The sequence below is a fragment of the Neofelis nebulosa genome, chromosome 3 (assembly GCF_028018385.1).
Source record: "Neofelis nebulosa isolate mNeoNeb1 chromosome 3, mNeoNeb1.pri, whole genome shotgun sequence".
NCBI classification, from domain to species: domain Eukaryota; kingdom Metazoa; phylum Chordata; class Mammalia; order Carnivora; family Felidae; genus Neofelis; species Neofelis nebulosa.
The window spans coordinates 116,647,541-116,935,898 of record NC_080784.1 but is presented as its reverse complement, the minus strand read 5'-3'; the positions used below and the strand labels follow the sequence as shown (position 1 = coordinate 116,935,898).

General features: G+C 39.7%; 1 protein-coding gene, 1 long non-coding RNA gene and 1 pseudogene across 4 annotated transcripts; 1 reads left to right on the top strand and 2 right to left on the bottom strand.

The window, feature by feature from the left end:
• Window positions 1–95,209: 95,209 nt before the first annotated feature.
• PAPSS1 (3'-phosphoadenosine 5'-phosphosulfate synthase 1) lies at window positions 95,210–200,169 on the bottom strand. Of its 3 annotated transcripts, none has more exons than XM_058721718.1 (12): window positions 199,892–200,169; window positions 185,571–185,685; window positions 178,285–178,520; window positions 172,673–172,811; window positions 168,135–168,253; window positions 151,014–151,127; window positions 148,719–148,830; window positions 146,201–146,406; window positions 142,081–142,216; window positions 128,625–128,893; window positions 110,379–110,608; window positions 95,210–95,944 (listed from the first exon to the last, which is right to left on the bottom strand). In XM_058721718.1, the coding sequence occupies exons 1-12, from the start codon at window positions 199,949–199,951 to the stop codon at window positions 95,806–95,808; spliced, it is 1,875 nt and encodes a 624-aa protein (XP_058577701.1). In that variant the 5' UTR covers window positions 199,952–200,169; the 3' UTR covers window positions 95,210–95,805. The 3 variants fall into 3 exon arrangements, with proteins under 3 accessions (XP_058577701.1, XP_058577700.1, XP_058577702.1); XM_058721717.1 differs by lacking the exon at window positions 199,892–200,169 and adding an exon at window positions 199,447–199,572; XM_058721719.1 differs by lacking the exon at window positions 199,892–200,169 and adding an exon at window positions 199,265–199,284.
• Window positions 178,527–179,558, bottom strand: LOC131507222 (cytochrome b-c1 complex subunit 7-like; annotated as a pseudogene).
• Window positions 199,519–221,703, top strand: LOC131507223 (uncharacterized). Its single transcript, XR_009259397.1, has 3 exons — window positions 199,519–199,642; window positions 204,290–204,468; window positions 217,842–221,703. It is a non-coding gene; the product is annotated as an uncharacterized LOC131507223 (long non-coding RNA).
• Window positions 221,704–288,358: the final 66,655 nt, after the last annotated feature.

The following is a 288,358-nucleotide window of genomic DNA, read 5'->3' as shown; positions in this document are numbered from 1 at the left end:
AATTCTCATCTTGATCGTTTATTTCACGTCTGATAGAAATGCCGTATTCAGAAGTCTGACCATTACCCAAACAGTATCTTAAGCTACAGTTATAAAGAGATTGGTAGGTAGGTTTTTTGCAGGGTGATGGGGCAGAGGGTGGGGAATAGGATGGTGTGATGTTGGAGAACTGAAAGAATGCTTACTCTTAAAATTTTGGTTGGAGCCCAAATTTCAAGCTTAAACATTTTTTGCAGTACCATGCAAAGTACATAAGCTCTATATATTTTTTAATATTTTTTAAGCTTATATATGTTTTGAGAGAGCAAGCAAGAGAGTATGTGTGAGCAAGGGAGGAGCAGAGAGAGAGAGAGAATCACAAGGGTCAAGGTTCTGTGGTGACAGTGCAGAGCCTGACATGGGGCTCAATCTCATGAACCAGTGAGATCATGACCTGAGCTGAAACCAAAAATTGGTTACCTAACCAACTGAGCCACCCAGATGCCATTACTTAACCCATGAGCCACCCAGGAACCCAGATGATTCTATTTATTTAATGATGTGTTGGTGTGAGGATTAATGTGTTGACATTTTCAAGGTCCATTGGAATCTCTGATTTAAAGATGATATTGCTTATCAGCTTCTACATATAGGCAAATCCTAACTGTGTGGATGCCCCCTCCATTCTCCCCAGTGCTCAGGTCACTAGAGAAGGGACGTGAGCATGTAAGGAAGGTATTTTTACCATGGTAGATGAGATTCTATCTCAACCCTGTTGAATCTAAATTTGGCCTCTAGAAAAATCCCCTGAGATTCGTTTGCTATGAGATTACCAAAACAAAAACAAAAGAAGGAGGGGGGTGGAATTCACCTGAAGGACCTTGAAACATTTGGAATAGTATTCAAGGAAATTAGTATCACTTTTCAGTTCACTAAATCGCAGATTTTGTGTTGCTGCATTTTATATCAAGAATGAAAGCCAGTGGCAGTTGGCTCTTTCTCCAGCCAGAGACAGTTTTCCATATGCCAAGTTCCCACCAGCATTAAGTGCAGTCACCTCTACCTCTCATTGGGCAACTTAATGTGAAAATAATGGAGAGAGGAAGATTAAGGGCATCTTTAGCATTTCACAGAAAATATAGATGAGGTTCCCTCCCTCCCCCTCTTCCCTGTCCCCCTAGTCTCAAGTGATTTCAGTCTCTAGGACTGAACTGTATTGCAAGCCCATCTCACCTGAGTATGTGAGTGTTTCTATTGTAGTCACATCGCACCGTGAGACAGTAATAAATGCAGGTTGCTAAGAAGATTTGAAAGGAAAAGATTTCCAAAGCAGATTTTAAGGACATTCCTGGTTTCTTAAATCACCATGATGGGATAGCATATTTAGCAGATGGAAGAATCTTTTCATTGGCACTAACCTTTCACTGGTCTTCAGTTCTATTCCTTCAGTGCAGCAGCTTGATCTGTGTCCAAAGGTCCTCTTCCTTAGGGTAATTCTTCCAGGGAAATAAATCTAGTGTCCTTATCTAAATATATTTATGTCAAGTGACTACTTTCCACTTTTGTAACATAGATGTCAGAGTGAAGCAAAAGGAAGTGAAAATATCAGTTCTGAATGGAGAGAAGGTACCCTGTTCTTGTTCATCTTATTTGGATGCTTCTGATTTCAAGGCAGATCTGAGGAAGATTCGAGGTTACACTATTGTTTCCTTAAAATGAATAACGTTGTGACTTTTAAGACATAAGTAACATCATGTGGAATCACCAAGATTTCCTGTTCAAGAATTTCCTATAATGAGGTGGACCTTTCATTACTTTACTGAGGTTGCTTTTGTTTGGTGGTTTAAGTCCACAAGAGAGGACACTGATGAAAGAAAAGAGACTTTGAATGTCTTTGGCCCACTGCTCAGATGTCCTCATGAAAGGCAACAAGCTCAAGTCCAAAAGGAAAAGGACATCACCTAGGGATCAGTACTTGTTAGTTCCAAAGTGCTGCTCTGAATTTTCATTTGCAATCTGACTTCCCAGGAAAAAAGTTCACCGTGTGTAACACAAACAAAGCGGGCTTGGTTCATGGGCCTGGTCAACACCTGTGTGTCTGCTTTCATGCACTGTTTTAGATCTCCAATGTGAAGACAGGTCTGTGCAGTGTTTCAGAGAGTCAAAGCAATCCTTCCATGGACTCTGGCCACTTCTGAGTCTCACTCAAATGTCCTTTCTTTTTCACCTAGAGAGATCATATCAAATTAGAAGCCAAACTATTTTTCTATGCAAGGAGCATTTGCCTTTGATGATGAACAATTTTTAAAACCATGAATTCCCGTTAAATACTTTGATGTGATTCATAAATCAAATATACTCAAAAAGCATGAAATCTTAAATCTCTACAACCGAATCACATATTCAAAGTCAGCGTAAGTGGATCCCTTGCGCGTGCACACATACACATATACTTGCACACGTATACCCATTTGCCTTTGGAGAATAACGTTAACGATTATGGTTCTTTTCCGCTTGTTTTCCAAACAGGTCTTCTGCAAGGTGGGTGATTGTGAGATCTCTCCCATATATGTTGTTAAATTCCCAAAGAAAGAAAAGAAACTACCTTCAAAACTACTTTCTTCTGTCTGATTGTATAGTTCCTGACCACCTGAGAAAGGAGTGGAAGATGCGTGCTGGTGTCAGGCTGGGCCTCAATTGTTGTGAACATACAGAGCGCTCAGCCATTAGCACAACCATTCAAGAAGCAAAAATTAATGAGGTTGAGTCTGAGATCTGGATGCTAATTTTCAATTGGCTGGGGAGCAAAGCTCACCAAATGTTACTCTGATGTGAGGAACAGCTCTATGTTCAGTCAATGCTGCCTGTATGCCCCTCCTGGTCACGTTATCATCACTGTTCCTCTGTCACCACATTGCTGTTTAATCCTTAACGACTCAATAAAAAAAAAGTGAGTAGAATATATTTCAAAGCTTTTCTTAATGAGATTTTCCATGCTTCCCTCACTTCCTCTATTTCTTGTATATCTGAGGGCAATTTCCTTTGTCTCCAGTCAGCTTACCTAACAAAATATCTCATTTGGCAGTAATTGCAGCAAAAGAGTAACTTTTCCCATTTGCTTCAAACAAAATCTGGTGATTTTTTTAAACCCTAACAGTGTCTCAGTCTGCACAGATTGCCATAACAAAATCCCGTAAACTGGGTGGCTTAAACAACAGAAATTTATTTTCTCATGGTTCTTGAGGCAGAATCGAATGCCAACAGGCTTTATTTCTGGTGACAGTGCTCTTCCTGTCTTGTAGACAGTTGCCCTCTTGCTGCAGCCTTCAAATAGCCTTTCCTTTAAGTACTGACATGGGGAGGTAGGCAGGAGGAAGCTCCTTGGTGTCTCTTCTTATAAGGACACTAATCTGATAAAGTAAGAGCCCTCCCATGATGACCCTATTTAACCTTAATTACTTTCTTACTCCAAATACAGCACACTGGGGGGTTAACACTTCAGCATATGAATTTGGGGGTGATGCATATTTAGTCCATAACAAAGGTGCTCAGAAAAACTCTCTAATAGGAAATTTCTTTTCTTGGTATGCAGCTAGAATCTTCACTTATCGATATGATGCCTTCCTACTCTTCTAGTCTAACATAACATAGCTCTCAGGTGTACAAATAGTTGTATCAAATGAAAGGCACACAATGAGAGCCACCACCCTAGATAAATCTTCTGTAAGCTGTGACCCATGTAATATGAATAGGGGTTGCTCAGAAAAATGGTTCTTGGGTCAAGTAAACTAGAGAAATGGAACATATTAACCTATGCTATTCACAATGCACATTAAAACTTGAAAGATTCTGAGCAGGCCTACAGTAAAGAAACCTACTTCATTATATAGAACACAATATTTCCCAATTTTTTTTTCAACAAAGAACCCCCAGAACATAGTTAGGAAAATGTTTTCCTAAATCAATCCAATTAACAGAATTTGGGGTGGCGGAGAGAGAGGGAGTTTGCAAAGTTTTCTCACTAAAAATCTCTTAAAGGATTATCTCCTTAATGTTTTATAACCAACAATCTGTGGCACTGAGCTAGCTCTTCTGTAGTAAAGGAAAACAACATGGACCTAGAAATGAAGCACAAACTGAAGAATATGAAGCTCTGACTTCTATTCCTGGTTCTGCTACCTACTTGTTCCCTTTTCTCAGTTTTTATCTCTTTTCTGCAGCTTTCTATCACCAGTAGGCTTATTTTGTGCTGTGGTTGTTAAACATATCAAAAATATAAAAGCCCCATACGTAGGATACATCAAAACAGAGACGTCCATGATCAGGATCACTTAAGTCATCCTTTTTCACTTGCAAGGATATCAAAGAAGGGGGTGGGGAAACACCTATTCTTAGTAAGATAACCTTTGTATTCAGAAAGCAAGCATTTCTGACATTAGTGCTATTCCTGTGTCTCATATGTAATAGAATACAACTCCAAGATTCTGCAAGGACACAATCACACAGGTGCACACTGCACACAGGTGAGTGCACAGGTGAGTGCACACTCATATACATGTGTGCATGTAACGAAGTGAGTTAAAATGAAGAAGTTCGGTTTTGAGAGCTGTCAAATCATCCAAATTGATTACATAAGCTAATTGATCTGTGCATACAAAAAGATTACAAGAAGGCCATTACACATCTTAATAAATCGGCAAAATATTTACTTCACATTAGATACAATTGTAAACACTGTGCAATGCTGGAAACTATCAAATTTTAACTTTTATTGGTTTGTTATAACACAAGATCTTATTTACAACTTTCACATTCAAATCACCTGTCATTCATCACTGTTCTTGGCCTGAGACAATAGCAAAAAAGGGACTGGGTCAATGATATTTTTGAGTCACACCCGTGAATAAAAGTAGTCAAAAGTTTTCACACTTCCGGTGAAAATAACACAAAAGCTGCTTTAAAATGATATAAAATTAATCCCACTTTTAGATCTGGATACAAATCAGATTAAAAGAAGCACAGGAGGAGCACCTGGGTGGCTCAGTCGGTTAAGCATCTGACTCTTGGTTTCCGCTCAGGTCATGATCTCAGGGTTTGTGAGTTCAAGCCCTACATGAGGCTCAGCGCTAATAGCACAGAGCTTCCTTAGAATTCTCCCTCTCTCTGTCTTTCCTGAACTCGCTCTGTCTCTCTCTCAAAACAAATAAACTTAAAAAAAAAAAAAGCAGCACAGGAAAGTAAGCAGTGCTTTTGTCAGCTTCTTTATCCTGGTCTGGTTTGTGTGAACATGGAAAGCAGGAAAGTGTGGGCTCAAGCAAGGTGCGAGACATGGGACCCAGAGACCCTGCTGGCTTCATTTCACTGGGATTATGATTACAGAATGCTTCTTTTAAAAGGGAACACTCATAAATATACAGAGACATGTTGAATTTCTGTACAGTAATAATGAACTACCAAAAAGAGAAATTAAGAAAACAACCCATCTTACAATTGCATCAAAAACATACCTAGAAATAAATACAACCAAGAATTTTACTAATTTATTTTTAAATTTATTTAAAAATTTATTGACTAGAAATTTATTTTCTCCTGGTTATGGAAGCAGGATCGCATGCAATCAGGCTTTATTTCTGGTGGCAGCTCTCTTCCTGTCTTATAGACAGTGGCCTTCTTGCTTTAGCCTTCAAATGGCCTTTCCTCTAAGCACTGACACGGGGAGGTAGGCACAAGCCCACTTCGGGTAAAAACATGAGGTGAGCCCTGCTTTGGTTGAGCCCGGCTTCTCTCTGTCACTCTCTCTCTCTTGCTCTCTTTCTGCCCCTCATGGGATTCTCTCTCTCTCCCTCTCTCTCTCTGCCCCTTACTCACTGGTGCCCTCTCTCTCTCTCCTCAAAAAAAAAAAAAAAAAAAAAAAAAGCAATGGGCACAGGGGGGTGCCCAGGTGGCTCAGTCGGTTGAGTACACAACTCTTGATTTTGTTCAGGTCATGATCTCCCAGTTGTGAGTTCGAGCTTAGCACTGGACTCTGTACTGACAGTGTAGAGCCTACTTAGGATTCTTTCCTCTCCCTCTCTCTCTGCCCCTCCCCTGCTCGCTCTCTCTCTCTCTCTCTCTCAAAATAAGTAAATAAAAACTTTTTAAAAAGTATTTAAGATAAAATAAAATGGGCAGAGGATCTAAATAGACATTTTTCCAACAAAGGCATATGCATGGCCAATAGGTACATAAAAAGACGTTCAACATCACTAATCATCAAGAACAAGCAAACAAACCACAATATCACCTCAAACCTGTTAAACTCAAAAAGACAAGAAATAGCAAGTGTTGGCAAGGATGTGAAGAAAAGGAAACCCTTATGCACTGTTGATGGGAATGCAAATTGGTGCGGCCACCATGAAAAATAGCATAGAGGTTCCTCAAAAAATTAGAAATAGAACTACCATATGATCCAGTAATTCCACTTCTGGGTATTTATCTGAAGAAAATGAAAACACTAATTTGAAAAGATATATGCCTTCCACCATGTTTATTGCAACATTATTTACAATAGCCAAGATATGAAATAAGATAAATGTCCATCCATAGAAGAATGGGTAAAGAAATTGTGGGGTATATAAATATATGCACACACACGTGTGCGCCCATACACACACACACACACACACACACAGGAATTTTATTCAGCCATAAAAAAGAATGAAATCTTGCCATTTGCAACAACATGGATAGACCTTAAGGGCATTACGCTAACAGAAATAAGTCAGAAATAAATACATATTCCCCATGATCTCATTTATATGCAGAATCTTAAAAACAAACAAGCACTTAGATACAAAGAACAGATTGGTGGTTTCTTGGCGGGGAGGATAGGTGAAGAGTCAAGAGTCAAAAGGTATGAACCTCCAGTTTTAAAAGAAGTAAGTCATGGATATGTAATGTATAGCATGACAACTTTAGTTAAAAATACTGTACTGCATATGTGAAAGTTGCTAAGAGTAAATCTTTAAAGTTCTCACTTAAAAAAAGTTCCATAATTATCTATGGTAACTGACATTAACTAGACTTGCTGTATTGATAATTTTGAGCATACACAAACATTGAATCATTATGTTGTATACCTGAAACATAGTATTGTATATCCATTATACCTCAATAAAATAAATAAAATGTTAAAGCACTCTCAGAGCACCTTAAATTCTTCTTTTACAACTTCTTTATTATCTGCATTGCTTCATAGACTATAAATCCTTTGAGGGGCAAAGATTGGGTCTGTTTTGATGACTGTTCCATGCCTTAGCACAGTGCCTAGAATGTAGTGTATGCTCAATAATTATTTTTAATTGAAATAAGGACAAACTGAGCTTTGGAACATTTTAGAGGAGGAACTTTCTTTTTCTGACTAAGAAAGACTAAGAAAATTTTAAGGACAGAAAAGACAGTATGAAAAAATTCCAACACTGTTATCATATTACCACATTTATTGATAATTAATCAATGTCTTATTTTAAATGGGCAAAAATCTAAAATTGATGTTACATGCAGAGAATGACAAACTGCTGCAGAAAGACAGACTCTAATAGCAGAAACAGCAGTGAGATTTACTAGGAAAGAAAACACACCTATCTTGAAGTTTATCTAGTCATACATTATTACCTTCAGCATGAGAAACTCCCAAAGAACTCCACGAATGGAATCTCTTTCTAAAAAGTAAGATTTGGCAATTTACTAGAGTTGGGGCTTTTTCTTTTCTTTTTTTTTTTTAAGTAGGCACTATGCCCAACGTGGGGCTTGAACTCATGACCCCGAGATCAAGAGTTACATGCTCTACCAACCGAGCCAGCCAAGCACCTTAGCAATTTACTAGATTTGAACTAGGACAAACCGCAGTACTCAAAGAGGAAATTTCAAATGATTGTGTGTCTTAATATAGTGACTAGACAGAAGGAAAAAACAAACCCACATAAAGAAGGACCCGGGAATACAATAGATCGAATCTTCAAAACATGTAGAAGTGAAAACACTCATTGCTTCAGCCTGGTAGTACTCAGTAATCCTGCAGGGGTCTCTTTACCAGACTCCCAGGCACTCATCTTTGCTGTCCAGGTACTGCAACAAGAAATCCTGACAAAGAACTGTATGAAATGTATGCTTGCTTGTAGGTCAGAAAAGGAAAATTTTCAGAAAGAAAAATGCATGTAGGGAAAATGTAAATTCAAAATTCTGAGGTATTAATATTAAGTTGCTGATTTTTTTAAAGCTATTTTGAAGTTTAAGGTTTAATGCTCAAAAATATAAACAAAGAGGAAATATATTGTAAAATACCAACAGGATTTTTTTAAATGCATACATATGCATGTTTATTTGTAAAGTATGTACATGGGTTACCATTCCCTAAATGAAATAGTAGATTCGTAAAACTTAATTTCTTTCTTAATTTTTTACATAAAAACACATAAAAATTCTACTCCTTTCTTCCTATAACTCAATTAATTATCATGTGCTCTCCTAAAGCTCTGTGCTCATAGTGGACCATTGCCCTGGGAGCTTGAAAATTTGTAAATAAATCCTCAAGGTCATACAATATACCCTAGAATAAGTGGCAGGATATTTGAGACAGAAAAGAACATTGGAGGAATAGGCTGATTTTCCCTCCATAAGGACATAATCAGAAACTCATTCTCTCACTATTAATTAAAACTGAGAAAAGGGGGGCTGCCTGGCTGGCTCAGTCAGTGGAACATGCAACTCTTGATGCTGGGGTTCTGAGTTCAAGTCCCACGTTGGTTGTAGAGATTACTTAAAAATAAATATTAAAAAAAACTTCAAAAAAGTCATGTAATTATTGGGATGATTATTTTTTTAGCAATCGAGGATGGATTTCTTAAACTGTATATAATGTATATTAAAATTTATATTTTTTAATATTAAATTCCAAACCTGGAAAAAGTACTTGTTGGGACAATTTGACTGTTAATATAAATGTCAAAATGGAAAAAAGTCTGGATGCCCCCATGTCTAGACAGAGGTGAGAAAAATGGGGAGAGGGGAATGATGATTATAAAAGACAAAAAGAAAAATAAGGGAATCTAGATGGCATAAACAGAACCTGAAGATGTAGAGATACCATTATCTCAGTCATTTTGAAGGGACATAAATTAAACAGGAGAAACCTATTTTATTTGTATACAGATAAGAACATTCACATGGCCAGTATATACCTCCATTTCTGTATAAACCCCTATTACCTTTAATAGTATCCTTACTATTTGACTTCAGCTGCCTGAGTTTGATCATAAATTCACCAAAAGAAATATCCAGTGACAGGAAGAGATAGATTTACAATTTTCCCTTGGGATCCCAGACATAAATTCAGTTTTTTCTTAACGCCCAAAGTTGCAGGTGCTTTCCATTTTTACAAATACATTTTCATATGACTTGTCTACTACGGCATGTTATAAATAAATTTCAGTTATTTCATTTTTCATAAAAGGCTGTGCATTAAAATCCCATTTCAACGACTAAGGCTTAGAACAAAAGGAATGCTATTCCAATTACTACTGGGCTCTTCATCAGCACACTGAGTGTTTTATTCAGCAAGGTCTTCCTGTGGCACTAAAGTTCCATTTCTAACCTATTCGGTGTGTTCTTTCCCTTTCAGAATATTTTTTACTCCATGATTTCTCCTTTTTCTCTAAGAGTCCTTTCACTTAAGCAACACTGGCTCATTTTTCAGCAAAATTTTTATTCTCACTCAGCAAAAAAAAAAAAAAATCACTATAGTTGCCACCTGTTGGACATTTTCAATTTCCACAATTTCCTCTCAATAAAATGCTGACCAGAATTACAGTAATTCTGAAACTCTTCTCACTAGCTCTTTATTTAACGCTGGAATAACTTACCACTGATGTGCTATTTCTTTGGATAGTCATACATTCTAAGGCTGCATTTTACTACTGCCAAATCGAATGCAGATGGTTTCAATGTAGAAGCCACAATCTAGCCTCGGTCTCTTTCCTGATCAGTATTCTTCGTGGGGCTTTCACTTCAAACTGTTGATCCCAGGAGTCTCTGGCCTTGTCTTTATGACTTATCAATTTTCTACACAAACCACCTTCCCCTCTCAAAGGGTGAAACACTGAGATTATTACAAAATGGCCCCCTTTATACCATCATAACCACTATTCTTTTGCATTTGTCATCACTCAAATCACTATGTTTCAAATACCCATCCCTAATATATCATGCAGACATCATCAGGTTGAGTGTAACATTACTTCTTGAGCACTCACTTAACTTCCTCTCTCCTCCCACCGGTTTTCAACATTCACTGTACTTTTCCCATCTGTACATGAAATGCTGATTTGCTTTTCCCCATCTATCCTAAATTAGACCAAAACACAAACCAGGCCCTCCACCTTCTCAGCTACGAAGACTTCATAAACTCTGTGTACAGTGGTGTCGTGAGAAAAACTAGTCAAGAGAAAGATAATCCCATGATAAATGTTGGAAATTTCCATTAAGTCATTGCAGCAGGTTAATGGTGGCCCTCTAAAAGATATGTCCACATCCCAGAAAGTGTGAATTTGATCTCATTTTGGAAAAGCAGCTTTGCAGATGTAGTCAAGTTAAGGATTTTGAGGTTAAATCATCCAAGATTTTTCAGGTGGACCCTAAATCCAGTGGCAAGTGTCTTCATAAGAGATACAAGGGGAGACACACAGAGAAGGCCATGTGAAGAGGGGAGCAGAGATTGGAGTGATACAGCCACAAGCCAAGAAACACCTGGAACCACCAGAAGCTGGAGAAGGCAAGGAAGGATTCTCACCCAGTGCCTCCAGAGGGAGCGTGTCCCTGCGAACACCTCATTTGGGGACTTTTGGCTTCCAGGCTGTGTGAGAATAAATTTCTGTTGTTTTAAGCCATCCAGTCTGTGGCAATGTGTTACAGCAGCCCCAGAAACTAATAAACCCGTTGTGATTACATACAGCTTATTTAGGAAGAAACATTCAAGTTAGGACTCCTGAATGCAAAACTTGTTAGGATCACAAAAATTTGGTCACCTAATAGTTCATTCATCCAGTAAGTATTGAACACCTATTGTTTGCCAGGTCCTGTGCTAATTATTGGGAATACACAGGAAAGTGGGGGGCGGGTGGGGGGCAAGTGCTGTTCCTGCCTGCATAGAGCTGACATGGTTAATGTTTCCAGTCCAAAATGAAACCAAAGGCAACTCCAATTTCTAAAGGAAAATAAATCTTGGAAATGTTTTTTAACTCTAAGTCCTTAATTATGTATAAAATAATTAATAACATGTGAGTAAGTTTTCTTCCAAGTACCCAGCTTCAAAAAAGAAGTAAAAAAAAAAATTGGTCAAATATATTTGTGACTTTCCTGAGTTTAAGTCTTTGGGAAAATGGTTAGAAGTGCACAACGAACTCCTAAATGACAACGGTGATAAAAATGAATATACCATCATTTGGAAGCGTTGTTTGTTTGCTTGTTTGTTTTGCTTTTGTTTTTGTTTTTCCCGGAAGAGCTCAACACACTTCTTGTATGTTGCGTAAACTTTTTTTCTTCACTGTAGCCTGGACAAATTCAGGAAATCCATGAGGTGGAATGAAGCATGGAGATCACCTGCATAACCATACCCACATCTACTGAGAACAACAACTACCATTTATGGTGACAATTATTTTCCAGGCACTTTGCCTAATGGTTTCCACACATTTGATCTAAAAACATCCCTAAGAGGGAGGTACAAATGACCCACTTTCTTTGAAATCAGCTATTTACCTGCATTCATGAAAACCTCATGCCCCTTCCCAGATAAATGACCATGGATTTTGAAGTTTCTGTAACTCCTCTCTTACTGTTCCTCTCTACCTTTGCCTAATTTTCCTCCCTTGCAGTTAACCACTGAAATGACCACAACTGTCTTAGAAATATGACCCAAAGTGATCATGGGTCTCCAAGAGTCTCCGTTTCTCATTAGGTAGAGCTGAGGGTAGAAACAGCTCCAGGCTTGAAGGGACTTTTTTTCTTACAGCCTGGGAATGACCACCATCTGCTCTAACCTCCCATGTTACATTCAGACATAATACACACTTTCCAACATACTGTCATTGAGATTCTCCTCACCCTCCCCTCTCCTCTATTACTTCCCTTCTGCTTCATCCTTCCTGTGGTCCAAAGCAGTAGCAATGCCAAATGGAATCTATGGTGGAATTAGCACAGAATTTGCAGATTGTCTGATGCCTAATGGCCCATGGTAAAAACCTAAAAGATGGGGCTTTAGAGCCACAGGGAATCTGTCATTACAAAACTGTATCTTAGGGGCGCCTGGGTGGCTCAGTGGGTTAAGCATTTGACTTTGGCTCAGGTCATGATCTTGTGGTTCGCGAGTTTGAGCCCTGCGTCAGGCTCTGTGCTGACAGCGCAAAGCCTGGAGCCTGCTTCAGATTCTGTTTCCCTCTCTTGTTGCCCGTCCCCCACTAGTACTCTGGTCTCTCTCTCTCTCTCTGTCTCTCTCTCTCTCTCTCTCTCTCAAAAATAAATAAAAACATTAAAAAAATTTTTAAGTTGTATCTTAAAAGGTACAACTGGTACCTAAAAGGTGCAAGACCACCAGTTTCAGAATCTCCTACAGTGTTAGAAAGTCAGCTTCTCAGACTTCATCTCCCCCAAGCTTACTGAATCAAGAACACAGGCTTGAGACCTGGGAATCTGCACTATTAAGATTCCAAGTTGTTTTTAATATGCCCTAAAGAGTAGAAACCATAAGACAAGGAAATTCTCCTAAGCAGTGATCACTCAGTGGATTTATGCTGGTGTAGGTATAAAGGAGCAAGGAGGCAAGGAAAGAGGACAGAATTACCTCAAAAGATGAGCACCAAACCATATGACAACTGTTGGGTCTAGTGAAAAGGATACTGGATTGGGACCCCAAAGACCTGGGTTGTATGCTCAACTCTGCTGCTCATTCATTCAAAATGTGTGTATTAACTATCTACTCTGTAGCAAACACTGAAGGAGGCTCTGGGGATACAGCAGTAGGCAAATCCCTGACTTCAAGGAGCTCATAAGAGAGACAATAACAAGTATGCAGTATATATTGTTTAGTAATATATGAGTGCTCTGAAGAAAAACAGAGTTGGGGATACGGAGTGATGGAGGTGATGCTATTTTAGAGAGGGCAATCAGATCTGGGAAGTAGAGGAAATGAGGTCGCAATCCATCCTCGTATCTAAAGAGAGAGAATTCAGCTGGAATGAAATTTGTATTAGGATGGAATAGCTAGTGGGAAGCTTTGAGGAAAGGAGTGTGTTTGTTGTATACAAGGAAGAGAAGGAAGCTAGTGTGTCTAGAGCAATGTGAGTGTCTTATGGACTAACTCTCTTCATTCCAGAAGCTTTATTTCCTCAATATGCATTTGTAGGTTAAAGTTAATTTCCTGTGTTTTGACCCATCATGGGCATGGTCTGTGAAATTCCGATTTAATTTTCTAAGTACAAGGGTGACTTGAGAAAGGTCCAAGTTTGTGCATCAACAAATTAATCAGCTAGCCAACTACATAATCCCTGCTGCCATGGTTTTACAACCTTTCCCTGAAATCTCTATCTATAAAGTCATCCTACCGAGCAAGTCAAAAAAGTTCATTGTATCTCAGTAGCTACTATTTCTAGTAACTTATTCTCTTGAATGCACAGAGAACCCTGGAGTTCAAGTTCCTAGCCATGAACATACAAGCATAGATTTGTTTGTCAGATTAGCTGAGGGTCAACGATCTGGATACCTACTCAGGCACAGAAGGGTTTGGGAGTGGAGATGGGGTGAGGAGGAGTAGCTACAATAAAACTTCATTCCTATAGGGAAAAGGACAGAAAGAAGAAAGCAGAGAGATGTCTTCCTATGACCAGGACTCATCATGGGATCCCCACCAAATCCTGGGCAGCATAGAAGGCAGTATGAGGACAGCATGAGGACTCTAAGTGTGCACACAGCAGGCTCCAAGTGATGGAACCCCTTGAGTGGACCTTGAGATAAAAATACAGAGGAAAATGGGTTCCTGGGTGGCTCAGTCAGTTAAGCATCTGACTTTGGCTCGGGTCATGATCTCGCGGTTTGTGAGTTCAAGCCCTGCGTCAAGCTCTGTGCTGACAGTTCAGAGCCTGGAGCCTGCCTCAGATTCTGTGTCTCCCCCTCTCTGCCCTTCCTGTGCTCATGCTCTGTCTCTCTCTGTCAATAATAAATAAACGTTAAAAAATAAAGAAAGAAAAAATACAGAGGAAAAAAACTAGAGACAAAAATTCAAAAATAAATTTCAAGATTGAAAGAATCTTTTTTTTTTTTGCTATACATGAAGTAAACCCCATTTCCAATTTAACTTACATTAGTGAACCTTTCTAATTCACCACTCAGCTGCCTCTCCTAGGTCTCTTCTGTCTACCTCTCTTCTTCTGTGGGACCCAGCAGTCTGCCTAATTTCTAGTCACACAGAGTCCTATTGCCCAGCATCATAGCACCTTTAAATAAAACAGCAGACCTCTATAGTTCCTTCTGGTGTATTTGTTTGTATTTAGGCCATAGTTTTTTTACTCGGGAAAAAGAAAACATAACCTCTCAAAGATAAATCTGGCTGGAGATGATCTTCTTGGTTTGAAAATGAAGACAGCTAGAATGGGCGATCAGGGAGAAGGAGATGAGAAACGGTCTTAAGAATAGATATTTCCATGTAAAGTACTAAATTGAACAGACACCAATAACAATAGCAGCAAAACAACAACTGCAAAAATATGATCGAATCTCTTTGGATCTGGTAGAGAATCCATCCAGGTATTCAAGACCTATCAAGTAACTATACTCTAGGCCACCGAGCTCAAAACCATACTCCATGAGATTCATCAATTCAGAATTTGAATTTATCAATAGGTACACTTTTAGAACCAATAATAATCGGCACCATAGTTGCCCTTGTGTTTGTATTACTACCAAAAATAAAAAATTCATCTCAAAATTATGTTACTGCTGGACTCCACTGAGTGAAACCAGGTGCTTTCATAGGACTGTTAGCATGTTTCTCAAGCCAGATTCTAAACCTCCAATCTCCTATCCACCTGAAATATGCAGTTATAAATGCAGCATAGAAAACAACATATTTTCATGATTCTACACCCATCTGTCCTTTTGACATTGATTTGCTTCAGAGTCCAGTCCTTTGCCTACTCTTTTTTCATTCTACATACGTGCCTCTGGGCAGTTTCATCCACTTCCATAGCCAGAACTACCACTTAAATGTTGGTTAATTGCAGATCGATCTCCAGCCCAGACTCACATGTCTGAAGTCTACCAGGCATCTACAGATATTCCATGGGGAAAAGAAACAGGAGAAAAGAATGAACTAACATTTGTTGAACATCTACAGAGCTCCAGCACCTCAGACTTGGCTCAGTATCGTTTATGACCCCCAAGCTCTGCCTCCTCTTGCATATACTTCATGCCTTCATGGTTCACTTTTTACCCAATCACTGAGACCAGAAACTGAAGAGAAGTCCACTTAGACTCCTTGTTCTCACCTGACAACACATTTCACTAGTAAGAAGACTTGCTAGATTCTGCCTTAAAAATGTTTTTAATATAATCCTTTTTCTATCCCCACTGCCCCTGCCAGCTCCTATTCCTTTTCACGGGGATTTATGTAGCCACATCAGCTCTTCTTTCCCTCTCTCATCTTGACTTCAGCAAATTTATCAAGATTGTAAATATAATCATGTCCTTCTCTTGCTTAAAATCTTTCTTTTTTTATATGAAGTTTATTTATCTATCTTTAGAGAGAGAGAAAGAGAGAGAAGATGAGCAGGGGAAGGCAGAGAGAAAGAGAAAGAGAGAGAATGCCAAGCAGGCTTCATGTTATCAGCATAGAGCTCAGTGGGAGACTTGAACTCATGAACCGTAAGATCATGACCTGAGCCAAAAACAAGAGTCGGATGCTTAACCTACTGAACCACCCAGGCGCTCCTTCCTTAAAATCTTTCTATGACTATCGATTATCCTCACACAAAGTCCAAACTCATCTGCTGCCGGTCCCTCTTACACAGCACCAACACTGACCTGCACGCATTTTCCCAAGTATGCAACATTCATAGTACAGTGCTTTTGTGCATTCTTTTTTGATGCCTCCAGAAAACTCTCCCTGTCTTCTCTTTCTCCTCACCTACTCAAGTGTCCCTTCTCTGTACCAGCATGGTTATATGATAACATTTACCATGCATGCTCTTTTCCTTAGAGTGATCTTTCTGAACTTTTACATTGTGAATTCCTTGAAATCAGACACTATGTCTATCAACCGTATGTCCCCAGCATGTAGTGCAGTGCCTGGAACCTAACAGGCTCTCCAAAGAATTTGAACAAACAAGTTAATGTGTCCCAAGTTCCTTTACCCACCCGTGGCACATGTGAGATAGGAAGCTATGACATGTTGAATAGATCATAAGACTCACGGAGCAAAGTATCAATGGCTAAAAAAAAAAAAAAAAAAAAAAAAAAAAGGTATCAATGGCTAAGTGATACCATGAGTATTGCACATTCCTAATTGAAGTTCCAATGGTAGCTCAGTTACACACGTTTTTTTTTTTTTTAAGTTTGTTTATTTATTTTGAGGTGGGTAGGGAATCCCAAGCAGGCCCCACACTGTCAGTGTGGAGCCTAATGCAGGGCTGGAATTCACAAACCGTGTGATCATGACCTGAGCCAAAACCAAGAGTCAGGCGCTTAACCAACAGAGCCACCCAGGCGCCCCTTCAGTTACACACAGTTAAGGGATTTTTCTCTCATCTCTTATATAAGCATATTTCTAATTAAAAGACAAAACTAGTTAATCAGAATAGATGAATTTTACATAAAATAAAAGGGTGCCTTTGTGACTTAGAACAGCAAATGACAAATGGAGACTCAAAAACAATGAAAAGTTTGGAGGCGATCTTATAGAAAAGTTAGTGGCAAAGCTAGAAGGAAGGAGGAGTGTTCTATTCTCTACACCATACTGCCTCCCTGTGGGAGGTTTTCTGGACAAGGACGTGCCTAAAGAAAAGCAAATCCAATTTTACCAATTGTAAAGTGGTTGTTGCTAGATTTTATGTCCATTTATACCAAAAATCCACTCCCAAATACTAGGCTGTGAATGGTGCCAGGGGGCGTGATGTGTTTTCTGAAAGACCGATGCCCACTTTTATGGATTTGGAATAGAAACATTTTGTAAATTTAAAAACAAGTAGCCCTGGGGATGATTTTTACAAATGTCAAGACCAAGAAATGAAATAACCACAGTCTAATTGTTTTGTTTTTACTACTTTGAATAATTATACTTTAAAGGTCTTAATCATTTAATTTACTTATGAGAAATATATAATCCTAAGATCAATGTCCCTAAAAGTCAAAAATTGCAAAAGGAAGACCTTCCATTTGCTATGTACCAAACACAACATTTTTAACTTAGTTTTTAAATTATTTAATTACAATGATCAAAAAATCAATATAGTCATTGAATGTTTCCTCCCTGCCTGGGAGCTCTCCTGAAGTAGAGCTTGACAAACCTAAAAAACATCAGATGTACTTCTGCAAAAAATGGTACAACCAATGTGAGAAACACTACAAAAGTCAATTTTCATTAACCTGGTAGAAAAAGTAATTCATGGAATGCAACTTTTCAAAAGAAAAAAATCTTATGTTTGAGGCACAAAATACGTTTTTCCTGATTTCAGGACTTGCTTATTCAAGCATGCCCCAAGTTTCTAACAATATACAGGCATCATTCAAAGTCTTCTGCCTTCCACAGAAGTCTTTGAGCAATTTCCAGAAATGAAATAATTGCTCATGATCTACCTTAATGCAAATATCTGAAAGGCTCTGCTTTTGAATTTCCGGAATCTCGAAAGTATTTAAATTCATGACTTGTCTATTTCCTGACCAGTTCTCTTTGAAGTGGTTCTGAATCCATGCTATTATTTGAAAAGTCTGGCTGCCAGTAAATAGTTGCTATTTCCTTGATGTCTGTGAAGCTGCTTTCTTTCCTGTGACCTTTACCTGTGGTACCTCTCGCCGAGACCACGTGTGCACGTATAGGTCTGTGTGCTCTGGTCCCTACATGCGGTCCTTGTTAGCTGCTTTTACTGCTTTTATCTCAATGGGAAGGGAAGCACAGCCACAACATCGACTCAGCTGAATTCTTCTTCTATTTTCCCCATAGGTCAACTTCCTTTACTTAATGCACACATACAAATAAAAGCTGGAGTAACATTTTCTTTTTAATGATGGGCAACAAAAGTACACATGCCATGCACATGACCAGCACATGAATTCTGCGTTTCTGTACTAGTATTATTAAATACCTCAGAGATTAATAAAGACAACAGTGTGCATAATGTTTTCTTTTGAGCAATCAGAGGCATTAATCCAAGACATGGCAGGAGAAAGAGTTAGCCTGAGGGGAAGATTAAGAGAAAAGAGAGAGGAGAGCTAAGGGAATCTGCCGGGCACTCTCTCAGAAAACAAAGGCAGATACTTAAACATATTGCAAATTTAAGCCAAAGGGAAAAATGGATTGCTGGCAAGAGGAAAAATGCGGAACAAGAAGGAAAGCAAGAATATTTTCCATTTTCTCTCCTTTATACAACTGGGCTTAAAAGAGAGACTCTTCTTCTGAGTCAAACCACCTGGACTTCATCTGGAATTTGTCACTAATTAACTGTATGACCTTGGCCAAGTCAACCTCTCTGGAACAAAGTTCCTTTGTATTTGAAGTGAAATAATAATTAGATAATTATTAGATAATTAGGGCCGTTTGGGTTCTAAAAATCAAAAGCACATTCAAGGACAACTGAAGAAGGCCGTTCAAGGATAATTCAAGGAGGTGGGATTGAATTACTATTCTCACTTTTTTTTAATCAGATACTGAACACAATCTTCTCTTTAAGAAAACTCCACACGCCCCTAGATAAAACTTCACTGCTCCTCATTAGGAATGAAGGGAGGAGATGGGAAGGAAAGAGAAATAGAAGCAAAAGAACGAGCTCAGAATAGAAATAATCTGTGGGAGAGGGAAAAGAGGAGGGAGAGAGCACCAGCTGGACAACAGAGAAGGAGGGAGACCCAGGAAAAGGGAACACTTTGAGACATATAGATATAGATTTTCATGGCATATGCAGGGAGCAATATGCTATTTGGTACTGATAAATCTGACATGTAAGGAGCTAGAGACCAAGGCTTTCTGTGCTAAGGAACACTGATTTTATCCTGTCACAAATAGGACTTACCGCAGGGTTTTAAGCAGATTAGCAAAGTGGGTAAGAGCATGGCCTCGAAGGCCAGACTGCCCAGACCAAATCTTGTCTCTGTCACTTGATGTTTGGGTCATTTGGAGGAAATACTTTACCATTCTGTGCCTCAGTTTCCTCATCTGTAGAGTGAGGATAACAATAGCGCCTGTCAGTGCCTGGCACAAAGAAATCATTCAACAGATAAGGACTATGACTAGTACAATCAGATTTTCAATTTATCAAGGTAATTCTATGGGATAATTAATAATTTTAATTAACATGGAAGATTGAGATGGAAATATGGGGCAGATGTTGGACTAAGCATAAGAATTTTCTATTAAAAAAAAAAGAATTTTCTAAAGAATGTCATATCTTTTCTCCCTGTCAATGAACAAACCAAAGTCACAATGACCTGTTGAGATTCACAGAGGAAATATGTTTGGGATTGAAAATATACAATGGATTAGAAATTATTGTACTGGTCAACATGACCTAGCCAGGGAAATGTTTTTATTATATCATTCATCACTAATGTTATCTCCTTTAATCAAATTAATCACTGGAGATGAAAACAACTATCCTCTAATTTGTCCGTGTGGGTTCTGGGGCAAATAAGCCAATGAAAATGAAGACACTGTCTTATAACTTCCAGCTGCAGAGGATGTGGTTGAGTAAGAAGCTGGTCTTGGATGCTAGGATGGAGCTAAAACTGGGGAGCCATCTCTAAGAACTGGGTCCTGTGAGCACGGGACTCCCTGTGAATACTATATTGCCAACTTGTCGGGGTGATGATGGCCCAGTAACCAAACCCACTCCTCTTGCTTTTTCCTGGCCAGTAAATATGGGAACCTGTACAATGAAGCCATGAACTGGAAGGAGATTTTAAGCCCATCCCTACCTGAAACAATTCTGTTGGGAAGAATGCATATACCCTAGAAGATTCTTAACCTGGGACCACAAGAGAAAGAATGGGAGTGTAGAGTGACATGATGATTAATATCAACTTAATGTTTTCCTATGTATGTTTTTCTGAATCCAACAAATAGGTCCCTTTTACATCTTTCAACGCCTGGAGTAAAGAGGGCTAGACTTGGTCAAGTCATGCATGTGGGTTAGGGGAATTGGAATCAGCTCTTTCTCAAGTATTTGAGTCACCCAGGAATAACTCCAATAGTATAAAGGCTCACAGCTCTGATAGAAGCTCTATTGAAGGCAGGAAGAGTAATTGGCAAATTATCACAATAGCCCAGGCAGGAGGTAATGAGGGGTTGAACAATGGAAGTTACCAAGGCAGATGTAGGAGTCAGCCTGGAGAAGAGGGGCAGCTGCTGCGTGCGGGGCAGCGTGGTATAGCAGTCGAGATTGTGCACTCTGGAGCCAAACGGGACAGATTCCAAATGTCGGCTCTGTCACATACCAGCTGTGTGAGTTTGGACAAATTATTTCACTCTTCTGTTCCTTAGTTTCCTTATCTAGAAAAGAGATATAGGGAAAAGCAGGCCAGATCTAGGAGAGAGCAAGGGAAGCCCGCACTTGCATAACCCTGAGAGGGTGGGCTTCCTTAAATTTTACTCACTGGGTGCCTCACTTGACCCACCCTAGTTCCAGCCCTGGTAAAGAATGCCTACTTCATAAGGTAATCATAGAGATTAAGTAAGTTAACATATGCAAAGTGTTAAAGGGTACTCTTTATATGTTTAAGAGCACATAAGAAATGCAAGATAGTAGACACTATTATTGATTAGGTTTGAAGGTTAATGAGAGGAAATAAAATTTTAAGTGGACTCCCATTTTTTGGCTTAGGTGATGTGATGAATGTTATTGTCACATGCCAAGAGAGCAAGACAGGAAAAAGAACAAGCTGAGGCAAGGGGTGAAATTGACGGTTGGATCTGAGGTTATGCACAGGGCAAATGGGTGCAGCTAACCAGTAGCAGTTAAATAACCACCTCAAGGTACCTTACTGGCACCCAAAAGTGACGATTAGACATATACTCTCAAAGAGAATGAAAGATGCATTGGTGGCAGCAACAATGGAAGTGGATTACGTCACCCAGGAAGCCAAAGTGGGTAGCTAGTTTTGTTTCTGGGAGACAGACCCCTTATACCTTATTACCAAAATAGCCATGAAGACACAGAAAGAGACAACACTTCTCAGTACCCTGACACAGGCCAAGTTAGCAACCTAATTCCAGACTCTAGGAAGTATATCTACTTAAAACCAAGCTGAATACACAAAATAGACCACCAGTGCTAGACCTCCCTTTGTCTGCTTGCCCAAAAGTCAGTAGGGAGCCTTTTCATCCTTTTCTACCACTGTACAAAAAACATGGAAAGCCAGCTCTGACTGCTGCTTTTTTTTTTTTTTTAAATATTTCTTTATTTTTGGGAGAGAGATTGAGCAATAGAGCACAAGCGGGGGAGGGACAAAGAGAGAGGGAGACACACAACCCGAAGCAGGCTCCAGGCTCTGAGCTGTCAGCACAGAGCCTGTTGCGGGGCTGGAACTCACGGACTACAAGATCATGACCTGAGCTGAAGTCGGAGGCTTAACGGACTCAGCCACCCACATGCTCCCAACTATTGCTTTTTAAAAAACACCAGACAACTGATCTCTTGCTACCTCTGTCAATTCCTCACTCTTCTACAATCCAATGAGAAACTAACTTCCAGGAATCTACTGAGAGCAAGTGAATGTGCAGCGGTTGGAGGGGGGAGTGTTAAGAAGAGAACGGGGTGAGTGGCATGATGCCTTCTGGGAGTCAAGAAAGGTCTTAGTTGCAGTGCATGCATGGAATTGTGTTTGTTTCCCCTGTCCTACTTCTTTACTAGTACTTGAGTTTAAGTGGTAAATGAATCTATTTCAGGAGAGCCAGCATGGCTCAGTCAGTTAAGCATCAATAAGCTTCTGAGTCTTGATTTCAGTTCAGGTCATGTTATCAGGGTTGGTAGGATCAAGCCCCTGTATCTCTGCCCCTCCCCCACCCGTACTCACTTTCTCTCAAAATAAATAAACTTTAAAAAAAACAAGAGTCTATTTCAGCAAGACCAACTGGAGTCAACCAAAGGCTATAAAGCCATGGGAAATGAGCTGGCTGTGCATGCTATTTGCCTTAAGCACATTGGAGGAGATTCTTCTAAAGCCACTAGGTAGAGAGAATAGGGCCAAGGGCAACCCACACATCTTGTGTTGTGAAACACCAAGTATGGATAGGTTTGTCTTTTGAGAAAGCAGAAAAAATACGAGCTCTATAAGGAAAATTCTTTATAGGAAATGAAACTTTTTAATGAAGACTCAGAGGAACCATACTGCAGGAGGCTGGAAACATTTTAGATATTTTGGTATCCTTAGCAAAATACAAGGGTACATTATTTCTAATAGACAAGAGGAGAAAATAAATAAGGAGCTGAGACTGAAAGACAACAAAATAAGATAAAATATATGTGAATAAGGAAGGATGGAAAGAAATTAAAATTCAATAATATAATTTATATTCTTATAGAAGGCAGTAATATATTATTGAAATTGTGAAAAATCCAATCAGTGTGATAAAAGAAAAATTTGAAAAGACAAACAGATAGTGATAAAAGAGAGAATAGCATACTCAGGGAAAAGAAAATGAAGATTTAAAGTAAGAATTTTAGGATCCTAAACAAAAAGATCATTATAACTGGATCCCACACAATAATTAAAAACTTAATTGAGGAAAACTTTGTTGGCTTGAAAATAAAACACCAGATTTCTCTTATGATGACATACCATGTTCTAGTAAACTCAATAAGAGGATATAGCTAAAATCACTTGGCAAATACATGAATGGCAAAGAAAAATACAAAAGGTATACAAGGACAGGGAGGATACTTTTCCAAAAGAATAAAACTCATTTGGGGGCACCTGGGTGGCTCAGTTGGTTAAGTGTCCGACTTCGGCTCAGGTCATGATCTCAGGGTCCGTGAGCTCGAGCCCCGCGTCTGGCTCTGTGCTGACAGCTCAGAGCCTGGAGCCCGCTTCAGATTCTGTGTCCCCCTCTCTCTCTGCCCGTCCCCCGCTCATGCTCTGTCTCTGTCTCAAAAATAAACATTAAAAAAAATGAAAAAAAAAAAAGAATAAAGCTCATTTGGCCATTATATTTACCAAATAAAACACTGAATGGCAAAAGAAAAAAGGAAAAAGATTGTGCAACAAAATTTTATACTCAGCTACTGTGTAGAGACAACAAAATATATTCTCAGTGACACAAGGGCTTAGAAACACACTATTCAAAGATCTTCTTGGAAAATCTTACTTAGAAATTTCTTCCAGCAAATATAAACTAACCACTGTTTAGGAGGCTTCTGTGTTCTGACTCAGAAATATAGTCGGATGACGCAAGATCAGGTGGATTCTGCAGACTGGAGAGGAAACCTTGTCTGTTTCCCCAAGCTTCTACCTGCTGCTTCCTCTCCTTCCCCAGATCAGGAAATTGACCTCATGCCACCCTTTATCCCACACTTCTCATGGAACCTACTGCCATCTTTGATAGTTCATAAAACAATAACTGATCCTATTCTGTTACCTCCTTGCAAATAATGAAGGAACTATTTAAATGGTTAGACATTGTGCTGAAAGAATAAATAAAATCTTTTTACTTACCTTCCAAGCAAGAACTGCCTAAGGAAACATAATGATTATTTCCATTCTAAAGGAACTTGAGTGATGATTTTCTGTAACATGAAAACCCATATTGGCCAGACAAAATTGTTGAGATTTTTTTCCTTTGGAAAAGATTAATAGAACTCTTTCTGCAGATGTGAACTTGCCAAGCACCTCTTAATGCAATCTCACAACAGTAGGAAAATGCACAAATGCTAATTATAGCTATCTCTGGGGGGATAAAATTAGTGGGAGTTATCAGTGTGGATGATGACTAGTTATGATGTCAAGGAAGTCAAGGGGGAAGATGTAATCAGATTATCAGATACTACAAAGGCCAAGTATACCAAGGCTTAAAGGCCTCTTGGAATTGGCAAGGCAAGAGCTGTTTCAGTAGAATGGTGGAGGCAGAAATCAAATGGAATAGTTTGAAGAGTGAAAGTAAAGAAGAGAGGTAGGGAGCGTGAAAAATATCAGAGGTTGAGTGCTGAAGGTAGCTGTCATGGGGCAAAGGCAGAGTTCTCATCCAAAACATCTAAAGCACTATACTGTTGTTTTCCTGTGCAACTACCATTCTCTTGCCTCTGAAAAATCATCCTCAGTATCCTTTGGAAATCCACGTGGTTCCAATACATCTTACTCTATTTTTCTACAGGAGTGGCTCCCATGGCCCTTGACTAAGCCAGTTAAGGGATTCTAATCCCTGACACAGTGACTGGTTCACGGGCAGATGTGGGGCCTACTCTGGTCCAAACACAGGGATAATTGAGATTTTTGTCAGGAATTCTGGGCACGGATGTCAGTGCTGTCCATGTCGTCCCTCTGAGAGAAGTATTATATTTCATGTGAATTGTGCCCCCTGGAGTGACATGACATAGGGGCCCTCAGAGATGTTCTCTCGTGCTCTAGAAAAAACGTACTGTGAGGATATAACATCTAGAAGCTAAGGCTATCTTGTGACCATGAAGAAAGTGAGGAGAAGGACAAAGCCAATATGTAAACAAGCTGAGTGACTTGAGAACAAAACTGAGTAAATCACAAAGAAACAAGCAAGAACACAGACCAAACTTCCGCTATAGTCTGTCCTATCTCTGGATGTTTTCCTTAACATGACCCCATAAATTGTATTTATTAACACAGTTAGAGCTTTTTCTATTACGTACAACAAACGTTATTCATATGATACAATACTCTGCTTCCTTGTTTGTTCTTACTGCCAAACATTCTGCGCAAAGGCTCGAGTTCCATTTTTTTTTTTTTTTTTTTTTTTTACACAAGCAGGCACAGCCACCTACATTCTCCAGAAGAATAAAGGTAAAAATTTAGTAGGACATTTCAGGAATTTACCCATGCCTGGGCCAAAAAGGAAGACAAGGCAAGGCTTTGAAGCCCACCTTATTACAAAGTCAGATTTGAGGCATACCCGGCGTACCATCATTTTTCTTCTACTTCCCTTAATGTTCCCAGTCCCCAGGGAGACAGCCTGCTGTGAGGACCCTGAAGTTCCTGTTCTCCACATTTCCTCCAGAGTAAGCCCATATTCATGCCTCACTCAATGCATTGCTTAGCCTACCATTAGTAAACTTCCCATTTTCTCCTGCATGTGTATTATTTCTGCATGTTATTCTATCAGTCCATGAAAGTGGAAAATCCTTTAGGTTAATTCTGAAAACAGACATCCAGCTCAGGTTTCTTTCCATTACACCACCATACACAAATGGGTGTCTTTTCCACTGGTCAAAATTTACTAAGTAGGTCTCAATTTAAAGAATTAAAAAGAAAGGAAAATGCATGTTAAACCAAAAAGAATTTAAGAAAAAAGGCAACCCTCAAACCCAAAAAATAAGACTTGTTGTGCCCCACTCTGGAGGGCATTAGCATAATCCTCTATATTCCATGTTTGCCTTTAATCATACTTTGTCTAATGGGGGGGTTTCTCTCCTCATGTGAAAGTTGTTAAGTACATACAAGGTAAAAGCAGCCCATATCTCCTTGATCCTAATACTTCCCAATAGTCTAATTTTCAGACACACAAGGCCATGTTCAACATGAAGTACAGCATAATGATTCCCTCCCCTCTGAGAAGACAAAATTACTTCAAAGTGCTACTCAGAGAGGGGGAAAACTTCAGCTTGACTTCTTGTTATATGGTCATTTACTTACACCATACTCCCCTCCCAAACACACACACACACACACACACACACACACACACACACACACACACACAAAATAATGCACATCCAAGAAATTTTCATCTGGACCCAGGAAAATAACACCTTAAAGACATAGGGGATAAATAAGTACGGAAAATAATGTGTCATCCATGTATTAATATCCAGAGGAAATTCCACTACTAAATCTGTTCTGTCATTACCAGCTGAAGAGATTATATTCTATGGCCCTCAGAAATGCAGTTACCAGCTGGACTGCTAAGTAGTCTACTGGATAGAAGGTAGGTCTCTGGAGAATGACCTAGTTCTATAAAAACACACGGTGAAGAATTTTTAAATTGCTATTGTTGAAAAGACACAAAAATGATCACTTGCTCATATTAACTTCAACATCACTTTCTAGATTACAAATAACCCTTAGAGTATTTTAACTTTTTTTTATCACACTATTTTAATCACATAATATATTTAGCGATTTGACTCCTGATGTCCATTTTGCAAAGACACTGTCCTACAGAAACGTTGGGTACTACATAAATCCAGTCCATTTCATTTAAAATGTGATACTAGACTTCTGAATTAATTACTCTGAATTCTATAAAATAAACTGATTCAAGATTAGCAATAAAATAAAGGAAAATATACTTACTGGATTTACAAATATATCTCCAGTTTAAGACCAACTATTTAAAAGGTTTTAAAGTGTTTTTTTCTATATTTGTATTAACCCAGGGACTCACTAACTTTCATAATACCAACAGCTAAGAAGAAATTATGAACAAATACTTTAGAAAAGCAAACCATTGGAGAGCCAATTAAGTTATCCAAAGAAATAAAGCCCTCATTGTTTATTAAATTTAACATCAGATGTTGCTTAATGACTTTTTTTTTTTTTAAGGAGGCTCCATGCCCAGCATGGAGCCCAATGCAGGGCTTAAACTCACAACCCTAAGATCAAGACCTGAAGTGAGATCAAGAGGCATATGCTTAATGGACTGAGCCATCCAGGTGCCCCAATGACTGTTTCTTTGCAGACTTTTTCTTTACATGTAACCTATGCTCTTAAGAAAATTATATTATGGGACTCAAACATGAAATTCTGTTGGACTCTGCAAAAGACATTTTCTTTCCCTTTCTTTCTTTCCCAGGAAAACACTTTTGAAAATCTTTTTTATTTTCTATTATATTTTTTTCAAGATTTTATTTTTAAGTAATCTCCACACCCAGTGCGAGGCTTGAACTTACAACCCTGAGATCAAGAGTTGCATGCTCCACCAACTGAGCCAGACAGAGGTCCCAAAAGTCTTTTTTGATAGCTAGTAATCTCCACAATATTTATAGGGGAAAAAAAAAAAACCCTTCACTGCCTCTGTATGGTACTATTGGGCATCTCCACACTCAACTATCCAAAATTAATCCTAATGGCCCATCAGTGAATACATTCCATCCTAGTTGGAATCTTAGTCAGAATTTTATGGATTATATTTTAATGCATAATTTGTTCTTAATTGAAAATCTTAAAATCACTATCTACTTATTTCAACTGGCAATTACAAATTTTACTGATGCTCTGCAGAAGAACTCGAATACATTATTAAAAAGATAAAACGCGAAGTTGACACTTTGTGAAAACCACAGCCAACAAATGATGCCGGTATTTGTTGACTTTAACTGGCCTTGCTTATAGAATAGCCTAGAAGTTTCCAGTTCCATAGAAAGAGAATTAATGTCAAAGTATGTCTTGTGCCCATGGTTTGGAGATGTTTTTATAGGAAAGCTAAACTATGCAAATCTTGCATAGTCTTCCTGTCGAATTGGAAAGATAATAAGAGAAGCAATAAAACTGATAAACACAGGCCTAATGTGTGCATGCAGGCTAAGTTTCTTAAAGCTACCTACTTTAATCTATTTGTCTGAAATAAAATTTGAATCCCAAACTAATAAGCTAAAAGATGCGTCTGATTAGAAATGGCATTTATGGCAACTTGCAAGGCCAGCACTTTGGGAAGAAAGTTTGGAAAAACATATGCTCAAGATGATTCACTGCAGCATTGTTTTTTAACAGAAAAAGACATGTATTTGTTAAGTAGTTATAGGTACTGATTTTTGTCATATGCCTTCTTGTCATTCATGAGAATAATCACATGATTTGTTCCTTTTTAGTTTTATATAGTGCATTATGTTGGTAAATTTTTAAAACTGGAAAATTACTACATTATGGAAATAAACTGCATTTTGTAGAGATGTGTTATTTGTTGTGAAGATGAATTTCACTGATAATTTAATGGTGTTATACTCAGGTGAGTAACAAATATTTATTTTCTTTAAATAGACTTAATTTTTACACCCTGTCCTCATCCACAGTTGTACTACCCTCCCCTAAGTAGTGTAAAGGGCTTGGAGTCTTACTGACTGAGGACCGAAGATTGGAGAAGGGCTGCCTAAGCCTCCACTATCACTCTCTACCATTACCCCAAGGCTCCCTGGTCTGCCCCACAAAGTCCCTGCAGGTCCAGCAGTGGTTCAGCTGCTCCTCTGCCACACTGAGTGAAGAGAACAATGGTAAGACCAGCAGTGCCTAGATGGCTCAGGTGGTTAAAGTATCTTACTCTTGGATTTCCACTTAGGTCATGATCTCCCAGTTTGTGAGTTTGAGCCCCGCCTCCCTCCAAACTGAGAGCACAGAGCCCGCTTGGGATTCTCTCTCTCTCTCTCTCTCTCTCTCTCTCTCTCTCTCTCTCTGCTCCTCCCCCACATGTGCTGTCTCCCTCAAAATAAGTCAGTAAACTTTTTTAAAAAAGGAATAATGGTAAGACCAGTCTGATCACAGGTGCTCCCCAGGACCAGCAGTAAGTGCAGACCTTGGACTAGGTGGAGCCCACAGAGCTTCATTTCCCCTCCCAAACCCTAACATTCCTTTAATGGTAGTCTGAGGGAACGTCCTCCCATTTCCGAGTTCTTCTCAGAGGCCTTCCCTTTCACCTCTCCCTCCAAGACCCCTAACATACCTCCTCAATAGGCCCTGGCTTTTAGAAGCCAGACCTGAGAAGAAAGTGACTTGAAGTCAACTCTGGCTTTCCAGATTGCCACAAACTTCCTCTGAGGCAAAGAAGCACAGAGCTGGCCACCTGCCTTACTGCAAAGGGGAAAATGACATGAGAAAAAAACACACACATTAAATTTTTTTAATATTTTAATTCAAATAATTTAAAAAGTCGCCTGTCACACTAATATTTTATTTAATAAATTATTACAGATAGGGGCGCCTGGGTGTGTCGGTCAGTTAAGCATCCGATTCTTGATTTCAGCTCACAGTTCATGAGACTGAGCCCCACGTCAGGCTCTGTGCTGACAGTGTAGAGTCTGCTTGGGACTCTCTCCTTCTCTCTCTGCCCCTTTCCTACTTTCTCTCTCTCTCTCTCTCTCTCTCTCTCTCTCTCTCTCTCTCTCTCTCAATAAACTTTTAAAAATAAATAAAAAATATAAAATAAACTATTATAGATTTTCATAAACAATACTCATCTATGCTTTCCTTTTATGTACCATCTTTGTATAGTTTTGGTAGCATTGTTATACTAGCTCTTATTCATTTTCTTTTTTTATGAGAGAGAGAGAGTATCTGAGCAGAGGAAAGGGGGGGAGGGAGGAGTGGGGGGGGGAGGGGAGAATATCCTAGGAAGGCTCTACACTCAGTGAGGAGCCTGAAGCGGGACTCTATCCCACAACCCTTGGATCATAACCTGAGCCGAAATCAAGAGCTGAGCTACCAACTGAGCTACCTAAGTGGCCCGAATAGCTTTCTACAAAGAATGTAGAAGCATGCCTACACCCTCTGGATTCAAATTTAAATAGAATTAGAAGTTCCTTGAAAGTGTGCTAAAATAAACCTGTAAACTCATCTAAGCTAGGGGAAGTTGATATTTCAAATTTTATCAATATATTCCATAACAAATTATATATTTAGTTATTCTCTTTCTGAACAATATTGGTACTTTTTATTTTCCTAGAAACGTATTTCTTTCAGATTTTCAAGTATATCTGAAAAGGTTCAAATAAGTTACTACCTTAAATCATTTTAATTTCCTCTTTCTCTTTAGTAATTCCCCACTTGTTTCTAATTTTGTGAGTTTGTGCAAAAGATTGTTTTTAAACAAAGAAAAAATGATGGAGCATATTAAACAGAATAATTTATAGATTAAAAAGAAGAAAATTCACAAACACATCTTAGGGAAAAGTAGAGAGAAGAACCAAATTCTGAGCTTCTTCATATGCCTTCTAAAGTGACAAATGACACCATACTGAATTTCATTTGCACATCAATTTGAATTCAGGTTGTTCTGAGTCCTGCTTAGGGAAGATTTAGTCATTTATGTGCTTAGAATGACTCACTGTTTAATAAGTATAAAATGCTACCTAATTTTGAAGAGATATTTGCACACCATATTCACTGCAGCATTATTTACAATAGCTAAGATGTGGAAGCAACCTAAATGTTCATTGGTGAATGAATAAAGAAAATGTGGTATATATAAACAATGGAATATTATTAAACCTTTAAAAAGAAGGAAATCCTGTCATATCCAATATGGACGGACTTTGAGGGCATTATGATAAATGAAATGAGCCAATCACAAAAGGAAAAATACTGCCTGATTCCATTTATATATGATACCTAAAGTAATCAACCTCATAAAAACAGAAAGTAGAATAGTGGTTGGCAGGGGGTGGGGGTTTAGGGAATAGCAATGGTTATTCAATGGGTGTAGGATATCAGCCATAAAAGATGAAAAATTCCTAGAAATATATTGTACATGTGCATATAGTCAATACTACTATACCCTACACTTAAAAACACTTAAGATTGTAAATTCATGTTGTGTGTTTTTTGCCACATTAAAAAAAAAAAAATGCTGGGGCGCCTGGGTGGCTCAGTCGGTTAAGCGTCCGACTTCAGCTCAGGTCACGATCTCACGGTCCGTGAGTTCGAGCCCTGTGTCAGGCTCTGGGCTGATGGCTCAGAGCCTGGAGCCTGTTTCCGATTCTGTGTCTCTCTCTCTCTCTGCCCCTCCCCCGTTCATGCTCTGTCTCTCTCTGTCCCAAAAATAAATAAACGTTAAAAAAAAAAAATTTTTTTTAAATGCTATCTACTAAGATAAATACCATATGATTTCACTCATATGTGGAATCTAAAAAACCAAACACATGAATAAACACGCAAACAAACAAAAAAGCAGAATTAGACTTATAGAGAATAAACAGATGGTTGCCAGAGGGGAAGGAGATGGGGAGCGGGTAAAATGGGTGAAGGGGAGTGGGAGACACAAGCTTCCAGTAATTGAATTAATAAATCACAGAATAAAAGGCGCAGCATAGGGAATGTAGTCAGTGAAATTGCAATGGTGATGTATGGTAACAGATGGTAGCAACACTTGTGGTGAGCAGAGCATAATATACACTGAAGTTGAAGTACTACATTGTACACATGAAATTAATGTGACATTACTCAAAAAAAAGCTATACTCAGCTATACTCAAAAAAAATTGTAATGCTATCTAGTGACCTTCTAAGGAAAGTTCACCAATTTTTTGTATTTGTTTTTGTGTCACTGTGTCTTTTTTTTTTTTCCAGTTGTAAAGACGTTGATACTAACATTTCTGAATTCTCTCACCAATCGGTGCTTCTCTGTAGAATAGATTTGGAATAGAATTCTTCTAACCACAATTCAAACAATAAAAGTGAAAGGACACCTTTTCATAAAACAGCAAACTTGGGGTTCAAAGGGCCTTGAAGAGAGTGGTTTTTCAAGAAGTCTTCTCTGAAATGAGTGGAAGCATGGGTTTTGCGAGGTTATATAAATTACAGGCTTTGCCCAAGAAGTTTAATCCTTAATCTAGACCAGTAGTTCTAAACCTTGACTAAATATTAGAATCACCTGGGGAACATTAAAACTCTTGCTCCTTAAGGCAGGACTCAGACCAATTAAATTAGAATCTCTGGGGCTGAGACCCAGGCATCAGTGTTTTTTTTTTTTTAATTTCCCCAACGGGCAGTCAAAGTTGAGAACACCGATACAGGCTCATCTGATGTACAAGCCATCAAAAATGAGAAAGTTTATTCAACTGAAGCACATTCATCAATTTTATATACCAACCAGAATAACTATTAAGTTCTCAGTGAGAACTTTCACTGAGTTAGGTGCCAGTCAAAAATTCTAGAATATTTCGTATGACATGAATGTGCTATAAAGAGCTCCAAGCATAAGGGGTATGCAAGCAAATTTTCCATTTTCCTGTACATGATATGAAATAGCTCCTTTCCATGGCTGTATTTTAGTTGAAGATAAATATGACTGGTCACGGTAAAGTTGTAGAATTTGCAAAGGACTTCCAGTCTTTCCTGTTTCTACCTTTCTCCAAATCAAGTCAGATGCCACCTTCCCACCTCACTCTACCCCAGCCCCATTGCCTAAGATGACCCTCTGTAAGGGAATGGGCAGAATGCTGAATTTTGTTTCTTTTCCTTCTGTGAGTCATTCATACTGATGTGCTACCTACCCTGCATTTTAGGCTTCTCTTTTTAATTTTATAACTACAGGCTCTCACCCAACATGTTTACAAATGGAATTTGTGTTGGCATCAGGACGCATGGATGGGGGGGGGGGGGGGAGGGGGTGGTGAAACTCAGTTTGTGCCTCCATCAAGGTCTCCAGTGCCTGTTCTAGAAGGTTTGGAGAAATGCCTGGAGGGGCTGAAGTTGATGGTCTCGGATTTCCCAGAGTTAGAAGTTTGTTTCTTCCCAACTGTCCTATATCAACTGGGGACAAGGAGTGTGGAAGACCCTGGACCTCTCTATTAATCTCCCCAAGAACACTCCCCTGTGGCAATCAGATCATTCCAAGACAAACCCAGGATAAAGACTGAGAGCTACCAAATGTAGAGAAACGTACCCAGGAAGCCTCAACTCAAGGCCATTAATGAGAGAGGCAGGGCTTCAGGGACCTTCGAGTTTGGTGGATTAGGTGGCCCCTAGGGCTGAGTACTAACCCTGGACTGACTGTTTTATCTGCTTACAAGTTTAATCCTCCCCACAGTGCCGGGTGGCAAATATTATTATTCTCATTTTGAAGATGGGGAGATTGATCCTCAAGAGGTTAAGTGGCTCACCCCAGATCACACAGTTATTAAGTACCTATGCAGCTTTGTGTACATTCAAAAATTGAGAAGTAACGCTGCATGTAAGCCTCCAAATTCCATCATAAGTGTCTAAATCATGGCCAAGACCAATCTTCAAAAAGTTGGGACATAACAATTAAGTGTCATCTGACCCCTTTCACTCCAACTTTGGAAGATTAAAATGTAGTGCACTCATTTCTACTTTATAATGTAAAGCATTAAAGAAAAGCAATAGAGATTTTAAAATTCATCAGATTGCACATGGTAGGGGAAGGGTGGTTACTGGTTATTGAATTTATGGTTACATCCAAATTTAAACTTTTTTTTTTAATCTGGTATAGGCATTTGCTCTCTCATCTCCTAAATTAATAAAGGGATTCTTTTTTAAGCAAAGCTAATTTTTGAGATTTCCATATTACATTTTAAATATTACAGCCATAAAAGCCCAGAAACACAGACTGTGGCCTGGGATATCCCAGGTGGATGGAGTCCCAAAAGTGATAATATGATTTATTCTGAACAGTAATGTATCCAGTGTGCATCAAATTTTTATCCTTATACTTTAGACACTTGTCTACCAGGCATATATTATAAAATATACATAGATGTATTCCTGCGGAGAAAAGAAATATATAGATAGGTATGGTTTGTCCAAAATAGTGTAGAAAAAAATATGTGCATACATGTCATTTCTGACAAGGCTGTTTTGACACAGCTGTGCACTGATGCAGCTGTTTCCATGCAGGGGATTTTTAAATACTGCCCAAAAAACAAACCATTAAACCTTCAGCTGTTTCTATTAACAAGTAATGTGTGAAACAGACATATACTTCCCATTCTAAAATCTCTCCACAGCCTTGCACCTCACCCTTCTGTAGATCCCCACCCCCTGGGGTAGAACACAAGGATTAAGTGGGGATCTGGAATGAGGTGGGGTCAGAGATGGGTTGAGGATGAGGGATGGAGTGAGGTTAGGCATTGTCTGGCAGACAAATTATATGTGACCAGAAGTTATATGTTTACCACACTTACTCATCTCAGAGAAGGCCATCCATCATTCTTAGCAAAGTGCTCGTGCGTTCTCTGAGAATTCACTTATATCTTAAACAGTGTGCTAAATTTACAATGGGCATACTCCTTTACAGTCATGAATAAACAGACATCGTGTAAATATGCTACTTCATCTGTTTTACATTTGAATATTTAGAGAACATTGTGGATACCTCTGAGTTTGGAGATTTCCTAATTATGCACACTTGATTTGATTGGATGTGTACCACACAGTGAGATGGGAAAGGATCTTGGAACTACCATGATTCCCACACAAAAAAAAACTTCAATCTATTTTCTAGCAGTTCTCTCAATTCTTAATGAATTTTTTTCTATTTACAAAAGTAATGCATACTTAAAGAATTTCTGGGAGTAGATCAAATAAAGAGAATGGAGAAACGATCAAGGATAGTCAGGGGTATCCGCTGCACCCATTACACAATAACAAGTGATTTAACATTCTAAAAGAAAAATGTTGGGGCGCCTGGGTGGCTCAGTCGGTTAAGCGTCCGACTTCAGCTCAGGTCACGATCTCGCGGTCTGCGAGTTCGAGCCCTGCGTCGGGCTGTGGGCTGATGGCTCAGAGCCTGGAGCCTGCTTCTGATTCTGTGTCTCCCTCTCTCTCTACCCCTCCCCCGTCCATGCTCTGTCTCTCTCTGTCTCAAACGTTAAAAAAAAAAAAATTTTTTTAAGAGAAATGTTACTACCACCAAGTCAAAGAGGATAAGTCCAAAGAACTATCTGAAACTAGCTATTTTAGAAAGGCTGCAGCAACATGTCTGATTTGGAGAAATGCCTACAGATGGTCACACCTAAATCCTCTTTTCCAACATATTGAAGACATGTCTTTCTCTCGTATACTCCTTTTGCATTTTTCATTCAATTGCTTTACTAAAGTCTCCATGGAGTGAAATCAATAAACGTTTTATGTCCTTGCTCCAAGCAAAGCTCTGACGATTGACTTTGGCTATCTTACTAGAAAGAAATATATACAAGTTGCCCACTATATTACAAAAGACTACCTACTAAATTAGTTAGGACTGCATTGTACAGTATTACTAATTAAACAGATAGTCCTGATTTGGTTGTCTAATTAAAAACACTGTTAGTGGGTGAGTGCGTTCCTAGCTATAATTTAGAACAGCACAATCTATCTTTGGGCTACTGTGGAAGCCAATGTGTATATCCATTGTTCAGTATGGAAACTATTTCTCCTGAAAGAAGGATTTGGCGTTTTACCTTTGGGGAGTTCTTTGTATGTCATCTGGTTTCAATTTCTTCATGGGCTTCATGCCCCAGTGAGTGTGTGTATATGTGCTTGGGTAAAACATAAGTAAGCCAAACATATCACTGTTGATTCATATATGTATGAATATACATCCACATTGTTTCAAAGTAAAACTGTTACACTAAAGTACATACATACAAGAATGGGAGGAAATTGAAACCTGAAGACACAATGTATAAAGTTGTAAAATCAGGATTGAGTTTACAAATTCCCTATATTAGGTTCAGAATAAAAAAGTTATACTAACATTGATTACATTCTGATTGGATCTCAAAAGGTGAACAATCATATGCTCTTTGTGCCAGAAATGATCATTTTTGACTTACTTTGGTGTGTTCCTCAAGATGGCATTTTTGAGGAGATTTGAGGAGAGGCATTTTTGAGAGAGCACCACTGCACAACTAACAAAGTAAAAATCAGAAAATCAAGTGTGGCTAATCTGTATAAAGCTAATTATTAAAACACTGCCATTTCACATGGAGCTGCTTACCACATAAATATATTACTTTATTAAATTTCTTTGAGCCCTTCCTGAATGCTAGGCACTGGTTAGTCATTAGGGATATAGTCAGGCACAAGATGAACTAAGTCCCTGATCTCAAGAAGCTTACAATCTGGCAGGGTAGACAGACAAAACAGGTAAACAAATAATTATATATAATTTCAGATCACGATAATTTCCTTAAATAGAAATAAAGCAAGGTGGGGGACTTCCAAATGACTCTAAATCAAGGGACAGAATAATGATATTTGAGCAGAGACATGAATGAAATGAGAATTAGCCACGCAGATGTAGGAGGGAAACATGTCAGATGGAGGGGAAAGCAAGTAAAGAAGATTTAAGACACAAAAAACATGGTGTGTCCAAGAATCAGCAAGTCCAGTGTGGTTGGAAGAGAGTGGGAAAAGAGAGAGAGGAAAATTAGGCAAGAACTGGAAGAGGTCCTCTCAGAGGAGGAAGTAGTCGCAAAGGAGCAGGAGGGGCCAGCAAGGTAGGAGTGTGTGTGGCATCATGGAAGCCAAGAGAAAAAAAGGCTTCCGGAAGGAAGAAGTGATATACTGCATCAAATGATGCCATGAGACCTAGTAAAATGAGACCTGAGAATTAATCATAAGATATGGCAAACCACAGTTGTTTCAGTGGAGAAGAGATCCTTTCCAAGAGTTTTTCAAGCAGGGAAATGGAGTCCTGGCTTTAGTGGAACATGGGATTGAGAGGTGTTTCTTCTGAGAGACACTATGACAGAATAAATGGCCAATGTAAAGTTCAACAGTAACAAAGATAAATCTTGCACTATTTCTTGCACGGCATTAGTGTGCAAATATCACACACACACACTCCCACATTGAAATTCCGAAACACTGACTTGTTTAGTAATGCTGTCAGATCTTTAACTTCCTGTCTGTATTTCTCTTCACCCTGTACCCTAACCGACAGAGATAATTTGCTTCCCAGGGATCCTGAATGTATTAACAATATAACTTACTGTAAAAATCCTCAAAAATGCCATCTTGAGGAACACACCGAAGTAAGTCAAAAATGATCATTTCTGGCACAAAGAGCATATGATTGTTCACCTTTTGAGATCCAATCAGAATGTAATCAATGTTAGTATAACTTTTTTATTCTGAACACAATTTTGGAAGAAATGTGTGTCTCCTCCAAACACATACAAACTGATCTGAAGGACACTGGCAGAATATGTAAATCAGCACATATATAAAGACCAGTGGGTTTATGGAAAGAGTACAGGTGAGAAACCAGACAAACAAGATGGCATCCGGGCTCTGCCAGGTACTAGCATTTTACCTCAGCCTCCCTGAGCCTCAATGTCCCCCTTTGTACAGAGGACATAACGATGTCCAGCTCGGAGCAATGTTATAGGAAATAAATGAGTAAAAAATGTAGGTAGACTGTCTGGCACATATACAGTGTGGTCAATAATTGATTTTTATTATCAATTCAATTAGGTATGTTTTAATTTATATTACTATAATATTTTTATCCTCCTCCAATGTTCTTTCATTGCATAAAGGTGCAATGATGTACAGTAGTAAGGCGTTAAATTCTTAGAATTAGTTCCCCACAGTCGGTTGAAGCTGATAGACTGTAAGAAAGCTGTTATCTCTTCAGTGATAACTACTAATTCCTTTAGAAGAAGGAGGAGGAGGAGGGGGAGGAGAAAGAGAAGAAGAAGGAGAAGGAAAAGGAGAAGAAGAAGAAAAGGAAAGGTACATCGAGCTTTCTATTGGAAAGAAAATCTGTTTGGGAAATGATCGTATAGGAAATTTATCCTTGTAAGAGAAAACGTACTAGAGCAGTAGTATGTAGTTGTTGTTGTTTATTTATTATCGTTTATTTTGAGAGAGAGAGAGAGAGAGAGAGCACAAGCAGGGGAGGAGCAGAGAGAGAGAGGGAAGAGAGAGAGTATCCCAAGCAGGTTCCACACTGTCAGCACAGAACCTGATGCAGGGCTCAAACCCACAAACCATGAGACCATGACCTGAGCCAAAATCAAGAGTCAGATGCTTAACTGACTGAGCCACCCAGGCCTTAGAGCAGTTGTTTTTAAACTGGTTCCCAGACCTAGGGGTTCCTCGGAGGTGTCTTAAAGGCCACAGTGGGGATAGGACTGGAGAGGAGATGTTCCGTAGGGGGTGGGGGTTCACTCTGCCTCGACCAGAGCACTTCCACTGACATCTGTGTAGACTTTGGACTCTACATCAGATTTCATTTGAAGAAACACTCTTAAGCTAAAAGGACATTTGAAATCCTTGCCTTAAGAGGCCACAGTGATTCACTACTCACTCAAGTCCTTTCACTGCCATTCTGAGTCAACAAATGTGATTTAAGTAATCACTAAAACCAGACATAAAATTAAATTACAAACACAGTGCCTAATTCAAGTTGGAAGTGAGGCTTAAAATTGAGTGGCATTAAAGAGAGAGTTGCTAGATATCTCAAATGGTTCATTCATGAGGCACCACGTCATTGAAGACACAAGGAAAAACTTGCTTAGCTTTACTTCTTGTACACTGTCCCATACAGTCAGTAATAGGATTTTCTCCTCTTCAACAGTCCCCAGTGTAATGGTGAGTTGGAAAATTAACTCTAAATTTCCTCTTTTCAAATGCTCATAACTCATCTAACCCTTGAGGGAGAAATTCTCACACACTTTCTCAGGGTGAGGGCCATGTGATTCCCATTGTCTTAATGGAAATCACACTTCTCAAACCCTACAAAAGACTTTAGCAATTTAGGTATCCACATTTCCATAGCCAAAGCTGTTGCTTTTAATTTCCTCTGGGTGTTCTTTCCCTCCATTAAAACTGTTGTTAGATATTTATGATGCGTATCCAGACACAAGATACTTGTAGAGCCTCTCTTTCCTCCTCCCATGGTGTCTGTCCATAATACCACAGTTTCTTTACCCCAATAATCTTCTACTTGGTACAAGAATTATGTACTAGTCAATTAATTCATAATAGGCATAGTCCCACTTATCATAGAGACTATGAACTCATATAACTATTATGCCCAAAACTTTACAAATGTGAAACCTCTTTTAACTTCAAATATCTTAATGGATTTCCTCTTAAGAGTAATTGCACTGTTGGCATCTGAACATTAGAAAACACACCATGGCAAGAACACACTATGGATTATAAAGTCCTAATAATGAACCTATACTTGCTTAATTTTAAAGTAGGTTTATGTATGTTAATCACAGCATACATAGGACATATGTATGAAATAGGACATATGTGTGAAATATATCATGCATCCAATCTACAGACAAGCTTAGCACAACCATGGATTTGTAAAGCCTTCATACCAACTCTGGGTCCTCCAGAAATCCTCACACTACATGTTGCAAACTTCTTGTAGAGGACAAAGTACATGGTCTCTGGAGCCAGAAAATCCTGGCTTAAATCATAGGTGTGCCTCTTCACAGCTACATGAATTTATCCTGATTCCCAGCTTGCTTATCTGATAATTTTAACTTCAGGATAAGGGCTGTGTACATTAAAATACATATAGCATTTAATATGCAATAGTAATAATGGCTACTATTTGTTCCATGTTTACTATGCATGACATATTGGGCTGACCCAATTTGCATATCTATACGTTTTTAAGACATACACTTATAGACAACAGTCTTATGAAGTAGATTGTCATGGTCAAGAGAACCCACATCAGAATCTAAGCATCTGGATTCAAATCCAGGCTCCAGGTATCTAAAATCTACTAGCAACATGACCGAGGACAAGTTATTTAACTTCCCCAATATTTTCTTCCTCATTTGTAAAAGGAGATAACATAGTGCTTACTCTATGGTAATAATATTAAGCAAGTGCTTAACATAGTGCCTGGACATAGTAAGAGTAAGTATTAGATGGGATTATTATTATTATTATCATTTTATAGGTGAGGCAACTGAGTTTGGTGGACTAACTTGCCCAAGGTCACATAGATAATAAAAGGCAGAACTGGGACTCTAGTATGATTTCCCTAATACACATTTAATAGGTGTTAGCTTCTTTTAAACATATGCTTGCTCTTCCTCCTACCAGTCCTACATAGGTTCACCTCTCCTGGCTAATTGCAAGGGAAAGTCAACTCAATCTAAACAATAAGCAGCTGCAATGGCTCCAGTCACAGGCCAATTTATGCAGACCACCAGGAGAATGAACTCTTGTTTTCCCACATGACCCCTTCCAGGGAACAATTAAGACAGAACCAGTGAGGCAACAAAGACTTAAAAATCCTTGGGGCACCTGGGTGGTTCAGCCAGTTGAGCTTTGGACACTTGATTTCGGCTCAGGTCATGATCCCACGGTCATGGGATTGTGCCCTGCCTCAGGCTCTGAGCTGAGTGTGGAACCTGCTTAAGATTCTCTCTCTCTCTCTCTCTCTCTCTCTCTCTCTCTCTCTCTCTCTCACACACACACACACACACACACACAAGAAAAAAGAAAAGAAAAGAAAAGAAAAGAAAAGAAAAGAAAAGAAAAGAAAAGAAAAGAAAAGAAAAGAAAAGAAAAGAAAAGAAAAAGAAGAAAGGAAAGGAAAGGAAAAGGAAAGAAAAGGGAAAAAGAAGTCTTGCAAATCCTTGACTCATTGTATTGGTTCAACCCAGCTGCAGGTTAGACAAGCAGCAGGCACAGTTTCCAGAAGCACTTCAAGCACACAGACCCAATAAATCCATGAACACACAACCCAGGTCTATGCTCCATGATTTCTCATCTTTCTCCTCTACATAAGCCTCTCTAAGATGCCTTTGCCAAGCTTCCCTCAACATGACATTAACCGAATCAGGTTTTCACATCTTTCCTGAATATTAATGCGTTGATTTACATAAGAATATTCTCTTCATAATATATTTACAGAAGGAAAATGCCCTCATACCAAGCCAATTCAGAGTGGTGCATTCCCAGTTAATTCTTTTCAGAAACCTGGACTCAACTTAGTGAAACCCCAAGTACCCACTCACCCTACTCGTAGGGTCAAGTATCCAGATACCAGAGGCAGAAACCTTCCTCTAGATCTCATTGGCCAGATTTATCTTATTGCTAACGATATTTCCATACAAAATCCCCAGCCCTAGACACTTTATTATTATTAATTCAATATAAATTAATCAACAATTAAGAGTTCAGACACAATGTCTTTCATAAGACCTTCTACCGCATGCAAGTGTGACTTATAATCCTTAAGTTATATTTCTATTTTAATATATCCCAGTCCCACCCAGTAGCCTTGATACAATCTCTCCTCTCTATCAGTACAATGGCATCCACTTCTCATTCATACCACATGGGACTTGCTGTTTAAACTTGACATCAGAAGTATCTGAAAAATTCCAAAGGATTGGAGGCGTAATGAAGTTCTCAATACCAGCTTTGAACATCTGCGTGATGCAAAGCCTGAACTTTGATCACATGACCTCAAAGTCCTTCACCGTCTGCTTTCTCTCTGCATACTCCTGAGAACTAAATTTTTTTGAGTCCTTTCTTCTCAACGTTATTCAAAGATTCAAATTTGGGGTTTGGTCTCAAGTTTACATACACTCCCAAAGAACCCTCGTTTCTGAGCAATATTCTAAGGGACCATGCTTTGTGATCAGTAGTACAGCCTCTCCACCGTGTGCCTCCATTAGACAAAATCGTCACTGAAATACAAGCAAAGTGGATTAACATGCCCTCAGCAGAAACAGATAAACACTGTACTGAAAGCTTGGTCTCCATTACTGCTGAGATTGTTAATAGAGCCTTTTAAAAGATTATAATTAAAATTTCCATTAGAAGCATGCAAAGCCTTCTTTGCCAAATTGAAAAGGACAAAACTAGTACAAAGAGAATTTCCAAGTTTTGAAAGGTCATTATGAACACTAGGGTTTGTTTTTTTTTTTAACTATTTAAAAAAAACTTTTGGCACCACCTCTTGAAACAAGTTGAAAGACAAAATAAGCTAAAATGTGAAGCCTGTAACGAGGGTGCTCAGTCAGCCAGTTCCTTGCCAAAATAGTCCCAGAATCATAATTCTGTCGCATTACTCTCGCCTTTCATGTCTGAAGAACTTTCCTTTGATGAACTCCCCTTGCACTGTGGCACTCCGCAGCATTCTGAAGGCGAACTGGGAACTTGGGACCACTGTGGCAGGGCGCTTCCCCACAGGGCAGGCCTTCAGGAGGAAGACAGACAGATTCACCCAATTTAGGGCTCTCAAGAAGCCCTGAGGATCTAACAATACAAAAATTGGGCTAAAAAGCAACAATAAGCCTCAATCTGGAAGACGCCCAGCCAAAGCTGTTTTCTTCTCCCAAAACAAACACACAACAGTTGTATTACTTTTTTATTTTAACTCTGATAAACTCTCTGAACTTTCTGCTTTATATACATGACCAAATTTAACCACTAATTCAAACAGATGGTTGGCAATTAAGTCAATTACTATTATTGGCTGCATAATAATAATCACAGGGGTTTAGAAGTCACCTCCATCCAGCTGGAGCTCAAAGGGTCAAGAAGCCTTAGGCAGGCATCTATAAAAAAGCGGAGGGAAGAAACTTTTTTGTAATCTTGTGAGGCATCAGGTTTCCAGGGCAATGAGCTGGCCTGCAGTCTCATTGATAATCCTTCTTAGAGGGTAAGGAAATAGAGTATGAAGACTGAGAATTTATTTCAGGAGCTATACTAGGCATTGCACAGTTTAAAGGAAACAGAAACAAGTGCCATGGCCTAAAGGAATCTGGGGATTTTGAGCAAAATGGCTTCCTGGCAAATCCTGGCAAATCCCTTTCCAAGCCAAACCTGTTTCTCTTTTTAAAGTAGCGAATAATCAGCACCATTCGTACCCACCCCTCCCCCCGCCCCCCCCCACACGTTTTCTCAAGCAATCAGCTCTCCTCTATTCTTCCAAATAATCACTATCATATAATGAGCACCAAGCTAAATGCTTCCCATCTTTTATCTCATTTAAACCTCACAACACTCCAAAAGGTAAATATGTTTCCCTTCCTGCATAGATGAGGAACATGGAAACAAAATTTTAGAGAGGTTAAGCAACTCGCCCAAGTTTGCAGGTGGTAAATAGTCAAAGTGAGATTTGGACCCAGTGAGATTTGGACGCAAGTGTTTCTAGTTCCACAGCCACCTCTAACAACCACTCGGTCTAGCAGGAGGAACAAATATCTAGTAAACCCTACAACATTACACTTCACTTTTTATAATTCCTTATATTAATATTCCATTATTTAAAAAGGTGTGAGGAAGAAAATAGCATCATTTAAAATGCTCAGAATACTCACAGTAACATGAATTAGTATCCACAAACCATGAGCTGTGGGTCCTAATTTACCACAAAATCTTGTAACTCCTAATTTCTTCCTTTCTTTCTTTCTTTCTTTTGAGAGAGAGAGAGAGAGAGAGAGAGAGAGAGAGAGAGAGAGAGCAAGGGCACCAAGTGAGCGAGGGGCAGAGAGAGAGGGAGAGAGAGAGAGAATCCCACAAGGGACAGAGAGAGAGAGAGAGAGAGAGAGAGAGAGAGAGAGAGAGAATCCCACAAGGGGCAGAGAGAGAGAGAGAGAGACAGAGACAGAGAGATACAGAGAAACAGGGCTCACCTGAAGCAAGGCTCGTTCTCACACAAGCCAGGGCTTGAGCTCATCCCACGTGGTGTTCGAACTCATGAACCGTGACATCATGATCTGAGCCGAAGTCAGATGCTTAACTGACTGAGCCACTCAGGCACCCCATATAATTCCTAATCTCTTGTCCCCCAAATTTTGAAGGGTGTTTCTGATTTTAAGGCAAGAGATACCATTTCAAGTAGCTGAGTTTCAGAGGCAGTGGAAAGATTATCTTTCCTTTTTCCAAAACAAAAACTTCCTCTTCGTGATACTTAAGATTTCTTTAATCCTTAATATAACAGCAAAACAGGTAACATATGTATAAAATTCAAACTAAGATGTGAATGACCAAATTCATGACCATTCCTGAAATCACATTTGAATGGAAGAATGAAGCAGGGCCCTAATACAGTCGTTCTCAAACTTGGTATCAATCAGAATGACGCAGAGAGAGTACTGAACAGACTGCTGGGCTCTGTCCCCCATTATTGATTCAGTACATCCACCATGGGACTAAATAGATTCTCATGTAGTAATTTGAAAAATACGATTTCCTCATCTCAAAACACTTCATGCTGCACTTCACCATTAGTGAATGGGAGGTAAGGGATGGTTCATTTAGTCAAGAATGAAAAAGAATTAAAATTCAGAAGCTTAGGTTTCTCTGGGCATGAGTGTGTTTTGTTTTGTGCTGTGTTTACTCTTAGAAAAATGTGGCATCCCGTTTTTATTCTCAAAGGGCTTTAAATGCTTATTTTAAAATGTCCTTTGAAATCAAATAGCTCTTTAAAGGCTGTATTTTGATGATCTGATTGTAAATGAATGAAAAGCATATGGATTAAGTCACACATGGTTTTAAAGAGTTACAAAAGTGTCTAACGAGACACATTGAGAGTTTACCAAATTTAAATGTTTGAAAGAAAAAGCCACAGGATAGAAGAAAGCAAGCTGACTCTACTCTATTTGAAAGGCTAAGATACCTGTATGTAAATATCTATACATTAAGAATTTGAGCATCACCGTTAGGTATCTGTATTTGTCATTTCTGCCAAGGGTCTAATATGTTCTCTTATAGTATTCCAGCTTAAGAAAACCATCCCAGTACACAAATATAAAACAGAAATTCTTTCCTGAAGTAGGAGTTTCAGATGAGATAAATACTATTTTGCTTTCTGACCATGCCTAAAATTCAGTACCTAATTGTTATAACCATGGTAATTGTTATTACCATTAGGGAATTATATACATATACAACAAATGTGTATTTAAAATGTATTCTAAATATTTAATATTTTTTCTCTTAGAGATTTACTTTTTCTCCTCCAAGACCACACTCTAGAATAATGTTACCCTGTGCTTATTGCACAGAGTGAAGGGATAAGGCACAGCAGAAAAGGGAGCAAAGCAGAAAAGATTCAAAGGGAGGATCTACTTGGATTTGTATTCCAAAGCCAATGAATTTAAGTCAACTGAGAGAAAAGAAAAAAGGTTTGGTTAGGGGGTTTGAACAGGTGGGTTTCTATGTCTGTGGGGAAAGAAGTGGAAGCTTTGTATTAGTGGGGAGAGTGGCCAGACTAAGAGGCTGGGCCCAGAAGACCCAGAGACAGAAGTGCAACACCTATTATGAAAGCAAAGTCAGCATCTGGGCTGCACTTGAGTGAATGTTAAACATGACTTCTGCTCTGTTACCACATCATCATCCTTTTCTGTAGCAGTTAGAGCTCTTTGGTTGGAGATAATCTTACATTACTGATTTATTCCTTATGCTTATTTTTCATGGTCTGTCCAGAAACATGTCTATGTTATTAAAGTTATCATGCTACTAAAGTTTTCAAGGAACCACATTTCAGTTTTGATGATCATCTCTGTTGTTTTTTATTTTGTCTGCAGACTTGGTTGCTTTTTACATCATTTTTGTTATTCCTTTTCTTCTGCTGTTTTTGTGTTTCTTCTGTATTCTTTTCCTATCTTTATAAATTGAATGCTTAGTAGTTTCATGTCAATTTTTTAAAGAAATACATTGCAGGCTATAACTCTCCCTCTGAGTGCTGCTATAGCTGTATCTCACTAATTTTTATATGCACTGGTTTTATTATCATTTATTATAATTATTTCAAAATTCCAATTTATATTTCCTCTCTATCCCCTAGTTTAGTTACAATTATGTTTTCTAAGTTCCAAGTGTATAAGAATTTTTAAAATATTTTATTATCAATTTATAATCAAAGGGTATTTTGGGTGGGAAATATGGTCTTTATGAAATCAATTAATTGAGCCATTTTTACACTTTCCATGATGTTCCTGGAAGAAAAATGTGTTTTCTCTAGTTTTGGAGCTTAGTGGTATCTAAATCAAGCTTTTAAACTATATCATTAAAATTTTCTATATAGTTATTAAATTTTGCCTTACTGATCTATTATTTGTGACACTCTCACACACCTATATATAAGCAATTTTATTAATTTGTGCCTCATCTCTCCTATATTTCTTTTTGTGTACACAAGCTGTACACATGTTTTATTTTGCCTTCTCTTACACAAAAGATAACATACTATATATACTTTTCTGTGCGTTGATTTTTTTCATTTAAAAATATATCAGAAAAATCCCCTCAATAGCCAAAACAATCTTCAGAAAGAACAAGGATGAAAGTATCACATTCTCAGATTTCAAACTATACTACAATGCTTTGATAATCAAAACTGTAAGGTAGGGGTGCCTGGGTGGCTCAGTCAGTTAAGCATCTGACATCAGCTTAGGTCATGACCTCACGGTTTGTGAATTTGAGCCCCACATCAGGTTCTCTGCTGTCAACACAGAGCCCACTTCAATATTTATTTATTTTTGAGATAGAGAAAGACACAGAGTGTGAGCGGGGGAGGGTCAAAGAGAGAGGGAGACACAAAATCCGAAGCAGGCTGCAGGTTCTGAGCTGTCAGCACAGAGCCCAACGCAGGGCTCAAACTCACAAACTGTGAGATCATGACCTGAGCCGAAGTCAGCCACCCAACCAACTGAGCCACCCAGGCACCCTGCACAGAGCCCACTTCAGATCCTCTGTCCCCCTCTCTCTCTGCCCCTCCCCTTCTCACATGCTCTCTCTCTCTCTGTCTCAAAAATAGACATTTAAAAACAAATTTTTTTAAACTAAGTTAAGGCACAAAAGCAGACACATAGAATCAATGGAACAGAATAGAGAGGCCAGAAATAAATCCACATTTATGTGATCAATTAATCTACAACAAAGGAGGCAAGAATATACAATGGGAAAAGGACAGTCTCCTCAATAAATGGTGTGGTGAAAACTGGACAGCTACATGCAAAAAAATTAAACTTGACCATTTCCATATACCATACATAAATATAAACTCAAAATGTCTTAAAGACTTAAGCATAAGACTTGAAACCATAAAACCGTTAGAAAAAACACAGGCAGTAAGCTCTTTAACATTGGTTCTCGTGATTTTTTTTTGATCTGTCTCCTCAAGCAAGGACAACAAAAGCTAAAATAAACAAATGAGACCACATCAAACTAAAAAGCTTTTGCACAGGAAAGGAAACTATCAACAAAACCAAAGGGCAACCTACAGAATGGGAGAAGATATTCACAAATGTTATATCAGCAAGGGGTTAACATCCAAAATATATAAAGAACTCATACAATTCAATAGCAAAAAAAAAAAATCTGACTTAAAAATGGGCAGAGCACCTGAAGAGACATTTTTCCAAAGAAAATCTATAGATGTTCAACAGGAAAAGATGTTCAATATCACTAATCATTAGAGAAAAGCAAATCAAAACCACAATGAGATATCACCTCACACAAGTCAGAATGGCTAACATCAAGAAGACAAGAAATAGCAAGCGTTGGCAAGGATGTAGAGAAAAGGGAACCCTCGTGCACTGTTGGTGGGGATATAAATTGGTGTAGCCACTATTCCTCAAAAATTAAAAATATGACTACAATATGATCTAGCAATTCCACTTCTAGGCATTTATCCAAAGGAAACAAAAACACTAATTCTAAAAGACATTTGCATCCATATGTTCATTGCAGCACTGTTTACAATAGTCAAGATTTAGAAGCAACCTAATGTCCGTCAGTAGATAAATGGATAAAGAAAACATGGTGTGTGTGTGTGTGTGTGTGTGTGTGTGTGTAGGTATATTTAATGATAATGGAATATATATAGATGTAAGTATATACTGGAATATAAATATATGTATGTGTACAATGAAATATATGTGTATATATGTAATGGAAAGTTACTCAGCCACAAAAAGGAATGAAATATTGCCATTTGCAACAAAATGGATAGACCTAGAGGGTATTATTATAAATGGAATAAGACAGAGAAACAAATACCATATGATTTCATTCACATGTGGAATCAAAACAAACAAAACAAATAAACAAAACAAATAAATAAAACAAAATAGAAACAGACTCAGATACAGAGAACAAACTGATGGTTGAGGTTGAGGAGAGAGGGGTAGGGAAATGGGTGAAATAGGTAAAGGGGAGAGGCACCTGAGTGGCTCAGTCGGTTAGGCAACTGACTTCAGCTCAGTTCATGATCTCCTGGTTCGTGGGTTCAAGCCCTGTTGCAGGGTCTGTACCGACAGCTCAGAGCCTGGAGCTTGCTTCAGATTCTGTGTCTCCCTCTCTCTCTGTTCCTCCCCTGCTCATTCTCTGTTGCTCAAAAATAAATAAATGTTAAAAAAAAAATTTTTTTTAAGAAATAGGTAAAGGGGATTAAGAGATACAATCTTCCAATTACTAAATACATAAATAAGACATGGGTATGTAATGCCCAGCGTAGGGAATATAGTCAATAATACTGTAACAACTCTGTATGGTGACAGATGATAACTGGACTTATTATGGTGATCATTTTGTAATGTATACAAATATCAAATCACTATGTTATACACCAAAACCAATAAAATATTGTATGTCAGTTATTCTTCAATTAAAAAAAAGCACTCTATATGTATTAATAGGTTTGCTCCTTATCCTTTTCTATGGCTATCTAGTACTCCATTGTGTAAATGTACCATAATTTAATCATAATGTACCAGTGTATAATGTATGAGCATTTAGGTTGACTACAATATCTTGTATTTACAGATAATGCTTCAATGAATAGTTTTTTTACATATATTTTTGTATTTTGGGAGGTATATCTTTATGGCAAATTCCTAAAGGGGCGTTCTTGGGTCAAAGGGGAAACGCATATGTAGTTTTATTAGATGTTGCCAAATTCCTCTCCATAGAGGATGTAACATTTTGGCAGTCCCATCTGCAGTGAATGAGAGTTCAGCCTGGCACTTCCTCACAGTCTGGCCACCAGAGTATGTTGTTAAACTTTAAAATTTTTGCCAACCTAATAGGTGAGAAATATTACCTCAGTATACAATTGATTTGCATTTCTCTTATTATGAGTAAAGTTGAACATATTTTCATGTTTGAGATCCATTTTATATCACTTTTGTGAATTGTCAGTCCATGTCTCTTGCTCATCTGTCAATTGAATATTTGGCCTTTTCTCCTCAAATGTTAATTTTTTTAATATACATGAGATATAAGCACTTTATAATACATATTCCAGATTTTTTTTCATAGCTTGTCACTTGGTGCTTTTTTTTTCCACGAAAAAGGTTTGTTTTGGTTTTTTTTGTTTTTTTTTTGTTTTTTTTTGTAAAATGGATCAGTCTTTTCTTTTATTGCATCAAGACTTAGATCATCAACCCATATACATGGGTTATAGAGGAATTCACCAATGTTTTCTTCTACTTTCATTTTTTACATTTAGATCTCTCATCTGTTTGATGCTTATTCTTATGTGAGGAATAGATCTAACATTTTTTTTTCCAAATAACTATCCAGTTGTCCCCAAACCATTTATTTAAAATTCCATCTTGGGGCACCTGAGTGGTTCAGTTGGTTTAGCATCCAACTCTTGACTTCAGCTAGGTCATGATCTCAAGATTCATGAGGTCAAGCCTCACAATGGGCTCTGCACTAACAGTGCAGAGCCTTTTGGGATTCTCTCTCTGCCTTTGTCTGTCTGTCTGTCTGTCTCTCTCTCTCTCTGTCTTTCTCTCTCCCTCTCTGCCCTCAAAATAAATAAATAAAAATTTTAAAATAAAATAAAATAAAATTCCATCTTTGTCCCAACAATTTTAGACACTACCTTTGTCCTATGATAAATTTCTGTATCTACTTGAATCTATTTTGAACTTTCTATCCTATTTCATTGATCTGAATGTATATGCACCAGTACCTCACTGTTTTCGTTACTGATTACCTTAATTATTGAAAATCTTTTTTTACACAGAGCCATAGTAGTCCCTCCCCTCCACCACCAACCCAAGGTGCTTCCTTTTGAGTGTTTATTAGCTATGTTTATGTGTTTCTTTTTTCATACAAATTTTATTACCAATTTGATTTCCTCCAGGTAAAAGGCTTGATTGTATGTTTGTTGGGATCACTAATGTACAAATTAACTTCAAGAGAATGATATTAAGATGCCTTATCCAAGACCAAGGATGTTCCGTTTGTAGTATTTAGGAGTACTTTATAATTTCCACATAAGTTTAACATATTCCTTAAGTTATTCCTAAGCTTTTATCTTTGGAGGTGGGAGGGTAATAACTGTAAATGGGTTTTCCCTCCACTGTAACTCCTAAATAATTATTTGTGCATAAGAAAGCTATTTCTTTAAGCCTATTAATTTTATATCTTGCTACTTTGTTACATTCTTTTAATGTTTAAGTTACTTTTATCATTGATTCTCTGGGTTTTTTTTCAGGTACCTATCTGCAAATAGTTGTTCCTGTTTTGCAATTATTATGTCCCTACTTGTTTTCCTTTATCTAATTATACTGGCTTATACTTCAAAAAAAAATGTTAAGGAGTAGTGAAGATGGTAGGCTTCCTTGTCATGGTCGTGGCCTCTGTGAGAATGTGATTTTAGGATTTAAGTATAATTTTTATGATATTAAGGAAGTATCCATTTATTCTTATTTTCTACAGTTTTATTAGAATGGAATTTCATCAAAGTCTTTTTCAGCAGCTATGAAACTATTCATATGATTTTTTCTCTCCTGAGATTTATTATATAGTGAACCATATCAACAGATTTTCTAATATTGAATCATCTTTGCCTTATTGATATAAATCCCACTTGGTCATGGTTTATTGTTTCCTTGATGTGGTGATAGGGTCTATTCACTAATATTTCACTAAAGATTTTGCATCAAGGGCACCTGGGTGGCTCACTCAGTTGAGCAACTAACTGACTCTTGATTTTGGCTCAGGTCATGATCTCACAGTTCATGGGATTGAGCCCCATATTGGGCTCTGCACTGACAGCATGGAGCCTCCTTCGGATTCTCTCTCTCCCTCTCTCCCTGCCCCTACCTCTCTTTCTCTTTCTCTCTCAAAACAAATAAATAAACTTAAAAAATTTTTGCATCCATATTCACAAATGACACAGTGTTGCTATCTTCATCAGGCCTGGATATCAATGTTATACTCACTTCATTTTAAGAATTTGGATATTTTTTTCTCATTTTCCTTTTTTTTCATACTCTAAAACAATTTATATAGCATTGGGTTTATCTAACCCTTAAGTTTTAATACATTTACCTTATGAAAACTTCTGGGCTTAGTAGTTCCATGATAACTTTCTCTATTTCTCCTTGAATATTGGTCTATTTAAATAAAAATTTCTACTGGGGTCAATTTTAGTAAATTTGATTATTCTCTATTATCAATGTTTAATGTTAATATATATCCAATAGATCTGCCTCATTGATTATGTTCATTAGCTCTTCTATATTCTTATCTTTTTTTGTCTACATTGACTATCTTGTATTGTGAGTGGTATATTGAAGTGTCTATTATTTTTTTGTCTTGGCATTTGTAGTGGGTTGAACTGTGTCCCCCCCAAAAAAGATATACTCAAGTGTTATACCTGTTAATATACCCTAATTTGGAAATAAGGTCTTTGCAGATGTAATTAGCCAAAAATCTCCAGATGAAATCATCCTGGATTTAGGGTGGGCTCTAAATCCAACAACTAGTGTCTTTATAAGAGAAAGAAGAAAGACATGTGGACACAACAAACACAAACAGAAGGAAGAAGGTCAGGTGAAGACAGGCAGAGACTGAAGTGATTTAACTACAAACCAAGGAATGCAAAGAGCGTAAGAAGCTAAGAGGCAGGAAGGACCCCTCTCTAGAAACTTCAAAAATAGCGTGGTCTGCGAACACATTGATTTCAAACCTTCAGAACTATGAGAGAATAAAATTCTGTTATTTTAAGCCAACAAGTTGCAGTAATTTGTTAAGGTATCCATATGAAACCAATACAGCACTTAAGATATAACTCAGCAGATAGAAAATACTTGTCTTTTATATTCTTTTCTTGAGTTTCTTGAAAATGCTTCCCAACTATATAATTTGTTTTGATAAATTTAATGCTAATTTAATTTCTTATATTTATTAATAAATGTAAAGACTTTTAATTTGTCTTTACAGTCTTATAATTTTATTAGAATAACTCACAGAGTTCATTGTTTTAAGTCGATTTTCCCAGAATTACCATGAGCTTTTTCAATAGTTAGATTTAGGTTTTCTCTCATTTCCATAAAGTTTTCTTGGATTATAGTTTTGAATATTAGTTCTGTTTCATTGTTATGTTTTATTTTATCTTTTCCAGTGACTCCAATTGTACTTGGTTTGGATTTTCATCACCTTTTAATTTAATCATCTTTGCTGGCCCTTTTACTTCCTTCTTTATATTATTTTTCTCTTGACTATTTTTCTATCTTTTAAAAATGCCTTTTACTAAATTATCATTTAAGTCTATTCTCCATTGAGCACCTTGTAATTTAATCTTCATTGCTGAGATTATTTTTTCCTTCAGTATCTTTCCCAATTTCAATCAATCCTCAATACATTTCTTACACTTTTTAGTATTTCTGTTCTTAATACTTGACTTTTTTATTCTCACTTGATTTTTTAATAGCTCCAAATGCTTGCCTGATATCAACTTCAGTGTGGAGTATTTCACTGTAACTTTCTTCTACTCATTGATTGATTCCCTGGGGGAACTTTTCATCAGTTGAAATATTTTTATTTTCACTTTTATTTTCTTCTTCCAGTACCTTCCAACTGAGTCTGATTTTATCTGTTATGCGTTAGGATTTCTAGTTCAAGATCACCCTCTTCTGTCAGTAGAGTGAAGTGCAGTTTCTTTAAATGAATTACATTGTTGGCAAGGTGAAAAGGAGGAGTGGGTGTGTTTTCTTTTTCTTTTAATTTCTGGATGTTTCTTAATTCTTCTTTATTACTTCCTTCTTTTCCTTCTCTGCCATTCTTCAGGGAAAATCCCTTTTCTCTATTTGCTTGGAAGTGTTAAGAGTTTTAAAAGGTTATATACGGTGCTTCAACAGTTCCTGGTACCCGGTGGGTACACATTAAATGTCAGCTATGATTATATATTTAGAATACTGAAGTCTAGATCTCATTCCCAATAGGGCCTTCAACCTAGACTTCTCCTTCTCAAAATCCCTAGAATCAGCCAGGTGGACCTTTATCTACTTTATCTATTTTCCATAACTCCATCATCCAATTTGATTTCAGCATCCACATACCACTCTCACTTTCTGAAACCTCTTTTGGATTCTGGCTTCGTTGTGTGTTCAAAGTTCCCTTATTGCATTTCATAAAAACAGTAATAAAAAAAAACTAAAACATTTATAGGACTCTTCATAGCTTCCATTCGAAAACCAAGATAACTTTCCATCCACAACTGTTAAGAAAATTCCCTGCAACAACATTGAGGACGTAGGCTGAAGGCTGCCTGTTGGAATTGAGATCTGTCCAAGCACTAAGAATGTGTATGATTCCTGTCTTTCCTGTCCATTTTGGATAATCTCATTGCAATAAGCTAGAACAGTCTATGTTCCAAAGAAGAAGGTAAAGCCCTTGACAGCCAGCTGCATGGGGAGAATGGGAGAACAGTCCCACACCCATATGTGTATAGAAACAGCTCAGGTACTTTGAGTATAATTGCCTTACACTATAACCTTTGCCAACTATACAAAATCAAAAGCTTCACACCCGAATTCCCTCTAGGGAATTTATTTTATTATTTCTGAAAACTGAAAACAAAGCATCCAAGGCAAATATTTTTTTTTTTAATGGCAGGAAATAGGAGATGGGGGAGGAAAGACAGTATAAGGAAAGGAGAAGACACCAACTCCAACATATTCTAGTGTAAGGCTTAGAGAAAGTTTTATTGTATCTATTGTTGGCCAATATCCTTTTCTGTAAAAACTCTTTTTTAAGCCTATAGGTCAAAGTCAGCCAGGTTTCCTGCTAAAAAGGCACCCTGCTGTGGATAATGTAGAGGAGAAAAAAGTAGAGTCAGAGGACTGAGTACAGACTGGGTAAAGGATAAAGGACAAGATAGAGCTAGAGGCCAGGGCTCTGAAGGAAACACTTGAGCTATATCCATCAGGTTGTTGCAAAGTGAAATGCAAAATAATATGAAAACTGCCAAAAACTGGCAAAAAGTATGCTTGGATTTTTTTTTTTTTTGTAACCTGGTAAAAGGACTGAGTTTTGCATCAAAGTTTGTATGAAGCTGGAACGGATCCCAGGCAGATGACGAAATTCCTACATCTAGGTTATGATAGGAATGGAGTCTCCTGAAAGGTTATAGTAGGAATTATGTCTCAATGCAATAAAAATTTTAATGTATACAGTGGGAGGAAATAAATATGTTTTCTGTATGGAAAGATGGAAAATGTAGAGAAATAACACTACAAAATGTTGTTGTTTAATACCAAGGTCTCTTTTCATAGCTCCCTCAGTGGCTTCGGTTAAGGACATTGGCTCTGAAATATTTATGATAAGTATTGAAGGTATGGGTCCCATCTCCCAGGACCACCATCAGTAGGAATAGAATTAATACCTGCTAATCAGCCCAGCATTGTATTGCCTCAAGCAGTACAGGTGGCCACATCCAGATGAAATGCAGAAATCACACATCCCTTCTATTCCTGTGTGTTCTTGCCTAGTGATCTGTAATTCTCCTGGCTATAAACTATTCTTTCCTAGCAACAACATACCATGATTTCACTTATTCATTAATACCAGCTGCTTAGCAGTGCCTGAAGGTATCAGAAGAAATATGTGTCGATGTTTTTACCATATGGTTTTTTAAAAGCTGATGAAGCCCTTTCATGTAAAGCTGGGGTTGGCCACGCACAATGTGCACACAGCAAAGTCCAGCAAACCTAAATGGGGATCAAGGCTCCCCATAAAAGGAGAGTTCTATTGTCTTCATCACTTTTGGCTTATGACCTTCTTTGTACTTAGGTACTAAGATTATCTAAAAATATCTCAGGCAGTGTCTCCACTATGAATTTATAAACTGTGTTCCAAAGAGTGTTCCTTGTTTCAAGAATTAAACCCAAAGGCAGGGGGTATGATAACTCTTTGGGTAATAATGAAATCTCTTGTCACAAAGCTGTTTCTGGCTGACAGTTATTTGCATTATAATTTCTTATTTCAGAGCCATGCTGAACAATAATACTTTATCAGAGATGTTTCTATTATGTGGAATATACTGTTTTTCAGTAACTAAATGCCTATTCTGGTCCAGGCATATTTTGTGCTGAGGACATGATGTGAGTAAGTTAGACACTGTCTCTATCTGCACAAAACTATTTATAGGAGAAAACAGATGCAGCATCAATGATGTGAGTGCACTGAGTGTGACGAGTTGGAGAAAAGGGTGTATATAACAGGTGAGCCAAAACTAGTCTGTGAAGCCAGAGAAGATGATGTCCTAAAGAAAGTGATATTTCAACTAAGACTTACTGGGGACAGAAGTGTTGGAGTTAGCTAAACAGTCGGAAGAAGGATTTTACTGGAAGAGGGCACGTGGAACAGGGGCAAAAGAGAGCATGCCTGAGTGGCAAAGTTCAAGCTACTTACAGATGTTTGATATGGCCGAGCTAAATAAGCCTGTGAGAGATGGGGAGAGGTAAGTCAGGACATGTGGACACTGTTCCAATCATGATAAGTATATTCAACTTTACGTCAAACGCAACAGAAAGTAATGAGAGCAGGGGACAGGCTTGATCAGATACACATTTTCAAACGATCACTCTGGCAGTTGCTGGGCAGGGGAGGAAGCGGATGAGTTGCTGATGGTCTGTACTAGACAGTAGTTGTGAGGATGGAAAGAAGTTGCGATCCCCTGAGGTATGGGAGTGGCAAATTGCATTTCAGTTCCCAGGCACTGGTTTCCCCATTCTGCCAAACATCTCCAACCCCAAAACCATGTACATTTTTTTGTCCATTCTCTCTGTGCTGAGAAGGCCCTGCCAGGTACCATAAGCCATGGCTGTTGATAATAAATACGACCAGAACTTTAGCTATAGCTGCCAGACAAATGGAACTAAAACAGACCAATGTAGGGCCCGCAGGGATAGGGTTTTGAGACTTACTGTGGGATCAGAATGGAGGTGACAGCGAGAGAGAGAAAAGGAGTGGATGGAAAAAGGAATCACCAGTTACCCCTTCATCTGTCTTCCAAACAGTCATGAGAAAAGCACTCTTTTGATAAATGTGGGGGTGTGCACCAAGGAAGCCCAACACAGCCAGATTTCCTTCTGCAAGATAGATCTTAAAGCCTTGCTGAATTTGATTACTTAAGAAACACTCTTGGCCATGAAGATTTAAGAGCAGAAAACCAAATGAAATCAATACCAGAAGATGCTTTTTGGAGGCCATTTCATACTGTGGCAGCTAGATATGCGTGAGATCCCAAGACTAATCCAAAGGCCTTCCACTTGATGGAATGGCTTACCGTCTGTTATGACTCAGAGACCTACACCCAGGCCATCACATGGTGTTGTGTGAACATTATTGATCAACACTGATTGGCAGGTCAAAATTATTCACATCTTGGCATTCAGTCAGCCTTCAAGGAGAGAGGCAATGTTCACCTGAGTGTAATTTTTTTGGACAAGACAGGTGGTAGCTGACTGACAACAGGATATCCAGGCAGATGTTTTAAAGTTGAAGAAAGTTGACACTAAACTGAAGAGATGTTATGAATGTATAATGAAATATAAATCAAATGAGCAAACATATCTGTAGAGCAACACAAGACATCCAAAGATAACACCAAGCTTATGTACCTACAGAAGCTGATGAGTTTTTTAATTAACTTTTTTAAATAAAAGATCAACTTGACACTGAATGTGATAGAAAAAAAAAAAACTTAATAAAAAGACCACCCAACCACTGAAGCTGCATCAACAAAACAAAAAATTTAAGCAATCATTACATATTCATAGATTTTTTAAAAACAGCACTTACATGCATGCAGAGTCAAGAGAACTTTTGACCAGTATCTAGTGTTCTCAATCATTTCAGAATCATAAATATGACCTCAGCCAATGGTGTTTTCTCCTCACATGAAGCTGAATCCTGGGTTAAAATAAAAACACTAAGTTTCTCCTCAATTCAGTTTGGACATCATCAAAAGCCCCAACAAAAGCACAAAGTTCTTTGCTCTTGTCATTTCTTGGCCTCAAGATAAGCAATTGAAATTACTTTATTGGTCAGGTAAAGAAGAAAGGAAAGGCATTTGCCTTCACATTTTTATATCAGTTGAACTTAGGAGAATTTGCTACTCTAAAGAATAACTCTGGAGAACCAAAACTGGCTACAATTTTTTTTTTTTACCTCCTTCCCACCAAGAGGTAGAATCTAAGACACCTCCACTTAAATCCCGGACAGCCTCTGTGATTACTCTGACCAATAGATTATAGGAGAAGGAATGGTGGGGCAGTTTCCATGCCAGAATCTGGTAGCTGCTACTTCCTGTCACTTCCAACACTCAGCCTGGGAGAACCAGATGCAGTGTAAAAATTCAACTATGAGACTGCCATACTGTGAGAGAACCCAGTCTTGCCACTGGGAGAGGCTTCATGGAGAGACAGGTGCCTGGCCAGTCTCGACCTGTTCCAGACAAACCAGTCTAGGTGCCCAGGCACGGAGTGAGAGGTCATCTTGGACTTTAGTCCAGTTGAGCCTTCAGATGGCTCCAGCCCCATGTGACATCTGACTGTAACCACATGAGAAACAAACAAAGAAACAAAAAAACAAAATTGCTGTTTAAGGTACTAAGTTTGGCGTGGTTTGTTACAGGAATAGCCTTTGGTCAAAATCTTGGTGCAATGTTCAATAGTTAAATTCTACAGACTTGTGTCGTGAGAGTAGCTCCTAGCCATAGGTAGCTGTTTAAATTTGAATTTATCAAATTTAATATTTAAAATCCAGTTTCTTAGTCACACTAGCCATATTTCCAATGCTTAGCAGCCACAAGTGGCTGATGGTCCTCTTATTGCATACAGCAGATTATAGAACATTTCCATTATCACAGAAAATCCTACCAAACAGCACTATTACAGAACAACCCAGAGCAGTACTCATGCTGCTCTGTAGAAGGATGAGGCTGAGAAGGAACATTTTGACAATGCATTCTGTGCACTTACACCCAAAACTATTTCGAAGCATCATTCTAAGACCTAGAACTAACTGAACTGAGGAAAGAAATTAAAAACTAGATTCAAATATAGACGAAGGTTGATAACACTTGTCCAGGTTTAATTTTTCATAGCACGAATCCAAAACCAAAACCAAAACCAAAAACAAAAACGAAAAACAAACCTACTTGTTAATGGCATTCTTCCAGCAGTAACTGGTCTCATTTTGTCACTGAACATGGGAGAGATTCTTAGAGGAAAAAATTATCTCAAGCTTAGCCTTGCAAAGCTGAGGCAAGCATGTTGCTGTAATTGAATAGGACATTATGCAGAATTCATAAAGGCTTTTGCTTGACAGAGAATCATTAAGATAAATCAACTGGAAAAGAACAAGGATCCGGTACCTTGGCACGGATCCATAAAAAATGTTGCTTTTCATTATGAGATTCCCTTTGTTCCTTGTGGAAAATTCTGAATCTACGTGGATGTATATGTATATGTCTACATGGGAGAGGTACAGAGAGAGAATAGACAGTTAAGCACGCAAACCAGTTATGCGTATGTACATGCACGGGTATGTCTCTAGAAAGAGGATACTAAACATGTCATCATTTTTAAAGCCTTTGGGGCAATTTGATATTTTTTTATAGGTAAAGATCAAGCTACACAATTTCAAAAGTGATGGCTTTCTAATGACATTTAAGATGGGAATAAAGTTTGGAGCACCTGGATGGCTCAGTTGGTTAAGCGTCCAACTTCGGCTCAGGTCATGATCTCACAGTCCATGAGTTCAATCCCTGTATCGGGCTCTGGGCTGACAGCCTGGAGCCTTCTTCAGATTCTGTGTCTTCCTCTCTCTCTGTCCCTCTTCTGCTAGCATTCTGTCTCACTCTCTTAAAAATAAACATTAAAAAAAATTAAAAAAAAAAAAACCAAGATGAGAATAAAGTTTAAATCAAGTGTGAGGTGAAGATTCAAGACTCATGAGAATGTAAGATACGGGGTATTTCATTTTATCTTGCGTGGGTCCAGAAGGAATTCCTGCCTGTGCTCCTCCTCTTTTCTATGTCCTCAAGAACGCTTGTTTATCTTCATACACCAATAAGCCTCAACCACCACCATCTACGAGGGCTGCATACTTATTCTTTATTTTTGGATGAGGTGTGAAGGCGTATTTACAGCTCCATTTGTAGATATCCTAGGACAAAAATAATGTCTGCAGAATAGCTCCAAGTTTGGCAACGTTGACTACCAAAACTAAAACTAAAGAGACATCTTTTTCAATATAAATACCTAATGATCCATACTTTCCATGAGAAGCCACTTTTGATTTCCTAAATTACATATCTGCTACGTGGAGCAGAGAATGGGGGGAAAGAATATGATAGAGGCTTGAACTCCCATCCCAAGAGCCTCTGAGACAAGGCGTTGTATGCAATCCATCACAGTTATCGGCTAACCACACATTAAAATGCCATGGGAATCTAATCTAAGGATCTTTGTATCCACTGTTTCCATATAGAGGAATAGTTCCTGCAAGGACAAAACATACCAGATAACAGTGAGCCTGCTCCAGTTACTTCAGGAAATGAGCTGAGTGAAATGATTTTAGGTCTAGGCTATAAAGGCTTTTTTATGGTTCTAGCTGAACACACCAATACCATACCCATATACTATAACCTTTCCTTTTTCCCCCCTTCTTGCCCCCATTGAAACAAGAAGGGGTATATATGATAGCCAAAGGAATAGCCCTGCAACTTAAAAAAAATAATTTTTTTAAATACCTTTGAGCTTAAACCAGGCATGGAAAATTTCAACCCAAAAGATTAAATTTGGAGAAAGTTACTAGCAGATGAGGAATAAAGTTATAATGGAAACCACATTGCAGACACTATTATATATGAGTCATTACTAAAAATGTTGCTTTGTATATACAGTAAGCTATATATATACTGTATGCTACAAATTTATTGAGATCAGATCTAGGCATTATCTTGAAAATGTCCACTAATGTTTGCAAAGCATTATAACCTTTATAAAAGAAAGATACTATCCTTTCCTTTAAAGGATATTCAATACAAATTTGTGGCATTGAATTAAATTTGGATTGCATTATTTTCGATTTTGTGATAACCTCATCCGCACTAGAATTAAGGTTATCTTTTGTAACTACAAAGAAAAGCTCTGATTTCCTGAAATAGTGCCAGCAAGATGCTAGAGATGAAAGTAGACAAATTTAATTGGAAACCAGTTTTTAAAATTTAATAAGTTATCTGTGTGCAAATACATGTTACCAATAGCAAATAACTTTAAACTACCAAAACAGTGAACTTTCAGAGAAGTTAGCCCTAAACTTTCTGTGCTTCGAAATTTATACCCTCCTCCCCCATATTCAATGAGGGGGTGGGATACAGCCAGATGGGAAGATGGGATGGATAAGAATAAGACTGATCATCAAAAAGCTTCCTTCCGTTGGTGGTGTCCATCCTGAATGACTAAAAAAAGCCATTTGCATCTAATACAGGGACTCTGTTAATACAAATCAAACATAGGGGCGCCTGGGTGGCTCAGTCAGTTGAGTATCCAAGTTTGGCTCAGGTCATGATCTCACGGTTCATGGGCTCAAGCCCCTCATTGGGTTGCTCGCTGGTGTCAGTGCAAAGCTCACTTTGGATCATTTATCTCCCTCTTTCTCTGCCCCTCCCCTGTTCACATGCACACTCTCTCTCTGTCAACAATAAATAAATATTGTTAAAAAAACATACACACACACACACATAAACCAAACATAGGAAGAAGTCATAATGTTCCCTAGCATATAAGCGCCATGAACACAGGGACAATCGTCAATTCACTGCTATGTCCTTATCAACTATAATAGTGACTAGCACATAATGGTTGCTTGATAAATATTTATTGAAGTCTTCCATGAACAACTAAATGACACCAGCTTTATCATTTCACAAGGAACAGGATTGAGGTTATTTTAACAGAAGGAATTTCCTTTCCTCTTGTGCTGTCTGGGGTAGAATTAATCATGACCTTAGAGATGTGTTTGGTCCTTGGTAACTAGCAAGGAAGCAGCAACAACTCCAACTGATGGGGAAACTGAGCTGGAATTGGAATCCACATTCCAGGCAGGACCTCCCTTAATATGTGCAGGATCCAGAGCAGGAGTATTGGCAAAGCCCTCCAGCCAAAGATCACCAGGGAGGCCTCTGTACTGCGATGGGAATTTGGGGAGAATGTTTATCATGGGGAATGTGGGACTTCTTATTAAGAGAGTACTGGAAGGTGGGGTGCCTGGCTAGCTCCACTGGTTAAGCGTCCAACTCTTGGTTTCAGCTCAGGTCATGATCTCACGGTTCATGAGTTCGAGCCCATATTGGGCTCTGCACTGACAGTGTGGAGCCTGCTTAGGATTCTCTCTCTCCCTCTCTCTCTGCCCCTCCCATGCTTGCACTCTCTCTCTCAAAATAAATAAATAAAAATTTTTAAAAAGTTACCAGGTTACTGGAAAGAACATTCAGGATTTGGGCTTGTGTTAGGTGACTTTGAGGAGAGTTTAAGACAGTGAGACTTTGCTCAGTATTAGATGCTGGCAGGAAACGGGTATAATTTTATATTTGAGGATCTTAATATTCTTATCTACAAAATGAGAACAGAGTGGAAAAGAAGTGCTGGTAAAGAGTAGCAGTCTCTCATAATAGCTAGGAGAAGGAGATGTTTGCTCATTTTTCAGTTTGAAAAATATTCTTTTTTTTTTATTATTGAAATATAATTGACACTGGAATATATTCTTGTACCCGGAACATGGTTCCAGAGTGGTCCCGTTTCTGTCTTGCTCCATCACAGGCACAGGGTGACCTGGTCTGATGTCAGCATCCTGTGAAACCGTCTCTGTCCCATCGACACGACAGCCTGGCTGCAACCAGGTCAGTGCCTAGCCACCTGATCTCAGATGTCCAGTACCCTTTTTCTCCTTCCCAGAAAAGATGCAGGCCATATATCATTTATCTAAGTATGTAAGCGTTAAATCTCAACCAAACCATTGAAAGAAGTATGTTTAATCCTCCTACCTTGACAAATACATTCATAACAACAAAATTGAAAAGATTGTATGAAGCTGTGGTTTCACATGACTTAGAGCTGGCAAAATTTTTTAAATGACAGAATTTAATCACTATATTGCATATATGAATGTTCTGTTGATGAGTCAGTGACATTTTGTGTGACTAATAAAATACCTGTGTTTTTTTAAATTTTTTTTTTCAACGTTTTTTATTTATTTTTGGGACAGAGAGAGACAGAGCATGAACGGGGGAGGGGCAGAGAGAGAGGGAGACACAGAATCGGAAACAGGCTCCAGGCTCCGAGCCATCAGCCCAGAGCCTGACGCGGGGCTCGAACTCACGGACCGCGAGATCGTGACCTGGCTGAAGTCGGACGCTTAACCGACTGCGCCACCCAGGCGCCCCTACCTGTGTTTTTTTAAAATTATTATGTATTTGTTTCATAAAATTTTCTTAGCTACATTTCAGAAAAATCATTAAATATGTTGTTACAGTGACCATTTTTACATAATGTGTGTTCTACCACCAATAATAATCTAATAAATTTAAAATAAAATATAATATTTAAAATATATAAAATTTTAAAATACAAATTTAAAAATTAATTGAAATACATAAAATTTGGCAATACCGTCATCAAAAATAAGAAATAAAACAAAAATTTTAACTTAAAATCTTCTGTATATTTTTTCAAAAACAATTCTTTTCTTCCAATATATTCAAAATTATTTCAGAAATCAAAAGGCAAAATAAAATTATTATTATGGAATATCAAAATATCAAATAAAAGTATGTAAATCAATATAAATATTAATACTTTAAAATATAAGTAAATCTTCTTAAATACATTTATAAAAGTCAAATTATTTGTGATTCTAGCATTCAATATCCCTCTAATTGCCAATGTAAAGTATTGCTATCATTCTTCACCAATATAGTACATATAATCCAACATGTATTAAAATGTAAGTGAGGAATTGTAATGTTGAAAAGTGATCTTAATAGTGAAGAAATGGGCAGAAAACATGAATAGACACTTCTCTAAAGAAGACATCCAGATGGCCAACAGGCACATGAAAAGATGCTCAACATCGCTCCTCATCAGGGAAATACAAATCAAAACCACACTCAGATATCACCTCACACCAGTCAGAGTGGCCAAAATGACCAAATCAGGAGACTATAGATGTTGGAGAGGATGTGGAGAAACGGGAACCCTCTTGCACTATTGGTGGGAATGCAAATTGGTGCAGCCACTCTGGAAAACAGTGTGGAGGTTCCTCAAAAAATTAAAAATAGACCTACCCTATGACCCAGCAATAGCACTGCTAGGAATTTATCCAAGGGATACAGGAGTCCTGATGCATAGGGGCACTTGTACCCCAATGTTTATAGCAGCATTCTCAACAATAGCCAAATTATGGAAAGAGCCTAAATGTCCATCAACTGATGAATGGATAAAGAAATTGTGGTTTATATACACAATGGAATACTACGTGGCAATGACAAAGAATGAAATACGGGATTTGAGGGCTGAAACTAGAAGTCTGCAGAAAGAGGAACAGGGATGAGATAGACAGAGAGAGAGCAAGGGGGTGGAGAGGGGTGCTCAAAGGGGTTACTCTTCTACTGAATGCCTAAATCTGTAGGCCTTGGTGGCACAGAGGTGATCAATAAGTTATAGGCTTGCCTCACTCTTCTCTCCACCACTGTTTTTGAGGTACAGCTGACCTGTCAGTAAAATCACTATGCTCACATCAGTCAAATAGAGATTTGCTCCTGAAAACCTGCAAGAAATGCTGTTCAGTGCCAGTTCTTCACTTCATCCTTGGTCCTTATAGTTACGTGCTCAGTTCTCCCTACATACCCACAGGTGGGTACAAGTAACAAAATCTCAGGATGCACTATTCTTATTCTGGGCTAGGCTGGAGGAACCTGGACATTAGGGAAAACAGAAATAGAAATGGAACTCACACCCTTATGAAATGGCACCTGCAGGTCTGCAAGGTAAAATGGCTATTCCTATAGACCTCCCAATGATAGTAAACATTCAAAGGTCAGAACATAACTGATTAATAACTCTGCAATTAAGGGGGCGCCTGGCTGGCTCCGTCAGTTAAGCATCCGACTTCAGCTCAGGTCATAATCTCGCAGTCCGTGAGTTTGAGCCCCGTATGGGGCTCTGTGCTAACAGCTCAGAGCCTGGAGCCTGCTTCGGATTCTGTGTCTCCCTTTCTCTCTGCCCCTCCCCCACTCACTCTCTGTCTCTCTCACTCTCAAAACTGAATACATGTTTTAAAAAAAATTTTTTTCAATAGAGTCTTGTACAGTCATACACCACAGAACATCTCCCTAGCTAATGTTTTACGGTGGAACATCTTTTGGTTCTCAATACGTAACTTCATGGAACACATATATATACCTCTCAGCACAACTTATTTTGGCTGGTGTTTACATAAAAAAGATTTATATTTGTATCTCTAAAACTAATTGTATTGGGGTTCTTCATAGAAAGAGAACCAATAGGATATATATAGATATACATAAGAGGAACTTTATTCTCAGATTGGCTCATAAGATTATGGCAGACCAGAAATCAGCTGATCTGCTGGCTGCCTGCTGGAGGCCCAGGAAAGCTGGTGGTGTCCAGTCTGAGTCTGGAAGCCCAAGAACCAGGGAAACCAATGGTGTAAGTCCCAGTCCAAAGACTCAAGAATCAGGATCGCTGATGTCAGAGGGCAGGAGAAGATGGATGTCTCAGCTCAAACAGCAAATTTGCCCTTCCTCTGCCTTTTTGTTCTATTCAGGCCCTCAAGGGATTGGACGATGCCCAGTTGCATTGGTGGGGTCGATCTTCTTTACTCAGTCCACCAACTCAAATGCTAATTTCTTCCAGAAATGTGCTCACAGGCACACCCAGAAATAATGTTTTGCCAGCTATCTGGGCATCCCTTAGCCCAGTCAAGTTGACACATAAAATTAACCATCACATTCATTACAACATATTAAACAAAATGATGTATAAGAAAATTCTGCAATTCCAAATACAACTAACTGTTAAAATGTCAGACTCTATACAAATGTTTTTAAAAGGTGAAGAATACTCACACAGGGGAAACTCGACATGTTGCAGCATGCAAAGCGATTATTTATCAACGACTATTTTTGTTGTTTGGTGATGAGGACACAATACGGTAAGCATTTATTACTTATACACATAAGTAATATATATAATTACTGGTTTAGTTCCACTTAAGGAAATTGGTGGAGAGGGAGTGGTATATCATACTTATATTTCCTATTTAAAGTGATAAGAAGTGAGCTCCAAGTCAGCATTTGTTGTACAGAATATCAGAGTTTCAAAAATAATTTTCTGATTTTAACATCAGCTTTTTTTAACAAAAGTTACATTTCATTTTATTTCAGTAACTCGGGTGGCAAGGAGGATTCATTGGTCACCCTGCCTTAGGGGAACATAAAGTACCCATGTCCATTCTTTTTTTTTCTAAGTTTTAGTTATTATTTATTTTGAGAGAAAGGGAGCATGCACGAACAAGCATGAACAGGTGAGGAGCAGAGAGAGAGAGGAAGAGAGAGAATCCCAAGAAGCCTCCACGCTGTCAGCACAGAACCTGACACGGGACTCAAACCCACAAACTGTGAGATCATGACCTGAGCCGACATCAAGAGTCGCAGGCTTAACTCACTGAGCCACTGGGGCACCCCCCCATGTCCATTCTTACACCCTGAGAAATTAGCAAGCTTTAACTGCTTCTCATTTTGGGACGTGTTCATTGGATAAACAAGGTCAGAAGATTGCTTTTCCTCTCCATGTCAGCAAATACCATGGTGGCAAGAAGGCCTTTGTAATGTTACAAAAGCTATCAAAGGTTGTGGATGCTGTAACAAATGCTGTTTGCACAGGCGCTGGCTACCAGAATTCAGTAGCCTAGAGTAACAACATCCAAATATTTCCTGAGGGCTCTCCATGTACTGAGATTATGTTAATTGTTTAAACACAGGTAACAAACAGAAAGTCCTAATTCGTCTTCCCTTGGAGTCAAAAATGAACACACGAAAGTGCTAAGGCAGTTTTTCACAAGTGGACGCGGTACCCGATGAAGAGCCTGCAAGACCTTTGTTTCACTACAAAAGGCATATCCACGACTCCGTGACTGAGTAAGTTCACTTTGGTGAACCGTGAGCTGGAAATGTGCTCAGAGTTGCTGGGACCTCGTGTTGTGACCCCTCCGATTTAGACCTTAATGCTGTCAAAGATACAAAAAATCATTCTTCATAAATAATGCGAGAATGATAACAGGGTGCTGTTGTTTCTGAAACTCCATCGTGTCTTCAGTTGCAAACGTATGAGCCGAAGTTCTATTTTTAAACGAATCAGTATATAAAGATGGGTCTGCTCAAGGTACAAGGAGGTCATCCGCTTCAAAAATCTCTGTACTTTATAAATGTGAAAGTTCTGTGTGTCTCTGTTTTTAACTCAAATATATACAATTGGATGAATTTTATCAAGGAAAGATCATAACTTTTGGTCTAAGCTTGTAACAATGCAAATTCCTATTAATACTACAAGTATATTGGGACGCCTGGGTGGCTCAGTCGGTTGAGCGTCCGACTTCAGCTCAGGTCATGATCTCGCGGTTCGTGGGTTCAAGCCCCGTGTCGGGCTCTGTGCTGACAGCTCAGAGCCTGGAGCCTGCTTCGGATTCTGTGTCTCCCTCTGTCTCTGCCCCTCCCCTGCTCATGCTCTGTCTGTCTCTGTCTCTCAACAATAAATAAATCCTAAAAAAAAAAAAAAAAAATACTACAAGTATATTAAGGTATCTAAATACAGAAATATTCATCACACTTTCAAAAGGGGCTGACAATCAACTTCTGAAAAAAAACATTTTTTTCTTTCCACGCACAAAAAAGAGGTTTTCTCTTTTTTTAAGTTTATTTATATATTTCGAGAGAGAGAATGCATGCATCAAGTGGGGGAGGGGCAGAGAGAGAGAGAGAGAGAGAGAGAGAGAGAGAGAGGAGAGAGAGAGAATCCCAAGCAGTCTCCACACTGTCCCTGTAGAGCCCAATGTGGGGCTCAAACTTATGAATCACGAGATTATGACTTGCACCAAAGTCGGTCGGATGCTTAACTGACTGTTAAGCAGGTGCCCAGGTGCCCCCAAAAAAGAGGTTTTCATAGACACTCAAGTAAATGCACACACACATGCATGTATGATTTTGTGTTTTCAAACTAAGGAGCAAGTATTTGGATCCGAGATTATCTTTCACATGTTGTATATTAGTTATGTCCCTTATTGAACACTCCCCAAATAAAAACTGAAGCGCAAATACATAACATTCGCTCTCTTCTCCCACAAACATTCAGATTTATGGTGTCTAACCTAAAGTAGATACTCAAATTTTTGTTTTCTTTCCTTTCTTTATAAAGACATACAAAAATATGAAATCGCTTCAGGTATTGTAATGGGATGAGGGTAGACGACAGCTCATAATTGTGACCCAGACTGGGAGACTTTATGGCAATGAAAATAAATAACTTACCAGCTACAGGTAAAAACCAGAATGAATTTCACAAACACAAAAGCAAGCATTAGACTCCAGACAAAAGAAGGCATACCATATGACAGCATATATATAAAGTTTTTAAAAAGTAGGCAAACCAAACTCTGATACTTAGGGATGATAAAACTATAAATAAAAGCAAGGAAGTGACCTCCCAAAAAAGAATGTGGTTTGCTTTGTGAAGGAAGGAGAAATAATGACTGGAAGGGGGCATTCAGGGCATTTCTGGAGCAATGGCAACATAAGTTTCAGGGAGTTCATGAAATCTATGAAGCCTATCCATATACCCCTGGTTTTAAACATGAACATGAATTCCAGAGGGTAATAGTATCTGAGTATCTGACTGGCAGGAAAACATACAGCTTAATTACACAAAAAGGAGCCAGAACAAATTTTTTTCTCCTCAAGCTTCAATAAAACTCTATAATGTAGACGGTAGAAATTGCACCATTGATCGTCCACTACGAAATTTTCAAGTATAGCAGCTCTTACTTTTTCTTTTTTTTCTCTCTTATTCTTTCTCATATCCAGAAAAATGGCGGTCTTATGAAGAACTCCTCAAGACTAATGCATAATCCTGACTTCCCCTCTAAACTGTTAAAAGAGAAGCTAAAGGCTTTCTTTGCAATTACTTCTTCCCTGTGCATAGTCCTGACCCAGATGGATGAAAATAGAAATGTAGTAAAGCAAAGCTGATGAGACAGCTCCAGGCATGGGACCAACCTCTCTCGCTCAGATCTTCCCTGGCAAATGGATCTGAGACACTTGAACAAGAAAGAGAACAAAGAAGACCCTCAGAGCTCTGACATGCTCCATGCTGTGCTTGCCAGGAAGCCCCCACCACATCACACTGAACCAGATCATCATTCATAGATATATGGCCATATTCTCTCATCCTAGCTCCTCATCCCAAAATATACTCATCGGATTATAACTATAAACCTATTTATGCCGCCCCCTAACCCACCATTTTTTCCCCCACTCCCACAAGACTGAAAGGCTCACTTAAAACCTGATGATGTTTAAGGTTATAAATACAAATATCTGGAATCCCACATGTCACAAAACAAGCTGGCTACTACGTGCTGTAGCACAGAGTTGGAGGAGCAGGTTTGAGTACTTAAACTGGTGTTTGTTCCCTCTGCCTCCATGGTCTACATCCTCATTGCCCACCCAAGTGCCACATCAGAGAGGGAGGCAGGCTCTGCCTAGAAAATATGGGAAGACCAAAATAAGATACAGAATGAAAATTTATGAATCTCTTATTATGTGCCAAGAACTTTGAGTTAGCCACTTTCAAATATTTTAGCTTATCAACCCCAAAATTCCTGTGAGATTTTCATGTTATAGGTGAGAAAACTGAGGCTCAGAGAAGTGAAGTAACTTCCCCAAAGACATACTTGGCTTTGACTCTTGTCAGAGAAAGAAAACATTTGGCTCAGAGTCCTATTTAAATAACTGTTTAACCATAGCCAACCGTGAGCTACAATCAAGGACACTGTCAGTTTATGAGCTTAAAATCAAGATCCCTCAACAATACTTTGCTAAGGATCCCTTCCAGGGCCACCTTCAATCTGTCTTGGGAACTTAAACATTGTGACAATTCCTTGCATGACAATCTTACCTAAGGCTTCTATGCTTCCATTTTTTTTTTTTTTTTTTTTTTTTTTTTTTTTGGGACAGAGAGAGACAGAGCATGAACGGGGGAGGGGCAGAGAGAGAGGGAGACACAGAATTGGAAACAGGCTCCAGGCTCCGAGCCATCAGCCCAGAGCCTGACGCGGGGCTCGAACTCACGGACCGCGAGATCGTGACCTGGCTGAAGTCGGACGCTTAACCGACTGCGCCACCCAGGCGCCCCTATGCTTCCATTTTATATGCAATGGGGAAGTTGCAATAACGGACTCTTTCCTACTTCCTAGGCAAATATCAAGAGCCAAAACAGGTTCTGTGGTGGGGCTAATTAAACAGAATTTCCATTTTAATGCCTTGTTTTGCTCAGGCACAGAGACATTGATCTGGAGTATGAATTCTAAGCAGGTACAATGAAGGACGGAGAAGCAACTTTGGTTGTATGATAAATAAGGAAAAGGAATTCAAGCTCATAAAATATAAATGCCAGTACAAGATATCTCTCACTTTCATTTTCTCATTGTGCTAATTTTCTCACTCAGTTATTATTTTATCATGTTTTCCCATATGAATACACATCATATATCTTAAGTATTTTTAGAAAAAAATCAAGAAAATAATTTAATGTCCATCCATACTACCCAAAGCAATCTACAAACTCAATGCACTCCCTATCAAAATATCAATAGCATTTCTCACAGAACTAGGACAAATAATACTAAAATTTGTATGGAATCACAAAATACCCCAAATCCTCAAAGAAATCTTTAAAAAGAAGAACAAAGCTGGAGGTGTCACAATCCCAAATTTCAAGATCTGCTACCAAGCTGTAGTAATCAAAGCAGTATGCTACTGGCAGAAAAACATACACATAGATCAATGGAACAGAATAGAAAGCCCAGAAATAAGTCCACTTTTATACAGTCAGTTAATCTATGACAGAGGAGGCAGGAATTATACAACGGGAGAAAATAGTCTCTTCCATAAATGGCGCTGGGAAAACTGGACAGCTACGTGCAAAAGAATGACAATAGACCACTTTCTCACACTACATACAATTATAAACTCAAAATGGATTCAAGATCTAAATGTGAGATCTGAAACCATAAAACTCCTAGAAGAAAACATAGACAATAATTTTTTGATATTGGCCGTAGCAACATTTTTCTAGATATGTCTCATAAGGCAAGAGAAACAAAAGCAAAACCAAACTCTTAGGACTATATCAAAATAAAGTTTTGCACAGCAAAACAAAATAAATCAACAAAATGAAAAGGCAACCTACTCAATGAGAAAAGATGTTTGCAAATGATATATCTAATAAGGGGTTAATATCGAAAATATATAAAGAATTTCTACAACTCAACACCAAAAAAATAATAATAGTAATAATTTGATTAAAAAATGAGCATAGGACCTGAATAGACATTTTTCCAAAGAAGACACACAGATGGCCAACAGACACATGAAAAGATGTTCAGCATCACTAATCATCAGAGAAATGCAAATCAAAACCACAGTGAAATATCACGTTACACCTGTCAGAATGGCTAGAATCAAAAAGACAAGAAACAAGTGTTGACAAGGATGTAGAGAAAAAGGAACGCTTGTGCACCATTGGTGGGAATGGAAATTGGTATAACCACTGTATAAAACAGTATAAAATCTCCTCAAAATATTAAAAATAGAAGTATCATATGATCCAGTAATTCCACTACTGGGTATTTACCCGCAGGTAATGAAACACTAATTTAAAAAGATATGTGCCCCCTGTGTTTATTGTAGCATTATTTACAATAGCTACAAGTGTCCATCAATAAATAAATGGATAAACAAGATGTGGTATATATATACAATGGAATATTACTCAGCCATAAAAATGAGATCTTGCCATTTGCAACAATGGATGAACCTAGACAGTATTATGTTAAGTGAAATAAGTCAGACAGAGAAAGACAAATACCGTATCATTTCACTTATACGTGGAATCTAAAAAACAAAACAAAAAGCAGAATCTGACACATAAATACAGAGGACACACTGATGGTTGCCAGAGGGAAGGGTATAGGGAATGGCTACAATGGGTGAAGGAGAGTAGGAGCCACAGGCTTCCAGTTATGGAATGAATAAGTCACAGGAATAAAAGGCACATCATTAGGAATATCATCAATGGTATTGTGATAATGTTACATGGTGACAGATGGTAGCTACACTTACGGTGAACATAGAATAATGTATAGACTTATCAAATCACTACGTTATACACCTGAAAGCTAATGTAACACTGTGTGTCAACTATGCTTCAAAAGAAAAAAGAGAGAGAGAAGTTTTTTTAAGTTGTGACAGATACTAGTTAAATGCTCAATAATCTCTTTAATTATGCCCAGGAATTCAGGGAAAATACATTCCCCCAGACTTCCATGCCCTTAAATTTGGAATGACGTGACCAATCCTGAACAGTAGAATGTAGAAAGGAAGCCATAAAGACCCCTTTCAGGCCTGGCCCTAAAACCTTTGCACGATCATCTCTGCTCTGCTCTTCCACAGTGACCAAGGAAATCACAAATTGAAAGCAACAGTGTCAAAAAATATAATGATATACATGTTACCTGCAGACTGTGGTAAGTGCAAGCAAGAAACTGTTTTTGTATTAAGTACCAAGATTTTGAGATTGATATACCAGTTAGTATTGCTTATTGTGATTATGTGTTAAGTAAGCTCCTATTGTTCTACCTTTTAATACTGGCAAAACAAAAGGCAGAAAAAAATAATTTTTGAAGCCCTAGCAAAGAATTATACAAACTTATAGATCATTGAAGCTCCAGGATCTATTTCAGGTTCTAGCAGAATTCCTGACATGACCCTCTGTTACTCATTTCTTGTTCCATACATTTAGCTCTTTCTTTTCAGAAGCTGCCACATCATGTTAATATCTTGAGATTTTTAGTTGGTTGAATGGGACCTATTTCTCACCCCACACCCCAAAAAAGGCATGTTCACAACCTATTCCCCAGAGACTCTGAATGTGAACTTACTCAGAAAAGGGGTCTTTGCAGATATCATTAAATTAAAGATCTTGGGATAAGATTTCCCTGGATTACCCAAGTGGATCCTAAATCCAATGGCAAGGATCCTTATGAAGTGTAAAAGACACAAACACACAGGAGAAGGCCATGTGAAGTGGGAGGTAGACATTGGAGTTGTGCATCTGTAAACCAAGGAACACCTGGAGCCACCAGAAACAGGAGGAGGCACGGAAGGATTGTCTGCTGGAGACTGCAGCAGGAGCATGGTCCTACCAGCACCTTGATTTCAGACTTCTGGCCTCCACGATTATGAAAGGACAATATTTTGCTGTTTTAATTTTTTTTTTTAATGTTTATTTATTTTTGGCAGAGAGAGAGAGAGAGAGAGACAGACAGAGCATGAGCCAGGGAGGGGCAGAGAGAGAGGGAGACACAGAATCTGAAACAGGCTCCAGGCTCCGAACTGTCAGCACAGAGCCTGACGCGGGTCTCAAACTCACAGACTGCGAGATCATGACCTGAGCTGAAGTCAGATGCTCAAGCGACTGAGCCACCCAGGTGCCCCAATATTTTGCTGTTTTAAAGTGCCATTTGTAGTAATTTGTGATGGCAGCCTTAGAAAATGAATACAGGCTTCACCTTCCCTACAGACTGACCAAAGAGTATGATGCAGGGTCCCCACTTGCCCCAACCTTCTTCTAAGGAAAATATCATGGGCTCCTTTGTCCAAATGGATTTTTACTGTTCATTACTATTGGAAATAAGCCAGCGATGACCAAAAGTAGTAACTTGGAGAAATTACAAAGAAATCTTTAAAAAGCTTTTTTGGTGACTATTCAACTCTGTGCTCTTGACATCCCTGATTGTATGACACCCAAAAGCCAGGGTGAACCTCTACATTTATTTATAAGAGTCAAGCTCACCAAACAGCCCTTTCCCTCAGTGATCTCCAATTTCTTTTTTTTTTTTTAATCGTACGTTTGTACTTACTGGTAGTTTTTGAACACACACCCCCGTAAATGTGTATCTTTTTTATATTTTTGTGGATGAAACACACATAACATAAATTTTACCATCTTAACTATCTTTAAGTGTACAATGGGGTGACATTAAGTACATTCACAATGTTGTGCAACAACTTCCAGAATGTTCTCATCATCCCTAAGGGAAATTCTATAGCTATTAAGCAATAACTCCCCATTCTCTGTTCCACTCAGCCTCTGGTAACTTCTATTATACTTTCTGCCTCTGCATTTGTCTGTTCTAGGTACCGCATATAGGTGGGGTCATACAATATTTGTCCTTTTGTATCTGGCATATTACTCAGCATGTTTTCCAGGTTCATCCCTATCGTAGCATGTTTTTGAGGAACCATCATGCTATTTTCCACCACTATGGTATCATTTTACATTCCCACCAGCCTTGCACAGTTTGCCATTTCTCTACAACCTCACCAACACTTATTTTCTGCTTTTTGGATAACAGCCAACCTAATGGATGTGGTCATTTATTTTTAAGGCATGTATCCATTTTACTATAAGTCTTTGTTATTTATGAAATATAAAACTAGAAAATCTGAATTTTAAACCTGAAAAAGATAAATATAATCTATATTTTTAAACAAATTTAAATTTTATTTATTAATGCTTCTTAGAACATTGTTCATACTTCAAACTTAACATTCATATTAATGATTTTACTGTACACAGGTGATTAAATATAACTTGTTCTATTTTTTAGACCTCAGTTCAACATTTTGTGATATCACTGAGTTTTAATGGCTATCATCTGAAAAAAAGCCCCCTATGCAGATATTTATACCCACATGGAAAAACTATATAATTGGTTATAAACCCAGAAGTTTAATTTTCAATGTTTTCCTGTTAAAATGCCACTGATATTAGTCTGTTTCTTTGTAAATGAATCTGAAAATATTGCATTTTCTTATTATTATCAAATAGTTTCAAAACTCGCTAACACTCTCTATTTTGAAGGATGTTTTTCAACAGAAAAATTGGATTCCAATTTTCTAAGTTTGAGAGAAGAAAATTTGTATGTGACACATTTACATTGTTTTTGACAATAAAATCACATAACAGTGGGAACATTTCCAAACATCCAATTTCAATATGCTTTGTTCATAGCAGGAGTTTCTTTTGAAAAGCAATTACTTTCTTTTTCATTGTTAAAACATCACTTTAAACTTGGGGGATAGATTAAGTATGTTTATATTTTCAAAAAACGTCTGCTGGGTAGCATACTATTGACCACCACTTGTCAGCACAGAAAAGGACAGCAAATTTAGAACACTTGTCTTTTTGTTTAAAAACAATGCAAAATTCATCTTTAAGTCAAACAACTCTTTAGTGTTTTGCCATGAGAAATGTAGTACAACTGTTAGGATACAAAAGGATTTCCAAAGCCTCTCTCCATCTCATTACAAAAGCCACTATTTTATTTTGTTTCTGTAAAACTAAGTGTACCAGTATTCTCTGTATCATGGGAAAGGCAGTACTTCAGGACAGGGTTATTGCAAATGAAAGAGTGAGGGGGCCAAGTCAAGCTCACTACTTGGTGGGATTTGTGCTTAATAGTCCAAAACTATCTCCCTCCTAGCCCCATAATGTGGCCTTGCAATTTAACTTTGCAGCTCCTTCCATCAAGAGACAGAGACTACAAGGGTGCCTGGGTGGCTCAGTAGGTTGGGCAACCGACTTCAGCTCAGTTCTTGATCTCACAGCTCCTGAGTTCAAGCCCCACGTCAGGGTCTATGCTGACAGCTCCGAGCCTGGAGCCTGCTTCGGATTCTGTGTCTCCCTCTCTCTGTCACACACTGTCTCTCTCTGTCTCTCTCAAAAATAAATATATATATACATATATATGTATATATAAAGAGATAGAGACTACAGGGGACCCTCAAACAACATGGAGGTTAGGCATGCCCCCCCACCCCCTGCCCACCAGCCAAAACTCCACCTACAACTTTGGACTCACCCAGAACTTAACCAGTAATAGCCTTGCTGTTGACTAGAAGCCTTACTGATAACATAAAGAGATGATTAACACATATGTTGTATATGTATTATATACTGTATTCTTAAAACAAAGTAAGCTAGGGAGAAAATGTTATTAAGAAAATCATTAGGAAGAAGGGTGCCTGAGTGGCTCAGTCAATTGAGCATCCGATTTAGGCTCAGGTCATGATTTCACAGTTCGTGAGTTTGAGCCCCACGTTGTGTTCTGTGCTGATAGCTTGGAGCCTGGAGCCTGCTTCAGATTCTGTGTCTCCATCTCTCTCTGCCCCTCCCCCACTCGTGCTCTCTCACTTTCTCTCTCAAAACTAAATACACACTTAAAAATTTAAAAAAAGAAAAAATCATAAGGAAGAGAAAATACATTTATGGTACTTTAGTGTATTTATCAAAAAAAAAAAAAAAACTTGCATAGCTCAAATCCATGTTGTTCAAGGGTCAACTGTATTTCCCCTCCCCTTGGATCTGGGCATCCTTGTGACTTGTTTTGGCCAATGGACTATGGCAGGAACACCAGAGGGCAAGTTTCAAGTATGGGTCCCTAGACACCGAGTGCTTCTGCTCTTGCTCTTGGAATTCAGCTACCAGGTGATCAAGTAGAGGCTTCTTAGAAATGCAAATCTCTCAGCCTTTTCCCCCAGAGATTCTGCTTCAGTGGGTCTAAGGATACACATTTTTAAAAATTTTTTTTAATGTTTATTTATTTTTGAGAGAGAGACAGAGCATGAACAGGGGAGGGGAAGAGAGAAAGGGAGACACAGAATCTGAAGTAGGCTCCAGGCTCTGCGCTGCCAGCACAGAACCCCATGCGGGGCTTGAACCCACCAACCCTGAGATCATGACCCGAGCTGAAGTCGGACGTTCAACCAACTGAGCCACCCAGACGCCCCTAAGGGTACACGTTTTTATCAAGCATCAGAAGCAATTCTGATTCAGGAAGTCTTCAGATAACACTTCAGAAAACCTGTGGATCTTGATTATGGAACTGAAGTCTAAGCATATTATAAGAACCAGAAAATACATAAGAACTCATAAAGCTCACTTAGAGCCTAAAATGTGTGCCAACTTTGCAAAATTCTTGAGCTGGAATCTAGTCCTGACTTTGCATTTTACTAGCTCCCTGATCTTCAATAATTTCCCTAACCTCTTTAAGCTTCAGTTTTCCTAAATATAAAATGGGAATTTTATTGAGCTCTTAAGTCTATTGCAAGAATGAAATGAGATAAGCACTCAACACATAACCTGGTGCACAGATGTTTAACTATTTATTATTCTTGTCTCATTCTTATATTGCTACCTTTAAATAGCTACTGCCTGGGTGGCTCAGTCGGTTAAGCATCCAACTTCAGCTCAGATTATGATCTCACAGTTCATGGGTTCAAGCCCCACATCAGGCTCTGTGCTGACAGCTCAGGACCTGAAGCCTACTTCAGATTCTGTCTCTGCACTTCCCCCACTCATGCTCTGCCTCTCTCTCCTTCAAAAATAAATAAACATCAAAAGAAATTTAAAAATATAAATAAATAAATAAATAAATAAATAAATAAATGGCTAGCTTCTCCTCTCAAAGGGCTAATTTGCATTTCTAGACACCTTCAAACCCCTCAACAGAAACCCTGTGTCACACAAAGTTAGGCTCTGGAATCAGTCATACCCTGGTTCCTGTTCCAAACCCCACATCTATTAGCTTACCCCAATGTGACGACTTAACCCAAGTGTCAGTTTTTGCATCTGTGAAACGGGAACAAGGGGGTATGACCTTATACCACAGGGTTGTAAAGATTAGAAGAGTTAATGTATGAAAAGCCCTTCTTCACCCAATGCTTAGCACGTTGTAAACCAGAGCAAATATTGCCTATTAGCTTTATTTCCTCAAGGCTCATCCTCACACACCCTGAAATTTCAATCAAGAAAAGAACACCTGCAGTTTTCCAAGAAACAACCTAGAAATTCAATGGTAAGGCTGCATCACAAGTGTTCTTAGAATTTGGTGGGATTATCCTGTCACATGACAGTGTTAATAGAACAATTAGAGGCAGGACCACTGGAGGAAAGGAAAAAGAGGACCCTTCCCTAGAGGTTTTGCTGAGGCACCAACTCTCAAAGCAGACACATCTAGTATTTGGAGCTGCACCAAAAGGAACAAACTTAGTTTTGCTGGCCTTGCATTGCCCAAAGCTCACCTGTGAGAACACTGAATGCAAAGCATTTGTGGCCACCACAGACCAGGTCAGAGCTGCGAGGCCCAGGGAGTTATTTGGGTTAATGGTAGAGGCATCCTCTCTTCTCCATGACTTCTTTCAAACCTAAGCCAGGCCCTCCAAGCCTGCCATCTGAAAAAGCTCTTTACCTGGTCCTTCTGCCCCTTGTTCTTCAGTCCCTCCTCTCCACTCAGCTCAGCGTGGCACAGTTATTTACCAAACCCTGCTTGCCTCCTTTTACACTTGTGGGTAAAAACCTATAGTGGCTGCTCCCATTGGGTCCGATATAAATGTCTCATTCTTACTGCAGTAGGCTTTATCCCTCCACATGTATGAAATTCCTCTCAGACATGTTCATAACAACATCAGCAATTCCCCGACTACCAGAGGTGTGTGAAGGTGGTGCTCTCTCGAACATGCAGGTGGCCCAGGTAGACGACTTGGAGTCCAGCAAAATTTCCCCATACCCTGACACCTGACATCTTATCTCATTGCATTCTAGCCAGAAGATAACAAGATCCTTTAGGTTGTTTTAATATGCATTAATAATAAATCTAGCATATCCAATCATTTTCCAATTTTTTGGTTTTCTCACTGCTTACATTTTATTACTTTTTGTGGCAAGATATTCTCTCTCTCTCCCTTTCTCTCTCTCTCTCTCTCTCTCTCTCTCTCTATATATATATATATATATATATATATGTATGTATTTAATGTTTATTTATTTTTGAGAGAGAGAGGAAGACAGAGTGTGAGTGGGGGAGGGGCAGAGAGAGAAGGAGACAGAGATCCCAAAGCAGACTCCAAGTTCTGAGCTGTCAGCACAGAGCCTGATGCAGGGATCCAACCCATGAACCGTGAGATCATGACTTGAGCCAAAGTCGGACACTTAACCAACTGAGCCACCCAATTTTCTCTCTTTTAAATCAATTTCAGCTTTTAAGTATGTTCCCCTGGTTATTGCAAAAAGTCACTTGCTTGGATAGATTCTCCCATAATCATGTCCTGTGTCTTACTTCAGGATTATAGGGTGGGAATCCTCCACAAGTGATCCTTGGCAGTGAGCTGTCTCTAGTGGTAAGGGGATGCCCAGGCTCCATGAAGTGTGACAAAGTCGCCTTGCATTTCTCAGAGCATGAAGAAAACTCATAACAACAACAGCAACAAACAAACAAATAACAACAACAACAAAACTAAAAAGACATAACTATAAACACTGAAAAGCTTGCCTACTGGCCTTTGGTGCTGAGTATTTTTCTGAGAATTATTTACGGGAAAGCAAATATGTTTTAACCTTTTAGCAAAGGAGAAAGACTCCTCAAAGCCTTGGTTCAGGAGAGGATCCAGGTTCCACCTCTGGCTCTAGCTGAAAATATGAAAGTTTCTTTCTTTTTTTTAATGTTTATTTTATTTTGGAGAGAGAGAGAGAGACAGCATAAGCAGGGGAGGGGCAGAGAGAGAGGAAGACACAGAATCTGAAGCAGGCTCCAGGCTCTGAGCTGTCAGGACAAAGGCTGATGCAGGGCTTGAACTCACAAGCTGTGAGATCAGGACCTGAGCCTAAATAGCATGCTCAACCAACTGAGCCACCCAGGTGCCCTGTAAGTTTCTTTCAACTCAAATATTTCTCAACGTGTTCAAAGAGCCAGGGTTTTATTCTGTGATTCTAAACAATATTTTCTCCATAAACCACACTTCTGAAGCTGATAATCAATTCCAACGCTTAATAAAGCCTTTCATGGGGCGCCTGGGTGGCGCAGTCGGTTGAGCGTCCGACTTCAGCCAGGTCACGATCTCGTGGTCCGTGAGTTCGAGACCCGCATCAGGCTCTGGGCTGATGGCTCGGAGCCTGGAGCCTGTTTCCGATTCTGTGTCTCCCTCTCTCTCTGCCCCTCCCCCGTTCATGCTCTGTCTCTCTCTGTCCCAAAAATAAATTTTAAAAAAAGTTGAAAAAAAAAAAAAAAAAAGCCTTTCATTAGAATACATACCCAAGTCAAAATATATAACCTTTTAAACAAACCAATTCAAAAGAACTATCCTCCTCAGCTTATTGGATCCAGATATCAAAGTGTAGGGTACACAAGAATGACACAAAACACATATTCAAAATTCACTTTCTGGGGCACCTGAGTGACTCAGTTGGTTAAGCATCCAACTCTTAATTTCAGCTCTGGTCATGATCTCATCGTCATTGAGTTTAACCCCCATGCAAGGCTCTGTGCTGACAGTGTGGAGACTCTCTTTCTCTCTCTCTTTCTCTCCCTCTCTCTCCCTCTCTGCCCCTCCCCTGCTCATACTCTCTTGCTCTCACTCTCACTCTCTCTCTCTCAAAATAAATAAACATTATAAAATAAAATAAAAATAAAATGTGTTTTTCCAGCTTCAAACCAGAAATATCAACCTAGGTGACTTTAATACAGATGGGTCAAGGCTACAATTTGAAAAACATTTCTTTGGACGTTAGACAACTGAACAGAAATTGCTAAATACCATCCATCCTATCTTGTTATGGAGCTTGCCAAGGAAGCTTTCCTGTCTGCTTACCAGACAGGAAAAAAAAAAAAAAAAAGAAATTTTGTGTGGCTAGCTGTGTCCTCTCTCTTATGAGGCAAGCAAAGCCCCCACCCCAGCAGAACTTCTCTTATGGCTCCTTGGCCCAAATTTGGTCCTTGTGGCAATGATAGCTACAAGGGAGTCTAAGAAGCCTAGCAACAAGACTGTCAATGATCATTCTAGGTGCTTCATGACCCATCCTCTAGGGCTTAGCACATTGCCACCCTCAATACAATCAGAACCCTGTCTGAAAAGAAGATGGAATGAAGATTAAACAACTCATAGTGTCTACCTCAAAAGGGGAGGAAGCAAACATGTTGAATACCTACTACATGGAAAGTTCTGGAATAAGTACTTAGACTTTTTTAAAAAAATATCATTGAGGAGGGGCTGGGATGGCAGAACAGCATGAAAGTTTCTTTTTGCATCTCTCATCCCTGAAATGTAGCCAGATCAACATTAAACCATCTTGCACACCTAGAAAACTGATTTGAGGATTAACACAACAACCTGCACAATCTGAACCAGAGAACTCAGCAGGCACATGGCATGGAAAGGTGAACTGGGAGAGAGAGGGTAGAGAGCTGTTTTTGCTTGCGGAGAGAGGATGGAGATGGAGGGAGGGTACAGGAAAGCACCCCACACACACAAAGCAGCTAGAGAGAAAAGAAGGAGTAAGCAAGAAACTGAAAAAAAAGGGAGAAAGGAGAAAGAAGAGAGTTTAAATTCCATTAAGACTCTATAACATGGGGAGCACAGAGTCTGAAACTCCACAGCTCGATACCTGGCAGTGCTGTGGTGGGAAGGGCGAATCCCCAGGAGCAGAGAGTGAGGTCCAAGGGGTCCTCCGGCCACACGGGGAGAGGTGGTTCCCCTGCTGGAAGGACATTTGGTATAGGCTGTGCGGCCCCCCGCCCCCCTTCCACAGGCAAAGGTCCCAGCAGACCCTAAAGAACAACCACATTTGCTGGTGTTGGAACAAGGACGTTAAGGTGGAACTGATATCAGACGTCTGTTGAGATCTTCCATAATTCCTGAAATGCTGCTGCTTTACAATCACATGAACTTTTTCTGGGGCAAGCTGGCACCCAGCCGCAGTCTCTGGGCAACGGCAACAACACGGTCCCACGAACATTCCTGGGTGCAGCCAGCACCTGGACATGGCTTGGTGAGACCCTCTCCCAGAAAGTCTGAGCGGGACAAATCACAGTCTGTCAGAAGTGAGGGGTTGGGAAACAGCCGCATCTGAGATAAAACTTAGGAGGGACGTGCCACTTGGCAACTTGTCGGCTTGGTCATGGACAGAGTAAAAGTGGGAAGTGGATGGAAGCTGGAGACAAAGGAGGGGTGCTTGTTGCCATTCAGGGAGAGCACAGAGTTCTGATACTAAGACTGGGTAGCTGGGTGACACCATTTTCACCCCTCCCATGCATGTGCATACATGCCTACAGGTGCCACAGCAATCCATGCAAGTAAGCTAAGCAACACCACCTAGTGGAGAACAAAGCCATTCCACTGAGCCCTGCCCAACTGGGCCAACCTTGCTCTTCAGGAACACCACAAGTCTCCCCGCCTGCTTAGTTTATGGACTATAAAGCACTTCATAGTGTGACTTCTAAGGGAAACCAATGTAATTTCAATTGTATTAAAGTCTCTTCTCTCGTTCATCTTTTCAATTTTTTTTTCTTTTCTTTTTTTTTTATTTTTATTATTTTTTTTTTTAATTTTTTTTTTTCAACGTTTATTTATTTTTGGGACAGAGAGAGACAGAGCATGAACGGGGGAGGGACAGAGAGAGAGGGAGACACAGAATCTGAAACAGGCTCCAGGCTCTGAGCCATCAGCCCAGAGCCTGACGCGGGGCTCGAACTCACGGACCGTGAGATCGTGACCTGGCTGAAGTCGGACGCTTAACCGACTGCGCCACCCAGGCGCCCCTTTTTTTTCTTTTCTTATTCTTGAATACAGAAAGACAAAAACCATTTTTTTATTCTCTATTTTTACCAAAAATATTTTTCATTACTTTTTTCTACTATATCTTTTACTTTTTTGTAAAAATTTTAAATTGTATTTTACTTCCATCCTTTCATCTTATTCGATTTTATTGTATTCATTTTTTCAAATTTTCAAAAGTTTTCCTTATTTTTTCTTTTTTCTTTTCTTGTCTTTCCATTTTTTCCCCTAATCTATCAAGCTCCTTTCAACAACCAGACCAAACACACCTAAGATCTAGTATATTTTATTTGAATTTTGTGGTGTTTTTAATTTTTTAATTTTAATTTTTTACCTTAATAATCCCTTTTCTTCCTTCAAAATGACAAAATGAAGGAATTCACCCCAAAAGAAAGAGCAGGAAGAAATGACAGCCAGGGACCTACTCAACACACATACAAGCAAGATGTCCGAACCAGAATTTAGAATCATGATAATAAGAATACTAGCTGGGGTTGAAGATAGAAGAATCACTCTCTGCAGAGATAAAGGAAGTAAAAGCTAGTCAGGATGAAATGAAAAATGCTATAACTGAGATGCAATCTCAAATGGATGCCACAGCGGCAAGGATGGATGATGCAAAGCAGCAGAATCAGTGATACAGAGGAAAAACTTACAGAGAACAGTGAAGCAGAAAAAAAGAGGGAAACTAAGGCAAAAGAGCATGATTTAAGAATTAGAGAAATCAGTGACTCATTAAAAAGGAACAACATTAAAATCATAGAGGAGTCTCAGAAGATGAAGAGAGAGAAAAAGAGGTAGAAGGTTTATGTGAGCAAATCATAGCAGAAAACTTTCCTAACCTAGGGAAAGACAGACATCAAAATCCAGGAAGCACATAGGACTCCCATTAGATTCAACAAAAACCAACCATCAACAAGGCATATCATAGTCAAATTCGCAAAATACTCAGGCAAGGAAAGAATCATGAAAGCAGCAATGGAAAAGAAGTCCTTAACCTACAAGGGAAGACAGATCAGGTTTGCAGCAGACCTATACACAGAAACATGGCAGGCTAGAAAGGAGTGGCAGGATATATTCAATGTACTGAATTGGCAAAATATGCAGCCAAGAATTCTTTATCCATCAAGGCTGCCACTCAAAATAGAAGGAGAGATTAAAAGTTTCCCAGAAAAACAAAAATTAAAGGAGTTCATAACCACTAAACCAGTCCTGCAAGAAATTTAAAGGGGGACTCTCTGAAGGGAGAAAAGATGAGAAAAAACAAATAAACAAAAAAGACCAAAAGCAACAAAGACTAGAAAGGACCAGAGAACACCACCAGAAACTCCAACTTTACAGGCAACATAATGGCAATAAATTCATATCTTTCAGTACTCATGCTAAATGTCAATGGACTAAATGCTCTAATCAAAAGACATAAGGTAACAGAATGGATAAGAAAACAAGATCCATCAATATGCAGTTTACAAGAGACCCAGTTTAGATGTAAAGACACCTTCAGATTGAAAGTAAGGGGATGGAAAACCATCTATCATGCTAATGGTCAACAAAAGAAAGCCGGAGTAGCCATACTTATATCAGACAATCTAGACTTTAAAATAAAGACTGTAACAAGAGATGAAGATGGGCATTATGTCATAATTGACGGGTCCATCTGCCAAGAAGATCTAACAATTATAAACATTTATGCTCCAAATGTGAGAGTACCCAAATATATAAATCAATTAATCACAAACATAAAGAAACTCATTGATAATAATACCATAATAGTAGGGGACTTCAACACCCCACTCACAGCAATGGACAGATCATCTAAACAGGAATCAACAAGGAAACAATGGCTTTGAATGACACACTGGGCTGGATGGACTTAACAGATGTATTCAGAACATTTCATCCCGAAGCAGCAGAATACACATTCTTCTCCAGTCCACCTGGAACATTCTCCACAACAGATTACATACTGGGACACAAATCAGCCCTCAGTAAGTACAAAAAGATCAAGATTATACCATGCATACTTTCAGACCACAACGGTATGAAACACGAAATCAACCACAAGAAAAAAAAAAGTTAAAGAGGAAAGTAAAAAGTACAAGGAAGCCAATGAAAATGATAACACCACAGCGCAAAACCTCTGGGACGCAGCAAAGGTGGTCATAGGAGGGAAATACATAGCAATCCAGGCCTTCCTAAAGAAGGAAGAAAGGTCTCAGATACACAACCTAATCTTACACCTTAAAGACCTGGAAAAAGAACAGCAAATAAAACCCCAAAACAGCAGAAGACAGAAATTAATAAATATTAGAGCAGAAATCAATGCTATCAAAACCAAAACCAAACCAAAACAAAACAACAAAACAGTAGAACAGATCAATGACACCAGAAGCTGGTTCTTTGAAGGAATTAACAAAACTCATAAACCCCTCGACAGTTTGATCAAAAAGAAAAAGGAAAGGACCCAAATAAATAAAATCAAGAATGAAAGAGGAGAGGTCACAACCAGCACAGCAGAAATACAAACAATAATAAGAGAATATTATAAGCAATTATACGCCAGTAAAATGGGCAATCTGGAAGAAATGGACAAATCCCTAGAGACATATACACTACCAAAACTGAAACAGGAAGAAATAGAAAATTTGAACAGACCCATAACCACTAAAGAAATCAAATTAGTAATCAAGCATCTCACAAAAAACAAGAGTCCAGGGCCAGATGGCTTTCTGGGGGAATTCTACCAAACATTTAAAGAAGAATTAACACCTATTCCTTTGAAGCTGTTCCAAAATATAGAAATAGAAGGAAAACTTCCAAACTCTTTCTATGAAGCCAGTATTAACTTGATTCCAAAACAAGACAAAGACCCCACTAAAAAGGAGAACTACAGACCAATTTCCCTGATGAACATGGATGTAATAATCCTCAACAAGATATTAGCCAACCGGATCCAACAATACATTAAGAAAATTATTCACCACGACCAAGTGGGATCTATACCAGGGAGGCAGGGCTGGTTCAATATCCACGAAACAAACAATGTGATTCATCACATCAATAAAAGAAAGGACAGGAACGATATGATCCTCTCAGTAGATGCAGAGACAACATTTGACAAAATACAGTATCATTTCTTGATAAAAGCCCGCAAGAAAGTAAGGATAGAAGGATCATACCTTGAGATCATAAAAGCCATATATGAAAGACCCACCATTAATATCATCCTCAATGGGGAAAACCTGAGAGCTTTCCCCCTAAGGTCAGGAACAAGACAGGGATGTCCACTCTCACCACTGCTATTCAACATAGTATTGGAAGTCTTAGCCTCAGCAATCAAACAACACAAAGAAATAAAAGGCACCCCAACTGGTCATGAGGAGGTCAAACTTTCACTCTTAGTAGATGACATGATACTCTATATGGAAAACCCAAAACATTCCATGAAAAAGCTGTTAGAACTGAATCATGAATTCAGCAAAGTTGCAGGATATAAAATCAATGCACAGAAATCGGTTGCATTCCTATACACCAACAATGAAGCAACAGAAAAAGAAATCAAAGAATCAATCCCATTTACAATTGCACCAAAACCCATAAAATACCTAGGAATAAATCTAACCAAAGAGGTGAAAAATTTATATACTGAAAACGATAGAAAGCTTATGAAAGAAATTGAAGAAGACACAAAAAAATGGAAAAATATTCCAAGCTCCTGGATAGGAAGAACAAATTTTGTTAAAATGTCAATATTACCCAAAGCAATCTATATATTCAACGCAATACCTGTCAAAATAACACCAGCATTCTTCACAGAGCTAGAACAAACAATCCTAAAATTTGTATGGAACCAGAAAAGACCCCGAATAGCCAAAGCAATCTTGAAAAAGAAAACCAAAGCTGGAGGTATCACAATCCCGGACTTCAAACTGTATTACAAAGCTGTGATCATCAAGACAGCATGGTACTGGCCCAAAAACAGACAGATCAATGGAACAGAGAACCCAGAAATGGACCCACAAACGTATGGCCAAGTAATCTTTCAGAAAGCAGTAAAGAATATCCAATGGAATAAAGACAGTCTCTTCAGCAAATGGTGCTGGGAAAACTGGACAGTGACATGCAGAAAAATGAACCTGGACCACTTTCTTACACCATACACAAAAATGAACTCAAAATGGATGAAAGACCTAAACGTAAGACAGGAAGGTTTCAAAATACCAGAGGAGAAAGCAGGCAAAAACCTCTTTGACCTTGGCTGCAACAACTTCTTACTCAACACATCTCCAGAGGCAAGGGAAACAAAAGCAAAAATGAACTATTGGGACCTCATCAAAATAAAAATCTTCTGCACAGCGAAGGAAACAATCAGCAAAACTAAAAGGCAACCAACAGAATGGGAGAAGGTAGTTGCAAATGATATATTAGATAAAGGGTTAATATCCAAAACCTATAAAGATCTCATCAAACTCAACACCCAAAAAACAAATAATCCACTGAAGAAATGGGCAGAAGACAAGAATAGACACTTCTCCAAAGAAGACATCCAGATGGCCAACTGACACATGAAAAAATGCTCAACATCACTCATCATCAGGGAAATACAAATCAAAACCACAATGAGATACCACCTCACACCTGTCAGAATGGCTAACATTAACAACTCAGGCAACAACAGATGTTGGCAAGGATGCGGAGAAAGAGGATCTCTTTTGCATTGTTGGTGGCAATGCAAGCTGGTGCAGCCACTTTGGAAAACAGTATGGAGGTTCCTCAAAAAATTAAGAATAGAACTACCTTACAACCCAGCAACTGCACTACTAGGTATTATCCAAGGAATACAGGTATGCTGTTTCAAAGGGACACATGTACCCCAATGTTTATAGCAATGCTATTGACAATAGCCAAAGTATGGAAAGAGCCCAAATTTCCATCATTGGATGAATGGATAAAGAAGATCTGGTACATATACACAATGGAGTATTACTTGGCAATCAAAAAGAATGAAATCTTGCCATTTGCAACTACATGGATGGAACTGGAGGGTATTATGCTGAGCAAAATTAGAGAAAAACAAGTATCATATGATGCCACTCATATGAGGAATTTAAGATACAGAACAGGTGAACATAAGGGAAGAGAAGCAAAAATGATATAAAAACAGGGAGGGGGACAAAACAAGAGATTCTTAAATATAGAGAACAAACAAGGTTGCTAGAGGTGTTGTGGGAGGGGGGATGGGCTGAATGGGTAAGGGGCATCAAGTAATCTACTCCTGAAATCATTGTTGCACTATATGCTAACTTGGATGTAAATTAAAAAAAAATAATAAATTATTTTTAAAAATCTCATTTAACGTAATACCCCCAACTCCCCTATAAATGAAGCTCTTTGCTTTTACCATATCACCTCTGCTCTCTTTCAGAGTTACCCAAGTATAAGTCCTCACTCTAGAGCCCTTTCTAAAAAGATTGCCTTTTAAAACTTTCCATTTAATATAATTTTAATCAGTCAAAATGGAGTTTTCAAGTTTGTCTCTAAGCTATTTTTTCTTTTATTGAAGTTCTTTGTTCTCTTTTATTTATCTCTGGTAGTAATAGAAAACTTTTCATGAAAACCTTGAGCGCAATATTTTTAATCCATTAGAGATATGAATAAAAGGAACCAAATCCCTTCCCTATTGTTCCAAAGATTTAAAAATATAAAGAACTTAAGACCCCCAGTACAGCCATTATTCACTATATGGTGACTGCCTTGAGAGATTGGGACATTAAAATTTTTCTTTTGTTCTCATTTTTTATAAGGAAACTAAACGCAAAGAAAAGTGTTAATACAATGCACAGGATACAGATTAAAACATCAAAGTCAGGAAATGCAGAGGTGAATGATTTCATAGGAAACTTAGCTCGTGTCCACTGACCACAGGCATAATAATCATCTGTCAGCCCTACTCATCTGGTGTTTCTGCTGCTAAGTTGACCTTCTGGCCACCAACCTTTATGAATCTGTATTTTCCTGGGCAGTTGTTATAAGTACAGAAGTGAACAAACTACTATTGGAATTATTGCTTATTAAAATTCATATTTATTTTTACTCTCCGCAATTTATCTACTTTAAAAATATAATTATTTGTAATCACAAATTTTTAGTTTCCATGACCAGAAGAAATGTTGCTGAATCAACAAGATGCTAAAAACTCTGGTCTATTCAGTAAACAGTTCAGTTAACATAGCCCTGAACTGAGTCAGATTGAATGTCTGACAGTTGAATTATTTGGACATTTAAGTGTCATAAACAACCAATCTCACTCCCGTAATAGGAAACAATTGAACATACATCACCCTGATTTATTTGACTTTGTGGGGTTAAATCTGCTGAAGGTCTTGGATGCCCTCCCCTTAGCCATCTCCCCCTACCTTCCTACTCCCCTCCAAGTCAGAGAAGGGAATGGAAAGGTGAGAGATAGAGACTAAATATGGTGTGGATTGCTGCATTTCCCAAGCCTGTCCCCTCCTCTAGTAGAAACTCTGCCATCAGAACCCCATCAGTCTAGAGCAGAGGGTAGCAAACTCCTTCCAAAGAAGGGCCAGCAATATATTCAGCTTTTCAAGCCAAAAGGTATCTGATTCAACTACTCAACTCTGCTTTTAGAGCACAAGAGCAGCCACAGACAATAAACAAACGCATGTAGCTATGTTCCAACACAACTATTTACAAACACAGGCAGTGAGCCAGGTCATAGTTTGCCATCTCCTGATCTGGGGAACTAGGCTTATCTGTTGCGTTTTGGTGTTTTTTCATATTTTATCAAGACTGTGGTCCATTTTATAGCTCGGTAACTCAACTTTTTTTTTTTTTTTTTTTTTTTACTATATATACACTGTTGCCTAATTCTATTTTATATCTTGTCACCACTATTCAAATTGATTCTATCATTTATCCTCATCATAAAGTTTCTAACCCCTAGTCCAGATGCCTTTATTTCTCTTTACCTTTAACCACAACTCCAATTTCCCCAGCCATTGTCCACTGGGGAGTACAATTGAGTCAGGATACTTGAGCTGTAATACTTGTATTAATCAGTGATGTCTGGAGGCGTCTGGGTGTCTCAGTCAGTTGAGTTTCAGATTCTTGGTTTTCGCCTCAGGTCATGATCTCATGGTTCGTGGAGTAGGCTCTGCCTAGGATTCTCTCTCTCTTCCTCCCCCTCTACCCCTGCCCACTCTCACACATACTCACTCTGTCCCAAAATAAATATTTTTAAAAAATTAGTGATTGCAATTTAACAAAGCACCCCAAAACTCAGTGGCTTAAAACAATCACTTATTATTTTTCATGAGTCTCTGGGTGAGCTGCCAAGTTACATCTACCCTCACTTCTCATAATTTTCTCACTTATTCCTGGTATTATTCCAAATGAACTGATAAAACTATTTCATCTAACTCACCCCTCAAAAATTCATTGAGGTTTTAATTGCCTCACTTAATTTTGAGAAGACTGACATTTCTAGATATTGTCTTTTCACCTAGTACCATAGTATACCGCTCCAATTTTTTAAGGTCCTGCTTCATAGCTTTTCATAACATTTTATAGTTTTATTCAACTAGACCTGTTTCTTTTTAATTTTGTTTCCAAGTAATTTACAGGTTATGTGGCTACCATCTGGGACAGGTTATGTGGCTATCATGTGGGGCTGGGACATTTTGGGTTCACAAACTTGAGAATTTCCCTGTGAAATGTGAAACCGGCCCCCATATCCGGAGGGCAAGGAGAGAGGGAAGAAAGAGACTAGGCACTCTACACTGGGAGGTGGCAAGCTTAAGAAGCAAGGGAACTTACCTAGGAAGCTTCTCTTCGGCAGCCGGAGGACGAGATCTCCCCATCAGCCCACCGAAATTTTAAAAGATTACATAACAGCCTTAACAGGATTCATTCACACATACTGTCCAGGTGGTCCCCCTAACACACAGCTCTCTCAGGTCCGCAACCGTGGAAACGCGAAGCGCAGGGGAGGGGTGAGGAGCCTCCAGCTGCTGGCCCGCCCACGGTCAGTTCCTGGGTCATTTGGCGGTCACGCTCACCCGATGACCTCCTCCAACAGACATTTTCATTTGTAGTCAAGTATTAATACAGAAATTTTTGGTTTTGCACATTTTGGGTGATTTTGGCTTTTGCACATTTATCTTACACCCAACCTCTTTACCAAAGTTAACTTTTAAATTCTCGTCTAGCAAAATCATGTTATACTCAATTTTTATTTCAATTCTCATTTTTTAACTGTTGTTTTCCCCTTCTCCTTTCTTAATATTCTTACTGTTATAAGCATTAAACAAAATAATACATGTAAAGCACTTAGCAGTTTCTTGAAAATAAAATAGTAAGTACTCAGGGGTGTCTGGGTGGTTCAATTGGTTAAGCATCCGACTCCAGCTCAGGTGGTTTGTGGATTTCAGCCGTGCTTCAGGCTCTGTGCTGACAGCTGAGAGTTCTGGAGCCTGCTTCAGATTCTGTGTCTCCCTCTCTCTCTGCCCCTCCCCTGCTAGTGCACTCTCTCTCTCTCTCAAAATAAGTAAAAAATATTAAAAAAAAAATAGTAAGCACTCAGTAAACATTAGCTATTAAGATTTCAATGATGCTTATTGAAGATAAATTTACATTTTTTGCTATTCTTTATTCATCACCCTACTCTTAGCTCTGAGATCTTTTGACTATGAGCAGGAAAAGAATCCCTATGTGGAAAAGTCTGGGCAACAGTATATAATTTTGTACCTCATATTCCTAATACCATAATACCTGTTATATCCCCAGGAGATGCAAATAATTAGCTAGTAAATGATGCACCACTTATATAGTTCAATTCTAAAAGTCAAATATATTTAAGATTTTATGCTTTAATCAAAGGTGTCAAACAAGCTGAACTCAGCTTTTATCTGAAGTGTAATGCTTGTAAAATGCAGCTTTAATATAACTGATGTTAATTAAAGCAGACCTTCCTCATTAAACTTAATGTTGAGAATAAACTTTCTTTCTAATCCTGATCTACCACTCCTCATATTTTAAAATATATTTCATTGATCTCATTTTTCAAAGTGCCACCATTTTTTCAATGATTCCTTTCTTTTGCATTTGAATTAGTCTATGCTTGTTTTAGACAAATGTGTTTTTCTGCATTTTCCCCTTGCAAAAATGTACTTGTTTTCTTAATCTAGAAAACACAGAAGTTAGACACAAGGAAAATGCAAGGGAAAAAAGCATGGCTGAACCAGGAACAGTGTTTGGATAGTCTTAGATTTGTTGGTTGCTTTTTTTTTTTTTTTTTTTTAACGGTTATTTATTTCTGAGAGAGACAGACAGGCGGAGAGACAGGGAGACAGAGGAACTGAAGCAGGCTCTGAGCTGACAGCACTGAGCCCAGTGTGGGGCTTGCACTCACAAACCTTGATATCATGACCTAAGGTGAAATTGGACCCTTAACCAACTGAGCTACCCAGGTGCCCCTTAGATTTGTTATCTAACATGTATCTGTATTTAGTCACTTTGTGAAGTGGGCTAGAGAACAGTGTTACTATGCACAGGTCTTGTCTCAAAGATATTGGTATCACTGTATTTCTTGGCCAAAAGACTACATCTTTAAATATGATGATAAAGGATTACTTTACACACACTGCCTCATAATTCCTGACTATGACCTTCACAGGTAAGGAAACAGGCTTCATGAAGCTGCAGGTCACAACCAACAAGGAATTGGTCAAATTTTATTTCCAAGCCTGAATTCTTAAATCACAAAACCGTATTCTCTCTTAAGCTTGTTCCTTGGCTTAAGCCAAAACATCTAAATATCTAAGCTTTTAACTTTTTTCTTACTCAAATTTCTGTAACGGCTGTACGAGTAGCTCATTGGAATTAGCCCACAACATGTCGAAAATCAAATTTCTATTTCTGCGCCTATGTAGAACACTTATATATACATGCCCCTAGATCACACAAGATAACACTAACCACACTGAAGATGAAAGTCTTGTAGGGCAAACTCTGGGCAGCCAGGCAGTGAATCCAGACATGTTGACATTAACTCTTCTTGCTTGAAGGGGCTGGTTTTTCTTGGGGAACTGATTGCACAGCAAGGCCCCAGTATGCTTACTTTTAACAGATGCCTATGTTCTTTTAGGCAATTGGAGTGGTTGTGCTGCTGGGGAGAACAAACACTTTTCAAAGAGGATAAGCCAGAGCTGTTGTGAGGAATGCAGTGAGGGAGCTCATATTCTAATTCATTTCAGTGCAGAGAAGACAGATAATTACAGATGCTCAGTGCTGGTGCAGGTCTGGGAGATAGAGGTCCGTGATGAAATTTTCCATGTTTCATATTTCCTCAAATCTAGGCCCTCAATTCTGGTGCCATTTTCCTTGGGAACTTGGGGAAGCAGGAAGTCAGGATAAGAAGGAGGCTTCAATCTTAACACACCCTGCTTAGTCACTCCTCAAGTACATATCTTTAGGGAAGCCAGCTTTTACCTCAGTCAAGAAAACACTCACTCGGAGTTAAGTGGGCAGGATGTTCCTTGTGCCATTTTTATATAATTATATTCAAGACAATAATGTGTGGATCAGGGAATGGAATCCAGCAGAAATATAACCCAAGAGGTTTGCAGGCCCTCCAAGAAATATACCACACACAGAAAAGGAGCCCAGTGGCCAAATACTTCCTTACTTTGTGAGCCAACCAACCCCTGGATACATATGTGCTAATAAAAATAGACCATGTTTAAGAACCATGACTTCCGAATTTTTCTTGATAAAGTATCTGAATGCTGACTTCCAAGAGACAGACATAATTGCTCCCCTCTTAGATGAAAATAAAACTCAAATATGTGGTCTGGATTACCAGAGTAGAACAGAGAATTGACAGATTTAAAACATTATTTTTGCCAAGATGATTGCACTTTCTTTTCCTTTCTTTAAAAAGGAGTATTTTTCCATTCTCTTTTCCAGCTGATGGGTAGATAAAAAAAAAATGGCACTGAGATTTCCAAGACCACTTGGCAGGAGAGGTTGAATGTAAAAAGGTTGAATGTTTTAAAGATTGGTTTGGGCTCATTTTTATGGACTGGGAAGAGGAAAAATTAAATTTGTGTGTATCAGATTTTTTGATTAAAGATACACATACCAACATGTGAACTAGTGGAAATCATTGGGTGCTTCTATTTTCTTCCCCATTTCTCTGCAACACACAAGTGGGTGGCCAATCCCAAGGGCCCAGGGGCATAGAATTACGTTTTCATCATGTCTCTCTTTGGCAGGCTGGAGGCCAGGGGGTACAGTGGGGACCAGATTCAGGAAAGGACAATTACAGATAGAATAGAAATCTACTTTTTAGAACACATTTCATCCTAATGCTATTCATCGTAACTTCTTTTCTTCATGATCTCATCTTGATTTTAGGAGTATAAAGGACAAGTTTCCTAAGTGCCAAGTTTTTAAAGATGTTTTTCTTCTGTATTTTTAACTCTTAAATACACAGCTGACAGTAAAAATCGTCTTGAAATTTAGCAGTATCAAGATTTTTATATGAAATACACATTTTCCTCACATGCTTATGTTATGATTAGGGAGCTTGATCGCAAACAAGAGAAACTCCAGATAATTTTGGTAGCAAAGAAATTTATAGGAAGACTATTGGGTATCTTAGAGAATTGATGGAAATGCAAGAGAATGAGGCTCAGAAAATGGTATGGAATGAAATGAAGCTGATGTGGAGGACTGACCCGAGGTCACACCACTGAAATGTTGTAGACGGGATACTACTTCTGCACAGGAGACCCCATCCCCACGGGCTCCACTTCCACTTGACATCACAGTCCCCAGAATCTCAACTCTACCGCTGCCACCATGAATCCATGATTCGTTTTGTCTCTATATCTTTGCATCACTTCCTACACATTTTCAACACTTTAGGTAGGAGTTTCTAAATTAGCTGAGGTGCTATGTTATACCTTAGCTGTTTGCAGTTGGAGAGGGAAAATCTATGGTGCCCTTCAACCTATGTAGACTTATATAAAGGAGTTCTCCCTTAAAAAAGAGATCTAGAAAATGTGGCGCCAAAATAATACCAACCGTCACTTCTAATTGTTCCCGTAAACATATCCATCCATATAACTCTCTACATCACCTAATGAATATTTTTATTCAGTATTCACGAGTGAATAAATCTATCCACTAGAAAATATCTACTCATAGCCTCCATTTTTTTCTATTTACCAACTTTCTCACTGATTCCCTCCATAATCCAATTTTACTATTTTTGCATTTTTCCTTCTATCTCTTTGCCTAGTGATATTTTATTCTCATTTACCTTAATGACAATACACTATCTCCATGTATACTCTGCCATCTCATTTTGATGCTAAATTTTTAAAGAGTAGATCATGATTATTTCACAGAAAGTATGCTTGCAAATCAAAAATGCTGGCATCTCAACCAAAATTGTATATCCAGCTCCTAAATAAACATCTCCACTTGAATAGTCTACTTGAGGATATCCTACAAAAGCAAACTGGATACGATGCCCCCTCCCCAAATGGACCATCATCTCCCTAGCTCTATGGCTAGTACCACCACCTTAGGGTGTTTAAGAATATTAGAGATATTTGGGGAATCTGGTTGAATTTTTGGACAGGATGCATTATCATTTTTCCATTTAAAAATTCACTATGAAAAACAGGAGCTAATTATTAGATTCAAGGAATGGAAAGATGCCTGTATTTTCCCTCCTCCATCAGAAACTTTTCACAAGAAGGAAAGGTTAAGTGTAAAAAAAACAAAAAATATCATATAAATAAGAAGCCAAAAAGTTTAATGTTATTGAATATATCGAAAGTTCATTCAGGGCTTACACAGATCATAAGAATAGATTATAACAGCTAAGAGATCAATAGCTTCCTGGAAGGAAGGAAGGAAGGAAGCACTTTATATTTTTCAATGTAGAAAAAGAAAACCTAATTGCTACAGATGTCTTGTAAAATTCCCCAAACGAAGTCTAGCCAAGTTTATTGTTTAGTGGACTTTTTCTTTTTCCAAGGGATGAAAAATGAGATTCAATGTGTATACTATTGGTTACAACTAATGTAACAGCTTGAAAAACTCATAAGACAGAAGCATAAATATAATATAAAAAGACAAGATTTTAAAATTGCACTGTAAGAATATTAACTATAATAAGTGGAAAAGATACATTAAAACCAGCAATGTATTACACTAGTTCAAAACAAAACTCGTAAGGCAGACCAAAACTGACTCTAGTTAAGGAAAGTGGTCTGTGTTGAGGAAGCGTGTCCAGACAGACACCACCACAAAGAAATGCCAACAGGAACTACGTGGTCCCCTCATTACTCAGTTAAGTGTCAAAGGTAGAGTGACAGGGTCAACAGCTTAAGCTTTCTCCAAGGATTTGTAGTATTCCATCAGCACAGTCCAGGCTTTGGGAGCCATAAAGCCTTCCGGAGGTTTCTGGCCTTCTCGGGCAAGTTTGCGCATTCGTGTTCCTGAGATAAATTCAAAGTCTTCATGGCTGAAACAGGAAAAAAAAAAAAAAAAAAAAAATTAAGAAAGAAAGAAATTACATCCCATTTCTAGAATCTTAGGGATAGTGAAACTTAAAAATTTTTTTTTCATGTTTATTTAATTTTTTTGAGAGTGAGGGAGACAGTGTAAGCAGGGGAAGGGCAGAGAGAGAGAGAATCCAAAGCAGGCTCCAGTCTCTGAGCTGTCAGCGCAGAGCCCAACACAGGGCTTGAACCCACAAACCTCAAGAATGACCTGAGCCAAAAAGTCAGACTCTCAACTGATGAACCACCCAGGCGCCCCAGTGACAGTGAAATTTTAAAAAGCATTTCTTCTTCTCTTCATGGTAGATAAGCTTAATGGAAACAAAAAGATCTGGATAAAACATAGTACTGTACTTGTAAATGAATGCTCAATCTGATTTCAAATCTGTCATTGAACAAAAACCACCATACTATCAAAATACCCATTTTAAGAACTAGGAAACAAATTTTAATTGAAATATTTACTGAGATAACTGTAGATTCACATGTAATTGTAAGATATAATACAGCAAGCTCTCATCTATCCTTTATCCAGTTTTCCCCAATGGTAGCATCTTGCCAAACTATAGCATAATATCACAATCAGGTTATCAGTATGAATACAATTTACCAATCTTATTCAGATTTCCCCAGTTTTACTTGTACTCAATTCTCTGTGTATTTAGTTCTGTACAATTAAAAAAATTTTTTTTAATGTCTTTATTTATTTTTGAGAGAGAGACAGACAGAGCATGAGCAGGGGAGGGGCAGAGAGAGGGGGAGACACAGAATCCGAAGCAAGCTCCAGGCTCCAAGCTGTCAGTACAGAGCCTGACACGGAGCTTGAACTCACGGACTGTGAGATCATGACTTGAGCCAAAGTTGGATGCTCAACCAACTGAGGCACCCAGGCACCCCTAGTTCTGTCAATTTTATCACATATGTAGGTTCACGTATCCACCACAGTCAAGATGCATTAACAGTTCCAAAACCTTGAAGATCCCTTGGGGTGTCCTTTTATAGCCATACCCATCTCCCTCCCTCACTTCCTCTTCCTCAGCCCATGGGAACTACTAATTTAGAACTAGAAATTAAAAACAAACAAACAGGGGCACCCGGGTGGTTCAGTCGGTTGAATGTCCGACTTCGGCCCAGGTCATGATCTCACAGTTCGTGAGTTTGAGCCCCGCGTCGGGCTCTGTGCTGACAGCTCGGAGCCGGGAGCCTGCTTCAGATTCTGTGTCTTCCTCTCTCTGCCCCATCCCCACTCGTGCTCTATCTCTCTCTGTCTTAAAAATAAATAAAACATTAAAAAAAAATGAAAAACAAACAAAAAAACCCATTAAATCCAATTTAGTTATGCAGGCAGAAAACTCTTTAGGAAGTCTGACTCTGAAAGGTTAAATGTATACTGGAACATTAAAAGAAGACTAATTTTTTGGGGCGCCTGGGTGGCGCAGTCGGTTAAGCGTCCGACTTCAGCCAGGTCACGATCTCGCGGTCCGTGAGTTCGAGCCCCGCGTCAGGCTCTGGGCTGATGGCTCAGAGCCTGGAGCCTGTTTCCGATTCTGTGTCTCCCTCTCTCTCTGCCCCTTCCCCGTTCATGCTCTGTCTCTCTCTGTCCCAAAAATAAATTAAAAAAAAAAAAAATAAAAAAAAAAAAAATAAAATAAAAGAAGACTAATTTTTTAATAGCAAAAACAGGTAAGTAGCAATAAATGATACTCTTCCACTGATACCACCAAAGTATTGTTGGTTTTTCTCATCTTCTTATATTCAAAAACACACAAAGGCCCTTAAACCATTAAGCACTGAGCATGTATGGCTATGGCACAGACTGTCCACTAGTAATTTTATCCTCTTCCCCCAAACAAAAAGAACCAACCTAGATAGCAGACCAGGACCCAGCAAGAGCTCTGGATCACTCAGGTCACCAGATCACAGGCTATGTTTGCTCCTAGCTAACAGCTGTATGTTCCCTCCCACTTCATTATTTGTGGAACATAAATCATAAACTGCCACGTGCTTCTAGAGAGATGCCAAGTATATTTTCTAACTAATAATTACACTTCTAGGAACCTATGTTAAGGAAAAAATCAGATGCACACAACATCTATGCACAACATCTTTATGTTATGCATAAAGATAGCTAAGTGGAAGTTGTTTTAGGATAGTAAAATACTGTAAATGACCTGAAGGTTAAAGTTTCTAAATAAATTATGGTTTAGCCCCGAGTAAAAGAATCAGGACACAAAACTTTCTATGCAATACAACTACAATTCTGTTAAAAATACAGAGGGTGTGGAGAGAAGGCTATTAACAAATATACCCAAGGGGCGCCTGGGTGGCTCCATAAGCTGTCCAACTGTTGATTTCAGCTCAGGTCATGATCTCAGCTGTGAGCTTGAGTCCTGTGTTTGGCTCTGCACTGAGTGTGGAGGCTGCTTCCGATTCTCTTTCTCCCTCTTCCTCTGCCCCTTCCCCATTCAAGCTCTTGCTCTCTCTCTCAAAGGGGGGAAGGAGGGAAGGAACAAAGGAACAAAGGAAGGAGAAATATATGCAAACTGTTTTGTTTTGGAGAGAGAGACAGAGAAAGAGAGCTCCAGCAGAGGAGTGGAGCAGAGGGGAAGGGGGGAAGACAGAGGGAGGGAGAACGAGGGAGGGGGAGCGAGAGAGGGAGGGAAGGAGGGAGAGAATATCTTAAGTAGGTTCCATGCTCAGTGCACAGCCCAACGCAGAACTTAATCCCATGACCCTGGGATCACGACCTGAACTGAAATCAAGAGTCTAAAGTTCAACCAACTGAACCACCCAGGCGCCCCTACCCAAATGTTACAGTGGTTATCTCCATACAGTATTACCACAGTGCTATTAATTTTGCTCATGTTTTCTGTAGTTTTCTAAAAATGATTTTTATCAATTATCAAAATCAAAAAATATCAAATATCAATAATTTTATAACGAGTTAAAAGTTTATATAAAATAATCTCCAGCCATTTGATTTTAAGTAATTTTTTAAAATTTAACCTTAAATTAACCTGAAACCTCAAATACTGCCCCTGATGAAAGCAGATAAATAAGGTCCTGCTATACCATTATGCTTCCTATACTGGTCTCAAAGTAGTTATAATGGCTATTAACTCACTTATGTACCAGGCATTATCAGTAAAGAGTGTATCTGGATGGTGCTAGCTACACAGAACACATTCAAAACTATTTCTAATTAGGAACTCAATAAATATTTGGTGAAATATAAAAGAATGCAAAAGTGTATGCATAGAAAAATTTTACTGGTTCAATATAGAACGGTGCATATCTGGTCTTAAATGAGTCACTACTCTTCATCTTCTGGCAAAAAAAAGGGAAATGTGGGATTTCTGATTGCTGTGGTTAATTTAAGCTACTTGTATATTCCCTTTTATCTAGTTGTTCCCACTAGAAAGTTCTCCATAACTTTCACAACGATCTCTTCCATAATCATCTGCACATCTACCTTCTCTCTGACCTTGCTCACCTCCACTTCAGGCAGGGGAACCCACATACACCTTCCTATCCTGGCTCACTGTCTGTCTATGAGCCCTCAGATTGTGGACTCCAGACCAAGAAAGAAATACTGTGATTTCCTCATGATCCAAACTGTGCATTGGTTTCTGGTCTCTCCTGCTTTTCTGATTCTGTCTGCGTGCTCAATGACCCCACTGCTCACTGGGCTTCTAAACCTTGGAACTGGTTTTATCACCACCAGGCTCTGTGCACCTCTTTCATTTGGCCTGGCTCTATGCCTGATCACAATTGTTAGTTCCTAAGATCAACATGACTCTTGGTCCTGAATCTAGTTTTACCTCTTAGGATTTGCTGCTGGCCCCAGTTCTGGCCTTTCCAACTCCAGAGTGAGATACTCAGACTTTAGTGATTGCCCCAACCCCCTTTGAAACATATCTAAGAATTTTATTGTGGAATATTATACATATAGGACATCAATACAAAATAGTATGACTCAGGCATCTGGGTGGCTCAGTCGGTTGAGTGTCTGACTTCGGCTCAGGTCATGATCTCGCGGTCCGTGAGTTTGAGCCCTGCATCGTGCTCTGTGCTGACAGCCCAGAGCCTGGAGCCTGCTTCGGATCCTGTATCTCCTTCTCTACCTCTTGCCCAATCACATTCTATCTCTCTCTCTCACTCTCAAAAATAAACATTAAAAAAAAAAACAAAAAAAAAAAAACAACCATTCAAAATAGTGTGACTCATTTCATCAGTCATAGGAAAAGCATCTCTAACTATTAGGCAGAAAGGCACTACTTGAATTCAGGCATGCAACATCTTCCCCTAGTCACCCTGTGTGCTCTACCTATTCCCTCAACTACAAGAAAGACAGGAAGATATACCTATGCAATCAACTCAATATATAAACAGCTCTCATCTGCTTAGGTAAAACATATTTTAAATGTCTATATAAATTTTCAGAGATGATCAATAAAAATGAAAGGCTAACAGACATTGCTTAAAAGATGGATTCAAACTAGTTTAAACTTAGGGGTCTCTCTCACTTCTATCATCTGTTCAATGTGTCAGACAAGTCAGATCTACTATAATAAACTGGCCCATGCAGATGGGCTGGTTACCACAGGGAAATAAGCCAACCCCTTTCTCTCATACACATGACAACCTGAGGGGAGAAAAGAAATTGACTGCATGTGAGATGGGCCTAGACAAGAAGCAAGAGTGGGAGAAAAGATTCCAAAAAATTCAGTAAGGTTGGGGTTAGAAACATAATTTGTAAATTTACCAACACTAAAATGAAGACTGTGTTAGAGAAAACAGGTAAGTTCTCCAAAAAAAGATGACTCAGCAAAAGGAAAAGCATTTGTCAAAGGAGTAGGAAGAAAAGCAAGATGATCTGGAGGTCACAGGAGAAGAGAAATCCTAATGTGTTAAGGCCACAGAGAGGCTGAGAAAAGGACCATGAGGGGAAAAAAATAACTACTGGATTTACAAATTGGAATTTAAATCTTCTTAACTGAAGAGTTTTAGTAGATGGCGAAGGAAAGAGATGTGGTGGTAAACTGGCAGAGATACAGAGTGGAAAAAGAGATGAGATTTTTTTTTGTTTAAAGGAAATGGGAGGTTTCAGCAAGTGTATAGGTGGAAGAAAATAAACGGCAAGACTGAGAAAAGGAAGGAAGATGAAAGCCAGGAGAAAAATGAAACATGAAGAAGAAAAGTCTGACATGAAGAACACAGAAGTGGGGCTTTGACACGGAGGAGCAGCAGGAGTGAAGGAAGGTAGAAACAGGGATGGTTTGGGGTGAGAAAAAGACGAGGCAGTTAATGCAACACACTCCCAACCTTCTCAATAAAGACGTTGAGACTGCCCTCAAGGAGAACAAGAAGCTGTGTGGGAATGGATTAATAACAGAATCCATCAACACTACGGACTTTCTCTCCAGGCCAGCCAGGTTCCACCTGAGGTCAGAGAGGAAGCCAAGAGGGTGGAGGGGTCCAGAGAGCTTTCCAATTGTATCTAAACATCCTCACTCCAATCTGATGTAAAATCAGTTAGTTTAGCTAGAATCTACCCAACAAAACACTGGTTGAATGTTGCAGGTCCTCAGAAGGTTCACTGATCAGCTCCCTATATAAGCTTCACTAAGGAAAATTATGACCCTGGAGATTTATGGCCATGTAAATCTTAAACTTTGATTTCAACAAAGGAAAGCTTGTGTCCCATGCATAAAGTGCTTGCTCGTGATGGCAATGAGAACGAAGTGAGAGCACAGCTTTCTGGATGACTGTCTTGACTATTTGATTAAAGGAAAAACGCCAGACCAATTACAGCCCTTTCTTTCCCCTAGAATGCCAAACTGTCTGGAATCCAGAAGTCTGCTTGCATTCTTTCTGAAATTGCATTTTAAAACCAAGGTCCCTGGGTACCTCTTTTCCTGACTCTATTTCACACTCCATCTGCCCCGCATGCCACAAGCATTTCTTCATCACATGAAATGGGAGTTTCTGTTCCCACATGGTGGCGGTTCCACTCCACCCTGGCTACAGAAAACACATTTATTTTCCTCTGCCTCATACTTGTACTGTCACATAAGGATTTTACTTTTTATAAGAAGTCAGGTGCAAGGACTTCGTACAAGAGTCACATTATCTAGAATCAAATCATATTTTTCACAATTCATCTTTAATTAGACATGATCTTACAGAAATAACTGAGTCAAGTAAAAACTCAGGCATTTGGGGAATAATCTAAATTTAGCTCTCAACTTTACCTGGGAGTAATCAGGAATCTGCCACAACAGAAAGGCTACCAAATAAATGACCCTGAGGGCTTTCACTCAAAGCAATTCTAATAAGCCATCTAATTACACTAGTTAACCAATCTCCCATGGTGCCTGGAAAAACAACAACAACAACAACAACAACACACACACACACAACTATGTTTGATTTTTTTTTTTCCTTCTCAAAACCACTTGGTCATAGCTTCTTACAGTCCACACCTCTTAAAGAAAGAAAAGGGATGGAATGGCAGGGAGAAGGAAAAACACGCCATCTAGCAAGCTATGCGGGGACCCTGTGGACCAGCATCCTGTCCCACGTGGGATATACTAACTACATGTGGCCAGCATCTTGACTAACTCCGAAGTACAATGACTCTTGGCCACTTGTTGAAGATTTTAAATCTTTACAACCATCTGCTGTCTCTTAGTCCACATATGTGGTCATCAGAGCCACCAGCAGCATGAGTTGTTCAAATGGACAAGAGCTGGGGTCAACAGATGGCCCATCAAGTGTACCTTTTGAGGGTTCGTTATTCAATTAGCATGGGCTTTGTAAAAAAAAAAAAGGTAACTAGATGATAAGCAAGCAGAGGAGCAAAGGGGAATTTCTTCTCTGATAGAACTAAAAATCATAGTGGTAACTTCTAAGTGAATCAAATGAACTATTTGGGGTCTAACTTTTCATCCAACTTGAAAGAAGCTCATATATGACACTATGTAGATCAAAACTAAAAATTCTTAGGCGTGAGGTCAAAAAGTCATCTCTCCAAAACCAGATAAACAGTTATTTATGGATTTCTTTCTCAGAACCAAAAAAACTACTGGCTGGCAATGTACATGACAAATTTAACAATGTTTAGTTTCAAACCCACGACCAACTGAAATACACAAAAAATTCAACTATCTAGAACCTACCTAACCAAAATCCTTAATTCATCATACTTCCCTCCCAACACCCCAATCTTTTAAGTAAAAGCTAGAGAACAGTTCCTATCAAACACTCAGACAGGTAACAAATTTCTAGGGGTGCCTGGGTGGCTCAGTTGGTTAAGCATCTTGACATGGGCTCAGGTCATGATCTCACAGCTATGAGTTCAAGCCCTGTGTCAGGTTCTCCCTCTCAGCACAGAGCTCACTTCAGATCCTCTGTCTCCCTCCCTCTCTGTCCTTCCCCCACTCTCGTACACGCTTTCTCTCAAAAATAAACATTAAAAAAAACCAACAAATTTCAAGGACCGTCCTGAAGTGCACTGCAGTCAAGTCAATTTTCTTTACCAAAAAGGGTCATGAAGACTATAATCTACCACAGTGTAGACAAACAGAGGTTTTGAACTGAGTGCCAATGGACAGGTTTCAAAAGGATCCATAAATACCTTAATGGCCAAAATGGGGCTTCTGTGCTGGGAAAGAGCATATCAACTTTCACCTGGTTCTGAAAGAAGCCTCTGATTACTCAAGAGTGGATGGTGGATCTCAATTTTTTGAAAGCTAAACTCAGAAGCTCTCAGGTGCCCATCATCCAAATAAAATTGTCTGGTATGAGGTACATGGCTGAAATCCCATTGTATGAAAACTTCCTCTCAGCAGACTGTAGTGACCTCTTCTGAGCACACGCTGATGTCCCTGAGTGCTGCTCTCTGTATACAGCCTGTTTAGTTGCAGTAGGTTATAGAGACCGAAATAATACATTTTCAAAGGGTTTTCAAAATTAGTAACTCAAGCAGCTTAAGCATCCATGAGTTAACCAGAAAATTAGGTAAACCCAGGACACTGCTAGATGGCAAGGACACTGCTTTGACTACATTAAATCATTTCCTTTATATCTTTCACCAGGATTTCTTCATCTTGTTATTTGCTTTCTACTTTTAAGAAACATGTGAGTATCCTCATTTACTTAGAAACCAGGATATCTGTTACTCTCAAAACATCTAGATCAGCTCCAAATACAAAAGTAAAAAGAAGTCTCTGGAGTAAAAAACAAAAACAAAAACAAACCCTTATTTTTGACTTGTGACTAATCACAAAATAATTAAAAAGAAAATAAGTACCTAAACATGCCAATATTGTTACAAACCTGTGATTCTCAAGACAGGTGATTTTGCAACCTCACTTCCTCCTCCCCAGGGCACACATTCTAGAATGCCCCGGATGGCATCCCCTTCCCAACCAATTATCTGGTCCCAATGTCAATAATGTCAAGGTTGAGAAAGCCTGTCTGCTAAATGGCATGTTGTTAAGAAAGAAATTGATTTGATATTGTTATACTAAGTAAATCCCAGTTGTACCCCAAAAGGGCAGAAAGCATAAGAAAAATGAGGAGACCCCAAAAGTCACGGGAAAAAAGCAAAGCAGAGAGAAAACAAAAAATCAAGACATCAGACATGATGATTTGTGGCTCTTTTCTCCTGGAACTCTTTGCAGTAAGACCAGTGACAACATGGCACAGCTCCACAGTCTGAGGGGAGATCACGACCAGGTCTCAGTAGAGCAGCATTTGAAAGTACAGATATGGAAAAACTCTGCTCCATGTGTGCGAGACAACGGGGTAGAAGGGGTGGGACCAGATATGACAAGCAGATGCTACCTGACCTCAGTGATACCTAAGGACACAAGTTGTGTGAGGAAGCCTCTCAGCCAGTCTTGTTCCACAGCACGGAGGGAACCTTCCCAAGCTTCCTCACTCAGCCCTGTGCTGCACACACACCATCGGGACTTGTGGCACGGTACGGTATCAGAACGAACAATAGAATGTATACAGATAGCTTACAATAAATACATGCTTACATGAGCTTAACATGGAAAGATGCTCATGAAAAGTAAATAATTAAAAGCAGGGTAAAAAAAAAAACCTATTATAAACTCAACTATGTTAAATCAACGTACAGAAAAAAGAATAAAACTCAAAGCACACACATAAAATAGGTGACTGCCTGAGTGTTATTTTTCTTTTAAATGTTTCCATAATGATTTTATTGGTTGACCACTGGGAGAATGCATCCTATTCATCTGTTACCCCAAATTGCATCAAAATCAGGGTACCCCACTCACCCAGAAAGAAGGAACTTTCTAGGAACAAAGGTGTATGACTAAGGCCTATTTTCCTTCTACCAGGCTGGAGTGTTAAGATCACCTTGGATTGCTCTCTGGGGAGACCCAGATTATTCTCCCCTAAGCTCTGTGGGAACTCTTTCCCAAGAACTGTCTCATTTGCTCTTTCTACTTTTCCCCTATCACATATGTCCGTTTATCTCATACGAGTAGTCAAAACTGGTCAGGGCTCTGAGGTGGAGGGAAGGAGCAGATTTTTGGCCTTCTTTGGTTCAACGCTTCTTTGGCGTCCTTGGCATTAAAAAAATAAGTCTTCCATATAGTCTATTCCAGCACAATAGAGTTGTGATTGGGACCTTTATATTGGTTACCCTCCCCCGCACCAATGTCTTCTCTCTTTCAGATGTTGTAACTGATTTAAAAAGGCGGGACAGGAGTACTACTGGGTTTTATAATGAAAATACCACAACATCTCCTTAGGATGTCCTATCTATTATTCCTAATATTAACCTCCAGAGAAAAAAGTTACTTTTATTTTACTTCTAGAAAACTTAACTTTCTCACTTCTCTAGAATGTCTGCAAAAGAGGGGTCTATGAAAGAATGAAGACAAATAATGTTACTACCACTATAGGTCATTTGTATGGCAAAATAGTGAAATTACCTGGGTCTAACCTAAATTACTGGAGCCCTTTAAAAGCAAAGACTTTTCTCAAATAATAGAAGGAAAGTCAGGGAGATTTGGAGTGGGAGAAGGATTCACCATGAAGGAGATTCTGTTGGTGGGATGGAGGTGTCTAGAAGAAAGGATCTAAAATGGCTTCTAGGATCAGAGAGCAATCCTTAGCCAACAGCCAGCAAGAAAATGGGGATCTCAGCCCCACAACTGCAAGGAACTGAATTCTGCCAACAAGGGTCACCTTGGAAATGGATTCTTTCCAGAACTTTCAAATGAGAGCCCAGCCTGGGCAGAGAATCCAATGCAGTCCACCCAGACTTCCGACCCAAAAAACTGTGAGACAGTAAGGATTGTTTTAAGCCACTAAATTTGTAGTCATGTGTTAGCACTAGAAAACTAACACAATTAGCAACTTGGAAATAATGAAGTATAGCTTTAAAAGTCATTGCACAGAAACCACTAGAAAAGATGAGCTTTCCTGTGGAAAGCACATAAAAGAAGGGAAAGCTATATGAAAAAGTGTCTATAATTAGAGTATTTTTTAAATGACACTAACAGTATGTGAATTAATATCAACTTCAACATTAAAGCTATGAAAGCACTCTACTGATAATGTGGAAATAACCAGACTGGAACATTTTCATCCACCTGTCCCTTCATATACCCATTTCCACAAGGCACTCTCACTCATGTGTGCTCTTTTTGTTAAGTTGCCATTTCAATAATCTGAACCATAACTTTGAATTTTTTTACCCAAATACTAAGAAGATCTGCATAAAGGAGAAAACATTACAAATAACTGAGAATTCTAAAAGTTTGTAATATCTGAAAGAACGGAGTTCAGTCTTGTAGTCCTAAAACTAAATTTCCTTGAGTCACTATTATAGCAAATACGAGCCTACTTGAGCTTCCTAAGTATAAACAGATGATTTTTATCATAATTCCTATCAATATCTTACTTGAAATCTTCATAAAGTTTGTTTTTGTTCTCCCTAAGCCTTGTCTTACACTAGTATTTAATTAAATCAAAAGCTGCAAAATCATTAATTACATAAAAGCTGGCATTGAATAACATCCATTAATCAAACATAAGACAACCTCATATGTGCATAATTAATAACTGTGTTTTCTCACTACATCAAAGACTATCGCCTTTCCACAAAATTTTAATCACTTTCCAACATGTTCCCATCAACTTAATTATATGTGAACACAAATATAAAAAATCAGAAAACTAAGGCAGTTTTAAGGCTTCCCAAGTTACAATTTATTAAGATTTAGTAAACTCAAAAAAATTCCAAGAAAATGAGCCACTCATGCAACTAATATAGAATTCATCACTGGAAAATCTTATGAGAACTGATGTAATTATTTAGCTTTTGAATGATTAAAAGAGAGACTTAAAGCAATACTACACAGATTTAACAAAACGTGAAAGTTATCAAGGGCTTCCCCCAGCACGTCTGTCAACTACATACAGATGGGTTCTAGGTCCTGCGGGTGATTAAATCACCTGATCATGCATGCAAAGAAACCACAGTAATGAAACATCAGTAAAGGAGAAGTGAAAAAGAAAAGCCCAACTCTATTTAGTTTTGTTTCCTTAACTCACGGACATGGAAACTCACCTAAGTTTTAACCATGTGGCCACGGGCAGAACGATTCTATTTCTCTCTCCTCACTCTGTAAGTGACTGTTACTTTCAGAACAAGATTATGTTCATAACATCTTGTACACAAACTGAACAAACAACTGCATGCTGGATCAGAAGTAAAGGGTTTCCCAGCCCAGCATTCTGTCTCTGACACTGTATGTTTTACAAATATGTAGAAAGCAATGCTACCCTCCATGAGTCACACTGAAGGGTCTGCAGCTGGGGAGCTTACAAAAGAATTGCTGGGGTGTAGGCCTCTCCCCAAAATAAGTAAATTAGAATCTCTAATGGAGGCACTAGATAATTTTAACCACAAAAAGACACGACTGTATTGGAAACTTTTTACTTTCCTTAACATTTAATTTATATTTTCAGTTTCAATCACCTTTTGTGGCAATATAGTTCAAGGTTTACTCAAATTGTTTTTATTTTTTTAATTCTTTTTTTAAATTTTTTTGCCAGCACAGAGCCTGATGTGGGGCTAGAACCCACAAACCATGAGATCATGACCTGAGCCGAAATCAAGAGTCGAATGCTTAACCGACTGAGCCACCCAGGTGCCCCTTTACTTAAAATTCTCTTGTTAAAGCTTCTGAGGCATCCCTTTGGAAGAGAAAGGCCCATTTGCGACTCTCAGCACACCCCTCTTATAGATGCCCTGTTTGTGAGACAGTGACATTGCTCTGTGTGCACATACATTATGTAAGTGTATGTACACATGCATACATATATAAATAGACATACAAACAACATACACAGGCCTATATATTTTTAGGCCAAAACAAAACAAAACATGCCACGATTTAAAACTATTTCTATGTGTTGGCAAATCCTGATCTTTTATAAAAGTAAAAATGGTCTGGATTATTACAAATTCTTCTCTTGGTTTGGTTCAGAAGTATACTAGAATCTGGACCACATTTCAGATTTTCAGAATAATAGTCTAGAATAGCTCCTGTCTTGAATTCCACACCTAGGCACCAAAGTGTACTTAGGAGTTCTTTTACACTTGCCTGTATCAGTTATATAAGCCCTTTCTGTTCACTGACTCATAAAATTTTCCTGCATTTTAGCTCCAGTTCATCACTCAGAAAAGCCTATCATCTAAAATTATGCATTTTTTTCTCCAGCAGTATTCATGCCTTAAGTGAAAAGCCAATAAACCTCTCAAACTCTACTGTAAATAGCAGTATTTCTTTACCCAATTTACCATTTATCACAAAGAAATTAAATGACACCAAACTTCATGTCACTTTCAGAGACAAGAGAATGTTTTGATCTTTAAAAGGTTTCTTTTTCTTTCTTGTCCATCCCCATTATTACAAAATGGGCTACACCAAATGAGGACACAGGGTGAGGATCAGGGTTCTCTGTTCCTGAACACAGAATTAACTATAAAGTATCATGGAAAAAAGGATGAGCACTCTCAGATTAAAGGTTATTAGACCATGGACAATTTTCAATTAGTACCTATCAGTAGAGATAATGTAAGAAAACAAATAAAAAAGTACTTCTCCATTCTACTTGCTGCACATGAATTGTAATTTGTACTAAAAAAGCATCAATCAACAAAACAAGTATCTGCTAAAAATGTAAAAATAACTAGATGCTACAGATCATGGAAAGAACTACAGATTTTGAACTAAGATGGAATCAACTCATCTACCGCCACCACTTTAGAGATGAAGAAACAAGACTAGTCACACAGCAAAGAAAGAGCTAGAACCCGTAACTTCCTATTCTAGAGCCCTAACGTGTCACTCTAAATTTAGAATGTACTAACAATTGGGGCACCTGGGTGACTCCGTCAGTTCAGCATCCGACTTCGGCTCAGGTCATGATCTCATGGTTTGTGGGTTCGAGCCCCATGTCAGGGTCTATGCTGACAGTTCAGAGCCTGCAGCCTGCTTCGAATTCTGTGTCTCCCTCTCTCTCTGTCCCTCCCTCACTTGTGCTCTCTCTCAAAAATAAATAAATGTTTAAAAATAAATTTAGAATGTACTAACAATTGTTATTATATATAAATAAAAATTAATACAATTTTTCATTAAAGGGACACAGATACATGTTCAACACTACCAATAATTTGTACTAAAAGCTTGTTAGTGTTTTGCTCCTCCTAAGATCTTTGAAGAAAGAAGTTACACTCTTCGTGGTCAAGAGCAAAGGCTCTGTAGTCACACTGCTTGGGTTCAACTGCTGGGCTGCCATTTATTGCTCTGGGCCTTATAAAAGTTATTCGAACTTTGTATGCCTCAGCTTACTACTAATTTATAAAATCGGGATAATAGCACCATAGGATTGTTGTAGGGATTAGTTTAATGCCTATAAAGCAATTAGGACAGTGCCTATCACATAAGTGATTGCATAGTTATTAAATTCTCTCAATGCTAAGATTTTTGGGGCTTACCAGAGTAATCATCTCTACTACATGCTCCATAACATACAGTAGATATGGCAGAAATAGTCATGTCAATACTGACCTTATGCACTCTACAACAAAAAAGCTGAACCACTACATGCCATTTATATATGAACCAGGAAGCATGAAACCAGATTCAATTTTTACTTCTACTTCTAACTGCTGGAATACTGAGAAATTAGTTTCCTTGGTTTGGCCTTTCTCTGAAATGTGTACAACAAAGTTTGTACAACAAAGTGAAGTTATTATAAAACTGAGACAATACTTTAAAGCCCTGGGAGCAGCTTAGAGCACAAGGCGTTTCATAGATTTGTGACAATAAAACTTACTGTTCAGAGTCATAGTAGTCCATACGCTTCTTTTTCTTGTTGTAGGCTGCAACTCGAAAGGGAACTATTTCCAAGGTGATGAGCCCAGGGGCCATTGTCAGCACTTTGGCACCATGAGTTGGCTCATAAAGATCCTTCCCTGTTTCTGGATGAGGCATGCCAGCAGGGTCTCGTCCAACAATGTAAAAATTGGCTCCTGCAACCATCCGTGCTCTGCAATGCCACTGGACCTAGAATAAAAGTTTTCATACTTGAAACTATGCTTTTATGCCCATACTTAGAAGTAGTAAATGGGTAATAAATGTGTGCATACAGATGGTCCCAAACTTACAGTCCCTGACTTTATGATGGTTCAAAAGTAATATGCATGCAGTAGAAACCACACCTTTAACTTTGAATTCTGATCTTTCCCCAGGCTGGCGATAGGCAGTAGGATTATCTCTCAAGATGCTGGGCTCACCAGCCACCAGTAGGCCATGCAATCAACCCACACACTTACCTGTACCCATAGAACCATTCTGTTTTTCACTTTCAGTATAGCATTCAATAAATTATATGAGAGAGTCAACACTTCATTATAAAATAGGCTCTGTGTTAGATGATTTTGCCCAACTGTGCTCATGTAAGTGTTCTGAGCACATTTAAAGTAGGATGGGCTAACCTAGGATGTTCAGTAGGTTAGGTGTATTAATTGCATTTTTGACTTAATGGTATTTTCAACTTATGGGTTTTTCAGGACATAACACCATCATAAGTTGGGGAGGACTTGGACTACTTATACAATCAGTAACAGCAGGAAACTCAACAAATTTAAATATTGTCATCTTGGGAAGCCAGAAACAAAATTGGCAAGCCCTCCCCGCAAAATCTAAAAGCATGAATGTGTACAGACGTTTATGTACATGTATTTATAGATATTTTTGACTTAAGAAACAAGTAAATGTATATGCATATACATGTACGATTTTAAAAACCACTACCTGCCATTTATATATAGTTTAAAACCTAATCTATTGCAAGTCAGGGTAGCGGTTGAACCTTCGAGGGAAGAAACTGGAAGGGGCTTCTGGGATAATGATAATTTTTTTTCCCAGTTTTACTGAGTATAATTGACAAATAAAATGGTATATATTTAAAGCATTCAACATGATTTGATATACATATATACTGCCAAATACTGACCACAACCAAGTTAATGGACACATCTATCACCTCGGAGTGTGTGTGTGATGAAAACAATTAAGATATACTCTCATCAAATTTCATATATACAGTATAGTATTATCAACTATAGTCACTGAGCTGTATATTCCAAATTCAGAGCTTGTAAGGTACACACTCTTCTTTGTTACACTTGAATAGGTTTTTAAAAAGCTACTGGATTTCAATTACATGAATACTTACATAAACTGGTACTGAGAAACCCTACAGCCAAGTAACTACTACCAAAGATGCTAGGTAAGAATAATAGCAAGGGTTGGTTGTGACCACACAGCCATGCTGCATCCAAAACCAGCTCTGAAGCTCTGATGCATTCACAGTAGTGCTTGTTTAAAAACAAAATTAGTTTAACACCCAGAAACATGGAACTTTAGAAGCTAAAGTAATTTTAAAAACCATTTTAGCCATGTAAGAGATCATCATTCTCACTAACATTTGAAGAAATGAGCGCCCAAAGGTTAAGTGACTCATCAAGAAAGTGCAGAGGAAACCCAGTCTAGAAATCTGTTCTCAGCTCCTGGGCACTTGAGTGGCTCAGCTGGTTGAGTGTCTGACTCCTGGTTTTGGCTCAGGTCACGATCTCACAGTTGTGGATTGATCAAGACCTGCGTCGAGCTCCATGCTGGGTGTGGAGGTGCTTGGGATTCTTTCTGCCCCCTCCCTCTGCCTGTCTCCCACATGCACACGCACACCCACATGCACACACTCTCTCATAAACAAACAAACAAACAAATAAGAAAAAGAAAAAGGGAAAGAAAAAAGAAATCTGGCCTCGGCTCCCTTTCAGTGTTAGGCTCCACTACTTAATGATTTACAAAACCATTTCTGCTCTATCTGAAAATAAGATAAAAATGATGACCACCCACACATCATTGTCCTTTGATCTCTAAATACTTTGATACCAAGACATATTTTCATTGAAACAGTTTAGAAAGTGCAATAGCACAAGGACAATCCCAGACTCCGTACCTGAAATGATCACCCTGAGGAGTTCCAGCTTTTTAAGCTTACTGATATTTACCTCTGTGTTTCTAAGGTTTCATTTTTAAGTAATCTCTACACCCAACACTGGGTTCTAACTCCTAACCCCGAGATCAAGAGTTGCATGCTCCAAGCCAGCCAGGAGCCCCTACCTCTGTGTTTCTAAATGGCATGTGTATACTGCTGATCTATTTAATTTTAGATATTATATTACTTCTTTGTTATTTCTATTTCCTACTGTGATGATGCTTGACTCACTCCATTGTCCTTATTCCCTACCCCATTTATCCAATAAATATGGTGATATCATCACTGTTGGTGAAATTCATTTGTAAAATGGTAATTAGAACTGTATTTATCTCAGACTTTTTAAGAAAAGTAATATGGGGAAATGTAAAAACTTAGAATAGTACCTGGTATAAAGTACACAGTAAATGTCACCCATTATCATCTTTATTTCATCCCCCTCCTTGTACAACTGTTTGTTTTTCCTATAGTAAAAACTGTCTTGATTTTTTTTCACTCACTTATTTTCCCAACTACCTGTATTTCTATGTACCTTATACTATCCTTCCTGAGCACACAGTTTAAAATAACCCTCAGTATATCTTGCAGTGTGGCCATGTGGCAGAGATTTGGTCCAAAAAATAAGAGCCAGGGTACCTGGGTGGCTCAGTCGGTTAAGCGTCTGGCTCTTGATTTCAGCTCAGGTCATGAACTCACAGTTCTTGAGTTCAAGACCTACATCGGGCTCTGCGCTGAGAATGGAGAGCTTACTTGGGATTCTCTCTCTCTCTCTCTCTCAAAAGATATAAACTTAAAAAAAAAAAAAAAAAAAAAAAACAACCAAGAGACCCAGAGTGATGTGTACCACTTCCAAACAAGGACCACTGAAAAGCTGCCTGTGCACTATTCTAGTTCTCTTTCCCCATATGCTAGCTAAAAAAAGAGGACCCCAAGGTCCTATATCTCTTCTACTATTCAGCATTACTACTGTTTGCAACAAGCTGCAATAGTTCTGTACGAACAAGATGACAAAACACAACAATAAAAGACTTGTGTTCCTCATAGACACCACCTCTTCCTCCAACCACCCTGATTCAGTCCTTCATGAAAATACCGCTCACTCCTCTCTGCCCCTTCACTGTAGACGCGACTAGTTCAGACTCAGAATTTTTATCAAAGGGTCAGTCAGAATCAAATTATCAATGAACCATTTTGCAACTTCAGTTAAATGGAAAATCATTTCAGCCTCATGCAAATTAGCTACTGCTTACAGAGTTAAATTAAAAGACCAATCTACATTCTCTGAATTTAGGTGAACTTACTTTGCTCATTAAATGTTTATGTCTAGATACTTGAATCATTCAGGTACCAAATGGTTTATGAACAAGGAATGTATAGCTTAATTTTAATATGTAAGGAAGCTCAGATCATTTAATTCAACCCCCTCTGCCCTTTTAAAAGGAGAGGAAACCAAACCCAGAAAAATCAGTACCTTACTGAATCACAAAGCATATTGGTGGCAGTGGCCAGTTCTAATTTTGTCTTATAAAATAACCAGAAAATTGAATTGCCTCTTCGAGTTCTTCTAGAGGTTAAATGAGTAAATTAAATGTAAATACAACAAGCATGGACAGAGTCAACACTGTCCTGCAAATAACCTGAATGATTTCAATTTATATTCTAGTGAATGGTTTCCCTATGAGAATACTTTTAGCAATATAACAACTAGGAATGAGCAAATCACATGTAACACTTCCAAGAATGACTGGTGTGAATCAATTTACAACCCACTGAAAAGGTACAATATTTTTCAGTCAAGAGAATCCAAGTCCGCCCACAGCCATCCTATATCCGGTTTAGGAACACAGGCTTTAGAATCAGGCTGTCCTAGATTTAAACCATAGTTTTGCCTCTTAACGATGCAATGTCCTTAGTTGATTTCCTAATAGAAGCCTCAATTTCCATTTATAAAAATGAGAGGGTCGCTGGGGGACTCAGTTAGTTAAGCGTCTGACTTGGGCTCAGGTCACGATCTCACTCATGAGTGAAAGCCCCGCGCTGGCCCCTGTGCTGACAGCTCAGAGCCTGGAGCCTGCTTCAGATTCTGTGTCTCCCTCACTCTCTCTGACCCTTCCCCATTCATGCTATCTCAAAAAAAAAAAAAAAAAAAAAAAAAGTATAAAAATGGGAAAGATAATGTTTAACACATAAATTGATGGGAGATTTGAAAGCACTCAAGATAGCACCTGACCCTCAACAAAGGACAATTGCAAACACCGCTGCTGCTAACTATTACTCTGTGAAACAGTCCATGACAATCCCAGTTGCATTTAATTGCTTCCTAGCCAGTTTCTAAAGAAAATTCATTTGCTCTCTGACAAAGAGGACATGCTGCCTAGAAGGTGGTCACTAAAACCCGGTGAGAGCTGCCTGGGTCTCTCTCCAGCACACCGAGGTCAAAGTGTATTATTGTGTTCTTATGCCCAGTGGCAAGCATGTTTGGAATACTGAATGCATACCGAAGAAGGAATATAAGATGAGGTCTACAGGTTTCCTACAGAGCCTTCTAAGGATCCATAAATGGCCAACCTAACAGCAAATGACTTATTTTCTGCTTTACTTGCATCCGTGTGCCAAACACAGATTGGCTTTTTTCCTGATTACAAAAGTAATTTAACTCCCATGTGGCAAATAGTGCTGGTTGCCTATACAATAACTGATTTCTCTTTGCCCTTATCTATTTCTTGATGACAAAAACCTCATTCTAGAAGATGAAAACGCCAGGCCCTTCCTTGGCATACAGCGTGGGCATCTGAGCATATAATGCAACCTCTGGGGAAGTCTGCTGGAAGACTTCTGAAAAACTTTTTCCAAATAAAATCCTCAACTCTTACCTGAAAATATCTTTACTTCATCTTTATTTTTGTTTGAATACAGAATCCTATAGATTAACAGGCTTTCTGTTTTTCTCTTAAAGACGTCACTGCATTGTTTCTACTTCGTATTGCTCCTGAGAAGTCAGACCTCTTTGCCCCCATCACTTTGCTTTTAAGGCTCCTCTTTATATCATTAATTTTCAGCAGGTTGACTGCTTGTGCCTAAGTGTGGTTTTCTTTGGATTTATCCTTTCTAAGATTTATTAGGCTTCTTGAATTTGTAGGCTGATGTTTTCCATCAATTTTGGAAAACTTTTAACCATTTTTTCAAAAACCTTTTCTGCCACAGGCACCCAGGTGGCTCAGTCGGTTAAGCATCTGGACTCTTGATCTCGGCTAGGTCTTGATCTCAGAGTGAGGTCCAGCCCAGCAGTGGGCATGAAGCCTACTTTAAACAACAACAACAACAACAACAACAACAACAACAACAACAACAACATGAAAAAACCTCACACCTTTTCTGCCACATTTTTTTCTCTCTCTCTTTTCAGAACTCCAGTTACACATTTGTAAGATGGCTGGATACTGCCCACAAGTCACAGAGGCTCTGCTCATTTTTTTTCCCCATCTAATTCCCTTTTTCTTTTCTCAGGTAACTTTGAGTGACTTCTAGCTCATTGACCTTTTATTCTGCCACCTCTAGTCTGCATTTAACTCCATACAACAAATGTTTTCATTTCATATCTACTTCAGTCTTTGAATTTCCATTTGATTCTTTTTTTTTTATAGTTTCCTTTTTTTTTTTTTGAGATTTCTTATCCATTAGACCATATTTGCTTTAAGAAGTTTTAATGCTCTTAACTGCTAATTCTTACATCAGCATCATCTCAAGGTATGTTTCTAGTGATAGTTTTATTCTGAATTATAGATCACCCCTTTCTGCTTCTTCATATTTTAAACAATTTGTTACTGAAAGCTGGACTAGCACATGATTTCTTCTAAGGAGTCTGAATTGTGTGGTTTTCCTTTAAAGTGTCAATAGCTTCATTCTAGCCCACAGGTAATTTACTGGCACTTCTCATTTTTTTGAGGCTTTTTTTTTTAACGTTCATTTATTTTGAGAGAGTGAAAGAGAGTGCACAAGCTGGGGAGGGACAGACAGAGAGGGAGAGAGAGAATCCTCAGCAGGGTCTCACTGTCAGTGCAGAGTCCGATGCAGGACTTGGATCCCATGAATTGTGAGATCATGACTGGAGCTGAAATTAAGAGTCGGATGCTTAACCAACTGAGCCACCCAGGCGCCCCTTCTGAAGTTTGTTTTTAATGTTTTTGGGCATGTCACTAGCTTTTTGTGCCAATTATCCATCAGTTGTCTCTCAACTCCAAATTCACCCTTCAGTGCTTGTTCTGAGACAACAGATTGAACTCTTTTAACACTATGCTCACTGTAAAGAAGAAATGCTTAGTTTTATCAGTAGAGGGTATCAGAGATACCCTCTATTGTAGTAGGAAGGTGTTGTCCAAGCGGCCTGTGTATGGAGGATACGGGTGGCACTCGGGCCCATGGGCAAGCCCAAAGTACACAAGCCTTCAACGACCTCAAGCCCTAGCCTGAGGCCAATGACCACCTCATTGCTGCCCTCCTAGTGCAGACACTGGTGCATTCCAAGCCTCTCAGCAGCAGTAGCTTTCTGAGTCCTGCCATTCACCCACCCACCAGCCTGTGCTCACCCGTGCCCCAGAAGGTTATTTCCTGCATCCACCTCAACACAGCTATCACACTCTGTGCACTGCTCTGGCAGCAAGAGGGCTCCCTCCCAAAGTCCTGACCCACTCAGCACTGGTCTGTCAGCCTCAGCTAGCCTGTTCATCAGAGGGTTGTTTCCTGCTTTCTGGTTTCTGTGAACCAGTTATGGTCCAGACAGTCCACTGAATTTCTCCACCATGTGGTGGGATGAAACCATGCTTTCTCTTTACTTATTTATGGGGGCTGGGGGACAGAGAGAGAGGGATAGAGAATCCCAAGCAGGCTCTGTGCTGTCAGTGTGGATCCCAACGCGGGGCTCAATCCCACGAACCAGGAGATCATGACCTGTGCCAAAACCACAAGTTGGACACTCAACCAACTGAGCCACCCAGGCACCCCTAAACCATGCCTTTTTCAATGAGGTCTGAAGCCCAGCTTTAGGGAGGGGGATTTCTTTTCTAAGTTTATCTCTACTTTTGTAATCTCCCTCAACCCTAGGGTACCCTTCAGAGTTCACTTTATATTTTTATAATTACTCTTCTATTGAAGTCTAGTAATTCTTTAAACTTCCCCTGTTCAAATTCTACCTAATATTGAGGTCCAACAATTATCTCACTTCACTTTCAAATAAGGTTTGAGAAGTGTCTTATCAAAATTTTACACAGACTATGGACTACTTAGAGTCAATAACTGTAGGTAAAATAGATATCTGCTTAGAATTTCCTCCCAAAGTACATTGTGCGGGCTAAGGTTTATTCAAATCTTTTAATTTCTATATTGTAATCCAAGTCAGAATTAAGTTTTGCTTTTCAATAGTGTGAATAGGGAAGTAGTTCATAATTCAAATTATAATTGACTCAAATTACATTTATCTATGCAAATATTAATCCTATAATGCCTGCTCCTTGCCACCCTCATAGATTTACTAAGATATCGTGTGACTAATGAACCAAAAGATTATTGATGGACACAAACCCAAATTATACATCTCCACACACACTATTTATATTTAGGCAGACGTGGGTGGAATCTAAGTGATCAGCAGGACGCGGCGAGCCCAGCGTCCTCGTACTCCGCCATCTTCTCTCTCTCCCACACACAATATTTATAATGTAAGTACCTTGGAATTGCTCTTGTCCCATACTGCTCATCCCAATATGTCCATCTTTCCCAGAAAAGTGTCACATATCCATTTATTTTTCTCTTACCCATTTTTAATTGACATCCCTTTTGACAAACATAAAGTCCATTTGTTCCCTGACTCCATCAGAAAAACAGCAGCCATCACCTATCCCCCTACTCTCAAACCTGGCAAAGATTTTGGTAAATTTTATTTTCAGGAGTTTCTGAAACAAAAAATGAACAAACTTTCCAAATTTAAAATTATATTATCGGGGTGCCTGAATGGCCCTGTCGGTTGAGCGTCCAGCTTCAGCTCAGATCGTGATCTCATGGCTCGTGGGTTTGAGCCCCACATCGGGCTCTGCGCTGACAGCTCTGCTTTGGATTCTGAGTCTCCCTCTCTCTCTCTCTGTCCCTCCCCTGCTCGCTCACTCTTGCTCTCTCTCAAAAATAAACATTTAAAAAATAATAAAAAATAATAAAAAAATAAAATTACATTATAAAAATATGTAACTAAAAATACCACCTCTTATAATACCACAACTCCTACCTACACCATCCTCTCCTGCCCTAGTTGAGAAATCCCACTATCCCAGAAGCCTAGCAGATTAAGTATATATGTTCAACTTTTCTTATTAAGAATATTGAGAATAATAAGTAGAACAATATATGGCCAACTTAAGTGACCTATTTCTTTATATATTCATACCGACATTTGCTTTTAGAGAAGTGTAATAAATTTTATCAAAGTCAACATTCCATATAGCAAAACTCAAATACTCAACTGGTTTATAAAAGAACATTAGGCACAGAAATGATTTTCTTATATAAATGTGCAAATTTTCTTTTCCAGACTATCAAAAACGTACTTATTTTAATAGTACACAAAAATTCTTTAGAAAGTCAAATCCATGATCTACTTTTGTTGGGTAAAAAGACTACCTTCATTCATCTCATGAATTGCATGTTAAAATACCCCTCTCTTCTTTGTACGTTAATCACTCAAATATTAATCTATTTTCTTGAAACTCCCAAATCATAGTGGCTTGCCTCCTGATTTCTCAGCAGTAGGCATCATTTTAAACTCTTCAAGTGACTGGAAAATCTAGAGAGACAAATGAAAAAGGAGGTTCATCCTTCCCATCATTAGATTCTGGTTCTAACGGCTTTCTATCTTAATGGTGCAACTAGTACTCTAAATGCTTCTACCAATATCTATTACTCTGTATGGTATTGAGTCCTGACAAGAGTCACATTTCTGATGTACAATGCAAAAATTACAAATTCTACTTAGATGTTTCATTCTCCAACTTGTAATTATACACAACTTAGAATTACTCTCACACAGTCCTCAGAGTTGAAAGGGAGTTTTGACTGTGGAATCCAAATCCTTCCTTCTGCAAATCAAGAAACTGAGATCTGACATTCAAATTACAAGTTTTTCCAAAGGTCCCCTTTTTCACAAGGAATCTCAGCTGAGTCCTCGAACTAATACAACTCAAATGTAAGAGATGTATTTGTTTAGAACCATAAGCAACCAAACTAATTTTATTTATAAATAATGCTGTCCTGGTTGAGCCCAGCCTTGCGGAGTGGGAGGATTGGGGAGGGGAAACTCTCCCATGGTGGGTGGGAGTAAATCCACCATGGCCCAGATTGCCCCTCTTGCTCCTGCCTGTCAAGCCCGGGGTCCCAAAATTTGCTTTTAAAAAGAGACCAAAGAGCTTGATTTGCTTCTGCCTCTCCACTCTCTCAGCGAGTATTATTTTAAGGAACCAAAGGTGGTAAGGCACTGGAAAACATTTCATGAAGTCCTTTACCAGGGTCAGAGAAGATCAAAACAGGTACCAATTACTGAGCTCTTCCTAATATGCTAGTCACTGCACAAAGTGTTTTATAAATATTATCCCATTTTATATATACAGCACATTGATCAGTTACTATTCCTGTTTTATAAATAAGTACACTGGTAACTTAGAGAGTTTTAGTAACATGTCCAAGGCTGCAAAATGAACAACTCAGAGATCAAGTATTATTCCTGGGCATCTCCAGCCCCCAAATCCATGCATACCTATTCTTACTGAGCCCTTATACCGTGTCAGGCCCTACAGTAAGATGGAACGCCAGCAGAAAAAAATTCTAATTAGCACTGTATTTAGGAAAGAAACAGTGTAGATTACATAATTGCAGGAAACCTCGGAAAACCAGACTAACAGACAATATTAGAACATGATGCTGCTTTAGTAAGAAACCAGAACAGATGCTGAGCAGAGCATCTATAGAAAAATCAGGAGAAAAAAGGGATTATTTTCCACCATGAAAAGCATCCTAAAACACTTATAAAATTTAATGTCTCTGAATTAAATTAGTAACTTCAGTTATCAAGAAACTAAATATAAGCTAAAAATATATAAAATATCAGACTATACAGATCCTCAAAATTATTATTATTTTTTTAGGTTTATTTACTTTTGAGGGAGAGAGAGCGCACACAAGCGGGGAAGGAGCAGAGGGTGGGGGGTGGGGGGGGGGTGGGGGGCAGAAGATCCAAAGCAGACAATGCGGTGACAACAGCAAACTGAATGTGGGACTTGAACTCATGAACCACGAGATCATGACCTGAGCCAAAATCACATGCCCAACCAACTGAACCACCCAGATGCCCCTCAAAATTACTTTCAAAATAAAAATACATCAACAGATTCTAAATGTTTTTGTGCAACAGACCCCACATCTACTTATCCAAAAACCCGAAATCCAATTTTTCCCAGCTTTATTAAGATATAATTAGGGGCGCCTGGGTGGCTCAGTCGGTTGGGCGGCCGACTTCGGCTCAGGTCATGATCTTGCGGTCCCGGAGTTCGAGCCCCGCGTCAGGCTCTGTGCTGACAGCTCAGAGCCTGGAGCCTGTTTCAGATTCTGTGTCTCCCTCTCGCTGACCCTCCCCTGTTCATGCTCTGTCTCTCTCTGTCTCAAAAATAAATAAAACGTTAAAAAAAATTAAAAAAAAAAGATATAATTGACATATGACACTGTGTGAGTTTAAGGTATACAACAGGATATATGTACATTCTGTGAAATTACAATTAGGTAACACATCCCTGTGAAAAATCAAAAACCCCAAACGCCGAGCTTTTAAAACTAATTTAGTCGTAAAACCCGATCAAAACTGACATGAAATTAGTTACGGGCTCTACTGATCCCACTTAGTGTGAAGAGTCATTCACTACAGAAATATTAATGTGCTTTATATCCCAGGAGAATTAGGTAATACATGACCCCAAAGATTCTGGATAAGAGACTGTAAGCCTGTGTTGCACTACTCTAGAAACGTGAATAATATAAATGAGAAGACAAAATTATCAGAGACCCCAGAGAGGATCAAAGTTTATAATTAAAATTTGGGAGTCTATGGCTCCTATAATTAGGCTCAGATCTCAAGAAGTAATGTCCCTTTAGGTTGCTGGAACTCTTAGAAGTGCTTACAGGGAGAACAGATGTATATCCTAACAGACATCCTACTTACACTGCAGATCCTGGTGCGAAGCACAAACTAATTAAAAAAACACACTGGCATCCAGGTGGCAATATGCTCCTACTGTCCCCCACGTAGGGCATCTGCTCATTTACACAGAAACAGTTTCTATTAAGGAGTCATTTACTCATGCATGGATAACTTCCACAGCAAAGAGAAATCGCTACCTCCAACTGTATGTTTCCTCCGAAATTCGGCTGGTTAACCTCATCCAAATGTCTTAAACCAAGGATGTAGCTATTAGCTGCACACATTCACATTCCATAATACATGGGACTTTCAGCACTCTCATGCATTTATTTATCCTTCACAAAAATGGATTTAGTATTTTGTGAGATAGGACAACCACAATTTCCTACAGTCAATGGATACCTCACAAAAATGAAAATGCACGCATATAACACCTTTTCAGCATTAGACAAGTAACTCTTGCTCCACATGCCTCCCCCACCCACCCAATTCCTAAAATGGAATTTAGGAATCAAGCCATTAAATCTTTACAGACTGGAAAATCAGGGACATCCTGTTGATAACCAAACAGGCTTAACAGCTGCTCATTGCTCTAAAAAGCATTTGTGCTAGGGAAACAAATCTGGTACCAATGCCTTCTAAATGACCTACAGAAAATGATTAAAGGAAGAGTCATTGTTTTTATTTTTTTATTATTATTAGTTGGCAAATAAGCATTACTGGCAGACTTTTTCCTGATGTCACTGGAAAAGCTACAAAAAAATGAGTGTTTTTTTAATTACAGAAAAAATTTTCACTTAAGGCTGTGAATAAGCCAAATAAGTCAAACACTCAAGGGGGGGGGGGTGCACTTGCACTTGAGAAAAAGAAATAGTTTTCTTAAGTCACTCAATCTAACAGTTTACACCCTGCCAGGTCGTAAACAGTAAAACATTTAAGGGGTTTAAAATACAAAGGTGTTTACTAGAACTTCTAGTTTGTTCTTTAAAAGTTCAGAAGTTAAAAACTGCCCCTTGCTCAGGTACCAGATCAGTGCTTCCTGACAAGAGCCACACCCCTTAGCTTATAACTAATACTCCAGATAGAGATCTACAAGGCAGATGCAACTTTAAGGTGCTTTTATACTCTTCTAGAAAACGTGAGAGCTCTGTGCAGGCACCTGACTTCTTTGCCCTCCCACCCACTGGCAAAGCACAGGCCCCTTAGGGACTTCCGGGCAGCAAGGAGCTCTGGAGAAGAGAACAGCAGGCCATGGAATCAGGCCACAGTTTCAGCACCACTCTGCAGTCATGCTGGTGAAAGATCTGACTCGCTTTTTGACCTAACTCTAGAGAGGCTCCTCTAAGCCCTCAGTGTCCTTCCATGTACAGCTCATGTGACCCAGCTTTAGCAAAATTCTTGCCAAGTCAGGTTAGCCAAAACTCTCCATCCTCGACATGTGATCAAATTCTTCTTCCTCACCTGCACCCCCCAACCAAGTGATACTGGATCAGGTGGCCTACTTTCAGCAAGAATCCTGCGACATCTGCTTAACTGAAATCATCCCTTGCTCATAACTTCTGATGTTTCCTCTTGGTAATTTTCTATCCACTGACCAGCCCCTCCAACCACCTCCCCACCCTTTCCCCACTACCACCCACTCTGCCCTTTGGCTGTCAATCCCCACTTTAGCAGTATTCAGAAGTGAGCATAGTTTTATACTGGACTCTTTTCCCTATCGCAATAGTTCCTGAATAAAATCTGCTTTTACCACTTTACTGTCCCACTCTTGATGTTCTCTGATGGACCACCATTGCTACTTGGCCTCTCTGAGCTTCAGTAACCTCATCTGTAAAATGAGAACAAAGCTGTCTCATTGAGTTGTTGTGGGGATGAGGTTATACAATGTAGGCAAAGAATCTATTCAGTGTGACAGACACACACCCAGGCACTCAAAAAGTGGTTATTTTCATTGTCTTTTTATTATTTATTTTCATGTTATTTATATATTATCTCAAACACCAAAGGACATTCCAAACCAAAGGACATGAAGTCTGTTCCAGAGGAGGTCACCCCTCCAAAGCTGAAATTCTAGGACTTCACACAGATTGACAAGTGCCCTGAGGTATAGGCAGTTCCCATGATGTGGGGACAGAATCCTAGGGGTGTTGAGAACTTGCAGCAAAGCAGTTTGTTATTGTTTTTAGTAAAGACGGTTGATGTTATTATCATGTGCTGTCACCAACCAGGCAATGTATTAAATGATTTACATCATCCTATCCACTCCTAACAACAACAACAACAACAACAACAACAAAAAGATAGGCAGATATTACTAATACCATGAGGCAGGTATCATAAGAATACAAAGAGCAAGAATACAGATGGACAAAAATATCTCACAACCCACAATTCTAGGCTGTGATGAACAAAAAATAAGTTTGAAAGCCACTGTGTACAAGTTCCTCTTCCAGTGAACCCCAGACAGGGCCATCTGACCTCACTGTTTTGGGACTCTTATAGGATGATTTAAGAATTTATTTCCAAACTCTTTTTCAAAACATATGTGGCCACTTATTTCAAAACATATTTTGGGGTGCCTAGGTGGCTCAGTCAGTTAAGCATCCGATTCTTGGTTTCAGCTCAAGTCATAATCTCATGGTTCATGAGCTCGAGCCCTCCACGGAGCCTGCTTGGGATTTCCTCTCTTTCTTTCTCAAAGTAAATATTTAAAAATATATATTTTAACAATATACCACAAAATTTAAAAAAAAAATTTTGTGGAAGTTATAGTACATGGCCCTGGACCCAGACTATCTATAGACTACTCTGTGATCTAGAAAAGTTTATTAACAGCTCTACCTCAGTTTCCTCATCTGTAAACTGAGAATAATCATACCTACCCTCTTAGTGTTACTAGAAAGAATAAGTTAGCTACTACACATAAAATCCCTGAAATGTTGCCAGGCAAATACAGTAAAAACTCAGTGAAAATGAGCTATTATTATATTCCATTTCTCAATCATTGTATATAAATACAACTCATTTCCCACTTCTCCATTTCCTCTCCAGTAAAACTGGCTCAATAAAAACATTTTTGAGGTTGGCTAAGAAGTAGTAAAGTATTATAAAATGTGAGGCTAAATAGGCTAAAGGAACAAACAGGCTAAAATGGAAGAGAAGAGATAATCATGTATAGTGAGGACATAACTTATTTTCTCACTTGGGAGAGTAGAATGGTACAACCACAAGGGAAAACTGATGCACAGCATGTGCTGAAGATGAACAAATGCATACCCTATGACCCACCAATGCTAGCCCTAGGAATATACCAACACAAATGTCCATGAAAAGACATGCACTTAAAATCCTCATACTAGCACTATTTTTTTTATGTTTGTTTATTTTTGAGAGAGAGCCAGGGGGAGGGGCAGAAAGAGAGGAGGACAGAGAATCTCAAGCAGGCTCCACACCATCAGGGCTTGAACTCACAATCTGTGAGATCATGACCTAAGCCAAAATCAAGAGTTGGATGCTTAATCAACTGAGCCACCTCCAGGATTATTTTTTTTTTTTTAATGAAATTTATTGTCAAATTGGTTTCCATACAACACCCAATTTTTTTTCCAGCATTATTCTTAATAGCAAAGCACTGGCGACTGCCCAAATGCCCACCAACAGAATTGGGTGTAGTCACACACAAGTACGGTAGTACTTAGTGACTATACTAAGAATAACCACACACGATGTGAGTTTCAGAAACACAATGTAAAATGAAAGAAACCAGACACAAAAAAAGTATATACTGTATGATTTCAGTTATAAAAAGGCTGGACTGGATGTTGTGATGCAACACTTGGGTCCCCCCAGGAAAAGAGGACTCTTTCCTAGCTTCTGGGAGAGGGGCCAACACACACCCAGCAGCTGTCAGCCTTCTTCAGAAACTGCCTCTGCAGAAAAGAGCAACAGTGGCCAAGGGCATGCCCCTTCCCTGGGCAGCCAATCACTGGTCAACACAGGGGCGTCAGTGACTATTTCTTCTGCAACATGGAACATCTCTGAGGGCCTTTCCATGACTCCATAGGGTCAAATCAGGCTTCCGCTAAGACTGAATCACAGCTCAACTTTTCCCTCTACCCAACCCCACTCCCTTCCTCTCTCTCCTCTTCCATGAGCGTTGATCCCAGGGGCTCTCCCTAATAAATTTCCTGAACTCTAACCTTGCTCTCAGAGTCTGCTTCCCAGGGTATCCACACTTTGGCACAAGCAAATTGGACCCACGATGTAAGAAGTGAGGATAGCAATGACCACCTGGGGGAAAACAGGGAGGGAACAGAAGGACAGGAAGGACAGCATCTAGGGTGCAGATTAATAGTCTTTGTTTTTTAAAGTCTGGATGCTGGCTGTATAACTGTCCAAATGGGAGAAATTCATTGAACCATACATCTGTAAAACGTGCACTGCTTCCTACGTATGCTACACTTAAATATGAGGTTCAAATAAAATAAGACAAACTAGAAAACGACCTGGAACAGACCCTTTAAAGAACATTTAGTCCGACCTCCCTGTGCACCAGTTAAATAATCATTTATTGTGCATTTAAATGTAACCCAGAGAAGTCCAAAGAAGCCTAACCTGAGATTACAAACCAACCAGTGGCAAACCACAACCATGCCTGGATCCCCCGGCAGCAGGCTTGTAGTGTCTTCACCAGACAATGCCCCGACGGGTAGCCACAGGAGTCAAATCTGAGGCCAAGGAAGGGCCTGCTGCAGCCAGCTCACCAACAAGTCAGCTATGTTTGCCAAAAACTCAACCCTTAGATAAGCCAAAATGCTAGCTTGCACCCCAAATGTACCTTTACATACCTTCACCTTTGAATCTTCCATAAGAAACAGCCCAGGTTCTGAAATCAGATGTAAAAACCTTTCCGATGCAGACAAAACAACATGCTTCCATCCTCTATCGTGTTCTCTCAAGAAAGCGTAATCTGTTTTTACCATAGCTGGCTGTTTTTACTACTTATCCTCTCAGCCTCCCCTTTTTAAAAGCAATTTTTGGTTTATTTAAAATGTCATCTCTCTTCCCCTTTTACATAAGGACAAAGAAACGAAACACAAAGAGGACAAAATATATCCTGAATTGGGATGGTAAAGCCCTTCCCTTTCCTAGGTAGCCTATTCCTGACGCTGGTCACTTGGGTCACTCCCATTTTCAAAACCACTCATCCAAACTCCACAGAATTTCAGACCAAATGATTCCTTTAACATGATGATGAAGACAGCACCAAAGGAAAGGGTGTGGAACTACTGGAACAAAATTCATTACTTTTTCTCAAAAACAATTTAGTCACTCTTTGAGATATAAGAACTAAAGGTCGCAGTGGTCTCTAGGAAACTTAAAGGGTGATCACTGCTCCATTTTCATGAACGTTTGATACCAACAAAGAGAGAAGAATATGAGGAGTTTTATCTACTGAAGTTCCAATGCATTATTTACATTGGATCTAAGAAGAGAGTCAAACACATTTTAATCTTTCAGCTTTTTTATTATGACTGTTTTATCTTTGTCAGTTTTTCTTGGATAAAGAGTAAGAGTGTACAACCCCGCAACTAAGTTCCAATGAAAATTTTTAGGCTTGAGCCTAAACAGCCAAACACGCTTGGATTTCCTAAACGTTTTTGGAGGAAGACATCACAGAATATACACAAATTATTTAGATCTTTTTTAAAAGGGTTTGCCTCCCAAGTAAATATAAATAAATTGATCTCCTTTCAAGGGCTGAAAAACAGTGCAACAATAATGTGCACTTCATCTTGAAAATTCAACAAGAAGCTGGCTAGGAATTTGCCACATACTGTTTCTTAGGTCATTCACTGATTTTTTTATCCATTCAACAAAATTTTTTTTGAATGCCTATTCTGCCTTGAAGCAAAAACCTGATTAAGTACTCTTCTATATGTATGCTCATAAAAAGATCTCAAAACATTCTTTTTGCCCACTGAAGAGAACTCCAGAACCCTCCTCCCACCCAATATCCAGAAGTAATTTTGGGGCGCCTGGATAGCTCAGTCAGTTAAGTGTCTGACTCTTGCTTCGGCTCAGGTCATGATCTCACAGTTTAGGAGTTCGAGCCCTGCATCAGGCTCTGCGCTGTCAGTGCAGAGCCTGGTTTGGATTCTGTCTCTCCCTCTCTCTCTGACCCTCCCTGGCTCATTCTCTCTCTCTCTCTCAAAATAAATAAATTAACTTAAAATAATTTTTTTTTAAAAAGTAATTTACTTCCTGACTCTATTCTGCTCCAGTCTTTTATAAACAGATGAAGAATGTTTTCTGAGAATTTTTTAAAAGGTACCATGCTTACCTCCCCACTAAAATACCTGTGGCCCTTCCAAAATTTAGAAGCTACAAAAATCAGGCCAAATCTGTTTCCAGGGAAGAATGACAGTACTTTGTTAAAGAACTAAGATGGGTATTATCAGAGCTCAGTCTGTAACCTAGCCAACAGTTTTAAGGGGTACCTCTGTCACACCTTCCCAAGCTCACTGAGCCATCTGTCTGCAGGGAATGTTCCCTCCTTCACAAAACTGGGACCAAAAGCCACAATAAGAGCAAGAGAAGTCTCTGTCTTCTTGTTCACAAAAAGCCTGCTTTTCTGGGGCCACCTCTAAAGAACATTCCCAACAGAGCATGAGAGTACTCCAGGCAATGACTGGAGCAGACCAACAGATCAGAGAAATATCCACTCTAGCTGTATTAGTAAATGTGATTTCAACTGTGCTGCAGTTCAAATCTTAAAAGCAGTCTACCTCAGTTGGCCCAGCGTACATCATGGGAGATGGGAAGATGGCCACCACTGTTGTTTCTGGATTCAGGACTCCTTCTTCCAGTACTGCAGCATGCTGCTTCATACGCCACATCAAAGGGACATCATCATCCTTGGTCCAACCCCCAAGAGGGTGAAGGAGAAGGACAGGGCGCCGATAGCCCCTCTCTAGAAGTTGTTTATGGGTATCCTGCATTAACAGAGCATGTCCATTGTGCACTGGGTTGCGTAATTGAAATGCAAAGACAGCATCTGAAAAGAGAATTTCCAGAGTCAAGAATAGTACTTTTCTAACAGATTACCTTCCAAAGGATAAGCAATTCTTCCTAAAGCTTGATGCTTAGGATTAAACAAACATACATGCCCACAATCAGAGACTAGTGAAAAACATATACTGCTTTGACCTTTTACTCCAAGGCAACTTGACCTCTACTTCTGCTATGTTTTTACTTTACAAATTTTACATGCCTGAGGATGTGTAATAGAATGGTCATGGATTTACAACAATTGCTTTCTGCATTCACGGGGAACGAGAATAATCACCAGACTTTCTGGTCCCAACATCCTGGTTCAGCTGCTCACAATGGATATAATTTCTTGGCCTATGCCGTAATTACCCACCAGGTCAATCCCTCCATAGTACCTAAGACACTGCATTATTAAAAGGAGACAGGAAGGTAGAAAAATTTATAGTTTAAAGAAGTTACTTACTACCCAAATGTGCTCATATACACTGATTAACTTTGCTTGACTAGAACCCTATGTTGTTTTGTGATGCCAGGTCTAGATTTTGTATTACAGTTTTTAGCAACAACACTATCCCTCACAAGAGCCATTGCTATCACCCAAGCAATGAAAACTCCTAGACTAATTCTGCTTACAACCCTGGCTTTACTCCCACATGGAGCTTGCTAACAGGCTATGTTCTTACAAGCATGGTTCTTTGGAGTCCTGGAGAAATTTCACAGAACAGAGTGGTGAACCCAGTTAGAAGAGCTGTGTGTTTTACTGCCCTCACAACATGTGGTAGAGCATCAAGCCATGTTGGTCCAAGCCTGAATCAAAAGAATATCTTCCCCTCTTCTAACAACTGTAAGCCAAATCATACAATGTCTTCCCCAATCTGTTCTGAATTCTGTCTTCTATCATGATGACAAAAGGCCACAGGAGGAAATTTGTGGCACCTTACCTGACCAGCGCGGGGGGGGGGGGAGGTGCACACATCCTGTGATATTCCAAGATTTACAGCATTATTGTTATGCTTTGAAGTTGTTAGGTTACCTTTTATACATGAACAAGGCTTGTTTTCACCCATGAAATAGCTGATACAAGGTACAAAGAATAAGAAAGTCTTGATACAAATATATGAGCATTTAAAACTATTCTGCCTTAAGGAATGGGAAGAGGGTACACACCTGAAAGTTTTTCTATCCTGAATTCACTTCAAATTTTGTTTTATATATGGATATAAAAAGATCCCCAAACATCCCTTTGACCATTAAGTAAAACTCCAGAATTCCTCCTACTCTGGGAGCAAGAAGCAATTTTACCTCCTGACTCTATTGCATATACTCTAGTCCTTCATAAAAGGACAAATGAAGAATGTATATATTTCCCCACTTAGGAGATTACTTCCTGACCTTACCCACTCTGATTCTGGCCTACGTCTGGTCACTCACCTCTCTCCTCTCTTCCCTTCACTTTATGCTGCCCATTCTTTATAAACAGTCTGATCTCAACAAACACACTTAGTAAGCATCCGTGAATCCTCCTCCTGGGCCAATGGGAGTCATTGCACTGATAGGGAGCTGGGGGAGACTCCAGACTCACACCTCAGGGAGTGGGGAGGACTCTGGGCCAGCACAAGCCTGCAGCACCACGGCCCAGGAGACCACCTGTTTGGGAGACTGCTTACATACAGCAAGGGAGAGCAAATACGTAAATATAGTAAGGATAATGGGAGCCAGGATTCATAACTGTAGGAGATGGTGGTGCCTGGGTGGCTCAGTTGGTTGAGAGTCTGACTTTGGCTCAGATCATGATCTCACGGTTTGTGGGTTCAAGCCTGCATCAGGCTCGCTGCTGTCAGCCCAGAGCCTGCTTCGGAACCTCTGTCTCCCTCCCTCTCTCTGCCCCTCCCCGACTATTAAATTAAAAACATTAAAACAAAAAACTGTTGGAGATGGAAGGCATAAATACGGAAAGGAGAAAGGCTAGAATAGACTATGTGGTACTGAATTAGGACTGAAAGTATCGGCATGAGCTCATGGTCTTCACCTATAAATGTGTGGGGTTGTGTGTGTGTGTGTGCGCATATACATATACACACCTCTTAGTTCTGTCCACTGAAAGGTCCTGCAAGCAACCACTACCCAAGGACAATGAGCAAAACAAAAGCACAAATTTTCTATTCTAAATACCACTGGCAAAATGGCTGATTCTAGGGCTAGGGCAAGGCAAGTACAACATGAGCTGGAACATCTTGTGTGTCATAAAGAAAGGAAGTGCTCAGAAAATGAGTGGGTAGAGCAACCAGTATGACCCAATGACTAACCCCAATGGCCAACCCAGGACAAGTTAAACACCAACGTAAATAATAATGCTAATGAAAGTAATGAATTGTAACCTACTGACTAAAACAGGAATATGTGAGTCCATAAAGAATAAAATAAACAAGGGGCACCGCGTGGCTCAGTCAGTTAAGCATCCGACTTCGGCTCAGGTCATGATCTCACGGTCTGTGAGTTCGAGCCCTGCATCAGGCTCTGTGCTGACAACTTAGAGCCTGGAGCCTGCTTCAGATTCTGTGTCTTCCTCTCTCTCTACCGCTCCCCCGCTCATCCTCCCTCTCTCAAAAATAAATAAACATTAAAAAAAAGTTAAGAATAAAATAAATGAATAAACCAATGGGAGAGAATGGAATACTCTACCTTATGGCAGAAGGTCAACAAACAAATGTAGGAAGAATAACAATTAGAAAACTCACCGTTTGGCAGTATCTGGTTTTTGTTTGTTTTGTTACTTTCTATAATTTATTTATTTTTATAATTTACATCCAAGTTCATTAGCACATGGTGCAACAATGATTTCAGGAGTAGATTCCTTAAGCCCCTTACCCATTTAGCCCATCCTCCCCTCCCACAACCCCTCCAGCAACCCTCTGTTTATTCTCTGTATTTAAGAGTCTCTTAATGTTTTATGCCCCTCCATGCTTTTATATTATTTTTGCTTCCCTTAAAACTAGTGGGTAAAAGTTTGATAATAGGATATTTATAGTTTCAAAATCTCTCTCCAAAAATACTTCTTAGTAAGTACAAAATTTGTTAACTTTACAGCAGGAAAACCTGGCAAACAATCTTAAACAAGAGAGAAATGTAAATTTTTTTTAAAAGTTAATCTTAAAAAAAAAAGTTTAGGACCAATCAAAATTGTGAGCCACCAAATATGATGCACTGAGAACTCACAAATGCTTCCAGTAGGATCTCTGACAAAATTGTATAACCTGAATCTAATTGTGGAGAAACAGCAGATAAATCCAAACGACAGACATTCCACAAAATAAATGATAGGTACTCTTAAAAAATGTCAAGGTCATAAAAGACACAATTCCAGACTGAAGTAGACTAAAGAGACATGACTGAGTCCTGAACCAGAAAGGAAAGGTGGCAAAGAAAAAACATGATTGCTGTTGTTGGTTTGCTCTAAAGGACCTTCTTAAGACAATGGCAGCATTTGAACAGAGTATATGGGCTTGACAGTGTTACATCAATATTCTTTGCCAGAGTTTGACAAGCATGCTATGGTTAGGCAGGAGATTGGAATTTTTAGGAAAGGCATGTAGACATACTAAGGGGTAATGAGGCATCCCCTCACGTCTACAACTTTCAGGGAAAGTGAGAACAACAAAGCAAATAAAGTATAATGTTAGTAGCTGTGGATTCTGGCTGAATGTACAGGAATTCCTGATACTATTTTTGTAATTTTTCTATACATCTAAAATTATTTCAAAACAAAAAGTTAAAAAAACGTAAAAAATTATGACAAGAGACATATGAAGCAAATACAATGTGTGGACCTTATTTACATTCCGATTCAAACAATTAAAAAAAGTGACTACAAGGAGGAGCACTGGGTGGCTCCATCAGTTAAACACTAGACTCTTTTGGGGGGGGGGGGCATTTTATTTATTTTGAGAGAGACACATACAACGCAAGTAGGGGAGGAGCAGAGAGAGGCAGAGAGAGTGAATCCCAAGCAGGTCCTGACCTGGGGCTCATACTCACAAAACTGTGAGACCATGACCTGAGCCAAAACCAAGAGTAAGACGCTTAACTGACTAAGCCACCCAGGCGCCCTAAACATCTGACTCTGGATTTCGGCTCAGGTCATGATCTCACAGTTTGTGAGATCAAGCCCCACTCTGGGCGCAGTGCATAGCCCCAGAGCCTGCTTGGGATTCTCTCTGCCCCTCCCCCACCTGCGCACACACACACACACACACACACACACACACACACACACTCTTTGTCTCTCAAAATAAATGAACTTTAAAAAAAATTTCAAATTTGGGGTGCCTGAGTGGCTCAGTCAGTTGAGCATCCAACTTCAGCTCAGGTCGTGATCTCACAGCATGAGTTCGAGTCCCACGTCGGGCTCTGTGCTGACAGCTCAGAGCCTGAAGCCTGCTTCAGATTCTGTCTCCGTCTCTCTTTGCCCCTCCCCTGCTTGCGCTTGCTCTCTCTCTCTAATATAAATAAACATTAAAAAAAAAAAAAAAAAAAAAAAAAAAAAAACCTTTGGGGACACCTGGGTGGCTCAATCGGTTAAGTGTCTGATTTCAGCTCAGGTCATGATCTCATGGTTTGTGAGTTCGAGTCCTGTGTCAGACTTTGTGCTGTCAGTTCAGAGCCTGGAGCCTGCTTCGGATTCTGTGTCTCCCTGTGTCTCTCTGCCCCTCCCCCGTTCACACTGTCTCTGTCTCTCAAAAAATGAATAAACGTTAAAAAAAATGTTTTTAATTAAAAAAAACCTTTTAATTAAAAAATTTAAATAAATAAATAAATAAATAAATATTCCTGGCAAGAAACTAAACCCACTGTTCTACTGGTGGCTCAAGGTCCACACCAACATAAACTCACACTGTCAGATGGTGTTTGCAAGATGAGGGTGCGTTAGCACTGTGCTCATTAGCTTCTGTCCTCCTTAATCAGGAACAGGCATCTATCTTTGAATAGGGCCCCTGGGTGATATATCTCAGGTATGACCACTACATGCCTAGACTTCAATCAGATCAAATCTGATTTTGTAAAATCACCATTTGGCAGGATTATTTATACGACAGGATGTGCAAAAGGAAACATATAGAATAAACGGTCTCAAAGACACATATTTCACAGATCCTTATAATTTATTATCTATGCAGGCTTTCTTTCCAAAAAGAATTAATCTAGCTCCACACTGAACATTTAACAGATAAAGTTAAGACAGATGACTCAGTAAAAATGCGTTAGCAGCATATGAAGGACTTTACTGCCAACATTTCTTCCAGGTAGAATTATTTCCTTACTATGTGCTCCTCAGAAATCCAATGACCGACCATTTGATCTGTCTGCCCATTTTTTCTTGCCAATATTACCAGGTCTCTCCTAAACTTCTAGTCAATCTCTTCTAACTACTTATCAATGAATTACACAAATGGTTTGAGCTGTTAGTTGCAGGCTGTATTTTCATCCCTACCATCATGTGGTTTGTCCACTAGAGAACTTACCTGGATGAACAATATAATAGGAATACCTGATCCATTGGGAGCTGACACCCCAGGATATTGTCCCAACTAACACAACCCCATGCATCACTATTCAATTTTCCTCCATCAATTTTCCATCAAGGATGGAAAAAAAATTATGAGCCACTATGGACCTGGGGCCACTAATACTTATAGCAACTGTCATTATTGCCTCACATCCTCATCCTCATTTTCTAAAGGACAATGATTTTCCTAACTGTCACACACAATGAGTGTCAAATATTTGCCTTTCTACTTGTAATTCTTTATGGCTTAGTTTAAGACTGTTTTAACTGTGTTTGAAAATGGGAGATGATCTACAAGATGGCTCAAATTTAATATTTATACTTCTGATTTCCATCTCTTTCTAGACCTGTCTCCATGTTCCTGGAAAAAGACCAGGAATTCTATAATCTTGACTTCTAGGAAGTACACTGTGAAGCTGCTGACACCACTCATAAAAGCAAACTTTTTCTGTAAAAAGCCAGAGTGAATCGTTTAGGCTTCACAGGCCATGGGGGACTCTGCTGTAACTATGCCAACCCTGCCAAAGTGGTGCAAAAACAGCCACAGACGATGGATAACCAGTGAGTATGGCTGTTTTCCAATAAAACTTTATTCACAAAAACTGGCAGCAGGCCAGATTTGGCCCGCAGACTGCTGTTGACTGACCTCCGATAGACAAATGCAATGTGGCTGAGAAGTCTACAGAGCACCGCAACCAAGCTGACTGGTGTGAGCCAAAGTGTTAAGAGAGGAAAGCAGAGACGTGTCTGGGGAACAGAGAAGCATTCACTTTGCCAAAGGTGGATATAAAACCTGGCATAAGATTATTACGTAGAATTTCGAATGCCAGGTTAGGAAGGATGCAGCGTACTCAACAGGGGCTGTGACTCAATCAGTCATGTTTTATAGAAAAGGGGTCTCCACAGGACTGTGCGGGATTGACGTCGGAGAAGGTATAGCAAGAAGAGAGACCACAGAATTAGAAGACTGCTGCTGAGGAGCATGTTCCCACACTTCCATGTAAAATAAAACTTCCACCAACTCTTCCTCACGCTTCATTTATTCCTCCCCCAGGATTCTGACAGGCTCGTCTGACAGACACAACCTACGCCCTGGGGAATGGAGTCACACTGTGGCAACAGTGAAGACAGGCGAACCCCTTCCCTCAGACCTCTCCCCATCCCGCACCCCCCATGCTTGAGGTCACCGAGCGCTCCATGTCAGTGGCTCCTGAATCTCCATTCTCTGACTACAACTCTCCCCTGAGCTCCAGATGGTCTCCCCGGCTGCCTCCTAGCACTCCACAGGCACCTGAGTCTCCACTCCTGCCGACCTCCCTGCAGGCTCTGTTCCCGCCCTCCTGCACCACGTGCAGTCAATCAGTGATCACGCTGTCCCCAGATCTCAGCTCCACTTGCTCCATTACAGCTGCACACATCAGCCTTCGCTGCCCCTTCACCAGACTCGCCTACGAACTGGTCCCCCTCCCCCATCCAGACTCTGTGCACCTGCCAGGGCAGCGAGAGGCAGGGAAGAAACCAGTTTGGGGACAGGACAGAAATTCTGTTTTAGAGATGCCTTCCTGAGGTAACAATGGTGAAACTGGTCCTACGCCCAGGAGCTTACAATCTAGTCAGAGGAGGAGAAGCAAACATTCACTAATCAGAGGAGAAGTGTATGATAAAAGGAATATAGGTCCTTCAACTCCAAAAGGACTGATTATATCTTTGTCTTCAGAAGATATGCCTGGTGACAGTGTGAAAGATCAAGCGACGGAAGAAAAGAATGGGACTGGATCCATTTACTTAACCAATTCTTTCCCGTTGTTACTTAGTGAATATGAAACTCCTGCCAACTCCAATAGACACTTTCTTGTTTTAAAGGGTCCTGATCTGGGGTGCCTAGGTGGCTCAGTGGGTTCGGCTCAGGTCATGCTCTCACATTCATGAGTTTGAGCCCCGTGTCAGGCTCTGTGCTGACATCTCAGAGCCTGGAGCCTGCTTGAGAGAGAGAGAGAGAGACAGAGAGAGAGAGAGAGTGTGTGTGTGTGTGTCTCTCTCTCTCTCTCTCTCTGCCCCTCCCTTGCTCATGGTCTGTCTCTCTCTCAAAAATAAACATTAAATTTTTTTAATAAATAAATAAGTAATAAAGTGTCCCAACCTCTCCACTGCTTCTGACAAAAAAAACACCATCCCCACGGCCTTCACAGTCTCAGGGCCTGCCAACCATGGCACCAACCTTTTCTAATTCATCTTCCCCTTGACCCTTTTAAGTAAAAACCATGAAACACTAAGGAAATTTGGGGGGAAAAATTGCCTACAAATGCACTATCCTAACATAGCTGTTTTTGGTTGTTTTGCACAATCCCCTAGTTTCTCTCTATACATACATTTTTTTTTTTTTTTTACAAAGTTGTAATCAGATGTGCATGTTTTTTATTCTGTGTGGCCATTTCGGACTGATCACTTGTTTCTGACATCCTGTAGTCCTCTCAGAGCAATAGGTTCATTGCTGTGTCCTATGAAGTGCTTTCTTTGCATACTCATTCGAGAAACTCACCCCTTCGCCTGGATTCAATTATTGTGTGCACACAGATGGCTTCTGTTAGCTGCATCTCTAATTCTGACCATCCAATTCATCAGTTATAGAGACTTATTACTGAAAGCATTTCAATACATAATGTTCACTGCTGTCCCCTCTCCTGTCAATCCTTCCACCTTCACTATTACTCAAGCCAAACACAGGTCTGGCCCCCAAAACCTATTCCTTCTTATTTGATGTCTACATAAAGGGACAACCCAGTAAAGCAAGTTCTCTCCCCTTCCCTCTAGTCCAGGAGCCAACACACTAGAAAACAAGTACAGTCTGATCCCTTTCCTTCCAGCAGGTGGGAGGGGAGGAACACAGGAAAAGGTTCTCCTTAGCACGTGCTGACTTGTGACAGGGAAAGGAAATGACAACCACTAGCTCCTCCTGGTGGTGGGAAGAGCATGAGCACTGACCCCCGGATTCACGTAGGAGGACGCAGGGTTGCAAATGCCACTGGGCGCAAAGAACCTGGCTCTGACCCTGCTCTGTGGCTTCTTAGCCCAGTGCCCACAGACAACTTCAGTTCTGGCAGCAAGGCTGTTCCGAGCAACAGATGAGGTGAGGAGCGTGAAGTGCTCCTGACTCCCAGTCACCCTTCCCCCAGATATCTCCAAACAGTGTTTGCTGCCCAGCCCACAGTCAGAGCCTTGGTATGCATCCCAACCACTAAACCCAGAATTACAACATCTTCCTGCTTCCCTCCTTTCAACTTCTTCTCTGTAAAACTGTCCTACATGCAGCACTAATTAATAAGTCTCTCCCAGTCCCACTCGAGCTTTATTATCAGCCACTTTACCCCAAAGCTCTAATAATAGGCATTTCTGATTTTCCCTAAGTCACTATAGCAGCTGAACAAGAGTACGGACAGTAGTTCTAGAGTTATTAGGGAAGGTTGTGTGTTTAATGTTTGTTTTTGTGGGAGCTTTTCTGAAGAGAGTTGCAAGTAAGAAAAAGTTTGGTTTTTCTTCCTTCCTCTGGACCATCATAAATTACTGATCTTTCTTTCACTTAAACTGCTTAGAAGGGGGAAAAGGAATCAATAAGACAGGGCACTTGAGTAAACATGAACATATTAGTTAGCATTTTTCACAAAGTGATACTCTTATACCCCAAAGTATGGCAGCAATAAATTGTTTTCCATTCTCAAGCCTAGAAATGCTTTCAAATTATAGTAAAAAAAAAAAAAAAAATTGAATGTATTGCCAATTGGGCTCTGTCCTACTTGTTCTCCATTCTCCTTCCTGCCTAGTCTGTTGTGTGTCCATGTGTGTATCTGTGTGTCAGGCCATGGGGGCTGTACTCCTGCCTCCATGATGTGGGAGACATTAACAGACAACCAGAGAACAGAGAAAGTTTGTGGGGGGCTCCTGCCCCAGCACCATTCTGCCTCAGCACTGTGATTCTGGCCTCCGTCCCCCTACAACCGGGGGGTGAGTAAAGGGATTCTGGTGACAGCCCCTCCTCACAGCTCAGTTCCTTTCACCCAGCTTCAGAAACACAGTCTCCTTCCAGCTGCCTCAGGAGGGGTAACACTACACCAAGCTGCTAATCATTGAAGGCCTCAAGATTCCTCCTGGGTTCCCTTAACCCTGACCACCCTTCTTCAAATACTCACTTTGTTAAATTATGTTGACAGCCTCATCTGAGTGTGCCTTGACCTGACTGACAGAGGCTCCCTGCACCCAACATCGAATTACGGTATCTCCAGTTCGCTGTCATTTATGGTCCAGAAAGTCTAGTGCCTTCACACTATCTGCTTCTGCCTCAGCCTTCTCATGTATTGTTCCCAGTTTTGTGTAAAATATCCACCTGCCGTCTCCATCCATTCATTTAAAATATAGTTTGTAGTTCAACAACTCTACAAAGCTTTCCCAGATTTCTTCAACACTGTGATACTATACTAGCCTGGAAGGAGTTATGTCAACTTTTTCTTATTGGTAATCCAATAAGAGAACAATATTCTGTGTGTAATAAATACTAACTGGCTCTCACTTAGGTTAAGTGAAATCCATTCTTCCTTTCCAAGACAGTGATCAACCATCAGTGACTCAAAGAACCTGCCCTCTGGGACTGTGTCACCTTGCAATCACTGATGTGGTTATTAAAGACTTCTCAATCCTTCCAAGCTACAGAACAGTCTCAAAGAAGCAGAAGTGATAACAATAATGAGCACAAGACAACACCCCACCATCAGGTAATCAAAATTCTTCTTCTAAGATGCAGGAAGGAAAAAGAGGGAGAGGTAGGAAAACAAACCCCAAGTAGAAGAAAAAATAAAGATTGCGTTTTCTCTCCTTGAACTATGTAGGAGATACAGGCACATCACCAGAGGACTTGTTATTGGCCTCCTAAAAGAGGGAACAAGAATTACGAAAGAAACTCCTGGTCTGTTGCTTGTCTTAGTCTAAAATGGAAAAGTAAACAAAATAATACTCCACAATCTTTGTTGTCTGATGTAAGGATAATTGGCTCTCAGCTACTTTAAACAAAGTTGCAATCACTCATTATGCAACAAATTCTCTAAATGACCTAAAATGTTTGGCTCGAAAAGAAGAGCATAAAACAGATGTAATATTAAAGACTCCAATTATGAATAATTCCTTGATAAGACCCCTCATCAGTGCCAACAATTAATTTACTAACATGAATTACAGTTATGAATTCAAATTTTGGCAAAAAATTAAAGTAAATATGGTGTGGTCTCAGCACGCTTTCCATTAAACATGTTCTTATTTACCAGGAAAAAAAGCAAAGGCCTATATGTCTTAAACCATCAGATGATTATGGCTGCATATGAAATAAGATCCAATTCGAAGTGTCTTAAATAATTCACGCATTCAGTCTTTGAATAAGAAATCTGGATATAAAGGACTCTCTCTTACATTTCAATGCCAGAACGGACTTACACAAGGACCCTTAAATTGCTGACTAAAGAGAATGAGGTGCCATCACTGACACAATCACGTGTGTGTTTGTGTCACACATCACTACAGCAATCACGACACATTCCCCTATGACTGGCCCAAAGCATGTTAGCAAAAAAGAAAATATATTATCGTACAGGCAGGCACCAAGTGTAGCATCCAGAAAAACATCTGCACACATAGTTTCAGTCATGCTTCAAATTCAGAGATGAGTGAAGTTAAGGAGGGGTGGGGGCAGGGGCCCTAGGCTCAGATACCCTACATGGGCCAAGCAGAAACTGTGAACAAATGAGGCAGGCTGGGTGGGAACTGCACAGTTCTGAACAGTGTGTGGCCTCCAGTTATCCACTTATTTTACACTCTTATCTCAAATATCAGTGAAGTACAGTAGAGTTTAAGAATAAACAGATATTCGGGGCACCTGGGTGGCTCAGTCAGTTAAGCATCAGACTTCGGCTCAGGTCATGTCGTCATTCTCACAGTTCGTGAGTTCAAGCCCCGCATAGGGCTCTCTGTGGTCAGTACAGAGCCCACTTCAGATCTTCTGTCTCCCTCTCTCTCTGCCCCCCTCCAGTGCATGCACGCATTATCTATCTCTCTCAAAAACAAACATTTAAGAAAAAAAGAATAAAAAGATATTATTTCTCTAACCTTTACACAAATAGGTAAGACTAGCTTCAGACTCAGAAATTATGACACATTAACCTGTTACCATGTACCCTTTACAGTGCCGTAAGCAACTTATTTCACTTTTTAAAATAAAATGTTAGGTGTTAGGTATCACCTCCCTCATTTTTACAAGTGAGGGAAGTGAGCCTTAGAGAGGAAAGTAATTTCTCAAAAACCACATGACTTCTGGGTGGTGAAGCAGGGAACAGCATGACTACCAGGACCTGGAGCTCACTGAAGCTAAATACGACTCATGAAACGAGTGCTCTTGCCCAGGTTCTGTAGTCACTTGAGAAGGAGGCTCCTGGTTAACAAATATGGCTCAGTGACCAGCTAGTTCCTTACAAAGCAACCATTTTCACCGGACTTTTCTCAGCCGTGTCCACTCCATTTCTACACAGAAAATATTTTAAAAGGCAGCAGCAATGCTTAGGGCTTAACCACTTCGGTAGTGGGTGAGAATTCATTGGTAGCATGATTGCAGGAATCTTCAGATCTTAAAAATGCCTCCCAAACTCTACAGTGAATGCTGGTCCCTGACATGGAAGCTTGAATTTGTGAGTGTGGGTGCACCAGTATAAACACATCATTTACCTACCTCTGTGTGAAAGACCTACTATTCACAAACTGTCAGATAAGAAAATCCCTGCCCCAGATAAGATAGGGTCATAAAGAGCAACGGGGCGCCTGGGTGGCTCAGTCGGTTAAGTGTCCGACTTTGGCTCAGGTCATGATCTTGCGGTTCACAGGTTCGAGCCCCACATCAGGCCCTGTGCTGACAGCTCAGAGCCTGGAGCCTGCTTCGGATTCTGTGTCTCCCCCTCTCACTGCCCCCTCCCACTCGCACTCGGTCTTTCTCTCCCAAAAATAAACATTAAAGATAATAATAATAAAGAGCAGCATCTATGGAGTCTACTCGTACTAGTCCATTTCATCCTAATCCAGAAATCTGAAACATTAACCTACTCTTCAACAACTTTTCCTGTTATCTCCTTTACATCTCTCTCTTATATACCATACGCTCCAGTCTTATTTATTAATGGATCCTCAGCACTTGGCACCTGGTATGAAGGTGCACAATAAACATTTGTTGAATGAACAGCAAACATGATATTGTTTATGCAGTGATATGTTAGACTCATAAGATATTCCAATATATAAAGCACATTGATAAGAGTGAATTACTCAATTTCTCTTCCATAGCTGTATTCAGCTTTAGCATATGAGTTTTGTAAAACACAAATAAAAGGTCAATCTGTAATTGGCAAAACCATCTTCCAAATTACACCAATCTAACAGAACTACATAGGTTGGATTAGATTAACTACCTCTCCCAACACATTCCATTCTACATTTACTCATCATTCTCTTTCACACTTCAGTAAGTGTTGGAAAAAATAGAACATTCCCATCAAGCAGAAACTCCAGGCTAAGTACCATGTTAGATAATCAGATCCATGTCTTACCAGCATTCATATCTTTAAACTTCTGCTTTAGCTCAGTAGGAGTGAAACGATACTGATCAAGACCATCATTCCAGCGAATTCGGTCCAAGACTTGAAGATCTCCTCCAATCAGCCAATCTCCTTGTTCCATAATCATCTAATGGGAAGAAAAAAAAAATTTTTTTAAAGAAAACAAGATCAAAATAAGGAAGAACATTGCCCTCACATGAGCTACATATAGTTGTAAACTAATCTTAAGGCCAATGGTAAACATGTTTGGCTTATCAACTGAACTGGGATTAGAGACGCATTAAAATTAGAATGTATTTGGGGCACCTGGATGGCTCAGTCAGTTGAGCGTCTGACTGTTGACTTCAGCTCAGGTCGTGATCTCATGATTATGAGACTAAGCCCCACATCGGGCTCCATGCTGAGCATGGACCCTTCTTGGGATTCTCTCATTCTCGCGTTCTCTCTCTCTCTCTCTCTCTCTCTCTCTCTCTCTCTCTCTCTCTCTCTCCCTCCCTCCCTCTTCCCCGCTCATGCTCACTCGCTCTCTCAAATAAAATTAAAAAACAAAACAAACAAAAATTAGAATATATTTTATAATTTCTCAGAGGTCTTGTGACACAACTAGGATATTTACATAGGAAAGGCAAACAACATCAAAGTAATTATGACTTGTTATGTAACAAAACACTGTCTTCATTGTTGTTGTACGCTGTTGTAAAGAAACCTTTGTAACCCTGAGTGAGCCCACCCCTCCTCTGTGTTCTCCAATCCTAAACTTTTGACTATTTAAAGCAATGCTGATGGAGCTGGACGCAAATTCATACCTTCTGATCTCCACATCACCTCTAATTTCTCACAACTTCACTCATGTTCCTTCCCTGCATCTGAGAGTAGGGATGTGACCTCTGGGACCTGTCCACTTCCACAGCACAGCTGAAACTCACCCTTCCCTCCCTGGCTTCAGCTTAGGTACTAATAATATACCCAGACCACTGTAGTCCCTTCCTACGGGGTCTATAAAGTCCCTCGCTATAAAGTCCCTCCCCATCCATCAAACCCTTCATTCGATAAATATTTACCAAGTAACTGGTACATGCCAGGGCCTTTGCTGGGCACCGGGAAATGCAGCAGAAAATGGGAGAAAGATCTAAGAGACCTTACGTTCTAGTGGGACACTGAACAGAAACCAGACAGGTAGTGGCTAGTGACTAGTGTCACAGAGAAAATAACTGGGGCAATGGAACACAGTGCCTAGGGAGCAGAGTGAATGACATGTAAGAGCAAGGGGTCAGTAAAGGTCTCTCTGAGGGTGGCGGCACTGAACCCGAGATGACTAAAAGGAACCAGCCACGGAGGTAAAGTATTTCAGGCAGAGGAAGAACAAGTAAAAAGTGCTGGAGCAGAAACAAAAGCCTGGAGCATCTGTCCTTGAGAAGCAGCCCAGGGCCAGGAAAGTCAGAGCAGGGATAGGAGTAGAGGGAGGGAGGGAGGGAGGGAGGGAGGGAGAGAGAGAGAGAGAGAGAGAGAGAGAGAGAGACAGAGAGAGAGAGAGAGAGACAGACAGGCCATGAGTTAGAAGGTCAGGGCCGGACCTCGTCGGGACTTGGGTTTTATTCTATTTACAACAAGCAGCCCCTGGAGAGTTTCAGAGGATAGAGTGCTATGCTCAGATTTATATTTTTGAAGGCTCACTCCAGCTGCTCCAAGAACAGAAAGGCAGTGGGCATAAGGAAGCGGGATTCCAGCCAGAGCACAGCGGATGGTGTAGGCTGGAGACCTGGAGAGCTCAGACAGTACCAGTGCAAGTGGTGGTGGGATGGGGATACCCTGCACAAGACCACCAAGCCAAGCTTCTTAAAGTGCCACTTTGTGACTGTCTCATGCTCCCAGGCTGCCTGTGACCTCCACTCCTAGCAAGGCAGAGCAGCACAAAAGACCCACGACAGACTCTAATCCTGACTCCTAACTGGTGCCTCTGCAGGTCTGGGCAAGCCAAACCCAAAAGAAGACTCCTCAAGTTAAAGAAAACTGGTCTACCTCCAAGGATCATTGTAAGGACCAAACGACAGAAAAGCAGTTTGAAAAGCATAAAGCATAAATATATGTAAACCATGTGATGACTAAACATTTTAACATCTCAGGGTAGAATGCTAAGCCTTCTCTCTTCCCAAGGTCCTCTCTCCCGCTTAATAACCAGACATTTCTCAAACACATGGAGTCTTTGCTCCTCCTGATCCCTAAAACTGGAATTGTGTTTCTCACCGTTCCTTATCAAAATCCTGCTGGTTCCTCAAGGTTGCATCCTAACAAGTTGTGCAGATTACTCTAAATAGAAGTGGCATATACATCAGTAATTACTCTCTGCTATAGATTATGGAAGATGGCTCTGAAGCCCCAAAGTCCTTAATTCATTTTTTTTTAATTTTTAATGTTTACTTTTATTTTTGACAGAGAGAGAGAGAGGGGGAGGGAGAGAGAGAGGGGGAGGGAGAGAGGGGGAGGGAGAGAGAGAGGGGGAGGGAGAGAGAGAGGGGGAGGGAGAGAGAGAGGGGGAGGGAGAGAGAGACGGGGACAGAGAGAATGTGAGTGGGGGAAGGGCAAAAGAGAGGGAGACACAGAATCTGAAGCAGGCTCCAGGCTCTGAGCTGTCAGCACAGAGCCTAATTCAGAGCTTGAACTCACGAACCAAGAGATCACGGCCTGAAGTTGGACACTTAACCGACTGAGCCACTCACGCCCCCCACAAAGTCTTTAATTCAAATCAGACCCTCATTCCACTTATTACCTCTATAATTTTGGTCAAGACATCTATCCCCTGTAGGTCTCAATTTCTCCCTGTGTAGGATAGAAATGCCACCCATCCTATAGGTTTGCTACGCGGTTTGAAGAATTTACATAAGCATGTTTTGTAAACCATTAATAACTGTAGAATTATGGAGTACCTGAGTGGCTCAGTCGGTTGAGCATCTGACTTCGGCTCAGGTCATGATCTCACAGCTCCTCAGTTTGAGCCCTGTGTCAGGCTCTGTGCTGACAGCTCAGAGCCTGGAGCCTGCTTCGGATTCTGTGTCTCCCTCTCTCTCTGCCGCTCCCTCACTTAGAGCCTGGAATCTCTCTCTCTCTCTCTGCCCCCACCCCAACCCTGTTCATGCACTGTCTCTCTCTCTCTCCCTCAAATAAACATTAAAAAAAATTTTTTTAATAACGGCAGAATTTTAACTTTGAAGAAACATCTGACACCATCACTAGTTCCAATTCCTTATTTTCTAAAACAATATATCTCCCTATTTTAAAACGTTTATCACTTCTTATCCTTCATGGGATGAGATTTAGGACATTGTCAGGATCTAAACAGACGTCATAAAAAATTTTCTAGATAAAGCTACTAAAATTTCACTTAATTTCTTTGAAAGCTCATAGTGTACTTTAAAACAACTGACAGCAATTTTACTTCAATAACATTTCACACATAATACATAAAATACACGAGGCCCTCTGGAAAGACTAAGTGGATTTCACTATTTTCATATCGGAAACAACATTCGACTGGAAGTCCAGACTAGATAAAATCACCCTGCCACGGGCTCCCATAGCACCCTGTCTTCAGAGCCGACCTGTAAGCACACGATGTCTGCTCCACCACCAGCCAGTAAGCTCCAAGCCTATAAAGAACGTGCCTGCTGTGTACGTCAGCCATATATCCCCAGAACTGACACCAAGCTCAGTGCCTAATGCAAAAAAGATTTACTGAACAATTATTTATCTGCACCAAAATGACAAGATCATGGTTCATCACACTAATCTAAGATCCAGTGTCCTTTCTGCAAAATAATCTTTTTTTGAGAGAGAGAGCACCCGCATGCACAAACAGGGGAGGAGCAGAGGGAGAAGGTGAGAGAATCTGAGGCAGTCTCCACGCCCAGCGTGGATTTGATCTCACAACTGTGAGATCGTGACCTGAGCCGAAATCAAGAATCAGACGCTTAATTGACTAAGCCATCCAGGTGCCCCCCCACTCTGCAAAATATGAACAATTCCAACAGAAGAGTCAACATACGGGTGATGCCCGCACTGCAGCACAAACACTATTGGCAAATCAAGATACAAGGCAGCAAGGTTTGCTCAGGACCTTGATGTAGGGATGGTTCTTGCACGTTGTTCCCCACTGTCTGGCACAGCGCTCCTCCTTCCTGTGCTCAAAAAACTCTGGGTTGCGAAGAATAGCCACACGGCAGCCCTCATACATCAGAGCAAATGCGGTGCAGCCGTCCAGCCTCTCTCTGTCTTCATGAGTAGCCGGCAGAACTATAGGTACTGACAAGTTAATGACACCCCCTGCAGGACACAAGAGAACATGAAGCACACAGCTTGGATTACTCAACAGGCCATATATCCACCTTCCACTTCAGGGGATGTTCTTCAAATAATACAAGATTTATGGGTCAGTGACAGTACCTGGCACAGAAAATCAGGAGAGAGAACAACCCCCCCACCGCAAACAGGTTAAAAAAAAAAAAAAAAAAACCAGCAAAACATTAAGAGTGTCAACACCATGTAGCAATGTACTTCCCACACTTCCCACAACAATTCATGAAACTGTCTTTGGGAAGAAAAAAAGTGGTATAAAATCACAGACATAGAAGAAACAGTTTAACAAGGAAGAGTCAACTGGTTAAGCCTGGTGTCATCAAAATATACTGAGCACCTCCAATACATGAATAAGACAAAAAATGTTTTCAGGGCCTTTCTAGGAAAATGTAAATCCATTCTGATAACTATACTTTGAGTGGCAAGTATACTTGAGTCTGCTGGGGATACTTGGGTTTCCTTGAGAGAGGAAGACAAAAACACCCAAAAGGTTTTTTGATTTCTTTGTTTTTAATCAGAATTAGACCAATAACAGTGATTACTGGCCAAGAAACAAAGGAAGCAAGTGTGTCTATTTCAATCCAAATATGTTGTCTGTGAGACAATAAGCACATCCTCAGTTTCCAACCTTTCAAGTTCTAAAAGTTTTTTTTTTTTTTTTCCTACTCATCATGCCCAGGTTAGAAAAAAAATAAAATGCACTCTCAAATTCATATGTGGATCTTATTTACATACCAGATAAAAGCACACTTTCTTGGAAATCATGGCTTGCCTTCCTTGGACAAAAGAGGTCAACAAAAATCAGTGATAACTGCTTGGCTGCTTTAAAGTTACCACCACTAGGTACAGTTTAAAGGGGAAAATTAATAGGTAGATTTGCAGCAAACACAAGGCTAAATCATTCCGAAGGAGGCAGTCCACAAAGATTCTGCCATTGGTTCCAAAGAAGAAAAATCAAAAAGCAATATTTAACACTTACATTTTTGTGATACAAGTTTCTTGAGAAGAATGACTAGGAGTTACAATTTCTGGTATCAATTTCATTCCTTAGTTAAAAGTCATAACACAGAAAAACGTGCTGGCTATTTTATAGGCTTAGTGACATTTAAAAATATTTTATTTAATGTAACAAATTAATCTTACCAACAGTATACAAAGTTCTGGGTAGCTGAATTGTCAGTAAAATATATTAAACATCAATGCCTTTGAAAATTTTTTTTTTTTTAGTGCTTTAAAAGAGGAAGAAGAACCATCACTTTAACCATCTATTTCAGGACTTCTTTGTTTTGTTTTTAAGATTTTATTTTAAGGAAACTCTACACCCAACTTGGGGCTCAAACTCACAACCCTGAGATTAAGAGTTACATGCTCCACCAACTGAGAGGCAGCCAGGTGCCCCTATTTCAGGACTCCTTACCTTGGCCTTGCTGATTCCTTATTAGAACACTCAAGCAAGCAGGGGCACCTGGGTGGCTCCATCGGTTGGGCTTCCGACTTCAGCCCAGGTCATGATCTAACGGTTCATGGGTTCAAGCCCCACGTCGGGCTGTGTACTGACAGCTCAGAGCCTGGAGCCTGCTTTGAATTGTGTCTCCCTCTCTCTCTCTCTGCCCCTTCCCTACTCACACTCTGTCTCTCTCTGTCTCTCAAAAATAAATAAACATTGAAAAAAAATTCAAAAAAAAACACGCAAGCATGGATTTCAGGACAGCAAAATTCAGGATATATGTGCACTTTTTCAGAGAAAGGCCTTCCATGATGATCAGGTGGATACAACAGAGGGAAATTCTATTTGTTTCTTAAATCCATTTTCAGCCCTTATGCCCAGGGAAACCTGCATACATAAACCTGCATTATCTCCCTCTGCAATAAATCACAATCCAGAAAACAAAACAAAAAGATCTCACAGTTCACTTCAAACATTCAGTACCGCTATAACTTGGTCTTAAAATACTATCTTCCAGGGCGCTTGCTTGGGTGGCTCAGTTGGTTAAGCATCCGACTTCACCTCAGGTCATGATCTCACGGTTCGTGGGTTCGAGCCCCGGGATGGGCTCTGTGCTGACAGCTCAGAGCCTCGAGCCTGCTTTGGATTCTGTGTCTCCCTCTCTCTCTCTGCCCCTCCCCCACTTGCGCTCACTCTCAAAAATAAATAAAACACTTAAAATGCTACCTCCATTAAAGACATCACCACTACTTTTTAGAGGCAGTGATGAATTGCTGCCCCTGTGTAATTTCTCTTCCATACTCAATGTACAATTGAACGCAGAAGCTCTTACCATCCAGAAGACAATCAAAATGAAGGCACTGCAAGTACTCCCTCTCTCTCATAAAGCCATTCAGGGGGGTTGCCCAACCTTCTGCCAGAACCTGTACCCACTGCATATCCACCTAGTAAATGAGACAGTAAAGGAAAATGCTCTACTTCATATACTTATGAACAAAAGCAGTAATAACCTTTAAGAGTTTAATTTGGAAAGCAATGGAAAGAAACACCTCAAGAATGATTATAGATTATACAAATCTAATAAAGATTAAGGGCACTAGGAAAATGTGCATCTCTCCTAATAAATGTGCATAACATTAGTCTTCAAAGCATTTCTAATAAGGATGGCATCTCCTACACTAGTGGCTCTCAAACTTTAATATGCTAGAAGAAACCCTGGGAAGGCCTTTATTAAAACAGAGATTGTTCCACCTCCACAGATTCTACTTCAATCACTTTGCTGTGGGGCCCAAGAATTTGTATTTTTAATAGGTTCCCAGAAAATGCTAAATGATAGTCTGCAAGTTATACTGTGACAACTAATGCCTTAAACTAAAACAAACTTTACCTAAAAATATTTACCAGAACAAGTGCCTGACCAATGACAGGGCACCCTTTATTTTATAAAGATTATGTTACGTCTTGACTTTTAAGATTTCTAACCTATCCTACCAGAACGTTAAGGAATTGATGGACTACATACCATTAACAGAAGCTGGATATGCTCATTTTTTAACTGTGCGTGTGTGCAGCAGTGGCTCTCAAATGAGGAAAGATAAAGCACCTGGCCAACTGGGTGCAGTAAAATGTAGCTTACCATTTATTCCCAAAGTATGTGGGCCAATGTATTCCCCTCCTGTAAGTCACGGGAAAAATTATATACACAGACCAAATTGTTTCACTTACTTTCAAGTTTTCCTCTTACCAATTATTTCTAAACGTTGGACAGTGGCCACTATTTGTCTCTACTGGAATTCAATTCTAGATGGTATGTGTTATGGACTGAATGTCTGTGTCCCCCCTCAAATTCATATGTTGAAGCCCCAATCCCCAATGTGACTGTGTTTGGAGATGTGGCCTATGAGGAGGTGACAAGGTTAAATGAGGTCATAAGGGTGGGGCCCTAATCCAACAGGTCTGGTACCCTCACAGGAAGAGGGACACCAGAGCTCACAGCTATCAGCAAGCCAGAAAGAGTCTCACCAAGAACCAAATCAGCCAGCACCTTGATCTTACACTTTTCAATCTCCAGATCCACAAGAGGGGCAATTTTTGCTGTTTAATCCATCTAGTCTACGGTATTTGCTCTGGCCCCCCAAGTTAATACACTATCCGACTTAAGATGGATTTTTTAGTTAATTACTTTTCATAACTGCCGTGCAAAGAACAAGCCACTACATTAAAAGAGCTACTGTGTTGTAGAGCTCTGCTGACCTGGATTCACAATCATTCATCCTCATTCTGTGTGTATATATGTATGTTCACTCCATGCAAAGTATGTCAATGACAACATCTGTTCCTTTGCGACGGCCACCTTCCTACGTGGCTCTGTTCTCTGGCTCTCCCTCTCTGCTCCCTCAGAATGTCCTGGCTTCTGGTCAGAGACCCAATCCCATAAAGCACATCAAATAATCTACTGCTAATCAGGGATTTGAATAATTACTTAAAGAGGCCTTCTCTAAGCCCAGAAATTTGTTGGTGCTTAAAGATTTGGTGCTTCCCGGGTGTTCTGGATTTTTAGTAACTAAATGAAAGGCTGGGAAATTCAACTTCTGGTCCAGCTTCTTATTCATCTCTCAATTTTAAAAGTACATCTAAAGGATATAATTTAAAATTCTCTAATATTTGAAAATGATAAATTATAGTTTCCAATGTTGTTGTATCTAGTTTACCTCAGTAGGTTTTTTTTGGCGGGGAGAACACTTAATGAGAGCTAAAACATGCACATAATGACTCTTACCAAAATAAGAGATTCAAGGTTTTGGCAGAGGATTATGAAACATGTTTGGTGGGAAAAACTGTTCATTTTAATTACTATATAGTACTTTGAAGCTTTAAGAACTCATTCCTTCTGATAAACCTAAAACTTTTACACAATCTTTGATCTTTGCTATTTCAAAATAGATAAATCTTATGACATTAAATACATTAAATACATTTCCAAATCCTGGAAATTGTGACATAAACTACAACTAACCCCCAGCCACCAGTACCCATGTCCTCAAACATAGCTAAAAAACAAAGTATACAGATAGTGAGTATATATTAAGGCTAAATCACTAGGTACGAAGACCAACAAAGCACTTACTTTATTAATTTTCAATGCTGGCAATGTTTCTGCATCTGTTTTTGCCAGATGGAGTTTGTTTTCTGGCACATACAGTTCTTTTACTTCGTAAGAGGCATCCACAGGTACGATATCCTATATAACAACAAAAGTACAATTAATGTTTGCCTCAACAATTTAAAGTTCTCCAAAGGGTGTCTTGATGAAGTACACTAACATTTCAAAGTGAGACTTTATAAAAAAAGCATAAAAGAGGGCTCTGACTGCGGTGCCCCCTCCCCAGTCAATTTTCCTCATGTCAGCTCTCTCAACAGAGAATATCCCACATACAAGAAGTCACTGAGTATCATGTCCCATTGCCTAGTGAAAAGAATGAATTCCGAGAATGTGCCACATATGTAAAACCCAGCAACTGCAAAGAAGAGGTGACCTCAACTAAGAGGTAACAATAGAAAGAACTTGGAAGTAAATACAGTCACTCTGAATACAATCATTATTATCTTTAACATGTCACCAAACCATTTTATTCCAGCTTTTGTATGCATCTTTATCACTAGCAATCACCTTCTCAGTCCTGCCACATGAAACCCAAGAGTATGTCAGCTTTACTCCCACTCTGGCAGTTTGGGGAACAGCACTTTTTGGTCCCATATGAAATGCAGTCTGGAAATTTTATCTGAACTCCAAGTATGCATTTACACAACACTGGGGCAATGCTTGTCTCTCAGAATATACAAGAATGTATTTGTGATTACCACAACATAGCTCTTGAGCCGATCTTTACAAGGCTTGTTCGTAACACTTATCATACCCCAAGGAATAATTACTAAATGTGTTTAATTACTTCAACTTTCTTTTAAGCCAAATCTATTAGGTAACCTTTATAAGCATACAAAATTGTCAATGATTAAGGACTTTTCATACATGTATTTTGTCCAAGCAATACTTTGTTATTCAAAATAGAGTAATACTCAAGAGAATGAGAAGATAAGCCACAGACTGAGAAAAAATATTTGCAAAAAGCATATCTAAAAAAGGACTCTTATCTAAGATACACAAAGAACACTTAACATTCAACAATAAGAGGGGCGACTGGGTGGCTCAGTCGGTTGAGCGTCCAACTTCGGCTCAGGTCATGACCTCACAGTTCGTTGAGTTTGAGCCCCATATTGGGGTTCTGTGGTGACAACCCAGAGCCTGGCTTCAGATTCTGTGTCTATCTCTGCTCCTCCCCTGCTCATGCTCTGTCTCTCTCTCAAAAGTAAATAAACATTTAAAAAAAGTGTTTTTTTTAATTCAACAATAGAAAAACAAACAGCCCAATATTTAAAAAATGGGCCAAGGATCTGAACAGAAACCTTACCAGAGAAGATCTACAAATGACCAAGAAACAAATGAAATGATAGCTTACAACACGTCAGCAGGGAAAGGCAAATTAAAACAAACAAGAAACCACCACACAGCTATGAGAATGGCCAATATCCAAAATACTGACAAAAACCAAACGCAGGTGAGGATGTGGAGTAACAGGAATTCTCATGCACTGCTGGTAGCAATGCAAATGGTATAGACATTTTGGAACACAGGTTGGCAGTTTCTTACGAAACTAAACACACTCGGGGCGCCTGGGTGCCTCCATCAGTTGAGTGTCCAACTTTGGCTCAGGTCATGACCTTGTGGTTTGTCAGTTGGAGCCCTGCATCAGGCTCTGTGCTGACAGCTCAGAGCTTGGAGCCTGCTTTGGATTCTGTGTGTCTCTCTCTGCCCCTCCACCCCCCTCTCAAAAATAAACAAACATTTAAAAAAAAAAAAAAAACCTAAACACACTCAATTGTGCTCCTTGGTATCTACCCAAATGAGTTGAAAACCTATGTCCACACAAAAACTTGCACAGATGTTTCCATCAGCTTTACTCATAATTGCAGGACTTGGAAATAATCATAATGGCCCTCAGAAGACAAATGGATAAACTAGGACATCCAGACAACGAGTGCAGTAGAAGAAACAAACTATCAAGCTACGAAAAAGACACTACAGAACTTTATACTACATATTACTAAGTAAAAGGAGCCAATCTGAAAAGGCTCCATACTGTAAGATACCAACTATATGACATTCTGGAAAAGTCAAAACTATGGAGACACTAAAAACATCAGTGTTGCCAGGAGTTATGGGCCAAGGGGTGGGGGCAAGCAGATGAAGAACCAGAGAAGAGGGCATTCTTAGGGCAATGAAATGATACTACGACAGTAGATAGTGTCATTATACATTTGTCAAAACCCACAGAAGTTACAACCTTAGTGTAAAGTATGAATTTTGGATGACGATGTTACACTAGGTATATCAATTGTAACAAATGTACTACTCTGGTGAAGGGTATTGAAAGGATAGGCTTATGGGGGAAGAGAGCAGGGGGTATATGGGAACTCACTGTACTTTCCACTCAGTTTTGCTATCAACCTAAAACTGCTCTTAAAAATAGTCAATGGGGGTGGGGAGGGGTTGGCACCTGGGTAGCTCATTTGGTTGAGCATCTAACTCTTGATTTCAGCTCAGGTCATGATCCCAAGGTTGTGGGATCAAGCCCCTTGTCAGGCTCCAAGTGGAGCACAAAGCCTGCTTCAGATTCTCTCTCTCCCTCAGCCCCTCTCCCACAAATGCTCTCTAAAACAAAAGTTAAAATAATAAAAATTAGTCCATTAAAAAATGCAGAACAACAAAAGTAATTCAAAGTATCAATGGTGAGGGCCCCTGGGTGGCTCAGTCAATTAAGTATCCAACTTCGGCTCAGGTCATGTAAGTTGGAGCCCTGTGTCCAGCTCTGTGCTGACAGCTTGGACCCTGGAGCCTGCTTCAGATTCTGTGTCTCTCTCCCTCTCTGCCCCTCCCTTGCTCAGGCTCTGTCTTTCTCTCTAATAAAATAAACATTAAAATAGTTACTTTAATTTAAAAAAATAAATAAATAATAAAATAAATATCAATAGAAGAACCAGATTTTTGAAGACATACTCTATTTTCCTGAGGAGTAAGTGTGGGAAGAAACTTCCAACTTATATTTGGACTTATATTAATATCTTCAGTAGAGGAAAAAAGCAATCAGATATGTATATCAAAGCTAGCTGATCTCATAGAAGACCTAGTGCTACTATTCAAGTAGCCCCTATGGATTCTGAAAATCTAGAAAGATTTATTCTCAGGGCGCCTGGGTGGCTCAGTCGGTTAAGTGTCTGTCTTTGGCTCAGGTCATGATCTCACAGTTCCAGTTCATGGGTTCGAGCCCTGTGTCAGGCTCTGTGCTGACAGCTCAGAGCCTGGAGCCTGCTTCAGATTGTGTCTCCCTCTCTCTCTCTCTCTCTGCCCCTCCCCACCCCCTCAAAACTCAATAAAAACGTTAGAAAGATTTACTCTCCCACATTTCTCCTCAAAGATGGAACAAAAGAGACAGTTTGGCATCAGCTAAATCGTATGCCAAAATCAGTCTCCTCCTACTGGTAAATTCAAGTCCTCTGATCTTTCTCATGATAAAACCAAGGATAAAGAGAGTAAACATGAAGGAAAAGAGAAAATAAGTAATAAAATTTCAACACAGGAAAGAAATTTTAAAAAAAACACCACTTGCTACGATACCAAGTTTAGCTAATTGCTCTGGTGTGCAGACATGAAAGGTATTTTTGTCCCTTGAGCATCCCACTGCTCAGAGGAGGAGGCAAGTGGAAAAGTGAGTGTATAAAACACAAACCATGCACACAGCCCAGGGCACTTCATATACCTTCCAGGCCTTCTGCAATGAAGCAGCCCGCAGGCATCCACAGCTGCAGGCTATTCATTGTGTTTACATGCCTAATACTACGTGAGGACATTAAAGACAACAGTGAAGGAAGAATGACAGCTTCCACCACCTGCCTCTATTTTCTCTTCTCTTTGTAGGTTTCAATACTATACAACCTGTATTAATGAGGCAGATAGTTTTTTTGTTTGTTTGTTTTTTTATTTTGAGAGAAAGAGAACAGGTGAGAAAGGAAGGGGCAGAAAGGGGGGAAGAAAATCCCAACCAGGCTCTGTCAGCACAGAGCCCAATGTGGGGCCCAAACTCATGAACTGTGAGATCATAACCTGAGCCAAAATCAAGAGTTGGACATTCAACTGACTCAGCCACCCAGGTGCCCCAAGGCAAATTATTTCTAATGATGCCAAGCAAAAGAGGGCATGTCTTAAAGTTTGCCACCGGGGTCTAAGTGGTAAGTATACATTCACAATTTATATATAATACTTGATTTCACTGTGTACCTGAAGAGGAAATCACATATAGCAAAGTCTCTTGTTTTTTTGGTATGTCAATTATATCGCAATAAAACCGAATGAAAGATGACTCTTCTTATAATCTAGCAAAAGAAATAATTTATGGTCATCCATTCTGTGCATTATAATTCCAGGAATTACTGTTAGTATATTTATTTTAAATTATAAAAGAGCAGTAAAGAGAATTTGGAATTGAGAAAACATATCACCCCACATACAGTTATCATTGTCATTTTTGTATATTCCCTTCCCATTACAGGGCACTGGTAGTTTCAGGAGTCTGTACAAAACCTATTATTTCATCAACTAAAAAATAAAAATTCAGGATCAACTTTTCCTGCACAAACAACATGACATGCATTAGGAGAACTGCACACACCCTACCATGTTCAATTAGCTTCTAAGAAATGCAAAAGCTCTCAGAGGTCTTGAGACACACCCATTTTTCCAGCTGCAAGATAAAGACCAGAAATCCTCCACACTAGGAACAAATGCTAAAATGACATTACACAAAAAGTCAGGCATTCATTAACAGGAAGACCATGATAAAAGTTCACAAAACAGACTTAAAACCAGAAACAATAGAGACACAGTATCTTCAAAACCAAAGATGTTAGCATCTGTGAACCTGTCTCCTCCTCAACTGTTTAAAATAGATATATATGCATATATGGTACAGGCCTGTTGTGAAATTCAGTAATTTTAAATCTCTGAAGTGCAGTGGCGCCTGGGTGGCTCAGGAGGTTAAGCATCGGACTTCGGTCAATGATCTCTCGGTCTGTGAGTTTGAGCCCCGCCCGCATCAGGCTCTGTGCTGACAGCCCAGAGCCTGGAGCCTGCTTCGGATTCTGTGTCTCTGTCTCTCTCTCTCTCTGCCCCTCCCCAGCTCATGCTCTCTCTCTCCCAAAAATAAACAAACATTAAAAAAATGTTTTTAATAAAAGTAAAAATAAAATACCTGAAGTACAGGGACTAACATTAATGCCCACTACCATTCCAGCATTGTCCTAAGGGCATATGAATGAATCCACTTAATCTGCATGCAATCCTACCTATGAAGATAGAAACATTCTCCTTTAACAGATTTGGAAATTGAGGCTCAGAAGAGGTTAATAACTGGCCCCCAGTCCCTGCCATACTATCTGCCAATGCACTTAACACACAAAAAATATTCAATAAATATAATGTGCTTGCTACGTTCCAGGAGCTACTCTAAGCACTCTGCATATACTAACTCATAGAGACTCCTCGGTACAATTCTAAGACAGGTATGGTAATTCTCATTGAACAGACAAGGGAATTGAAGCCACAGAAATTAGGTATTTTATGTAGTTAATTGATAAATATTACAACTGGGATTCCAACTAAGGTCCAAATATTATCCCCCCTCCCCAAAAAAAAAAACCAACAACAACAAACCTTTACTGTCTCTCTCATGAAAACTAAGTTATGAGACATTCTGTCACACAAATTGTTCTTAGTTTATCTTCTTAGTTCATAATTTCCCAGGAATTCTGGTCTGCATGTGATCTTCACAAGTTGATAAAGTTCTAGACAAAAACTAAAAATACTCAACATTTCAATTAGTCCTCATCACTTCCATGAAGGTTAAGTGAGGGATTTTCAACCAACTTTTTTCAAAACCTAGAATCCACAGTCGGGCAACAACTAACATAGGGAACCCAGGGAAGAGAAGAATTTCACGGACACGAACAACTCTACATAAAGTTTTCTTTGCCATTTCTGAAAGTTACATTATTGTAAGAGTGGGAGATCTTTTTTACGTTGTAGGCGTTGACTATTCTGCTCTGCCACCGCATTTACTGCTGAAAACTGTCAACAGTTTGGGAGGGCCAGAGGACAGCATCCAACAGACTAATCTTTTTTACCCTTGTTGGATGCAACAGGGCATGCTGAGCTGGTTCCCAAGGCCGGCATCACTAGATTCGGCTCACAAATAGTGACAAACAGCAGCGGCACGCACTGTCCACCGTGATGCTCCAGGCACGTGGCTGGGCGCACGCACCTTGCTTCCACCCTGGAAACACCCCTCTCCAGAACCACACTAGACACTGGGGAATGTGAACCCACTCCCGCTGAAGAGACGCTCAAAGTAAGAACTGAGAACAAATATTTCTATGTATCACATCTTCCTTCCAACCACACCCTAGGTTAAGAGAACAAATATACAAATAATTTGTGAGAAAATCTAAGTGTCTCCAAGGAACTTGTTTGAACATCAAAGAGTAGTATCAATACTATGAGCTCAAATTATTTTTTTAATGTTTTGTGTACTCATGCAGCCATGAGCACATTTGGGATGAATACATTTTTAGTAACTTGCTACATTATATGCATGGACATGGAGGCTATAATAATCACTTTCTTTCAAGAAAGGGGAATTTTTTTTCATTTTGAATCAAAATCATTTTTTTCATTACAAGCATTACCCATAACTGTTCCCTTTTCAAAATTCACGTCCAGCAATATTTTTAAATGAATTTAGCCTCCCAACTTAAGTACAAAATTCTTCCAATGCTTAACTAAAGTCAAAAAAAAATTCAAGAGGTTGCTACCGTTTTTCCCTTCCAAAAAAAAAAAAAAAAAAAATACATCAAGTGAATATTTTTTGAATCAGCACAAACATAACAGCACGAATCAAAAGAAACATGGAACATTTGCTCAAAGAATGCAAGTTCTATATAGATTCTATGTGTAGAGAGAAGAGAACGCTCTACGAGGAATACAAAAAGAATTTTTTAAATGTAGACACAGCCAGTTTCTAGCACATTCTACTGACAAATCTTTTCAGTTTCCAAAACCACTGCCAAACATCTAAAAGGAGCAAAACCACCTCAAAGTGAGACAAGATATCTGGACAACATAACGTGAAGTCCCAGCCACATGAGCTATCCATTCTATTTGGGATTCATTAGGATTTCCAGAAACACAGTCAGCTGTTAGGAAACAATGTGTTCTTCTTCGACTCGTACACAGAAAACTTTTTATTTCAGGGAATTTCCTCTAAAACAAAAATAGACCACAAGCCAGGCCACGAGCAAGAGTTTATATACCTAAACCCCTCGCGTCCAGTCTTAAGAGCACCGCAGTCACCCAGCTTTTAAGGATAAAGGGAATACAGGGGAAGCTCTTCAGTAGGGGGTCATTAATTCACATGCTACCAGGAATCACCTAGATCTAGAAATATTGAAATATTATGAATGTTTAAATATTAACTTAATTCTAAACTGTTACATGGGTATTCAAAAGTGGTTTTTTTTTTTTTTGCTTGACTAAACACAATCTAAGAGCTAACACACTGTATCTGTAACCTTTGTTCAAAAGAACAATTGTTTGCTTTTATCTGGAAACTGGCAGACAGAACATTCACTACCTGAAAATAGCAGTAATCTTGCCTTCTCTTTTTAATCTTCCTAAAGAACTGTGAACACGTTAATAAACATTGTGATTCCACATTCTAAGTTTTGCCTTTAAGTATTTTCTGCACTTTTTTCTTCAGCCAAATCTGCTCAACAGATTTGAACACTACAGCTCATTCATATTTTATGTAACTATTAAATTTCTATTATCTAAACTACATGCATCCAAAGCATGAACACCAAACGACATTCTGGCAACACTTTAAAACTGAGCTGTGAAGTTAGGTTTTTATGTGCAGTATAAAATCCATTTAGAGCACTAAACCACCATTTCATAAAAACACAAACCTTTAAATAATTTATAGCAGTAGTAAATCTAGAGTTCCTAGCAGATTTAAAAACAGTATTTAAAATATCACTTTAGATTAAAACCAGCAGCAAGAATCCTACTTCCTTATGTCATAACACACCAAGTTAAATGCAATCCCAGCAGGCCATCTAGTGACCATTCAAGGGTTTGGGGAAAAAACTTAAATCCAAAATCCTCAGCATTTTTCAGTGCCTTCTACTTTCTTGAATAAAATGTGAAGATACACCAACACAAGCACATTAAGAAAATAAAGATGCTCTGACCAAACACTTGAGAAATGAAGTATTTATATAAACGAACACATTTCCTTATTCCAATTATAGTACAAAGACCAGACAGAAAGAAAAATAAGACAATCCAGGGACGACTGAGAATATACAACATTATGCTGATCAAAATACCCATCATCCTAAAATACCCCTTGTACAGAACATTAAAAACAAATTTTTCTTGGACAGCGAAACCAGTGCCATATCTCAAAGAACGTTAAAGAAACAATACCTGGTAGAATTCATTTTGGGAGAGTCTCTCCAAAGCAATACCAAGCATCAGATAGAAAAATTCCTTTGCTAGGTATCATGGAGATAGCACTTCTCAAACAGCTGGATCGTCTAGAAAGCCGCAACCATGCTATCCCTCTCTGCTCCAATAAAAAGTCTGCCATGGGGGCGCCTGGGTGGCTCAGTCACTTGAGCATCCGACTTTGGCTCAAGTCATGGTCATGATCTCACAGTCCGTGAGTTCAAGCCCCGTGTCGAGCTCTGTGCTGACAGCTCAGAGCCTGAAACCTGCTTTAGATTCTGTGTGTCTCTCTCTCTCTGCACCTCCCCCACTCATGCTCTGTCTTCCCCTCTCTCTCAAAAAATAAACATTAAAAAAAAAAGTCTGCCATATATTACAATCGGAACTATATATTTGGTCTTTGTCCCTGGTTCCTGGCACAGAGTCCTTAAAACCCATGGAATCTCCTAACTGGAAAGTGTGTTTGATACGATAATGTGATGATTCCAGGCTAAGGGGGTCCTCAAAAAAGACCACACCATACTTAGATTAGAGCGTTGGAACTTTCAATTCTGTCCCCAGAACTCTGGGCTGGGGAAGAGGCTGGAAACTGAGTTCAGTCACCAGTGGCCAAAGACTTAATCACGGCTATGTGATGGAACCTCCATAAAAGCCCTAACGGTTAGATTCAGAGAGGTTCTGAGTTGGTGACAACACGCCCACAAAGGGCATGGAATCACCACGGCTCTCCCTGCCCCATACCCTGCCCTATACATCTCTTCCATTTGGCTCTTCCTGAGTTGTATCCTTTATAATAAACTGGTAATGGTAAGTAAAGTGCTTTCCTAAGTTCTGTGAGCTGAATTATTCAACCAGGGGATAGGGGGTCTGAGTAACCCCTGAATGTACAGTCAGTCAGGCAGAAATGTAGGTGTCTGTTTGCAGCTGGCATCTGAAGCGAAGGCAGTCTTGTGAGACGGAGCCCTTCACCTGCAGTGTCCAAACTAACTCTGGACAGTTAGTGTGAGAACAGAATCGAATTGCTAGACACCCAGTTGGTGTCAGAGAATTCGACAATTAGTTGGTAAGAGAATAAGACAAACCAACCTCAAAAATCTAACAAACTGAGGAACCTGAAAAAGAAACAAAATGTACTTAGCTTTATTATTTTAGAAATAAGATTTTCTTCTATGGCTTAATAACCCAAGCCACTCATTTACTATTTAGATTTAGGTGTCAGTACATAAGTAAATTGTAATTCATCTGGCACGATGTGCCCCAGCTTTGCAAGTTAAATTAGGTAACTGACAATCACTTGTTATTTCACACTACATAGAATACACATTTCACACTAATCAGAGACAGGCACAAGCAATTTACTTCTTTACAAGGTCAACATTCCTTCCAATTTAGACAGTGCTGCCTCTGATCTGCTCTGAAGTACTCTGAAAGTAGGCTAAAAAATATGAACTCCTTCTAAGACCCAATACTCTCAAGTTCTCATTCCCAACTATGCTTAGGAAAAAAAAATGGGTCAATGAATGTGAAAAAGACCCACAGAAAAGACTGATACTTCAGACACAAACGAGAAATGGAAAGAATCTAGATAAAAGGCAAGGCAGTTGGGAGAAGAATGGGCTCTTGGATCGCAGAATGCAACACACCATATTCAAATCTGACTCCACTCCCCGCCCCGCGCTACCCCCCCCCCCACCCCCCCGTCCTGGGACAAACAGCTTCACTTCTCTGACTTGTTTCTGCATCAGTAAAATGAGGATAATTATAACTTACTTCTCAGAGTTTTGATATAACATTACACGTATTTTTTTTAATTTTATTTATTTTTTTTTTAAATTTTTTTTTTAATGTTTTTATTTATTTTTGAGACAGAGAGAGACAGAGCACGAGCAGGGGAGGGGCAGAGAGAGAGGGAGACAAAGAATCCGAAACAGGCTCCAGGCTCTGAGCTGTCAGCACAGAGCCTGACGCGGGGCTCGAACTCATAGACCGCGAGATCATGACCTGAGCCAAAGTCAGACGCTTAACCGACTGAGCCACCCAGGCGCCCCTAATTTTATTTATTTTGAGAGAGGAAGAGACGGCATGAGTGGGGGGAGGAACAGAGAGAAGGGGAGAGAGAGAATCCCAAGTAGGCTCCATGCTGCCAGCTGGAAGCCAATGCAGGGGCTCGAACCCAAGAACTGTGAGATCATGACCTTAGCCAAAACCAAGAGTCAGATGCTTAAGTGACTGAGCCACCCAGGCACCCCCAACATCAAATGTATTAATGCTACCAGAACAACTACTGAAGGCCTTGCCTGTGTGGGAGTTCTCTTGGACTTCCATCTTTGCCTGCCACTTTCCCTTCTAGCGCACACAATTCCATTCATACGCATAATGCTGGTTACTGCACAACCTCTAACTTTATATCCTCACTCCTTGCTCTCAGCACTGCACTCGACATCGTCATCCCCTTCACTTCCCAGTCTAGATTTGTGCAACCAGCTCTACCCTGACCTCCCATGAGCCACCTCTGGAAAACCCTACAAATGCCTCTGTGATGACAATGAGGCTGTGCTGCATGTGCCACCCTGGACCACCAGGGAGGATCTGCTTCAGAAGGTGCAGACCACACGGAGTTCCCTTGCCATCAGGGTGCAGCAGGCAAATGGACTCCTTGCATCACCAACCATCAACTCCAAGCTGAATGTCAGGTGCTTACTGGTTTACCCATGTGCCCTAATGTTCGTCTGAGGTTCAACTTTGTGAAAAAAGAAGAAAAAAACAATCAAAGGAGAATAAATGTCAGAACAGAAGTAGTAATGTACGGGTGTGTATTTCTTCCCTCAACTACATTCATAAATTCTACATCATGCTAATAAAAGAAAAAACGAATTTATACGTTCTAGTCTACAACTATAAATAATGGTAATTGAAACCAAAAATTAAGATCCATGAGGCAGAATTTTTACCGTTTAATACAATGCCACATCCCCAGTGCTTTACAACAGTACCCACTACGTAAGACACTAAGTATATGTTAAATTAACTAACAGGATCGGGGTGCCTGGGTGGCTCCATCAGTTAAGCATCCGACTCTTGATTTCAGGTCAGGTCATGATCTTGTGGTTTGTGAGTTCAAGCCCCATATGGAAGGACAGTGCAGAGCCTGCTTGGGATACTTTCTCTCCCTCTCTCTGTCCCTCCCCCACGTGTGCTGTCTCTCAAAAAGAAACAAACATTAAAAAAATTTTAAATTAACTAACAGGTTCAACCAAGTAAAACACAGAAATACATACTTTTAATGAGAAGTGAAGTCCCATCTTTTCCCCAAATGAGGGTGATACCAAAAGAAAGCAATTGCATCAAGAAGCCATTTGCGTTTCTTCTGTCACCACTGAGCTTTAGGATAAAAATAAAAATTTTTTCATGGGGCACCTGGGTGGCTCAGTCAGTTGGGCATCTGACTTTTGATTTCAGCTCAGGTCATGATCCCAGGGTCATGGGATCAAACCCTGCATCGAGCCCTGCACTGAGCATGGAGCCTGCTTGGGATTCTCTCTCCCTCTCTCTCTCTCTCCCCTCCCCATCCTTGGCCCCTCCCCCTACTTGCATGCTCCCTTCTCTCTTTAAAAAATAACAAACAAATAAATAATTTTTCAAGAGAAAATTTCCCCATCTTAAAGTAATATAACCAGAACACCTTTCTGGTTATAGATTTAATTACATTGCACTTTAGGTATGATGAGAACACTGTTGAAAGTAAAAGCCAGAGGCAAATGGATTAAATGAATCCTAGGAATTCATACACCCAGAATCCTAGGTATAAAATACAATATGTCCATAAGCGAATTACTTAGTATCTCTAAAACACCTCAGGGGTTTACTGTATTGAATAAAACCAGAGTACTTACACAAAATACTCCGCACAAAGACCACTTGGGAAACTGTCACATCACACTCAAGTGAGAAGTAGCTGAAAGCTAAACTAGGAGAAAGGTCACTTCCACCCAGATTCTAACAATCAAAACAAATATTTTAAAAGATACAAAGCAGGGTGCCTGGGTGGCTCAGTAGGTCAAGCTTCCGACTTCAGCTCAGGTCATGATCTCATGGTTCGTGAGTTATAGCCCCAAATAGGGCTCTCTGCTGTCAGCACAAAGCCCGCTTCAGATCCTCTGTCCCCTCTCTCTGCCCCTCCCCTGCATAAAAGCGTGTGTGCACTAATATAAACATTTAAATATATTAATAAATAAAATACACAAAGTCCCACACATATGACCCTTAGATACTCAGTAAATGTTAGTTTTTTTATCTAGACAGAATGAAACTGTCCAATCATCGACTGTCTAGCAGGTACAACATAGACTAACTACCATCTATAAAGAAGAACAATTAGTATAATTATTGATTAGGGGCAAACACATTGGAAGAAAGGCTTTAATTAAAGCCACAGACACTAAAGCAAGCAACAGCACCAAGAAAAAAAACAGTAATAATACTGTGGCAGAATAAATACATAAGGACAATAATAAGAAAATACATAGCTTGGAACCAAACTGTGGAGAACCTTGAACACAGATCACCTTAATTCTATAAACCATGGAAAATCAGTAAATTCTTTAGAGTAAAAAAAAAACAAAACAAAACCTAGACTACACTTTAGAAAGATGACTCTGTGAATGATACAGGATGGAAGAGAAGGCATATCAGGGGTGCCTGGGTGGCTCAGTTGGTTGGGCGTCTGACTTCAGCGGTCATGATCTCGCAGTTCATGAGTTCAAGACTCGCATCAGGCTCCCTACTGTCTGTTCAGAGCCTGCTTCGGATCCTCTGTTGCCCTCTCTCTGCCCCTACCCCACTCACACAAGCTCACTCTCTCTCTCTCAAAAATAAACATTAGAAAAAAAATTTTTTTTAATCTTTAAAAGGCATATCAAACTGGACATGGGGGTGACCAGTTAAGGAAATATCAGGTAGTACAAGCTGAAAATCATATGGGGGCAGTTTACCCTCAATTTTTAACCACTGGGGACAGGGGGAACTGCAAAAGTCCTGGGCATGACAGGCACTACCTGAAGTCTGTGTTTTCATTTCACAGAATCATGGTTAAAACCCAATTTAACACTAAACACAGGGTGAGATCCTGGATCAAATCCTAGTACAGGACAGGACCTTAGTGGAAAAACCTGTGAAATACAAGTAAATTTGTCATGTAGTTTACAGTATCTTACCAGGGTCAATTTCCTAGTTTTGAGAAATGTTCTATAGTCATGTAAGGTATTAAAATAATAGGAAGCTGGGTGAAGGATATAAGGAACTCTCTGTACTCTTTTACATTTACAGAAAAATTTTCTCAAAATAGTTTTAAAAAACAACAAAATCACCCGCTCACTACAAAAGAAGAAAAAAAAAAAAGCCTCTATGTAGGTGAAGGGTCAAACCCAAAGGATGCTATTCTATGTAGGGCCTCAAAGAAGTGGTTAGGAATGAAAGTGAAGACAGAAGGGAGATGACACAGCACCCATCACACGCTAAGTTTAATAGCCCCATATAAGTATCTGAACTACCTGGTTTTAACTGGAGTCCCTAAAATGGCTTCAGAGATTCATGAGCCCCCTACATTATATATGAGAGTATCACTGTGTATTTCCCCGAGGTTCTATAAAACAATTCAGAATCACTGACTAGAGGGACACCTCGGTGGCTCTGTCTGTTAAGCATCTGACACTTGATTTCAGCTCAGGTTATGATCTCACAGTTCACGGGATCAAGCTCTGCTCTGTGCTGAGCATAGAGCCTGCTTAAGATTCTCTCTCTCCCTCTGCCCCTCTCCCCCACTCGTTTGCTCTAAAATAAAAAAATTATAAAAGAGCCAAATTATGATATAATTTCTGTAATGATTATCGAAGTTTAATAATTCTAAGTGTCAATATACTGGATACAACAGAGGAATGACTAAACTTGAAAATGAGAGTAAAAATTATTAAAGCTGACAAATTAACATAAAAAGAATGAAAGCACAGAGCACATAAACGCTGTGGGACAGTATTACATTGCCTAACATATGTCTAACTGGAATCCCAGGAAAAAGAGAAAGAATAGGGCAAAAATATTTGAAGAGATAGTGGCCAAAAAGAGTTTTCAGAAAGTAATAAAGGAACAAGTCAAAGAACTCGAAACTGAAAGAAAAAAAACCTAAAAATATTGAAAGACCCAGACACACCATACTCAAACTGCTAAAAACGAAGGAGTAAGAGAAAATCTTGAATTCAGGCAGAAATAAAAGGAAACATTACAAGGAGAGGAGCCAAGAAATGAACTTCTCATCGGAAGCAATGCAGGGGACCACAGAACATAGAACATCATCTTTAAAGTACTAAAAGGGACAAAACCCGTCAACTCAGAATACTATGCCCAGTGAAAATATCTTTTATTTTTTTTAATGTTTATTTTTGAGAGAGAGAGCGTGAGCAGGAGAGAGAGAGGCAGAGAGGGAAGGAGACAGAGGATCCAAAGCAGGCTCTGTGCTGACAGCAGTGAGCCCGATGAAGGGCTCAAATTCACAAACCATGAGACCATGACCTGAGCCGAAGTTGGGTGCTCAACCAACTGAGCCACCCAGGCACCCAAAAAAATCTTTTAAAATCGAACAGGTGAGAAAGATCTGGAATAAAGCCTTTCCAAACTCATGCTTCTGTGCCTCCCAGAATGCTCTGTGCACACCGAAACCATGTTTCTAACACATCTCTAGCAGCTGCACCCTCTTATCCCCCCTTCCATCACCGACAGTGTAAATCCCTCAAGGACAGAGACACGGCTGATTAATCTTTGTATTGCCAGTGCTTAGGACTGTGACAAAATAAGTAGTGAGCTTCTGACAGACGTCTGACTGCTGACGATGAAAAATGGATAATGAAGAGGGAAGCCAGAGGCACAGCAGCAGGACCAACAGCAGAGCTCAGAAGCGATTAACAGGAAACCCAGACAGCACAAAGACGAAGCACAGAAAACCTCCCAGGATGGGGTCTCGTGAGCCTGCAGACTGTACACCAACACATACGGAGAAAAACATCGGAGCGGTGCCATTACACATTCACATTGTTTCTACTCATTTGGCGAAAACATTTAGGGAAATACATTCGGGAGTTCCAGGTAAATTATCTGGCAGATATTTTATAATGTGAAAACAATTCTAAGGCCAAACATCTATAATATATCCAGACACAGGTAATGTTTTTAAGTTGATGTCTAATACATCCAGTAAGAAATACTAGATGACAGAGAATTATGGTAGTAAGATTTTAAACATCAAGAGGGGGTTCAGATGCCCTAGGCCACAGTTAAAACAGAATGGGGCACAATGATGCATTGTTGTCTGTGTACCACTAAACAGGAGTTCCTACACAGCACTAGGCAGCAAAGGTGGGGACACCGTGACTAGGAGAAAGAGTAACAACTGACGCCCACCCAAAGGCCAGGTCCTCCCTAACTGAGTTAAGTGCATGACCCTCCACTGGGCCCATGGAAGTGTGAAGAAAGGAGCAGGGAAAGAAAGAAAAAGAATTTCTAGGGGGCACCTGGTTGACTCAGTCAGTTGAGCATCTGACTCTTAGTTTCAACTCAGGTCATGATCTTACCATTTCATGGGTTCAAGCCCACCATCGGGCTCTGCTCTGGCAGCGCAGAACCTGTCTGGGATTCCCTCTCTCTCTCTGTCTTTCCCTCCCCCACTCACTCTGTCTCTGTCTCTCTCAAATAAATTAAAATAAAAAAAGAATTACAAAAAAAAAGAATTAAAAAAAAAAATTTCTAAACATGGAGACTGGACTAAACTCTGAGAGAATCATGTATCTAATAAATGGCTTGAGTCCTCGGGAAAATAGCCAGCCTCTTTATGTTTCTACATGCTCCGGAACTAGAGAAAGATCTTTATGTCCTGGAACCTTTCCCTTCCTAAAACTCAACCATAAGAATATCATCACATTGCACAGGCTAAGATCTGGGCACTCTCTAAATGTCTAGGAAAAGTTACCTGCATTATGTACAATAATGTCAGGGCGCCTGAGTGGCTCAGTCAGTTGTGCACCCAACTTCAGCTCAGGTCATGATCTCATGGTTTGTGGGTTCGAGCCCCACATCAAGCTCTGTGCTGATAGCTCAGAGCCTAGAGCCTGCTTCGGATTCTGTGCCTCCCTCTCTCTGCCCCTCCCCCACTCACACGTTGTCTCTGTCTCTCAAAAACGAATAAACATTAAATAAAAAAAAAAATATATACAATAATACCAAGTTGTAGAGCTAAATAATCAAGGCTGAATATTCTCTATTAGGTATTTGTGTGGTAAAACTACTGGTAAAATAAAAGATTTTCTTGCTCCCAAGCCTCCTATGGTTCACGTTGACCAACATATTTCATACTGTGTACACTGGGGCCCCCACAACACCTAACACAGGGACGTACACTCTCAGAAAACTGTCAGCACCATATACTACATATTAGCATCACCTGTTTTTTTGTTTTGTTTTTGGCGGGGGAAGATCACGAGATGAATATTATTTATTCTGATGATTCTCTCTTTGACCTTCCCTTACCCGTTCCTGTAGAAGTTCCACAACCTGCTGGACACAGTCGTTCACATCACAGGAGTCTGTTTTCAGCACCAATTCTGGAGCCTCTGGTTTTTCATACTCAGAATCGATTCCAGTGAAACCTACAAAAGGTACCAGAGCATTGAAGGGGGTAGAAATTAAAACAGGCTTGTTTCTTTGGTGCAAGTCTCTGCTATGGTGAAGTTCATATTTACACTAACCCTTCTGAGTTACAAGGTTATATAGTATTGAAACTTCTTCCTTGGGAGAAGACTTCTGATTAAACTTTTGTTTCTCCTTTAAACATGTACAGGTAATTCTCACTCACAGTTCAACAAAGTTGCCACGGACACTAAGTGAGTGACTACAGAAGCCACTGGCCCCTAGGGGAAACATGGGGTCAGCTTCCTGCAAGGCTCAGTCATCACCAGATTCTTTTTGACACTTCTTTACAGTATGAAAGCTAAAACAGGAAGGCTGGGCGTCACTTTGTTCAACTTCAGCTGGGAACGTGTACTCGGGTGGGAGGACTAAAATTTTTGCCACTTTGTGTATGTCCACAAGTGACTGCCTAAGCACCATGAGTACTCATTTGGGGGGTTAAAAATTTTAGCGGGTAGGAAAACTTGCAAATATGGAATCCTCAAATAATGAGGATTGACTATAACTTCTTCTGTCACCTTTTTTCTTTTAACTAAATGCCCAAACTGCCTATGAATAAATAGGAATAAATACCAAGTGATCCAGGACATCTCAATGTCTCCACAGGAAGACAGAATACAGTACTTAAACCCTAGTCATAAACCAAACTAGATGAGGTTTTTTTTCCTCTCAATGCAAACACTGACACCAAGTTAATCTGTTCATTATATTCACAAGGATTATCTACAGCCAAACTGAAGCTCTGAAGGCTGCTTCTGCTACCAGGATTAAGTGTTCAAGACAAAGTAACCACCATTAGCTTAAGCAAAACATAACTAAGGGAGCTAATCCTGTCACATCACAAAATACATTCTACAATCAAACATAATCAGTTTATGTGTCAACCACTATTTAGATTTCCCCTTTAAATATGTTACCATGTAATTGCCAAAGAGAAAGAATACAGGATGATTCCCAAGAATGGGCTAGCTGAGCTGAAGATATGTTGTTCCTATCTTACACCCTTGACATGACCCCCTACAGAAGTCATTTAAGGCTTGTCTGCCTTGAAGTGCTTAGGTCAACCTTGGGGTTAAAATGGTAAACGTTACTTCAAATCATTACTATTGGGGCACCTGGGTGGCTCAGTCGGTTGAGCATCCGACTTCGGCTCAGGTCATGATCTCACAGCTTGTGAGTTTGAGCCTCGCGTCAGGTTCTGTGCTGACTGCTCAGAGCCTGGAGCCTGCTTCGGATTCTGTGTCTCCCTCTCTCTCTGCACCCCCCCCCCCCCCCCGTTCATGCTCTGTCTCTCCCTCACAAAAATAAACATTAAAAAAAAAAAAGTTTAAATCATTACTATTGACAGCCTCTTCTCTGCTGCCATGCCAACCACCCCATTGCAGCATATTCAATAAACCTCGATCTCCTTAAAAAAAATAACTAAAATAAAATATAATAAAGTAAAATAAAACAAAACAAAATAAAATAAAATAAAATAAAATAAAATAAAATAAAATAAAATAAAATAAATTACTATTAAGAGGTGCAGTCACCAAAAGAGTTCTAAAATGTAATAGACAAGTCCACAACCCACTTGTTTTTTTCTATTTCATGTTTCCAAGTATCACATGAAGACCTGAATCCAAGAAGAGATTTCTGCATTACCAATATTCCTAATAGTATTTAGTGGTGAGTCACAATAGAATAGCTAGGGAAAAATAATTCTCGTTAAAACACTAGTTCTTAAGCTCTAATTCTCAAATGCAGCTAAACAATGCAATCGCCAGGTCCCACCTGCATTAGATTCTGATTTGGCCTTGGCACAGGATTTTTAAAAGTTCACTCAAATAATGCTATTGTGCAGCAAAGCCTGAAAACCACTGTGTTAGAAGATTTGGCTTATTTTAAAAGCCCAAGAATTCTCTTTCTAGCTAATTTATCCCATAAATGATTATAATAAATGTATGCTTAAGCAAAACATTTATATTTAAGTAAATAACAACTACTTGAGCAGTAATCATGAAAATAATCATTAGAATGGCTGACACAGGGATAGTTATAGTGTCACAAAAAGCCCTCTAAAAGCCTGAGGTCTGCTGAATGTATACAATCTCTTCTGTCCTTGAACATTTACCATCACAGCTCTGAAACAGCATTTACCATTCTGACAATGAGTAAACGGTTTTTAATTTTTTTTTTTAACGTTTATTTATTTTTGAGACAGAGAGAGGCACAGCATAAACGGGGGAGGGTCAGAGAGAGGGAGACACAGAATGTGAAACAGGCTCCAGGCTCTGAGCTGTCAGCACAGAGCCTGACACGGGGCTCGAACTCACGAACTGTGAGATGGTGACCTGAGCCGAAGTCGGCCGCTTAACTGACTGAACCACCCAGGCGCCCCAGTACACGGTTTTTAAACACTAACAACTCCAGGGGTGCCCGGGTGGCTTGGTTGGTTGATCATCCACCTCTTGATTTCAGCTCAGGTCATGATCTCAGAGTCACGGGATGGAGCCCCATGTCAGGCTCCACGCCAAGCATGAAGGCTAAGATTCTCTCTCTCTCTCTCTCTCCCCCTCTCCCCCACTCATGCGTGGGGCTCTAAATAAATACATACATACATGTGTACATACATACAACTCTACAATCGGGACTCTAACACATATATTTTAATCTAAGGAACATTTTATTAATGTCTACCCAGAGGAATAGACAGAAAACAGTCAAGAAAGTAAATAAGTAACACAGAGAAAACTAAACTACTACAAACACACTCCCAAATATAGAATGCAAATTACAAATAACTCAAGGTATTTTGCATGTGGTCTTACTCATCTTTGCATCTCAGCAGCAAACACACAGCTTGCAAACAGGAAGCATTGAGCAATGTGTGTTGAACATCCAATTTCCGCTCCATCTTCTAATCTATCCAATAAGTATTTACTATGTGTGTAACTCTAATGATACAAAAATATTCAAGATGTTATCCCTGTTCAAAAGTAGTTTACTCCAGCCAGAGACAAATCTACCTCCCTCACCAATCCATCCTCGCAAAAACAAAGCCAACTAAAATTAAAATAAGATTTAGATTTCAAGATCCCAGACACATCATTTTGCTTCTCTTTGCCAAATCTGTATTTTGAGAAACTGAAGTGAAAAGTGGCCATCGACAGAGACAGGCGGACACAGATGATGAAGAGCTGAACTGGTTTCCCTCCTAATGTCGTCAGTTATTCAGGTCAGGCAACCTGTTCTCTTTGAGTCAAGAAAGCACAGGCTTCATGGGTGAAACTGAGTTTCCCTGGTGGCACAACTGAATGCCAGCCTTGCCTAAGGAATCAGGTTTCACCACAGCAGGTGGAACTTGCCCCACACTTGCCCCAACTGGTTAAGCATCCCCAGGTCCAAATGTAGAAGAGCCCAGAATAACAGCATAGTCCTTCCTGTTCCACCTTTTGCTATGCAGAACCAGAAGCTGAGTGACAAAATCTTGAATTCACAGAGCTCCTGTGATAGTCCCAGGCTATTATACTCCCTGTTGGGAAGGCAGCAGTTACCTGCATGAATCACTGATCCCTACACAGCGCTGAGTAATCAATCCCTGGCACATCCTCTGTTGTTAACAATAATAGAACAGAACTAATGTTAAACGATACCTAGAAGATTAATATAATTGGTATCAAAGGTCACATCAGACAGGTTCTAAATGTCTCCTATGTCCAAATGTTCATCGTAGCTGTAACTCTAGGAGCAAAGCATAAAAATTTTTAAAATCAAGGTATCTTCATTTTGATGGAATCAGAGATATATTAATTCAACCTAATTCAACAAATGTACACCGAATGAATAAGGGACCATTCCACACCATGATATACATAAGAACAAGGCACTGGTTTTGCTTTCAAAATGTTTACAATTCCCATGATCTATGGAATTTCCTTCATTTTCACCGGAACTAAAAGCAGAAGTGGCAGCAGCTAGCAATTGCTATGCAGTCTAATGCACCTAATTATACCAAGTAGGTTTCCAACAGCCCCAGAAGTCCCAACCTTCTAAAACTCTGTCTTGGGAGTAGGATTCCAACCTGACCAACCATTCCCACTGAGTAGTACACACAGTGCCAGGTACTACTGGTAGGCTTCAGAGACACAAGAGCGTAGTATTAAGACCCACTTCTTCTTCTCAAGGAGCTCCAAGTTGTTTGAATATTCCCAATCTCTTAGCAAAGACGATCAGTCTCAGATATGGCAAGATAAAGTATGCAAAGGGGCGCCTGGCTGGCTCAGTCAGTAGAACATGCAGCCCTTGATCTCGGGGTTGCATTTGAACCCCACACTGGGTGTAGAGATTATTTAAAAATAAAGTCTTAAAAAAAATGCAAGCAAAGGGAAACTTACCTTTAATTTCTCCAGCCCGTGCTTTTTTGTAGAGTCCTTTAACATCCCTCTGTTCACAAACATGCAGAGGAGCATCAACAAATACTTCAAAAAACGGTAAACTTGCACCCTCATGAATTTGCCTTGCATTGTTGCGATCCTTAGAAAAAAGATGTAGAGAAACATAATAGAAGGTGCTCATACGAATCAAAGGTACTATAAATGATCAAGGATGAATAAAAGTGCTTTATCAGCTGAGGCAGTGGAAAATTAAATATTAGACACAACTTAATTTATATTTTTAAATATAAACAAAAAAAATTTAACCCAAGAAACTATTTCTTCATAACAATTTTAAAATTTGATATTCTAAAAATCCAAGATATTGGGGAGTTCCAGGAGGGAAAACAACGGATGCCCTGTAAAAACTTTCACCTAAGTTTTACGGAGAACCACAGTCAAAGCCCAGCCTGAATGCAGGTGCTATCAGGCCTCTCATAACATGTTCAATCTTAGCCTGAGTCTGAGTCCATTCAGAGTCCTCAAGGTGGTTTATCTCCTTGCCAAATACAAGGTCCTGTGACCACTTCTCATCTCTAGCACTCCCAAACCTTTACTTTTCTGTCCTGCCCCGAACCCCCCAACTCTCTGGTAATCACCTTCATTGCTCCACCCTGTCCTCCGGAACGGTTTCCTTTCTAAGTCAACCTCTTCTTTCTGTCTAAGCTAAACTGTTTCCCCCTTAAGATCCGCTCATCTTTCCATACTCAAGGCCAACTCCACGTTCATATTCTGGACACAAGCAGTGCCAACATTTCCAAAGTCAGCCCTGCAACTCCCACCACTCTATCCCCACACAGCTCATTTTACCATTCACATTTCTTATGGCCCCTACTTCCACTGTCACTACTCTCCTCTTCCGCATTTCAAAATGAAGATCCGTAGGCACGAATGCTCTCAATCTCCTCAGCCATATAAATGTATCCACATGCCCAGCAACCTTTGTCTCCCTCACTCCTGCTACTCCTTCCTCCCTTTGAATTCCAGAGCCACCCCTCTAATGGACCTTCCTCAATCCATTTCCCCCCTCCGTCTGAAATCCTCCTCTTCCTTCTCTGCCAGCTTTTTCCCCTGGCAACAAGTCACTTATCCATTAAAAACAAGTGAACTGCGGGGGCCTTTGGGTGGCACAGTCGGTTGAGCGTCCAACTTCGGCTCAGGTCATGATCTCACAGTTGGGTGTTCAAGCCCCACACCCGGCTTGCTGCTGCTAGCAGGGAGCCTGCTTCAGATCCTCTCTCCTCCTCCTCTCTCTTTCTCTGCCCCTTCCCTGCTTGGGCTCTCTCGTGCGTGTGCGCGCACGCTCTCTCTCATAAACGTTTAAAAAAAAAGTGAACTAGGGCACCTGGGTGGCTCAGTAGGTTGAGTGTTTGACTCTTGATTTCAGCTCAGGTCATGAGCTCACAGTTTGTGGGTTCAAGCCCCACATCCAGCTCTGTGCTGACAGCCAGAAACCTGCTTAAGAATCTCTCTCTGCCCCTCCCCCACTCTTGAACACACTTATACTCTTTCAAAATACATCAACATTAAAAAAAAAAGTGAACAAATCACACAAAAATCCCTTAATCACAAGTACTCTTCAGCCTTTGAATTACAGGACTTTCTGCTGCTTTTCACACTACTAACTCTATATATTCCAATGACACTATTTCCTAATCATTCCTATGCAGGCTCCCATGGCTCCTCCTACTTCCCATCCCTTCAACACTGGTGTTGCCCACAGCCCATTAGGAGCCCACTGCTCACATGAAGTCAGTCCTTGAGCACTTTCTTCAGCAGCCTTCACGGTGTCGACTACAACATATACACTAATGCTTCAGCCTGAGCCCTACCCTCTCACCTGGAAGTAAACACACCTTTCCAACCTCCTCCTAAATATACCCACCTGGAGATCTCACGGGCACCTCAAACTTAGTATGTCCATAATGGCATCCACCCTCTTTTCTCCCCAGCTGGCATCCCTGCCTATACTGCCCAAACCAAGGATGACAGCACTATTCACCCAGAATCCCAAGAGTTGTTCTGGTTCCTTCCCTTCATTCCACACCCCACCCCCTCTGCCTTCTGCCACAAAGTCCTTCAGATTTTGCCTCTATTACACCAACCCAGTCTGCATGTCTTCCCTACTCCCGAGTTCAACCTCATTCCTGGTCAACTGCAACAACATGCTTTTAATCAGTCTGCTGGCTTTCAGCTTTGATCTGCTCAAAGCCATACCCTAACACTGTCCCTAGAATAGCAGAGGATGCAAATTCAACCATGTCGCTAACTTTTCAAAGATTCCCTACCACCATCAGGGTAAAACCCAGGCTTCTCAGGGAGAGGCATCAGGTGTTCTATACCTGGCCCCACCCTTCTCAGTCTTACACTTGATATTCTATTAATAATTAACACCTGGCTGTTACCAGGTGTTTGGACCTTAGGCCTTAGCCACCCTCCCTGCTCAAAACCCTCCACCCCTCTCTTCTGGCTAAAGCACGTTCTCCTCATAGCACAGTTCTGTGCTGACATCCTCCAGGAAGCCCACCCTGCATGCCCAGGCTGATGGAGGGCCCTTGCTTCCTCTGGCTTCTCAGAATACCTGCTATATACCTATCATAGATCTTATTCTGCTATATCTTTCATTAGCTATAATAACCACAGCATGTGGTAGAATGATTAAGGTGTGACCTTAACTGATCCCAACTGTCCTTTTATATGAATGTATTTCCAAGTTTCTGTCCACGGCTCTCTTCTCATTCTATACAACTCTTCTATATACTCTATATATATACTCAACTTTGACTGGGTTTTAATTAACAAAGTTAGTGATCCTAAATCTATCTCAATTCTACACAGCTTTTCTGAGAACCAATTTTCCAATGACCTGCTTACTCTACTAGGATTTCAAACCTAACCCACCTAAAATGAAATAGTCACCTCCTCCCTTCCCCTCCTGTATTTCCTAACTCAATCATACCATCTTCTATTCAGAAAGAACCATCATTCGTGCTCACCCCAAATTCAATAATCAAGCAGGCACCAAGTCCTACCGATGCTACAGGCTTAAGAGCCCTCAAACAGGCCCCATCTTTTCCATTCCCATTGTTGCTGTTTGAATTCACTCTGAAAGCCTCCTCACCAGTCTCCTATCTCCAGACCACCCTCATTCCAAGCTTCAAAGGTGACCTTACGAAAATGCAAACCCAGAGACAGCGTTCCTTAGTACAATCTCAAACTGTCAAGTTTTGCCCTATGGGGCAAAGTCCTGAGCAGTCAAGGTTCATCATCGAACCTCTGCGAATAGCTCTAGCTTCATCTCCCCTCACATTCACCCTGCACGGCAGTCGTAACAAAGTACCTACAGTTCCCCAAAAGACCAGACTCCCTCACATTTCCGTGCTGCTGCAAACACTGTACTATGTCCTCTGTTAAAATAGCTTTCTCCCTCTGGTCTCAATAGTATGCTCTGATTCATCCTCCATCACTCATTTCAGGCATCATCTCCTCTGCGATTCTTCCACAGCACGTCTCATACACATTTACCTAATCACCTGCTTCAACATATTGTAACTGTTCACATCTCTGATCCCACCAGACTGGCTAGGAACTATCAGGTTTATTTTCAGAACCAAGATGCCCAAGTTCAATGGTGACACAGAATAATACACATATCCTGTATCATATGGTTTGATGCAAATATCACAGATTTTAACATGACCTAAGCACAGTCCAAACCTCACTCTCTGTACTTTTAGAAGTGAGAGCAACAAATTTCGCTCCGTACTATGGAAACAAGGGGGCCAAAAAGCAGATCAGTACATACTTTTAGAAATCCAGCTGACAGCTCTCCAAATCCCATTACTTTCTCCTCTTCTAAGAGTTGCAAAGATTTCCAGAATGTGCAAGAATATCAGTTGTTACATTACGATGAAACTGTTTATATCAAGGATTCAAGAACTCAAACAACTATCATTCTCTTACACACTTCATGATCCAGTATACTTTAAACGGATGTATTGATGCTGATCCCAATGTTTCAGGCAAATGAAAAGTACTTAGTCCTCACAGGACCCTTTAGGACTCCTGCCATGGTTCAGTTAAGTGAATTTTTACAATTAACACTCCATATGATACTTACCTGTAACTCTTACAGTTCATGTTTTATTTTGGCTTTAAAAAAAAAAGTCTATGTAACCATCCAAATTCATGATACAACACTAGAATTGTGCTATTATTTATTATATTTACTCAATACTTAGTACACACCAGGCACCATGCTGAAAGCTTTGAACGCATGATTTACCTAATCCTCAGAACAACACTGGGAGGTAGGCATTATCTGAGCTTAGGAAGGTCAACTCAACCGGCCAAGGTCCTAACAGGCAGAGGTGAGATTCCAACCCATTGTTTCTGGCTCCAAAGTCCCTGCTTTTAACCACATAGTAATTCACCTGCTCTTTCACATCTGTACTGTGCTGTCATTTAACAAACACTAAATATCTACTATATTCCAGAAGCTGGGCTTGGCATCAAGATTATAAAGATAAGTAAGATGTAGTTTCAGCCTTCAAGGAACCAGTGGGGGTTAGAGGCAATAAAGCATGGTAAGAATATGGATTCCAATGACATTGTCTGGGTGCCTTGCTCTACCATGTACAGCGACCCTGGGTAATTTATACCTTTTTCCTCATCTCTGCCTTCTTCATTGGGTGATAAGAACTACATGAGTTCATTCATGGTATACAGCTGGTGTTTAATAAATGTTAGCTATTATTTTCATTACTACTCTGTCTTCTTCATTGGGTGATAAGAACTACGTGAGTTCATTCATGGTATACAGCTGGCGTTTAATAAATGTTAGCTGCTATTATTTTCATTACTACCACCACCACCACCACCATCACCACTACAATTGCTGCCACTGTTAGCACCACCAACCAATGAACTGGCATTTGTAATAAAACAAAGGGTTAGGGCACAATAAGGGCACCAAAGGCTGAGGGAGAAAGGGAAGGCACTCAGGAGGAGGAGATGCCTAACCTGAGCCTGAAAGCATGAACAGGAGTCAACTGATGGCGAGAAGAGAACGATTGATCGAAGGAGAAGAGTGCCTTCCAGGTGGGGAAACAAAAATCTCACGTGAGAAATGACATGATTTTTTAAGAGAACTACAAAACAGTGAATTAGTGCTAAAATAAGAGGAGGAATGTGATGAAAGAGGAGAGTGCTTCTGTCTGTGAGCAAAGAAGCCATGGTCAGGCACATGTTAAGAGACTTAAGACTTTCCCTGGGTGTCTGACACACATAGAGTATTCATTATACATTTATTGAGTTGAAAAGTCAAGCTTGAAATAATGTGGCCACTGGCTTGAGGTCAACAAGTTTGGTTATACTTTGGGAGGCAGGGGCAGTCATAACAGGTTTTATTAAAAAGGAATTTACTCAGAAAGTCCCAGCACAAAAGTGTTGTAGGTTGATTATTTTAATTTGAATTTAGCTTCGAAGCATACGTGAGTGTTTCAATTACTTGTTTTGCCTGAGGCCATCTCACTCGATGATGTCAGAATAGCAATGGTACAAAAGCCACATACCTGAGTATAAGGGGATATAAAACTTGTGATGCACACTAAGCCAGCATCTGCAAACAGCTTAGCAACTTCTGCAATGCGTCGAACATTCTCTTCTCTGTCTTCAGGACTAAAGCCAAGATTTTTATTGAGGCCTTGACGGATGTTGTCACCATCCAAAGTGTAGCATGGGATACCGTGGCAAACCAAGTACTCCTCCAGAGCCATGCTCACTGTGGTCTTTCCTGCTCCAGACAAGCCTAAAATCGAATAGTCCAAGCACATTTCATATGCAATGTTAGGAGACCACTTAGTAACAAAGAATTTAAATCACTGGCTTCATAACACTCATTACACATAGCAATCCCTCAGTAACATTTATCCCACATTTCTCTACAAGATTCAGATCTTAGCTAGAAAAACATCTATCGTTTAAATAAAGCATTTATGTTTTTTAAATAAATAGACATTCATGTAAAGTAGTACATTTGCAGTTCAAATAGTTCTAAATTGTACACTTCAGGTTTACCCAACTTCTTTTTGTTTTTTAACTTTTTTTAATGTTTTATTTATTCTTGAGAGACAGGGACAAAGCGTGAGCAGGGGAGGGTCAGAGAGAGAGGGCGACTCAGAATCCGAAGCATGCTCCAAGCTCCGAACTGTCAGCACAGAGCCTGACATGGGGCTCGAACTCACGAACTACAAGACCATGACCTGAGCTGAAGTCAGACACTTAACCAACTGAGCCACCCAGGTGCCCCTGGTTTATCCAACTTCTAAAAAACGTTTCAGGGCAGCTACAACCACCAACTTAAACTCTGCGATTATTTCTTTGCCCATTCTTCTCTTTTCTTTCCCAAATAACTTCTTTCATATGGTGCAAAGTAAAATTTATCCTACTCATATTTTGTCCACTGCTCTTTAGGCAAGATATGCTGCCTTATGGTCAGGTCCACTGCTCTCTGAATGCAAAACAAGCTGTCATTATACAGGTTCTCAGGAAGCTTTATGGCCTCTTTCACATCATGTTCATAAATGGTAACACCTCGCATTAACCCCAGTTTATTGAACCCTGCAGCATTGTAACACCATTTTCAAATACCCTCTGGCCACCGGCCTGACGCGCAACAGCAGGCCTGCTGGCCATTTTACCCAAGACTGCAGCGCTGTATACTCAAGTATTTGTTTTTAATAATTCCTGTTTGTGCCCAAAGGCATCCTAGAAATCACTCCGTTTCAGACATGCACTTTGTCCTCCTGTTAACACTACTCCAGAGCTGCATGCCAACTTAAAAACTGAGTTATAGGGGCGCCTGGGTGGCGCAGTCGGTTAAGCGTCCGACTTCAGCCAGGTCACGATCTCGCGGTCCGTGAGTTCGAGCCCCGCGTCAGGCTCTGGGCTGATGGCTCGGAGCCTGGAGCCTGTTTCCGATTCTGTGTCTCCCTCTCTCTCTGCCCCTCCCCCGTTCATGCTCAGTCTCTCTCTGTCCCAAAAATAAATAAAAAAACGTTGAAAAAAAAAAAATTTTTTAAAAAAATAAAAAAAAAAAACTGAGTTATACGCCAAAATTATTTCTGGTGAGGGAAGAAAAAGGACAAATGAAGCTATCTCTATATCCTAGGATCAACACCTCTCATAGACAACCATAGATAAAAGTATCTGGGAGTCCAATTTAAATTAACCTTGAAAGAATATCCTCATTTCAACTCACCTTCCTGTACCAATGATGTTTATTCACTAAACAAGAAGGAAAAGGAAAGCATACATTCATGCAGAAACACGTGCCATCTTGCTGAGTATGTAATTACAGAATTCATAACTAAGGTGGTTACGAGGCAAGAGATAATCATGTATGGATTCCCCTGAAAGACATTATGAAGGTACAACTGATATGTTAAGAGAATCAATGGTGTTGAGGCACCTGGGTGGCTCAGATGGTTAAGTGTCTGACTTCACCTCAGGTCATGATTTCGCGGTTCATTAGTCAGGCTCTGTGCTGACAGCTCAGAGCCTGGACCCTGCCTGGGATTCTTTCTCTGCCCTTCTCTCACATGTGCACCCATGCATGTGGTCTCTCTCTCTCTCAAAATAAATAAACAAACTTAAAAAAAAAAAAAAAAAAAGGAGGATTAATAGCATTAGTTGCTTTATACATTAAAAACCTGTATTAGTTTTATATTAAAAAATTGTATTAAATAAAATATTAAATATTAAAATTAAATATTAAAAATTAAATATTAAATAAATAAAATTAAAATTGTATCAATGAACATAGCAGATATTTTCCAAAGATGCCCACAACAGAATTTCCGACCCTGCAAACTATTTGACAATGTGACATTGCCACTGTCACATCAATAGGCAGAGTCTAATTCTCTACTCTTGAATCTGGGCTGGCCTTAGGACTCACCTGTTGCCAAAAGGATGTAGTGAAAACGACAATGTGTGACTTCTGAGGCTGGGTCAGAAAATGCTACCTGGACACTCCGTTTGAGAGAAGCCCGCTATTAATACCCTGAGGCCACCGTGCTCAAGAGATCACTAGCAAGTGTTTCAGCCAGCTAAGCTCCCGGCTGACAAGCGGCATCAAGTGAGTTCGTGATCACGGACACCAGCCAGGTGAGCCTTCAGAGAACTGCAACCAAGCCAGACATCAGGGCAAACCGCCCAGCTGAGGCCTCCGGAAGTCCTTACCCACAAAATGGGAAGTGAATTAAAATGGTTGTTTTACACCACTAGATCTTGGCTAATCTCTTACACAGAGACAATAACTAGAAAAAAGAGATGGAGACGGGGAGGAACAGGAAAAACAGTTTTCTGTTTTTTATTGTTTTTAACCACCAGTTGGACACTAAGCATCAGAAAGAAAAAAAAAAAAACCCTGAAACCGGAAATCTTAGACTTTTCACACAAAACAACCTAAATCATAATGAAAGTACCTATTTATACACACATATGTATATGTATTATATGTATATACATACACACACAAACACACACACATACATAGTTTGAAACAAAGTAAGAATAGACTACTAAAAATTTTAGTTACTGACACAGGAAGTTTCATTGAGATTACAGTGAACACAGACAAAAAGACAAAAAGCTAAAGCAGTTAGAGAAAATTAGCAGATAATTACAAGACAGATAATCCAAAACTTAGATAAGGAAAATGCGTATACCCGAAGAAAAGAAACCAAATGTACGAGATTGAATAATCCCCCACCTCCAATTCATACACATCTGGAACCTCAGAATGGGACCTTAGTGGTAAATAGGGTTTTTGTGGATGTAATTAAAATGAGGTCATACAGTACCAGGATGGGAACTAAATCCAGCGACTGGTGTCACTGTGACAGGGCCATGTGAAGACGAAAGCAGGAGACAGAGCACTGCACCTACAAACCAAAGAAGGCCAAGGACTGCCAGCAACCTCCGGCAGCTAGGAGAGAGGCCTGCAGCAGACTCTCCCTCAGGGTCTCCAGAAGGAACCAACCCTACCAAAACATTCATCTCAAATTCCCAGCCTCCAGAATGTTGAGAGAATAAATTTCCGCTGTTGGAAGCCTCCCTGTTGTTTTGATGTGATCTGTTAGAATTAGGATGGAGAGAATTAGGGCTAAGACCCCTCCTAGGTTATTGGAGATGGATCCGAGAACTGCGTATGCGAACAGGAAACATCACTCAGGCTTAATGTGTGGTGGAGTACTTAGGAGGTTGGCAGAGGTGTAGTTGTCTGGGTCTCCTAGTACACCAGCCCTGGTAAACTAGTACACCTACCAACGTAGAAATATAAAAGAAAGTTTATCTGGAGTACAATCTGAGAAAAAGCAAACTATGTTCCAGGAAAATGACAACCCACTCAATACCCCAACAGATCCTGATTAAGCTACTGAATTGTGAGAAAAAGAAAGAAATCTTTACTTCCGGGGCACCTGGGTGGCTCAGTCGGTTTTAGCAGCCAACTTTGGCTCAGGTCATGATCTTGGGGTTCTTGAGTTCGAGCCCCACACTGGGCTCACTGCTATCAGCACAGTGCCGCTTCAAATCCCGTCCCCCTCTCTATCTGCCCCTCCCCCACTGTGCACTTTCTCAAAAAGAAAAAAAAACAGAAAAAGAAATCTTTACTTCCATTTCCAAAAATATTGTCAAAAAAAAAAAAAAAACAGCAAAGGCTATAGAAGATTTGACAACATAATTAACAAGCTTGATCTAATGAGCATATCTAAAAACATTGCACGTATCGGGAAAATAGATGTTCTTTTCAAAAAAAATTTTTTTAAGTTTACTTATTTTTGAGAGACAGGGAAAGACAGGGCATGAGCAGAGGAGGAGCAGAGAGAGAGGGAGGCACAGAATCTGAAGCAGGCTCCAGGCTCTGAGCTGTCAGCACAGAGCCTGACATGGGGCTCAAACTCAGACTGTGAGATCACGACCTGAGCCGAAGTTGGACACTTAACCAACTTAGCCACACGGGCACCCTGATGTTCTCTTCAAATATATATTTATGAAAACTGATTACATACTAGACCATAAAGCAAGCACCAAAAAATCTGATAAACAGTATTTATAAGCATCATTAGTGGTAAGATAAAGGGAATGTACCACACTCAAGAAAAGGATTACCCAATATTCTAAAGATCAATTTTCCCCAAATTGACTTTTAGATACAATGGAATCCCAAACTAAATCCCTATCAAATTTTAGAGTTAAACCAATCACAAAGTTTATACAATAAAGCAAAGAGCCCCCCTGCCCCACCACCAAAAAACAGTCAAGATAGTCCTGATGAAGAATAAGGTAAGAGGACTTATTCCACTAGATTTCAAGGCTTATAAATATATAGTAAGATAGTGTGGCAATCACAGAGGAACAGACCAGAAGAATAGATCAGAGAGCCCAGAAACAAATTCACACCTAGGTGGAAACCTGACATAACACAGTTGGCACTGAGGGGGAAAAAAAAAAGGATGCCCCTTCATCAATGTATGCTGTTGAGACAACTGATTATCCGCATGGAAAAAAAAGAAAATAGACCCCTCCCTCACATACACACAAAAAATCAACTACAGATGGATAAAGGGCCTAAATGAGAAAGGCAAAACTGCTAAAAGAAAATATAGGAAAAGAAACAATTTTTCAGGCTTCCAGATGAAAAAGGAAACCTCCTAAAAAGAAAAAAAAAAAAAAAATCAAATTAGTCTCACACTTCTTCACATCATTTAATACCAGATTAAAATGGAGTAATGCTTTAAGAATTCCAAAACATAGTATGAACCAAATATATATTTTATCTAGCCAAATCATCGTAAAAGACAGGCAGACATTCTCAAACATAAGAAGTCAGGAAATTCAGGGCTGCCTGGGTGGCTCAGTCAGTTAAGCGTCTGACTTCAGCTCAGGTCATGATCTCACGGTTCCAGAATTTGAGCCCAATGTCCGGCTCTGCACTGACAGCTCAGAGCCTGCTTCAGATTGTCTCTCTCCCTCTCTCTCTGCCCCTCCCCCACTCACACATGTGCGCACACTCTCTCCTCCTCTCTCAAAAATAAACATTAAAAAAAAAAGAAATCTCAAGGAATTCAAAATCCAATGGAGGACTATCTTACAGAAACAACAACAGAACACAAACACTTAAAACTAGACCCAAACAGGGGCACCTGGGTGGCTCAGTCGGTTAAGCGGCCGACTTCGGCTCAGGTCATGATCTTGCGGTCCATGAGTTCGAGCCCCGCGTCGGGCTCTGTGCTGACAGCTCAGAGCCTGAAGCCTATTTCAGATTCTGTGTCTCCCTCTCTCTGACCCTCCCCCATTCATGCTCTGTCTCTCTCTGTCTCAAAAATAAATAAATGTTAAAAAAAAAAAAAAATTAAAAACAAAAAAAACAAAACTAGACCCAAAGAGAGAGCTCATGAGTGGACACACCATAATAAAAGGACTGATGATGAACTGGTGGATATAGAATCAACTTACTTACAGAGCTCAAACAAAAAACAATCATGAAAATTTAAGATTTGAGAACAGAATGTGTTATGAACGTAGACAATGGAAAAGTAACAATTTAACAACCTGAACTTAAGAATGAGGAGATGAGAAGAATGTGAGGACAGGGTCTTCTTTCCTACAGAAACAATTAGACTTGTCTACAATTGAAGCATATAATTAAAAACACACACACAGGGGGCGCCTGGGTGGCTCAGTAGGTTGAGCATCCCACTTCGGCTCAGGTCATGATCTCGCGGTTCGTGGGTTCGAGCCCCACATCGGGCTCTGTGCTCAGAGCCTGGAGCCTGGTTCAGATTCTGTGTCTCCCTCTCTCTCTGCCCCTCCCCTGCTCATGCACTCACACTCTCTCTCTCTCTCTCAAAAATAAATAAACATGAAGAAAAATTTTTAAAAAACGCATACACACAGAATTTCACCCATCAGCAAAAATTTTAAGGATTGGTAATATCCATGTTGATGAAAAGACACTTGGAAATGGACCCTCTCCCACACTGTTGGTAGGGGAGTAAATAGGTATAAAATTTTGGTGGTTAATTTTAAATACAATTAAATATTTTTAAATTAAATTTAATTTACAATTAAATACAAAATTTTAAATACAATTACTAGAAGTGAAAGAATCCGTCATTCTTATATGTTTATTTTTGAGATAGCACAAGTAGGGGAGGAGCAGAGAGAAAGGGACAGAGGATCTGAAGGAGGCTCAGTGATGACAGCAGTGAGCCCAATGTGGGGCTTGAACTCACAAACCACAAGATCATGACCCGAGCCTAAGTCAGGTGCTCAACCGACTGAGCCACCCAGGTGCCCCAAGAATCCATCATTCGTAAAGCCACCTCCAAAATCTAGATCAACTAACCCTCTCACCAGCCCGCGCTGGCTGACCCGAAGGGAGACTCTGGGAGAACCAACGAAAAAACCAATCGAGGCCAAAGCAAAAATTCTTTTTTGTGAAAGTCTTTATCACTGTTTCTCTTCATATCGTTTACATCATTAGCTTCTTGAAGGCAGAATCCAGGTCTTGGTGCATACAAAAATGTATAGAATATAACATAGCTATTAACTAGAAAGTAGTTTTAAGATGCATTCTGGTTTCCCCCTTTACTTCAATAGCAATTCTGTAAAGAACAAAAGGAATTACCAAAAGGAAATAGGTTATAATTAAGCAACGCTGCCAGGTACATGCAGTGATGTTCCAGACACACAAATATCTCAAAATTTAAATAAATACCCTTAATCCTTGTTCAAGACTGTCTATAAACACTGCTTTTGAAATTAACTGGTTTATTTCTCTTGATCTTACCTGTCAGCCAAACTGTGCAGCCACGAAAACCACCTCTGGTCCCCACGACCTGACCTCTCTTGTTCCTGCTGACATGGTGAGCTTGATAGGTGACATTAGTTGCTCTCTGCATCCCCTGGAAAAAATTAAAAAAAAAAAAAAGAATTCTGATTTACCAGTCCTTTAAAAAGTAAATACACATATTCCTTGCTGTCACTATTCTATGTAACATGCCAAAAGCAAGGAAAAAGATTAAAACTAACAGTTTTCATTATAGTACCTAAGCATGGTGTTGTGTTTTGCCAATTAATTTAATTAATAATTTAATCAACTCAGCTAGTTTAATATTTGATTTAATTAATTTAACCCTCTGAGCCACCCAGGAACGCAAAAACTCTTACTCCTGTGTTTTTACAAATGAAGATGTTAAACCTGAGAAAAGCTAACCAACTTGCCCAAGTGCCAGTTAACAAGGGAGCAGTGGACTCCATAACCCAGTCTTCCACTCACTTAGGCCCTACTAGTATACCATGTGAACTAAACAGGGTCCCTACCCTCACTGAGCTTACATCACACTGGGGGAGACAAAGCAGTATAACTTGGTCGTATCAGAGCATGACAAGTGCGACTGTAAGAAATAAAACATGGTAAGCTGAAAAGAGACATCAGGGATGAGTACCTCTCTAGACAGGACGATCAAGAAAGGCCTCTGAGAAGGTAGCATAGAAGCAGACTCCTAAACAAAGTGTGGAAGGAATGTCTGTAGGCATCATGAAATGCACAGTAGTAAGAGCTTTTGCGTTCCTGGGTGGCTCAGAGGGTTAAATTAATTAAATCAAATATTTAACTAGCTGGATTAATTAAATTATTAATTAAATTAATTGGCAAAACATGAAATTCATTGCTTATTTGTAGTTATTCCACAAAAAAAAAAAAAAAAAAGGAATGCAATCATTTTCCCAAATATTCTTCAACAAAAATGGCATAAATTTATACAGGTCTCAAAGTATCCAAATGGACATTTCTCCAAGCAAAAAATACAAATGACAAAAAAAGCAGATTAAAAGATGTTCGACATCATTAGCCACCAGAAAAATGCACAGCAAATCAAAACCACAAAGAGATACGTATATGATCCACCAGGAGGGCTATAATCAAAAAGACAGTAACAAGTGCTAGTGAGAATACAGAGAAATTAGAATCCTCATACATTTGTGGTGAAAATGTAAAATACTACAGCCACTTTGGCAAACAGCAGTTCTGAAAATGTTAAATATAGTTACCACGTGACCAAATAAACTCCCAGATACTCACAAGAAAACATGTCCACACAAAACATACATACCTAAGTTCATAGCAGCTTTATTGATAAAAGCCAAAAAGTGGAAACCCAATTGTCCACCAGTTGATAATTAGATAAAATATTTTAAAGTTTACACGATATACCCACTCAATGGATTATCGGGCAACAAAAAGGAATGAAGTACTCAAACACGTTACAACTTGGATGAACCTCAAAAACATTAGGCTAAGAAGCCAGTCACAAACACCCATGTATGGTATAATTCCATTTATTGAACTGTCCAACACAAGAAACGCTAGAGAGACAGAAAGCAGATTAGTGACTGCCTCAGGCTGGGAGACTGGAGGGCAGGGAGAGTGACTGGTAATGCATAGAGGGATCTTTTGGGATTATTAAAATGCTCTAAAATTGATTGTGATCATGGCTGCAAAACTGAAAAATATTAAAAGCCATTTATGCATTTTAAACAGATAAATTGAATGGTATGCAAATTATATCAATAATGTTGTTTTCTATACAAAACAAAATGAATTAGAGTCTCTATTTTCTCTCCCTATGGAGCAAAACCGTAATTAAGGTTCTTTTTAATAGCATGTCTTTACAAAATAGGTACGTAACAGCATCCTTTTTTGATAGGGTGTTTGTATTTGATACTGCTTGTAAGCTCTTTTTAAGGCAGTTTTATTCATCATTCATTCAAAACTATTTACTGAATACATACTACACGCTTGACATTCCTCTAGGAATGAAACAGTTTACAGTACCAATAAAAAAATCTCTGTCCTCTTGGGACTTTTATCTGGTCCTCACTCCTAGTGCAGTGGTTCTCAAAGTGTGGCCCCAGAAGAGCAGAATCAGAGTATCCTGGGAACTGTTAGAAATGCAAATTATTAGATCCTGCCTCCAGGCCAACTGAATCAGAAACTCTGGGGCAGGGCCCAACAGTCTGTATTTTAAAGCCCTCCAGGTGATGATGATACAAGTTAGTGTCTGAAAGCCACTGGACTAGGGACGCCTAGGTGGCTCCTGTCCATAGAGTACCCGACTCTTGATCTGGGCTCAGGTCATGATTCCAGGGTCATTGGATGGAGCCCTGCAATGCTGAGCCTAGAGCCTCCTTAAGATTCTCCCTCTCTGCCCTCTCCCAGCCCCCCTGCCACTCCCCCACTCAAGATTCTTTTCCCCTTCCCCTGTATATTCTCTTTAAAAAAAAAAAAAAAGTCACTGGTCACTGGAAGAGACAACAGGGGGAAGAAAGACCAAAATGATTAAGTAAATTATATAAGTTATGCAGGAATAAATATCAGAAAGGAGAAAAGTAAATAAAGCAAAATTGTGAAGAAATATCAGAAGTGATGTTCAGACAGAGTGTCTTCACCAAAAAGAGAACACTTAAGACCTGTGATGAGCTGGGGCAGTGGGGGGGGGGAGGTGAAGCACCTCCAGACAGAAGGAAGAGTGAGAACGCAGAAAAGTGAAAACGTGGACCAGGGAAATCTAGAGTGGATGGCAGGCAGTCTGAACAACTCCTGTGAAGTCAACACTCATAAATTCAAAGCAATACCAGTCACTAGGACAGTGTTTTCCACAGCCACAGCAGGGACACAGGTTGAGGCATGAAACAGTCAGAGTAGATCCAACCAGGGCTGTGGTTTGGCCCAGAGGTCTTCAAAATGGGGAACAAACACCCTTGTAGGCATAGAAGCATGACCTTTGTAAAGGAATGCATTTCTATCCAGATCTTCAACTTCCAGATGTACTCTCTTCTAAAAACGGTCTGCCCGAGGCGCCAGGTCTCTCTTCCCACTTCCCTGCCAACGATGCAGATATTCCTAGTGCACCAGAGAAAGGCATCTCTGCCCTTCTGGGTCCTACCATCACTCATTGTGGAAAATCCTCTGAGGCCAAAGGGACAATCTGCCAATTCTTTTTAATAAGTACACCACAAGAGTCACACCCCTCGCCCACTAATCGTCTCATTAACAGATGGATTTCCAATAAAATTATATTATAAATGTTCAATAATCACTTATGAAAAATTATAATATGGGTCACCTGACTTATTTCTCTTCAATAAACTAATGAAGGAAACATAACTTTCCAGCTCCACGTCTCCAAGATCTTAAACAAAAACAAGGTTCCCCACACAGATATCCTCATCTCTTGAGGAGGGACACCTCTACTCAGAGGTCACTAGTTTCAGCCCCCAGCCAGGCTGCCTGGGGAGAAGGGGGTGGGGACGGGGGGTGCTACACAAGTCAGCTGCAAAACCTGTTTGACTCAGGTCATTTTGCTTTGGGATTTGTTCCAAGTTATTTCGCTTTGGGGCAAGAAGAAACATGTATCTAATGAATTTTAATTCATTCTGGCCCTGTAAAATACCTCCTGCTTTCTTTTTAAATTGAGTAGAATATATAAAATTACCTGAGAAGCTATAAACCAACCACTGAGGATGTGGCTGGGAGAAAATATAGGATAAGCAGAGATTGTCTGTTTTAATCACTAGAAAAGAATGCTACCTCAGGGTTTCTTGCCTCCCACATTTAAAAAAATTCTGGCAGCAGGGATGGCAGTCTAAGGACGCTTATTGTTTATAGATGTTTGATCTTTCTCATATTACAAAACAATCTTAAAAAGAAAAAAAAGATCTGCCACAATCTCCTACCTCCCAGTTTCTCAGAGTAAATTAAAGAACACTTTTCTTAAACTACTGGAATAGCAAGGAGGTGGAATTATGCCTGAACTTTACTAAGAACCTAAAGGCCACTCCCACATGCAATCTACTAGTTCCCCTTCCCTTCTTTTCCACCCTCCCGCTGGCCAAATCCTTCCCCCAATTACACCCACAAGAAATGACATTAGTGACTCACTAAGGGCCAAGGGTGAGTTGTTTCCTTCTGATTCTACATTCCTGCTCAGTCTTCAAGGGCCTAGCTTCTATCCACAGGACAGAGAAATCAGGTTTATGATTTCTTTCCTAATCGTCTGGGTGGTTTGTAGAAATATTTATGTGGCCTGGTGTGTGCACCCAGGCAGTCCCTGTAACATTTACCGCCTATATGGTTTGACTGTTCTTGAAGGACCGTTTTATACTTTCAGGTGTCTTTCTATGTACATATGTTTTGACTTCCTTGGGTGGGTAGGTCAAGCGCAGGGAGCTGCAGTTCTTTGTATTTTCCCCAACGTTCCAACTCTTCTCTTGTGCCTAGTCAGTGCTCAGTAAAAGTTAGATATAAGGCACTTATTTTAAGGTATGATTTGTTTTCCCTGCCTAACATGCCAATGAAGACCAACATTCAGCAATCTTAAGTCTAGCAGAACTGGGATGATTCATTTCAACAGAATTTATTCACTTTCAACACGTAGGGCTAAACAACTCTCAGTCCTGTTACCAGGCTAACTTCACATGGCCTCTGACAATTGTGGTGCACACTTTCTACACATTTGACACACTTCTGTCATGATGCACACAAGTAGTGGCCCAGGGTGCCTTTTTGGACCGTCCTTAATTTCCACATGGGCGGTTTTATTATTTTGTCCACTTCCCTATGGGACAAATGAACTTCTCCTATGATGCCATTTAGAGAACTTTATGCCTTATGAGTTTATCATGACTTTATGAACAACTCTGCCTTTTTAAGTGGAATGTGTAAAAGCAATGAGCATATACCAAATAACAAGTATAATTCTGGACTCGACATCTATCATCCATCCCACCACCCACCTTAAGCTGACTGCTGAACAGTGTATTCCTGAAAGGGTGTTACGGAAACTGGTCTGGATCACCTGGCAGAAGAACCAAGCAGCACTCGGAGATCTTGGAAGGCAGGAGGTTTATTTTAGACCAGTGGGCTCAGAGATCACCCTCCAGAGGTCTGAGCCCAGAGCATCAACAGAGGGGACAATTTATAGTCTGTTACTTCTGCATTCCTCATTAGTAGTAATTTGGTGCCAGTGGCAGCAAGCAGGGTGGGAAGAAGAACCCGGAAGGGGAGTCTTCAGGCTGGAGGGACTGGAGTTCCCCTATCAGTCCTGTCGGCCATCTTATAACAGATTTTTCCCTGTCAAGGGAATCTCTGAAACAGTAACAGTCATGTTTCTTTCATGTCTCAAGACATACTATGGAGAGATTGTAGCGTAACATGTGAATAAAGTGAAGACATGGCAGAGTACATACAAAAAAGAAGAAACCTTGGGGCGCCGTGTGGCTTGGTGGGTTAAGCGTCCGACTTACACTCAGGTCATGATCTCACGGTTTGTGGGTTTGAGCCCCATATCGGGCTCTGTGCTGGCAGCTCAGAGCCTAGAGCCTACTTCGGATTCTGTGTCTCCCTCTCTCTCTGCCCCCCCCCCCACTCATGCTCATGCTCTGTCTCTCCCTGTCTCTCAAAAATAAATGAACATTGAAAAATAATTTTTTAAAAAAAGAAGAAACCTTTAGTTCACAGTCACTGATAACTTAGTTTAGTTACTCACAAGTGGAATTAATCTTCTGAACATTAACAAGCCAAAGGCAAACAGCAAAAGTGAAGATCATACATTGCTGGAGGCTGAGAAAACTTGAAAATACTATACTTAACACCCTGAGATTCCCAAACATGCTGCACAGCAACACTGGAATGATGTTGCTCATCAGGAAGCAAATCTCAGGCTCTCCCCCAGACCTCCTGAATCAAAACTAAGTCCCTACGAGGCTTATCTGATTGCCATCAACTATACCATGCATGCACTCTGCATATACATCATAGGTACCCAACTAGTCTATTTTAAAGATTAAGCAACACTTATATATTGAATCAAAATTTCAAAATGTCGGTAACTTTAATGGAAGGGCCCTAGGATGACCTCCAGGTAGAAAGCCCAGCTCTAAGATTCCTAGAAGTCAGAAACGAATCTAAGACTATTTTAGTCATTGATCCCTTCTAGATACTGAGGATAAGATAACATTTCAGGTAAGAAGACAACCTATAAATAAAGAAATCATTACACCATGACAGACCCCTGCATCTCCCACCATAGTGACAGTGGGGGAGTCCCCATACATACGAAGGGAGTTCAGAAGCTGGACAGACAAAAATACACTAACGTCTACCTCAGATGTTGATATTAACTACTAAAACCATGCGAGAGTACACAAAAAACATGGACACAAATGTTCACAACAGCATCACCCATAAAAGCCAAAGAACAGAAACTCAAATGTCCATCACCTGATGAATGGATAAACCAAATGTAATATATATCCATAAAATGGAACATGATTCGACCACCTAAAGGAATGAAGTACTGATAACATGCTACAACATGGATGAACCTTGGAAACATTATACTAAGTTAAAGAAGCCAGATGCAGTAAGCCATATGTTGTAGGATTCCATTTATAGGAAAATTTGGAATAGGAAAATCCAGAGACAAAAAACATTATGGACTGTCAGGAGCTAGAGAGAAAGGAAGAGGTAGGAAGGGGAATGACTGCTCGTGGGTACAGGATTTCTTTTTGAGGTGAAAAAATGTTCTAAAATTAGACACTGGTGATGATTGTACAACTCTGAATATACTAAAAAAAAACTTAAACATAGTTGTACAACTCTGAATATACTAAAAAAAACTTAAACATACGAGAGATAAAGACACAGAGAAAGGATGCAAACATCAAGGAAACTAGAAAGAAGACACAGAATAATGGCTACATTCATCTAAATTGAAACTGGACTTCTATACATAATGTCTAACATTCCCACTATTTTTATTGGTTAAAACTCACTCGGTAAGGAATTATATCCTTAGAAAAGGACATGTCACAGAAATAATTACCACTTAGGTAAATACCAAAAAAGAAAAAAAGTTATTCTCTTCATTTACATTACTTAGTAACTTGCTTTCAAAACAATTCAGAGTTGGGAGTTTTAAGCGTCCGACTTCAGCTCAGGTCATGATCTCACGGTGAGTTCGAGACCCATGCGGGGGCTCTGTGCTGACAGCTCAGAGCCTGGAACCTGCTTCGGAATCTGTGTCTCCCTCTCCCTCTGCCCTTCCCCCACTGGTGTGCGTGTACACGTGTGTGCTCTCTCAAAAATAAACATAAAAAAAAAAAAAGAGCAAAAGATGGTAACTTCCAAGCTGGTGAATAAGAAAATGTTATTATCAACTGGATCTTACTTTAAATTCCTAATTTTGCATATCAGAGCTACGCAATTTCCTTTCCCTTTTTCTTACCCAAAACAAAGCGGAGAATAGGGTCTCTCAGCTTCAGCAATAATGACTCCTTGAACCAGATAATTCTTTGTTGTGGGAGCCATTCTGTGCACTGTCAGATGTTTAGTAGCATCTCTGGCCTCTATCCAACAGATGCCAGAAGCACCCCCAGCACAGGCACACCCTAACAATCAAAAATGTCTCCAGATACTGCCAAACACCCCCTTGGGAGTGGCAAAATCTTATCTGGTTGAGAGCCACTAGAGTAGAGAACTACTTCTCAAAATTCAATGTAACAGAGCTCAGGCTGGGAAAGTTTATTTCACAATTCACATGTAGAGACACAAGTATACTGAGGGGGAAGCTAATACTGCCAGGTATCATGCCAGAAGCCAGGGCTACAGAATCACCCAGAACTAGGATTCCAAAGTAGCCACTAGCTTTCAAAATTTCTTGCCCTGGAAAGAGAGTAAAAATGAATACATGAATACATAAATACACAGAGAGTAGAAGAAATGCTGGCAGCCACCCCAAAGTTAGTATCTAGACATGCCCTGTCAATACAACTTTCTGAGATGATGAAAATCTTCTATACTGTACTGTCCGATACACTGGCCACTAGACAGTGGAGTGCCTGAAATGTGGCTAGTGCAGCTAAGGAAAAGAATTTCTTACTTTACTAATTTTAACTAAATTTAAGTTGCCACAGGTGGCTAGCAGCTATCAGATTCGACAACACAGATCCAGACCTTGTTATCGTTCTTGTTATTGTTAGTCAACATTCGTAAGAGTACATTCTTGGTGGAAATCCAGCTTTCCTTCTTCTTTAGGCAATTTTTCCAGCAGCAGATCAATACCTGCCCCTGACCATGGCCAGGCCAATGCTCTGAAGAATGAAAATACTGGCCTCTGCCTCGGCCTTTCATAAGCTGGGTGTTCTGCATGCGTTGTTTCTTTTCTGTTCCACCTCAGTCTCCTCCAAAATCCAGAATGAGCTACTGGCCTTCTGTGAAAAGCATCTAACAGTGTATGGGACAAACTGCTCAAAAAAGGTAGAACTGGTAAAAGGGAGAATTATCTCATTCATTTATTTGCTTTTTAATTAACTCTTTCCCAGGTAGAATACAATGCCTTCTGTCTTTTTACTACTGCATCCCTAGCACCTAGAACAAAGGCACACACAGAGTAGGTGTTAAATATTTGATGAATAAATAATAACAAGGGGGCACCTGGGTGGCTCAGTCAGTTAAGCATCTGACTCTTGATTTCGGCTCAGGTCATGATCTCACGGTTGCGAGATCAAGCCCCACATGGGACTCCATACTGGGCGTGGAACCTGCTTAAGATTTTCTCTCTTTCTCTCTGTCCCTCCTCCCCCCCTCAAAAAATAAAAATTAATAATAAAAAATAAGAAGAACAACACCTTAAATATTGTTCATGTGCCAGGTATCACCATAGTATTTCAAATATACTGACTTACTTAAACCTCACTATAGCAGCACCTGGGTGGCCCAGTTGGTTAGGCATCCAACTTTTGATCTTGGCTCAGGTTGCAATCTCACGGTTTGTTACATGGAGCTACCCCCACTCCCACCCCTACGGGGCTCTGTGCTGACAGCACAGACCCTGCTTAGGGTTCCCTCTCTGCCTCTCCCTTGCTCATGTGTGCATGTGCACACTCTCTCAAAATAAATAAACTTTAAAAAAAAATTTTTTTTATAATGTTTATTATTATTTTTGAAAGAGAGACAGAGAGCAAGCAGGGGAGGGGCAGAGAGAGAGGGAAACACAGAATCAGAAGCAGGCTCCAGGCTTTGAGCTGTCAGCACAGAGCTCGACGCAGGACTCAAACCTACAGACCGCGAGATCATGATCTGAGCCGCGTAGTCAGCCGCGTAACCGACTGAGACATCCAGGCACCCCTTCAAAATAAATAAACTTAAAAAAATAAACCCCACTATAACCCTAGGAGATATGCACTATTTCCTAGTGGAGATATAGGTCCACCATAAGCTGTATCTTATTATTCACATCATTACCTTTGAGGATGATGAGGCACAGACGTATTACGGTAATATGCCCAAGATCACACAGGTGGTAAGTGACAAAACTATAATTTGAATCCTACCACATATGAAGCATATTCTCTAAAGCTGTGCAGAGATATTAATGTTATCTAAGGATTTTAATGTCTGAAGCACCCAAGCTTACTATGTACCATATTCCTTATCCCCATCTTGTTATATGAGAAGCTCAGTGTAGACACAAAACATCTGTAATGAAATATCACTACATAATACGTGATAGTGGCAGCATACAACATAATACAGGGGTGCACACCCAATTCAGCAATGTGTAAGAGTGTGTGCACACAGGAGGGAGGGCCACCGTATGATAAACAAGCCCACAGCTCTGCGAAGATTCTAGGAAGTGACAAAGGTTAACATGCAGCCCAGGCACAAGGAAAGGCTTGTGTAAAACCATGAGGATGAAAGGTACAGAAGAAAAGTTGGGGCTGGAGATATGGAGCTATGGAAATTTGGGGAGTAGCAGGAGATAGGGGTATGGAAAGGCAAACCAGAATGAGACTACAGGTTGCTTCTGAATGTCAGACCACTCCGTGGGCTGGAGGCTCCAACTCCCCAGTAAGGCAGGTCCAAGCAAGGCATTCAACCCAACATGATTCTACCAAACGGGTGAGTAACCCCTGGACCTGAACTGAGTGCCCCACATCTCCCTCAGCCCAACTCACACACTCCTAAGGGCAGATAAAAGCTAGTCCCACATTGGGGCGTCTGGGTGGTTCAGTCGGTTAAGTGTCCTCCTGGTTTCGGCTCAGGTCATGATCTCACAGTTACACGAATTCGAGCCCCATGTCAGACTCTGCACTGAGCGTGGAGCCTGCGTGGGATTCTCTCTCCCTCCCTCTGCCCCTCCCCCACTCACACTGTGTCTCTCTCAAAATAAACAAACCTAAAAAAAGAAAAAAAAAGAAAAAAGCTGGTCTCAGTATAGAAAGGTTCAGTCAGATGGAGAATGAAATGCATTACATCTGATCCTTTGTCAGACTGAGGTATGAGGAAGCTAACGAAGCAAGTTTATTCCTGATTTCTCTTTAACCATTCTTGTAGATGTATGGAGACATCTCCCTCTAATACTAAATAATGCTCCCCAATGCCAGAACATTATATTTTCCTAGGTCTTTCCTAGCTCTCATGAAGCCCCTTCTCTTACCTGTTCCTTCACAGGAGATACTACCCAAAGCTTAGGACTTAGAGAATGAAGAGAAAAATGAGAGACTAACTCAAATTTAATCATCAAATCTTTATTTCCAATTTTAACCCACCTCAGTCTCTATCATGTTGTCCACGTGTCCCTACTGAGTATTCGAAATGAGGCTAGTCTGAACTGAGATGTGTAAGTGTAAAATACACCCTTAAGTAATATATCTTAGTAATTTTATGTTATGATAGTATTGAAGTTACATTTATGTTGAAATGACGGTTTTAAATATGTTGGGTTAAATAAAAGACGTTAATCAAATTTATTTCAACCTGTTTCTTTTTTCTTCAATGGACCCTCTAGAAAGTTTTCAACTACATTATGTGGCTCTCACTATATTCCTATGGAGAGCGTATCTACTAAAAGCTGTCTCGCGTGTGCAGTATGCTTAAAATTGGATCCACCACTAAGAAACTCTATGACATCGCTGTGCCTCGGTTTCTTCATCTATAATATGGAAATACTACTTGTAATAAATAGGATAACTGTGAAAATAAGAACTATACACAACATTTACTATATGCCAGGCACTGTAAGCATTTCTCATCTATTAGCTCCTTTAAATCTTCACAACATCCCAGTGAGACTAACGCTTCCATTTTACAGGTGAGCACAGGGAAATCAAGTGACTAGCCAAAGGTTATGTGGTTAGTAAAGAACAGAGCCCAGATTTGAGCCCAGGCAGCTTTAAATGACTCTCTCTCATGATATCCACTTCAGAAATGTTGCAAAAATTCAGTAAGTTAACTTAAGTAAGACATTTAAAACAGTATTGGGCACACAGTAAATTCTCCTTCAGTGTTTAACTTTTATCAGCATTACCCCAGCCTCCAGCCTACTTCCCAATTTCCCAGCACGGCACAACTTTTCTCCCCATTTCTCAAGATTAAAACCTCAGGATCCAACTTTTAACACGCCTCCCTCTTTCATTCCCTAATTCTAGTTAGTCAGTCAGCTCCTTCTTACTCTTCCTTGTGTGTCTTTTTTTTTTTTTTAATAATTTTTTTTTTTTTACATTTATTTATTTTTGAGACAGAGAGAGACAGAGCATGAACGGGGGAGGGTGAGAGAGAGGGAGACACAGAATCTGAAACAGGCTCCAGGCTCTGAGCTGTCAGCACAGAGCCTAACGCAGGGCTCGAACTCACGGACCGCAAGATCGTGACCTGAGCCGAAGTCAGCCACATAACCGACTGAGCCACCCAGGTGCCCCTCTTTTTTTTTTTTTTTTTTTTATAAATTTTTTTTTTTACATTTATTTATTTTTGAGACAGAGAGAGACAGAGCATGAACGGGGGAGGGTCAGAGAGTTCCTTGTGTGTTTTTAATGCACCTATTCTGCTATTCCCACAGGTGCTTTAACCCGGCCCTTTGCACCCTCGCATCGGATAAATCAATACCAAGAACAACTTAAACAGTGTTCATGTACCAGCATGCTCTAAATCTATTAGTTCATTTAGACCTCACTATAACCCTATCTGTTTTCTAAGACTTCCACATCTAGGCTCTAACAGTATCTAATTTCCTCAGTAGCCCAACCTTCCTGGAAATCCAATTTCATCATGTGATGGAAACTTTAAAGGAGTATGGGTTCTTCACACTTGTGTGTATCAGCTGACTTCAGTATGTGAAAGGAAAATATGACGGTTGTTCTCTATTGGGGCAAAAAAAGACTTATAAGGCCCAGAAAATTAAAAATTCTAGCCTCACCAAAAATCTCCCAAGGAATCAAGTCTTAACTGAGCTAACATTAACAACTGCATAACCTAGCCCCACCCTAACCCATTCAAACTTCTCTCCACTCCTCTGTAAAAATTCTCCAGAGTGGTTAAACAAGGTTTCCTTGTTTTCCTTGTTTCTATAAAAAATAGTATTATTATTAATTCTTATTTCCAGCCTTTATTCATACAGTTCCTCTCTGCCTCACAAATCTGGGCACATTTCTCCTCCATAAACTTTCCCCAAACATTTAGGATAAACTAATCTCCCTTCTAAACTGCGATAAAACATGTCTTGCACTAGTCACTGTGGTCTGAAATACTCATCACCTGGCAAATGCCACTTCCAGCCCCAACCAGGCCATGAGCAACTGGCCGGAAAGCATGGAGTCCCTCATTTTTCATCTTCTCCATCAGTGGCAAAGGTCTCTACAAAGAATGAACACCTATTTGGCAAACAGTTAAAACATAAATTATGGACGGTGTAAATGAAATCATCTGTAAATACCCTAATTTAGCCAACCTTATTTCACCAACTAAAAAATACCATGAGGTACAAGAGCCACACCAAGTTACATGGTAGTGGTTTCACTGAACTTTCAAATTCATTATCTTCTTTGCTCCTTGAAACAACCTAGAGAAGTGCACACTATTACACCCTTGTTAAGACAGCTAAGGGTTAAAGAAATAGAATGTTTTTCCTCAAGTTCACTCAGCTACTAAATGGCAAAGCTGGAACCAGAGACCAGGCCAGTAGTCCAGTGCTCTTTCCAATGTTCTAATTCACCTTTTATTCCTTTCCCTCCTTATCACAGAAGATTAAATAATTAAAAGAAGAAAGGAATCAGGTGAGAATCTTAAGTAACAACAGATACGATAAACTCACATCAAATGAATATTTGCCTGAAATGGCTTTTTTTTTAACTCATCAAGGTTAATGATGATTTACGAGGTTGCATTTAAAATTAAGCCTCATGATCGGATTGTGCTGTGAAATAAAAACCCATCTAAACTTAAAACCAGCGCCTTTCCTGACTCCAAAGTTGGACACCACCTCCCCCTCCCCCACCTCAATCTGCTCTATACTTACAATATCTTAAGGCTGTTTCTCATCAAAGAAATAAGGAAGGAAACAACCTCCTGAGGAGACAGCACTTAACCATCAAATCCAATTGGCAGTCCTTGCTAAACGTTATAAACCATTAGTCTACCCATACCTTACTGTCTCCAGGAATCGAGTCCTTAAAACTCCATGTTATTTGTCAAACATTCCGATTTAATACTGAGCCACAAAGAACCTCAGTTCAGAGCAGTCTCAACTCATGAATGGCCACATTGTTGGGTACTCTCCCTTCACACTGAAACTCGCAAATGGAAAGACGTGGCGATGGATCCAAACCTGGGATAAATGCACTGGCAGAGCCAAGGAAAACCACGAACGCAATGAAAATGCGCCCGCCTTCGCCTCCTCTGCAGACCTTCTGGCCACTCCAAGAGATGCGGGAAGCATCCCCTGTCGGGGGTGCACGCTTCCGTAGCCGTCAGCTCATTCCCGAAAGATTTTCTTCGAGGTCTCATCTGAGTCGAGGAGCACGGTAAGGGAGCATTCTTCCCACGAAGGGTGGGTCGGACCGCACACAGCGCCCAGCCCGAGACCCCCCCCGCGCCAGCCCGTCTGGCACCACCCCCCCCACACCGCCCCAGCTGGAAGGCGCCGCGGGCCTCGGGTACCATCCCCCGAGCTCCAGGGAGGATGCAGAGGAGGCGGGAGGGAAGGAGCAGCTCCGGAACGAGCTGCAACCGGAGCCTCCCAGAGCCTCCTTCGCTTCTCTGCCCCGACTCACCCAGTTCTGCGCATTATTGCTCAGCTTGACTTTCTTGCACAGGCTCCCAGGCACCTCCATAGCTGCAGAGCGCGCGCGGGTGCCGGGATCCTAAACGCCAGGAGAGTAGCCGGAGGAGAGGCCGACGGGGGCGGGGCGGGACGAAAAGGCGGGGCCTCCTTGCGCCCGAGTCGGCGCGCGCTTACGTACGCACGCGCTCGTGCTCGTGCCTCCTACTGCGTGGCGCGTTGGGTGCGCCTCCGAAATGGATCTGGAGCAGAGGTATGTGGGGAGGGGCGAAGCGGCGGGCCAGAACCTTAGGCAGGAGCTGGGGGTGGGGTTTTGGAGCTTGCAACGGTGCGAGCGCGCACGATGCTCCTCCCTCTTGACTCTGAGGAAGGGGCGGGGCCTGGGAAGGTAGTCGTGGAAGTTTCCTGGCCTCTCCCGGGCTTGACGCCTTGTGCTGCGCAGGCGCTGAGGCTGGAGCCAAGTCCCAGGCGCGGGCCACCCACACGGAAGGGCAAGGGAGGTTCCGGGCTCCCTGCAGCTGATGCTGGCTGGGAAGAGACATTGATGGAGTCTCTCGCCCCTCTGACTTTTCCTCCATAAGCGCGGCCACCAGTCTTCTGTCTGCCCATTCTGTATCCTTGCCACCCTGGCCACATTTAAAAAGGGATTTTCCAGCCTCGCAAAGGGAAGAAATGATTTACTGAACAGCTTATTCTCCACACGTTCCGCTTGGTGGCTTTAAAATTCTGCTCAACGCGTAACTTCAAGAAACAGTCAATGCCCCTTCCTTGGTCATCAATAATTAATATCTCGACTGGGATTAGCGGTCATCTGCAAGGTGCTTCCTTCCCCACTTGGCGACCTCGCTTCATATCAGGAGATTTCTGTCCAGTAATTCTCAACCGCTAGGCCAAAAGGGCCCCTATATTATTAGTTTTTCCGAGAAGTCTTAGAGGACTGAAATCCAGGCTTAGGGAGGGCTGCTGGTTACCAAAGGGTAGACTGCCCACCTGTGCAGGACATTCTCAAATTCACCTAATTAATATAGGACCAGTTCATAGGAAAATGGGGGTGGGGGGGAGGACTTCCTCCACGAGTTACTCCCCCCACCCCTCCATTCTAAGGACTTTTCCAAAGCTTGCCGCGGGCACAGAAATAGTACTCTGCACCTGCCCCCTCCCACACGCCCCCCCCACCACATCATCTTCAATCACTAAGACCTGAGGGTACTGCTTCTCAATAACTAGCAAATCAGTCTATTTCCCTCACCGTTACTGTCGTTTGTTAGGCCTTCCCCCTATCCAAGATGAATCACAACTAATCCCCTTAACTGAGCACCCTCCACCTGTGCAGCTGCTGCTCCCACGCATGTTACTCCATTTTTGAATTGCTGTCAGAGTGGTACTTCTAAAATTTTAAATCCAACCTTGTTTACTTGACCATGTAAAATGTCAATTCAGTGGTTCCCTGTAGCTTTTTCTAAGGGGTGTTTAATTTGAAGTCTGTATATAGAATTGAATTTCGATATAATTCTCAATTCTCAAAGAGCGGGGCAGGGACAGAGAAAGAAAATCTTAAAGCAGCCTCTGGGCTCACAGCGCATGGGGTACTCCAAATCCCTAAACCATGAGGTCATGATCTGAGACTAAGCCACCGAGGCGGCCCAGCCATTTCTTCTAGGAGTCCTAGGAAATGGTATTTAAAGGGAAATGGTATAAAGATATCACAGTCTGGGCTTTTAGTTGTACTCCTTGCTTCTCAGTCCATATTTGTGAGCTTTTCCCAACGAAAGACATTTTTAGGGTTAAAATACATCATGACTTTATATTGATACTCTCAGTTCAAATTCATGATTCCAGACATCAGTCATGCAAATGAGCCTGCAACATCTTCTCAAACCAGAAACAAGGAAATCATCAAAAAACACTAGGATTGAACAGACAACAAAAAAACCCCACTAGAATTATGTCAAAAGGACTCAGAAGCCAACTTTAAGAAGTTTTCTCCTGTCAAAGATGGTACAATTAGATTAGAGCACTAAAGGGATAATAACTGTAAGGTATTGAAATAAACCAAATATGTTTAAATGTCCGTGTTCATAATGATTATAATTAAAGACAACTCATTGCCACCCTTGGAGGATGCTAGTGAGCCAACTCATTATTTTGAAACTGATAAATAGAAGGAAAGAATTTACCCTGCCTTCTCTGCACTAACTGTAAGTAAGGTAACGAAAAAAGTTGATGAGAGGAAGTTCTCTTTGTAGAAATACAGCTAATAGATGAAGGAAAGATGGAATTATAATATCACCATTTTGTACCTTCTAATGAAATAATGTATAAAGACAATGCTGCTCATGGCTGCTAACATCATGACAATAAAGGACATCAGAACTTTTTTGCCTCCTGATGACACTTTGCCTCCTGTGGTATTAATGCCCCTTACATTCAACCCTGATTCTAATCAAGCCTTCAGATCTGATTACCGGTTTACAGTTAATGCAGAGGAAAGATGTAAAATCACCATAAATGCAAGCAGCCAAATCCAAACTGTGGAAATCTCTACATAAGGACCTGATTCTTCAATAATTAAATTAAAAGGAGAAGGAAAAAAAACAAAAAACAAATGAAGAACTGAAGATTAAAAGAAAACTTAAGAGAGGTATTAAGCAATTGAACCATATGAAACTTATTTCACGACTGACTCACATAGAGAAGAATTTTTAATGTATACAGCAATAGAGGAAATTTGAAGGGTACCTGGATTCTTGATAGTAAAGACTTACATTTTTTGGTGATAATAACATTGTTATATTTTTTAAAGGAGTAATTTTAGAGTTACATATTGAAGGATTTATCAGTGAAATGGCAATGCCACAAGTATTCAGAATTAAAATGAGGCTCTTGCAAATTAAAAAACAAGATAACAGAAATGGAAGAAAAGGTGAAGATAGCTTCCAGAATGCAGAGCAAAATCCCCAAAAAATAGAAATAGAATTTTTAAAAGAATAGTCCAGGAAATCCAACATCCACATATTAGAAATTCCAGAAAGAGAAAAATCATAGGAGGAAATAACTAAGTAAATCATTAAACAAAATTTCCTAGAAGTGAAGGACTGGAGTCTTTCCCTGAATGTCCAGCTCAAAAGATAGAAATTGAATGTACAGTGCATAGTACTGTTGCCTGGAAATCCTACAAACTTCGAAGGAGAAGGACAGTTCAAAAACATAGAATCAGGAGTGAAAATGAATTGAAGGTACTAAGAAAAACACTGAGAGTTAGAAGATAAATAGAACAATACCTTCAGAGTTCCAAAAGAAAGGCATTTCCCACCTAGAATTTGGAATTATCATACACCCTTTCTCAAGGAAATATTGGAGGATGTGCTCCAGCTAATGGAAAGAGGGCATTCAGAAAATAGACGTTTCCACACAGGAAACAGTCAAAAGGAATTCCCAGATTTATGGTGAAGGAAGATCTGAGAATGACTGCCATGTACCAGGTCTAGAGGATAATTAGAAGGCTCTCCAAGAAGTCAGAAGGCCCTTGGAGAGCCTAGTTTAAGAAGATAAAATTAATATAGCATCTGATGGGAATGACCATACTGAAAATGATTCAGACAACTGACAAGGAGTTTGTGGTTGTATTAGTGATAACTACTTAGAAAAGTAAGTCATCAGGGCACCTGGGTGGCTCAGTTGGCTAAGCGTCCGACTTCGGCTCAGGTCACGATCTCACTGTCCGTGGGTTCAAGCCCTGCGACGGGCTCTGCGCTGACGGCTCAGAACCTGGAGCCTGTTTCAGATTCTGTGTCTCCCTCTCTCTGACCCTCCCCCGTTCATGCTCTGTCTCTCTCTGTCTCAAAAATAAATAAACGTTAAAAAAAAAAATTTTTTTTTAATAAAAAAAAAAAGAAAAGTAAGTCATCAAAAAGGACAAATTTATCACAGCCTTTCTGTACAAACTGTATTTCAGAGTAATCAAATAGCTGATGAGGAAAGGTTCATACTGATAGAATTCTAGTTAATAAATGCAGAAAGAATGTTGGCATTTAAAAATCACCATTTTAAGCACCTGATGAGGCAATTAACATAGGCAATAATCATTAGTGTCTGCTAAAAGTATTAGGTGGAAGACAGTGTGATGGTTTATTTTGTGTGTCAACCTGAATGGGTTCACAGCGTGCCCAGATATTTGGTTAAACATTATTCTGGGTGACTCTGTGAGGGTACTGCTGGATGAGATTAACATTTGAATCAGTAGACTAAGTAGATTGCTTTCCATAATGTGGGTAGGCCTCATCTAATCAGTTGAAGGCCTGATTACACTAAACAGATGACTCTTCTGCAAGTAAGAGGGAACTCCTGCCTTACTTCCTTGATTAAGACATTGGTCTTTTCCTGCCTTCAGATTCGAACTGAAACATTGGCTCTTGGGTCTCAAGCCTGCTATCCTTCAGACTGGAACTTACTCCATCAGCTCTTCTGATTCTCAAGCTTCGGGATTTGGAGTGGAACTATACCATCAGCTCTCCTGGATCTCCAGCTTGCTAACTGCAGATCTTGAGACTTCTCATCCTCCATGATCACGTGAGTCAATTCCTTATAGTAAATCTCTATCTATCTATACTGTTGGTTCTGCTTGTCTGGAAAAACCTGACTAATACAGGCAGGAAAGGGAATTTTATGATGGAGGGATCAGGCTGGTACCATCTGCACCCACTTATCAATTTTAGCATCTTCTAAAACTGGGACACCAGACATCATGTACCTTAAAATGTGATATAACAAGAAATACTCAGCACTCATTATCTTAGTTTGTGTTGTTTAAGAAGCAGGACATGGAAAGAAGGATTTGAGTACAAATTATTTGTTTGGGAGGTGAGTCCAAGAAACACCATTGGTAGAGTGGGAACATGATACATGAAGGAAGTCAATAAAGCAGCCATTGTGAGTAACTCAGTTTAATCCCACTGAGTAACTCTAAGAAACAGTGTTGAACACATGCTTCAAAATATATTACCTGAGAGGAGAGAGCTGGGGAGTCATTATTCAAGGATGCGCCTAGGGAGAAGAGTGTTCATCCCTTGGAATTTTGGATTGCAATGCCCATAGGTAGAGAGGGCACTGGTCCCAAAGAAAGCCTTCATGCAAAGAAATGGAGGTATATTCACATGTGGAAGTCAAGATGATATCTTCTACAATAGCAAGGGCTGAGGGAATATGCATGCAGCACCAGAAGTATTGGCTATAACCATTTAATGAAGTATTCCTTAAAAAAAAAAAAAAAGCACGGGTGCATTTCTCTACTTTTTCACATAAGAGGCTGCTTATTTTTAAGAAGAGAAAAAAAAATAAAGAACTCTACAAAGAAAGCCACACACACACACACACACACACACACACACGAAGAAAGAGAAAAAAAGAAACTATCTCCAGAGTACTACTATCATGGTGGAAAGGAAGAATGGTAATAGTTTTACTACTTAGCTAAGCTTTAAATCACACATACTTGGTCATAATAATATAAACTATGAATAAAACCTTAACAAAATTGCAGTATCACCACATGGAGTGGTTAAGGGGATGAAAGAAGTGTGTGTGTGTGTGTGTGTGTGCGTGCGCATGTGTGCCAGAAGAAAGAGGGATAGATAAATCTTCATTTTTCTATGGTGTGAAACCAATAGATACTGCCTAAAACATAAAGACCAAGAATAGCAATACACCTATTATTTCAAGATATGGAGATATGTACCAAGAGATTTACCTGAAAGATTTAAGAGTCTCTAGGGCAGGAAAATTGGGGGAAGAGAGGAAGACGACCAGGGGTTTGCTCTTTGTCTTAAAATTCCTTATAGAATTATTTGGCTCTAAACTATTTGGATATATAATTTTGACATAGACATACAAAAAAATTTTTAAGACTAAATTAGAGGTCAAATGAAGTGAGCATGTAGGAACAGCCCTTAAGATGTTTGGCTTAGGGGCACCTGGGTGGCTCAGTCAGCTAAGCCTCTGACTCTTGATTTCAGCTCAGGTCAAGATCTCATGGTTGGTGAGTTTGAGCCCTGCATCAGGCTCTGCACTGATAGCATGGAGCCTGCTTAGGATTCTCTCTCCACCCCACCCCCCTCTGTCTGCCTCTTCTCTCTCTCTTTCTCTCTCTCAAAATAAATAAATTTTTTAAAAATGTTTGGCTTAAAAAAGAAGAAGAGAAATGAGACATAGCTGAAAGACAATACAGAATCAAGGTAGGATATTTAAAAAAAAAAAAAAAAAAAAAAAAGGCTAACCCAGAGCAAATTGTATGCTGATGAGAATGACCCAACAAAGAGCAAAGGTGACTGATGGATGGAAGCCCTTGAGGGTTGGAATCCAGGGCACAAGTGAAGATGGGCCTTTGACAGGGAGTAGGTAATTCCTGCAAAATACAGTAAAAGGAGAAGATAGGCACAGATGCCAACCCATTGTATAGGAGGTGGAAGATGAGGGACTTTCCACTGAGGGACTTTATTCTCTCAGGTAAATATGAGGCAAAGCTATTAGCAAGAGAGGACCCATACTCTGAGGACTACTGCTCTAAATAATGAATGTGCATTCCTAGATATCTGAGATACTATCCCTCGTAACCTTGAATACTCCAAAAGTCATTCAAAACTGAGAAGAGCAAAGCAAATATTTTAATCTAAACCAAAGAGCTATAAAAATTGGGAAACCCAGAGCAAAGTGTATTTTAACCCCTTCAGGTACTCCCAGTAAAAGGGTAATAGTTACATAAGCTTGGTAATACCATCACTTACCTCACTAGTATTGGAGCATCAGTCTCAGAAGGTCATCTGGGATAAACAGAATTTAAAAGTTGCTGCACAAGTGGGGCACCTGGGTGGCTCAGTCGGTTAAACATCCAACTCTTGATTCTGGCTCAGGTCATGATCTCACGGTTTGTAGTTCAAGCCCCATGTCAGGCTCTGTGCTGACAGCTCAGAGCCTGGGGCCTGCTTCAGATTCTGTCTCCCTCTCTCTCTCTGTCCCTCCCTGCCTGTGCTCACTCTCTCTCTCTCAAAATGTAGGTAAATAAATATTTAAAAAATGTTTTTTAAGTTGTTGCACAAGCCAAAGGCAATGTGCAGTAGGATCTTATTCACCCTCCACGCTTCCTATTGTTAGTTAAATCCCCACCAGTTTCTCAGCAATTTGGAAGCAGGCCAGGATATTTTATTTCCGTCTGGAAGGAATCACTGCAGATTCTGGAAAATTCTCTTCCTCCTACTTACTACAAGTCTCTGGGGCTTGCCAAGAGATCAGTTTGTAGAGAAATTACCTCTCTAGTCGAGGCAGTTCCATTTCTTCACATTTTGCGTTATGTGGGGAAGATACATGAAGGTATGTGAGGCATATCTTCTCCACCAGGGGGATTTGATTGAATAAAGAACAAGATAAGAGGGGCGCCTGGGTGACTCCGTCGATTAAGCATCTGACTTTGGCTCAGGTCACGATCTTGTGGTTCATGAGTTTGAGCCCTGCATAGGGCTCTGTGCTGACATCTCAGAGCCTGAAACCTGCTTCGGATTCTGTGTCTCCTTGTCTCTCTGCCCCTCCCCTACTTGCACTCTGTCTCTCTCTCTCTCTCTCAAATATAAACATTAAAAAAATTTTAAAAAGAACAAGGTAAGAGAAATAGGGCTGAAAAAAATCCCTAAAAGTTCACTGATCAATCTCATCTAAAGCATTTCCTTGTGGTTATTGTCATTTGTTTCCTTAGGAAAAAAGCCCCCAAATAATAAATTTCATAAGACCAGCTACTAAAAATTGTTATATTTTAGATTTATGGTTTGTTCATAATTCAGAGGAGATCTTTTTCACAGGGAGTGGAAACAACTTGCTAAAATTCTAGGCTTTCTAATTAGACAGGTAAATCATGTAACTTCTGGGGTGGAGACAGGGGTGGGGAGTCAATTGGATAAATTCATCTTAAGGAATTCTTCCAGTTCTAAAATTATTCTGAGTTCTTGGGGCACCTGGGCGGCTCAGTTGGTTAAGCATCTGACTCTTGATTATGGCTCAGGTCATGATCTGACATTCATGAGATTGAGCACCTTGTCAGGCTCCTTGCTGAGCATGGAGCCTGCTTAGGATTGTCTCCCTCTGCCCTTCCCCACCTTGTGCACACTTGCTCTCTCTGTCTCACTGAGAAAAATAAAAATAAAATTATTCTATGTTCTTAATTTAGGTGTCATTTGAACCTGAGAACAATTTAATAAAAATCACAAGTTATCTTCAAGCACTTCACTATATGTGAAACTTTGTGTTAATAATTTCTGTGAAAGTAGCTGAGTAATAAGTAATGGGAAGCAGCACCAAACGCAGCATATATTCTTTTCCCTAGATTCTTACAGCATAATCATGATGAAACTCATCCATGTTGTTGCGTGTATCAATGGTTTATTCCATTTTATTGATGAGAAGTATTCCATTGTACAGTGTTATGATTTCATTAAATTAACATTTGTTAAGCAGAGCACAGGGTGCTGGATGGTGAGTTGTGGCTCAACAACAGAATACAAAAGACAGTGAAGTAAAGAAGTTTATTACTCATAGGTCCTTGAGGAAATACATGGCTCACTTGGAAGGGCCATGCTAGGCAGGGTGCAGACAGAGAAAGAGGCAAGACTGGGTGGGGCAAGTGCCTCTATTAGGATCCCCAGGTGGAATGCTCTGGGGTTCCCAGGCTAAGCCCAAACTGATCCATTCAAATCAAAGAGAACAGGGTTTGGGTAAGCTCTGTTGGGGTGGGGTGGGGGGGTCATCTAAGTGACACATAGGGGAAAGTGCTGGGAGGTTGGGGAGACTATTGATCACAAGGGCAGTTAGGGAAGTCATATCAGGAACTTACTTTTGCTTGTGACTCTGCAGGCTATTGTCTAGGGTATATGCTTACATGAAGGACTAGTGTCAGTTTAAGGTCCCTGCAGGTCCCTTGGGAAAACAAAATAGGTGCCAAGGCAGAATATCACAGAGTAGCTCAGCTAAACTCACAACATGTATATACCATGATTTGTTTATTCATCTGTTGAAGGTAATTTCAGTTTGAGGCTATTGCAAATAAAATTGCCATGAACATTCATAGACAAGTCTTTGTGTGGACATTTGCTTTCTTTCCCCCTGGGTAAATACCTAGGCGTATCAGTATCAGAAGGATGGCTGGCATATGTTTAATTTTTTTTGAAAAACAGCCAAAACCACGTTCTAAAGTGGTTGTACAATTTTATATTCCTGCCAGCAGTGCATGAGAATTTTAGTTGCTCCACATTCTTGCCAACAGGTTGGTCTTTTTAAATTTAGTCATTGTAGGGGCGCCTGGGTGGCTCAGTCGGTGAAGCGTCTGACTTCGGCTCAGGTCATGATCTCATGGTTCGTGAGTTTGAGCCCCGCATCAGGCTCTGTGCTGACAGCTCAGAGCCTGGAGCCTGCTTCAGATTCTGTGTCTCCCTCTCTCTCTGCCCCTCCCCCACTCATGCTCTGTCTCTCTATGTCTCAGAAATAAATAAACATTAAAAAAAATTAAAAAAATAAAAGGAACTGCACATAATCACTGTACTAGTTGGTAAAGTCATTCCCCATCAGGGGACAGGTTAACAATTCTGATGCTGCTGTACATGTGCAAGGGAATTAAACAAGTGGATGGCACAAAGTAGGAGCCAAGTTTCTCACCGTTGGAGTGAGATTCAGATAAACAAGAGGTGGGGGTTGGATGGGAGGAGGTAATGGATTTGGTAATGGATTCGAATGGAGACGTTGTAATAACTCAGGTTTAGTTTAATACAGATGTAGATGATTACATATAGAAATATTTATAGATATGGGCATGTACATAAGTGATGTACATATGTTACTTTGCTCTGGAAGCTGAGAGGGCTCAAAAGAAACAATATCCCAGTAGCAGTGAGTATACATAATGCCCAGATCTTGGTTTCTAATACCATTTCCAGTAAAAGGAACCAGAGTTTCTTGGAGAAATGGCTGATTCTAGGACAAGCAAAGAAACACGTAAGATGAGCCTGGAACATCTCGGAGTGTCAGAGTGCTTTTTGTTTGTTTTTGTTTTTTGAAGTCTATTTATTTATTTTGAGAGGAGGGGGGAGAGAGCGAGCAAGCAGGGGAGGGGCAGAGAGAGAGGGATGGAGAGAGAGAATCCCACATAGGCTCCGCACTGTCAGGGCAGAGCCTGACGCAGGGGTTTAACTGACTGAGTCACCCAGGAGCCCCCAGAGTGTTTTTGAAGTACAAAAACAAAAACAAAAAACAGCAGAATACAATATTTATGCAGGTCTGTCAAAGGAGCACAGGAGCCAAAGGAAAGATCTCCCAATAGCCAAAGCTGGGAAAATTTGAGGAACATAATAAATAAAGTAATATAGGATTATCAAAGGATAAAATAAACATCTCTGAGTCCAAACTGACAAATAAATGATTGAATATATGAATGAGTGGGGAAAGGAGACAAATCTCCCATGCAGAAGAATTCCAAATACTTTATGTAGATACTCAAATATCAAGGAGAGGGAGCATAAATTTCTACTCCTTAAATACGGGCTGTACCCCCTTCTTCTACATTATGGAAATAGAAAGCAAATGGGTAACTTCACAGTGAAGAAAACTGACAAATACTACCTCAGCCAGGTAAGCAAGATCAACATCAGCAGTGATAAATCATGTTGACGGGGTGCAGTCTTAGTATGAAGTGATGCAAATGACACTTTACCCCTGTGATCTTCCTCTGGAAACCCAAAATCCCAGTCGAATCATGAGGAAAAACATCAGGCAAATTCCATTAGACAGACAACCTACAACATACCTCACCAGTACTTCTCAAAATTGCCCAAGTCATCAAAAACAAGGCAAGTCTGAGAAACTGTAACAGCCACAAGGAACCTAAGAAGACATGAAACAACTAAATGTAATGTGTCCTGGAGAGGGGCCCAGAACAGAAAAAGAAATCAGGGAAAAACCTAAAAACTAAGGAAATCCAAATAAACCATGGACTTTAGTTAATAATAATGCATCAGTATTGATTCATTAAGTGTAACAATGTCTCATACAAAGATAAATGCTAACAATGGGGAAAGCTGAGTGTGGGGATATATGGGAACTCTGTACCACCTGTTTCATTTACCTGTAAATATAAAGCTATTTTTAAAAAATAAAGACTGTTGTGCTTGCTTCAGCAGCACATATACTAAAAAATAGAGTATTTATCAAAAAACAAAAAAGAATCTTGACACCCCAAAGCAAACATGTTTCTCTCTTTTGATAAATCCCCAAATGCTGGGCATCCACTGAGCTTGTCTGGACAACAGCAGGCAAGTTCTGTTTATTCCTGGCATCTCAACTTACTTCTGCCTCATGAGAATTGTGGCCATGCCCACTGAGTAACTTGCTGTTTGGATCTCCTGTCATCATCTCACTGATGTTCTAGACATGCATTTCTGTGGACATAAACTGAGTTTTCTGGATGCTGTTCCCCACTCCTCTCCTAGTACCATAGGGAGTGGTTGCATTTTGACTGCAACATAGCCTTAGACTAGTGGCCAGCAAACCTTTCTCCTCGTTTTCCACTGTTCCCTAGAAGAACCCTGCTTTAGAAATTAGTGAAATCTGCACAATTCCAGCTTCCCTGGTGTCCATGTGCTCTTTCCTTCCACCTGCACCTTCCTCCTATAATTAATTTTCTCATTTTCCTTTCTGGTAGTCAATGGGGAAAAATAACATGTCCAGACTAGAATTTTCATCATATATTTCTGAGATTCTTTAAAGAAAAATCCTCACCTGTAGCCAGCTTCCTCTGCAGCTGTTGATCAAAGAGTTTCCTACAACATTTGAAAACACTGAGCAGGTCCTTTGCCAGCTGACTCTGTCCTACCTGTCGTTGGCCCCACTGGTGGGAGCTCCTGCTGTGTTTGCATGCTTGCAAAAGGCCATGTCATACTGGCGCTTCTCCCCTGACTGTGCAATTGAACACACTGTTTTCTTATTCTGAATAAGAGAAAATAGGTCTCACTCCCTGATATCATGTACTAATTAGGCTCTTTCAGATAGTAGGAAATGGAGACATAGGTGACTACCCTAGTTAACAGGGTTTTATCCTAAAGATGGGGGAAGAAAGGGAAAGAAGAGGAGCTTTCAGCAGCCACACAAATAGGATAAGAAAAAAATATAGCACCCTAGTGCTCTGTAGAATGGAAACTTATTTATTCTCTACTCCTGCTTCTACTACTTCCACCTCTACCAACTAACTGATTTTCTCACAAACTATCCAAGTGACAGGGATCTAATTGGATCTCCTTATCACAATCCAATTTAGGCTAGTCCTACTGGTAAAAGCTCCCATGCCAGGATATCTTTTAAGTTGCTGGCCAGCCTGCAGACAGGTGCCTCTAGGTCAGGTGTCTATCTGGAGTCTAATCGCCTGCAACCAGGAGGTGGGGTTCTGTAGTCTAAGATACAACAATTAATTCATTAGAAAGCAGCTAGATGGGGGTTGTAGGTCTGGAAGAAACTCAGAATCATGTACTCTTCTCTTACATAATAGACCTATTTTCCCAAAGTTCCTTCTGTTGGAAACATTAATTCTTTGTAACCATCAACATGTGTTTTGTGGAAAAGGGTCCTATGACAAATCTGATTCAACAAATATTTATAAGTGATTACTAAATGCCAGACACAGTTCAATGCACTTAAATGTGTGGGAAATGTGGGTTAAACTAAGTTTTTATACGGCAAAATCCGAACTGGTTTTAGCATGCCATTATAAGCTCAAGAGAAGGACTATTGTTTGCACTGTCTTTCAAATTTTTTAAACCAGGTTCTCTTTTCTGAAAGGCATTTCTTAAGCCTCAGATTACATGAAAGATACACCCTGAGAAATACTCAATTTTACAACTGAATTTCCAGAAAATGATGTTGTCAAGGGACACATGTGCTGTAGTATCTAGTCTCCACAAAGTACCTCCTCTCCCCTGAGGAACACCTCTCCTGGTATTCACCTCCTTGTGTGCTCTTCTTCCACCCTGAATCTAGGCTGACGCTATGACTCACTGTAGCTAATAGAATGTAGCAGAAGTGACTGTGTCAATTCCAGGCTTGAGCCTGACAATTTAAGAAATCTGGCTACCTTGCCCAAAGTCCTACAGTATGAAGAGGTCACATGGAGAAAGAGAGGCTCTGATACTACATGGAAAAGACCAAGGAATCTGACCAACAGGGAGAACCAAAGCCCCAAATATCTGACCGCAATGGAAATATATGAGGCAAACCTCATCATTTAATCCATCCTAGCTAAAATGGCAGACATGGGAGTTGAAGAAATCAACCTGGACATTCTAGTCCTAGAAGTGAAAGCCATAGCCAAATCCCAACCCACAGAATTGTGAGGCATAATAAATGGTGGTTGTTTTAAGCCACTGTTTGAAGTAGTTTGTTAGATAGGTAAACAAAAATATATAAATAATTTGAGGGCCTCTAGGGTGGTTCAGTCGGTTTTGCATCCAACTTTGGATCAGGTCACAATCTCACGGTTCATGACCTTGAGCCCCACATCAGGCTCTATGCTGACAGCTCAGAGCTGGAGTCTACTTTGGATTCTGTGTCTCCCTCTCTCTCTGCCCCTCCCCCATTTGTGCACATGCGTGCTCTCTCTCTCTTTCTCAAAAATAAATTTTTAAATGTATATATAAATAATTTGAAAAATTATTGCATAAAGTGCAATATTGTGACTAAATTATATTTATAAATATAGGTATCTTTCAGAAATGACCCATTTTAAAGAAAATACAGGTATTTATTTATAAATACTTAAAGAATTTTACTGTTTACTATAATCACTTGCCTTCTTTTAATTTTGGAAATAACCATTTTCTCAGTAAAAATTAAAAATCAAATAAAAGAAGTTTTGAAATATTTAATCACAGAAATGCCAATTTAACTGTGCATATACTTCTTGCAGTAAACAAAATTAGAATACTTTCATACAATAAGGAACTAAGAAAAAATTGAATTGAATTTGAGGCATCCATTTGTTTATAATTGGCAAATCTAATTTAAAAGCACATCTGCTCCAGTTAGCCTGCAAATATCAATAGCAATTAGGAAATTATAAATTCCTAATATTAAAACAAGATCCTAATGTCAGTCAGGGAATATTATCCTTTATTTACAAGCTTGGGGACACTAATTATTTACAAAAGATAAAATGTTCAACACAATTCTATTTCTCTCCTCCTCCTTTTCTCTTTCCTTCTTCTCTGCCACCCCCCTCATCCCCAATTCTTTTCTCCCTGGATGTCCAGAATACTGAGTTGGCCACACTGGTTTGAGTGTTTGTGAGGTAAGATTCCAAGAAACCCATGCATTCATTTCAAACAAGCCAATCAGAAGCCCAGACCTTGTGTTATTATGTTGTAATAGCAAGAAATCACCCCTACCTTAGTATCCGTCCCTTTCTAGGTTGAGCAGGCTAGCAACGTAAGATGCATAGGATCCTAAAATCAGAGCTCTTCACTTCTTACATAGCAGTTGTATTCTCGGTTGACTTTATTGGACACAACTTCCAGATAGTCACGTGAAAATTATTCCATACAGATATTTTAGTAAATGAAATTCATAAAAGCAGAGTTGTAGAATAAGAATTTAAATATTTAGGAGTAAGTTTTTGTTTTGGAATTATGAGAACACATTTCAAGATGATATGAAAAGACGCACTATGTCAGTATGTCCAATGACAGTATATCCAATAAAACACAGAGTTAATGTTGTTAAAGGAAAAACTGGAATAAAAGAAGGCACTGTGGAGTATCAGGGACAAATCTCTTCCCACTAATGTGTCCTAGTGCTTGCTATGTTTGTGTCCTCCCAAAATTCACATGTTGAATCCTAATCTCCAAAGGTGATGGTGTTAGGAGGTGGGGCCCTTAGGGATTGAGGTTATGAGGGTGGAGCCCTTATGAATGGGATTAGTGTCTTATAAAAAAGACCCCACAGCGATCGATAGCCCCTTCCACCACGTGAGTGCACAACAAACAGGCACTAGCTATGAACCAGGCAAATGGCCCTCACTGAAAGGCAGCTATGCTGTAGCCTTGACCTTAAGACTTACAGCCTCCAGAACTGTGAGAGATAAATGTCTGTTGTTTATACCCCCAGTCTGTGATATTTTGTAATAACAACCCAAACAGACTAAGACAGTGCTTATTTCTATTGTTTCTCTAGGGCCCCTATTTATGTCTCGGTTTGTAATTTAGGCAGAAACGCAACTGGAGAACCAGAGTCCATAAATATTCAGGCATAGTACCTTTAATGAAATATTTCCTCCAAAGATATAAACTGGTGACAGTGGTCTCTTTCCTTCAATATAACAGTTGCTCTTAAGATTAGTATAGCAGGATCTGATTTCTGATTGGAAGACAAAGGACAGTTAAAACCAGGCATTGCAAGCTAAAAGATGAAACAAAGTAGAGCAGAGTACTATTGTTACTTGATAGAACTCACAAATTCTTACAGAAGACCCAGAGATGAAAGTGTAATACTCCTCTGTCAAATATGTATATACGCTCCAGCATTTACCTTGGAATAATCAGATGTAGGGAAGGACTAAAAGGCCAAACCTAAAGAGAATGAAGCCACACATGTTAAAAAGAAACAAAATAAATGCAGTTAACATTATGCTGACATCCAAACACTGGGTTGCAAGAAAGAGAAAAATAATTCTCTATTACATTCAAGAGTTAATCTGGACAAAGCAAAGATACAACAAAATATGTGCAAGTATGTTTTATCTCTCATCAAATCCTACAAAGGTCATTTTCTCTAAAGAGAGGAACCCAAGATGAATAAAATCTTTGATATATTTACTCTATTTTCCCTTACTCTGTGTGTGTGTGTGTGTGTGTGTGTGTGTGTCTGGGGAGGGGGGAAATGGGGTGGGTATACACAGTTTGTATAAAAACAAGGCCAAGTTTTTTTCATTTGGACATTGAGTAGGAGGTACTACAAATGTTTGTTAAAGCAGAATTTTCAGGGAAAAATCTATGCTTACCAATTAACTTTTTTTTTTAATGTTTATTTTTGAGAGAGAGAGACAGAACACAAGTGGGGGAGGGGCAGAGAGAGAGTCACAGAATCTGAAGCAGGCTCCAGGCCCTAAACTGTCAGTACAGAGCCCGAAGCAGGACTTGAACTCACAAACTGCGAGATCCTGACCTGAGCCAAAGTTGAATGCTTAACTGACTGAGACACCCAGGCGCCCCACCAATTAACTTTTTTTAAATGTTTATTTATTTACTTTGAGAGAGAGAAAGTGAGAGAGAGGGAGAGAAAGCATGAGTGGGGAAGGGGCAGAGAGAGAGAGAGAGAGAGAGAGAAAATCTTAAGCAGAGCTTGACTGGGGGCTTGATCCCATGAACCGTGGGATCACGACCTGAGTCACGAGTCAAATAGGTGCTCAACCGACTGAGCCACCCAGGTGCCCCAGCAATTAACTATTTTATTTAACTAACAAAATTAGTCAAGTCTTTTGTTTGAAAGCTACTGAAATCATTTAAATGGATTTAAGCTGAAAATGATTATTGGCACAGCTGGTTCTAGGTGTTCAAGGGATACTTGGACCGTTCCTATCTATTTCTTGGTTCTATTTTCCTCTGTGTCATCTTTACACTCAGGAAAGTTTTTATCAAGAAACATCAGTTTGGTCAGCAGCAACTCCAAGGCTTATGTCCTAGCCTAGCAACCACAGAAGAGAAGAACCAAAGAAAAGTCCTAGGAAGTGACCTGGGACTGAGTCTCATTAGTCTGTCCCAGACACTGTGCCTACCTATTCTAAACTAATCACAGGGCTGGGGAGGAGGGACAGTATGTGGTATGTTCTGTGGCCAAACTGAACCATAAGTCTTCTGGAACTTAGGCAGGAGTAGCAGAGTAGGGATGTTATCCCCACAAAACCACAGAGAAAGACAGGGGGAAGGAATGACTCACTGAGGAAAGCTGGGGATTCTTGTACCAATATAAGGTGGGATAAATGAACATTTGGCAACCAACATCTTCATATTAACCTACCTATTTTTTTTTTATTTCTTACAAAAGAGTACACAGTAAGTGGGGTGAGGGGGCCAGCTATTTGCGCTTAATAGTTCAATTCTAGACCAGGGAGAGTCTTATCCAGTGAAAATAAAAACAGATTCAAGAAAAGGTTAAGGACTATGGAAATAACTAGGTCTCAGAGAAATGTACTATCTGAGCAGCTAGTCAAAGAATCATACTACTGAGGTTTTGAAGTTGATTCCCTTTGTGTGCCTTTTCCGGTATACCACCACCTCTCAAGAACCCTTTCTCTGGGCATTTTCCTGCCTTTTGATCCACTCGCACAAGGCGGAAGTCAGAATACTCACTCTCCCACACTCAACTCACAGCTGGGTTGCAGGCATGGAGTCTAGGCTTCTCTAATCACACACACCCCAGTGAGACGTCAAACCAGAAACGAGCTACATGACTAGACAAGGACTGCAAGAAATCCTTTTTTGTTTGTTTGTTTTTGCCAAGGTGACAGCTTAAATGTTAACTTTCATTGAAAGAGGACTTTAACTGCCTTCATTTTGACCTCTGTACTTTTTAAGTGATTAAGTTCTTTCCAGCTTAACTTTTAACTCAGTCAAAGGACCTGTTGGGCAAAGTGTCTCTGATGGGAACCCAAACCACCCCTCGAGCAATAACTGACCTCAAGGAAATGATCTACCTGACCTTTACTGCCACCTGCATATACCCACCAAACTTTTCCTTACATAAATTTAGAAGTATTTGAAGACAGTCTTTGAGACATTATTAATCCCCTGTCTTCCCCACATTGGCCTCACCGAAGTAAATTCCTTTCTTGTTTCACTATTACTCATCTCTCTGCCTTTGGATTTTGTCAGCAGCAAGGAGCCTAACCTGGTCTGTTTCGGATCCCTGGAGCCAGGCGCTCTTGCACCCGTGGGCCCCAGTTACATCATGATCAGAAGATAGAAGTTCTGGCATCTCAGGTGGAGAGTGAGTGGCCTGCACTACAGCATCTGGTTTCATCAGAGCTGTTACTGGCACAATCTCACAACATGGCTCAGGCGTTGTTCTGAAGCGCATAGCCTCCCAATCTGGCTCTCTAGTCCTCTAACGTTTCTCTGAGCTATCTACTTTTCTTTGAGAAATGTCTCTTTTCTTTTTAATTTTTTTAAGTTTATTTATTTATTTTGAGACAGACAGACACACACACACATACACATACACACACACATGCAACTAGTGGAGGAAGGGCAGAGGGAGAGGTAGAGAGAATTCTTAGCAGGCTCCGAGCTAACACAGTGCAGAGCCTGATGTGGGGCTCAAACTCATGAACTGTGACATCATGACCTGAGCGGAAATCTAGAGTCAGATGCTTAACCGACTGAGCCACCCAAGCACCCCTATCTTTTCTTTCTAAACTAGCAAGGGTGTTTGTATTTTGTCAAACTAAGACCCGATTAATACAGTGACTCTATTAGTTGGCCAGTATTGCCATAATAAACTGCCATACCTCCACAGATTGGGTGGCTTAAACAACACAAGTTTATTTTTCTCACAGTTCTGGAAGCTAGAGTCTGAGACCAAGGTGTTGGCAGGGGCAGCTTCTTCTGAGGCCTCTGTCTCCTCAGCCTACAGATAGCGGCATAGGTAGCTGTCTCTGTGCATTCACACGGTCTTGCCTCTGTAACCATCTGTGTCCAAATTTCCTCTTAAAAGGACACCAGTCATACTGGATTAGGGCTACCATAATGACCTCAATTAAATTAATTACCTCTTTAAAGACCTTATCTGTAAATATAAGGCTGAGGTACTGGGGGTTAGGACTCCAACATACGAATCGGGGGTGAGACACAGTTCAACTCATAATAGTGACCAAAATTGGGTTGGTGATCAGAAAGAGGATCGAGTGGAGGAGACAAAGTTGACCACTACTACTAAAGAAGTCAATAAACATACTTTACAAATAAGACTAGAGTACTGTAATATTTGTATATATACTGAAGTTTGACAAGAGTATAGCATAGATGTAAAAGGGAAAACCAAGCACTTGTTGGATGAGTTTATTGGTGCTAACACCAGCTCCAGATAATAAAAATAATAAAACTAAACTTTCTGGCTAATGTTATATAGTGACTTCAGTCTAAATTCTGTACTTATTTTATTTTTTTTAAGTTTATTTGTTTTTGAAGAAAACAGAGAAAGTGCAAGCAGGGGAGGGGCAGAGAGAGGAGAGAGAGAATCCCAAGCAGCCTCTGGCTCTGCACTGTCAGGACAGATCCCAGTGCGGAACTCAAACCCATGAACCATGAGATCGTGACCTGAGCTGAAATCAAGCATTGGTGGTTTAACCGACTGAGCCACCCAGGCACCCCTGTACTTATTTTAGAAAGAGCAGGGGCACCTGATGGCTGTCAGTTAAGTTCCCTACTTCAGCTAGGGTCATCGTCTCATGGTTTGTGAGTGCGAGCCTCATGTTAGGCTCTCTGCTGTCAGTGCAGAGCCTACTTTGAATCCTGTATCCCTCTCTCTTTGTCCCTCCCCCTCTGTGTTCTCCCTCTCTCTCAAAAATAAATAAACATTAAAAACATTTTTTTTAAAGAAAGAAAGGGGAATAACACATGGATTAAGAACATGGACATTGGAGCCAGCCCTTTGGGTTTAGACAAATCACAGTTTGTACCTCAATTTTTCATCTTTAAATGGGAGATACTAACAGAGTAATTATAGAAGTCAAACATGTATTACATGAAAAGCACTTAGAATCTCTGGCACTCACTAAACACTCAAGTGGTAGCTTTTATTATCTAAAAAAATCCCTCAACAGTTGTAAACACAAAATACATTTTATTTTTTTAAGTTCACATACAATACATTTCAATTACCAGTTGCTCTGTTCTCCTACCTCTTCAAAGATTTTACCCTCAACCTTTTCCTCACATTTTTATTCTCCCTAAAGGATCCTGTGTATTCGCCTTTTTCTCGTTCCATTGTCTATTCTCATTCATTTGCTGTCCTCACATGTATATACACACACATCTTTAGTAACCTCCTTCTTTCTTAATTAAAAAAAAATTCTCATTTACCTAAGGAAACTCTCTCTTGATCTCTGGCTCCAATTTCAAGAGTCACAAGATCTTAACTACGTTCTAAAATAATCTGTTTAGATTACATTAATTTTATGGGGCCAATTCTAAAGGTGAACACTAGATGGCAACATTCCTAAATTGTGCTGTTTTCCTAAGGCTTGGTTTCTGAAGTCTCAAAATGGGAGTGTCTAATTCTTGAATTTCTTAAACATTTTGGTTTTGTTTTAAAAATTGAATAATCCTTTGGATAGCTCCATAAAGGAACTCTCTAGGGACTCATTCTTGAAAATTAGTTATTCCTGTTTATACCTTGTATGACCACTAACTTTTACCTTTAAAAAAAAAAAATGTATGAATCTTGCTGGATTTTTTTCCTTAAAATAATGCAATATAAGTTGTGTCTATTTATTAATTATGTCATATTCTGTTTGTGGCATTTTAGGTAAATTTAGTCCTTTTACGTAAGTAATAAGTTTTTATTTCATTTCACAGGGATCCAGAAATGATATTTTACATGATAGACATAACAGATTTTTTACATAACACATTTTTCCCTTTTTCTATGTTTGTCTTATGGAACTTTGAGTTCAGGGACTGGAAAATAATAGCTGTGACTTTCCTGATAGTGAGGATGAGAGAGCAGAGGTGCATTTTTTTTTTTAAAAAGGAATTATTATATAAATCTTCCGTCTAATTTTACTTAGGAAAGCAAAACATTAACTGGGATTTCATCTCTTGTAAAAAATAAAATTTATTAAATAAAATTACATTTTATTGCTGTTAAGGCAAGAAGCTTTTAATATAAAGTTCATTTAGGACTCCAAGAAAAAAATGGACAGAGATTGTGAACAATACAAAAGAAGAAATGAAAAAAGCCAATTACCACATGAAGAAAATTGAAAATCGCAAGCATTGAAAAAAAAGCAAAAATAAAATTTTCTTTAGCCAAAAACAATGTTTGGTTCACCCCCACCCGGCCTCCTTATACTGAGTATAAAAGAGAGTATAGTGACAGCTTGAGTGCAAATCCCAGCTCAGAAATCTACCTGCTATGTGACCTTGATCAAATTTTTTGACCTCCCTTTGCTGCAGTGTCCTGATCTGTGAAATAGGATTAATCAGGAAAATGAGGGCTAAATGAGTCAATAGAAGTAAAGTTCTTAAAAGAGTACTTCACTGAAATGGCAATACTTTGGGAATATGGGGTTAAATACAATATATTACTAAAAAAATTTTCAGAGTATCTGACACATGTGTGTTTATCTAATGTATGTGGCCGTTATGTTAGCACCATATAAATGCTACCTAGTATAACTTTTGTAACTTAACCATAGACTGGAGGATTGGGTATAGAATATATACTGAAATAAATAATTAAATTATTTAACTTACAATGGAATTAAACAATGAAATTAAAGATAAGCAGGCAAAACAAGACTAACAGGAACACTATGATCTGAAAAAGAAGTAAAGTGTTTTCTAGAAAGAGAATTGTTAAATTGTTATTGAAAAAATCAATAAACAGATTAAACACGTTTCAAGATACATAGAAATTTTAAATTCAGATACATCAGTAATCATCATAAACATAAATGAACTAAACTCACAAGTTAAATAATGGGTTGTTCAGTTGCATTAAAAAATCCAGCCCCCCCCCCAAAAAATCAAGCCACGTATCGTTTAGAAGAAAGGAGCATAAAACATAAGGATATATAAAAGTTGACAGTAAAAGTAAATGAAAAGATATACTTGACAGGTACTAACTAAAAGAAAGCTTCATGACATGTTAGCATTAAAATAGGTTTTATAACCAAAGAGAAACCAAAAGAACCAAAATATTGTTAAGGAAGACTGAGTCCATCAAGAGGGTATAAGAATTTTAGGGGTGCCTGGGTGGCTCATTTGGTTAAGCATCTGACTTTGGCTCAGGTCATGATCTCGTGGTTTGTGAGTTCAAGCCCCAGGTTGGGCTCTGTGCTGACAGCTTGGAGCCTGGAGCCTGCTTCAGATTCTGTAGCTCCCCCTCTCTCTGCCTCTCCCCTGCTTGTGCGCTCTGTCTCTCTCTCTCAAAAATACATAAACATTAAAAAAAAAAAAAAAGGAGGATATAAGAATTTTAATTTTGTATGCATCTGATAAAAGAGGTTTAAAAACATAAAGCAATAATTAATAGAGTAACAGGAAGAGATTAACAAATCTACCATATAATCAAAGATTTCAATATCCATCCACTTATTTTATCCAATAAATATGTTTGAGTGCCTATATGCTAGGGATTCCTACTCATTAGTGATACAGCTATGAATAAAACAAAATCCTCAAACTTTTGTAGCTTATGTTATAATGAAAGGAGAGAGCAAAGTATACAAATAAATACAATAAAACTTTGTAAAAATATACCCAAGATTTCATGAATTCTGAGATTATAGAATGGATGATTTGCTTCCATCTACCACTCAACCCCACAGCTAGAACAAAGGGAGGAAGGAAGATAAAGTTCTTATCTTCTGAGGTTGGGAAATGGTATGGGCACAGGTAGAGTGGGGAGCCAAGCAGAAAAAGAGCACAAAACCCAGAGGGGAGGTGGAGTTCGAATTCTACTTGCTCAGTAATCTCCCAACTCAGTATTCCCAAAATGGGCCAAAAAAACTGGCATGCTGGAGCCAGGAGTCCAGCTTCCTGGAATCAATGATGTTTTCCTAAAGGCCAGTCAGCTACAGACCATGAGTCACTCCCATCAGTGTATAAACTGGAGTGGGTAATTAACCACCAGATGGTGCCAAACTGCAAGGGGGACCGAGGATGGAAGTGGGCAGTGAGGCGACAGTCCCAGTGCTGTGCAGGCTCGCCTAGTCGTTTTATTAATCTTACACTGAAAGACAGGAAAAACAAATCAGAGACGAAAGATTGGAAAAGAAGACAAAGGACTTCATTATTTCACAAATGATATGACAGTCTATAAAAATCTAAAAGACAACTTATTAGAAATAGTAAGAGCTTACCGTGAAATCAATATGCAAAACTCAGTTGCATTTCTATAAAATCAAATAAGTATTCAGCAAACATTTCTATAACCACAAGCACATAAAAATGTAATTTTAAAATATATTCCATTTAAACAGCTCAAAAATGAGATATTCAAAATTAAATCTAATAAAAGATGTATAAGGCCTGTACAGAAAAAAAACCTATAAAATATTATAAAAAGACATTCAGAAGACCTAATAAAGGGAGAAATATGCTATGTTTGTGGAAAGGAAAGTTAATTTTTTTAAGAGAATTCTCCCCAAATTGCCCTGCAGAGTTCATATAATTCCAATCAAAATATCAGCAGAGGTTTTTGTGAAACATGACAGCTAATACTGATATTTATATGACAAAGGGAAATATCCAAGACACTCCTTAAATATTTTTTAAGGTTTATTTTTTTTTTATTTTGAGAGAGAGAGAGAGAGAGAGCACATGCACAAGCAGAGGAGGGGCAGAAAAAGAGAAAGAGAATCCCAAGCAGGCTTTACACTTTGTGAGAGCCCGAGGTGGGGCTCAATCTCACAACTGTGTGATCATGACCCAAGCTGAAATCAAGAGTCAGAGACTCAACCGACTGAGCCACCAGGCACCCCTCCAAGACCTCCTTAATAAAAGGTGGGAACTTGGCCAATCAGACACTGAAGTCATGATAATTGATAATGTTGCTTTGACAAAGGGAAGACCAAATGACCAGTTGAACAAGAGGGCCCAGAACGATCTAAGACCATATGGAAAGTTGATATATGACAAACATGGCCCTGCTGATCAGTGATTAAAGTTCATACTTAGATTAAATAAATAGATGAGTTTCTACTGATAATAAATAAATAGAGATGAAGGAAAAGTTTTTCCTTATAGTAGAATCTCATGCAGAAGGAATGATGGAGGTAGAAAATCATTTGGCAAGCATTGTAATAATAATTGACTTGGCCAAAATTGTCAATGGATGCCAAAACTATTGGGTTGAAATTTGATGAAAAACAAGATATTTACACAGTCTCAAAGATCTCTCCACAGGGGTGCCTGAGTGGCTCAGTTGGTTAAGCATCTGAGTCTTGATTTTGGCTTAGGTCACGATCTCACAATTCAGGAGTTCAGGAGATCAAGCCCTACATCATGCTCCATGCTGACAGTGCAGAGCCTGCTTGGGATTCTCTCTCTCTCTCTCTCTCTCTCTCTCTCTCTCTCTCTCTCTCTCTCTCTCTCCATCTCTCTCTGCCCCTCTCCCACTCATTCTCTCTCTTTCTCTCTCAAAACAAACCTTTAAGAAAAAGATCAGGGGGCGCCTGGGTGCCTCAGTCAGTTAAGCATCCCACTTCAGTTCAGGTCATGATCTCATGGTTCATGGGTTCGAGCCCTGCATTGGGCTGTGTGCTGACAGCTCAGAGCCTGGAGTCTGCTTCAGATTCTGTGTGTGTGTGTGTGTGTCTCTCTCTCTGCCCCTCCCCTGCTCGTGCTCTGTCTCTCTCTCTCTCAAATAAAATATTTTTTTAAATCTCCCCACAAATTAGTTATTAACTACAAAGAGGGAAAACAGTGCTTTTAAAATGGATAAACCTGGAAGACATCACCTTAACCAACTAATCCAAGTTGTCATCTCCAAAAATGGGAAAACTGACCTTATGGTTTTCCTGAGTGTTGCACTGAAAAGGACATTAATCCTGCCAAAAATCCACAACCTAAATCTAATTAGGAAGAAACATTCCACAAAAAAATTATGAAAGAAACCCACGCTGAGAGATATTCACAAAATAATTGTTCTGAACTGTTAAAAAAAAAAAATGTGAAGGTTAAAAACCACAAAGACTGAAGAACTGTTCCAGATTAAGTCCAGACAGCAAAATGTGATGTGTGACCCTGGACTAGATCCTGTGGTGGAGTGTGGGGTGTGGGCATAGAGGGATAGAGTAGGATGGCTCTAAAGGATATTTTATTAGGTAACTGGTGAAATTTGAAAGCAAACTTTGATTAGATAGAGTAATGAAGCAGTGTTAGATTTTCTGATGTTGATAACTGAATGTTTTTAATCCTTGTTTTTAGAAAATGTACACTCAAGTATTTTAGAGGCAAAAGAGCATGCTATCTGCAACTTATTCTCTCTCAAGTGGTTCAGAAATAATAATAACAACATGCATAAGAGAAAGAGAAGGAGAAAACAAATGTGGCAAAATGAATCTGTATACAGGAATTTTTTATAATATTTTAAAAACTTCAGTGTTTTCAATTGTTTTGAAATAAAAAGCTAAAAAAATAGCAAGGAAATGATAAATACAAAATCTCTGTAAGTAAGGGGAGGCCAGAGAGGGGAGAGGGAGGAACACAGGTAGATGCAACACTACTGATTATGTTCTAGTTCCTAAATTAGATGATGGGATTATGGACATTCATTTTATTATTTAGCTGTAATGATGACATACATATTTGTGTACATATCAAAGAATATATTTTAAAAGATAATAAAGGGGAAAACAAAAACATAATAAGGCATGAATCGATGTATCTGATAAGTTATGTGTATGTATGACCCGCATGCCCTTGAGCATGGTTCTTTCCCTCCCTGAAGTTCACTTTTCTACCCACCGTCTAGTTTTGTTGTGAAGCGCTTGGTAGTAAGTGCTCAGTAAGTGACAGCTGCTGTTATTTTCTCTGATAGGTGGAGATAAGGGAAGTACACCCTCCAGCACTAGGCTTGGTAAATGCAATAGAGGTTTAGAATCATCTTTATGGCCAATTGGAAAGGAAGGTATCTAGGGAGTAACCGAGCTAATGTTGGAAATCCCCAAGAGAGCCAATGAGCTTTGTGTATCTTTTTCCAAACTGTGCTCCATAATCTGGAAGTAAGAAGTGAAGAAAAAACAGATATGTATATTGGAAGGTCTAGAGGCAGGTCACTGATGCAGAAAAGTGTACTGACCAGGTTTAACTGGTCAGGGCATCCTGCCTCAGCAGTAAGCTTTCTCTTGTCTAAAATTCAGAGAATTTAGGAGACTCTCTTTAGTGGAGGTGGAAGATACAAAGGGAGCTGGGAATTTAGTACATTAACTAGAGACTGTACGAAAGCACACCATGCAGAATGATGATTTTCCCAGTGCAGAATAAGTAAATCCATTCTGACCTTTATTTTGCAGCACATAAAAAATAACTCTTACAGGATATATGTACACACTGTTTGGACAATTTTCTTATGGCTTACCTACTTTTTATATACCAGAGGCCCTGAGCAAATTGCAAAATACAACGGAAAAGCAACAACCAAAAAGCAAGCAAAATGTATTGAGCAGTCATTTCACTGAAGGATGGCTCTGCTGTAAGGGATACAATAAAGGAGCTGTGATAAGCCAACCCATAGCTGATTTAAAATTTAATTTTTCCATAGTAATGGCCTTATAAAAATGAGTATATATGTACCACACAGCTAACTTCAGCTTATCATGCATGTAACTGAATTCATCAGGTGTGAACAGTTGAGCAAATTTGATGATGCTTATGTGTTTCTAATGGTCAATTCAGTGAAGAAAATCAATATCAATTGTCATCTCAAACCCTAACTGTTTTTCCATTTAGATAGCATACAGAGATAATTTGTCACCCTAACTTACTAGAAATATTGCCAAAAAATGACCATCCTAGCTGTTGGTTTATAGGAGGTGCTTTTGGTTACTTGCTTCGGTGTTTAATTTCTTAAACATTCACTATACTTAAATTGTATATCAACTATTATCACCTTATTTTTATATCAATATAATACATATTCATTAGCACAGTTTTATTTGTTATTTCTCCTTTCCTTGCTTCATATACTATAAATACACTGACAATTCCAGAGATGAAGGCAGGTATATGTAGTATTAAAGTTAAGAATTTTAAAAGAAACTCGTTACAAAATTCTTGCAGTTATATGTACAAGAATAGGTAACCCAACTATTGCCTTGTTTTTACTTTGACAGCTTTACATCAGCCAGTATATTCTCCAAAAATATAATCATGTAGAGAAGCTATGATAACTAATGTAAATGTCCTAAGAAATGTGATTTTAGAGGATCTGGAGAATATGGGGAGGGATGGTACTTGCATAAGACTTGCTTAAGACATAAGAATGTTGTATTTGAGTCAATGTAATAAACTGATAATGGAGAAGCACTGGTGAAAGGAAAAGGTTTTCAAGAGAATGATAAAAAGTCATGTGTGAACAACTAAAAATCACATTTTCAAAGGCAGATCAAAGAATGATAATTCTAGTCTTATTTTAATCCTCATGATAAAAAAATGACTTAATTCATTACTTATATTTCTGCCAAAATTATCTTTGAAAACAGATTCCATAATTAAAGATAAAGAAAGAAAATAATGCACTATCACAGGATTTTAAATAGAAATGGGGATTTCTCATTCAATAAGGTGAACTGAGTGCATTACTTCCATTCTCTCCTGGATGCCTATTAAAATAACAATATTTAAAATATATTTAAAATATATAATAATATACGTAATAATACAATATAATATATTTAATAATATATTTAAAATATATAGCTCTAAAAGATTAAAAAAAAAAAAAACAGGACACAGTGGGTAGGAAATATCACCATGTTTTGGAGAGTGGAAAGCTGATGACTTAGAAGAGTAGGAGAAGCTGAACCTGAGTTTCTTCAGCAGGAGGAAAGAAAACCAAGCAGCAAATGCTCAAGAATGGGGTTTTGCAGAAGGGGAATGTGAGGTAAGAGAATCATTTGAAAGTTTGCCTAAGAGACACCTAGATCTCAAAGAGCCTGGTGACTTCCCCTCCCAAATTCTCAGACTTAAGGTTGATTCCTTATAGAACATGAGTCAAAAAGGTTCTGCACTTAAGGACAGCAGGTACAGAAAAACTCAAGGAGTTTAGGGGCTAAAAATAGGTCAGTTAAATGGAAGTCTATGTATTTATCATAGAAACACACCCTCACCCACCACCAGTCCCCTTTCCCTATCCAGGTCCCCACCTGCAGCCAGGCACAAGACTTGAGTCTCTTTCTGGGCAGAAACTGAATGCCCCTCAAAATATTCTGCAGACTCGAAGCCATACTTAGGCATGCAAAGTGTCAAACAAATAGGGAGGAAACCTGTAAAGAAGAAAACATGATTCTCAAAACAAAGGATCCAAAAGAGAAGAAGATGAGAAGATTTCCCAGGATAACAGCAAAAAGAAAGTGAGGAATGACAAATCACAAAATGTGGCTAGAAAGCAATCAGTCAAGATTGCAGTAGGGGAGCAAAAGTTTCTGGAAATAAATTAAAAATGGAATTCAGATTATCTGACAAATATTGGGTTATATGAAAAGTTATCTAGATGACTACCAAATGAATAATTGGCACAATGACTCCAGGGGAAAATCAAGGAAGTATAATCATGGTACACTACTAGATCCGGCAGTGAAAAAATATGTAGACAATCAAAATAATGTAAATACAGAATAAAATATAGACAAATCTGTGTTCGATTATACTGGGAAGTTGGAGGGAAGGGAGACTAAATCCTCATTTATCAATGTAAAAAGACCAGTAGATCACATATAAAATGGCTGAATCAAGGGATGCCTGGGTGACTCAGTCAGGTGACTATTTGACTCTTGTTTTCAGTTCAGGTAATGATCCCAGGGATCCAGCCTCACTTTGGGCTCTGCACTGAGCACAGAGTCTGCTTAAGATTCTCTCTCTCAGGCAGCCTAAACCCAGCAGAAGAAGAGAAATAATAAAGATCAGAGCAGAAATAAACAATATAGAATCTAAAAAAAACTGTAGAGCAGATCAACGAAACCAAGAGTTGGTTTTTTGAAAAAAGAAACAAAATTGACAAACCTCTAGCCAGGCTTCTCAAAAAGAAAAGGGAGATGACCCAAATAGATAAAATCATGAATGAAAATGGAATTATTACAACCAATCCCTCAGAGATACAAACAATTATCAGGGAATACTATGAAAAATTATATGCCAACAAATTGGACAACCTGGAAGAAATGGACAAATTCCTAAACACCCACACTCTTCCAAAACTCAATCAGGAGGAAATAGAAAGCTTGAACAGACCCATAACCAGCAAAGAAATTGAATCGGTTATCAAAAATCTCCCAACAAATAAGAGTCCAGGACCAGATGGCTTCCCAGGGGAGTTCTACCAGACGTTTAAAGCAGAGATAATACCTATCCTTCTCAAGCTATTCCAAGAAATAGAAAGGGAAGGAAAACTTCCAGACTCATTCTATGAAGCCAGTATTACTTTGATTCCTAAACCAGACAGAGACCCAGTAAAAAAAGAGAACTACAGGCCAATATCCCTGATGAATATGGATGCAAAAATTCTCAATAAGATACTAGTAAATCGAATTCAACGGCATATAAAAAGAATTATTCACCATGATCAAGTGGGATTCATTCCTGGGATGCAGGATTCTCTCTCTCTCTCTCTCTCTCTCTCTCTCTCTGCCCCTCCTCTCTGGTCACTCTTTCTCTAAAAAAAAAAAAAAATTATTAAAAATGGCTGTATCAAGATATAACAGCATAAACATATAATTCTTAATGTAGAAAGATAAATACTGGAAGACATATGGGAAAAGGATCAGAAATTGATGGGTGAGACTGGGCACAGGGACAGGTGGGTCATTTTTTAAAAATTACAACTGTCAAAAAAATTATAACGGTCTATTATGTCTCATTACTTTAATTATATTAGTGAAAAGCAGTAATACATGGACTTCATTCTGTGTTTCTCAACAATTTTTAACCCATGCTTATATTTGATAAACAAACAAACAAACAAAAACCAACCACCAAACCCATGTATTCTTTCAATGTCATTTGGAGATTAGAATAAAACACTCTTTGTGACTAAAAACAATTTAGAGGCATCTGAGGGGCTCAGTCAGTTAAGCAAGCATCTGACGCTTGGTCTTGGCTCAGGTCATAATCTTGCAGTTTGTGAGTTTGAGCCCTGCATTGGGCTTCACACTGACAGGGCAGAGCATGCTTGGGATTTTCTCTCTCCTTCTCTCTCTGCCCCTCCCCTGCTCATGCGCTCTTTCTCTCTCTCTCTCTCTCTCTCTCTCTCTCTCAAAATAAACAAACATTTTTAAAAATTTTAAAAATACATAAAAACAATTTACACAATCTTTAAACACTTTTTAAATTTTATTCTAGAGAGAGAGAGAGAGTGAGCTCATGAGTGGGGGAGAGGGGCTGTGGGAGAGAGAGATTCCCAAGCAGTCTCCATGCTCAGCATGGAAGCCCAGCCCAGGGCTTGATCCCATGAACCGTGAAATCATGACCTGAGCCAAATCAAAAGTCAGATGCTCAACCGACAGAGCCACCCAGGCACCCTTGTGACCAAAAGCAATTTAAAGTGATGAGACAAAATGCTGTTTTTCTTTCATACTGAATATGCCCCTTTGCCCCTACTCCAGAGTTAAATACCTGCCTCTCCATCCTTGTAAAAATAGCAACTGTTCACTTTTTCTTATTTCCTGGCTGAGGATCTTAGAATGTCTCCTTGTTTCAATCAATCCAATTTAATGCATTCAATATACTTTTTTTTTCTGTGTGGCTTTCAATGCCTGTTCTTCTCTTTCCTTGCCCTCTACCTATCTAAACTTATTTTCCTTACATCACAATAGGCAATTCCTGTTCAAGTTGGATGGCTCTCTCAGAACCAAGCATACCTTGGGCCATGCCTGCATTTACCTTTTAGGTCAAGCTATTGCCTGAATACCTGGGCCCATCTCCTCTGGACCTGGCTAAGGCCTTCCTGTCCTTCAAAACCTGCTTCAGGAGGAGCAAAGATATTTCTTATCATATTTCTACTATTTTACATCTTCAAAGCTGTTTTTTTTTCATTAAAACTTATTTAAAAAGTTGAATGAAAGACACCTTTGATGACCTAATTAGGAAGGCAAACTTCAACGAATGAACATTTGTCCAAATCCAAGAGACTATGCTAAATCTATTGGGTTGACACCTACCAGTAACTCTCACAATGTGATGTGCAGTGATTTTTCCAGTATTATGGCATTCTCTATGAAGGAAAGATCATTTTTTTTTAAGATCTTTTTTAAGATCTTTTTTTTTAAGATCTTTTTTTAAGATCATCTTTTTTTTTCACTTATTTATTCTGAGATAGAGGGAGAGACACCAAAACTGGAGACATCACAATCCCTGACTTTAACCTGTATTACAAAGCTGTAATGATCAAGACAGTATCCTATTGGCATAAAAACAGACACATAGATCAATGAAATAGAATAGAGAATCCAGAAATGGACCCACAAATATATGGCCAACTAATCTTCAACAAAGCAAGAAAGAGTATCCGATGGCAAAAATAATTAATTAATTAATTAATTAATTAATAAAAAGAGGGAGAGAGAGTGTGAAAGGGGAGGGGCAGAGATAGAGGGAGAGAAAGAATTCCAAGCAGGCTTTGTGCCATCAGCATGGAGCCCAATACAGGACTTGATCCCATGAACCATGACATCATGACCTGAGCCAAAATCAAGAGTTGGACACTTAGCCAACTGAGTCATCCAAGCACCCTGGAAAGATCATCTTTTTAAAGTATCCAGTCCCAATAACATGAACACACATGTAATTTGTCATTGTATATTAGAAGGGGTAAGTAGCAAATTAAGGCTAGATGCAGATAAGTCAATGAATCTGATAAAAATTTATTTTTATACTGATCTTTTCTGTTAATTATTTAAAGGTTCCCATTTTTATTGTATTTATTATACAAGCAACATAATATCAAAGAACTAGAAAGGAAAAAGGTTATCTCTACTTCCACCAAACTGTTCTCACTTGTTCACCTACTCTTCCATTTCTCAAGCCTATACATATGTAATTATACATACAAAGCATTCCACTTTTTACCCTTGCTTTGTAAACATTTTCATGTTGTAAATGTTGTAAAACCTCCATAACATTTTAATATTTATACAATAATCCATCTATTAGTATCTATAAAATTCATCTGTTGCAGTACCATAATTATTATCTCTATCATTAATTAGTCGTTTATAATTCTTTCCAATTTTTTTTCAGTAATCTGTGAGCAAATAGGCAATTGTGTGCATTGATAAAACTTCTCAAATTTAAAATGCACATATCCTCTAACCTAGTAAATCTACCTCTTAGAATCAATTCCTGAGAAATAATTTTAGAAGTGTGTGAACATAAATATCATATTTGCTACATTATCTTATGGTAAGAACTAGAGATGATCTAAATGATCCACAATAGGGTAATAGTTAAATAAATTTTGGTATACCTGTATTAACATATAATATGGTGATGACTAATGAGTTAGATCTGTTTGGATTGACTTGTAAGGTATCCAGGTTAAACTGATAAATAGTGGGGTGGGAAAAGAGGTTTAGATAAATAGTTGGAGCCCATCGTTATGAGAAAAATACTATATATGTGCATTTATAATAAATATATAGATAGATATTTACAAATATATACGAAATAGATACAGACTATGGAACAAACAATACTGATTATCCTTAGAAATAGGATTAGGTGGAGCAGTTAGAGAAATGTTTACTTTTTTCTTTATATCCTTCAATATTATTTGAATTACTATAAGCATGTATTACTTATGTTATTTTTGAAAAAAAATCACTTTTGTTATAGATAAATAATACCCATTAGGGAATTATTACTTTATCTTCAGAGATGATTCACTCCGGCAGCTCTCCCCCGCACTGCCCCCCACCACCCCACCCCCGGAAGCTCTTTCTAAACGCTCAAGAAGGAATAGGAGACTTGGCAAAGCTGGTCAGTCCTCTCCACCTAACAATGAGGAGAGCCCAGTCTTCTCCAGAGTTGAACTCATTTTGGATCACAATAGATTTGTTAGGTAATGAAAATCAACAGTATTTTGATGTGTTATCACTCTAAGTATCAGAGGGGCTTAATTAGATCATTCAGGAAATGGTTTTGGGGCGCCTGGGTGGCGCAGTCGGTTAAGCGTCCGACTTCAGCCAGGTCACGATCTCGCGGTCCGTGAGTTCAAGCCCCGCGTCAGGCTCTGGGCTGATGGCTCGGAGCCTGGAGCCTGTTTCCGATTCTGTGTCTCCCTCTCTCTCTGCCCCTCCCCCATTCATGCTCTGTCTCTCTCTGTCCCAAAAATAAATAAAAAACGTTGAAAAAAAAAATTAAAAAAAAAAAAAAAAGAAAATGGTTTCAACTTTGGGCCCTCTCAGTTTTGCCCTTCCCAGGGGCACCTGGGTGGCTCAGTTGGTTAAGCATCTGACTCTGTTTTTGCTTAGGTCATGATCTCATGGCTTCATGAATTCAAGCCCTGCATCAAGCTGATGGTGCAGAACCTGCTTGGGATTCTCTGTCTCACTCTCTCTCTGCTCCTCCCCAACTCATTCTGTCTCTGTCTCTCTAAAAATAAGCTTTAAAAATAAATCAATAATTAAAAATTTTAAAAAAAATTTTAAAGATCAATTTTGCTGTTCTTAGAAACCTTAAAGCTTTTACAGATAGGCAAAAGTTTCTATGAGTCCTCAAAATCATCCAGAGTTGTCCATTTTAGATTTTGTTTCTCTACTCTTTCATCTTATGGAAACTGGAGTGCAAATGTATACAATCAGATTTCCGATTGTGAATATTTTTAGTCTAGAAAAATATGTTAACAGGTTAAATATAGGTATATTGCAGGGTTTCCCAACATTGGTACTGTTGACATTTTGAGCCAAATAATTCTTTGTTGGTGAGGATGTCCTTAAACTCTACCTACTTGATGCCAGTAGCCAGCTTTCCCTCCAGTTGTGACAACCAAAAGAATATCTTTAGGCATTGTCAAATGTTCCAAGTTGGGAACCTATATAATGCAAGAGTATTAAGCCACCAGAAAGTATGGATTAATTCTAAACTATTTCCAAGATAAATATTAAGTGAAAAATGAAAGGTCCAAAACAGTGTGGTGAGTATGCAGACAATATAGTGATGTAGATAATATCATATGGAATCAACTACCTGCAGTGGAATCTTAGCTCTTCCAAACTTGCTGTGTGACCTTGGACAAGTTCCTTAACCTCCTGTTCCTCCATTTCTTTCTCTTTAAAAGGTACTATCATAGGGTTTAGTACATATCGTAGACCTAGTATGAGGATTAAAGAAATTGATTTATGTAAAATGTTTACAGCAGTGTCTGGCATACATGTTGTCATTTATGATCATTACCATCACCATCATTTGTGAAAATATAATATTCATAGACTATCTCTGGAAAATTTTATAAGAAAGCTGGTGAGAGTGGTTTCCTCTGGGCAAAGCGGTCAGGAAAAAATTTTATTTACAATAGCTGCTCTTTTGGGACTTAAAAGTTTTTCTATTATTATTTATTCAAACATTTAAAAAAGGTAATTTAGTTTAAAAAGGTTTAATGAACGTATGTTGAGCTCCTACTTTAAGACAGATTGAAACTTCTGAGTAGCTAGCATTTTATCTCTGCTGCTAAAATAATCAAAATCTGCTTGTTAGTGATAACAAGGTAACATCAAAATTGTCCCTATTTTTTTTTCCTGGGGGTAGGAGAAATAACACAGAGAAATGTCATTCATTTCCAATAATGATTTCACCTGAATAATTATATTCAGACCTTATTAAGCATCTTACTTTATAGTGAACTCCACATTCAAAGAAATAGGAAGGCAAAGTGGCAGTTGGTTCAAAATAACATGTAATGAAAAAAAACAGGGGGGTGCCTGAGTGACTCACTTGGTTAAGCCTCCAACTTTTGATCTCAACTCAGGTCATGATCTCATGGTTCATGAGATCAAGCCCTGTATCTGACTCTATACTGACAGCACAGAGCCTGCTTGGGATTCTCTCTCTCCCTCTCTCTCTCTCTCTCTCTCTCTGTCCCTCCCCACCTCTCTTTTTCAAAATAAATAAATAAACTTAAAAAAAATAATGTGTAAGAGAGGAGTTAAGATGGCAGAGCAACGTGGAGACCCTGAGCTTGTCTTGTCCCTGAAATTCAGCTAGATTAGCACCAAACCACTTTGAAAACCTGGGAAATTGATCGGAGAATTAACACAGAAATCTGCATAACTTGAGCCACAGAACTTGGCAGGTACACAGTGCAGAGAGGTGAACTGGGGGAGAGAAAATCTGGGGGGGATAGGGAGCTGTTTTTGCAGAGAGAGGACAGAAAAAGAGAAAGGGGGAAGTGTGGCACATCAGGATCATGCAAGAAAGGCACTCTCCTGTAAGTAGCTGGAGAGAGAGAGAGAAAGAGTGAAAACACCTCAGGGGACTGAACAAGAAATCTGTTCCCCAAAACCATTGACAGGAAGAAAGAGGGTTTCAATACCACCAGGATTCTATAAACAGTGGAGCACAGAGTCTGAAGTTTTGGAGCTCAGTGCCTGGCAGTGTTCTGGTGAGGAAGTAGACCCAGGAGCAGGCAGCGGGGTCTGAGGGGTCCTTGTGCCACATGGGAGAAGCAGTCTCCCTGCTTTCAAAGCATTTGGTAGAGGCCATACGGCATCCCCACAGGCAAAGGTCCTGGTGGACCCCAGAGAGCAGCCATGTTTGCTGGTATTGGGACAAAGATGCCAGAGTGTGGTGAAACCTGAGGCTGACTGTATGTTGTGATTTGCCATAATCTCTGAACCTCTGCCACTGCACATTCACACAAATGTTTTCTAGGGCAAGCCGGCACCCAGCCATTGCTCAGAGAGACCCTCCTCCAGAGAGTTGGCAGGAATCCAAGCTGCAGGGGTTTCTGAAGTGTGGGGTTTTGAACCCCACCTGAGATAAAACTCTGGAGGGAGGTGCCACCTGGCAGCTGTCCAAGGACAGCTTGGACATAGACAGGGTAAAGGCAGGGAGTGGACAGAGGCCTGAGACAAAGGAGGGGTGCATGATTGCGGGTTGGTGAGAGAGCAGAGTTCCTGTGCCAGTGACTAGGGAGCTGCGGAAACCATTTCCACCTCTCCTGTGCATGCACATACTCACCACGCTGATCCACCCCAGTAAGCTAAGCAGTGACACCTAGTGGAGAACAGAGCCATTACACCAAGCCCCACCCAACTGTGCCCTCCAGGCACATTCCCTAGAAGACCAGCACAAGTCACTCCACTTAGTGTATGGACTATAAAGGGCTTCATAGTATCAGTTCTAGGGGAAACTGGATGTAACTTCATTTGGGTTTCATTCTGTATGCTCGTTCATTTATTGGTTCATTTTCTTTGCTTCTGTTTTTGCTTAAATTGTTTTATGTTTTCTTTGTTTCTTGGATACAGAAAGAAATTTTTATTTTTTTACTTTATTCTTTTATTAAAAAATTTTTTTAATCTATTCAATTTTATTTATTTAATCTTATTCTATTTTTTTAATTTTTAATTTTTTTTCTTAATTTTCTTTTCTTTCCCTTTTTCTCTATTCTGTCAAGCTTCTTTCAACAAGCAGACCAAAATACACCTAGGATACAGCTTCCTTTAATTGATTTTTTGTTTTGTTTTTAATTTTTAAATTTTATTTTATTAATTTTTTTCTTCATCTAAAATGACAAAATTAAGGACTTAACTCAAAAAGAATAAACGGGAAGAAATGACAGCCAGAGGCTTAATCGAGACCGATGTAAGCAAGATGTGTGAACTAGAATTTAGAACCACAATAATAAGAATACTAGCTGGGGTTGAAAAAAAACATAGAGTCCCTTTCTGCAGAGATAAAAGAAATCAAGTCCCTTTCCGCAGAGATAAAAGAAATAAAATTTAGTCAGGATGAAATTTAAAATGCTATAACCAAGATGCAATCTCAAATGGATGACACAATGGCAGAGATAGATGAAACAGAGAAGCAAGTTGGTGATATAGAAGATAAAATTATGGAGAATAATAAAGGGGAAAAAAGGAGGGAAACAAAGGAAAAGATCATGATACAAGACTTAGACAATTCAGTGACTTACTATAAAGGAATAACATCCTAATCATAGGAGTCCCAGAAGATGAAGAGAGAGAAAAGGAGCAGAAGATTTATGTGAGCAAATTATAGTAGAAAATTTTCCTAATCTGGGGAAGGACACAGACATCAAAATCCAAGAAGCCCAGGGAACTCCCTGGCTTTTTTTTTTTTAACAAAAACCGACCATCAACAAGGCATATCATAGTCAAATTCACAAAAAACACAGACAAGGAAAGAATAGTGAAAGCAGCAAGGGAAAAAAAGTCCTTAACCTATAAGGGAAAACAGATCAGGTTTGCAGCAGACCTATCCATAGAAACTTAGCAGGTCAAAAAGCAGTGGCAGGATCTATTCAACGTGCTGAATTGGAAAAACATGCAGCCAAGAAGTCTTTATCCAGCAAGACTATCATTCAAAATAGGAGAGATAAAGAGTTTCCCAACAAAAACTAAAGGAGTTCATGACCACTTAACCAGCCCTGCAAGAAATTTTAAGGGGGACTTTTTGAATGGAGAAAAGACAAAACAAAACAAGAAAGACCAAAAGCAACAAAGACTAGAAAGGACCAGAGAACATCACCAGAAACACCAACTCTACTGGCAACACAATGGCACTAAATTCATATCTTTCTTTACTTACTTTAAATGTCAATGGACTAAACGCTCCAATCAAAAGACATGGGTTATCAGAATGGATAAGAAAACAAGACCCATCTATATGCTGCTTACCAGAGGCTCATTTTAGGCCTAAAGACACCTGCAAATTGAAAGTAAGAGGATGGAGAACCATCTATCATGCCAACGGTCATCAAAAAAAAAAGCTGGAGTAGCCATACTTATATCAGACAAATTAGATTTTATTTTATTATTTTTTTTTAATTTTTTTCAACGTGTTTTATTTATTTTTGGGACAGAGAGAGACAGAGCATGAACGGGGAAGGGGCAGAGAGAGAGGGAGACACAGAATCGGAAACAGGCTCCAGGCTCCGAGCCATCAGCCCAGAGCCTGACGCGGGGCTCGAACTCACGGACCGCGAGATCGTGACCTGGCTGAAGTCGGACGCTTAACCAACTGCGCCACCCAGGCGCCCCCCAGACAAATTAGATTTTAAAATAAAGACTGTATCAAGAGATGAAGAAGGGCATTATATCATAATTAAGGGGTCTATCCACCAAGAAAAATCTAAAAATTGTAAATATTTATGTCCCCAAAGTGGAACAACCAAATATATAAATCAATCACAAACATAAAGAAACTAATTGATAATAATACTATAATAGTAGGGGACTTCAACACCCCACTTACAACAATGGACAAATCATGTAAGCAGAAAATCAACAAGGAAACAATGGCTTTGAATGCCACACTGGACCAGATGGACTTCACAGATATATTCAGAACATTTCATCCTAAAGCAGCAGAATACACATTCTTCTCGAGTGCATATGGAACATTCTACTGAATAGATCACATTCTGGGTCACAAATCAACCCTCAACAAGTACAAAAAGATTGAGATCATATCTTGCATATTTTCAGACCACAATGCTATGAAACTCAAAATCAGCCACAAGAAAAAATTTGGAAAGACCACGAATACTTGGAGATTAAAGAACATCCCACTAAAGAATTAATGGGTTAACCAAGAAATTATAGCGGAAGTTTAAAAGTACATGGAGGCCAATGAAAATGAAAACATGACAGACCAAAACCTTGAGATGCAGCAAAGGCAGTCATAAGAGGGAAGTATATAGCAATCCAGACCTTCTTAAAGAAGGAAGAAAGGTCTCAGGTACACAACCTAACCTTACACCTAAAAGAACTGGGAAAAGAACAGCAAATAAAGCCCCCAAACAGCGGAAGAATGGAAATGATAAAGGTTACAGCAGAAATCAATTATATAGAAATAAAAATAACAGTAAAACAGATCAATGAAACCAGGAGCTGGTTCTTTGAAAGAATTAACAAAATTGATAAACCCCTAGCCAGATTGATCAAAAAGAGAAAAGAAAGGACCCAAATAAAATAAAAAATGAAAAAGGAGAGATCACAACAAACACTGCAGAAATATAAACAATAACAAGAGAATATTATGACCAATTATATGCCAACATATTGGGCAATCTGGAAGAAATGAACAAATTCCTAGAAACATATAAACTACCAAAACTGAAATAAGAAGAAATAGAAAATTTGAATAGACACATAACCAGTAAAGAAATTGAATCAGTAATCAAAAATCTCCCCAAAAATCAAGACTCCAGGGCCAGATGGCTTTCCAGGGGAATTCTAGCAAACATTTAAAGAAGAGTTAACACATATTCTTTGGAAACTTTTCCAAAAAAAAGAAATAGAAGGAAAACTTCCAAACTCATTCTACAAGGCCAGCATTACCTTCATTCCAAAACCAAAGATGCCACTAAAAAGGAGAACTACAGACCAATTTCCCTGATGAACATGGATGCAAAAATTCTCAACAGATACCAGCAAACTGGATCCAACAATACATTAAAAGAATTATTAATCAAGTGGGATTTATTCCTGGGATAAAGGGCTGGTTCAATATCCACAAATCATTCAATGTGATATATCACATTAATAAAAGAAAGGATAAGAACTACATGATCCTCTCAATAGATGCAGAAAAAGCATTTGACAAAATACAGCATCCTTTCTTGATAAAACCCTTAAAAAAATAGGAACAGAAGGGTTCTACCTCAAGATCATAAAGACCATATACAAAAGGCCTACAGCTAATATCATCCTCAATGGGAGAAAACCTGAGAGCTTTCCCCCTGAGGTCAGGAAGACGACAGGGATGTCCACTCTCACCACTGTTTTTCAACATAGTACTGGAAGTCCTAGCCTCGGCAGTCAGACAACACAAAGAAATAAAAGGCATCCAAATCAGCAAGGAGGAAGTCAAACTTTCACTCTTTGCAGGTGACATGATACTCTATGTGGAAAACCCAAAAGATTGCACCCCAAAACTGCTAGAATTGATCCACAAATTCAGCAGAGTCACAGGATATAAAATCAATGTACATAAGTCGGTTGCATTTCTATACACCAATAATGAAACAGCAGAAAGAAAAATCAAGGAATCAATACCATTTACAATTGCACCAAAACCCATAAAATACCTAGGAATAAACCTAAGCAAAGAGGTGAAAAATTTATACACTGAAAATTACAGAAAGCTTATGAAAGAAATTGAAGAAGACACCAAGAAATGGAAAAGCATTCCATGCTCATGGATTAGAAGAACAAATATTGTTAAAATATTGATACTACCCAAAGCAATCTACATATTCAATGCAATCCCTATCTAAATAAAATCAGCATTCTTCACAGAGCTAGAATAAATAATCCTAAAATTTGTATGGAACCAGAAAAGACCCTGAATAGCCAAAATAATCCTGAAAAAGAAAACCAAAGCTGGAGGCATCACAATTCTGGACTTCAAGCTGTATTGCAAAGCTGTAATCATCAAGACAGTAGGTACTAGCAAAAACAAACAAGCAAACAAAAAAACAGTCACATAGATCAATGGAACAGAATAGAGAACCCAGAAACGGACCTACAAATGTATGGCCAACTAATCTTTGACAAAGCAGGAAAGAATATCCAATGGAAACAAGACAGTTTCTTCAGCAAATGGTGTTGGGAAAACTGGACAATGACATGCAGAAGAATGAACTTGGACCACTTTCTTATACCATACACAAAAACAAACTCAAAATGGATGAAGGACCTAGGGGCGCTTGGGTGGCTCAATTGGTTAAGTGTCTGCCTTTAGCTCAGGTCATGATCTCACAGCTTGTGAGTTTGAGCACCACATCAGGCTCTGTGATGAGAGCGCAGAGCCTGCTTGGTAGTCTCTCCTCACTCTCTGCTCTCCTCTCTCTGCCCCTATCCTGCTTTTGCTCTCACAAATTAAATAAAATTAAAATTTTTTTTAATGGATGAAAGACCTAAATATAAGACAGGAAGCCATCAAAATCCTAGAGGAGAAAACAGGCAACTATCTGTTTGACCTCAGCTGCAGCAACTGCTTACTTGACATGTCTCCAGAAGCAAGGGAAACAAAAGCAAAAATGAACTATTGGGACCTCATCAAGATAAAAAGCTTCTGCACAGTGAAGGAAACAATCAGCAAAACTAAAAGTCATTCGATGTAATGGGAGAAAATATTTGGAAACGACATATCAGATAAAGGGTTAGTATCCAAAAAATCTATAAAGAACTTATCAAAATCTATAAAGAACTTATCAAACTCAACACCCAAAAAACAAATAATCCAGTAAAGAAATGGGCAAAAGACTTGAATAGACACTTTTTGAAAGAAGACATCCAGATGGCCAACCGACACATGAAACAATGCTCAACATCACTCACCATCAAGGAAACACAAATCCAAACCCCAATGATACACCACCTCACACCAGTCAGAATGGCTAAAATTAACAACTCAGGCAACGACAGATGTTGGTGAGGATGCAAAGAAAGAGGGACTCTTTTGCACTGCTGGTGGGAATGCAAACTGATGCAGCCACTTTGGAAAACAGTATGGAGGTTCCTTAAAAATTTAAAAATAGAACTGCCCTACAACCCAGCAATTTCACTACTAAGTATTTATCCAAAGGATTAGAAGGGGCACAAACACCCCAATGTTCATAGCAGCACTATCAACAATAGCCAAAGTATGGAAAGAGCCCAAATGTCCACCAACTGATGAGTGGGTACAGAAGATGTAGTGTATGTATACACATATACACATGTATATCTACATACATACATACACACACACACACACACACACACACACACACACGATGGAATGTTACTCGGTGATCAAAAAGAAAGAAATCTTGCCATTTGCAGCAATGTGGATGGAACTAGAGTGTATTATGCTAAGCAAATTAAGTCAGTCAGAGGAAGACAAATATCATATGATTTCACTCATAGGTGGAATTTAAGAAACAAAACAGATGAACATAAGGGAATGGAAGCAAAAATAATATAAAAACAGAAAGGGAGACAAACTGTGAGAGACTCTTAAATACAGAGAACAAACTGCGGGTTGCTGGTGGGGTGTTGGGTTGGGGGGATGGGCCAAATGGGTGATGGACATTAAGGAAGACACTTGTTGGGATGAGCACTGGGTGTTATATATAAATGATGAATCACTAAATTCTATTCCTGAAATCATCATTACACTATATGTTAACTAATTTGGATTTAAATTTTAAAAAAATAAAGAAAATAAATAAATCTACAGTGACTTACAAACAAAAATAACGTGTAATGTGTAGCTTTATAATGTGATTTTGTACTTACATTTGAATATAAGTATGTCTCACAAGCACATATGTCTATACTAAAAATCATTCTAACAGTGGAAAGGCACTAGAATTTAATTTAATAAGTAAAGGCAGCAATTTATTGGAATGTGTAGTTCTAATAGTGACAGGAATGAGTTTATCTGAAGATGTTTACAACTAAACACCCAATGCAGTGAAATTGAAAAGAAACCAACTATTAAAAGATTATGAAGAGAAAACCTGGGTTTCCAGTTTGGCACACAAAAAGCTTAGAAGTTGCCACTCAGTCCTAACAACAAGTACAAAGCTGAACAAGTGTAAAAATCAAGAACTCCTCTTAAATTCTTCAGAGAAGTGAAGTCACAGAGCAAGCCACTCCCCCCAGAATTGGAGAGACATACACGCAGATACAGATACAGTCACAACTTACCAGACAAGAAATCTCCTGGGATTATATGACTGTCCATGTAGTATTTGAAATAATCAACAACAACAAAAAACACTCCTGGAACTAACAAGTGATTACAGCAAGATTGCAGGATACAAGGTTAATATACAGAAGTCAACTAGCAATGAACAAATGGGATTTTAAATTTAAAACACATAACCATTTACATTAGCACTCCCAAAAATGAAATGAATGAAATAAATCCAACTATATATATATATATATATATATATATATATATATATATATATGATCTATATGAGGAAAACTATAAAACTTTGGTGAAAGATATCAAAAAACTAAATAAATGGAGAGATGTTCCACATTCATGCACGACTCAATATTCTCAAGATGTCAATTCTTCCCAACTTGAATCACAGATTCAATGCAATTGCAATCAAAAGCCCAGCAAGTTATTTTGTAGGTATTGACAAACTGATTCTAAAGTTTACATGGAGGGGCAAAAGACCCAGAATAGCCAACTCTTTTGAAAGAGAATGGAGTCAGAACACTGACACTACTTGACTTGAACACTTACTAGAGAGCTACATTAACCAACACAGTGTGGTACCAGTGAAAGAATAGACAAATCGATCATTGGAAAAGAACAGAGAACCCAGAAGTAGACCTACATGCGTAAAGTCAACTGATGTTTGAAAATGGAGCAAATCTTTTCAACAAATGATACTGGAACAACTAACTGGTCATCCACATGCAAAAAAAAAAAAAAAAATCTAGACACAAACCTTACACCCTTCACAATAATTAGTTAAAAATAGATCATAGACCTAAATGTAAAATGCAAAACTATACAACTCCTGGAAGATAATATAGGATAAAACCTAATTGACTTTGAGTATGGAGATGACTTTTTAGACACAACAAAGGCACAATCCATGAGAGAAATCATTAATAAGCTGGACTTCACTACAATTAAAATCTTATGCTCTGTGAAAGGCAGTGTCAAGACAATGAGAAGACAAGCCACACACTGGGGGAAAATATTTGCAAAACATACATCTGATAAAGGACTGTTATCCAAAATATACAAAGAGCCCTTTTTTCCCCTTCTAGAATTATTTGGCACATTTGTACATGAAAAGAATTAGAAACTATTTGTTACATCTAAAATACACACACAAACACACATTATAACTGAAGCATCTATCTTTAGCATCTGAAATATGAGCTATTGGATAAGGCTGTAATCGTAGATAGCACATCAATTCCCAAACTGAAAGATTCCCTTATTAATCTCAAAATTGCCATGGGAAATGCTAGTTGTGCAATATTAACCATCTCTCCTAAGGGAACACTCTACCAATGCTTAGACATGACATTTATCTTCACTAAACACACATCCTTTGCCAAACCTGTTTGAAAAACAATTCATTTGGAAGGTTTAGTTGATCAATCTAGTATGCAGCCAAGACACCTGTCAGTCCTGCAGTCAAAATTTGGAGCATGTTTTCAAGCCAGACTGGATCCCATATATAAAAATGTAACTGTGAGGTGCGCCTGGGTGGCTCAGTCGGTTAAGTGTCCAACTTCAGCTCAGGACATGGTCTCACAGTCCTTGAGTTCAAGCCCCAAGTTGGGCTCTGTGCTGACAGCTCAGAGCATGAAGCTAGCTTTGGATTCCGTGTCTCCCTCTCTCCCTGCCCCTCCCCCACTCACGCTTTGTCTCCCTCTCTCAAAAAATAAACATTAAAAATTTTTAAAAGGATAACTGTGAACTAAATCTTAGTAAAACAATCTATAAGAACCACATAAGATGAAAATTTCACTGCTGAGCTAGGTTAAAATTACATCCATATAAAAGGGACAGAAAAAAATTTTTTTGTTGTTTTTATGGTCAAAATAAACCAACCAAACTCTTTAATCTGCTCCCTTCTCTTCAACTAAAGAATTCCTCTACTGTGTAGTACAGTTTAGTGGTTAAGACTACAGGTTCTGGAGTCAGATTCTCTGCATTTAAATGGCACTTCCCACCACCTACTAGCTCCACACCCTGGACCAAGTGATTTAACTTCTTCAGGGCCTCAGTTACACCTTCTGTAGAAAAGGGCAAGCAATACAACTAGTTTCATAGAGTTGTTGAGGATAAACGAGACAATACAAGTGAAATGATTAAAAGGGTATTGACACAGAAAATACTTACTAATTATTATTGCTTGATATTATTATAATTCTTCATTTAGTTTCCCAATTGTTCATCTATGTCTTCCAACTCAGAATATAAAATTGCCAGGCACCTGGGTGGCTCAGTTGACTGAGCATCCAACTTAATATTAGCTCAGATAGTGATCTCATAGTCGTGAAATCAAGCCCCGCATTGGGCTCCATGCTGAGTGTGGAGTCTGCTTGAGTTTCTCTCTCTCTCTCCCTCTGCCCCTCTCCCCCACTCTCTCTCTCTCAAAATAAATGAACATTTTAAAAAAAGAATATAAAATTGCCATTAAGTGGGAATTAGGTCTCTCTTGCTTATGTCCCCACAACTAGCACAATACTCTGCATAGCATGGGCTCACTATGTGTTTCTTAGAAGAAAGGAGGGTGGGAAGGATAGAGATAGGAAAGAGAAGAGTGGAAAGAAGAGAAAGAAGTAGGAAAGAGGAAGGGAGAGGCAAGGGCAGGCAAGGCAAGAAGGAAAGAAAAAAAGGGAGTAAAACTGAAAATGTATAGTGAGGAGTAGAAAACCAATAATAATACACCATGATTTTCTATTTGTGAGTAGAACTCTATTAATTTCACAGGTAACTTGATTGTTCTTCTAAATCTACTTATTTAATACTTCTGATATATATGTTCAGTCACAACAGTCTGAATACATTACAGATATGCCTTCTGGTTTGCTTTTAAAATATTTAATTCACTTAGTTCACACACAAATACTGAAAACTACGAGGGAGCATATAGAATGAAGCATAAATTCATGTACATGGGCAAATTCAGAGTTTAGTTCTTTTTTTTTTAAGTTTATTTATTTATTTTGAGAGAGCGGGAGAGGGGCAGAGAGAAATGGAGAGAGAGAATCCCAAGCAATCTCCACACTGTCAGCACAGAGTCTGATGTGGGGCTCTATCCCACCAACCCTGAGATCATGACCTAAGCCAAGATCAAGAGTTGGACATTTAACCAACTGAGCCACCCAGGCACTCCCAGAGTTTAGTTTTTAGATTTGTTTACCTCAAAGCATTTCCATGGGTAGGTATTGACCAAACAATTAGGTAGTTTAATTTGTTAATTCAAAAGCTTTATAATAATCTTAACAAGAAATAATAAGATTGTTGTGCTGCTTAAGATATTTAAAAATCTTTTTGGAATCAATTATTTACCGCATAGTGAAATTATAATCATACACAGTAATAAAAATGAATAACAATAATATAATAAAATGTAAAAATACATTAAAAATGGTCATTATACTGCTAATTTAGCTAAATCTAATTAGAATGAATTTGAATAGTCTAAATGATCTAGTTTGGCTGACTAGTTAATAGTCAATTTTTCTCTTTGCTTTGTATCTGATAAACTTAGTACAAAGGTACTTGTTTATCATTTGAAGCGACCTATTTTTCATGATTTTCCAGAAATGCTAATTCCTATAGAACAAATATCTTCTAAAAATATTTTCAAGTATTTTCTCAAAATTTTATGCTCTACTGATAGAATCTTTTTATTCACTAAATAAACATTTTCTTGTTTGTATTCGTGTGTGGGAGAGTTCCTTTTAAAACCACTCTAATTATCCAAATATTTATCTTACAAGTGAGATCATAATTTTTGTGGCTGTTTCATTTACTATGGAAAGAATACAGTGTTTTACTACAAAGGACACCAAAAAGCCCTTTAATTCTAGAACTTCTTGCCCTTGTGCCATAAAAACAGGCTAGGAGTACGGAGGAAAAAAGATTAGAAGGCAGTGTTTATAATCGTAGACAAAACTATGCCCTACACTAGCTACAAAAAATAACTCTTTTTAAAAACATCACACTCAGAACTATGATTTTCAACCCCTTAATTTAACTTTGTTTTGCCTTTGAAGGCAAAAATGCCTTGAACTCTAAGTGGCTTTTAGATTTTAACTGTACTCTCTCATTGAATCTTTCAAGTCCCAAAGTCACTATTTGTTGGATTATAGGTAACATTTGTAAGGGAGGCCCCTCACATGTATGTATGTGTTGTTACCAAGTACCATTTCTAGAGCTAATTTCCATCCTAGGAACCAAAGGGTGAGGTCATAATACACCCAGTGGGTAGAACAAAGGCTCTGAGAGCAACACTGTGTTGCTTTCAAGATCTCTTATCTTTCTCACAAATTTTTAAATGTACTAAATAAAAGTGGAAAGGAGGAGAAGGTGGAAAATGATTTTTTTTTCTTGGCATATAAAAGATTGGGCAAACATCTACGTTAAGTCTCATAGGAAGTCTAGGTTATTGGATATTGATGTAATGACTACAAAGGGAAAAAATGTTATCAGGTAAACATTAAAATAAATTACCAAAAAATGTGACCTGCATAAGTGGTTCTCAGCCCCAGTACATATTAGTATCACCTGGAAAACTTTTAAATTATATGAAATGCCTGGGCCCCACCTTCCTAAGATTCTGACAAAATTGTCTGCAGTGGGGCCTAAGCACTGGTGTTTTTCAAATCACAGAGATGGTTTTAATGTGCAAGAGGGCTGATAACACAGATCTACATCTAACCAATTAAATACTTGGGCAGATTTTTAACCAAAGGAAGTGGTTGCTTTAACACCAATAAACCCTCACAAAGGGCCTGCACTTGCCAGGCACTGTGTTAGGCTTTGAGAATGCAAAAATATTTGAAAATGAAAGACTTTGAAAAATAAGAACACAAATGGCACTAACAATGAAAATACTTACTCATAAGAAATGAGGATCAATGATTCTAGGATTCAGGTCAACACTAGAGTTAGGAGTTCAAACAAAAAGAGGAATTATAAGTTCAGAGTAGATGGCCAAAAGCCTCCTCTCAGATTTATGCACAATTTTTAATAAAAATCCTGAGATTAAAAATGTCTATCACGGGGCGGGGGGGGTGGCGGTGCCTGCATGGCTTAGTCAGTTAAGTGTCCGACTTCGGCTTAGGTCATGATCTCTCGGGTTCATGAGTTTGGCCCCACTTAGGGCTGACAGCTCAGAGCCTGGAGCCTGCTTCAGATCCCGTGTCTTCCTCTCTCTCTGTCCCTCCCATGCTCGCTGTCTCTCTCTGTCCTTCAAAAATGAATAAATGTTAAAAAATTGGGAAAAAAAAGTCTATCACTTAACTATGAATAAGCCAAGAGACCCCTCATAAAACAAAGGAGACAGAAATCACAAATGCTGAAAAGCAAGAAAATGCAAAGAAACCAGTTCATGGTAGTGCTTTTTGGTAGAGAGAGAGGCTGCTTATCGGCAATAGAAAAGTTGAAGTGGTGAGATGACTTTGAACAATTAAAATTGAGGAAATCCCCATCTTCCTCAGCCAGAAATTTAATATGGCTTTATTTCTCTTGGTATATAAATTCTAAGGAAGCATAACAATCCATATTGAACTGTAAAGACAAAAAGATAATCCATAGTTAAGTGAAATTACTTGTAGGTTATTAATAAATGAATTAAAAACCTTAATTTGATCCATAAAGGGACACGTCCACAAAAGCTGAGAGCTTGACTTAAAAAAGCATAAACAATAACTTGGGCTTTATTTTATTTATTTATTTATTTATTTATTTATTTATTTATTTATTTATTTTAGAGAGAGAGCAAAAGAGAAGGAACTAGAGAGAACACACAGGTGTATGTGAGTTGGGGGGCAGCAGAGTGTGAGGGAGAGAGAGAATCCCAAGCAGGCTCCACACTCAGTGTGGAACCTGACATGGGGCTCAATCCCACAACTCTAGGATAATGACCTGAACTGAAGTCAAGAATCAGTTGTTCAATGGACTGAGCCACCCAGGTGCCCCTCTTGGACTTTATTTGAATACCCAAACAATAAATATCAGTGCTGGTGTTACGACCCGCAGTAATGGATATTGGTCTGATTCCAAAGTGAGAGCTAATAATTGTGTTTCATGAGGAAAGTCTGAAGAGTACATATCACCTGCTATAAGATATTGATTAAAAATACATAAAGTTTGGGGTGCCTGGATGGCTTAGTTGGTTAAGCGTCTGACTTTGGCTCAGGTCATGATCTCGGGGTTCATGAGTTAGAGCCCTACATCAGGCTCTGTGCTGACATCTCAGAGCCTGGAGCCTGGTTCAGATTCTGTGTCTCCCTGTCTCTCTATGCGCCTCCCCTACTTGCTCTCTCTCTCTCTCTCTCTCTCTCTCAAAAATAAATAAACGTTAAGATCTTTTTTAATACATAAAGTTTTCCTCAGATTTAAAATTAATCTCTATGCACCAGCCACCTGTAAAAAAAGCATTCTTCTTGAGAAAACTGTTGCACTTACCTTTACTCTCCTTGTCCTTCATTTCTTGAGAATTGCAATGCTTTTTCTTTTTTTTTTTTTTAATTTTTTTTTCAACGTTTTTTATTTATTTTTGGGACAGAGAGAGACATAGCATGAACAGGGGAGGGGCAGAGAGAGAGGGAGACACAGAATCGGAAACAGGCTCCAGGCTCTGAGCCATCAGCCCAGAGCCTGACGCGGGGCTCGAACTCACGGACCGCGAGATCGTGACCTGGCTGAAGTCGGACGCTTAACCGACTGCGCCACCCAGGCGCCCCTGCAATGCTTTTTCAATTATGAGTTGTATGAAGAAGTTCTTACCAACTGATATCTTTACACAGTCCACCACTTCTGTATGTAAGTTGTTTGCTATCATTCCCACCACTAGTAATAATAATGATTTTGTTGAGGAAACAATTCACTGGGCTCTATTGTGTACCAGGTCCTTGTCCTTCGTGCATATTAAGCATTTTTATATATTATCTCACTTAATCTTCATGATTAACTTATTTATTCATATTTTAAGAATGGGAGGATTATGGCTAAGCAAGATTTAAAAATTTGCCCAAGGTTGGGGTGCCTGGGTGGCTCAGCTGGTTAAGCGTCTGACTTCAGCTCAGGTCATGATCTCGCAGACTGTGAGTTCAAGCCCTGCATCAGGCTCTGTGCTGACAGTTTGGAGCCTGGAGTCTGCTTCGGATTCTGTGTCTCCCTTTCTCTCTCTGCCCCTCCCCTGCTCACACTCTGTCTCTCTGTGTCTCTCAAAAATAAATAAAACACTAAAGGTAAATTTTTTAAAAATTGCCCAAGGTTACAGAATTAGGAAGTAGCAGAACTAAAATCCAAGTTCTTTAGTTTTCTTTTTCTTTGTTTCTTTTTTTTTTTTCCAATTTGGAAACCTAAGACATTCCAATAATACATGCACACTGTAAGAAAATCCTAAAATATAAAAAAGTCAGCAAGAATAAAAAGGCATAGCCGTGAAAGATAACTGTTGAAGTATGTTCTGTGTGTTACCTTCCCATCTTTTTGTTATACTTGTACACCAGTGCCTGTGATCTCAAGCACCAAGCTCGGCAACTGCTCTATGATTCCTTCTATGTGTATTCAAAACCCATCCTTTTAGGGATTCCCGACCATTCTCTATTCTCCATACCTAGTGCTGTAGGCAGAAGTACACCCACATGCACAAGGAGTTACATCTCCTTTCCTACCTCCCCTGGGATCGTCATTCTCTGTACGCTGTCTCCTCCTTGCCAAAAGAAAAACTGGCAAAAGAAGCAAAACTCAAGTGACCAAATCATGAATTTCTTTGAAACACCCCAAAATAACACAACAAATCTCTGGGATACAATGTCTCAGGTCTGTGTGTAGAGACAGAAGTTGTTATCAACCCAGGTCTCTGAGAATGGGTAGTGTAAAAGCCTTAGAGTTCAACAGGCATCTAATGAAGTATGATTTAATCTCTAATAAAAACATACGCGCACGCGCGTGCGTGCACACACACACACACACACACACACACACAACTTATAAATGCCTCCCTAGTGTCTTTCTTCTTGGGTCAATATTTCTGGAACACAAATTTCAGAAAGTATAGATTGCTGTGACTTCTTTGAAGGGCATTTTGGAAATAGCTATAAGAATGTAAAATATAATTACTCTTTAATCAGCAGTTTCATTTCTAGAGATCTTTTCTTCAGACCTAACTGAAATACGTACACAAAAAGTATACACAAGGATATCAGTAGAGCATTGTTTGTAATTGAGAAAAATTAGAAAGCACTTACATATCCATCAGTGAGGGACTATTGTGGGAGCATAGAAGTGGTGCCCACCCTCATAGAAGTTCATTCCAGTGGATGTCTGACTTACCCTGCAGAAGCTGTCTTAGTCTAAAGCACTCACTCTGTGAGTTTACATTCTGGAACCACTCCACTGCTACCTCCGATAGTATCACTGAGAGATCATAAGATTAACTATTTTGTAATGCTGGCACAGCAGGAACAACTAAAGCTAAGTTGTGTCATTATTTGTTTCCTTTAAATGTTCCAGGAGTGCCATAAAATTAACCCACCTTTAAGATTTTTTTCTACTGCAACTCTTAAAATATGCTTTTCTCTCCCCAAAGTGGCAAGGAATTCACATTCTCTATTTGCCTTTCAGATTCCCTTGCAGTGTGACAGTGGCAGCTGGGTACCCATATCACATTTTTTTTTAAAGTTTATTTATTTATTTTGAGAGAGAGAGGGAGAGAATGAAAGCATATGTGAATGGAGGGAGGGGCAGAGAGAGAGAGAGAGAGAGAGAGAGAGAGAGAGAGAGAATCCCAAGCAGGGCTCGACCGCATGACCTGCGCCGAAATCAAGAGCCAGATGCTCAACCAACTGAGCTACTGAGGCACTCCCCAAATCACATTTTAAAACACCAGAGCCACCACTGAGGTCCTTCCCGAATGTCTGTGGTCTTCAGAAATTGGGGAAGCATGTGGAAAAGAGTGAAATTCCTCTCAAGTCATTCTCCGCAAGCACAGAGTTTCAAGAACAAGGATTACAATGTGAGCTGTACCCTGAACAGCAAACATTTCAGAATCTGAGCAAAACATATCTCTTGGAAAGTAATTGAGCAACATCTATTGTAAATCTTTGAATGGGGATTATAGCCAGCCATTGAGTGTATGTTCTAAAAATTGTCCTTTTTCACTAATGCAACTAATTAGGGAATGATAGGAAAGGTCAGATAAAAATCAACGTCTAGACTATATACTTACTTTAAATAAATACAATTTTATTACCTTCATATAGTGATATATATGGAACTGTCACAAGAATAATGCCAAAAATTTTAATAAGGGTACCCTGTTTGTTTATTTATTTAGAGCATGCTAGCACGTGCCCATGCGGGAGGAGCAGAGAGAGGAGAGAGAGAATCCCAAGTAAGCTCCATGCTCAGAGCAGAGCCCAGTGTGGGGCTTGGCATGGGACTCGATCCCACTCTGTGAGATCATGACCTGAGCTGAAATCAAGAGTTAGACGCTTAACCCACTCAGCCACCCAAGTGCCCCTAGAGTATCTTGTTTTAGATTAACGCATTAACTATATGTAAATTGGACTCCTAGCATTTGACAACAATTTGTTCAAAACAGTCCCTAAAATCTTACACCCACTATAAATTTCTATGTCAAGCCATTTTGATAGGTCTTGAAGAAAAACTTCAGCATAACCAATTCACTGTTTTCACAAATTCAGAATTAGTGACAATTTAGAAACTTAAGGTTGGAAGAGACCTAAAGTTTATCTGGTCTAACAATCCAATACTCTGTAACATCCCTACCAGTTAGTAAGCATGTGTTTGTTGAGCGTATACTATGTGATAAGCCAAGGGTTTCTGAAGAAAATCTCTAAAAGGAGGAACTCCCACCTCACAAAGCAGCCCATTCCTCCTTGGGAAGCTCTAACAATTAACCATGAGCTGGCAGCTGCAACGTATCCTCTGAAACTGTTCTTACCACATTTGCCACTGACCTCCCTACTGCAAAAATCAGTATCCTGTTTTTAATTTCATATTGCTTGAACTCCCTGGAGCACTTAACACTAATAACACACCTTTTTTTTGAACTTCTCATCTAATCTCTTCTTCCCAGATTAGATCAGATCCCCTAGTTATAACCTATTATAGCACCCTATACTTTGCTTACAGAACACTTATGAGAGTTTGTAAATAAATGCTTAAGAGCATGGACCTTGATGCCAGACTGCCTGGATTCAAATCCTGCTGTAACACACACCGCCTGTGTGACCTTGGGCAAGTTTTTTTATACTTCAGTTTCCTTATCTATAAAACAAGAACAATAATGGTATCTACCTCATGGGTTGTCGAGTATTAAATAAGTTACTATTTATAAAGTGGTTAGGACACTGTAAGTGGCAAGTACAGAGCACTATGTGTTTGTAAGATAAATGGATGATTTGATTAAATTCTGTGGGTCTCTACTAGATTGTAAAGTCCGTAAGGATAAGAAATCATGTCTACTCCACTTACCATTTTATGTTCACTACCTAGTTCTGTGTCTTTTGCATCAAAGTGTTTGTTGAATGAGTGAAGGAATAAGTGTACAAGTGGAGGAAGAATCAAACAATGTAACTGATATAGATTTTATTGTCTCATACAGAAAGAGTGCACCCATCCAAAGCTTACCCCATATCTGGCCCATAATGTTCACTCATAAACACCTATTCTAGACAATTTCCCTGGAATGTTCCCTTCTTCTTGAAAGCCCTCTGCTGACTGCCCTTGGTCTCTTCCTCTGACTTTCACATTTCTGATTACACGAGCTGAGCTTTGAGAAATGCTTCTGGCCCCTTCAATCCTGGCAACATGCATAGATACCACTTTCTAGCATTTTGAATGGGCTCCCTCCTTGCCTTCAGTTTTGCTCTTGCCCTTGATTTTGGTGTTTCCCCAAATCCCAAAATCCACAGCTGCTGTGTATTTAAGCTGACACAGGAACCCAGCTCTCTGACTCATGGTGTATGATGCCATTTAGACTCTAGCAATATGCAGTTCTTGGATAGAAGGTTAAGAAATTTGGCAATCTACTACTCAGAGTACTTTTTATTTTCCTCTTAATTTCTCTGAGCTAGAATCTTTCCATTTTGGCCAGTGAAAGGTGTGGCTCCTATTCAAGTTTTGCCTTGTGTGCATTTGATAAAATCAGCTTTACATTTGCAACTTTACTCTGTTTCGTTCTTGTTGTTGTTGAGTTTTCTGTCATCTTTTAAAAGGAGTACTTTATAGCATTTCTATCCTGCCAAACACTGGGACCATACTACAAATTATTTGGCAAAAGGGAAGATTATAGGGGTACAAAATCAGCACTGCTATGAAGTGGTGGCAAAGATCCTCATCGTTTCTAGGTTAAGAGATGATACTAGGATGTGGGAGGAAAGGAATATCAGCAAGTAGATTTTCTCTAAAAACCTTGGAGTCCTCATGTAAACATTTAGTCATAGGGCTGTGAAAATGTGCCCACTGTAAAATAGCTAGGTCAGAAGGAAAATTTGAAAGCTTACTACATCACAAATTCATGAGTATCAAAATAACTTTATCCTTCTGTGTTTATTTCCTTTAGGCAGAATGATTAGTAGAAGTTGGTTGAGGAGGTTCACTTCTTGGTCCTTGAAAGTCAAGAGAATTAATGCAACAGAACCATCGGAAAACTAAGGTCAAAGATCACAAAAAGGACTCTCGAAAAGGGCTCTTCAAATAAATCATTTCTATCTCAATTTACCCTCTGGATAGTTATCAAGAAAACAAAACTAGACATGCTTACTATGTACATATAAGTAGATTCTATTTTCCCAGAAATAAATCCTTCTCTAAGACCATAAATGTGGTAGTAGAGTTGACTCCAAATTATGCGGGGTTTTAAAAAACATTATTGAAATGTTCAAACCCTTCCAAATACACCCAGACATACACACACACATACATCACACTTCAAGTTAGTATCTGACTTTGTTGTTGTTGAAGATCTATCTAGTGATACTATTTGCCGTTGACCTGCTTTTAGGGTAAATAGTTTAAAATTTTGTACCAAAGAGATGCAACTCAGTGGGCTAAAAATAATGAAGTCTATTTTTCTCATTTAACATTCCCACAGGGTGAGTAAGGCGGCTGCTGTGCTTTACATAGTCACTCAAGGATCCAAGTTCTCCCCAGCTTTCTAACTTACTTCACTTGCCTTTTTGAACATCACACTTAGCTGGCATACCTCCTATCTTTTTTTTTTTTTTTTTTTTTTTTTGGTCTCTCCTCTGTTTTGAGTGGGCTTGTTCTCTCTCATCAACCCTACATCCAAAGGTTAAGGGCACAGGGTTCAGTCCTTGGATCATCTCTTTTTTCCATATCATTCACTCCCTAGGTGATCTCATCCCGTTTTGTAATGTTAAATAACATCCATATGGACGACTTCCAGATAAATACCCTTAGTTGGGATCCTTCTTTTGACCATATTTTTAGCAGTCATTTAACACCTCACTTGGAATCTAATGGGCATCACAACTTTGACATGTCCAAAACTGAGTTCCAGATATTTCCCTCTAAACCCTCCTACAGTCTTCTCAACCTAAATTAATGGTAGTACCATTTTTTAAGTTCCTCAAGCCAAAATCTTGATGTCATCCTTGACTCTTCTTTTTTCTATCTCATACCTCATATCCAGTCCTTCCACAAATCTTGGCTCTACCTTCAACATACATCCAGAATACAACAGCTTCTCCTCCCATTGCCTTGTCTATACCTGTATTTGGTCTCATTTCACTTCCTATAATGGCCTAATACCTAGTCGATGTTTCAAATCTCCCTTCCCTGCCTTATTTTTGTCCTTAGCACTTATTTGTAACAAACTGTACATTATACTTATTCACCTGTTTTTATTGTCTATATGAGCTCAAGGAGGGGGCAAGAACTCTGGTCTCTTGTTCACTGAAATATCTCCAGCATTTAAAATGCTACCTGCAAAGAGTAGATTCTCAGTAAATATTAGTTGTAAGAATGAATGATTCATGTTTCTCCCCCATTGTCTAGGGAGGCATGTACATGTAGTGTTTCAGGCTCTAAACCTCATCACTACCATTTATATTCTGTTAGGGAGACCTTAGATAATGGTCATATCTAGCTATATGGGAGTTTGGAAATGGCACTTCTAGCTTGTAAGCTATGGCCCACCTACAACTCTATAATTTAGAAAAGGGTGGAACAGAATTTGGTGGACAACCGGCAGTCTCCACCAACCTGTTATTTACACAACTCATTTTATTCAGAATGACAACAAAACCCACTTTGGAGTCCCAGAAGTAAATTACAGGCTGAAGGCAGACCAAGCTGTTCAATAGCATGCAAACCTAAGAGTATTTTATAAGCCTTTTATCACTAGTTTGCTCCTTAAAGCATGGCTGAGGCAAATCCCATTTGAAAGACTCTGCCAAGTCCTAGATAGTCTTACTAACTGCTTTAGACCGAAACTTCCCAGAACACATGGACCATATCTTTAGACTTTTATTATTTTATTGCTCAGTGCCACCTGCAAAAGTTTTGCAGAAATAGTATTGAGAACAACGGAAAAAAAGAAGTGTAGGTGAAAATCCGTAAATAGTATGGTGAAAGAAACTTGTTACTGAGTTTCCTATTATTATCTCCTCAATTACTAGAACTCCTGAAATAAAACAATGGACTAAGATTCCTCCTTCTAATAGATTCAAGCAATCTATGTGAATGATCTCCAGAAAACTGGATGATGTAGAAGCGTGGGGTGTGGAAAATCTACAATCCAAAGTCCAAGCATAGATCTTTGCAGGAAACATAGTCTCAGGTATTGAAATTAATCAGTAGTCTGGAAGTGACATTATTGTGCTTTATCTAAAGCTTAAAAAGTCTCAAGTCCCTTTCAGTCTTATAAAATTAATTAATTGAAGCTAATTTCCATAGTCACCAGATAGCATTTATGATCTTTTATTTTTTTATTTTAGAGACACAGAGTGAGAGAGAGCAAGCAAGCAGGGAAGAGGGGCAGAGGGAGAGAGGGAGAATCTCAAGCAGTCTCCACACTAGGTGCAGAGCCCAATGTGGGGCTTGATTCCATGACCTTGGGATCATGACCTGAGCCAAAATCAAGAGTCGGACGCTCAACTGACCAGCCACCCAGGCACCTAGAATTTATGTTCTCATGTGTCAGAATATAAACGCAATATAAACACACAAAAAAATTGTTAACGAGGACTACTCTTTTGACAAATTAAATGTATTACATATCTGAAAATAACCATGGCTCATATAAAAGACATTTATTATTGCCTCACTGCAAGAATTCATGATATTTTAGGCAGTGAGTTTATTCGTCTGTCAAAAAATACAAAGAAACCATTTCAAATGAATACCCTTTCCTCTGGTTTTCACTGTGTCCCATGAAGGGTATTCAAATAAAGGGAGCTGGTGGGAGTAAGACAGGAAGATGGGGCCTCTCAATTGTACACATAAAACTATTATCTCAATTACTACAGCTAAAAAATCAGCTTCTAGATTTTCTCTTCAAGACCTTCCCTTTTAAATAACTAACAGAAGTTTTGGGGCACATGGTGTCTCAATGGGTTAAACGTCTGACTCTTGATTTCAAGTCCAGTCATGATCTCATAGTACATGAGTTTGAGCCTCGCATCCAGCTCTGCGCTGACAGCATGGAGCCCGCTTAAGATTCTCTGTCTCCCTCTCTCTGCCCCTCTCCTGCTCATAAGTAAATGAGTAAGTAAATAATTAAATAAACAAGCATTTGAAAAATCATTGGAATAACCTTTTAAAAATTTTTTTTAAGTTTATTTTTGAGAGAAAGAGAGAGAGACAGCGTGAGTGAGGAAGAGGCAGAGACAGAGGGAGGAAGCAGGCTCCAGGCTCTGAGCTGTAAGCACAGAGCCCTAGGTGGTGCTCAAACTCAGGAACTGCAAGATCATGACCTGAGCTGAAGTTGGGATGCTCAACTGACCAAGCCCCCTGGGGCGGCCCTGGAACAACTCTTTTAAGGATCGTTCATTAAAATACTAGAATGTTACCTGAATGGGTCCTTAAGTTTCTTGAAAACTAAGTAACTGCAAAGAAAAATTAATTTTCAAACAGCTGAAATATGGTACAAAGCTTTGGAAATCATCTGGACTGAATGATACTCAGAATTTTACACTCACCTTCATACCATTTTCGCAGCTGAGAAGTGCTCATTTCCCTTATACTCAAGTATGGAATCTCTGGACTTTTTTTTTTAATGTTTATTTATTTATTTATTTATTTAGAAAGAACACAAGTGGGGGAGGGGCAGAGAGAGGGGGGCAGAGGATCCCAAGCAGGTTTGATGCTGATAGCAGAGAGCCTGATGTGGGGCCCCAAACTCCAAACTGCAAGAGCATGACCCAGGCCAAAGTAGGATGCTTAACTGACTGAGCCACCCAGGTGTCCCAAGAATCTCTGGACTTAAAAAAAAATTTTTTTTTGATGTTTATTTATTTTTGAGAGACAGAGAGACACAGAGTGCAAGCGGGGGAGGGGCAGAGAGAGAGGGAGACACAGAATCCGAAGCAGGCTCCAGGATCCTAGCTGTCAGCACAGAGCCCGACGCGGGGCTTGGACTCACAAACCAGGAGATCATGACCTGAGCCAGGATGCCGGACTGACTGAGCCACCCAGGTGCCCTTTGAATTTCTGGACTTTTAAAATGGGACTCAATGGACGATCAAGAATCATAAATAATAATAGTGAGACCAGGGTAAGACAGGCCTGCTGTCCTTTCTAGAAGGCCAGCTTCACAGTCCTGTGGCAAATAGGACTTGAAAAATATTTGTTCAAACCTCATAGTGTTCAGTTCGGTGGATCCAGCCCCTATCTGCCAATGGCTTTGGAATCATTTTTCTTCATGGCCATACTTCTAGCTGTCAAGTAGGTTTTTATTAGTTTCCCATTTCTCTTAAGGTTACACAAATGAGACAGGAAAGTGAAACTATTTTTCTATGGAATAAGGCACGTAATAAGTTTAGTATTAGCTCCAATTTACTGCCTTAGGACTGACGGCTGTCGGCTATGTCTTGAGCAGTGTGAGGAGTTCACATACCCTGTGCGATCCTAGCACTTTTTTGTTCTCATTCTCAATCTTCTGAAACAATTAGTCCATCGTCTCTCCAACCTACTTTTATTCTGTAGAGGTCATGGTTGCCATCTCTAACATTTACTTAAAACCAAGAATTTATTGTTCTTCTGAACTAATACATCCATAAACAGTAGATCATATAGTTTATGTGATATTCAATAAATAATGCTTTTAGACAGCTACTTCCTTTTTATTTATTTTTTTTTATTTTTTTTTCAACGTTTTTTATTTATTTTTGGGACAGAGAGAGACAGAGCATGAACGGGGGAGGGGCAGAGAGAGAGGGAGACACAGAATCGGAAACAGGCTCCAGGCTCCGAGCCATCAGCCCAGAGCCTGACGCAGGGCTCGAACTCACGGACCGCGAGATCGTGACCTGGCTGAAGTCGGATGCTTAACCGACTGCGCCACCCAGGCGCCCCTACTTGCTTTTTAAATATTTGATGGTTGAACTCATAAAAACATAACTTGAAATGATAGCCCTTTCCTCTTCTGATCCATAGGTTTTCCCTGTTTCATTGGGGTGTAGGTTTCTACACATAATTATACATATGCTTCCCATACACCAAATTTAAAAGAAATAAAATCAGTACCCAGGCCAAATGCAAAACATGTTGAATTACATACTTATAAAAAACATCTCAAAAGGTACATGCTCCTTGGGATTAATGTTAGAATCTCAATCAAAAACAAAATCCCAGCTCAGGCTTTGCAAATGTGGGCAGCACCACGGGCATTCTTTGGAGTGTTAAAGATTTTGCAGCTTGGTATTTTTTGGTTACTCTTTCCTAAGAAACATACAAGGGAAAAAAATGTCAAGCTTAAGAGAAGGGTCAGTGAGTGGGCTATTTAAACCCACTTTTTATTTCTTGAATTGATGGTAGGAGGCAGCAGCTTACAAGGGGGTGAACAACTGCCTTCAGATTCACCTTTTAGCAAGGACCCTCTCTGTTTACTGGCCCCTCCTTCCTGGAAGTTTGCGCATGTGCTTGTAGCATTGGAAGTTTGTGGGATATCCAGTTAACACGAAGTATTTTCCTGCAGGATTGCGTGCCTTTCTCACAACCTTGACAAAGCACTATCACCATCATCATTGATAACCTACAAAATGTGTTATGAAATGTGACTCTGTTTCTCTGGAATTGTACCCAAAGTCACACTCCAATCCCTTAAAAACAAAACAAAACAAAAAAACCACTGCTGAGAAGCAGTATCATAGTATCATTCAGGTCAGCAGCTGCCCACTACAGGTCACCGGCCACCACATTCCATCCTTAGGACAAAATCACAATTCTTAGGGTTCCTGGGTGGCTCCATCGATTAAGCATCCAATTCTTGTTTTTGGCTCAGGTCATGATCTCATGGTTCATGGGTTCAAGCCCCACGTGGGGTTCTGCACTGACAGTGAGGAACCGCTTGGAATTCTCTCTCTCCCTCCCTCTCTCTCTGCCCCTCCCCTGCTCACATGTGCTTTCTCCCTCTCTCCCTCTCTAAATAAATAAATAAACATTTTAAAAAATCACAATGCCCAACATGGCCCATAAAACCTTGAGTGGCATGTTCCCTGCCTACCTCCCACATCAAGTCATACCCATCTCTGTGTCAGACGCTACATGACAACCACCGTGGCTTTCTTCCATTCCTCAGAAGGGCTAGATTTCCCCCACAAGACCTCTGCTGTTCCTTTAGCCTTCCCATCTCCCCAGGGCTCGTCTCCCACCCCTCACACATGCAGGCTAACTTCAACTCAACTCTCAGTTTAATGTCACTTATTCAAAATATGGCCTTCCCCAACCTCCAAATTTAAATTAGGCTCTTCTATAACAATGCCTCAAAGTATCCTGTACTTCTCTCTTTTACAACACATATCACTATTTGAAAATATATATTTATTTTTATGACTGGGTTTTAAAACTTTTTTCTTATTTATTTATTTATTTAGTTATTTATTTATTTATTTATTTATTTATTTATTTATTTATCTCACTAGGCTAATAGCAAACTCCATCAAGGCAGTCTGGGTCTCTCACCTCTATAGTCCTGGAAACTAGCATGTACCAAACAATAAATATTAGCTGAAAGAATGAACTTCACTTCCACATTACATGCCAGGAGGAGAGGTCTCAGAACACTGGCCAACCATTTTCCAGATTCTAGGTCCCTGCCCTATGATGAAGCTATTTATTGAAAAGGGCGGGGATGTGCCTTTTAATTGTCATAGAGCCAGCTCATGCCCAGAGATTGATTTCCAGCCCTGGTCATTCAACCATCCTTGAGAACAACTAGCTCATTCCCTGACTGGTGCTAGCAGGAAAAGGCTAGGTACAGGTGGCCACAAAGTCGCTGTGCATGCTGGTCAGAAACTGTATGCTTTCTTCTGTTCTCCACACAGATTGTATACTTTCCTACTTTCTTCTGGATGTCTTCCTCCACTTACACAGTTAGAAGGCATTGAAAAGCACTCCTAGGAGCTGTTTGTATGTCTTCAAACATTAGGTGAAGCTAAGGAATGTTCTCTCTGCAGTGCTTCAAGCCAAATTGTCACACGTTATTGGGTCTGAACTTCAAAAAGAACATTCATATAAGTATAATCCCTTATCCACAGAGCTCTTTGACTAGGAGAGCTTAGAGCATGCCACTATTTTGTTCCAGGACAGCTGATGCCTCAAGACCTCCTTATGCAGCTCTGGGAAAAGCCATGGCTGAAGCATGTTCAAACTAGCAGTGTCACTGGCCCTGATATTGGACATGTGCAGCCCTATCTCATGCTCTTCTGTCTCTATCATGACATGGAGAGAGTGTTGCTCAGTTATAAAGGACACAGTCTCATGAGGGGGACTTCGTGGCCCTCTGTTGGCAGTCATCTGTGGAAATCAGCAAAATCCTAGAGCCCCTGGTAATATAACCCCTAGTTCTTGGCAGGCACTGGATCATATGTGCACTCCCCATAGCTGGTAACTGACCCCTGGTTGTGGCCACACCAGAGACACCACTTAGCATCCAGTAAGGCCACAAGCATGACTAGTACCGGTTACAAATAAATGATTGTTAGAAATTCTTGCTCTAAGCCAGCTGACTTTACATTTCTTGGGCCATTTGTTTTAAGTGTAGTTCCCTTGCAGTTCTTAATAGGTCTTGGCCATACATAATTTATGGCTTCTATTTTAAAAGTGCTATCAGAAATCAATAAGAATATAAACACACCACTGTTATAAATGTCCTCATAGCAACTGTCATCCCATGCCATGGTATTCTTTTCACAGATATAACTAGAACAATTGATGCCTTCCTTATATCAGTTGTTTTCCTCAGGTTGAGCCACAGCTGAATGAAATATTAGCCAGTTTTAAGGAAGAACACTCTACCCTGAGACGTTTAACTCAGGATGAATCATTTAAAGCGTAGTCGGAACTTAGCTGTGCTGTAGCACAGTTGAGGTTTCACTATATTAAAGAATGTCTACTGTATAGATTATGTTGGGATATTTTCCCAATCAGCAAATTTAATTAAATTCCTACCACACAAATCTCTTTTTGGTATTTACTGAAGTCTTTGACTATATTACGTGTATTTTGTAGTTTAACACTAAAATGTCATAATTGCTTTATTAATGTCAAACCAATACCTTCATTAAGACATTCAATAAACATTTATTAAATGCCTACTATGGGGGCGCCTGGGTGGCGCAGTCGGTTAAGCGTCCGACTTCAGCCAGGTCACGATCTCACGGTCCGTGAGTTCCAGCCCCGCGTCAGGCTCTGGGCTGATGGCTCGGAGCCTGGAGCCTGTTTCTGATTCTGTGTCTCCCTCTCTCTCTGCCCCTCCCCCGTTCATGCTCTGTCTCTCTCTGTCCCAAAAATAAATAAAAAACGTTGAAAAAAAATTAAAAAAAAATAATAATAAATAAATAAATAAATGCCTACTATGTACCAGTCACCATGCCAGGTATTGGTGTTACCTGATGAATACTCTGCCTCCAAGGTGTCTCTAGTCTACTCTGTTTCCATGTTTAAATTCTTCCACAAACTCTGGAAGATGGGCAATAGGTCTCATTCATCTCTATATATTTTTTTTAATATATGAAATTTACTGTCAAATTGGTTTCCATACAACACCCAGTGCTCATCCCAAAAGGTGCCCTCCTCAATACCCATCACCCACCCTGCCCTCCCTCCCACCCCCCATCAACCCTCAGTTTGTTCTCAGTTTTTAAGAGTCTCTTATGCTTTGGCTGTCTCCCACTCTAACCTCTTTTTTTTTTTTTTCCTTCCCCTCCCCCATGGGTTTCTGTTACGTTTCTCAGGATCCACATAAGTCATCTCTATATTTTAAGTGTCCCACGGAGTGCCTGGCACACAGTAGGTACACCATAAATGCTTGTTATTCAAGTCAATCAAGGAATAAACTAATAAATGAATGACTGAATTAAGAAATAGAAGCTACTGAAAAAATATTTGAAGATCTAGGCTGCCAGAAACCACCAGACCAAGAAGCAATAGCCATTTTTTTCTCTCTTAAGTTTAGAAAACAGAAGAGACATACTCTATGCCTACCTTTGGCCCCCATTTAGCCTCCAGTACCTATTTTCTCCTGAATACATTATTTCCTCTTGCTCTTTCATTTGTCCTATATGAACAAATTGTCTAGAATAGCATAAGGCAAGGGTATTGAGTTTAACCACAGCTTCCTTCCTTTCCATTTCCTTCCATTTCCCAAAGCAAGGCATAGGGTCAGTTACCATCAGATTTTGATTTGAGATTCTTCTAATATATGCATTTCCTTCCATGAATTTATTAGACCCACCCTGTGCTTCAGGGTCTCCAGAAATCAGGTGCTTCATAGGAAGTAGAATGTAACACCAAGGCGAGTCAAATCCTTGCATTCTAAAATCTACTATGTAAATGAACTTGAGATTTGAACGGGGCACCAGATTCCCATGTGTTTCTCTACTGACAATGGCTGAAAGTCACCTTATCCCAGTGAGTCTAGAAAGAGCCTATGCAAGTGACCACTCAGCAGGTTCCCAGAGGATACTAAGGCACTAGCATTGAGCACCGGTTTCTGGACACTTCCATGAAGAGACCTAGGAAGAAATTGGGTTTTCTCAGTTTAAAACTGAGGGGGAAAGTTCTAAGTCATGAAAAACAATGGTCAACATAATGTCTCTTCTCTGAATATAGATCATCAGCTTAGACATCAATCACTATTCATCATTCTACTTTCAAGACTGTAACATCTGCGTGGATCAGAAAAATCCTCAAAAGATCCTTTGGTAAAAAAAGTATTCATTCATTTAACTAAGAATTTGCCTACAAGGTGACAAGCAACAAATTAGGTGAGTGTAGACGACTTCCTGTTCTGAAGGAATAATTCCAAATGTATCAAGTGCTGTGGAAGAACTTCTATAAACTTCTCTCAGGGCAAAGAGATAAGAGCAACATCCTCTGTAACATGCAGAGGAGGGTGTGTAGCTCTGTTCCAAAAAGTGCAAGCTCTGGAGACAGAGTGCCCCAACCTACAGCCCACCCTCAGGCCTCACAGGGCGTGAAATTTCAGTGAGACAATACATATCAAGCATTTCGTAAACATTTAACACTTCCTAGCTCCTCTCCCCAGACTAAAATGCCTGGCTTGTTCTATACATTGTTATTTGGAACACCATCTTTGCTCCACGTGTAACTCCATCTTTTTCCCTCATTATTGAATAGCCATTCCCCTCCCCCAAAACTTTATTAAAAATCCAAATACATATTGTTGTTGTGCATTAGCCACTAAAAGTTGTTTCTAAGACTAATGAGGATATTGCCAAAAAAAAAAAAAAATCAGGCCTGAAAGAACATAGGTCCCAAGGGCATAGCCAATTGAGGTGGCCCCAAGTGCAACACCAAGGAGTACTCAAGTCTTCCAGTGTCTAGGTAACCAGTTTCTTTTTTTCAGTAAACACGGATATACCCTTGAGAGATGGAAGGACCTGAACTGACAAATTTTTAAGCAGGACAACAAGGAGTTCCAAAAGATCTATTTAATCCCAGAGCTATCCCTGGGCTATACTTTGAGGACTGGGGGCTCAAAAGGGGTGTGTGTGACATTTCCCTACTTCCTCATTTTCCATAGAGAGAGGGGTACATTTCTAAATTTCAGCCCTAGGAAGAGAGAAAGGACTGAGGGACTTCTGGATTCTCTTCTGGATTCCCAAATAAAGAGGAATTATGTCTCTGATTGGTGATGTGGGGAAGAAGCCTCAGAACTTATCTTCAACCTCTTTTCCTCTATTTTAGACACCTGGTCTCAAGATGTTGTAGGTGGAATTGTGTCCCCATAAAAAAAGATATGTCAAAGTCCTAATCCCCATACCTCAGCATGAGACCTTATTTGGAAATAGGGTCTAGATTACAGAGGTAATCTTGTTGAAATGAGGGCCTTAATGTGGTTTGTAACCTAGGATGACTGATGTTTTTAGAGACACAGAGACGAATGTGCACAGAGGAAAGTCCACATGAAGAGACAGGGAGAATGGTGGGAATGACTCTGCTACAAGCCAGGGAACATCTGGGGCTGCCAGAAACTGGAAGAAGTAAGGAAGGGTTCTTCCCCTACAGGCTTCCGAGGGAGCATGGCCCTGCTCATACCTTCATTTCAGACTTCTAGACTCCAGAAAGGGGAGATGTAAATTTCTGTTGCTCTAAGCCACTTAATTTGTGGTACTTTGTTACAGTAGCCCTAGCAAACTGGTTCACCGAGACAAACACTTTCCCTGCTCACTCTGCCCCTACAAAGAAAGACATGTCCATCCTGGCCTCTGACCGAGACACTCCAATCAAAGTGGTGAAGTGGAGTGGGTAAGGCAGGGTCGTGGTGGATCATATTAGCAAACCCATCAGCATGCCTCCTTCTTTAGATGCTTTTTATTGGTAGCAAAGCTAACAGATCAGTATCTTATTTCTCAGTTGTTGAATTTGAAACACATGGGCTTGATTTTCTTTTTCTCGTATTTTTTTTATGTTTATTGACTTATTTTTGAGAGAAAGAGAACCAGTGGAGGAGTGGCAGAGATTGGGGGCAGAGGATTCGAAGCAGGCTCTGTGTTGACAGCAGAGAGCCTGACATGGGGCTCCAACCCACGAAGCCTGAGATCACGACCTGAACTGAAGTAGGATGCTTAATCAACTGAGCCACCCAGGCGCCCCAGAGGCCTGATTTTCTAGCCTAAACTCCAAATCTAGGCTGAAGCACATAGTGTACATGTATTAATTCATTTAACCTTCATAGCAGCCCTATAAACATATGTCCTTCTATTACGCCTATTTTACAGATGAGAAAGCTTAGGCATCAAGCAGTCAAGTAATGTACCCAAGGACAATGAATGGTGAGGAGTTGGTTGTAGGCAGCCTGGGGCCAGTCTGTCCTCCCTGCCTTGGCAAAGGCTACATTCCAAGAGCAAGCCATTAAATAGTCCTATTGAAAAGGGATCTTTGGTCAAATAAATGAAGAGAACCCTGGGTGAAAAAAGTAAACATTTCTTTAGTGTCTCCTGATCTTCTCAGAGCTTTTACAATGTCAATGTGCTTTATGACTCTTTATCAGGATATGGAGTCCACCATTTGTTCACAGAGCATTTTTAAGGAAGCTTGGGACTAATGTTCTGAGGAATACCAGTTTGAGAAACAGGAAGAGAATAGTTTGGGGAGGGGGAGATACTCTTTGGTTTGGATACAGATACAGGATTTTTTATAATTTCTATATGCCATTTAAAATACTAAGAAATTCCTTCATTTAAACTTTACAAAGAATGATATGTAAGGCTGGGCCATTGGGGGGCTAAAGCTGACACATACCCAAGCCATTGCAATAAGGGACAGTGGAATTGCTGTAACAGAGATAAAAAGCAAGGTCAGCAGGGGGCACCTGGGGGGCTCCAGTGGTTAAGCAACCAACTGGATTTCAGCTCAGGTTATGATCTCATGGTTCGTGAGTTCAAGCCCCGCATTAGGCTCTGTGCTAACAGCACAGAGTCTGCTTGGGATTCTCTCTCTCCCTCTCTCTGCCCCTACCCTGCTTGTGTTCTCTCTCTCTCTCTCAAAATAAATAAATAAACTTAAAAAAAAAAAAAAGCAAGGTCAGCAGAGGGCAAGGCTAAATCTCAGGGGGTGAAAGGGATAATTTCATGGACAAATTGGAGTTTGAGCAGGACTTGAAGGATAGGTGGACTTCAGACAGTTATTTTGGATCAAACTAGATTAGGCCTAAATCATTTCTGCTCCAGGATGGGGTCAGAAATACTGGAGACTCTAGAGGTCATTTCTGAACCTAGAGTTTGTACAGGGGCAGTGTTCCTACAGCTAATCAAAGCTCACAAATTGGCAGCCCCTAAGAAGGATGTGACCAGCAGACTCTTGTTTGGCCAGCTCAGTGTGGCTGCTACGTGTATGTGTAGATGTATGTACAGCATCCTCCCTCTCATCCATGGTTTCACTTTTCACAGTTTCAGTTACGCATAGTCAACAGCAGTCTGCAAATAGACACTCTTCCTTCTGACAATATGTAGTAGCCTAATGCTACGTCACCACACCTACATCATTCGCCTCATTCCATCTCATCTCACAGCATCACAAGAAGGGCAGGTACAGTACAATAATATATTTTGAGAAAGAGAGAGACCACATTCGCGTAACTTGTATTACAGTGTGTTGTTGTAATTGTTCTACTTTATTAGTAGTTATTGTTTTCAATCTCTTACTGTGCCTTATTTATAAGTTACACTTTATCGTAGGTGTGTATGTATAGGAGAAAACATAGTATACACAGGGCTCACTGCTATCTGTGGTTGTGGGCATCCACTGGGGGTCTTGGAATGTATCCCCTGGGGATAAGGGCAGATTACCAATTACCATATAAGTGAAGGCTTCATTTAACACATGTACTCTTATGTCCCACCATCAATACTATTTTACTTACCTGTCTGGTCCCTGAAGTCTGGTCCCTCTTCCAGGCTGGTGTCACTATGTGCCACAGCTCAAAGATGCAACTATCTACTCCTCTGTCAACATGTCAATATGACAATATCATGGAAAACTTCAGAGTTGGGTCTCTGTTGGGGAATACATATGAAATATCCCTCTGGAAATGGTTGGCTGATTCTTCCCAAGTTGGTTATCACAACCTCCCTCCGAAAAGGAATTCTCAGTCCAGGGCAGTGGCTCATACCTGTGCTTAGCCCTGCCTATAGCATTTTAGTTCAGTAATTTTTATAATGGATTGTATTACATTAAACTCGGCACATCTGTCATTCTCTTAAATATGCTGGGAACAGGAGAAGCATAGGATGCCAAATAATTTAAAATGTAATCTTTAAAAATCATCAGATAATGATCTGCAGGCCAGCTAAGTCATTTTCCTTAGGGTTTTTTTATGTTTCTTTTGAAATCTTTTATAGTTTTTGTTGTTCTTCTGAACTAGTATAGTCGTTTCATTAATGTTCAGAAAGTAAGCAGTGTATGTTTACAACATATTGTTATGGTTATAGGCACTGGAGTGCAATAAAATGCATCCATACATACCATACACTTGTAGAACTGTGACCACAAGAACCATTCTATGCCTCTTTATAATTATGGCCACACAGGATCTGGACAAAGATACCAACAGAAAGCTTTTGTGAGTTTCTTCTCACCCTTTTTCTCAAGAGGGACAGAGATGGGAAATCACTCTTTTTACTTCCCTTGTGGAATGTGGTCCTCACAACTTTAAGCTATGCCACACACAGAATTGGTTTTTCTTTCTTCTTCCAGTAGGCGTCTTCCTAGTGAGGATGCTGATTCTGAGAGATCACAGGATTGCACAGAGCAGTGACCCAGAAATGCCCTGTCTGCTTCCTAGCTTCCTCCCTGGGCATCCCTCCCTCTAAAGGGGCATCCAGCCCCAGATAGTAAGAGGATCGTGGGACATTCCTCTCCCTTTGTAGCTATCTGTGCCTTCTCTCCCGGGGCAGGAAACCATACGCAGGTTCTGTGCTGACAGACACCATGTTTAAACGTTTATAAGTGAATGGAGAGCAATGAGCTGGAAAGGTTGGGGCAGGAAACTTTGCTTTTCATTATTAACCTGCACTATTTGGTTTGTTAACTAAGCGTTATTACTTTAATTTTTAAAAAATGTTGGGGCGCCTGGGTGGCGCAGTCGGTTAAGCGTCCGACTTCAGCCAGGTCACAATCTCGCGGTCTGTGAGTTCGAGCCCCGCGTCAGGCTCTGGGCTGATGGCTCGGAGCCTGGAGCCTGTTTCCGATTCTGTGTCTCCCTCTCTCTCTGCCCCTCCCCCGTTCGTGCTCTGTCTCTCTCTGTCCCAAAAATAAATAAAAAACGTGGAAAAAAAAATTAAAAAAAAAAAATGTTTAAGTCTGGGGTGCTTGGGTGGCTCAGTCGGTTAAGCATCCAACTCTTCGTTTCAGCTCAGGTTGTGATCTCATGGGTTTATGAGTTCAAGCCTTGCGTCGGGCTCCACACCAAGTGTATAGCCTGCTTGGGATTCTCTCTCTCTCCTTCTTTCTCTGCTCCTCCCCTGCTCATTCTCTATCTCTCTCTCCAAATTAATTAATTAATTAATTATTTTGAAAAAAAAAGTTTCAGCCCGCTCTTGAATATTGGAGCTGCTGTATACCTTTGTTCCTCTTTGGGGGCAAAGCTACCTGAAAGAGCTTTTGATGCTCCCATTTCCCCTTCCTCACTTTTCATTCAATATATTTTAAAAAGTTAAAATGTGTAACTGATTCTTATGCAATTTATACATATAGTTTTGAAATATCCAGCTAGTACTAAAAGGTTTTAGCGAAAACTAACACTCCCCTGCCCAGTCTACAATCCTGTTCCTCACCCCACTGGCAGTGAAAACCACTTTCAACTTTTACATTTTTTCTACTAGGAATTATGTGTGTTTTTTAAAATTATACGATTATACTGCTACTAATTGATCTATTTTAAACAATTTCCATACACTTCTTGTTACAGAAGTTAAAGTATGTCATAACAGACGTATACACATGTCCCTTTCCTTCTTCATCTTCTCAGTATAACTTTATTGTAATATTTGGCTGTCAGCAGTCATTTACATTACTATAACCAGTAAATATTCACTGTTCAACTCAAGTTGTACATAATGAATATTTCCTTTTCATACAGCATTTTCGTTTTCCTGGACTCAGACTGCCATTTCTTAGCTTCCCTTATGTTTATTATTTATTTTTTTCTGAATGTTCTTTCCAAGAGATCTGATGAACCTCTGAATAATTTTTTCCCAAACATTTTAACACATCCATTCCATTTTTTCACCTAGAGACCTTTCTCCTAAAGCTCTTTGTCTTCTGTTTTAGTTGGGAGAGGTTGGCTGCCCTCTAGAAAGTTTTGGTGCCTGACAGACAACCCCTTCACTCTTATTGTCTGTTGGATCCTTTTGTATTAATCATGGTGGGATGACCACCATTATAAACAGACCCCAAATATATTAAAAGACAAACTATTGACATTTATTTCTTCCTTACTGCTGTGCACTGAATTGTATCCCCTTCTTTTTTTTTTTTTCCTTTTAGGGAAACTTTTATTTATTTTTATTTTTTTTAATATAAATTTATTGTCAAATTGGTTTCCATACAACACCCAGTGCTCATCCCAAAAGGTGTCCTCCTCAATACCCATCACCCACCCTCCCCTTCCTCCTACCCCCCATCAACCCTCAGTTTGTTCTCAGTTTTTAAGAGTCTCTTATGCTTTGGCTCTCTCCCTCTCTAACCTCTTTTTTTTCTTCCCCTCCCCCATGGACTTCTATTAAGTTTCTTAGGATCCACATAAGAGTGAAAACATATGGCATCTGTCTTTCTCCGTATGACTTATTTCACTTAGCATAACACTCTCCAGTTCCATCCACGTTGCTACAAAAGGCCATATTTCATTCTTTCTCATTGCCACGTACTATTCCATTGTGTATGTAAACCACAATTTCTTTATCCATTCATCAGGTGATGGACATTTAGGCTCTTTCCATAATTTTGCTATTGTTGACAGTGCTGCTATAAACATTGGGGTACAAGTGTCCCTATGCATCAGCACTCCAGTATTTCTTGGGTAAATTCCTAGCAGTGCTATTGCTGGGTCATAGGGTAGATCTATTTTTAATTTTTTGAGGAACCTCCACACTGTTTTCCAGAGTGGCTGCAGAATTGTATCCCCTCCTAAATCCATACATTGAAGTTCTAATCCCAAGTGATTATATTTGAAGATAGAGCTTTTAAGGTTAAATGAGGTGCTAAGAGTGGGGTCCTAATTGGATAAGATTGGTGGCCTTATAAGAAGAGGAAAAGAAAGAAATCCTTCTCACGAGAAGACAACTGGCTATCTTCAAGCCAGGAAGAGGGCTCTCACCAGATTTCCCAGCCTCCAAAACTGAGAAATAAATAAATGTTTAAGCCACGCAGTCTTTGGCATTTTGTTATAGTGGTCTGAGAAATCTAAGGCAGTGACTTTTCGCTGGGTGAATCTGAAAATATCAGTGTTTGTCAGTCTTTTTTTAGGGGTAATTTAGGTTCTCCAGAGAAGAATCCTCCCATCTGCTTACCAGTCTGTTGACAGCATTCCAGGAGCATAGCAGGGGAAAGGCATCCAAGAACTATAATTCGGTATGAAAATGTTCATTTAATCTGCGTATTTACAACTCCATGCCTTGTCCTGTCCTTTCACTGGACTATGTGTCCCAAAGTCAAAAGTTTCTCTCTAATCCAATTTCTCCAGAGAATAAAATTCTTGGGCAGGCAGGAGACACATGAGAATGTAGTCCTCTGGCTGGGTCACATAAGGAAGGGAATCAGTGAGCTTGGTCACTGTATAACAACTTTCAACGAACATCTCTATTTTCATCCAGGTACTCACATCCACCTTCTGAAGTACCTGCTGAATCCAAGTGCAGAACATCTAAAGAGTTCCACAGGGCGAACTGACTTGTTCCTCATCAAAACTCCTCAACCCTGCCACTGCCCCCAGGTACCTAAGCATATATCCCCCCCCTATGCTCTGCTAGGTCAAGTCAGCCTCTACTTCCTGTGCTTTCCATCTTCCAAAAATGTGTTGATACTGCTTATCTGCTGTTGCCTCCTTTCCTATTAATTTTGACCTTGTGGTTTATTATCTCTTATTGTTCCTCATTTCTTACTTGGTGGAAATATATTAAGATGCAGTCCCCTTGTATATCCTCAAGCCATTTTGGCAAACTACACCTTAGTTTCCATCTCCACAGAAACTGTCCTTACCAAGGTCAGTAAATATCTCTATTATTGCCAATGTGGTGGAGGCTTTTCTAAACTTATCGTACTTAATTCCACAGTAGGAGATGACACTGTTGATCCGTCTCTCCTTCATACAACACTCCTCTCCAGACATCTCCTGGTTTTCTCCTACATTACTGCTTCTAATCATTTGCCTCCTTTATCGGTTTCTCCATCTCTAGTTGATGTCAAAATGTTGGAGTTTCGCAGGTATTAATATTGGAACTTCTCTTTCCTAGTCAAGCCTTTTCCCTAGGTAATTTTATCAAATTCTCATAGGTTTAACTATTTTCCATTCCCAGATTAATATTTCTGGACTTCACCTCTCTGATCTATAGACTCATCTATCCAACTGTCTATTTTACATCTCTTACACGTCAATAAATCCTACCCCTAATCTGTACACTCTTCCATATCTCTGAGGCAATGTCCTAGTCAACAATGATTGTCTTTCGTCTCTTTAAAATATATATACATATTTATATTATTTATATACACATATATGTTTATTTATATATATTTATATTATTTATATACACATAGATTTATTTATATATATTTATATTATTTATATACACATATAGATTTATTTATATTTCTATATATTTTAAAGAGGCAAAAGACAATCGTTGTTGACTAGGGACATTGCCTCAGAGATATGGAAGAGTGCACAGATTAGGGGTAGGATTTATTGACGTGTAAGAGATGTAAAATAGACAGTTGGATAGATGAGTATACATATATGTATGTGTATATGTGTATATGTGTGTGTGTGTGTGTGTATGAGTACACACACACACACACACACACACACACACACACACACATATATATATATACACATATGTATATTAACCAAGTCAAATAGGGCTCCAGCATCAAATTTGGGACAGTTACTGGGGGTCTCCTGCATAGGAGCTACAACAACTGCAGGGTCATATCTTCTTCTAATAATTGGGGGAGAGTCCCTCGCTCACTTAGAAATCCTCTTGCTTTCATGTACTCCAAGTTATTATCCTCCTAAAAGAAATTTTTTTCTCATTAATTCAAATTTCTTCTATTTTATAAAGAGAGAAAAATGCTGAAGTGATTTTTTTTAAAACAATTCATTGTGGTAGGAACCACCAAAACAATATGGAAATCAGAAGAAACAGCAATAAAATTTTCCATTTGGGGAAAGGAGAAAAACACAACTAGGAAAGCATTCCTTTGCTTTTTTCTCTCTGCCACCCAAGTTCTATTTGTACTTGACAAGGCCAAACTAAACTTTTTGCCTCGTTAGGAACTGCAAGGATTTTTCCATTCTTCTTTGCTTTTCCCAGACCACAGCAGTGCCTTTCTAGTATAGCTGGTTGACTTCAGCTTTTCACTATAATTCCATTGGATTTCTTCCCCCCATTTTCTCTACAGAATGCCATTTGAGTACATATTTCAGCGCAAATAATAATAATAATAATGAAGGAAATTTCAGTTGATTTTTTTAAATGTTTACTTATTTTTGAGAGAGACAGAGCACCAACAGGGGAGGAGCAGAGAGAGAGGGAGACACAGAATCTGAAGTAGGCTCCAGGCTCTGAGCTGTAGCACAGAGCCTGGTGTGGGGCTCAAACCCACTAACTGTGAGATCATGACCTAAGCCAAAGTAGGATGCTTAACTGAGCAGCTCAGACGCCCCTGATTTTTTTTTTTAAATCGCTGATTACTACTCAGCGAAGCTAGGATGCTGCCAGATAAAAAAAGGATTCTTTTTTTTAGACACGTTTTTGTTTTGTCGGAACTGTGCATTCATCCTTCTGTTGTTGGTGCTGTGAAAGACTTCATGGGAGCAGTCCTAAGACTAACAAAGTGCCTTATGAAATGGTGGCCTTAATTTGCTTTGGTTTATTGACTGTTTCATTCATTTCCTTAATATTTCTACTCATGCAAAGGAACAACAGTGCAGTGGTTAAGAGTGTAGTGGTTCTGAAGCTAGCTGCTTAGGTTTAAATCCCAGCCTGGCTACTTAGTTGTGTCACCAAGGGCTCCTCACTTAACCTTTATCCCTCAGTTTCCTCATCCTATTGATACGTAAGATTGCGACATGCCCAGTACACTCTAAGTGCAATGTAAATGCTAGGTAACCCGTAGGCTAAGTTTACATTTGTTGCTAGGGATCAAATGATAGGCAAGACCAACATCTTGCTCTATGGAGCTTTCTACCTACGACTTAAGCAAATGACTTCACATAAGCCTCAGTTTAGTTATTTGTAATCGAGTGTCTCCCTCACAGGATTGCTGTGGGAATCATAAGAGATAAGCTAAGGAAAATGCTTAACAGGGTATGGCGGATATTAAACACTCAGTGTGAGCTAATATCGTCCAGCAAGAAAGGCAGATAATTAAACAGCCTACAGGATGTCATAACTTATGGTAGAGAAGTGTAGGGTGCTATAGAAGCACCCACTAGAATGTCTTCATTGAGTCCTGATAAATAAGGATGAGTTAGCCAGAAAAAGAAGGGCAAGAGAGTTTCCAGCCACTGGTTTAAACACAGTGGAAGTTTAATATGAAGAAAAGGAACTAGGAGTGAGTGGCAAGATTTAAAACTGGAGTGGTAGGTAGAAATCAAGTCATAATAGACCTTTTCAGCTATCCTCAGAGTTGTACTTTATCCTGAGAAATGGGTGGAATGAGAAGCCATGTAATGGGCTCAGGTAGGGGAGTGATAAAACCAAAATGGCCTTTTAGAAAGAGCCAGATGGCTGCAGAATATAGAATGGAATGGAGGGTCCACAACCGGAGGCAGGAAATCGTTTGGAGTCTGCTGCCTGTCCTAGGTTCTAAGTGAGGGATAGAAGGTGGTGGCCCGGGACAGGGTAGAGATGGGGAGACTCGTATGCTTCCTTAGTCCTGCCATTTTGGTGAACACTTCATGTCTTCAGTTTGAAATCGTCTTTTTTTCTTACATACATTTTTCCTGTGACCGTTTCTTTGGCTCACGCCCTCTCATCTACTACAGTGAGGGGTATTTTTTGTCCTCCTGAAACTTCCCAAAACATCCTGCCAGGGCAGCAGGCTCTGGAGAGTTCACGAGAGTTTGCTGGTTTGAGTGCTGATTGTCTCCCACAAAGAGAACAATTATTTTTTTTTTTAATGTTTTTAAAAAATATTTATTTGAAAGAGGGAAAGACAGAGTGTGAGCAGGGGAGGGGCAGAGAGAGAGGGAGACAGAGAATCTGAGTCTCCAGGCTCTGAGCCGTCAGCACAGACCCTGATGCAGGCCTAACCCACAGACCGCGAGATCATGACCCAGCTGAAGTCAAATGTTTAACCGACTGAGCCACCCAGGCGCCCCAAAAAGAACAATTCTTAATCAAATACTGCTTGAGGCTCACACCATTTGTTTTGCATGCTGCCATCTGGAGCTGCCCCCAGATAGGTCACATGACAGAAGTGTTGTAGAGATGATTAGAACTGCAGTTTTCCATCTAGAAAGTTAATGTTCACCTCGCTGGGAGGAGTAGTGCAAGTACTTCATAAAATAAAATAATGAGTTACCAACTTCTTCACCACCTGACCATATTTTGTCCAACCACTTAAAAATAGTTCCTTGAAAATGACTTGGGTGTTGGGCAAGGGGGAGGGTGTATCTAGCTCTTTCCTGGGAACCCACCCCACCCCAATCGTTTAGTTCACCATGAGAGTTCAATGTGACTGGGCATAATCCGATATAGAAGTCATGGGTTCCGATAAGATAAGTAAGCAATAAATACCCTATTCAAATAAGAAGACATGACATTTTAAAGGTTATTGGCCTCAATATTTTTCTCCTAAGCCATTATGGGATTTGAGGAGGGGGGAGTTTTATGGTTTGCTTTTGTTTCTGTTGTCATCTTTGTTCAACAGAAGCCCTGATGAGAATAGCCTCAAGCAAAATTGTAGGTAAAGGATGTGAATTTAGACAGCATTTCCCACTTTTTGCTACTCTGCATTGCCAGCCTTTAATGCCTTCTTGTGATACTCACTTAGAAGCAGGAAAACAAATGAACTAATTCCCAATAAGTCTTTAGTATGTTTGTCTTAGTGTAAGGTGTAGACGCAGTCGCAGGGAAGCAAAGGTGATCTCAGATTCAGACGGCCTGACGAATTTGCTGAAGACATGAATTTTGGGATCATGAAACCAACAGGAGGAAGTCCATCTCCGAACCAGTTCAGTTGAGATCAATGTCCAACCTGACTGCCGTGAACAGCAAGTCTTCCTCCCCTCCTCTCTGGCAATCCCCTGTGCAGTTTTGACATTTCACTCCACAAATCTTCCAATACCCTAATTTTAGGTCTTTAACTTCTGCTGAATAGCAAGCATCACTCCGTAGTATGCACAAAGTCCCCTTGGCCTGAGCTGTGTTCAATCATATCTCTTGCAGCTGTGTCCACTCCAAAATAATAAACTTATAATCCCTCTCTCTGAGAGCTGTGGCCTCAAACCTGCATTTCAAGTTCATGCAGACTTCAGTCTATCCCTTTTCCTAGTCTCAGCCCTTCCTAGCTTTAGGGCCTCTCTAATCTGAATTCCATTGCTTCATTCACTGAACTAAATTTATCAGGTTTTTACTTTATGTTTGACATTGTTTTAGACCAATTGTTTTAATCCTTGGCTGTACACTGAAATCATTAGGAGACCTTTAAACAATACTGTGCCTGGAGCCCACCCAGAGATTCCAATTTAAGTGGTTCAGGAATCTCTTTTCTTTTTTTTTTTTTAATTTAATGTTTATTTATTTAGAGAGAGAGCGCATGGGCAGAGAGAGGCAGAAAGAAAATCCAAAGCAGGCTCTGTGCTTTCAGAGCAGAACTGGACCTGGGGCTCGATCCCACAAACTGTGAGAACAAGATGCGAGCTGAGGTCTGACGCCTAACCCACTGAGCCCCTAGGCATCAGGAGTTTCTAGAGCTCTCCTGGTGATTCTAATCCACAGATAAGATTAGGGACCACCGCTCTAGAGACCAGAGATACAGCAATGACCAAGAAAGTAAGACAGAGCTCATCTTCTAATGAGTTCAAATTCTATCCCTCCTCTTCTTACTGCTTTAGTACTCTCACCAGTTTACCCTTCTACTAAACTAATCTTCCAGGTCCTGATCCCAGATGAAACCATCCAACTGTCTCTACTCAAGCACCCTGGCATCCTGGCACAGCTGTGTTAAAGATATAATTCTGCTGATTAGCTTCATTATATATTTATGAGCTCCATCCTCAGCTTGGCTCTCAACATTGGCAAATTTTTACTTATCTTTTGCCAGCTTCCTTTCTCATTTCTGAAAGCAGATATCTCAAATCTTTCTCTCTCTCTCTCTTAAAACCCTATATCAAGATCCTGCCTCTCTCACTTTCAGCCATTAACTCAACCTCTTATTTAACAAAGAAAATAGTATAAGTAGTAAAGTCCTTCAGCACTCCTCCTTTCCACCTTAACATTATAGCTTTCCTCTCCTTTGTATCTTTAATTTTTCTCCATGGCCAGATCCTTCTCTGTTCTCCACAAATGTGCTCAAGTATTTACCTATTGAACCTGCTTAGAATCAGTCTATTCCCTCCCTGTTCCTTCACTGACCTATATCTTGAAAGAATTCTCTGTACTTGCAGCCTCCACCTCCATTTCTCTGCTTACTCCCCCTGAATTGCAATTTGACTTCCATTGCTATGACCTTACAGCTGTGCTTTCCACACTTTCCCACGCCGTGGCAACCAGAGGAAATTACTGTATTTACTTGACATCCTAAGGACCCCCATCAAGGTCACTTCAGCCCCTTTCTTGGCCATGTTAGAAACTTAAGGGGCTCATTTCTTAGCTCACCTGCAATCGCTCATGGCTCAGCAGCCTCCCTTGTCTTACCACATGGGAAACTCTGCTTCACTGAAACTGCTCTGGCAAAGGACATCAGTGACCTCACTGACAAATGCAATGTTTGTTCCCCTGTCCTCATCCGTTCTGTAACAGAGATTATTGATCATGACGATTCTTTATTTAAAATGACCACAGTTTGGTCAAGATAATGTGGAATGGAGGCCAGGAAGTAGGTGGAGATGAGAAGAGCAGGCTACTTTCCTTTCACTGTCTCCTTGATTAAAGCCCAGTTGTTTCAGAGAACTCTGCTATCAACAGACAATGCCTGGGAATCCATGGTCAGATTATGTGGCCCACAGAAGGTCATTTGCTACAGGAAAAGAGCCCGAGTCTTCATTGACTAAACAATTGGTAAATTGTGACACCTAAGCATCATTTTGTGTATCACCCTACCCCTAGAATGCTTCCACAAATTAATTCTAATTATTTAAGATCCTAAGAATGGATTATTTGCATATTTCTGAGGAGAGGCCATTTAGGGAGTCTTTGAATCACAAACCTTAGGATGATTTTTGTTGTATGTGTGGCTTAATTTGGAATTATCCGGGGGCATACCTGCATAACTGCTTACCTTACCTTCATGGTGGCTTCTTTTTCTCCTAGTTACTATAAAGATAAGGTTTAGGGGCGCCTGGGTGGCGCAGTCGGTTAAGCGTCCGACTTCAGCCAGGTCACGATCTCGCGGTCCGTGAGTCCGAGCCCCGCGTCAGGCTCTGGGCTGATGGCTCGGAGCCTGGAGCCTGTTTCCGATTCTGTGTCTCCCTCTCTCTCTGCCCCTCCCCCGTTCATGCTCTGTCTCTCTCTGTCCCAAAAATAAATAAAAAACGTTGAAAAAAAAATTAAAAAAAAAAAAAAAAAAAAAAAAGATAAGGTTTAGCATGACCCAAGAGCATTTTCCCACAAAAGCGACAAGGAATGTAATGTGAACAACTTGGCCACATTTAAAACATACAGTAGTTGGTGTAGGGGAGGAGTTTGGGAGGGTGATTGGTTAGGCTAAAGTCTGAGGTCATTGGTCTTTATAATATGCCCTATTATGCCTATTCCCAACTGGACTGAGGATGCTGGAGTTCACTGCCTTTAAAAATATCTTGTCATAAGGGTGCCTGGGTGGCTCAGTCAGTTGGATGTCTGACTTCGACTCAGGTCATGATCTCATTCCCACGGTTCATGAGTTCGAGCCCTGCATCGGGCTCACTATTGTCAGCACAGAGCCCACTTGGGATCCTCTGTTCCCCTCCCCCTCTCTCTGCCCCTCGCCTACTTGTGCTCTCCATCTCAAAAACAGAACATTAAAAAATATATATACCTCATCACAAACCCATCCGTCATAGGTCCCAAAACTCTGTAGGGAGCTATGCTGTGGTTATTCTCCATTTGCCCTTCCAGATCCATTCTCACCCTTCTCAGCCCTGTTCTGTAGCCCTGGACCCTGAACTTTACTGACTGTATCATCTGGGCTTCCTCACCCTTCAGCTCCAGGTCAGTCACCAGCAGGAAATGTGGGGGCAGGAGGAGAGAGGTCAGGGTCACTGATCATCTCACTCTCTCCACTCTGAATGGCTACATTCCTCCACCTGCAGCCACAGCTTCTGTCTGGCAGCCCGTTTTCACAGTGTTAGCTCTTATTGGCAATGGAAACATCTTTCCCTCCCTTCCTTTTCAGGCCCAGAGGTGGTAATGACTTCCCAGTGTGCCTGGGTGCTTCATCATTTCTTGTTTTATCTTTGTACCAGCCTCTCTGACTACATCCTTTATAAATAGTCCCTTCATTAAACTCTTTTTAGTTAATCTCTTTGGGTGTGCCAACTTTTTCCTGCCAAGACCCTGGCTATATGGGTACATGTATAGCCATTTGCCTATGGTGCGGCATTTTAGTGAATATAATTACAATTATTATTCTGTGTTTTCCTCTTAACTTTTTCTGTTAATGCAATTATATCCAACTTAAATCACCTAGCATGTTTCAAAGGCTGTTATCCTACAGATGAAGGGGCAGTGGGAAGCCAGAAGCCAGAAGTGGTTGGTTGACACTGGTAGACACAATTAAAGTGGGTTCTAAGCAGGTTGTCATGGGTCCCATGAATTGGAGTGAGAACTTTTGAAAACAAATATGAAATAAATGCATTAAATTTTAAGTTACTTCTAGGTGAAATATGATCACATTCTGACAAATGTCATTCTAATGTGTTCATCTTGTTTTCCCAACTGTATTGAGAACACTTTGAAACCAGGGATATATGCTATACCTTTGTCTCCCTGTAAAACCCAGCATATAGTAGGTACTTGATAAATGTTTATGGGATAGATGGACTCAAAACAGGTGAAAAGTACAACTAAACAAATGAGTAGTGACAGGTTGCTAAGTGGAGAAACCTAGAATATATATAATAAATAAGATAATCTTTTTCTTCAGATTTAATCAAAGGAAAAGTAAATAGAATGAATGAAACCAGACCAAGGAATAGATGTTTAAAACAAGGACAAGATTAATTTATGGGAACTAGCTAAGAAAGGGCAAGGGCAGGAGAGAATGAAGAATGCCAGGTTGGGGGTAGCAGTGGATGATATAATGTTAAGAAATTAAGTGTAGGGGTGTCTGGGTGACTCAGTCAGTTAAGCATCCACCTCTTTTTTTTTTTTTTAACATTTATTCATTTTTGAGAGAGAGAAAGAGAGAGAGCAAGCTGGGGAGGAGGCAGAAAGAGAAGACCAGAATCCGAAGCGGACCCCAGGCTCCGAGCTGTCAGCACAGAGCCCAATGTGGGGCTCAAACCCACAAACCAAACTGGGAGATCATGACTTGAGCTGAAGTTGGACACTTAACCTACTGAGCCACCGAGGTGCCCCAGCATCTAACTCTTGATCTCGGCTCAGGTCTTGATCTCAGGATCGTGAGTTCAAGCTGCAGATCACGCTGGGTGAGGGGCCTACTTAAAAAAAATAAATAAACAGAAAACAATGGATTTTAAAAACACAAAGGAAAATGAGAAATGTTTTTAAAAATTATTAGAGTCAGTTACTTTCTTCTGAATCTTGGAGCATGCATATTCCATACTGAATGCAGACTAAGGAGCCATCAAAATTTAATTTAAGAGGATGTTGTAAAGATATAATACATGAGTTAATGCTATATAAAAGTATTCTGGATTCTTTTCAATGACATTAGTATAAAAGCGGGTGTTATTTCATGTCAAAATTATAAATTGTATATATGATATAGTTTTTAGTGGCCACTGCCTAAAAATACACTTATGACTGGAAGAATTGAAAAAGCTGAAAAGTCAAAGATTTTCATCTATCTTCCGTGTCTCTTTATCCCTGACTATATTTAGTCACTAGGAAGTAACATGTAACTTGTAACTGAAAACATGATTGATATAGTATTTATTACGTACTAAAGGTCATTGACTGGATACTTTCATATAGAAAGCACAGGATGCAATTATTACCTCCCTTCATTCTAGAAAGGGCTTGGATAAGCAGGTGGACTTTGTACCTTTTGCATTAGACATCTCAGTTTGAACTAATAGCTGAAAAGTCAGATCTGCATAAAGTTAGCATGTCCTCCAGCAATATCGTCCTCCTTCACATTTTAAATTAGGGGGAAAAAGTCTGTTAAAATTTGCGATTCAAGTCCCATTCCTTTTAAGAAGGGCAGAGTGGGGTAAGGTGATATAATCACATGTAGTGCCCTAATAAACGGTATGGAGGGAGGATGTGTGCACACATTCTAATTGGAAGGGAACCAGGGGGAACAATTGAAGAGGCAGTGAATGGAGAAAGTGAGTGTGGCCTGAGAGGCTATCAGGCTGTCCAATAAGGACATGTGTCCTATAAGGAGTGACTTCCCTGCTGTGAGTACCTGTCTGTGAAGTCTGGTCTTTAGTTTGATTGGCTTAAAATTCAACTTTGCTAGAACATCAAGCCCACTAGAGACTGACTCACAAGAATCATAGTCACAGAACACTCTAAACATTAGAATATAACTATTAAGCTTGTTAGTAAATTCTCTTCCCCTAGACTAGTCTGGATGAGTGACTCACACAGGGAAGGAGTTTGGGAGTAGAATGGTGGGGGGTGACCCTCCCTCTTGAAAAGGAGCCTCCAGTCTCCCTGAGGAAGCTGGTTAAAGCTGAAGTGCCCTCCATTCTCCCTTCCCTCCCCCCTCTCACCCAACCCCAGACAGTCTTGTGATTCGGATAGGCCCTTCTGAGATGGCATGATCCCAGGTTGAAAATTATGGCTAGTGCTTCTTTAATAAGAGTGCAGTTTGCTCAACAATAAAGGGAAAAAAGGTAGAGAATCATTACCTTGAGGTGGAATTCTCCAATTTTTTCTCAATATTCAAATCATGTCAGACACTGACTTAAAATGGTGTCTGGAATCCCTCCCCTGAAGATTCATTAAGTCATGGGTGGGCTTCACACGATGACGATTGTTACAAAACTGGCAAGTTTGGGCAATGCTGCTCCAGGCTCATCTATCTGGGAATCAACTCATTGTCATCTCTTTTTGTTGTTGTTGCTCCTGCTGAATTTTCTAAGGAACTTTTTCCCACTACCTTCCAGGAGACTCTTGGAACTATTTCTGCCATTTCTTTTCTCATGTTGTCCCAACACTTATCCCTTTATGGTGGAAGTGAAGTGAGTGTCATACAATAAAAAAAAAAAAAGCAATCTTAACATTAGCCAGTCAAGCAGACCCCAGAGGTTAGATCAGCTCTTACTTTTAGTTCAAGTACTATGTTTCAAACGACCAGATTCTTCCAAGTGATGGATATTTGGTACTGTTCTCTTTAGCCCAATCCACTCCTGCTCCATCCACAGCCGTGCCCTATCCTAGTTGACTCCGTGGCTTCCTATGTTGATCAGTAAAGTGTGCCCCCCCCAACTCCACCCCTACCGGATCTCTCTCTCTCTTCCCAAGAAGAGCTGCTCAGTATTTTCAAATTCAGTTTCTCCTGCCTATTTCCAAAACATTGTCATGATTTGTCACTCATTGTGAAGTCTATCTAAGTGCAGGTGATTAGGGGCCAATTCATGGATTTTGGATCCTGAAGGAGGAAAAGGAGAGGAGCAGGGGTCCTTATAGTAGTTTGGCCTTGGAATGGAATAGCCAATATAAAATGAAACCATTTGCACTAAGATTAATCTCCTCTTGACATATCTCCAGAACTCTATTACGCTAAATAAGTATGTCTCCATTTCAGCCTTGAGTTATATTACACAAGAATACCTTTTACTACCTTGGCTTTGGGAAAGGGTCAAGCTGTCAGCTTCAGAAAATGTAGGCAGTGGGTTTAGGGAGAAAATCTCCCCCAACACCTGCCTATTCCGTCTCCATACATATTTCCATATACTTATTTCTATAATACTCTGTGACTTATTTCCCCAATGTCTCTGACTCTAACCCAAGGCTCCCTAAACCCTTCTCCTATATCCTCTGAAATACCTACTTTATGATCACAAATTCTCTTATCTGCTCAATCATGTCTCTGAATCTCCCCTATATCTTTTGGCCTTACGTGAAATCTAGGGACATGCTTTCCTTGAAGCCTATCAAGGATATCTGATTATCTTCTCACACTCTACATCCCTTGGAGTTGAAAGGTGAAGGCTGTGTCTCTTTGATTTCTAGATATATGTCTGGACTGAGATTATGCCAGGCTTTCGTAAAGTGCCCTGCTTGTTTGAAGCGTTCACATCTTTTCTGCTATCCTCTTCCTCTCTTCATTCCCACTTATTAATTGTTTGGCAGCTGATTTACAGTCTTCTACTCCTAGTCTGGCCATCGTTCCGGGTAACTTCGGCAGCCATGAGAATTGCTCTTCTAGTGCCCTGTACTCTTTCTCTTCTCCCTCCCTCCACCTCAGCCACCCACTCACAGCCCCGTTTCAGGCCCTGCCATTGCCCAAACTACTCAGATAAGTAGTTCGTAAGTCTCACCACCCAATCTCTTATGCTTCCAACTTTTTCTGTCTCTTACCCCTGGTTCACATTTCTGCCATGTCTCCAGGATCTCTAGGCCACTCGTCCTTTTTCTTGTCCCTCTGCATCAGCCCCCTCGTAGTGGCTATAAAGGCAGAAATAGTTCTGAGTGTTTTTGCTTCTCCCCCTGACCTTCTTTTATTCCTTAGTCCACTGCTCCACTGACACTATCCTAGACTCCCCACCTCCTTGCCTGTCTATCCCATCCACCACCCCCATTCTTGGTGCCCATGCCCTGGTGTCTGCTGGAGAAGGACATTCTTGGTACCACTGCAGCCTGACTTGAGTCTTCAGTAGCATCTGCCAAATTTATATTTTTCTAGTCAGTTCACATTCCTACTCTGCAGTGTGGTGACTTCAGACTGTTTTCATTCTTTCTAAAACCACCCACCTCTTCCACTTTCTTATTCTTAGTTGACTATGTCACCTTAGGGTCAGCAGAATGGGCCCCCAAATTGTCCCCACCCTAATTTCTGGAACCTGTGAATATGTTACATTACATGGCAAAAGGGACTTTGCAGATGTCATTAAGATTACGGGCTTTACCATAGAAAGAGTATCTTGAATTATCCAGTGGGCCCAATTTAGTCATGAGTCCTTTAAAAACGGAGACCTTTCTCCAGCTGAGGCAAAGACACGTGGCAGAAGTCAGAACAATTGTAAGTGTGGGAAGGGTTCGGCACTCCATCGTTAACCCTGGGGCAGATGTCTCTGGCTGCCAAGGGTAGCCCCCCAGCTGACAGCCTGCAGGGCAACAGAGGGCTTGGTTCTGCAACCAAAGGGACCTACATTCTGCCAAGGGCCTGAATGAGTTTGGAAGCTTCCCAGAGCCTACTGATAAGAGCCTATCCTGCCAACACCTTGATTTCAGCCCCAGAAAACCGGGAGCTGGGAAACTCAGCAGAGAGTTTGGAGGGCTTCTGACCTGCAGAACTGTGAGCTAATATTTTGTGTTGTTTCAAACTCGTAAGTGTGTGATTTGTTACAGCAGCAACTGAAAACTAATACCCACCTCTGAACTCCTAAAGAAATGGAAGAATAGAAAGCAATGATTTCAACTTCCTATAAGCAATCTACAAACATGATTTCCATGATTCCTTTTTCCCTTTCCCCTCTTATATTAGAGGAGCTGTTCCTTCTTGCCTGTCAGGCCATTCCTTCCTTCTGTGTGGTGGGTACTATCTTCTCCTGACTTCTCCTGAACCTTGACTACTGATTATCTTCCCCATTGTCTCTCTCCTCGTCTCCTTTACTGATGGCTTCCCATCAGCATTCAATCAGTTGTAGATAAATTTTAGAAAGTTTTCATCACCCCAGAAATAAAACTTACATCCATTAGCAGTCACTTCTCATTTCCTACCAAACCCAAGTTGTATTTTATAAAGTTATTTTGTAATACTTTGGAACCCCTATAGACTAGCACTCCAGGAAGCCAAGTCAGCTTCTACCCCAGTCAGCCCCCTGCCAACCCCAGCTGTTCCTCACTCCCACTCATTCAGATTCCACTCCATCTTGGCATAATCATCCCCCCATTGCCCACCCCGGTTAAGGCAACAACCCTGTGTCACCAAATCCATGGACTTCTTTGGTCTTTATTTTAAGTGCTTTCTCAGGAGCATTTAATGTAGAGTTTCCTTAACATTCATTTCCTTAACATTACACTCTCAGTTTCCTTAACATTGCACTGTCCTACTTTTCTTCCTAGTTATGTATTTTCACCCATTTGCAGGGTTCTCCTTTATCAACCCTCTAATTTTGGGCCCTCTCTTGGACTCTCCTCTTCTTACTCTGGATACTATTTCCAGGCCATCTCATTTTTTTTCCCCCTTAGGATCTACATGCTGACTATTCTAAAATTTGTCTCCAGATCATACCTCTTTTCTGAGTTCCAGACTAACATCATCAGGTGCCCATTTGACATCTCCATTTGTACCACCCACATCTCAAACTCCTTTTTAAAAAAAATTTTTTTTTTAATATTTATTATTGAGAGACACAGCATGAACAGGGGAAGGGAAGAGAGAGAGGAAGACACAGAATCCAAAGCAGGCTCCAGTCTCCAAGCTGTCAGCACAGAGCTCGATGTGGGGCTCAGACTCACAAACTGTAAGACCATGACCTAAGCCAAAGTCGGATGCTTAACCGACAAGTCACCCAGGCACCCCCTCAAACTCCTTTTTTAAAAATCATTCTCTGCCTTCACAAACCTGTTCCTATCTTGGCATCCCTTGTCTTGGTAAAGGGCACCACCATCTACCCAAGTGCTTAAGCAAACAAAAATGAGTTGGAGTCATTTTTGGTTCCATCTCCATAGCGCATCAATCTGCAAATTCTGTTCATTCTACTTCAAATCCACTGTACTTCCTGCAATCCCATCTACCATCGCAGACCATGGCCATTCTGCACCTGGGATGCTGCAAAGCTGGGAGCTGCCCTCCTACACCCTCCTCGTCTTCCTCTAGGCCAGAGGCAGATGGACAATGATATTAAATGTGGCACATAGTACCTTTCATTTTTCTGAAGACTCAAAACACTTCTATTTAATGTAGAACATTTGCACACATAGTATAGTAGTACTAATATAAACAAGGTAGTCTAAGAGTTTTCATTGATAGAAAAATGTAAAAATATTATACTAACCCCCCAAATTAACAGACTACCAGATTGAGACTAAGTTCAATAACACATACATGCGGAAGCATATACGATTTTTTGGCATACCATAGAGCCACTAATATGGTAATTGTGAGAAAAGGATACAGATATAGTGCTAAATTTTTAAAAATCAGAGTAAGAATTCTCTGTATGATGTTGTTGAAATTATCTTTAACAATAGAAATTTAAGGAAAGCAAATTAGACACCAAAATGTTTACAGTGCTTATGTTTTTCACTTTTCAATTGCTTTAGAATATGATAATGTTACAGTTTTTTTTTTAAAGTTTAAAATAAACATGTGTTTAAAACTAAAAAAATGTAAGTATTGGGGCACTTAGGTGGCTCAGTCAGTTAAGTGTCTGACTTTTGATTTCAGCTCAGGTCAAGATCTCATGGTTCTGAGTTCCAGCCCCGTGTCGGGCTCTGCACTGATGGCTTGGAGCCTGATAGGGATTCTTTCTCTCCCTCCCTCTGTCCCCTCCCCCTGCTTGTGTGCACATGCGCATGCTCTCTCTCTCTCAAAATAAATAGACATTAAAAAAAAAAAGTGGGACACCTGAGCGGCTCAGTCAGTTGAGCTACGGACACTTGGTTTCAGCTGACGTCATGATCTCGCTGTTCCAGTGGGGCTCTGTGCTGACAGTGCGGAGCCTGCTTGGGATTCTCTCTCTCTCCCTCTCTCTCTGCCCCTCCCCCACTCATGCTTACTCTCTAATAAATAAATAAACTTTTAAAAATTTCTTTAAAAAAAAGTAAGTATTGTTAAATGAGAAGAGTTATATCTGTGTAGGTGAAATTTATGGAATAGTTGTCAAAAAGTGTGTACTTTGAAGCCAAAAATTAATGCTTTATGCCCTAGTGATGCTACTTACTTGGGTGTGATCTCAGGAAAATGATAATCTCTCTTATCTTTGATTCCCTCAAATGCAGAGGAAGTCATTATGAGTACCTAACCTCAGATTATTGAAGTATTTACATTTTATTCATTGTTAACATATGACAAAGCAAATTATTCATCTTAATTTCCATGTTTTGAAAAATAGTGACTTGTCCTCACAGAAAGAGGATTAAATGAGATAATACAGCTAAAGCGATTTGCATAGTCCCTGGCATATAGTAAGTACTCAATAAATGGTAAATATTTGGCCTTTGGATGGGCCTGGCACAAAGTGAATATTTGAAATTCCAAATCCGAAAGGTGAACAGCCTTAATCTCTAGTTGTTCTGGCTGTCATTGTCTCTCCAACTAGACTGTAAACTTCCTATTCCATGGACTTACATTACTGTCTTCTAAGTTCTAATACTGCTTGTGTTGAACAATAGTCCAAAATACAAGTTTTTCCTTCACACTCTGCCTTTCTATATCTCACTATTGAGAGGTAATATAGTTTAGTTTGGTTCTGAAATTTTTCATGGGAGTGGTGTTTGTTTCACAAAAATGGGGTGTGTGTGCGTATGTGTGTGTGTGTGTGTGTGGTGTATTTTCCCTCTGCTTATATTTTTCACTGCTTATACCTGTCACTAACAAGGACAGTTTTCTGAAGTCAGAGCCTATGGGACTATTTTATTCTT

Bases quoted from the DNA above. Each gene is read 5' to 3' on its own strand.
- PAPSS1 (XM_058721717.1), bottom strand. From the start codon at position 199,557: ATGCTTCCCGCATCTCTTGGAGTGGCCAGAAGGTCTGCAGAGGAGGCG. The intron at 185,686-199,446 runs GTTTGGATCCAT...AATTTTTTCCAG, and splicing joins TGCCAGTGCATTTATCCCAG to GGGATGCAGAGAGCAACTAA. The intron at 128,894-142,080 runs GTAAGACATGGA...TTCTCTTTTCAG, and splicing joins GTTTAAAGATATGAATGCTG to ATGCTGTCTTTGCATTTCAA.